Genomic DNA, 280628 nt, shown 5'->3' on the forward strand with positions numbered 1-280628 from the left:
TTTTTTCGCTCTGTTTGTAATGAACCCTGTATGTTCAGCTGTCGCTTTTTAGTTTTCTTCAAAACACTCTAAAGTATTAGTACAGGAATCACGATTTTGTATCATAGGATATAAGGTTCTAATCCTTTTTTTTTTTTAAAGTTAGATAAAAATCATTCTTAGATCCAGAATAATTAGGTTTGAACGTATTTGGACATATGTCATTATTGGATACACTGTCCAAAACCATCACAGAACAGAAAAACAATATATCTAAGGTGCTGGGGAGGAAAGACAGAATATCCAGTCAGAAAGTCACCCTAATCATGCCTCTAAATATACCCCCCAAACAAAAGCGTCCCTCTGTGGCCATCATAAATGGTGTAATGTATGTGCCCGGTCTCCCTGGATATAATGTAAATAGCAGCATATCCCACAGCACTTTATGTGCCAAAGCAGGAGGAGGTTACAGGCAAGGCTGAGACATTCCCGGAGGCAAGTTTCACAGGGATATGATGTCATATACCCGGGAACCCTATGAGTTTGACCCCGAGCCTCAGGTTTTGTGCCCCAATCTCAGGGTGAAGATGCAGATTATCAGGGCTACACAGTACCGAACTGGCATCTTCTTATTCTACATTGCTGTAACTATATAGAAGATTGTCAATTGGTTCTTTTGCTACTTGAATTTGGTTGATAATCCCTGCTTGAATGCAGGTGACTCAAGTCAAGGTTTCAGGGAGGACTAGTGTTAGAGCCATTTGGTGAGTCATTACATTTAATCTTCATAAGGTCTCAGGGTCAGCTCGTTTAGAAAGTTCCCAGGTATGCTGACACCCTGCTTTCTTTAGTTTGTTATAGAGGTGTGTTCTTTTTGAATCGATGAGCTTAGTGGGTCAGTCTGGTAAAGTCCTCTGATCTCTGCAACCAACCCATAATCACAACCACCTGCAAAAGCAGAACAATAAGAAAGTGGTGGAAATGAAGAACAGGACTATTGTAAAGTATGATGTGACTCTGAGTTCATTTAAATGTTGCAAGGTAAGCATGTGGTCTCCCTTCTCCAAATATTAAGTGACTATTACAGATGTCAAACCTTGTAGTTTTGATCACAAACAAAAAAAACCCCTGCCAATTACTAGATTAACCTCCACATTCTTCCAGCTGTTTTTATTTTCTAATAAAGTAAGTCAAAGTGGCATTTTTTGGTAGCTTTCAGTCATGTTTTTGATCGTCTTGCACGCTCTTGTATTCTATATGGGGAAATATAGACTAAAATAAAACGAGAAATTCCGCTTGCTATGGTTGTACAATAAAGAAATAAGTAGACCACAGTTCAAAAAAAAAGAGGTTAACCACATAGACTGTGTGCTGTGTCTCCATCAATGGCGATGGTGCAACCATCATCCCAACCCCACACGCTTACTGTTTCTGTTTTGACATTTGTTCTATTTCTGCCACCTACATTGTATGCTTCTCTTCCCAACATCCGTTGCAACTAAAGTTCTTGTTAATCTTCTTATCCCTCTTCTTGACTGCCACTGATTCTTAGCTGGTCCATCTCATCCCTATCTTGCCCCTTTACAATCAATCATGAACGCTGCTGCTATCGACACACATCCCTCTATAAACACCAATCTCTTCCCAGGCTGCCTGTGTGCCTCAGGATTTAATTTATCCCCTTAAGGACAATGCACGGTCCCTAGACCCATTGAAAACAATGCATTAAGGGGTTAAGTTCCTGATTCTCACTTAGAAAGCTTTTCACAGTGGTTTCCCTAAGCAAGCCTTCACTTGAAGTGTTCCCAGGTATGGTCACCTGTGACCTGGGCACCAGCTTGTCCGCAGTAACACCCTGATTAGTACATTGCATGTTCTTATACACCTTGGAGGCATCACCAGCCACATCCTGACAAGTCAAAACTGTTTTTATCTCGTGTCTTTTGTTGTTTTTTTTCCTCTTTGGTTAGTGTGATTATTTTGGATAAGTTACATTTAAACACAAGGACTATTTTACTTAAATGACGTCCAATAAAGAGAATGATGACAATTTATCCCCGTTTGCCTTACCCTCCCATACAAAGGAGACAACCAACAACAACCAGCAATTAGCAACAGGGCAGATATTAACTTAATGGGGAGGACCTCAATGGATTTCACAGTTTAGAAGGCCGATAAAGGGAGAAGAGCGTATCTTCCCCACCAGCCCATGATCCCCATGCCTGCAAAAGTGAGACAGTGCTGAAAATGATTCTACCTGTTGGAGCTGGACACCTGGGTAGTATCTTTTTTTATACTGCGGATGAAACCTGTATTATAAATTACAGTGAAATAAAGAATACACTTATATGCATATTGTAAGCTCATTTGAGCAGGGCCCCCCTTACCTGTTTCTGTAAGTCAAATTAATATGTTATATATGATTGCACTATATAAAACAATATAATAAAAAATGTATATTTTTCCACTGCAACATTTTTTTCCCCAATATCTCCATAATACAACCCCATCCAATAAACACACTCACACGCTTTGATGAACACAAAGAATTTATACAAAGATAAAAGACGAAAACATAAATATGCATATATTTTTTTTTTATTAAAAAATATAGAATATTTGTAATAACATTTGTGCCCTGGATTGCTGGTCTTTTTTTTAGCAGTCACTGGGTTGCAACAGTGGTTTTGGTTGGTTGTGTCCGGGTAAATTGATGTCATGTATAATCAAAAGCACTTAATACAAAAGGTTGGGACAAATCATCTATTTTACTGCATCAAACTGCGCTGAATACAGAGCTGTCGCAATGGGGTGACAATGGAGACTGAAGACCTGAATCTGTTGTAGATCACTATGTATGTATAGCGTGGATCATGTGCATAATTGGGAACTTTCCAGGGCTGGTACTCCAGACTTCTTCCCTCCTCCACCTTATGGGAAGTAGGAAGGGGTGAGAAGGGGATGCAGGTAAAACAAACCATAGACTAGAAAGGTGGAGAGTGGGCAGAGTTGTGACCTGACAGATCCACACCCCCCACAAACCTGCTGCCCCAGAATCTTGATGATCATCTTTGATTCCCAGAGCCTCAAGGAATTCCCACGCAGGATAAAGTGTATCCATACCGTATATTGGATGTGGGGGATCTAGATGATGTAGATGAAGAAACAAATAACAGTCTGTCCAGCAAGCTAGTGCACCAATGGGACAAATGGGTTGAACCCATCCACTAATGTGACTTCAAATGGTATCAAGAATAAATTCAAAGTTTAGATACTTTCTTCAGTACTTCAGTGTCTACTGCTCTCAAAATAGTGATTTTTTTAATTAATAGCACCTAGGTGTGGGATACAGCAACCCCACAGAGGATTTAAGAGGTGTTTGCATGCAACAGCATTTATTCATCCAAGATCTCCATTGACTCTGCAATGGCATTTATATACCATTTTATGGTAAATATACATGCCATGGCAGTAGTGTTGAATTCATGTATGTGAGTTTAATTGCTACTCACTGCTAGCCTTTAAACTTTTTTACTCCATAAAACCTTATTTCATTTTTTGCCATTGCTATAAACCTGGCATATAATCTCATTGTATAGCTCCACACAACATATATTTAGAACTCCTCCAATCTCAAAATGTATTTCTCTCCGTCTTGATGCGAACGTTTAACTGCATCTACCACTGGTAGATTACTCATATTATCTTGGCTGCTTCAGATCACATATTCTGTTCTGTGAATACCCAGAATTCTAAGGAAAGCCGGGGAAGAGATTATTCAAGGACACAGAGGAGTTCGGAATTGAATCAAAGGGCATGTTTCGTTTAAGGGGTTGGGATGTGCCACAAGCACAGTGATTACGCTCCAATAAAACCTTGGTAGAGCCAAGGTTTCCCACGCATTAATGTGTCAGCTCTGCTCTTAAGTATTATGACATGACAAGGCTGTAAACATTAACTATAACATCCCAAAAACTCCATGTTTCATCTTTTCTGAAGCCACCACATCAGCGTTATGCGTATTTTCTCCAGTTGCACAGTACATCAACTGGTGTACATTCAGAGATGCAGATTCAACTTGACTGTAACAAAAGCAGCCTGATAAATGATACTTTGTACGTTGATGATAGACGTACCAATCTGTTTACATTCAAGGCAAAATAAAGACTTTTCTTTTAAAATTGTAATTAGTGGTAAATTTATAAGAGTAGTTGTATAAATTCTGCAGATTATGAGAGTAATCATGTCTTTCCTAGCAAAACTGGCCAGTCAGGCCCAGCTGCCAGATTTTGGGCAACAAGACCTCCATTCAGTCTCTCTGGTTTTATCGCTTGACTTTCCAAGTTCATCAACCTCTTCAAAAGGGAGGACAGACAGGATTTTGTGGTTTCCACTTTTATATTAAGTTTGTTGCTTATGGGAAGTGTCCCATATGGATTCAGAGTCTTCATGTCTACTAGAGTAAAACCCTGGATCTAGATTGTGGAGTCCTGAACCATGTGTCCATTGTCCGCCAATATTCTCCTTTCTGTGTTGGTTGATTTAACCGAGGGCGAGTACTTGGACCCCCTGTTACAGCAGAAGCATAGAATGCGCTTAAAGGTTAACCTCATCTCGTTATCCCGATAGGAATACACTATGGGATTAATCACAGAATTGATCTCAGCCAGCAGGAGGAAGTACTTCTCAACAGACAGAACATCACAGGATTCGCACCCAAGGCCATCCAAGAGGAGGACAACTTGTCCAGGTGTCCAACAGATCACAAAGGCACCTGTGGAAGCAGAAGGAGATGTAAGAAAGGAAAAAATACAAATCCATTGAAGGGTTACCAAAAATCTAAAAGGAACACATGAACATCTGAAGTGGATCTTAAGTATCCCAGAAAAAAAAAAAAATCAAGCAATTTATGTTCTTAAGAACTTTAGCAACTCTCATAACTGGCTTCGCTACTAGATACCACAGTTTCCCATAACCCAGATACAAAAAAAATTGAGGACCACTAAGCTTCAGTTGACCATTCGCCTCTCTGCACCTCTCTTTCTCTGCAAATCTGTTTGCCTTATTCTGGCTTCTTAGAATACTTCCGCAAAAGGGCAGAGCCACGGTGGCACCACATGTGTCTCCCCTGTTCCTCCAGGTGGGGGAAAGGCTGTGCACAGAGGCCTCACCCTTTTGAACACGCACTCCAGAAGGCCTGGTCAACAGAGCTGTTACCAGACAGAGAAACAGACAGAGGACCGAGAAAGAAGACACAAGAAGAGGAGGCAAGAGAAGAAGCAAATCTGCGGAAAAGGAGACATGGACACGGAAGCGGTTGGTTGAGAAGGTAAGGAGACATTGAGAGAGAGCTTGAGTAAGAGTGTGAGGGAGCGTGCGTTAGAGGAGTGAGAGTGTGACATAAGTAAGTATAAGTAAGATTGGGAGACTGTGAAAGAGTGAAAGTGTGTGAGTGTAAGAGAGCGCATTAGTAAGAGTGACAATATGAGAGCATAAAAGTCAGAGAGAAAAAATGAAATAAAAAAAGTGAAAAAGCAACAAAAGGCAAATGAAAATTCTCTGCTTCATTTCCAATGGTTTCATTGGGGTTCCTCCTCATTTTCAGATGCCCATACAAATTTCCAACAATTGAAAACTACATATTAATAATTACATAGATTTATTTGTTTATAGTTGTATATAATTTTTGTAACAAAATGCGCATGTCTTGCGATTCTCAAACATCCAAAATCGTATTTGGCTCTTACATTAACCTCTTCACGAAAAAAAAGGTATGAGCTCACAATGCCCATAAAGGGTTAAGCAAGTTCTGCACCTCTGTAGTAGGATTTGGTTAGTGTACTAATTTATATTGCTTAAAGAGTTTAAAACAGGTTTTTCACCATTGACTTGAAAAAAGAAGCACCGCCTTAGTCTGGCAGGGATACAAGGATCTGACTGACCTTGGAAATGTGATGAGTCCTTAGAATGTATTATGTCAGTCTGTGGGGACTTCATAATTTCTATGCGTGGGAGTCAGTGGATGTAATAATCTTTGCACTGCATGGAACATTTTCTGTGTTTTTGTGCGTTTTTGTACATTAACAATATATGTCTATCCGTACGAGTCCATACCGAAACATAATCTGTGCTGCTTTAAATACCTCCCGAGTATTCCTTTTTAGGACCCATTGTGGTGAACTAGTATTTGGATAATGCGTTAAAAGGAGGGATGATGGGAGTCAACCTGCCATCCATGCAGTGCGAGATAAGACCTGTATGATCCAGTGTCTGGGGGATTGAATGTTGGATTATGACCCATTTGTGCTATCACATGGCCTTGTGTCCCAAGAAAGGCACAGCAAAATATTGGTAAATATGAATTTACTAAATGCCAGAAGGCTGCAGTAATCGGTAGGTATTGTAATCAATGTTTCTATATAATAATAATATATTGAAGAATCAAGCTTGTATATGTAGTCTAGAACCCTATCATTTTTGGACATACTGACTTGTGTGATGTTTACTGCCCCTAACCGCACCAAGGTTGCCCCTGACGCATGCCAGCTGGTGTTATATGATAAAGCAGTCTCTAGGGTAGACAGGAGAGTTGCCAGGATCAATAAAACTAAAATAATTGGCCCCCACGGACTTGTTAGGTCTTAATTAAGCAATAGCTGCTTCTTAGTTCTGCGTTTTCTCAAAACAACTATTTAGACAGTCATCCCATTAAAAAGTTAAGCTGCATTTCCAACTTTCCATGGAGCAAAACCTGGTTTACAGCTAAGACGTCGACACGCAATCCAGACCCAGGACAGGATGTGCACTGCTTTTCGTACTATTTGTGCCAGCACTCCTAATTTCACTGGGACGTTCCCAAAAACGTCCTGATCGGGCTCCTAATTCTTGATATTGAAGGCAACTCAAAGCCATATCATCAAAATGTGTATTGCACCCCTCCCATGATTTCGGATAACCAAAGAGAGACATTGGTATCGCAAGCGCGTGGTTATAGACATGGCTTGGGAGCTTTACTATTTAAAGCTGTTTGATGAAACCTACTTAATATACAAAATGAAAAAAAATAAACACTTTTGGAGAAGCTGCATCTCCAGAGCTGCAGATTACTTCTTCTTCTGGGGTCTGGTGATTTGTGGCAATTTTGTCTGCTTTAAGCACCTAATGAGCGGCAGAAAAGCGTTCCCATTTCAGTCAATAGTAGCTCTTGATGGAGGAGGGGAAACCTTGCCCAGAGCAGGAGCTTACGGTCGGTGGGAATGGCACACATGCGCACTGGGCTAGCGGGAGATATTGCAGACCACGTAGCAGGGGGACGCAAATGCATAGAGGGATTCGGCTGGGGAAAAAAAGTGTTAATTCAGAGGGGACACTTATCTACCATAATCTTTACAGTAGGGCTGCAACAACGAATCGATAAAATCGATAATAATCGATTATAAAAATCGTTGCCAACGAATTTCATTATCGATTAGTTGAATCGATTTTTATCAAATTATAAAATGAGGGTTTTTTCAGAGCAGACGCTCTGAAAAATACCCCTCATTATATAATCCATTTCAGTGACTCACAGCAGCAGCTCCTACTTACCAGTCCCTCCCTGTAATCACTGTGACAACTGGCCCCGCCCCTTTTTCTCCAGAACCACATGGCTGTGACACTCATCTAACTGTAAGTATAAAATTAACATTTGGGCTGCTGAAAGTTAGGGGAGGTGGGGGTTAATTTAGGGGCAGTTATGGTTAATGGGGTGTTTAGGGGCAGCTATGGTTAATGGGGTATTTAGGGTTAATTTAGGAGCAGCTGTGGTTAATGGGGTGTTTGGGGTTTATTTGAGGCAGTTGTGGTTGATGGGGTCTTTAGGGTTAATTTAGGGTAGTTGTGTTTGATGGGGTATTTAGAGTTAATTTAGGGGTACTTATGGTTAATGCGGTACTTAGGGTTAATTTAATGATGAGGGCTGAGGGTTAAGTTAATTAATTTAATAAAGTTAACTTAAGGTGCAGTTAGAGATAAAGGGGGGCAAACTAAGGGGAATCTAAATCCTGGGGGCAGTGAAGATTAACCCAGTACTTATTTATAAAAGTATGGTGTCAGTGTGCTGTGAACGGGTCTGTGACCAGGGGCGGGCTGGGCCGGGGGGCAATTGCCCCCCAGGCCGCCCTGAATCCGGGCTGGCCGGGTGGCCGGCAGACGAACATTCATGGCAGCCGCAAAGTTAAAAACTAAGCGGCTGCCACCGGGACTGGCCGCCGTGACGGTAGCGTACCTGGTGGGGGGCGGTCCGCCTGAAGTGCCGCTCACTGAAGGGTGCCGGCACGCCTCCAAAAACGATGCGCGCGGCGACTGTGGCTGTGCGTCGGGACTTGATGTCAAATCCCGGCGCACAACACTGAAGCCACGCCCACCGTCTTCCGCACACCGGAAGGACACGGAAGAGGAAGAAGAAGAGGAAGAATGAAGAGGAGGAGGAGGAAAAGTGACAGTGCCAGAGGAAAGGTAGGAAAATATTAGTAAGTGTGTGAGAGTGATGGGTGTTATGCTGTAGGTTATGATGAATGTTTGTGAATGAGGGTTTCAGATTGCATGGAAGTGTGGGGGGATAGCATGGCATAGGGAGGCTGTCTAGGCATGATAGGAGTGTGATTGCTGTTATCAATTTTTTTCCCCCCGTCCAATAATTCAATAACAGTATTAATAGATATATATGGTTGCAAACAGCAATCACACGCCTATCATGCTAAGTCAGCCAGTACATGCTAGAACCTGGGCATGATAGGATTGTGATTGCTGTTAATTATATATATATATATATATATATATATATATATATATATATAATATTGTTATTGATTATTTTTTTTGTCTAATTTTGGTGTGTTACTTTTAATAAAGTATTTTAAACGTTTTTTTTTCGGTTTTGGCCAAATTTATGCTGAATTTTCAGTTTAGGTCCAGAATTTTCATTTCGGTGCACTGAAGTGTTAGGCCTAGACCACATCAATGTTTGGCTTAGTATATAGTGATAGGGGTTGTACTGCAGTATTGTCAGTGTCTGGCTCAATGTATAGGCACACATTGACGGTGGTACAGCCTAATCACTAAGTATATAATGATAACAGTTATGCTGTACCACCGTCAATGTGTGCCTCACTATATAATGATAACAAATATGCTGTACCCCGTCAATGTTTGCCTAACCATAGAAACTATGCAGTTTTAAAGTGTGTGTGTGTGTGTGTGTGTGTGTGTGTGTGTGGGGTGCCACATACAGGATCTGCCACAGGTGCCAAATACTCTCGGTACGCCCCTGCATCATGCAGCAGTCAGACCCAATGGCCATTCCTCAGCTCTTCGTTCCCACGTCTTAAAAGGGGTGGGATAAAGAGCTGAGGCACGGCTATTGGGCGGCGCGGTGCGTGCACACCGGCTGCTTTAACTTCATTAGGCACTGGTGGAGTGACTGCTATGAATGTCGCTCGCAGCCGCTTTGGTGGCGCAATGGGCCACTTGACTAGACTTGCCCCCCAGGCCTTAGGCTGCCAGCCCTCCCCTGTCTGTGACTTTATGAGGGCACTATGAGATATCTAGGGGGGTATAAGGCATATACAGTATAAGGCATATGTGGGGAGGGCAGTATGGCATGTCTGGGAGGCAGTATGGCATGTCTGGGAGGCAGTGTGGCATGTCTGGGGAGGATGGAGTGGTGTATTAGGGGGTATAAGGCGTATCAGGCACAGTGGCATATGTGGGAGGCAGCGTGGAGTGGTATATGTGGGAGGCAGCGTGGAGAGGTATATGTGGGAGGCAGCGTGGAGTGGTGCATGTCTGGGAGGCAGCGTGGAGTGGCATGTCTGGGAGGCAGCGTGGAGTGGCATGTCTGGGAGGCAGCGTGGAGTGGCATGTCTGGGAGGCAGCGTGGAGTGGCATGTCTGGGAGGCAGCGTGGAGTGGCATGTCTGGGAGGCAGCGTGGAGTGGCGCATGTCTGGGAGGCAGCGTGGAGTGGCATGTCTGGGAGGCAGCGTGGAGTGACATGTCTGGGAGGCAGCGTGGAGTGGCATGTCTGGGAGGCAGCGTGGAGTGGCGCATGTCTGGGAGGCAGCGTGGAGTGGCATGTCTGGGAGGCAGCGTGGAGTGGCATGTCTGGGAGGCAGCGTGGAGTGGCGCATGTCTGGGAGGCAGCGTGGAGTGGCATGTCTGGGAGGCAGCGTGGAGTGGCGCATGTCTGGGAGGCAGTGTGGAGTGGCATGTCTGGGAGGCAGGGTGGAGTGGTATATGTGGGAGGCAGCGTGGAGTGGTATATGTGGGAGGCAGCGTGGCATGTCTGGGAGGCAGCGTGGCAAGCCTGGGCTCAAATGTGCATAAATTGGGGGGGCTGGTTGGGAAATAAAGACAAGAAATGCATTTTATCAGTTATAAGTTTTTTTTTATTCTGCTGTTTGTATTTAACATCATTTGTTTATTAAATTATTTTAAATAAATGAAAAATGTACATTTATTTTTTTTATCCGATTAATCCAAAAAATAATCGCCCAACTAATCGATTCTGAAAATAATTGTTAGTTGCAGCCCTACTTTACAGCATCCAATTAATTCATAAAGAGAGAGAGAGAGCAGATTGAGGGAGAGAGAGAGAGAATTAATTTGGTACTCAAATCCATGTGATCGTTTTTCCTTCCCAGATTCCCATTTTTTCTAAGAGCTTAGAATGTGTGGTGGGATGTATGGAAATGATATAATATATATTGCAACTTACGTTCATACTCAACCAGAACTTTTTGAAAAACGCATTATCGCTGTTTTGCATAACACATTTTCTGCATGAGTATGTGAACTCCTGATGCCAGTAACCACCTCTCCCAATACTGGTTGTATACAGAGTGACAGTGAGTCACTCTATTTAAAAAAACAACAAAAAACTGTCAAATATACGTTGTGTCTCCGCCTGTGCAAATATTTCATGTTTTTCTCTCACACTAGAGAACAGCCCTCAAATCCAGACATCTTTCACTACTACACCCACTGCCCACCAGTGCCATGTTGGTTGTCTCCTCCATGGAGCCACCTGGTGAATTAAGGCAGTGATCAGATTTTTTTTTTTTTTAACGTTGATTATAGAAGCTGCCAATCGGTCACAGACCGATCCGTAGGCTTGTCTTATCCCTAGACGGAGCACAAGAAGTTTCTTTTTAGCTGAAGCTTTGCATGTAAACTTTAACACACTCAGACTCATACATACCAACATTTCCTTGCTGGATCCGGGGACAGAGGAGGCGGGTCCTAAAAGGGGTGGGGCCCACACAGCATTGAGCTCTAGGCTACCCAGTACGCATACTGGCTAGTTTGAAGCTCATTTGCAAGCGTTTAGGCTGTGTGTGTCGCAGGCATACACAGTTAAAACACAATGCACCCGAATTTGACGGGAGAGGAGCCCAAAAAAAATGGCACTGTCCCGGGAAATTCAGGGCTGTTGGCAGGTATGAAGACTTCTGCCAGGGAGGTAAGAGAAAAGTGACCACTACCTTGGCAGCCGAAAGGCAGTCCCGCTACACTGCAGAAAAGTGATCTGAGAGCTTAAAAGCTACAGGGCTTCCAGTGATGCTATCCATGTAGTAAATGATTGGTTTTTTTTTTGTAGTTTCACCTTAATTACAGTCCTTTTTTAAGCATCGACCCCTTTTAATGGATGCAGTAACATTATAATTATTTTCTTTTATTAACGACAGCATCCTAGCTAGCATGAAAGAAAATAAATGAGCATTCCTTGCAATGTTTTAAATGGTCGAAGTAGGGTGATTTTAGAGAGCGAGGTTAGAGGTCTGACTATGGAGCAGGGTCTTACAGAGTAATGTGACTGTTTTATTGGCAGCTATTTATGTAATTAATTAATTAAGGCAGTTATTGATTCAGATAACACCAACATATCCCACAGTGCTGTACAATAGGCATGGAGGACGTAACAAGTAGTAACATTTCCTGCTGTTTCTTTGCACAAAATAGTTACTTCTTAGGGTAAAATATTGTAGAACACCGACACACTTGATTCCCAGCAAACCCTCCTAAAAAATGGACATCAGGGGAGGAAAGAGAGACTGATTGATGGATGAGAGTCTCAAAGATTGACTGCCCCTACTAAATATACTGCCGTAGCCCTAGGTCACCATGTCGCTTTGTAGATTTATTAACTAAATCTGTTATACTGTCTGGAGGATGGGGAGTAAAAGGACTTGTATGTGTTTGTGGAAGACTAACTTTACATTCCAAGGTGAAGGAGGAAAACAATCTATTTTGAAGGCCATTTTCCCACTGGCTCTTATCAAGAGAGACTGCGGTGAAATCCTCCTTTCTGTGGTCCAGGGAACGGTTCACGAGGACAAGGCTTCACAATAGGTTGAGACACAGCAGCTGTTACGGTGTGAATTATTTATTTACACAGATGTCTTTCCTCGGCCTGTCTTCATGTGCTAACATTGTTCCAGTTGTACCCTCAGCTGCCAGCTTTGAACAATGACCCTTATTTCTACACCCTCGTAACCGCTGCCTAATCCATAGCGCACACAGGAAAGCTCTCCAGGACATAATAATACTAAGGCCCGGAAATGCTCTTTTTTATAAATTAAGCTTGGCTATTGGCTATTGTGAAGCCTTGTCCAATACTGCACTAACCACACTGCGAAACTCTATGCGTTTGTCCCTGAGGTTCTCGGTATGGTAGGCGATTGACAATCATCGACATCCTTTGATCTCTGGGGAAGGGAACAGGGCCGGCCCAAGGCAAAATGCCGCCTGGGGCGAATTTTAAAATGCCGCCCCCCCCCCCTTATCTACCCTTCCTCTCCCTCAGTCCCTGCCGCCCCCCCCATTATCTACCCTTCCTCGCCCCCCCCCCCTTGTACTTACCTTTCAGCAGTCCTGCGGCGAGTCTCCCTGTTCGGTCTCGGTGCCTGCTTGTAATGCTGAGCGCCGGCACTCAGCATTACAAGCCGGCACCGAGACCGAACAGGAAGACTCGCCGCAGAGGAGAGAGAGAGGGGCGCCGAGCGGGTACTGACAGCTTGGTAAGCGAAAACCACTCGGCGCCCCTTTCTCTCTCTTTCGCTTTAAAAAAAAAAAAAAGGGGGCAAAGTGCCGCCCATTCAAAAGTGCCGCTTGGAGCGGTTGCCCCACTCGGCTCCATTGTCAGGCCGGCCCTGGAAGGGAAGTAGCGTTTCTCACCTAACACCGACATCCTGGCTAGTTAAAAAGTTATATAGCACCCCAAGTGTCAGCCCTATTACTACAAAGAGGATTTTTTTTCAAATATTTGACATTTGACAAAAAAAAAAAATCTTCATTGGATCCATACAATCCCACTGCAGATATGCCACATACACCAGCCTCTATACCTTCCAATAGTACTAAACAATGCTATTGTGGCTACTAGATTATAAGCTTGTTGGAGCTGGGCACTCCATATCTTCTGTCTCTGTATGTTTACATTGTTAAGCCCTGTATAACGATAGTACAGCTCTGCGCTATATAAATCAATTCATAGTAGTAATTCAATTAATTTGCCTATATATTGGACATTTTTGTTCTGTCAATCCGTATATTTGTTTTGATAATATTTCATAGTCGGTTTAAAAGTTAGGGTCTAGCTTGCAGGACAAGCAGATCAGTCAATTTGTTTTTTGCCCTTATGTCACCTTCTTTTCTCCTACTTGGACCCTTACACAGGGGGTTCAATAACTAAACAGAACAGAAGAACAGCAAATTATGACTGCATAAGATGGATTCGTAAAACGTACATAAATATATTCATCAAGCTATAGCCCGAGTTTCATTCCTTTTTTAGTTAGAGACTTTTATCTCAGGGAAGCTGAACTTTGTGGCAGAAGGTGGCACCAATCAGTTTTCACTACTTTGCACATTTGGACCTCTCACCTATCGTACTCATCAAAGTGCATATGATGGCTGTAATGCCCCTTTAATTAAGTGCTACAGAAGTAAAAAAAATATGTCATTTTATTATTATTTCTATTATTTACCAGTGTAACCATTATAAGATACCTATAAGATAAGGTCGCCATGCTCTGCTTTTACATGGATCTTGCTCTTGGGAAACTAATTCATCTAATATTAACATATAATCTAAGCAGGTCCATGCTTCCAAAGCCATAACATCTCATGGGACAAATGCTGTTTGAATTTAGTCACCTCCATTCAAGCAGGGTTTTGGTCTGTCCTATACCAGTGAAAAATGCACCAAGTTATCCTAAGATCACTAATGAAGATGAGTTCATTGATACCTCTGTACCCGATGTACAGGATTTTTTCTTACAAAAACCAGAAGAGCTTGTTTTCTACGAATTTGTTCCACACACTCATGTTCACAGTTTCCTATTTTGACCAAAAGACACGACCATTATCTGTTGACATACAGAGAAGCCAAACTGCTTGTCTGGATAGAATTAGAAGTAAGACCTTATTTTTTTTATTTTCAAGACCCCAAAGATCAAGTTGTTAGGTTGTTAATGGAGTAACAGAGAAAATACCTTAAGGTGACCTGATGCTAAGATGAGCTTCCACTTAAAGTCCCTTATAAATATTCATTAAATAGGTTGGACTTGAGCTTTTAGCAACAGTACTCAAACACTAGCCACCCCAAACAGGGCAGGTTCTGAGGATGTTATTTCTTAATCATGGGTTGATACATAATTATAAGGTGGATCTGCGTGAATGGCTTACTCACTAATTGGACAGTCTATTTAAACTCTCACTTTTTGGGGCTGTTTCATTTCGAGCTGTGATCTTCTGGTCTTTTGGTCCTATGAACAGCCAGAGATGCCCACTGTCTCATCTCCAGGTTCTGGAGCTTGGTCAACATAAAAATCCTTAAACTATTGATGGAACTCAATGCCCAGATTCTTTAGACTTGAAGATTATATTATAGTTTCAAAGATAATACATACAGCAAATATGCATTTCTAATATTTGCGTAAATTGAGTAAAAACTGTTTTGTTTAGTAAATATCAGCAAAAATGTAGAAAAACTACAAAGGGGTACTTACTCAAAATGATGAACACGGTTTTCATCAGGTTGATCATAGTCTCCCGATACTTGGGATGAAACGAGGTGTGTTGGGACATCCTAGCCATCTTCCCCTTGACATAGATGAAGATATGCATGTATACCGCCATCATGATGATAAAGGCCACCAAGTTGGACACTGCCCAAAAGATCAGGTAACTCCGACTATACAAAGGTGCCATATGTGAGCAACTCTCGATATTACACATGCAATGCCAGCCAAATGATGGTATGAGACCCAACAACAAAGCTGCGATCCAAATACACGCAATAAGGATGCATACACGTTGATTGGACATCTTGCTGTGGAGTTGCATGGTGAAGACAGTCTGGTGCCTTTCCACTGCTATGGCCAAAAGGTTGGCCACTGAAGCTGTGAGGCTGGTGTCCAAGAGACTCTGTCGGAGCAGCCAGGTTTTGACTGTGAGGCTGGCTGTTCTTGGACCCGTATGGAACATAAGATATGTGTAGGCTACTCCAGCAAATAGATCAGCTGCTGCCAGGTTCCCTAAGAGGTAGTATATTGGATAGTGGAAACGTCGATTGATTATAATGGCTGTGATAACCAGTAGGTTCGTCAAAAGCACAAAAACACAAACTGTAAGTCCAAGTCCGACCACAAGACTGTCTTTGGTCCTCCATTCTTTGGTTAGTTCTTTCCCACTATTGTTGTAAAAGAAAACAATGCTTTCATTATAAAAACAATGCTTCATCTTGATGGGTTCCATAAATCCTGTAAAGAGGGATAATTTAGTATATTTCATAGTAAATGTGCAATTAATAACTAGATTAACAGAATGACATTGAATGAAAAAAATAAAAAACAAATAACTTAAATTGTGCAATATTACAATCAGATTAGGACAGATTTACCGCTTATTATAGATTACATTTTTCAGGAAAGCCTTAAATTGTAAAATTTGAGATTAGGGTTTATATCACATATTCACACAAAACTTGAAAATCTTCACAGTCAACCATGCAATAACTATATTATCCTTGACAATCAATGGACTTTTGATCAACTACCCATAAATTGTAAACCTTAATCAGTCCTTGGTCTTGTCTTAGATTTGGGACAGACATTTGCCTATCCCATGCATGTTTAATTTTCCTCGCTGGATTAACCTCTACCACTTATGCTGGGAAGCTGTTCCATGTATCCGCCACCCTCTCAGTAAAGTAAATGTGTCTATTAACTCTAGCCTCTGACCCTCTTGCTTCAGATCGTGATATTCTGTCTTAATATTTCCCCTCATTTGAAAAAAAACTTCCCTTCTGTATTTTAATGTATTTCGTATTTAAATGCTTCTAAATAGTCATTGACAAGGAAATGCGAGTGTTAAAACGAGAATGTGGGGGGAAATGTAAGCCTGTGATGAAATCCACCCAGTGGTTTTTGTAGATTTGTTTGCCTAGTCCCTGGCTAATGATTTTGGATTTGTTCCAAAGTCATAGCTCTGGGTGTGTATTATGTGTAAATACTGGCTCAAGGAGTCAATAAGAATATGGACGATGTATATGTCGAAAATTCACCGTAAACAGCTCTATAACTAGAGCGACAAACCACATGAAAGAACTACTTCCAAGAGAGTGGAGGTCTGTGCTCTCCTAGTAGAGATACGTAGAGACTTGAACATTTGTGTGACCAGTCTCTGGGCCAAGAGCCACCTAAAATCACCACCAGATTTAACATCCCCCTGGTTTATTTTAAAGTTGGCATCATAATTCTTTCAACCTCCGCTGCCTGTGCCAGCTGTATCCAATGATGAGCCTGAAGTCAGGGTCTGTCCATTAAAGTCAGGAGAGGATCCTGGTGGTGAATCTTTGAAAACTGGCCTGATCTAGAAGAAGACACGCGCCGCTTGCTAATATGACATGCATTCCTCAAGGTATTCACCAACTAGACTATAGTCTGAGAAAAAACTTCCTTGATCTAAACCAGATTTACTGTAGCCTCCCTATTAACGCACTATGGTCCCCTTCTTACCATAGTTACTGTGTAACAAAACTAGTTTAACCCTTTGTGTACTTCCCTTGTTGTAATAAATCTGCCGGTCCTTTCTAAATAAAATATAAATGAGTGCCAGAGGGGAGCGGCGCCGGACACAGGGCTTTTTAGTGCTTTTTTTTTCATATCGTTTTCCTAGGTCCCTGGCTGGGGATTAGCCTCTATTGTTATGGGCCACCGGCGCTGATTAAATTTACGCCATACTGCACAAATGTGCTCAAAACACCCAATAATGCGTCGGCAGGGGGCAGACCTGATTCCGCCACCTCATTTACATTTACAATTCTGCTTTCCAAATCCATCACTAATCATGTAAACATACCTACCAAAACCCTGCCTTACAAAATAAGATTATATCATCCACTCCTTCGATCTACTTCTAAATTTAACCCTTTGTAATTAAATGTAGCATTTAAACACAGTCCCTGGAACTGCCGATCATGTAAAATGTTCCCTCATGTGACACCAAAGCAGACTTCGAGTGGTTGTTGCCATTAGGAACTAAAAGGTTCTTCGTTGTCTTTATGTGATTAAACCTTAGGGGAGAGAATAAAACAACAGATCACAAACTAGAGAGAGCAAGTAAAGTCTTCTTTGAAACCTTTTCAAAATATAGTGTTAATTGGCTTTTTTGTGTGTTTTTGGTCTTGATTTAATCTACTAGATACCGTCCCTGACCTATTCGTGAAAGTTCTTACTATACTTGTGATATACAATAGAAGTCTTAATCACCTAAAAGGAATCTCTAACTAATTAAAGTAGGGCGGTAAAGCGACTTCATTAGTAGGACATTGTCCTCCTTGCCGTAAAGTGGTGTCTCAGTGTGGTGATTGAGTTTGGAATGTCTGCCTACAATGGCGACTTCCAGATTCTGTCGATGAATACAACGTTTATTGGAACATTACTATTAGGTTGTGGCTTAGGGTGGCAGGTCCAAGGGGGGCCACATAACAGAGAGTCAATCAATGGACCAGTTAAAAGGGAGATTACTGATGAGCCTCCAGAGCGTTGTTTCACCCTGCGGCGTGAAATATGATATGATGTCATGTCAGATATGATGTCAATAGCCCAGGACAGTTGGTGCCAATGACCTGTGTTAGACACAGTGCAGCACCAAAGTTAAATACAGCACTGATTCCTAATTTAAAGCTAAATTAACAATAATACAACGTATATTTTCCGATTCCTTCATGAGTTACGCAACATGTGAAACTAATACAAAAGCCCAACAGATTGCTCTCAACTGCTGATGAGTATCTTACTAACAAGTAGCGAGCGTGTTATTTAAATATCTGACACAGCCATCATGCAAACAACCTCTGTATATATTAAGTGGCTCCCGCGGCCAACAAACAATGTCACAGAGACAAGAACCTATGCAAATTCCCCGTCCCCATTCAGCTGCTAATATTTGCCAATAGTTACCTAGACGCATTTAACAATGTTTGTCCTTCTCTACGCCACCCGTGAAAATAAAAGTTGCGTACCGGAATATACCTCCGTCTGTACAGACAGAGATCAGTATAAATGCTTTGAATAGATTGTAAGCTTCTTTGAGCAGGGCCCTCCTCAAATTGTTATTATACTACAATTATTATTATATTATTATTATTATTATTATTATATACTACTTATTATGTCCTGTCTACCCATTGTACAGCGCTACGGAATATGATGGCGCTATAAAAAACAATAAGAAGTAATATAACAAAATAACATGCCTATTGTTACTATTATTTTACGCTAATCTGGTGTCTTTTACAAAAAAAATAGAAAATAGCATGCCAACATTATATACAATCGCTTCTGCATATTTCAATTCAGGAAGTATCTATAATCTAAAGTCTATACATGCGGCTTCCCCGTCTGTATACTTTCCATGTAGACATTAACTGCAAGTCATTTTCGTGTTTGTCGTGTTATAAATGAGGAAATTCATCCTTGTCATATCAGCTAGTGTGAATTTTAAATCCCATCACATCCAGGCAGCCAGTGAGTTCATGGCTAATGTCTATGTGGTTGGAATTATTCATTAAAGATGGATGTATTGGATGTTATTGTAGCCAACAGGGAACTATCCAACTCAAGGAAGCCTCAACCAGCCGGACGCTGCCTGTTGGTCATGGGAGTTAGTATAACAGGCGTTGCTATAGAGCGGCTCTAGCAGTGATTAACCGCTCTGCATATGAGGAATAATTAGGTCACAGTTTCACTGAGCTTGTTCCAACCCCAAACATTCTGAAACTCCCCTAACACCCTTTCCTTTGTAATTCTGTAACCCCCCCCCATCACAGACATTGTTATGCAGAATCCAAAGATCTCCAAATTGGGGTGAAATAGCTGTAAGGTTAAATAATGGTTGGTTGGTTTTTACTCGTACCCCCTCTCCACTCCTTATACCCCTTGCCTTACCCACCTTACTGCCCCTTACCCTCTTGCAATCTACGCCACCCCAGCCTCCTTTTAGTGTAATGTCTGCTCAACCTTTGTTTTCTACCCCAACCCCCCTTTTTTGCCTTACGTTTCTGTACTTACCCTCCTGACCCTGATTTCGTAAACTCTACCCTCCTTTCCACAGCCGTCCTTGCCTCCCCTCCAGGCACTCATCTACCGAGTCTTCTCCGCTCTTGGCTTTACCCTCCAGCTTTCCTTTTGTCGCCCCTTTTATCTCTATCAATATGACCCACATCTCAATGAGTAGTCCTTACCTGAGCCCGCACCTAGTAGCGTCACCCTCCTGCCTCAGTCCGTCCCTCCATCAGCATCTCCTGGGAGTCTCTCCTCCACCCCACTGATCACACACAAGCCACTGCGTGCCGGTACAGCCCTGATTCTGGAACCACATACCAGCCACAACTAACTAAGGTGTGACAGCCCAGGGGAGGAAGCCACCTCAAGCAACAGCGCACCTCTCAGGTTACTGTTAACCCATTCTGGGGCCATGAGTACACTAGTGTCACGTGTCGCCACGATAAAAGTACAAATGGCATTTTCATTGAAAACTGAAGGATCCGTGCTATTGTATTTTATTAAATCTTCCTTGATACAGAAACAAATCCAACATGTTTCTATCTGGTTAATGTACTTAGAGGGGCAGTTTAATGTATGAGATGACCTTGTGGGTACATTAATAGGCATTCTTTAAAAAGTGAAACAAAATACCTTATGTAGAAGCTGCAGCTCCAGGGCTGCAACAGGACACATGCTCTGTAGTCAATCAATCGGAGTGCTTGGACCCCCGTAACGCTGGTTGAGCCAGCTGTGGACCTGACTGGTCAGGTGTCAGGAGATGTATTTGGCAAACACCCCTTCTGCATGGCAGATAGCTGGGGGTGGGCAAAGGGGCAAATTCATATGGAGGGGGGTATTTGCAGAATCCTTCAATGCATTTTCAAAGGGGACGTTGCGTAAGTTTAAAGGCACAGGACAGCTATCGTATGCATTAACCTACCCATTAGATAATCCACAGAGGATCTTTCTCAGTAATACATTGCAGTTTTGTTCTTATATCTTTGCCGTCACTATAAATATCCGTGTTTAGCTGTCTGCTTGCACAATTTATTCATCTTAAAAAGGACTATTGCGTTAAATAGTCCACTCTGCCTCTCCCTATAAATCCTGCCATTACTCCAAGCAACCCCTCCCTGTAACACCGACTATTACCCCATAAGCTCCAGCGAGCCGGCCCCTCCACGTCTTCTATGACTCAATATGCTGTATGTTGTATAACTTTATTGTACAGCATTACAGCGCCAGTTGGTGCTACATAAAAATATAATAACCAGAATATAATATACAATAAGAATATTCCACTCCTTCTAACCCCACCTATTACTCCATATAACGCCTCTCTATAATTCCACCGTATAGCCCATCCCTATAACTTCTCCTATTACTCCGCATAACCCCTCCTCATCATGTGCGTTATTACTCATATTACCTCTCCTTATAATTAACTACTTATATTGCTCATATAGCTTCCCTTTACAATGCCTCCTATTGCCCTTTCTATAAGTCCTCCCCACACAGTGAGGAAAATATGCACTACACAGATACATTTGCACATTATATCACCAGTATCATTTAGTGGGAGGCGTATTATGGTCATATTATGAATGTGAAGAATTTACCTTTGCTACGCGCTTTCTGTGCTCACTCCGTTTAGTCAAAACGAAATTGTAAAACCACCTAAACCACACAACAGCTGCAGCAGTCTCTATGCGCTTCCGTTCATGCAAACGAGCCCGTCTCAAAACTTTGTCAAACCTATAGATAAGCGTCTCTTTGTCGGCCTAAGGTAATTGTACCCCATGGGGCGATTCTGATGATAGAAGCTCTTTGTTTCCTACTGGGTGTCGAAAGAAAATCGAGATACTTTTTAGTGGACCAAGTACTTTAATCTTCCCGATGTAGACTAGAAAATGGAAACAGCCGGGGCAGCCAGCAGTAGAGATTTCCTAAATTCTTTACAGGGATTCAGGACCGGATTGGCAATTATAAGGCAATCCTGGCACTTTAAGGCCAGTGGCCACCTGATGACATGAGTGCCACCACAGGCTGGATATGTTACGCTCATGTGGTGTGCAGCTGGGCATATCCTGCAGGTGGCAGCCCTCGTAGCACCCGATCTGCCACCGGAGGGGTTGAGGAAGACAGAAGGTTGTAGTGAATGGTGTCTCTTCAGAGAAAGCTATTGTTACTGGTGTGTTATGTCAGGGGTCAGTACTGGGACCCATACTTTATAATATCTTTAATATATTACCTATATTACAGAAGTATCTTATGGTAAGGTATTCCTTTTTGCAGATGATACAAAGGTCTGCAGCTGGAAAGGTATTCCTGGTGGAACATACTAAATAGCAAATTATTTAAGTAAATTATGGCAATATGGCAGCTGCAGTTTAATGTTGATAAACATAAAATGATGCACTTGGGATATAAAATCCCAATACAGCATTGGGGGCACTGTTCTGTCAGTAATAACAGAAGAGAGGGACTTAGGAGTAATTATTTCTGAGGATTTAAAGCTAAACAGGTAATGCAATAAAGCCTTCTAAAGAACAAGCAGGGTGTCAGGTTGTATAGCTAGAGGCATTAATAGCAGAAAGAGAGATGTGGTTCTGCCACTTTACAGATCTTTGATCAGAGCTCACCTAGCACACAGTTCTCAAGACTCCATCTCCAGAAGGTTATTGACATTCTGGAGAGAGTTCGGGGAAGAGCTACTAAAATGGTTGAATGGTTCCCAGAATAAAAAAAGACTGGTCAACAAATTACACAACAATATATTACACAAATAATATTGTTAGGCTCTAAGACAATATGGACATCAAGGGATGAAAGGTGGACAGAGGGGTGTATTTACTAAAGAGATTTATCAGGAGAATTAAACATTTCAACTCTCTATCACTTTATATTAACAAGGACAAGCCCTAGTGAGCTTCTCCTGCAAGAAGGTCCACATTGGACGTTTGGACCTATATACTATCGTTTGAGAGGTATCTTACTCATTACTTATTGAGCTACATATGATATAGGACCAGCTCAACCTCTTTAGTTGATACACACATCTGGTCCTCTTTTCTCCTCTAATGTCTCTTTTTTAGGAGCTCAGGGTGTTTCCCTAGGACAAATTCTCATATCCAAACATTAAGAGCAATCTATGTCTTTGGTGAACAGACTTTAAAGAGAGGTGCTCAAAGATGAAGGCCAACTGATTTTATTACGAGCTTCTGTGTCTATAAAATTACAAAGGTAGGGGGAGGGTTGTGTAGTCTTGAGAAATCTGAACATGAATAATCAAATTAACACTTGACACACTGCTAAGAATGGTAAATTGACAACAATGGTGAATGATAACATATGAGACTTAGGGAGCTTTCAAGGCACAGACAATGGAATTTAAAAAGCGCTAAATAGGATTTGGCCTATTCACTGTTCCTCGGCAACTCTCAGGATCTGCAAGTTGTCCCGAGCTCCATCCCCACTAATTTCGCTGTGGATTTCGGTGCTCATGTTGTTGTACGTTGGACGGTTCTCATCAACTGTACTGGTTGTTATGGAAATACCATAGCAACCTGATATAGTGCAACATCACTCACTATGGTGGCCTGAGGTGCTACCATGACATGAGCAGATCTGGTCGTAAGCGAACACATGATCTCAATCCAGTTTATCGTCAGCTAGGCCGATTCCGCTATCGTAAGCAGTGATATGATGTCTTTGCCTGTTCACAAATCCACCGTCAGTCAGAAATCCCAATATTGTAATTCCCTCCCTCATTTTACCCGTCAATACACTAAATACACCTATGTAGAGTTTACATGAAGTTCATTAGATAACGCTGGCTCTGCCACCGGCTGCCGGGGATCTTGGTTTCCATTGGAAAGTTTAGGCTAAATATTTCAACACAATTACACGCATTATAAAGTAATTTATATAATAATAAATAAAAAAACATCTGGCAGGAGTTGTACTTTAACCCATTTAACACATAAAACATAATGTTTTGGGGGCTTTGTCCGTTTTTGGCGATAAATACCAAGTAAATCAGTGACACTACCGCTAAAACTTATCTACGGTAATCTGTAACTGTTTATACTACTTGAGTAACTCAGTCCAACTAAACAAAAGGGCCTAATAAAGATAACATATCTATAGAACTTCACAATATCAAGTAATCGTATCGCAAAAGTGGTTTCATTAACCTAGGGAAGACATTTGAAAGCTATTGTTCAGAAAGACAGTTTTCCCATTGAGGAAAAAAGTTGCTAGCTTAGTCATGTGACAAGGAGATGGCACTGATGGGATAAATCCATTGTTGCTGTAGCAGCAACTAAATCTTCTTAAAACTTTAAGTGGTTTTTCATGATTTTTTAAACCTTTTAAGTAATGACAGCTTAACCAAACAATGCTGTTTATATGATAGAACATGGAAAATGGCTATAGCCGTATTAGCCCAAAAGAAGATGAAGTTAGTATCTTCTGTTGGGCTGAGACCTCTAAGGCCTGTTGGGGCCTTAGAGGTCTCTTCTTCAGATGAGGTCCTAAAATCATATGTGGATTTATCATCCTTTCTATGTTTGCCAATAGACTAAAGACTCCAGCTTTTACTTATCCAAGGATAATAGTGTTCTGCGCGACACTTTAAGATTCAGAGGTCCTTTCTTTATATGAGACCATTAACACAGGGGCTTGTTATGGGCATTAATCACTAAACAGTGAGCTTGGCAATGTTAGCATGTGTTACAGAGTGCCTCAATAATATTTAACTCAATGCAAGACTACATTGATGGCAGCTGCATGGGTCCACACAACACACTTGATGCATAAAGATCCTAGGCATGAAACATGCTGTATGGCGCAATGCGTCCTCTATTGTTCTGCGCATGTTCTGAATGGCGCCATGGCCTTCCACACATTGCATTTTTGAGAATAAAGCGATCCGATGCACATTTTTGAATTGTGCCACATCATTCGACTCGTTACATTCCACAAATTATTAAAATATCTATTTCTTTTTAACCCTTCGTACTACACTGGTAAGATAACCCCCCCCCCCATACCTCCTACAGCTCAAAACTTTAGAAATGTGTGGTTCTGATAAAAGGAAGATATCTCAGTGCCAAAAATCACATACAAACTATCCAAGAATTCTAAGGACACAAAAATTTGCAGGGCAGCAAAATCAGATCACACAAATATTCCTAGATCATAGCCAAACAATACGCATGCACCACAGAGGAAAAACACTCCAAGTTGTCTTTGGAAGTTGATTTGCAAGGGTAAACAGATAAGACCTTAATATGGTGTTTCGCATTGTTTGCCCCAAACCCTTGTGTTTTTGGCAGTATCGCTTATCATCCCGATTTCAAAATGCTACATTGCAACACATACACAATCACAATGATATTTCGGCAAAAAAAAAAGGGGGCTTAAAAAAAATTGTTATAGACCTTGAGTTACCCCAAAGATAAAAGTGGTGGGATAAGGGGGGTAAGTTATACAGCAATTGTGTTTGTGAATCTGATTGTATGCACCTATGCTAACATGCATACGTTGATAAAAAGTTAATTTGTATCAAAGTTTATTGTTACTACATAACCTAACAAAGCAAGATTTATATGTATCTAACAAATATACACAATACAGTAAACATAGGCCAGACCATGTACCAATAGATATAAAGACTGACAAGTAGACTCATAGATTTATATATATATATATATATCTATATATATATTGCTAGGATAAGTTGGAGTACATAAGACCCTTTTGACCCATCTGGTCTGCCTATTTTTTTTTTTTTACTTCTCCTAGATCCAGGAGCCATACGCCTATCCCATGCATGTTTAAATTCCCTCTCTGCATTAGCCTCTACCACTTCTGCAGAGCGGCTGGTCCACTCATCCACCACCCTCTTAGTAAAGTAAGACTTTCTTACAAAACATCTAAACCCCTAGTTTCAGATTATGACCTCTTGTTTCTCCTTCTTTGAAATACATTTGCCCTATGCATCGTTACAGAATACGGGTGGAAAGAAAGAAGGGTGATCATGAGAGGGTAAAAGAGAGATGAAGGGTATGAAAGAGACAAATGCTTTATAACAATACCAGCTGTCCTATTCCCAGTAAATATCACTTACCAAACATTGTGAGCGTCCTCTGCTTCTTGGAGGTAACGCCTTACATCCAGAATGAGTAGGGTCAGTGCAAGCTCTAAAATCCTGTATATAGGGCTGAGTGTTAGTATACAGCACAAGTTGCGTGTCACCTCTGTGTTAGGATGTGATGAGTTGTAGTGTATGAGTGCATCCAATGTAGTGTGTGTGATGCTATATAATATGAATGTCACTATATGTGTGCAGCGTATCTAATGGATATGTGCGGTATAATGTGTACAGTGTAAATCTCATATGCGCAGTATATTCCAGTGTCTCTGCTCAGTGTAGAGCTGATTCAGTCTGCATCTCCCACACTCAATGTGAATGTTGCCTCTGATGGACTGAGGGGGCAGTGAAGGAGGTGGAGGGGGGGTGACAAACACAGGAGGGGGGTAAATGAAGTGTTATATCCCAGACTCGAGTTACAATGAAGGGGAGGACACAGTAAATATTATTATGCCTCCCTCAACTCCCCCTCCTATGTGACAGTCCAGAGGGTTTATTGGGGGAGAGAGGGGGCTGGGAGAGACTGGACTCACATTCCTTCTTATATCACATCTACACTAAATATTTTTTTATTTATATATTCTATTTATTTGATTATTTAGGTTTTAGAACTATGCATGTATAATTATACAGCACTATTCATAAGCACACACATTATTATTATTTATTGTTTTATATAGCACCATCAAATTCCGTAGCGCTGTACAATGGGTGGACGGGACATAACAAGTAGTATGTAACATAACAAATTGACTAACAGAGACATATATTAAAATATGTAATATAAATCTATACGTATCTGTCTATGATGCTTTATCATTTCAGATTTGTGTCTATAATCATGTAATAATTTTCTCCAATTAGATTGCAAGCTCACAAGAGCAGGGACCCTTTTCTCCTTTTGTACCAGTTTGTTATTGTTTGTGATTTTAAATGTATCCTACCGACTCGGATTGTAAATGGCTACGTAATCAGCTGGCGCCATATAAATAAACGTAATGTAATAATTATTGAGCTCCCTACAAATCAACAAGTGCCACAGCAAAGACTGGAATAGCGGCAGTAGTAATTTTGGTCTGGGGCTGTCACAGTTTGAGTCTCTATTATGCAGCAAGCTGTGTGTGACTCATTTTTGTCCCATGGATTTTTGTCCCATGGATTTTTGTCCCAGGCTTGGCTTGGTGCTCAGGGAAAGACAATGATATGCTTCAGCTGTTCTTTCTGCAAAAAAGAACTTGGCAACAGAGTGCCGTGGAGAGCTGGCACCATTCAACCCATGGAGCCCAGACTAGAAGCCCCATAATAGTGTCCAAATGATTTGGCAATTAGGAGAATGGGAACAATAGCCAATGCACGCAATCCATACCTGGCCGATGCAGGACTGCATAGAACGTTAGGATGCAGGAAGAATGCAGTTACGGTGTAAAAATTATTCTTACATCCTAGTGGCTGGTTGTGGAACTGCAAGTAAAACACAGAATGTTTCAGGCAGTAGCCCCGACTGTTAAAATCAGTGCAGACAAGGTGCCAATTGTCCGATTGTCCTTTTTAGTCCTCCCCTCACCCTATTGTAGGTCATCAGTTAAAGTTAATAAATTCAGCTGTGATTTGTGGCAGGTCATGCCTGTATGACAAACTGGCTGCCTTTATGGAGACACTGACAAGTTGTACTGCCAAAGGACATCTTTTTCTATTCTTGTGAGCCATGCAGAAGCTGAGCCAGGTTCGTCCGCAGCAGAAAGAAAATACTTACAGAGAGATGCGTTTGAACAACTTGTACGCCTACTCCTCAGCATGCATCAGACCTTAGGATATCAGTGAAGATGCGCAACCTCAAATAAATTGTGCCAATGACCTGGGCAGAGTCGTTTTTGCATGTATATTGTTAGTTAACAGATCTAGCATTTTACAGTTTTTTTTAGTGTTATAGCTCTGGTTTGTTGGTTGTAAAAAAAAAAAACTAGGCGATGCCAGCTAAATGAAAAATGAGCAATTATGTTGAATTTTCCAATGAACCCTCCAGCTATCTTTAAATGTAATCCTTAATCAGGCTGAGTAGGCTACAGCGACAGGAAATAAAAGGCCAGTTAATGGCTCGTAAATTTATATGTGATACCTATAAATCCGTAACACTGTATAAATATGCGGATGTCTCATTTCTGGACATTCCAGCGACATCCAGATGCGTGGAATAAGTTAAATCAGCTTGAAATTCCAAGGAAATTCTCTTCTATGTAAACAGATTTTAATCTTCACTCTGACAGGCTCCTTGGTATATAACATGTATGTACACAGGCCTGAGTAGATTTATGGCAGTCGCGCTTACCGTACTGTAAACAATTAATCTATGCCTAGATAAAACTGCTTACAGCTGCAGTTCTTCTCTGATATACAATAGAAATATATGGTATATATTTTGTTCATGTCCAGAAACAATATTTCTAGTACGGAAATGTATGGAACAGTGTGAAGCCTTGCACCCATCAGCAGGGTGCTGCTTTAGGCCATTGCACAACAAAAATCCTCAACTTATCATGCCATCAATATTAAAAAACCAAACAGAAATGCAAGAGCCTACATACATATACATATACATTACTTATTTAGCAGATACTGTGCGTATATATATATATAATCAATATAGGTATGTGGACATCCCACATAATTATTTAGGCAGCCAGTTCCATAGGCAAACATTGAGGGTAGAATGGGTCATAGATACAACAGACATAGGGGCGCATGTACATGTGGGGAAAAAATTATAATAGTGTAATCACGTAAAAAAAGGGATAATAAATGTGTGATATGGATACACTCACAAACATAGATGGTATCAGAGGCTCTTCAGAATAAAAATATATTCTTTATTTCTTCCATAATTTTAAAATAAATAAAATAGGAAAAACCATAGAATGGGTCATACTCAGAGAAATATTCTGGCCAGCAGGTCCGGGGGCTGGCAGTCCCCTTGCTCCCAAACCAGGGGGCAGCTCCCCAGTATCCCTCTCCTCAATGGGCTAGTTACAGGGGAGATCTTCTATCTCCTCAACTGGCCCATTTACGCTATATAGGCTGTTTTGTGTTAGTACAGCCTCCATAGGCTGCATTAGGAGGCACTGCATGCCTTTAAGACACAGAGCACCTGGATATGAGGTCACCAATGAGCGGAGGGCGGTTGGGGGGTGGTAGAAGGTAAATGCATTGCTGGTCATACTAAAGAACTATAGATGGGACTTTGATGTCTTCTTTTACATTTAGTAAAATGTGGAAGGGTGGGTAAGTGAAGGGTGGATTTTTTGGAGGGTAAAAACTGCATTTTAGGGACGACCTGGTCAGGGTTGCAGTCGAGGAGCAACGCTCACGTATGCTCATCAGCATTCATCATACATTAGAATTCATGGAACATCAGTGAACAAGCAGGAAAACAAAGTCAACACAACTGTTGTGGCCAAAAAAAACCACACATCTTGGCACCTTTTTCTATTACAGCCTGGATTGAAAGAAATGGCGCTTACAGTTAGATATTCAAGTAAAGCCACAAAACAAATGATAATGACGAGGGTCCACAGGTTTTCTTTAGAAAGCTTTGAGTGTAAACATGCATTCCTCTAAATCGTGGCCACTTGACATTGTTCATGATGTATCTCCTTTGTATTGACCTTGCTCTATGGTGTCTGATTAATGTATTTACCATATTAAAGGGATTTGTTTGTCTTTGCATCAATAAGCAGGAAGTGCACATTTACATAAGAATGGAACACAATGACACCTCTACTTCATTAGCTATGAGCAAGTGAGTGATGAGCAGTTTGGGGTTAATTCCATCACATGGGATTTCTAAATGGAATTTGGGTTTTGCTTTGCAAATTTTATATACAGGTCACATAACGTAGTAAAATTTTTATTCTGTTGAAATTTTACACGCTAAGACCTACTAATATTTTTCAGCCCAGGATTTTGAATGTACTCCTTTGGAAGACTGTATAAGACAGAGGAACATCTTGTGATAGTAATGTAGCTCTGTGGAGATGTTTCCCTTACAGCTGTGGTGGAACAGAGTTCATATTTCATGGTGCTGCCCTGCAGGATGGGCGATGTATAGACCTATGAAAGGGAACCAATTAGTCAGTTATACATCCTCCATACTGCAGGACAGCATTTTATCTGGGCTGGTCAGCAATATGGAAAACGTATATGTGTCCTGGAAAACATAGCTGATGTGGTCACCCTACAGGGAACAAAGATCTCTTAGAAGTGTTGGTATAAGTATGCGACCCTGATGGCCACTGGCCCACCTGGTATGACTGATGTTGCACCTGCACTAATTCATCTGTAATGGGTTGATTCTGTAGTTAAGTTCTGTAGTTAAGTGCTTTTCTTATCTGTCTTTCAAGCTTTTCAGACTTAATTAGCAACTCACATAGTTATATTTAGCTGCTACTTACAGCCCAAGCATTTACAGTAGGTGACCTAGACAGCTATCTCAACCGCTAAGCCAATGAGGGACACCACTACTGGACTCTCTCCTGTCCTCTGGGACAACCCCGCATATGCATATAAAGCCCAAACTTTGATCTTCCTCCTCGTTAATAAATCTGCACTAGACTACTCTGGAATAATTTTATAACATTCAATGACTGAGCAAGACATATGGAGTTAAGCATTTCCGACAAAACTATTTTGATGAAAATAATACAGGAACTATTAACAGGGCATTGTTGTTTTCATAGTATAGCCACATACAGTAAGCCTGATAAGCTCCATATCTGATTAGGTGGGAGATCAACCATAGGGGGCATGTGGATTTGTAACTAACTAGCCAAAACCCCATTTGTTTGAAACACAACTTTTTTGGTGGAAACTTTCCCAGTGTAATTATATCCATTCTTGGATCCTCCCAGGAATCTGAAAGCATGTCACTGCACGTGTATGAGTTATACACATGATGTTCTGTAACAGATATATGTAAGGTGGCAATATTGTACACGAGTTAAAAAGGAAGCCAGTGGAATGCTAACGAGAGCGTTCTTTTGTCAGAGAATAAATACGGTAGGTATGTAGCATTTAAGAAGTCAAGCCAGCTTCTAAGGGACCCCTATGTTCCAGGATGCATCCCCCCATTCACTGCAGTGGCTTAGGTTCAGCACCTGGTTGTTAAAAACCCTCCATATAGTCTTTCAGTTTTTCAATCCTACTGCATTAATAAGATTTCCCACTATTGTTGGCCACAAGTCCCGTAGATGGAATGGGAAGTCGTCATGCAGATGTGGTGACTAGGAGAACAGCTCAGGAGCTAAAATGTACTTTATTTAAAAAAATATTATTTAAAAAAAACAGAAGGCGGCTTATTTTAAGTTAAACACGTGGCCAATAGCTGGTGTATAAATAAAAGGAAGGAGGCAAATAGGATCCTTCTGAGTACACAGATTATATTGAGCACTGATTTGCTTCACTATGGCAGTGGGGGAAGTGAATCATCCCTACCAAGCAGCTCCCCAAACCGCACAGAACTTCTCCCTGTACGTGGCCTGAATAAGACGTTAGCTATAGCTTTTATCTGCTGCCAGCTTGGTGACCACATTTCCTCTTTACCATTCAACGACCCATCTAATTCACTGGAGGCTTGGAGCAAAATCCAGCATCTGCATGATGATACCTTGGACTGCCACAAAATACTCAACTGTGCATCAGATCTTACGCTTTAACCCTGAGTTGAAGCTGAATTGAGGTTGTTGGCTCCTCATCAGTCTGGTTGCAGCTTGCTGTCCAGGGGTTAAATGGGAGGAGGTTTAATTGCACCTCCCCCAACACATTAATAAGGTTTTGGTAGCAGTATAAACTGCTTTGTGTGCCCACTATGTAGGAGGTGAGAGTAGGATCTCACCCTATTGATAGTGTGCCTTGACGTGGCGGGTGAGCTTAATTATGCTTTGGCCAATTCATATAACCAAAACCTCTCATTTATATTATGTTTATATATTTGTTGCCAACTTTATTAGGGTGAGAAGCGCAGACGGTATTTTGTTTTTTGTATACATTGTACAGCCAACACACTGTATTTGCAGCATGCTCACACTGTTTGGTAGGCCTTATATTATACATTTGTATTATTTGAGCCTGAGACTAGCTTAGTGCACCGACATTTTTTCTTTTCCCTGTTTGCTTTAACCCTGAGTGCCAGGGCACAATTTGTACCGTCAAAGGTCAGCCCAGTTTTCAGAGTTTTTCTATCGTAACATTTAAGTGACAATCAAATACACAGCATACTAGGGGAACCTATTTATTGTATGTTTTAGGACAAGTTAAGCTATTCATAGATACCTAGTTTAGGTTAAAATTAGCTTATAATATATAATCATATAATATGACCTTCCCCCACAAAAAGCCCAATCTTATTTTTATTTTATTAAATTCTTACCTAAATATATAACCAATAAATGTGGTTGTACATACATGTATATTTTGCACATACACGTGTGTGGAGGCCAATGAAGGTCATGGCGTGCAATATAGGCCAGGGTTATTTAACCCCTTCGAGACAAAGGCTGATTTTACTTTTTGTACCCTTTGTGACAATGGCCTTTTTAACATTTCTGCGCTGCTTGTGTTTAGCTGTAATTTTCTTCTTTCCCGTTTACTGAACCCACACACATTAGATATTGTTTTTTTCAGGACAAGAAGGGCTTTCTTTAGATGACATTGTTTTGATTGTATCATATTATTTACTATTAAAAAAATTATAAAATATGGTGAAAAATTTAGAAAAAAATGACTGTTTCTAACTTTTAGTTGAAAAATCTTTTACTCATCTATAAAAGGTAATGAAAAAACCTGCTAAATAGTTTCTACTATTTGTCCTGAGTTTAGAAATACCCAATGTTTTTATGTTTTTTTGCTTTTTTCTACCCATTATGGGGCAATAAGTACAGGTAGCGTTTTGCTATTTCAAAGCCATTTTTTCCAAATCTGGTAATTCTTCCCCCCATGTGCCATTTCGGGTATCTTTGAACCCGGCCAATGCAATTTACCCCATCAAGTCATATATTTTTGAAAACTAGACAGCCCAGGGTATTCCAAATGCTAGTATTTTAACTCTTTCCATGCACCATATCTACCACCAGTCTTTGTCAAACTTTATGGTAGTCATTTTTTTGCATTTGTTTTGTCATACACATTTTACTTCAGGTATGAATTAAAATGTTCTAGTTTATGTCACTATCACAAAACACCCCAATATGTGTTCAGCAACATCTCCTGAGCGCAGCGATACCCCACATGAATGATTTTGCCTGGCTGTTTGGGGGCAAAAGGGCCACATTTGGGGCATGCGCATTTTTCAATGTTGAACTTTGGCATTTGGGGATCCACTGCCCATGCCCTATTTGTTACATCTTTGAGTCGAGCCATTTCAGTGTGCCCAATAAACCCATATATTTTTGAAAACTAGACACCCCAGGGTATTTCAAATGCTAGTATTTTAACTCTTTCCATGCACCATATCTACCACCAGTCTTTGTCAAACTTTGTGGTAGTCATTTTTTTGCATTTGGTTTTCCACACACATTTTAATTCAGGTATGAATTAAAATGTTCTCGTATATGTCACTATCACAAAACACCCCAATATGTGTTCAGCAACATCTCCTGAGTACAGCGATACCTCACATGAATGATTTTGCCTGGCTGTTTTGGGGCAAAAGGGCCACATTTGGGGCATGCGCTTTTTTCAATGTTGAACTTTGGCATTTGGGATCCACTGCCCATGCCCTATTTGGTACATCTTTGAGCCAGGCCATTTCAGTGTGCCCAACAAAACCATATATTTTTCAAAACTAGACACCACAGGGTATTTTAAATGCTGGTATTTTAACTCTTTGCATGCACATATTTTACCACCAGCATTTTTTCAAAGTTTGCAGTAATATTTTTGTGTGTGTATTTTTCCCACACACACCTACTTTATGTATGAATTTACAGCTCCTGGTATATGCCGCTGTCACACGACACCCCATAATGTGTTCAGCAACATCTCCTGAGTGCAGTGATACCCCACATGCATGGGTGTGTCATTTTTTGGGGGAACTAAAAGGCCACATTTGGTACGTGTGCATTTTTCTAATTGGAAATTAGATGTGTGGCCATCCTTCCCCCCGTGTTAATTGGGACGTTGTTGAACCTGGCCCATTCAATTTACCCCATCAAATCATACATTTTTTAAAAGTAGACACCCCACGGACATTTAATATGCCAGTATTTTAACTCTTTCCATGCGAGAATTGTTTTAAGCTAATATGCTAATTTTAGGACTTGCTCACAAAAATATATTTTTTATATATATATATATTTTTTTTTTATTTTTTTTTAAAAAAAATTTAACATTTTTTTTCAACTTGGAGGTTCCCCTGATAGTGACATCAGTGGGAAATGATTTTTACATTTTACTGTTTTTTACTATTTTTTTCTAATTATTATTAATTTTATTTTATTTTTTAATTTATTTTTACTAATCACACTGTGATTAGAAAGCTGGGCTCCATTGACTTGCATGGTGAATGCAGTACCTGTATTCAACCTGCAAGTGGAGCCAAAGTTCTCTAGATGGTCTGGACCATCTAGCGAACTTTTAAAATTTGTGGTTCCTGTTACAGGACGGCGGCCATCTTCCTTGATGGCGAAGATTGCCGGCAGCTGCGGCTGTGACCGCTCTCCGGAGCGGTCACAGCCCATCAAAAGGTTAGTGTTTGGTGTCGCTGGATGCCTCCTGATCGAGGCATTCCAGCGACACCATTTAAGTTTAGGAGGCGATCGTCGATCGCCTCCTAAACGCTTTTAAAACGGGCGTCCGCCGCCATACAAAGTATGGCGGATGTTGACGCCCCGTGGAGGGGCCAGAGATGGCCCCTTCGTGCCGATCGCGGCGTTGCTGAATGCCTCGAGGTCGAGGCATTCAGCAACGCTTTTTGGGTGCAGAAAGCGATAGTAGATCGCTTTCTGCACCCGTTTAAAGACGTGCCGGTCCTGGCACGTCAATTGTCGTAAAGCACATGCTTTTCCGTGCCGTGCCAGGACCGGCAATTGTCATTAAGGGGTTAAAGGGGTTACATTTTTTTATGTTGGAAAATACACCTACCCTCAAGTATGCCGACCTTTTCGCACCTCTGACCCACCCACTTTTGAGGACTACAACTCTCATCAGCATTGTGGCTAAACTCGTGAGACTTCCGCCAGGTAAGATGAACCCATAAACTGACTGGCAGCCTCAAGTAGGATTACACAAGAGAAAAACACTCCACACTGTATATACAGTATTGCTTGTCAGTAACTACTATATATAATTCATTGGACAATGCTCAATTTTAAATGACGAGCCATTCAGCAACAATGATCGCCTCCTAAACTTCAATGGTGTCGATAGTGAGGCATTCAGCGACACCGAACACCCACCCCAGGATGCGCTGTGAAAAAAATAAGTTGAAAATGTTTACAAGAGGGTCTCTCCAGACCCTCCTGAGAATTCTGGCTCCACTTGCAGGTTGAATAGAGGTACTGCATTGAACTATGCAAGTCAATGGAGCCCAGCTTTCTAATAACAATGTGATTAGTAAAATAAATTAAAACAAAAAATAAAAAAAATGGTAACGTAAAAATAATTTCCCACTGACATCACCATCAGGGGAACCTTCCAAAAAAATAAAATAAATATATTTTTATGAAGTCCTAAAATTAGCACTTTATCTTCAAACAATTCTTGCATGGAAAGAGTTAAAAAATACTGGCGTGTTAAATGCCCATGGGGTGTCTACTGTTAAAAAAGTTAGGATTTGATGGGGTAAATTGAATTGGCTGGGTTTAACAATGTAGATCCCTGTGAGACCCTGAGATTGGTGTAAAAACTAGACTTGTGCATTCAAAGCTGTGTGAATTGAAAATTTACCGAATTTAGGTAAATTCGGAGATTCGTACCAAGTCCGAAAAGGAGGCCAGACCCCCACTAATCGTATAAAAAACTAAGCAAAAAGCTCATACTTTTTGTCTGAAAGTCATGGCTCTACATTCACTCACACTCGATCACACTCTAATTCTCGTTCACTCTCTCTCACGAACTATAAATGTTTCTCTACCTTCTCTGCCAACCACATCTTCTTCCGCATCTTCAATCTTCTCCATTCTATCTTCAATCTACGTGAACTTTCGCCCAAATGGTGGTGCTTGAGGTGACGTCCTACCCGATCCTCCAATCGTGTTAAAGGACTTCACCAAAAGAGCCAACTGAGGCAAAATGGCTGTGCTTCACCGCAAGCACTCCATATTGGCCTCAGTTCATGTGAGGTCAAAAGGGCGACATTTGCAGTGACATCCCCTCACCTGACTGGAGGATCAGGGCGCACACATCACCACAAGCTTCGCCATATTGTGCCATATTCACACACTAACATTCTCAGACACACACCAACATATTACCATACAAGAGGGACATCAGGGGAGGAAAGAGGGGCAGAGGGATTTGGGGCAGAAGAGGGACACTTATGGTATGTCTTTTGAATGCTCTGTTGACCAGAAGGTATATGTCCATCCTTTTCACGCTGCCAATTGGATTAACAGTTTAATGCTAATAAGTCTGAAACATGCGAGACACAGCCAAATGTGTTTTATTAAATCTACCTATGTACATGTTTCCAATATCCCCTGGTGCAAGCTGTGAACAAAAGACACACAACCTCTGGTAAGTAGAGAAAATTGCTAATAGATTTTGCTTAAAAATTGTGGTCATATTAGCAGAAGATAGACCTCACTCCTTTACATAACACATCCACATTCGGAACCAACAGAACAAGGAGAAATATTCATATAGGTTAGCATTAACAAAATCTGGTTTTAATCTCCAGTCTGGTTTAATCTTATTGCATTATCCAATAAATGCAAAATATCCAGACCTGGAGGCTGCTATTTGTGTCAGTCATGTGATATCTTGGGTGACTTTCCCTGCTCAACCACCACACCGAGCTGATTCTTTATGGCAGGGGCGTCCAACATGCGGCCCGCGGACTTCGAGGTGCGGCCCGCGTGAGATCGGCAGCCAGGATCACAAGAGTCCTGCTGCTTACTTGTGGGAGGGGCTATTCTCTGCTTCAGTCCTGCCTCCTCTGTGGGGAGAACGAGGGAGGCCGCGCCCCCTGCTGAAGTCTGTGAGCGGCATTGAGAGAGCTGTAGTGCAGGTAAGCGGGTGGGGGAGTGTGTTTGAATGAGTATGCCTGATGGAGGGAATGAATCTGTGAATGAATGAATTTATGCGTGTGTGATAGCATGGATGTGTAAGTGCTGGAACCTAGGCATGATGGGACTGTGATTGCTGTTAACAATCCCACTCCTATCATGCCAAGTCAGCCAGTACATGCTGAAACCTGGCTAGCTGCCCCCTTGTGTATTGATGCTGCCAGCAGTATGGGGTCTGCACTTACAGCCACCCTGTACCAGCATGTACTGGCTGACTTGGGATGATAGGAGTGTGATTGCTAACAGCAATCTGCTAACAGCAAATGCCTAGGTTCCAGCATTTACTGGTTGGCTGGGTATACAAAGAGTGTGTTTGCTGTTAGCAATCACACTCCTATCATGCCAAGTCAGCCAGTACATGCTGAAACCTGGCTAGCTGCCCCCTTGTGTATTGATGCTGCCAGCAGTATGGGGTCCAAACTTACAGCCACCCTGTTCCAGCATGTACTGGCTGACTTGGGATGATAGGAGTGTGATTGCTAACAGCAATCACAGTCCCATCATGCCTAGGTTCCAGCATTTACTGGTTGCCTGGGTATAAAAAGAGTGTGTTTGCTGTTAGCAATCAGACTCCTATCATGCCAAGTCATATTGTTGATTTTTTTTGTCCAATTGTGGTGTGTTACTTTTAATAAAAGCATGGTTACACACTAAAATTGGACAAAAAATACAATGCCCAGCCAACCAGTACATGCTGGAATCTGGGTATGCCTGAGATTGCTGTTAACAATCATAATATATAATTTTTTGTACAATTTTGGTGTGTGACTTACTTTTATTAAAAGTGTGTGTGGGGGGGGTCATTTTCAGTTTCGGCTAAGTGAACCCTGAATTTTTGGTTTTGGTCCAGAATTTTCATTTTAGTGCATCGCTAAAATAAATAGAACTATTTCATTTTTACTTATACAGAATCCTGCATTTGTAGTCACAAAACTTTCTAGGCCCAGAAATCAGTGAGAGGAAAAGTAAAGGTTTTGTGTCATTTAATTTATTTTAATCTTCATATCTTATTAAAGGCCATATTTTCTCACAGTGAAAAATGAGTGCGGCCCGCGCACGTATACAATTCTGATGAAGTGGCCCACTGCAGAAAAAACTTGGACGCCCCTGCTTTATGGCAATGTAATTAAGTCCCTTCCTCCATAGGGTTTTATTAGTCATAGAAACAGAGAATTTGACAGCAGAAAAGAACCATTCGACCTTAATCAGTCCATGGCCTCATTTTAGATACAGGAAAGCTTTTGGCCTACACCGTGCGTGTTTAAATTACCTCACAGCGTTAGCCTAGCAGCTTCTGACGGGAGGCTGTTCCATTTATCTACCACCTTCCGGTAAAATCAGCATGTCTGTCTTGGTGATTAAGACTGAGCCAGTATTATCAGGAGTCAGGTTTTTCTCTAGTAGATTGGGTTAAGATAACAATATGTAGCTACCTGAAAACATATAATGTAAGAACTAGAACTGTATTAAAAAAAAAAGTCATATTATTGAAAAAATTTATTGTTTTTTATATCATAGTGATCTGTTCCATATATGTATTTATCTCTGGTCAGCTTCAAACGATGGAATATTTCCTGCTACACATTCTCTCTCCCTGTCCTTAAGAAACTCCTCCATCTCTATAATCTGCTCTGGTCCCCAAACCTAACATGTCGACACAGCCTGTTCTCCAATCCTCTAAATATTTGCCTTCCGAGCGGCCCCATTGTTATGAGTCAGACCCTGCATTCTGCACGCGGTGTGTCCATGTCACGCAGTGTGAGTGTCTATGTGCTGCGTAATCCCACTGTGCTGGCTCAGGCCATACCACCCAAGTGACATAGCAGAGTTGATGAATTAACACTTTGCTTGCCAAAGTCAATACATAATTCATCCTTCTGGTACTCAAATGATTAACAGCCACTTCCAAGTAGGAACATTCTAGTTACTATGCAATCTCTTAAAAAAATGTAAAACCTTTATTAATGCGGAGAATGACATGTGGTTGCGTTGTTATCAATAGTTGTGACTTAGTAATGTAGTGGTGAATAAAAATGAAAATTGCCTAGGAGTGAGCATTAACAAGACATATGATGTGACTTTGTGACCTGTTGATACCGGTTTTCATTAATGAGTAAAGGTTTGGGAAGAACTACTTTATTTTATTTACATGATTGAATTTCCAAACACATTTTCTGCATATATTTACACTACCCATGACTTCCAAAGCAGTAGAACGCTGTGATACCCACCACACATCCTGAATACCTAGAAAAGAGGGTCATCAGGAGAGGAAAAGGGTGCAGAAGAATCTGGTTCCCAAAGAGGTAACGGTCCTCCTAATTATTTGAGGTATTAGAGGAAGTATTCAAGAACAGAGAGGATTTAGCAGAAGAGTAAGAAAGAGGTCATTACTATATTGTTTTAACTTCAACAAAATTTCCTCCTATCCCTATATCTGAAAGAACATACCGTATTTTTCGCTCTATAAGACGCACCTGCTGATAAGACGCACCTAGATTTTAGAGGAGAAAAAAAAGGAAAAAATATTTTGAGCTAAAAAATGGGCTATAAAAAAAGGACATCATCCTCCCGTCATGCCTGCACAGAAAAAAGCTGGTCAGACATGATGGGAAGTGTAGTTGGACTACAAGCGCCGTACTGCGCATGCGCCGGCGCCATACGTGACACGGCGCTTGCGTCAAATCCCCCCGTCCTCTCCATCCAGTCCGCCCTTAGCCGTCGCAACGGACCAGAGAAGAGGAGAGGCGGCGGTCTCCAGATGAAGACCTCCCCTGGACGGCGAAGCGAGACAGAGACTGTCCGGGACACTTTTGGTGAGTACCGTATTGGCTCGGATATAGGCCGCCCCCGTATATAGGCCGCACCCTAAAAGTTTGGTGCTTTTTTAAAGAAAATTTTTTCTTTAAAAAAGCACCAAAAAACATACTGCCACTCTGCCCCCCCCGCCCCCCGAGATATGCTACCACTGTCCTCCCTCCCCGAGATACGCTGCCACTGTCCTCCCTCCCCGAGATATGCTGCCACTGTCCTCCCTCCCCGAGATACGCTGCCACTGTCCTTCCTCCCCGAGATATGCTACCACTGTCCTCCCTCCCCGAGATACGCTGCCACTGTCCTCCCTCCCCGAGATATGCTACCACTGTCCTCCCTCCCCGAGATACGCTGCCACTGTCCCCCTCTGCCCCCCCCTCCCCAACTTACCGGAGCAGACTCCCGGGTGTCTTGCGGGGCCGGCGGGGGACATCTACGCAATACAACTTCCGGTGCGGCACATCCGGCACCGGAAGTTGTATTGCGTAGACGTCCCCCGCCGACCCCGCAAGACACCCGGGAGTCTGCTCCGGTAAGTCCGCGGGGGGTGCAGAGGTAAAACGCATCCGCACGATGCGCTTAGACAACCTCCCGTGCCGGCACCCCCCCCCCGTGGGAAGTGCTGGCAGGGGAGGCTGTCTGAGCGTATCGGGGAGTAGGATGCAGGTCCCCTGCACCGCTGCGGGGGATCTGTATCCTAACCCCGCTGCCTGCCCGGCGCCCGGGACTGCATGTCCCGGGCGTCGGGCGCTAGACCCCGAATATAGGCCGCACCCCCACTTTAAAGTCTTAAAGTGGGGGAAAAAAGTGCGGCCTATATTCGAGCCAATACGGTATATCGTTGCCCCCCCCCCCTCCCTGCCTGCATCTTCGCTCCATAAGACGCGGCTGATTTTTCATCCTACTTTGGGAGGAAAAAAACTGGAGCGAAAAATACGGTAATTTACTTTAAGTCTAAGTGGTAATAGGAGCAGGGTATGAACAAACAGCAGAACATGTGGTAATACTTAAAGGGGTCATTACATGATGTAGCTGTTCGGTATCCTGTCGTGAAAGTTAACAATCTGCTGTGAATTACCACCTCTTTTTACAGATGCAGCCCGGCATGGAACACATTGACTTCAAACACAAAGCAAGACCCGTTTACCATCCCAATGTCCTATCTTGCTGATCAAGTTTAGTTGTTTAAGTCAAAATATGCAATTCTATTGTTTTTAGTAATTTATTACTAGATATTGAGCACATGCCATAATGGAAAACTGTTCACCTGCAGTCCTCTGGCCCTAAATAAATCCAGCACGGCCCCTGTATTGCCTTATATGGCATTTTGTCCCCAATCTGGCAGATAGCTTTATATACTTGTTGTCTAAATTTAAAGAGTCGGTTTAAGATTTTTTATTTTTTTTTACATGCATAAGCATACAGTACCTGGGAACTCTCTACGTTCCACCCCGGGCCTCAGTTTCCTCCCACTAAATGCTATCTGGTAGTTGCTGCTAACCTTGATGCAGCTAACCCTGGCCTAACATGAAGCCTATTCCCTGAAGAGGGTAGTATGGGCATCAGTGAAGCAACCAATGTTAACATCACAGGTACCCTTCATTTAGTGAATCAAGTGGTGTTTTACTCAGAAACTCTGTTCATTATACCAGCCTGTTGGCGTCGCTGTCAAACCCCAACGAAACGGCTGAAAACGAAGCAAAAAGGCTACGAATTTTCATCCAAATCGTCTCTTTCGTTCCCACTCTCTCATACTGTCTCCCTACCTCAGTGTCTCGCAGCTCCGCTTCCGTATCTCACACTTTCTTGATCTTCATCTTCTTGTTCTCTCTTCTTTCTTTGTACGCATCCCTCTGGGCATAACCTCCCAGAAAGGCTGGATAAGATAGAACCTAGTAGGAAGGAGTACAAGAAGATGAGGGACCCGGAAGCGGAAATGGCCGGCAGAGTGTGATAGAGTGAGTGAGAGTCTGGGAGAGTGTTAGAGAGAGTGAGTGAGTGAGTGTGGGCATCGGACAACGAATTTCGTTCCTGAATTTATAATGACTCCCAATTTTCGTCTGAAACAAATGGGCAGGAAAAGGAATTTGTTGTCTGAAAACGAATAGGCCAAAAAGTGTGTCCGAACCATTTACATTTTCACATGTCTACTATTTATACTTTACTTGCATGTAAAATTCAGTTTATGTAGTGCCCTCACAAGCTGAGGGAATAAAGGTTTTTTAATAAGGGACAAACAACTGCTGCTGCTTTGCCACGTAAATATAGGCCATATAATATCTCTTTAATAAGTGAATTGCATAAAATGCCGAAACCTTTTAAACACAATCGACATTAATAACTTAGCATCCACCATTTTGTGGGATCACCTTACATCCACCATTTTGTAGAACAAAACCATACAATCTTATATTAATACTATAACATTTCAGTAACGTTTCCCCTTTTCCATTGGGGTGTTTTACGCACCTGATAAGGGAATAAAGTTTTCTTTTAATAAGAGACAAACAAGCGCTGCTGCTTTGCCACTGAAATATAGGCTATATCTGAGCAGTTTGGCCCCACCCTAACTGACAAACACTCCCCAGGGAAAAGTAATGGAATACTTCCAGAAACAATTTCAACAGACAGTAACAATTAACTGACAATCCCATTAAAATTACTGTATTCCCATTTTTATTTCTTTTAAACCACCACATTTACACAGTAGATTTGCTACCTTAGTCATTAAAATCTGACAACTATGAATTACACACATATTGTCAAGCAGTTTGTAAAGCTCAGGCCCTAGACTCATATTGAGTGTATGACTAGTCAGCCTTACCTACAGCATGTAGACTTAATAGGTGCAGTGTTTAAAATGGCAGCTCTAGTGCATAGTCTCAATACTTCCTCCGCTAGCCACGCTGAAATATATTTTAGTGCTTAGTGGAACACCTACATGACAGAAAGCATTTTTTTCCCCACACTTTATTCTCTTAACGTAACGTTAACGTAATCTGTACTGCTCCAGAACAGGCTACAGTCCCTCAGTGAAGATGGAATACTACAAATGGCTAAAACAAGGTGCGATGTACATTAAATCTGCCACTACAATTTCTCTTGTTAATAAGCAATTTAGTTACCAGCATTGAGTACAGGAACAAATACCGTATTGGCCCGATTATAGGAGGCACCCCTGCGCAGGGATGTGCAATTTGTATCTCACGACGCGCGGGACATAAAGTTCCTGGTGCCGGGCAGGTGTTTTTATCTTTTCTTTTTCATTTAGCCCTGCTGCGGGGGACTTGGGTCCTCCTCTCTGGCAACTGGCGGACGTCTGTGCGATGCAGACAGCCCCCGCTGCAGCCGTTACATGACCTTCTGGTTACATGATCTGGCGGCCCAAGGGAGCACAGGAACACTGCGGGAGGTAACACAAAGCATATCAGTGGGGCAGAGTGGGATATTAGGGGGGCAGAGTGGCATATCTATAAGTAAGTGTCAGGACCTGGGCAAGCAGGTCTGGTAGGAGACCAGTTGCAGGGGATACCAGGGGCTCTGTGTGTACCCCTTGATGCATCATGACTGGTAGGTAGGTACAGACAGGTACACAACAGACAGAAAAGCAGGATTGGAATCAAAGGATAAAGGGGAACTGTAGCAAGGACAGGGGAACTCAGAAAGGCAGGGCACACGGCTTGTCAATGGCTGGACTGGTAGGTAAGTCTGGGACACGCTGGGGTCTGGTACACAATCCTCGATCATGAACGTAGCCAAGGTCATACGCAGGAGATCAGAATGAAGTACACAGCACTTTAGCTGCAAGCAGACTAACAGGAACCCAAGCCAAACAATGCAAAGGCCCAGACTGAACGACAGAGCAGGTATATAAGGACAGGGCTAAACTCAGGTAACGTGGCTGAGCTGTCCCAAGTAATTAGAAAGGGGTGCTGCTAAAAGGGAAGGGTGACCTACCATCAGGTAGACATGATAATGTTATGATTATCACATAGGCCAGGCTGGTAGGGTGGAACCCTGACAGTAAGGTGCATTATGAATTAAGGAGGGACTTAAAAGTTTCTGTTTGTATATAACCAGCGGTGGGATTCAAATTTTTTAGTAACCACTAACCTACTAAAAGTCAGGGGGAGGGGAGGGGAGGGTGAAAACATTTTATTTCTGCCATTCAGGGACACACTATGAAGCGCTTGAAATCACACACACAGGTATATTATATATGTGACGGGACCGACCTCTACCCCGACTGGGTACTCCCGCCAAACGTTGCTTCCTCCTGACGGGACACCAACAAGTAACCCCTTCAGCGCCAGGCAGAACAAGCGTTGTAGATAGAAGGGGGGACATCGCTGCACCGTAGCTGCATTGGCACTGTGGCTATTCGAAGCTTAGCTACACAGCGAGGCTACAGCCCACCCCAAACATCAGGCAACACTCATGTTGAGGTGAAAACAGGACTAATTTATTAAAGCCAAATACAGAGCTATATATATACACAAGTAGAAAAGGGGCAAGACAAATATCACATGATCTAATTATCATGTCAGGAAGGAAGTAATTAGATCAAATCCTGCAACACAATATCCGGGGGAAGGACAGGATGACACGAGACATAAATAATTACATTAACTGGGGACGTAGACGTGGAATGACGATAGACATATAATTGGCTTGAGACAGACAATGGCCAGGACACAGGGATAACAGGAGCTCACAAGATTAACAGCTACCTGTTATGTAATTGATAATTAGGTATGCAGCAGTGACACCTAGTCATACCTACAGGGGGTCTTAAGACAACGGCTAACACACAATAAAAGGGGAAACACTTCACACCTATACAATTAACAATGCTAAGACAATCAGCCTTCTTCCTACCACAGGATGTCCAGCTGACGTTACAGTTTTGAGACACTGAGTGCTAAAACATGGGGAACATCAGCAGAAACTGAACTCATGTATTCACACACAGAAGTCTCTACAAGGCCTGGGCCCATAGTTGATAGGGAGGAGGCTGGCTCTCAGGCCTCTCCAGGGGCCCCAGTGATGGAGGGTTCTGTCACACTTCTCCCCCTTCCAAAAAGGACTGACACAGGAGGAAACCCCAAACGTGTTGACTCCGTAGTCAGTTAGTTCACTTAGCCCATCAATCCCCTCCCGAAACTGGTGCCCCAAATAATCTGCCCCTCCAAGAGCAGTACTTCCCCACCCCACCTCTGACTCTCCAGAAAAATACAACTGCCGCTGTAGAGAAGTGCCTACAGCACCTTCTCTCTGGAATCTTCCCAGTCGCTGGGGAGTGATGATGCCTGCATCTTCTCCCTGGTGCTCCTGTTGCCGCTGTGGTGATGGGTTGGCAGCGCCATCTCCCAGGTCATCTGTTTGCCGCTGGGGAGGAGAGACAGCACCCTCGGCTCTTTGAACTGGGATCTGCGGCTGGGAAGGGAGGACAGGTCCCTCCGCTTCCGAATCTGTGAGCTGCTGCTGGGAAGACTGGCCAGCTGCGCCATCTCCTGTGCACTCACTTGGCCGCTGGGGAGGGATGCCGCCTCCACCCCTTCCTCGATGCTCCTTCTGCCGCTGGAAACATGAGCCGTCTGCGCCGTCTCCCAGGTCATCCGTCAGCCACTGGGGAGGAGGGACGACACCCTTCGGCTACTTCAATTGGGATCTGCCGCTGGGGAGATGAGCCGGCTGCGCCGTCTTCCAGGTCATCTGTCAGCCGCTGGGGAGGAGGGACGACACTCCCAGCTCTCTCAACTGGGATCTGCCGCTGGGGAGGGAGAACAGGTTCCTCCCCTCCCAGAGTTGTGAGCTGCCGCTGGGGAGACTGGCCGGCTCCGCCATTTCCTGGACACTCACCCACCCACTGGGGAGTGATGCCGCCTGCATCCCCTCCCTGCTTCTCCATCTGCCGCTGGGGAGATGAGCCGACTGCGCTGTCTCCCGGGTCATCCAACATCCGCTGGGGAGGAGGGACGGTACCCTCCACTCCCACGTGGTCCTGCTGTCGCTGGGGAGATGGGCTGGCTACCGCATCCCCCTGGATTCCTGTTGTTGCAGATATGGGGCAGAGGCCAGGGGCTCTCCACCCTGTTGTCAGCGCTTCAGCTGGGGGTTGTGGATCTGAGCGAACTACCCAGCATTCGGAGGACCCTGGTGGGAAGACCTCAGCCTCATCCACCCATCCTGGGTTAACATCCTCGGATGAACAATCAACAAAATCCATGGACACTGGGGCATACTGCTGAACATGGTCAAACAGTTTTTTATATGCTTTCTGCAGTTCCTACTCCTGTGTAATTAAAAAGTAAAAATCACCTCTCAGTGCACCTGGGAGGTCCAATTCCCTGAAATCTCGGATGTCCATAATCCGCCACTCCGCTGGACTGCCGAAGTCTAGGTCCTCCTGAAGACTATCCCATAACAATCCCAGGCTGCCAAAGTCATAGCCCTCCGTGGGCTCTGTACCTTCCAGGCACCAACCCGCCTCGGCTGCATACCATCGTAACGCCCTGTATCCGTCATCCCACATCATCTCGGTTTGGACCAGCCCGTCTAACTCGGACACCCATTCCTCCCTGGGCTGCTTTCCCAGCAACGGCATTCGTGCCTCCAGCTGGAACCAGTAAATGTCCTCGCTGGTTGGGAGGCACTTACCCAAGTATTCCTGTTCCCATCGCAGAGTCTCCCACCAGAGTTGCCGACGGATATGATCCCTCTACCGCAGCTCGTCCTCAGCCGATACAGGTCCATCGGGTTGGGCCCATGCCTCCTGCATACGCCGTCTGAACTCCACTTCCATAGCTGAGGATCCTGGCGTTGCTCCTTCTCTGCCCGAAGGGTGACCAATCCTGGTGGTGGTTTGGATGTCCCGTTTGGAAGGAAACATCCCGCCGCTTGCCACCAATGTGACGGGACCGACCTCTACCCCGACTGGGTACTCCCACCAAACGTTGCTTCCTCCTGACGGGACACCAACAAGTAACCCCTTCAGCGCCGGGCAGAACCAGCGTTGTAGAAACATCAGGCAACACTCATGTTGAGGTGAAAACAGGACTCATTTATTAAAGCCAAATACAGAGCTATATATATACACAAATAGAAAAGGGGCAAGACAAATATCACATGATCTAATTACCATGTCAGGAAGGAAGTAATTAGATCAAATCCTGCAACACAATATCCGGGAGAAGGACAGGATGACACGAGACATAAATAATTACATTAACTGGGGACGTAGACGTGGAATGACGATAGACATATAATTGGCTTGAGACAGACAATGGCCAGGACACAGGGATAACAGGAGCTCACAGGATTAACAGCTACCTGTTATGTAATTGATAATTAGGTATGCAGCAGTGACACCTAGTCATACCTACAGGGGGTCTTAAAACAACGGCTAACACACAATAAAAGGGGAAACACTTCACACCTATACAATTAACAATGCTAAGACAATCAGCCTTCTTCCTACCACAGGATGTCCAGCTGACGTTACAGTTTTGAGACACTGAGTGCTAAAACATGGGGAACATCAGCAGAAACTGAACTCCTGTATTCACACACAGAAGTCTCTACAAGGCCTGGGCCCATAGTTGATAGGGAGGAGGCTGGCTCTCAGGCCTCTCCAGGGGCCCCAGTGATGGAGGGTTCTGTCACACTTCTCCCCCTTCCAAAAAGGACTGACACAGGAGGAAACCCCAAACGTGTTGACTCCGTAGTCAGTTAGTTCACTTAGCCCATCAATCCCCTCCCGAAACCGGTGCCCCAAATAATCTGCCCCTCCAAGAGCAGTACTTCCCCACCCCACCTCTGACTCTCCAGAAAAATACAACTGCCGCTGTAGAGAAGTGCCTACAGCACCTTCTCTCTGGAATCTTCCCAGTCGCTGGGGAGTGATGATGCCTGCATCTTCTCCCTGGTGCTCCTGTTGCCGCTGTGGTGATGGGTTGGCAGCGCCATCTCCCAGGTCATCTGTTTGCCGCTGGGGAGGAGAGACAGCACCCTCGGCTCTTTGAACTGGGATCTGCGGCTGGGAAGGGAGGACAGGTCCCTCCGCTTCCGAATCTGTGAGCTGCTGCTGGGAAGACTGGCCAGCTGCGCCATCTCCTGTGCACTCACTTGGCCGCTGGGGAGGGATGCCGCCTCCACCCCTTCCTCGATGCTCCTTCTGCCGCTGGAAACATGGGCCGTCTGCGCCGTCTCCCAGGTCATCCGTCAGCCACTGGGGAGGAGGGACGACACCCTTCGGCTACTTCAATTGGGATCTGCCGCTGGGGAGATGAGCCGGCTGCGCCGTCTTCCAGGTCATCTGTCAGCCGCTGGGGAGGAGGGACGACACTCCCAGCTCCCTCAACTGGGATCTGCCGCTGGGGAGGGAGAACAGGTTCCTCCCCTCCCAGAGTTGTGAGCTGCCGCTGGGGAGACTGGCCGGCTCCGCCATTTCCTGGACACTCACCCACCCACTGGGGAGTGATGCCGCCTGCATCCCCTCCCTGCTTCTCCATCTGCCGCTGGGGAGATGAGCCGACTGCGCTGTCTCCCGGGTCATCCAACATCCGCTGGGGAGGAGGGACGGTACCCTCCACTCCCACGTGGTCCTGCTGTCGCTGGGGAGATGGGCTGGCTACCGCATCCCCCTGGATTCCTGTTGTTGCAGATATGGGGCAGAGGCCAGGGGCTCTCCACCCTGTTGTCAGCGCTTCAGCTGGGGGTTGTGGATCTGAGCGAACTACCCAGCATTCGGAGGACCCTGGTGGGAAGACCTCAGCCTCATCCACCCATCCTGGGTTAACATCCTCGGATGAACAATCAACAAAATCCATGGACACTGGGGCATACTGCTGAACATGGTCAAACAGTTTTTTATATGCTTTCTGCAGTTCCTACTCCTGTGTAATTAAAAAGTAAAAATCACCTCTCAGTGCACCTGGGAGGTCCAATTCCCTGAAATCTCGGATGTCCATAATCCGCCACTCCGCTGTACTGCCGAAGTCTAGGTCCTCCTGAAGACTATCCCATAACAATCCCAGGCTGCCAAAGTCATAGCCCTCCGTGGGCTCTGTACCTTCCAGGCACCAACCCGCCTCGGCTGCATACCATCGTAACGCCCTGTATCCGTCATCCCACATCATCTCGGTTTGGACCAGCCCGTCTAACTCGGACACCCATTCCTCCCTGGGCTGCTTTCCCAGCAACGGCATTCGTGCCTCCAGCTGGAACCAGTAAATGTCCTCGCTGGTTGGGAGGCACTTACCCAAGTATTCCTGTTCCCATCGCAGAGTCTCCCACCAGAGTTGCCGACGGATATGATCCCTCTACCGCAGCTCGTCCTCAGCCGATACAGGTCCATCGGGTTGGGCCCATGCCTCCTGCATACGCCGTCTGAACTCCACTTCCATAGCTGAGGATCCTGGCGTTGCTCCTTCTCTGCCCGAAGGGTGACCAATCCTGGTGGTGGTTTGGATGTCCCGTTTGGAAGGAAACATCCCGCCGCTTGCCACCAATGTGACGGGACCGACCTCTACCCCGACTGGGTACTCCCACCAAACGTTGCTTCCTCCTGACGGGACACCAACAAGTAACCCCTTCAGCGCCGGGCAGAACCAGCGTTGTAGAAACATCAGGCAACACTCATGTTGAGGTGAAAACAGGACTCATTTATTAAAGCCAAATACAGAGCTATATATATACACAAATAGAAAAGGGGCAAGACAAATATCACATGATCTAATTACCATGTCAGGAAGGAAGTAATTAGATCAAATCCTGCAACACAATATCCGGGAGAAGGACAGGATGACACGAGACATAAATAATTACATTAACTGGGGACGTAGACGTGGAATGACGATAGACATATAATTGGCTTGAGACAGACAATGGCCAGGACACAGGGATAACAGGAGCTCACAGGATTAACAGCTACCTGTTATGTAATTGATAATTAGGTATGCAGCAGTGACACCTAGTCATACCTACAGGGGGTCTTAAAACAACGGCTAACACATAATAAAAGGGGAAACACTTCACACCTATACAATTAACAATGCTAAGACAATCAGCCTTCTTCCTACCACAGGATGTCCAGCTGACGTTACAGTTTTGAGACACTGAGTGCTAAAACATGGGGAACATCAGCAGAAACTGAACTCCTGTATTCACACACAGAAATCTCTACAAGGCCTGGGCCCATAGTCGATAGGGAGGAGGCTGGCTCTCAGGCCTCTCCAGGGGCCCCAGTGATGGAGGGTTCTGTCACAATATATATATATTTTTTTTCTTTAATATAAGACCGTGCTGTCAATAGATGTATATAAATATTAGACCCAGCTGCCGATATATATAGCTATAGATTTATATATAAAAATATAGACAATGAAACAATGTAATGATGTTTACAGATTAAAATAAGCAATTGTATGTCTGCTACAGGGAGAAGCTATCTAAAACGTTCTGTTCTTGTGATCTGCATTGCCTTACACAGTGTCAGTCAAGACAACTCAGGATACCAATGTAATAATATCAGGGATAGAACACTTAAAATGGGCCCTGGCCCTTTAAGAGTTGCAGCCCATAGATCACTATTTGGGTGCCTGCTGGATGCTTGGGTCTGAACCTTACATTTCTTAATCTAGGCTGATGTATAGGTATAGCATTAGGCCCGGTTACTGATAGCCATAGCTGCCTGTTGCAAAACAATTATATCTTGTTTTCTCTGATTTAAATCTTATGCCAATTTCATTTTTATTTATTAGATTGAATCTGCCATTTTTACACAAATCCTACATTTCACAATCCAATGATTAAAAATACCTAATGGAATTTGTAGATTAAAAAAGGAAATGTATGATCCATATTGTTAAAAAGGAACCTGCACCATTTTTATTAGTAGTATCAGATTAAGAAATACATTTTCCAAAGTAACATTTTCTTTTTCTCTGAAACTAATTTCTGTGACCTGTGGTTGCTATGGGCCCAATGCAGAACACTAAATAAACTACAGAAGGGGGGCATGTCCAGCCGCCGAGAAAGAAGGCCGCTTAACCTTCCCGCTCCACCGCCGCTCACCTCTAATAATAGCAAAATACGACAACCCCCGGAATAGGACGCAGCAAGAAATTGTCAGCGGAGCGGATACATACATAGAAAAAAAAACAATGACAAACAATCTGATAATAATGAAGAACTCAGGCATGAGTAAAAACGAGAGCAAAAGACAAAGCATATGTCAGTCCGCAAGTGAGCAGGGAGCTCTAACAACCCAGGGAAACATCCACAAAAAGCAAGTGTCCATCCTATCCAGAGAGTGTCCCGCATATAGCGCTCTCTGAAAACATAGGACACAGAAAAAAAAGAAAAAAACAAAAAGCCCCCAAAGCATACATCCGTCCTCAGGTGACCAGGAAGCGATAACAATCCGGAGACATGTCCACAAAAAGCAAGTGTCCATCCAATTCAGGGACTGTCACGCGTGTAGCGCTCTCTGAGAACAGAGGGCACAGCACACACACACAAAAAAAAAATATATATATAAAACAATTAACACAGCACAGGCTAGGCAGGTGCGATCAAGCCCGGAGGGGACCCCCAAGTACTCACTGCACCCCACCAGGACCACTACTCTTTAATATCCCCGGTACGTGCAAATAGAGGGGGGTCATGGTCAACGTCAGGCAGATTGGAAATACGGCCAGGTCAGGAGATTCGTGAAGGACGCCATGTTAGAGGAGGCCGGGAGGGCAGATCAACAGGTTCCAGGCCCAACAGGGCCAAATCGGGTATGCGAAGATCCTGTAGCCCCAGCACTCCTGGTGGTAGCGCAGGGTAATAGATGAATTATTATGCTGGATCGTCAAGGCGAATGGTTGTGACCCAACGATATGGGATCCGGAGCCTCTGCAACTAAGATGTTAGCGGTCGCAGGGCTCGTCTCGCTTGTAGAGTGAGATACGCTAAATAGTGGTAAAAGGCGATGGATAGTAGACTTGCGCATTCGTCTTCGGGCGAACATGAAAACGAGCACGAAGAGGCCGTTTTTTTGTTCGTTCCGAAGACACGCCGAAGAGAATACAGTGCCGGCAAAACGTAGGAGAAGACGAAGACTCACAACCATGAAGAATCGAAGATTCTTCGTGATCGTCTTCGTTTTTGCCGCGCAGCCGCCAAAATTTCAAACAGGAGTGAGCTGATCTCGTCTGTCCAATCAGCTCACTCTTGTGACGTCACGCTAAGGGTCTCGTCCAATGCCTGTGCTGCTGTTTTTTGAATTCTGAAGGCGCCTTTATAAGACCAGAGCTTGCCTGAGAGATCCATTCATTTTTCGCTGTGACTGCTTTGGCAACACTGCTGTGCTGCATCCGAGCGTTACAGAGAGATTGTTCTGTTCTGTGTGAGACTGGTAAGCCTTAGCCTGCCATTTCTCACAGTGTACTTCATCCTCACTTCAGTGCTACTTAATATAATTAATAATAATAATTTGATTAATTTTTTTTTTTTATTTAATTTGTCATCAACTGTAGTGTAAGTGCTGTTGAGTTGACAGTGCACCCAGTGTCTCAGTGGCACTGGGGTGCCCTTGCCCTGGGCTGGCACTAGTGCCTACTGCCTGTCCTGCTTAAATAAATTAAATAGAATTTATAAATAATAATTTAATAGAGTCTATAATTTAATAGTTCATTATAATATTATATATATATATATTTGTCAGTCATATATATATATACTATAGTATACTAGTGTAGAGTGTACTGTAGACATTCATCTACTAGTGTCTAATTTAAAATCAGTAATATTAATTAATATAATTAATAATTGAATTCATTATAAAATTATATATATATTTGTCAGTTATGGTTAGTAATAGTATACTAGTGTAGAGTGTACTGTAGACATTCAAGACATCTACTAGTGTCTAATCTAAAATCAGTAATATCAATAATTCTATAATTCTTTCTTATCTTAATAGTTAATTAAATTAGCTATAAATAAAAGTAATAATATTAATTAATTACTACTAGCGTATAGTTCAGCTAATCTTATTAGTACTGGTGCTGCAGCTCTATAGTTTGTGCTTTGTTTTAGCAACAGCAAGAGACCAAGTCAATTTTTCTTAATTAATAATCTTTCATTTTATTTCATTTGTTTTGCTCACCTCAGTCCATCAGTGAAGTGAACTTGTTGGGCTAGTTAGTGCAGCCGCATAAGTGCTGTGTTTTTTTTTTGATCAGCAAGCAGTGACGTTAACTGTTTTGCAAAGATTTTCTCATTTATTTTACATTTTATTTCAATTTTATTAAAATTACCCTTAGTGTTTTGCTCACCTCAGTCCATCAGTGAAGTGAACTTGTTGGGCTAGTGAGTGCAGCCGCATAAGTGCTGTGTGTTTTTGTTCAGCAAGCAGTGAAGCTAACTGTTTTGCTGTGACATTTTATTTTATTTCTAATTCTTTTCAAGAAAAATTGACTGTGACGAGCTGTACTAAGCAAAGCTTCAAGCTACTAGCTGTAGTACTAAAATAATTCTAATCTTCTTTAATCTTAATCTATAATATATTATAAATAATATATAACAATATAAATTCTAATTCATAATCTATAATATAAGTAATTCTAATTCTAAATTCTAATTCATAATCTATATTCTTCTATCTATAATACATAATATATAAGTAAATTATTTCTAATCTATTAATATTATATAACTTAATATTAATTAATAAATCATACTGAATCTGATTTAACCTCACTTTAGCTTAGTGGGTTTGAGAGCGTCTGCCTAGAGGTAGACTTATAGTACGGAAATATAGCTTTAGGCTAGCATAGTAGGCCCGTGTAAATTCAAATTAAAAATAAAATACTGCTAGTTATTAAATAGTTAATCTTGAATTAATAATTTAAATAACTTTAGCACTTTGCCAGATTGCACACAACAGCACAGTGCAGTAGTGCATAGTTTTACTTTTTAAGCAGTAGCACTGAAGAGAACTTCCTCTAATTTTTTTGTCTTTAATTCATTTTTCCTTTTTTTAATTTTTATTTTATTTTTTATATTTTTATAGTTTTTTAAACACTACACTACACTACACACACAACACAAAATTTGAAATGGATCCTCCTTTTGGGACTAAGGAGGGACAAGCTCCATCTACCACCACCACCACCACCAGCACCACCACCAGTTCTAAGATGCAGCCTTTGCGTCAGTCTAGTCGGCCAAGTAGGCCAAGCTCTCACTTATCATTTGGGGAAGCATTGCTTGAAGGATCATCAAGTAAAGGAAAGGCACCAAAAGCAGGCAGTAGTAGTGCGGCTAGGCCCACAAGCTCTATGGTTTTTTACGGAAAGCCTAAAGCACCAGAAGCACGTTCAAAGTTAAAGGGTAGCACAAGTAGTACCAGCCTAGTGACTAAAAAGAAGTGCCTTTTGCCCCAAGCAGCATCTTCCCCATCCACAAGCAGCATGCAAGGTACCAAGCAGAGCCAAATTAGCAGCAAGACTCAGAGGGGTCCCAAACAAAAGCGATCTCATTCCTTTGTAGGGAAAACCACCACCACCACCCCCACAGCCTCTACCACCACTAGTGCTGCGCCTACTGTTCCCACTGGTACCGCCACGCCATGTCCTCCTAGTACCTCTAGCAAGCCACCAAGTCCTTACAAAATTTTTGTAAAGACAGTTAGAGAGAGGGCTACACATAGTGGGACTCCACCTAGCGAGGTAGCAGAGGAGCCTGAGACTGAGAGGCCAAGTGCAGAGTCTATTCTTCCTGCTCGCACTACTACTAGTCACGAGTCTCACGACGATATCAGTCTTAGCTCCAGCCTAGCAGGAATTCCATTCGATCTGGCTAATGAAGAGCTAGACTATGAGCCAGAGGAAGTAGAGGAGATGAGTGGTCAGGAATCAGATTCCTCAGGGAGCAGTGTCCAAATGACTAGTGCACAATTTTCCCCTGAGCCTCCACCTTCTCCGCTACGATCATCACCATCACCACCACCACCAGCAGCAGCAGCAGCAAAACCTAGCAAATCTAAAGCATTTAGCAGTCCCACTATGGCCAGTACTGTTACCACCAGTCCCACCACCACTAGTTCTGCCTCTGTTCATCCACCCCGAGCAGTAGGAGCAGCACCCAAGGCACACTCCAAGGCTATGCGCGCCCCAATTTGGGAGCACTTTGAAAATGTTGAAGAAGGGCGCTATGGAAAGTGCAAACATTGTGGGAAGCTAATAAGCAGAGGGAAAGTGTCTGGCCATTTTACCAGTGCTAGCATGAAGCATCACCTCAGCACTCAACACAACGCTGTGCTATTGGGGAAAGATGCAGAAGTAAAACTTAGTGCAGGCAGCATAGCTGGTGGCCGTGGAAAAACCCCAACAGCTTCTTCTTCTGGGCCAATAGCAGCAACAGCAGCAGCAGCAGCAGCTAGTGCTGGCAGCCAGAGACCAAGGCAGGTTGGAGCACTGCATGTCCAGCCCACCCTGGAACAATTTTTGGCATTCCAATCCAAAAGGTCAATGCCCAAACAGCAGGCCAATAAAGTAACGCGACTGATTGGTCAGTTCATTGCTGTTGGAGGGGCATCCTTCTCTATGATCGAAGGGGAGCCTTTCAAACAATTGATGGCGGCTGTGGCTCCACAATATACAGTTCCGTCACGTTCCACTTTCAGCAGGAACATTGTCCCCTCATTGTATCGGTCCTGTGTTGCAGCAGTGAAAGAGGAGCTTTCCAAGGCTGCTGGTCAGTGTGTTCATTTCACTACAGATATGTGGAGTGCACCTAGCGGCCAGCATGCCTTTCTTTCTTTGACAGCACACTGGTGGCAGCCCGGTGTGTCTAAGGAAGCTGCTGCAGCAGGCTACCGATCTTTCCTTCTCCATGCAGAAGTGATGGATGAAAAGCACACTTCCCAAAATATTCTGCATGCAATGAGGAAAATGTTTAGCCTTTGGGTGGGAGCAGAGACGGGCACCAATGTTGAAGTTGGTTTTGTGGTAACTGACGGAGGTGCCAATATGGTGAAAGCGCTGCGAGATGGTCATATTGTTGGTGTGCGCTGTGCAGCCCACATCATCCATCTTGTAGTGAAGGCAGCAATGTCAGAAGGAACTAATGTGGCAGCAGTAGTTCTGTCCCGCTGCAGAAAGATCACTGGGCACTTTCACCATAGTGTTAAGGCTAGCCAATTTTTGAGGGAAGAGCAAGAGAGGTCAGGTCTTCCCGTACACTGCCTACGCCAGGATGTCAGTACACGGTGGAACTCCACGTTAGACATGCTGGAGAGGATTTTGGAGCAGCAGAGGGCAATCCATAATCTTGCCTCAGAGCACAATATTGGGATTACCTCTCCATTGAATAGGGAGGATTGGACAGTGATCGCCCAGCTAGTGGCAGTCCTTAAACCATTCAGGGATGCCACAGAAAATTTAAGATCAAACACTGCCAGTCTGGCCCAGGTAATCCCAGTGTTCTCCCATCTAGGCAGCAAGATGGATGTGTTCCTTGGAAACCGTGAGGCTGTTCAAGGTGGCACTCTACATCCTGACGTAGCAGCCATAGCCAGGAAGCTGAAGGATCTGCTAAAAGTACACCTTCGCAAACGAATGGAAGAGAGTCCCAAAATGATGCTAGCGTGCCTTTGCGATCCAAGAATTAAGGGAAAGCTAGCTTTGAAATTTAATGTTCTCAGTAGCTACCGGGAGCAATTGGTCAACAAGGTGCGTGACTGGCAGCGTAAAATGGGAATGCTGTCCGAGGAGGGAGAGGTGCAGGAGGAGGAAGAGATGATGTGGTCTGCTACTCCTAGCAGCAGCATCAGCAGCAGTGCCACAAGCAGCACAACACAGCTGAGTGGAGCAGCTGCGTTTTGGGAAGAGGCACTTGGGAGTATAGTTGGACCATCTGACAGAGCTAGCAGCAGAAAGGAGAGTAGTGCTGCTGAAATGGTCAAACTTTACCTCTGTGAAGTTCCTTCTGCGCCTAATGTTGATCCTCTTAGCTACTGGGATGAAAAGAAGAGTGTGTGGCCTGCACTCTCATGGGTTGCGCAGCAGCTACTATCATGTCCGCCAACCACTGTTCAAAGTGAGCGCGTGTTTTCTATGACTGGAAACATACTGAGTCCACAGCGCTCACGCATGGCACCTCATCTGATGGAGCAGATTGCCTTTCTTAAATTCAATCTGCCCAAGTTGGGTTACCCAGCTCTTAGCTTGGAAAGTTAATTTTTTTTCTCTGTAATGTTTAAGGTAGTTTCTCCCCCTGGTTGCACTTGCTGCGGTGTGGCAATGCCTGCTACCTCCGCCGGTGTAGCCAATTTACGCTAGGGCCTAGTGTCTGAGTTCTGGAAGTCCGCTCCCAAACGCCAAGGACTGACAGTCTTCGGATGCTTTGCCCTGGGGTGAAACAGGTGAGCGGGTCGTCAATTGCCCACTCATTCACCTTTTTCCGTTTCCAACGCTGCTGCTGGTGGTGGTGCCAGTATCTTTTGCCAGTTCGCTTCCTGGCTGAAATCATGCCTCAAATGTCCCTAATGGAGAGGGTAGTTTCTCCCCCTGGTTGCACTTGCTGTGGTGTGGCAACGCCTGCTACCTCCGCCAGTGTAGCCAGCTTACGCTAGGGCCTAGTGTCTGAGCTCTGGAAGTCTGCTGCCAAACATCTAAGACTGACAGTGTTTGGGTGCTTTGCCCTGGGGTGAAACAGGTGAGTGGGTCGCCAATTGCCCACTCATTCGCCTTTCCCATTTTTCAATGCTGCTGCTGGTGGTGGTTGTGGTGGTGGTTGTGGTGGTGCCAGCATCTCTTCTGTGTCAGTTCGCTTCCTGGCTAGAGTCATGCCCAAAATGTCCCTAATGGTAAGGGCAGTTTCTCCCCCCTGGCTGCCTCTGTTTGCGGTGTGGCAACGCCTGCTACCTCCGCCGGAGTGGCCAGCTTACGCTAGGGCCTAGTGTCTGAGCTCTGGAAGTCTGCTGCCAAACGTCTAAGACTGACAGTGTTTGGATGCTTTGCCCTGGGGTGAAACAGGTGAGTGGGTCGCCAATTGCCCACTCATTCGCCTTTCACATTTTTCACTGCTGCTGCTGGTGGTGGTGGTGCCAGCATCTATTCCGTGCCAGTTTGCTTCCTGGCTAGAGTCATGCCCAAAATGTCCCTAACGGTAAGGGCAGTTTCTCCCCCCTGGCTGCCTCTGTCTGCGGTGTGGCAACGCCTGCTACCTCCGCCGGAGTGGCCAGCTTACGCTAGGGCCTAGTGTCTGAGCTCTGGAAGTCTGCTGCCAAACGTCTAAGACTGACAGTGTTTGGGTGCTTTGCCCTGGGGTGAAACAGGTGAGTGGGTCGCCAATTGCCCACTCATTCGCCTTTCCCATTTTTCACTGCTGCTGCTGGTGGTGGTTGTGGTGGTGGTGCCAGCATCTCTTCCGTGCCAGTTTGCTTCCTGGCTAGAGTCATGCCCAAAATGTCCCTAACGGTAAGGGCAGTTTCTCCCCCCTGGCTGCCTCTGTCTGCGGTGTGGCAACGCCTGCTACCTCCGCCGGAGTGGCCAGCTTACGCTAGGGCCTAGTGTCTGAGCTCTGGAAGTCTGCTGCCAAATGTCTAAGACTGACAGTGTTTGGGTGCTTTGCCCTGGGGTGAAACAGGTGAGTGGGTCGCCAATTGCCCACTCATTCGCCTTTCCCATTTTTCAATGCTGCTGCTGGTGGTGGTGGTGGTGGTTGTGGTGGTGCCAGCATCTCTTCTGTGCCAGTTCGCTTCCTGGCTAGAGTCATGCCCAAAATGTCCCTAATGGTAAGGGCAGTTTCTCCCCCCTGGCTGCGTCTGTTTGCGGTGTGGCAACGCCTGCTACCTCCGCCAGAGTGGCCAGCTTACGCTAGGGCCTTGTGTCTGAGCTCTGGAAGTCCGCTGCCAAACGTCTAGGACTGACAGTGTTTGGATGCTTTGCTCTGGGGTGAAACAGGTGAGTGGGTCGCCAATTGCCCACTCATTCGCCTTTTCCATTTCCATTTCATTATTTTCCTTCTGATACACAACCAACCAACCAAACATAACACACACAATAACACAAATAACACAGTGACATAAAACATAACACATATAACACACAGTGACAACACACATAACACACATAACACATACACGTACAATGCACAAATCACAAGGACCTTTCCTCTTGTTATTTGTCCTGGCCTTCACTTCTACACTCACTAGCATTAACGCTATAACTCACACTTCATACTATAACATTTTTCCATCCACATACCTGCCAACAGACCCAACTTTTTCAGGGACAGTCCTGCTTTTTTCCAGTCCTGTCCCATCTAATTTAGCTATCTAGGTATGCAAATACACGTTGGTAGTTATAGCTCGGTAGGTAGCACTAGTGTAAACATTAAATAAATATAATAAAGTACTAAATAATAAATCTAACTTTAAAATACATTTAAATAAACCCCTTAATTTTTTAAAACCCATTAAAATTAAATTATTATTTAGACATAATACATCTTTAACCAAACCAGTGCACTGCTACTAATCTTAAACATAACCGTACATTAACCCTAAGCTATTTTTTAGTTCTTGTCCAACATTTTTCCATCCGCATACCTGCCAACACACCTAAGATTTTGGTGGACAGTCCTGCTTTTTTCCAGTCCTGTCCAGTAAAAGTTGGGTTGTTGCAAAGTATGCCATTGTGAATAGGTAGCAAATGTTAGGCATGTATTACAAGTGGTCCAAAATCAATTTAAAAATGTAAAATAATCCCTATTCTTTTATTAAACATCTATGGATGTGTGACTGTGTATGATAAACGGAGGCCAAGTTCCTTGGAGCATTTGTCTCTAGGTCATTTTGTGTACAGTACACCTCAGTACGTGTGTGCAACTCTATTGGTCGTTTCGGCAGGGGGCTGGCCTGCCATCAACGAATGAAGTGCGTTCTGCAATTCACTTGTTGATGCCAGACCAGCCCCCTGCCGAAACGACCAATAGAGTTGCACACACGTTCCTTCACGGCAGCTGCTGCTGCTCTGATGTGTTGTTAACCCCGTATTAACCCCTGCTAGGCAACCGGGAAGGAAACGAAGATTAAACGAGCACGAAGAATGTCCGCGAATATTCGCCCGAAGAGAAGACAGGAACGGGCGAATATTCACGGAATACGAAGGTTTTTTTCCCCCCGAAGACGAGCACGAAGACGAACACGAAGAGCCCCCTGGTGCCCAAGTCTAATTGATAGTACCCCGTAGAGGCCACGTGCCAACTTCACGCGCACGGGCCATGATGGCTTCCTTCAGCTTAAAGTCAACAAAGTGACAAACAATGTCCCTCGGGGGGCTCGAGGTGGTACATTTGGGCCGTAGAGCCCGGTGCACTCTGTCCACGGTGACTCTGGCATCGATCGGCCTGCCCATTAGGTCAGAGAGTAGCGAGGTGAGGAGAATTGGGAGATCCTCAGAGGTCTCAGCCTCGGAGACCCCTTGGATCCGGATGTTCTTCCTGTGGCCCCGGTTGTCCAGGTCCTCAATCCTGCGCCTAACGTGCCCCAGGCAGTGGAGATGGTGGCCAGCTGAATTCTGGGCATCCCGGGCAGGCTGTTGCTGTGCAGCCGAGGCGTGGTCCAGGGCAACAACCCTGCGCTCCAACGGCGTCAGGTCGGTGCGCAGCGCTGACACCTCATCCCTAACCACCTGCTTAAGCTCCAGGATCAGAGTGGAGAAATCATTTCTCCATGGAGCTGATGAGAACAAATGCAACACCTTTGGGGCAAGGGGCTGTTGTGGGGGGAAAGGCTCTGGTGTGTTATTTCCAAGGAGGACAAGCTGGCGGGGGATCCTGCCGCGCGGTCATCCGAGGCCTGGGAGGCAAGGTCGAAAAATACTCCCAGAATACTACTGGAAGCAGTGCAGGAGCGACTGCTCATTGTTTTTTTTCTATGTATGTATATATAGTTATGTAGTTTTTTTTTTTTTCTGGTTGGGCGAGTGGCCCCCGGCCTCCGAACACCTCTTGAGGCTTCCCCCCTTGCTGGCCCGTCACTGCTCACGTGACATACATGTCCTAAGACTCACATTCCCCACTCCATTCTTTACTACCACCTTTTATTTTTTATGCAGACCTGAGTACCTTACTACTGCTGGGGGGCGTGTGTCCATCCTGCTCAGACTCCGATCAGGCCTGTCCTACTCAGACTCTGATTGGGCCTGTGCTACTGACAGGTTATTAGACAAACTTCTTTCAAATTGCAGTGATGTATTGTATGATGTGCACCATCTCTTGCTCTCAGCCTTGGGGATGATATATTTTGATCTCTGCTTTACTTGCCTTGTGTATGGGTTTTTTTTTCTACTGGCTTGAGTGCCTTACTTCTGCAGGGGGTCACCAGAATGAGGAAACTGCACACACACCAAAGGAACTCAGGTGCTTAACTGTGCCAGAAAGGGCCAGCTCCCCAGTAGTTGATAAATACCTCATTGTGAGGTTGAAACGTTGTTGCTGCCTTCCTTTAATACATCTGCCTGAGCTGGAACCCTTGAGTGCCTGGAGCCTTTATTTATTTACTTCTGCAGGGGGACATGTGTCCAATTTGCCTGTGGGGTGCTTTGGGGTTTATGGACCGCCTTGGGGGTGAAATGTTTTTTGTTTCTATACATTTCCTGTCAAATATACTACTTATGGTATATTGCAGTTGTGGTGATCCGTCTTCCTTGTTGGGTTGATACATTTCTCCACGTAGACGCCTATGTTTTGACGAGTCAGCCCCCTCCCCTGGTAGGAGGGGAATGAAGTGTCCCCGTACCACACTCTTACATGCTTCCCATACTGTCATGCCTAGGGTATCAGCCGTCAGGTTCTCCTGAAAATAATGTGTCATGACTTGGGCCATTTCAACTTTGGCCGCAGTATCTGCTAGTATGTACTCGCTAGTATGTATTCAGTCGTAAGGAGAGCTCCGAAGGATGATCAAGGGGCGAGTCCAGGGACACACTTACTGGGGTATGGTCAGACCACGTGGTAATACCAATAAAAGCCCAGCGAAGGAGGCAAGTGTGATGGTAGGAGAGGAAAAAATAATCTATACAGGAATAGGGACTTGGTGAGAGGGCTTCGCCAGTCTCGGAACACTTACGGTCTCTTGGCTGGGCAGAGTTAATACCGTTATGCCTTTTCCCCCGAATTTATATGGGGGCTTCGTGCTCCTTGCATAAAGTTTAGTACCTTGGTCCTTCCCAAGTTGAGAGGGGGGCCTTGCGTTGCCCTGCCCCCGCACATACTACAGGGCTTGTCATCTGTTACGTGTTCTGGAATGGGTACATGGCTCATGACAGAAGCAATGGATAGAGGTGGAGAGTGGCCTGCTTGGCATTTCTGCTGGGTCGATGCCCTGGCTCGCTATGGGCAGGACCAGGAATCGGGCCTCGGCTATGTGTCTGGCACTCCGGGTACAACTCTATCTACTATACCAGGGGCGTCCAACATGCGGCCCGCGGGCCAAATCCGGCCCGCAGGACCTCGAAATGCGGCCCGCGTGAGATCGGCAGCCAGGATCACAAGAGCCCTACTGCTTACTTGTGGCATGGTCTATTCTCTGCTCCAGTCCTGCCTCCTCTGTGGGGAGAACGAGGGAGGCCGCGCCCCCTGCTGAAGTCTGTGATCGGCATTGAGAGAGCTGTAGAGCAGGTAAGGGGGTGGGGGAGGTTGTGTGAATGAGTATGCCTGATTGAGGGAATTAATTTGTGAATGAATGAATTTGTGTGTGTGTGATAGCATGGATGTGTAAGTGCTGGAACCTAGGCATGATGGGACTGTGATTGCTGTTAACAATCCCACTCCTATCATGCCAAGTCAGCCAGTACATGCTGAAACCTGGCTAGCTGCCCCCTTGTGTATTGATGCTGCCAGCAGTATGGGGTCTGCACTTGCAGCCACCCTGTACCAGCATGTACTGGCTGACTTGGGATGATAGGAGTGTGATTGCTAACAGATAACAGCAATCTGCTAACAGCAATCACAGTCCCATCATGCCTAGGTTCCAGCATTTACTGGTTTCCTGGGTATAAAAAGAGTGTGTTTGCCGTTAGCAATCACACTCCTATCATGCCAAGTCAAATTGTTGATTTTTTTTGGCCAATTGTGGTGTGTTACTTTTAATAAAAGTGTGGTTACAAAAAATACCGGTACAATGCCCATGTACATGCTGGAATCTGGGTATGCCTGAGATTGCTGTTAACAATCATAATATATAATTCTTTGTACAATTTTGGTGTGTAACTTACTTTTATTAAAAGTGTGTGGGGGGGTCATTTTCAGTTTCGGCTAAGTGAACCCTGAATTTTTGGTTTTGGTCCAGATTTTCATTTTAGTGCATCGCTAAAATAAATAGAACTATTTTATTTTTACTTATCCAGAATCCTGAATTTGTAGTCACAAAACTTTCTAGGCCCAGAAATCAGTGAGAGGAAAAGTAAAGGTTTTGTGTCATTTACTTTATTTTAATCTGCATATTTTATTAAAGGCCATATTTTCTCACAGTGAAAAATGAGTGCGGCCCTTGCACGGATACAATTCTAATGAAGTGGCCCACTGCAGAAAAAACTTGGACGCCCCTGTACTATACCATCTCCGCTCGCCCCAGTGAGAGATGATCCTGATTTCCCTCCAGGTTTTGGTGCTAATCTTTTCCCTGTTGTTTCTGCAGGGCCTTCTTGACTGCTGACAGCCTTAAGCCTCTGGTAGCTGAGGGCCCTCCCATGCAGCTTAATAGATTTCGATATGCTCAGTTGGGCAACTTCTTTTGATCATCGGTGCAACAGCATCATGTCCAGAGAGACCTCACCTCATTCGAGATGCTATGCTCTTCCGCCTCGCCCCTGGCCCATGGTATTTCCGGGCTTTATAACCTGCTGTTGTCCATCTTGAACCCAGTCTCTCCAGCTTTTATGAGTCAATATAAGGACTTACCAGGAGTTGGAGCCCTGTTGCAAGAGATGGTACACACCCTTGCAAAATAACACTGCTCAGAGCGACAGGATGTAAGAATCACTTGAGCAGTCAGAGTGTGCACGGGGTCAAAACAGGTACGCGGTACAGACAGGTAATATCCAGTAGCAGAATAAAATGAAATGGGCTGGCAGGGTTCAAAACATGTATCAATGCAGAGGTCAAACACCAAGAAATCAGGCATATAATTCTAGCACCTCCAGCAGCAAAAACACACAACCACATACTGGGCTGGAGATGAGACTGATCTTTTAAAGCCTGTTGACGATGCCAGGTGAGAGAGGTGGAGTTCAGTCCATAACAGAACTAGGTGGTAACACATCAGTGAGGGATCAGGAAATGTTGGTTAAGTTGCTGGCTCTTTGGTATAGGCCCCCGGCAGTGGCGACGCATTATAACCCTGCTTTAGCAGACGCATGTTGGAGATGTGGAGTCTCTCCTGGCTCCCTGCTACACCTGTGGTGGCATTACCCACGAATTGTCCCATATTGGAAGGCCATCCAAACGCAGGTTGAGGCCCTCACGGACAAGCCAATCCCCTCTACACCGGAATTTTTTCTCCTCCAGCATATGCCTTTTCCGATCTCATGGTAAAAGTCTTCGGTTGTGTGTCACTTGGTGAATGCAGCAAAGGCATTGATTCCTTTGCAGTGGGGTGACCCGGCCCCTCCTTCATTGGGGGAGTGGGTCGGCGGGTGGAATAGAAGCGTATTCTGAAGGAATTAATACACTCGGCGATCGGCACCACAGAACCTGGTTCCACTGGCTGGAGTCTCTCTCCAGCTCTCCATCTGGACCCATGTCAAAGTAGGGTGGGTGGCGACTCCCCCTGCTTACCCTGCATTTCCCATTTCTCTGTCTCTTTTCTGTCACCCCCCTTCCTGTGAGCCATCACCGGGAGTTCCTTGACCAAGACAAAAGGGAGCCAAATAGTTAGCCTTTTACCAAAAGCAAACAAAATGGTATCGACTCAGTGATTCCCAATCCTTAATGAACAAGTGTAGAGAATACATATTCGTAACAAAGTATTCCGGATAGGGTTTGTTGGAAACTACAGAAGAAGTAGAGTGAGAATCTAGACAAGACAGACAAGATATTTGGTAGGAAATGACTAAACAATGAAGAGATAGGGTGCTAAAATACGCCAACAATGAAGAAAAAAAGGAGTTTCATGATCATGAAAAAAGGTGGCCAAGTAGTTGGCTTGTTCCCACAAGCAAAAGTAGAAATCCTTGCTTGAAAGCACAGTGGAGATATTTCAGCTAGTTACCTCTTATACTGAAAGTTTAGCTAAGATTCTATAACCAATCTGAGGAGGCAAAATTTATTCAACAACACCTATGTCTGAAATGGTGTCTCACAGCGAGTGTTTCCTTTATAGTCCCTAATGAGAGTTAGCCAACACCGCCTACAAAAAGATGATTTTAACACGAGGGAAACCATGCACACCTACCAATTTCTTCCATTTGTGTCAGACTCTTTCTTCCAAAGCGAATGAAAGATGGACTTGAACACTCGCAGCCTCTAATGAATGAACAGGTGTAGGGAGAACATATCCGTAACAAGGAATTTTGGACAGGAGTTTGAAAAGACTCTAGCAATTCAGGAAAAGTAGACTGCTGTGACCTGGATTCGAACTGGGGTTGCTGCAGCCACAACGCAGAGTACTAATCACTATACAACAACGGCAAGCAACTTGAGCCAGGTAGGACTCGAACCTAAAATCTTCTGATCCATAGTCAGATGTGTTATCCATTGCGCCACTGGCACACACGTGCACGTTGCTGGATATCTTTGCTTTAGTGAGAAGACTGAGTTAGCTTATTGAAGGCATAAAAGAGGGAGACTTCATCTTTTCTAGAAAGTGGGCTGTGACAGGCAAGATATTTGGTAGGAAATGACTAAACAATCTAGAGATAGGGTGCTAAAATACGCCAACAATGAAGAAAAAAAGGAGTTTCATGATCATGAAAAAAGGTGGCCAAGTAGTTGGCTTGTTCCCACAAGCAAAAGTAGAAATGCTTGCTTGAAAGCACAGTGGAGATATTTCAGCTAGTTACCTCTCATACTGAAAGTTTAGCTAAGATTTCTATGACCAATCTGAGGAGGCAAAATGTATTCAACAACACCTATGTCTGAAATGGTGTCTCACAGCGAGTGTTTCCTTTACAGTCCCTAATGAGAGTTAGCAAACACCGCCTACAAAAAGATGATTTTAACACGAGGGAAACCATGCATACCTACCAATTTCTTCCATTTGTGTCAGACTTTCTTCCAAAGCGAATGAAAGATGGTCTTGAACACTCGCAGCCTCTAATGAACAGGTGTTGGGAGAACATATCTGTAACAAAGAATTTTGGACAGTAGTTTGAAAAGACTCTAGCAATTCAGGAAAAGAAGAATGCCGTGACCCAGATTCGAACCAGGGTTGCTGTGGCCACAATGCAGAGTACTAACCACTATACGATCACAGCAAGCAACTCGAGCCAGGTAGGAGTCGAACCTACTGTCTTCTGATCCGTAGTCAGAAGCATTATCCATAGCACCACTGGCCCACACATACATGTTGTTGGATATCCTTTGATTTAGTGAGAAGACTGAGTTAGCTTATTGAAGGCATAAAAGAGGGAGACTTCATCTTTTCTAGAAAGTGGGCTGTGACAGGCAAGATATTTGGTAGGAAATGACTAAACAATCTAGAGATAGGGTGCTAAAATACGCCAACAATGAAGAAAAAAAGGAGTTTCATGATCATGAAAAAAGGTGGCCAAGTAGTTGGCTTGATCCCACAAGCAAAAGGAAAGGTAGAAATGCTTGCTTAAAAGCACAGTGGAGATATTTCAGCTAGTTACCTCTCATACTGAAAGTTTAGCTAAGATTTCTATGACCAATCTGAGGAGGCAAAATGTATTCAACAACACCTATGTCTGAAATGGTGTCTCACAGCGAGTGTTTCCTTTACAGTACCTAATGAGAGTTAGCAAACACCGCCTACAAAAATATGATTTTAACACGAGGGAAACCATGCACACCTACCAATTTCTTCCATTTGTGGATTTCTTCCATTTGGAGACTTCATCTTTTCTAGAAAGTGGGCTGTGACAGGCAAGATATTTGATAGGAAATGACTAAACAATCTAGAGATAGGGTGCTAAAATACGCCAACAATGAAGAAAAAAAGGAGTTTCATGATCACGGAAAAAGGTGGCCAAGTAGTTGGCTTGTTCCCACAAGCAAAAGGAAAGGTAGAAATGCTTGCTTGAAAGCACAGTGGAGATATTTCAGCTAGTTACCTCTCATACTGAAAGTTTAGCTAAGATTTTTATGACCAATCTGAGGAGGCAAAATGTATTCAACAACACCTATGTCTGAAATGGTGTCTCACAGCGAGTGTTTCCTTTACAGTCCCTAATGAGAGTTAGCAAACACCTACTACAAAAAGGTGTTTTAACACGAGGGAAACAAAGCACACCTACCAATATCTTCCATTTGTGTCAGACTTTCTTCCAAAGCGAATGAAAGATGGACTTGAACACTCGCAGCCTCTAATGAATGAACAGGTGTAGGGAGAACATATCCGTAACAAGGAATTTTGGACAGTAGTTTGAAAAGACTCTAGCAATTCAGGAAAAGTAGAATGCCGTGACCGGATTCGAAACTGGGTTGCTGCGGCCACAATGCAGAGTACTAACCACTATATGATCACAGCAAGCAACTCAAGCCACGTAGGAGTCGAACCTACAATCTCCTGATCCGCAGTCAGAAGCGTTATCCGTTGCGCCACTGGCCCACACATGCATGCTGCCGGATATCCTTTGCTTTAGTGAGAAGACTGAGTTAGCTTATTGAAGGCATAAAAGAGGGAGACTTCATCTTTTCTAGAAAGTGGGCTGTGACAGGCAAGATATTTGGTAGGAAATGACTAAACAATCTAGAGATAGGGTGCTAAAATACACCAACAATGAAGAAAAAAAGGAGTTTCATGATCATGAAAAAAGGTGGCCTAGTAGTTGGCTTGTTCCCACAAGCAAAAGGAAAGGTAGAAATGCTTGCTTGAAAGCACAGTGGAGATATTTCAGCTAGTTACCTCTCATACTGAAAGTTTAGCTAAGATTTCTATGACCAATCTGAGAAGTCAAAATGTATTCAACAACACCTATGTCTGAAATGGTGTCTCACAGCGAGTGTTTCCTTTACAGTCCCTAATGAGAGTTAGCAAACACCGCCTACAAAAAGATGATTTTAACACGAGGGAAACCATGCACACCTACCAATTTCTTCCATTTGTGTCAGACTTTCTTCCAAAGCGAATGAAAGATGGTCTTGAACACTCGCAGCCTCTAATGAACAGGTGTTGGGAGAACATATCTGTAACAAGGAATTTTGGACAGGAGTTTGAAAAGACACACAGAAATTAAAAAGATTGCAGCAATTCAGTAAAAGTAGGATGCCATGACCCGGATTCAAACCGGGGTTGATGCAGCCACAACGCAGAGTACTAACAACTATACAATCACGGCAAGCAACTTGAGGTAGGAGTTGAACCTACAATCTTCTGACCCGTAGTCAGACGCGTTACCCATTGCGCCACTGGCCCACACGTGCACCTTGCTGGATATCCTTTGCTTTAGTGAGGAGACTGAGCTTCTTGAAGGCATAAAAGAGGGAGACTTCATCTTTTCTAGAAAGTGAGCTGTGACAGGCAAGATATTTGGTAGGAAATAAGTAAACAATCTAGAGATAGGGTGCTAAAATACGCCAACAATGAAGAAAAAAAGGAGTTTCATGATCATGAAAAAAGGTGGACAAGTAGTTGGCTTGTTCCCACAAGCAAAAGGAAAGGTAGAAATGCTTGCTTGAAAGCACAATGGAGATATTTCAGCTAGTTACCTCTCATACTGAAAGTTTAGCTAAGATTTCTATGACCAATCTGAGAAGTCAAAATGTATTCAACAACACCTATGTCTGAAATGGTGTCTCACAGCGAGTGTTTCCTTTACAGTCCCTAATGAGAGTTAGCAAACACCGCCTACAAAAAGATGATTTTAACACGAGGGAAACCATGCACACCTACCAATTTCTTCCATTTGTGTCAGACTTTCTTCCAAAGCGAATGAAAGATGGTCTTGAACACTCGCAGCCTCTAATGAACAGGTGTTGGGAGAACATATCTGTAAGAAGGAATTTTGGACAGGAGTTTGAAAAGACCGTAACAATTCAGTAAGAGTAGGATGCTGTGACCCAGATTCGAACCGGGGTTGCTGCGGCCACAACGCAGAGTACTAACCACTACACGATCACAGCAAGTGACTCGAGCCAGGTAGGAGTCGAACCTACAATCTCCTGATCCGTAGTCAGACGCGTTATCCATTGCGCCACTGGCCCACACATGCACGTTGCTGGATATCCTTTGCTTTAGTGAGAAGACTGAGTCAGCTTATTGAAGGCATAAAAGAGGGAGACTTCATCTTTTCTAGAAAGTGGGCTGTGACAGGCAAGATATTTGGTAGGAAATGACTAAACAATCTAGAGATAGGGTGCTAAAATACGCCAACAATGAAGAAAAAAGGAGTTTCATGATCATGAAAAAAGGTGGCAAAGTAGTTGGCTTGTTCCCACAAGCAAAAGTAGAAATGCTTGCTTGAAAGCACAGTGGAGATATTTCAGCTAGTTACCTCTCATACTGAAAGTTTAGCTAAGATTTCTATGACCAATCTGAGGAGGCAAAATGTATTCAACAACACCTATGTCTGAAATGGTGTCTCACAGCGAGTGTTTCCTTTACAGTCCCTAATGAGAGTTAGCAAACACGCCTACAAAAAGATGATTTTAACACGAGGGAAACCATGCACACCTACCAATGTCTTCCATTTGTGTCAGACTTTCTTCCAAAGCGAATGAAAGATGGTCTTGAACACTCGCAGCCTCTAATGAACAGGTGTTGGGAGAACATATCTGTAACAAGGAATTTCGGACAGGAGTTTGAAAAGACTCTAGCAATTCAGTAAAAGTAGGATGCCGTGACCCGGATTCGAACCGGGGTTGCTGCGGCGACAACGCAGAGTACTAACCACTACACGATCACGGCAAGTGACTCGAGCCAGGTAGGAGTCGAACCTACAATTTTCTGATCCGTAGTCAGACGTGTTATCCATTGCGCCACTGGCCCACACATGAATGTTGCTGGATATCCTTTGCTTTAGTGAGAAGACTGAGTTAGCTTATTGAAGGCATAAAAGAGGGAGACTTCATCTTTTCTAGAAAGTGGGCTGTGACAGGCAAGATATTTGGTAGGAAATGACTAAACAATCTAGAGATAGGGTGCTAAAATACGCCAACAATGAAGAAAAAAAGGAGTTTCATGATCATGAAAAAAGGTGGCCAATTAGTTGGCTTGTTCCCACAAGCAAAAGTAGAAATGCTTGCTTGAAAGCACAGTGGAGATATTTCAGCTAGTTACCTCTCATACTGAAAGTTTAGCTAAGATTTCTATGACCAATCTGAGGAGGCAAAATGTATTCAACAACACCTATGTCTGAAATGGTGTCTCACAGCGAGTGTTTCCTTTACAGTCCCTAATGAGAGTTAGCAAACACCGCCTACAAAAAGATGATTTTAACACGAGGGAAACCATGCACACCTACCAATTTCTTCCATTTGTGTCAGACTTTCTTCCAAAGTGAATGAAAGATGGTCTTGAACACTCGCAGCCTCTAATGAACAGGTGTTGGGAGAACATATCTGTAACAAGGAATTTCGGACAGGAGTTTGAAAAGACTCTAGCAATTCAGTAAAAGTAGGATGCCGTGACCCGGATTCGAACCGGGGTTGCTGCGGCCACAACACAGAGTACTAACCACTATACGATCACGGCAAGTGACTTGAGCCAGGTAGGAGTCGAACCTACAATCTTCTGATCCATAGTCAGACGCGTTATCCATTGCGCCACTGGCCCACACATAAACGTTGCTGGATATCCTTTGCTTTAGTGAGAAGACTGAGTTAGCTTATTGAAGGCATAAAAGAGGGAGACTTCATCTTTTCTAGAAAGTGGGCTGTGACAGGCAAGATATTTGGTAGGAAATGACTAAACAATCTAGAGATAGGGTGCTAAAATACGCCAACAATGAAGAAAAAAAGGAGTTTCATGATCATGAAAAAAGGTGGCCAAGTAGTTGGCTTGTTCCCACAAGCAAAAGTAGAAATGCTTGCTTGAAAGCACAGTGGAGATATTTCAGCTAGTTACCTCTCATACTGAAAGTTTAGCTAAGATTTCTATGACCAATCTGAGGAGGCAAAATGTATTCAACAACACCTATGTCTGAAATGGTGTCTCACAGCGAGTGTTTCCTTACAGTCCCTAATGAGAGTTAGCAAACACCGCCTACAAAAAGATGATTTTAACACGAGGGAAACCATGCACACCTACCAATTTCTTCCATTTGTGTCAGACTTTCTTCCAAAGCGAATGAAAGATGGTCTTGAACACTCGCAGCCTCTAATGAACAGGTGTTGGGAGAACATATCTGTAACAAGGAATTTTGGACAAGAGTTTGAAAAGACTCTAGCAATTCAGTAAAAGTTGGATGCCGTGACCCGGATTCAAACCAGGGTTGCTGCGGCCACAACGCAGAGTACTAACCACTATACGATCACGGAAAGCGACTCGAACCTACAATCTTCTGATCCGTAGTCAGACGCGTTATCCATTGCGCCACTGGCCCACACATGCACGATGCTAGATATCCTTTACTTTAGTGAGAAGACTGAGTCAGCTTATTGAAGGCATAAAAGAGGGAGACTTCATCTTTTCTAGAAAGGGGGCTGTGACAGGCAAGATATTTGGTAGGAAATGACTAAACAATCTAGAGATAGGGTGCTAAAATACGCCAACAATGAAGAAAAAACGGAGTTTCATGATCATGAAAAAAGGTGGCCTAGTAGTTGGCTTGTTCCCACAAGCAAAAGTAGAAATGCTTGCTTGAAAGCACAGTGGAGATATTTCAGCTAGTTACCTCTCATACTGAAAGTTTAGCTAAGATTTCTATGACCAATCTGAGAAGTCAAAATGTATTCAACAACACCTATGTCTGAAATGGTGTCTCACAGCGAGTGTTTCCTTTACAGTCCCTAATGAGAGTTAGCAAACACCGCCTACAAAAAGATGATTTTAACACGAGGGAAACCATGCACACCTACCAATTTCTTCCATTTGTGTCAGACTTTCTTCCAAAGCGAATGAAAGATGGTCTTGAACACTCGCAGCCTCTAATGAACAGGTGTTGGGAGAACATATCTGTAACAAGGAATTTTGGACAGGAGTTTGAAAAGACTCTAGCAATTCAGTAAAAGTAGGATGCCGTGACTCGGATTAGAACCGGGGTTGCTGCAGCCACAACGCAGAGTACTAACCACTATACGATCACGGAAAGCGACTCGAGTCAGGTAGGAGTTGAACCTGCAACCTCCTGATCTGTAGTCAGACGCGTTATACATTGCGCCACTGGCCCACACATGCATGTTGCTGGATATCCTTTGCTTTAGTGAGAAGACTGAGTTAGCTTATTGAAGGCATAAAAGAGGGAGACTTCATCTTTTCTAGAAAGTGGGCTGTGACAGGCAAGATATTTGGTAGGAAATGACTAAACAATCTAGAGATAGGGTGCTAAAATACGCCAACAATGAAGAAAAAAGGAGTTTCATGATCATGAAAAAAGGTGGCCAAGTAGTTGGCTTGTTCCCACAAGCAAAAGTAGAAATGCTTGCTTGAAAGCACGGTGGAGATATTTCAGCTAGTTACCTCTCATACTGAAAGTTTAGCTAAGATTTCTATGACCAATCTGAGGAGGCAAAATGTATTCAACAACACCTATGTCTGAAATGGTGTCTCACAGCGAGTGTTTCCTTTACAGTCCCTAATGAGAGTTAGCAAACACCGCCTACAAAAAGATGATTTTAACACGAGGGAAACCATGCACACCTACCAATTTCTTCCATTTGTGTCAGACTTTCTTCCAAAGCGAATGAAAGATGGTCTTGAACACTCGCAGCCTCTAATGAACAGGTGTTGGGAGAACATATCTGTAACTAGGAATTTTGGACAGGAGTTTGAAAAGACTCTAGCAATTCAGTAAAAGTAGGATGCCGTGACCGGATTCGAACCGGGGTTGCTGTGGCCACAACGCAGAGTACTAACCACTATACGATAACGGCAAGTGAGTCGAGCCAGGTAGGAGTCGAACCTACAATCTTGTGATCCGTAGTCAGATGTGTTATCCATTGCGCCACTGGCACACACGTGCACGTTGCTGGATATCTTTGCTTTAGTGAGAAGACTGAGTTAGCTTATTGAAGGCATAAAAGAGGGAGACTTCATCTTTTCTAGAAAGTGGGCTGTGACAGGCAAGATATTTGGTAGGAAATGACTAAACAATCTAGAGATAGGGTGCTAAAATACGCCAACAATGAAGAAAAAAAGGAGTTTCATGATCATGAAAAAAGGTGGCCAAGTAGTTGGCTTGTTCCCACAAGCAAAAGTAGAAATGCTTGCTTGAAAGCACAGTGGAGATATTTCAGCTAGTTACCTCTCATACTGAAAGTTTAGCTAAGATTTCTATGACCAATCTGAGGAGGCAAAATGTATTCAACAACACCTATGTCTGAAATGGTGTCTCACAGCGAGTGTTTCCTTTACAGTCCCTAATGAGAGTTAGCAAACACCGCCTACAAAAAGATGATTTTAACACGAGGGAAACCATGCATACCTACCAATTTCTTCCATTTGTGTCAGACTTTCTTCCAAAGCGAATGAAAGATGGTCTTGAACACTCGCAGCCTCTAATGAACAGGTGTTGGGAGAACATATCTGTAACAAAGAATTTTGGACAGTAGTTTGAAAAGACTCTAGCAATTCAGGAAAAGAAGAATGCCGTGACCCAGATTCGAACCAGGGTTGCTGTGGCCACAATGCAGAGTACTAACCACTATACGATCACAGCAAGCAACTCGAGCCAGGTAGGAGTCGAACCTACTGTCTTCTGATCCGTAGTCAGAAGCATTATCCATAGCACCACTGGCCCACACATACATGTTGTTGGATATCCTTTGATTTAGTGAGAAGACTGAGTTAGCTTATTGAAGGCATAAAAGAGGGAGACTTCATCTTTTCTAGAAAGTGGGCTGTGACAGGCAAGATATTTGGTAGGAAATGACTAAACAATCTAGAGATAGGGTGCTAAAATACGCCAACAATGAAGAAAAAAAGGAGTTTCATGATCATGAAAAAAGGTGGCCAAGTAGTTGGCTTGATCCCACAAGCAAAAGGAAAGGTAGAAATGCTTGCTTAAAAGCACAGTGGAGATATTTCAGCTAGTTACCTCTCATACTGAAAGTTTAGCTAAGATTTCTATGACCAATCTGAGGAGGCAAAATGTATTCAACAACACCTATGTCTGAAATGGTGTCTCACAGCGAGTGTTTCCTTTACAGTCCCTAATGAGAGTTAGCAAACACCTACTACAAAAAGGTGTTTTAACACGAGGGAAACCAAGCACACCTACCAATATCTTCCATTTGTGTCAGACTTTCTTCCAAAGCGAATGAAAGATGGACTTGAACACTCGCAGCCTCTAATGAATGAACAGGTGTAGGGAGAACATATCCGTAACAAGGAATTTTGGACAGTAGTTTGAAAAGACTCTAGCAATTCAGGAAAAGTAGAATGCCGTGACCGGATTCGAAACGGGGTTGCTGCGGCCACAATGCAGAGTACTAACCACTATATGATCACAGCAAGCAACTCAAGCCAGGTAGGAGTCGAACCTACAATCTCCTGATCCGCAGTCAGAAGCGTTATCCGTTGCGCCACTGGCCCACACATTCATGCCGCCGGATATCCTTTGCTTTAGTGAGAAGACTGAGTTAGCTTATTGAAGGCATAAAAGAGGGAGACTTCATCTTTTCTAGAAAGTGGGCTGTGACAGGCAAGATATTTGGTAGGAAATGACTAAACAATCTAGAGATAGGGTGCTAAAATACACCAACAATGAAGAAAAAAAGGAGTTTCATGATCATGAAAAAAGGTGGCCTAGTAGTTGGCTTGTTCCCACAAGCAAAAGGAAAGGTAGAAATGCTTGCTTGAAAGCACAGTGGAGATATTTCAGCTAGTTACCTCTCATACTGAAAGTTTAGCTAAGATTTCTATGACCAATCTGAGAAGTCAAAATGTATTCAACAACACCTATGTCTGAAATGGTGTCTCACAGCGAGTGTTTCCTTTACAGTCCCTAATGAGAGTTAGCAAACACCGCCTACAAAAAGATGATTTTAACACGAGGGAAACCATGCACACCTACCAATTTCTTCCATTTGTGTCAGACTTTCTTCCAAAGCGAATGAAAGATGGTCTTGAACACTCGCAGCCTCTAATGAACAGGTGTTGGGAGAACATATCTGTAACAAGGAATTTTGGACAGGAGTTTGAAAAGACACACAGAAATTAAAAAGATTGCAGCAATTCAGTAGAAGTAGGATGCCATGACCCGGATTCAAACCGGGGTTGATGCAGCCACAACGCAGAGTACTAACAACTATACAATCACGGCAAGCGACTTGAGGTAGGAGTTCAACCTACAATCTTCTGACCCGTAGTCAGACGTGTTACCCATTGCGCCACTGGCCCACACGTGCACCTTGCTGGATATCCTTTGCTTTAGTGAGGAGACTGAGTCAGCTTATTGAAGGCATAAAAGAGGGAGACTTCATCTTTTCTAGAAAGTGGGCTGTGACAGGCAAGATATTTGGTAGGAAATGACTAAACAATCTAGAGATAGGGTGCTAAAATACGCCAACAATGAAGAAAAAAGGAGTTTCATGATCATGAAAAAAGGTGGCCAAGTAGTTGGCTTGTTCCCACAAGCAAAAGTAGAAATGCTTGCTTGAAACACAGTGGAGATATTTCAGCTAGTTACCTCTCATACTGAAAGTTTAGCTAAGATTTCTATGACCAATCTGAGGAGGCAAAATGTATTCAACAACACCTATGTCTGAAATGGTTTCTCACAGCGAGTGTTTCCTTTACAGTCCCTAATGAGAGTTAGCAAACACCGCCTACAAAAAGATGATTTTAACACGAGGGAAACCATGCACACCTACCAATGTCTTCCATTTGTGTCAGACTTTCTTCCAAAGCGAATGAAAGATGGTCTTGAACACTCGCAGCCTCTAATGAACAGGTGTTGGGAGAACATATCTGTAACAAGGAATTTTGGACAGGAGTTTGAAAAGACTCTAGCAATTCAGTGAAAGTAAAATGCCGTGACCTGGATTCGAACCGGGGTTGCTGCAGCCACAACGCAGAGTACTAACCACTATACGATCACGGCAAGTGACTTGAGCCAGGTAGGAGTCGAACCTACAATCTTCTGATCCGTAGTCAGACGCGTTATCTATTGCGCCACTGGCCCACACATGAATGTTGCTGGATATCCTTTGCTTTAGTGAGAAGACTGAGTTAGCTTATTGAAGGCATAAAAGAGGGAGACTTCATCTTTTCTAGAAAGTGGGCTGTGACAGGCAAGATATTTGGTAGGAAATGCACCACTGGCCCACACATGCACGTTGCTGGATATCCTTTGCATTGCACGTTATCCATTGCGCCACTGGCCCACACATGCACATTACTGGATATCCTTTGCTTTAGTGAGAAGACTGAGTTAGCTTATTGAAGGCATAAAAGAGGGAGACTTCATCTTTTCTAGAAAGTGGGCTGTGACAGGCAAGATATTTGGTAGGAAATGCACCACTGGCCCACACATGCACGTTGCTGGATATCCTTTGCTTTAGTGAGAAGACTGAGTTAGCTTATTGAAGGCATAAAAGAGGGAGACTTCATCTTTTCTAGAAAGTGGGCTGTGACAGGCAAGATATTTGGTAGGAAATGCACCACTGGCCCACACATGCACGTTGCTGGATATCCTTTGCTTTAGTGAGAAGACTGAGTTAGCTTATTGAAGGCATAAAAGAGGGAGACTTCATCTTTTCTAGAAAGTGGGCTGTGACAGGCAAGATATTTGGTAGGAAATGACTAAACAATCTAGAGATAGGGTGCTAAAATACGCCAACAATGAAGAAAAAAGGAGTTTCATGATCATGAAAAAAGGTGGCCAAGTAGTTGGCTTATTCCCACAAGCAAAAGTAGAAATGCTTGCTTGAAACACAGTGGAGATATTTCAGCTAGTTACCTCTCATACTGAAAGTTTAGCTAAGATTTCTATGACCAATCTGAGGAGGCAAAATGTATTCAACAACACCTATGTCTGAAATGGTGTCTCACAGCGAGTGTTTCCTTTACAGTCCCTAATGAGAGTTAGCAAACACCGCCTACAAAAAGATGATTTTAACACGAGGGAAACAATGCACACCTACCAATTTCTTCCATTTGTGTCAGACTTTCTTCCAAAGCGAATGAAAGATGGTCTTGAACACTCGCAGCCTCTAATGAACAGGTGTTGGGAGAACATATCTGTAACTAGGAATTTTGGACAGGAATTTGAAAAGACTCTAGCAATTCAGTAAAAGTAGGATGCCGTGACCGGATTCGAACCAGGGTTGCTGCGGCCACAACGCAGGGTACTAACCACTATACGACCACAGCAAGTGACTCGAGCCAGGTAGGAGTCGAACCTACAATCTTGTGATCCGTAGTCAGACGCGTTAGCCATTGCGCCACTGGCCCACACATGCATGCTGCTGGATATCCTTTGCTTTAGTGAGAAGACTGAGTCAGCTTATTGAAGGCATAAAAGAGGGAGACTTCATCTTTTCTAGAAAGTGGGCTGTGACAGGCAAGATATTTGGTAGGAAATGACTAAACAATCTAGAGATAGGGTGCTAAAATACGCCAACAATGAAGAAAAAAGGAGTTTCATGATCATGAAAAAAGGTGGCCAAGTAGTTGGCTTGTTCCCACAAGCAAAAGTAGAAATGCTTGTTTGAAACACAGTGGACATATTTCAGCTAGTTACCTCTCATACTGAAAGTTTAGCTAAGATTTCTATGACCAATCTGAGGAGGCAAAATGTATTCAACAACACCTATGTCTGAAATGGTGTCTCACAGCGAGTGTATCCTTTACAGTCCCTAATGAGAGTTAGCAAACACCGCCTACAAAAAGATGATTTTAACACGAGGGAAACCATGCACACCTACCAATGTCTTCCATTTGTGTCAGACTTTCTTCCAAAGCGAATGAAAGATGGTCTTGAACACTCGCAGCCTCTAATGAACAGGTGTTGGGAGAACATATCTGTAACAAGGAATTTTGGACAGGAGTTTGAAAAGACTCTAGCAATTCAGTAAAAGTCGGATGCCGTGACCCGGATTCGAACCGGGGTTGCTGCGGCCACAACGCAGAGTACTAACCACTATACGATCACGGCAAGTGCCTTGAGCCAGGTAGGAATCGAACCTACAATCTTCTGATCCGTAGTCAGACGCGTTATCCATTGCGCCACTGGCCCACACATGAATGTTGTTGGATATCCTTTGCTTAAGTGAGAAGACTGAGTTAGCTTATTGAAGGCATAAAAGAGGGAGACTTCATCTTTTCTAGAAAGTGGGCTGTGACAGGCAAGATATTTGGTAGGAAATGCACCACTGGCCCACACATGCACGTTGCTGGATATCCTTTGCTTTGCACGTTATCCATTGCGCCACTGGCCCACACATGCACATTGCTGGATATCCTTTGCTTTAGTGAGAAGACTGAGTTAGCTTATTGAAGGCATAAAAGAGGGAGACTTCATCTTTTCTAGAAAGTGGGCTGTGACAGGCAAGATATTTGGTAGGAAATGCACCACTGGCCCACACATGCACGTTGCTGGATATCCTTTGCTTTAGTGAGAAGACTGAGTTAGCTTATTGAAGGCATAAAAGAGGGAGACTTCATCTTTTCTAGAAAGTGGGCTGTGACAGGCAAGATATTTGGTAGGAAATGCACCACTGGCCCACACATGCACGTTGCTGGATATCCTTTGCTTTAGTGAGAAGACTGAGTTAGCTTATTGAAGGCATAAAAGAGGGAGACTTCATCTTTTCTAGAAAGTGGGCTGTGACAGGCAAGATATTTGGTAGGAAATGACTAAACAATCTAGAGATAGGGTGCTAAAATACGCCAACAATGAAGAAAAAAGGAGTTTCATGATCATGAAAAAAGGTGGCCAAGTAGTTGGCTTGTTCCCACAAGCAAAAGTAGAAATGCTTGTTTGAAACACAGTGGAGATATTTCAGCTAGTTACCTCTCATACTGAAAGTTTAGCTAAGATTTCTATGACCAATCTGAGGAGGCAAAATGTATTCAACAACACCTACGTCTGAAATGGTTTCTCACAGCGAGTGTTTCCTTTACAGTCCCTAATGAGAGTTAGCAAACACCGCCTACAAAAAGATGATTTTAACACGAGGGAAACCATGCACACCTACCAATGTCTTCCATTTGTGTCAGACTTTCTTCCAAAGCGAATGAAAGATGGTCTTGAACACTCGCAGCCTCTAATGAACAGGTGTTGGGAGAACATATCTGTAACAAGGAATTTTGGACAGGAGTTTGAAAAGACTCTAGCAATTCAGTAAAAGTCGGATGCCGTGACCCGGATTCGAACCGGGGTTGCTGCGGCCACAACGCAGAGTACTAACCACTATACGATCACGACAAGTGACTCGAGCCAGGTAGGAGTCGAACCTACAATCTTCTGATCCGTAGTCAGACGCGTTATCCATTGCGCCACTGGCCCACACATGAATGTTGCTGGATATCCTTTGCTTTAGTGAGAAGACTGAGTTAGCTTATTGAAGGCATAAAAGAGGGAGACTTCATCTTTTCTAGAAAGTGGGCTGTGACAGGCAAGATATTTGGTAGGAAATGCACCACTGGCCCACACATGCACGTTGCTGGATATCCTTTGCATTGCACGTTATCCATTGCGCCACTGGCCCACACATGCACATTGCTGGATATCCTTTGCTTTAGTGAGAAGACTGAGTTAGCTTATTGAAGGCATAAAAGAGGGAGACTTCATCTTTTCTAGAAAGTGGGCTGTGACAGGCAAGATATTTGGTAGGAAATGCACCACTGGCCCACACATGCACGTTGCTGGATATCCTTTGCTTTAGTGAGAAGACTGAGTTAGCTTATTGAAGGCATAAAAGAGGGAGACTTCATCTTTTCTAGAAAGTGGGCTGTGACAGGCAAGATATTTGGTAGGAAATGCACCACTGGCCCACACATGCACGTTGCTGGATATCCTTTGCTTTAGTGAGAAGACTGAGTTAGCTTATTGAAGGCATAAAAGAGGGAGACTTCATCTTTTCTAGAAAGTGGGCTGTGACAGGCAAGATATTTGGTAGGAAATGACTAAACAATCTAGAGATAGGGTGCTAAAATACGCCAACAATGAAGAAAAAAGGAGTTTCATGATCATGAAAAAAGGTGGCCAAGTAGTTGGCTTGTTCCCACAAGCAAAAGTAGAAATGCTTGCTTGAAACACAGTGGAGATATTTCAGCTAGTTACCTCTCATACTGAAAGTTTAGCTAAGATTTCTATGACCAATCTGAGGAGGCAAAATGTATTCAACAACACCTATGTCTGAAATGGTGTCTCACAGCGAGTGTTTCCTTTACAGTCCCTAATGAGAGTTAGCAAACACCGCCTACAAAAAGATGATTTTAACACGAGGGAAACAATGCACACCTACCAATTTCTTCCATTTGTGTCAGACTTTCTTCCAAAGCGAATGAAAGATGGTCTTGAACACTCGCAGCCTCTAATGAACAGGTGTTGGGAGAACATATCTGTAACTAGGAATTTTGGACAGGAATTTGAAAAGACTCTAGCAATTCAGTAAAAGTAGGATGCCGTGACCGGATTCGAACCAGGGTTGCTGCGGCCACAACGCAGGGTACTAACCACTATACGACCACAGCAAGTGACTCGAGCCAGGTAGGAGTCGAACCTACAATCTTGTGATCCGTAGTCAGACGCGTTATCCATTGCGCCACTGGCCCACACATGCATGCTGCTGGATATCCTTTGCTTTAGTGAGAAGACTGAGTCAGCTTATTGAAGGCATAAAAGAGGGAGACTTCATCTTTTCTAGAAAGTGGGCTGTGACAGGCAAGATATTTGGTAGGAAATGACTAAACAATCTAGAGATAGGGTGCTAAAATACGCCAACAATGAAGAAAAAAGGAGTTTCATGATCATGAAAAAAGGTGGCCAAGTAGTTGGCTTGTTCCCACAAGCAAAAGTAGAAATGCTTGCTTGAAAGTACAGTGGACATATTTCAGCTAGTTACCTCTCATACTGAAAGTTTAGCTAAGATTTCTATGACCAATCTGAGGAGGCAAAATGTATTCAACAACACCTATGTCTGAAATGGTGTCTCACAGCGAGTGTATCCTTTACAGTCCCTAATGAGAGTTAGCAAACACCGCCTACAAAAAGATGATTTTAACACGAGGGAAACCATGCACACCTACCAATGTCTTCCATTTGTGTCAGACTTTCTTCCAAAGCGAATGAAAGATGGTCTTGAACACTCGCAGCCTCTAATGAACAGGTGTTGGGAGAACATATCTGTAACAAGGAATTTTGGACAGGAGTTTGAAAAGACTCTAGCAATTCAGTAAAAGTCGGATGCCGTGACCCGGATTCGAACCGGGGTTGCTGCGGCCACAACGCAGAGTACTAACCACTATACGATCACGGCAAGGGCCTTGAGCCAGGTAGAAGTCGAACCTACAATCTTCTGATCCGTAGTCAGACGCGTTATCCATTGCGCCACTGGCCCACACATGAATGTTTTTGGATATCCTTTGCTTAAGTGAGAAGACTGAGTTAGCTTATTGAAGGCATAAAAGAGGGAGACTTCATCTTTTCTAGAAAGTGGGCTGTGACAGGCAAGATATTTGGTAGGAAATGACTAAACAATCTAGAGATAGGGTGCTAAAATACGCCAACAATGAAGAAAAAAGGAGTTTCATGATCATGAAAAAAGGTGGCCAAGTAGTTGGCTTGTTCCCACAAGCAAAAGTAGAAATGCTTGCTTGAAAGTACAGTGGACATATTTCAGCTAGTTACCTCTCATACTGAAAGTTTAGCTAAGATTTCTATGACCAATCTGAGGAGGCAAAATGTATTCAACAACACCTATGTCTGAAATGGTGTCTCACAGCGAGTGTATCCTTTACAGTCCCTAATGAGAGTTAGCAAACACCGCCTACAAAAAGATGATTTTAACACGAGGGAAACCATGCACACCTACCAATGTCTTCCATTTGTGTCAGACTTTCTTCCAAAGCGAATGAAAGATGGTCTTGAACACTCGCAGCCTCTAATGAACAGGTGTTGGGAGAACATATCTGTAACAAGGAATTTTGGACAGGAGTTTGAAAAGACTCTAGCAATTCAGTAAAAGTCGGATGCCGTGACCCGGATTCGAACCGGGGTTGCTGCGGCCACAACGCAGAGTACTAACCACTATACGATCACGGCAAGGGACTTGAGCCAGGTAGGAGTCGAACCTACAACCTTCTGATCCGTAGTCAGACGCGTTATCCATTGCACCACTGGCCCACACATGAATGTTGTTGGATATCCTTTGCTTAAGTGAGAAGACTGAGTTAGCTTATTGAAGGCATAAAAGAGGGAGACTTCATCTTTTCTAGAAAGTGGGCTGTGACAGGCAAGATATTTGGTAGGAAATGCACCACTGGCCCACACATGCACGTTGCTGGATATCCTTTGCTTTGCACGTTATCCATTGCGCCACTGGCCCACACATGCACATTGCCGGATATCCTTTGCTTTAGTGAGAAGACTGAGTTAGCTTATTGAAGGCATAAAAGAGGGAGACTTCATCTTTTCTAGAAAGTGGGCTGTGACAGGCAAGATATTTGGTAGGAAATGCACCACTGGCCCACACATGCACGTTGCTGGATATCCTTTGCTTTAGTGAGAAGACTGAGTTAGCTTATTGAAGGCATAAAAGAGGGAGACTTCATCTTTTCTAGAAAGTGGGCTGTGACAGGCAAGATATTTGGTAGGAAATGCACCACTGGCCCACACATGCACGTTGCTGGATATCCTTTGCTTTAGTGAGAAGACTGAGTTAGCTTATTGAAGGCATAAAAGAGGGAGACTTCATCTTTTCTAGAAAGTGGGCTGTGACAGGCAAGATATTTGGTAGGAAATGACTAAACAATCTAGAGATAGGGTGCTAAAATACGCCAACAATGAAGAAAAAAGGAGTTTCATGATCATGAAAAAAGGTGGCCAAGTAGTTGGCTTGTTCCCACAAGCAAAAGTAGAAATGCTTGTTTGAAACACAGTGGAGATATTTCAGCTAGTTACCTCTCATACTGAAAGTTTAGCTAAGATTTCTATGACCAATCTGAGAAGTCAAAATGTATTCAACAACACCTATGTCTGAAATGGTGTCTTACAGCGAGTGTTTCCTTTACAGTCCCTAATGAGAGTTAGCAAACACCGCCTACAAAAAGATGATTTTAACACGAGGGAAACCATGCACACCTACCAATTTCTTCCATTTGTGTCAGACTTTCTTCCAAAGCGAATAAAAGATGGTCTTGAACACTCGCAGCCTCTAATGAACAGGTGTTGGGAGAACATATCTGTAACAAGGAATTTTGGACAGGAGTTTGAAAAGACTCTAGCAATTCAGTAAAAGTAGGATGCTGTGACCCGGATTCGAACCGGGGTTGCTGCAGCCACAACGCAGAGTACTAACTACTATACGATCACGGCAAGTCACTCGAGCCAGGTAGGAGTCGAACCTACAATCTTCTGATCCGTAGTCAGACGCGTTATCCATTGCGCCACTGGCCCACACATGAACATTGCTGGATATCCTTTGCTTTAGTGAGAAGACTGAGTTAGCTTATTGAAGGCATAAAAGAGGGAGACTTCATCTTTTCTAGAAAGTGGGCTGTGACAGGCAAGATATTTGGTAGGAAATGCATCACTGGCCCACACATGCACGTTGCTGGATATCCTTTGCTTTGCACGTTATCCATTGCGCCACTGGCCCACACATGCACATTGCTGGATATCCTTTGCTTTAGTGAGAAGACTGAGTTAGCTTATTGAAGGCATAAAAGAGGGAGACTTCATCTTTTCTAGAAAGTGGGCTGTGACAGGCAAGATATTTGGTAGGAAATTACTAAACAATCTAGAGATAGGGTGCTAAAATACGCCAACAATGAAGAAAAAAAGGAGTTTCATGGTCATGAAAAAAGGTGGCCAAGTAGTTGGCTTGTTCCCACAAGCAAAAGTAGAAATGCTTGCTTGAAAGCACAGTTGAGATATTTCAGCTAGTTACCTCTCATACTGAAAGTTTAGCTAAGATTTCTATGACCAATCTGAGGAGGCAAAATGTATTTAACAACACCTATGTCTGAAATGGTTTCTCACAGCGAGTGTTTCCTTTACAGTCCCTAATGAGAGTTAGCAAACACCGCCTACAAAAAGATGATTTTAACATGAGGGAAACCATGCACACCTACCAATGTCTTCCATTTGTGTCAGACTTTCTTCCAAAGCGAATGAAAGATGGTCTTGAACACTCGCAGCCTCTAATGAACAGGTGTTGGGAGAACATATCTGTAACAAGGAATTTTGGACAGGAGTTTGAAAAGACTCTAGCAATTCAGTGAAAAAAGGGTGCCGTGACCTGGATTTGAACTGGGGTTGCTGCGGCCACAACGCAGAGTACTAACCACTATACGATCACAGCAAGTGACTCGAGCCAGGTAGGAGTTGAACCTACAATGTTCCGATCCATAGTCAGACGCGTTATCCATTGCGCCACTGGCCCACAAATGCGCGTTGTTAGATATCCTTTGCTTTAGTGAGAAGACTGAGTTAGCTTATTGAAGGCATAAAAGAGGGAGACTTCATCTTTTCTAGAAAGTGGGCTGTGACAGGCAAGATATTTGGTAGGAAACGCACCACTGGCCCACACATGCACGTTGCTGGATATCCTTTGCTTTGCACGTTATCCATTGCGCCACTGGCCCACACATGCACATTGCTGGATATCCTTTGCTTTAGTGAGAAGACTGAGTTAGCTTATTGAAGGCATAAAAGAGGGAGACTTCATCTTTTCTAGAAAGTGGGCTGTGACAGGAGATATTTGGTAGGAAATGCACCACTGGCCCACACATGCATGCTGCTGGATATCCTTTGCTTTAGTGAGAAGACTGAGTCAGCTTATTGAAGGCATAAAAGAGGGAGACTTCATCTTTTCTAGAAAGTGGGCTGTGACAGGCAAGATATTTGGTAGGAAATGACTAAACAATCTAGAGATAGGGTGCTAAAATACGCCAACAATGAAGAAAAAAGGAGTTTCATGATCATGAAAAAAGGTGGCCAAGTAGTTGGCTTGTTCCCACAAGCAAAAGTAGAAATGCTTGCTTGAAAGTACAGTGGACATATTTCAGCTAGTTACCTCTCATACTGAAAGTTTAGCTAAGATTTCTATGACCAATCTGAGGAGGCAAAATGTATTCAACAACACCTATGTCTGAAATGGTGTCTCACAGCGAGTGTATCCTTTACAGTCCCTAATGAGAGTTAGCAAACACCGCCTACAAAAAGATGATTTTAACACGAGGGAAACCATGCACACCTACCAATGTCTTCCATTTGTGTCAGACTTTCTTCCAAAGCGAATGAAAGATGGTCTTGAACACTCGCAGCCTCTAATGAACAGGTGTTGGGAGAACATATCTGTAACAAGGAATTTTGGACAGGAGTAAAATTCAGTAAAAGTCGGATGCCGTGACCCGGATTCGAACCGGGGTTGCTGCGGCCACAACGCAGAGTACTAACCACTATACGATCACAGCAAGGGACTTGAGCCAGGTAGGAGTCGAACCTACAATCTTCTGATCCGTAGTCAGACGCGTTATCCATTGCGCCACTGGCCCACACATGAATGTTGTTGGATATCCTTTGCTTAAGTGAGAAGACTGAGTTAGCTTATTGAAGGCATAAAAGAGGGAGACTTCATCTTTTCTAGAAAGTGGGCTGTGACAGGCAAGATATTTGGTAGGAAATGCACCACTGGCCCACACATGCACGTTGCTGGATATCCTTTGCTTTGCACGTTATCCATTGCGCCACTGGCCCACACATGCACATTGCTGGATATCCTTTGCTTTAGTGAGAAGACTGAGTTAGCTTATTGAAGGCATAAAAGAGGGAGACTTCATCTTTTCTAGAAAGTGGGCTGTGACAGGCAAGATATTTGGTAGGAAATGCACCACTGGCCCACACATGCACGTTGCTGGATATCCTTTGCTTTAGTGAGAAGACTGAGTTAGCTTATTGAAGGCATAAAAGAGGGAGACTTCATCTTTTCTAGAAAGTGGGCTGTGACAGGCAAGATATTTGGTAGGAAATGCACCACTGGCCCACACATGCACGTTGCTGGATATCCTTTGCTTTAGTGAGAAGACTGAGTTAGCTTATTGAAGGCATAAAAGAGGGAGACTTCATCTTTTCTAGAAAGTGGGCTGTGACAGGCAAGATATTTGGTAGGAAATGACTAAACAATCTAGAGATAGGGTGCTAAAATACGCCAACAATGAAGAAAAAAGGAGTTTCATGATCATGAAAAAAGGTGGCCAAGTAGTTGGCTTGTTCCCACAAGCAAAAGTAGAAATGCTTGTTTGAAACACAGTGGAGATATTTCAGCTAGTTACCTCTCATACTGAAAGTTTAGCTAAGATTTCTATGACCAATCTGAGGAGGCAAAATGTATTCAACAACACCTATGTCTGAAATGGTTTCTCACAGCGAGTGTTTCCTTTACAGTCCCTAATGAGAGTTAGCAAACACCGCCTACAAAAAGATGATTTTAACACGAGGGAAACCATGCACACCTACCAATGTCTTCCATTTGTGTCAGACTTTCTTCCAAAGCGAATGAAAGATGGTCTTGAACACTCGCAGCCTCTAATGAACAGGTGTTGGGAGAACATATCTGTAACAAGGAATTTTGGACAGGAGTTTGAAAAGACTCTAGCAATTCAGTAAAAGTCGGATGCCGTGACCCGGATTCGAACCGGGGTTGCTGCGGCCACAACGCAGAGTACTAACCACTATACGATCACGACAAGTGACTCGAGCCAGGTAGGAGTCGAACCTACAATCTTCTGATCCGTAGTCAGACGCGTTATCCATTGCGCCACTGGCCCACACATGAATGTTGCTGGATATCCTTTGCTTTAGTGAGAAGACTGAGTTAGCTTATTGAAGGCATAAAAGAGGGAGACTTCATCTTTTCTAGAAAGTGGGCTGTGACAGGCAAGATATTTGGTAGGAAATGCACCACTGGCCCACACATGCACGTTGCTGGATATCCTTTGCATTGCACGTTATCCATTGCGCCACTGGCCCACACATGCACATTGCTGGATATCCTTTGCTTTAGTGAGAAGACTGAGTTAGCTTATTGAAGGCATAAAAGAGGGAGACTTCATCTTTTCTAGAAAGTGGGCTGTGACAGGCAAGATATTTGGTAGGAAATGCACCACTGGCCCACACATGCACGTTGCTGGATATCCTTTGCTTTAGTGAGAAGACTGAGTTAGCTTATTGAAGGCATAAAAGAGGGAGACTTCATCTTTTCTAGAAAGTGGGCTGTGACAGGCAAGATATTTGGTAGGAAATGCACCACTGGCCCACACATGCACGTTGCTGGATATCCTTTGCTTTAGTGAGAAGACTGAGTTAGCTTATTGAAGGCATAAAAGAGGGAGACTTCATCTTTTCTAGAAAGTGGGCTGTGACAGGCAAGATATTTGGTAGGAAATGACTAAACAATCTAGAGATAGGGTGCTAAAATACGCCAACAATGAAGAAAAAAGGAGTTTCATGATCATGAAAAAAGGTGGCCAAGTAGTTGGCTTGTTCCCACAAGCAAAAGTAGAAATGCTTGCTTGAAACACAGTGGAGATATTTCAGCTAGTTACCTCTCATACTGAAAGTTTAGCTAAGATTTCTATGACCAATCTGAGGAGGCAAAATGTATTCAACAACACCTATGTCTGAAATGGTGTCTCACAGCGAGTGTTTCCTTTACAGTCCCTAATGAGAGTTAGCAAACACCGCCTACAAAAAGATGATTTTAACACGAGGGAAACAATGCACACCTACCAATTTCTTCCATTTGTGTCAGACTTTCTTCCAAAGCGAATGAAAGATGGTCTTGAACACTCGCAGCCTCTAATGAACAGGTGTTGGGAGAACATATCTGTAACTAGGAATTTTGGACAGGAATTTGAAAAGACTCTAGCAATTCAGTAAAAGTAGGATGCCGTGACCGGATTCGAACCAGGGTTGCTGCGGCCACAACGCAGGGTACTAACCACTATACGACCACAGCAAGTGACTCGAGCCAGGTAGGAGTCGAACCTACAATCTTGTGATCCGTAGTCAGACGCGTTATCCATTGCGCCACTGGCCCACACATGCATGCTGCTGGATATCCTTTGCTTTAGTGAGAAGACTGAGTCAGCTTATTGAAGGCATAAAAGAGGGAGACTTCATCTTTTCTAGAAAGTGGGCTGTGACAGGCAAGATATTTGGTAGGAAATGACTAAACAATCTAGAGATAGGGTGCTAAAATACGCCAACAATGAAGAAAAAAGGAGTTTCATGATCATGAAAAAAGGTGGCCAAGTAGTTGGCTTGTTCCCACAAGCAAAAGTAGAAATGCTTGCTTGAAAGTACAGTGGACATATTTCAGCTAGTTACCTCTCATACTGAAAGTTTAGCTAAGATTTCTATGACCAATCTGAGGAGGCAAAATGTATTCAACAACACCTATGTCTGAAATGGTGTCTCACAGCGAGTGTATCCTTTACAGTCCCTAATGAGAGTTAGCAAACACCGCCTACAAAAAGATGATTTTAACACGAGGGAAACCATGCACACCTACCAATGTCTTCCATTTGTGTCAGACTTTCTTCCAAAGCGAATGAAAGATGGTCTTGAACACTCGCAGCCTCTAATGAACAGGTGTTGGGAGAACATATCTGTAACAAGGAATTTTGGACAGGAGTTTGAAAAGACTCTAGCAATTCAGTAAAAGTCGGATGCCGTGACCCGGATTCGAACCGGGGTTGCTGCGGCCACAACGCAGAGTACTAACCACTATACGATCACGGCAAGGGCCTTGAGCCAGGTAGAAGTCGAACCTACAATCTTCTGATCCGTAGTCAGACGCGTTATCCATTGCGCCACTGGCCCACACATGAATGTTTTTGGATATCCTTTGCTTAAGTGAGAAGACTGAGTTAGCTTATTGAAGGCATAAAAGAGGGAGACTTCATCTTTTCTAGAAAGTGGGCTGTGACAGGCAAGATATTTGGTAGGAAATGACTAAACAATCTAGAGATAGGGTGCTAAAATACGCCAACAATGAAGAAAAAAGGAGTTTCATGATCATGAAAAAAGGTGGCCAAGTAGTTGGCTTGTTCCCACAAGCAAAAGTAGAAATGCTTGCTTGAAAGTACAGTGGACATATTTCAGCTAGTTACCTCTCATACTGAAAGTTTAGCTAAGATTTCTATGACCAATCTGAGGAGGCAAAATGTATTCAACAACACCTATGTCTGAAATGGTGTCTCACAGCGAGTGTATCCTTTACAGTCCCTAATGAGAGTTAGCAAACACCGCCTACAAAAAGATGATTTTAACACGAGGGAAACCATGCACACCTACCAATGTCTTCCATTTGTGTCAGACTTTCTTCCAAAGCGAATGAAAGATGGTCTTGAACACTCGCAGCCTCTAATGAACAGGTGTTGGGAGAACATATCTGTAACAAGGAATTTTGGACAGGAGTTTGAAAAGACTCTAGCAATTCAGTAAAAGTCGGATGCCGTGACCCGGATTCGAACCGGGGTTGCTGCGGCCACAACGCAGAGTACTAACCACTATACGATCACGGCAAGGGACTTGAGCCAGGTAGGAGTCGAACCTACAACCTTCTGATCCGTAGTCAGACGCGTTATCCATTGCACCACTGGCCCACACATGAATGTTGTTGGATATCCTTTGCTTAAGTGAGAAGACTGAGTTAGCTTATTGAAGGCATAAAAGAGGGAGACTTCATCTTTTCTAGAAAGTGGGCTGTGACAGGCAAGATATTTGGTAGGAAATGCACCACTGGCCCACACATGCACGTTGCTGGATATCCTTTGCTTTGCACGTTATCCATTGCGCCACTGGCCCACACATGCACATTGCCGGATATCCTTTGCTTTAGTGAGAAGACTGAGTTAGCTTATTGAAGGCATAAAAGAGGGAGACTTCATCTTTTCTAGAAAGTGGGCTGTGACAGGCAAGATATTTGGTAGGAAATGCACCACTGGCCCACACATGCACGTTGCTGGATATCCTTTGCTTTAGTGAGAAGACTGAGTTAGCTTATTGAAGGCATAAAAGAGGGAGACTTCATCTTTTCTAGAAAGTGGGCTGTGACAGGCAAGATATTTGGTAGGAAATGCACCACTGGCCCACACATGCACGTTGCTGGATATCCTTTGCTTTAGTGAGAAGACTGAGTTAGCTTATTGAAGGCATAAAAGAGGGAGACTTCATCTTTTCTAGAAAGTGGGCTGTGACAGGCAAGATATTTGGTAGGAAATGACTAAACAATCTAGAGATAGGGTGCTAAAATACGCCAACAATGAAGAAAAAAGGAGTTTCATGATCATGAAAAAAGGTGGCCAAGTAGTTGGCTTGTTCCCACAAGCAAAAGTAGAAATGCTTGTTTGAAACACAGTGGAGATATTTCAGCTAGTTACCTCTCATACTGAAAGTTTAGCTAAGATTTCTATGACCAATCTGAGAAGTCAAAATGTATTCAACAACACCTATGTCTGAAATGGTGTCTTACAGCGAGTGTTTCCTTTACAGTCCCTAATGAGAGTTAGCAAACACCGCCTACAAAAAGATGATTTTAACACGAGGGAAACCATGCACACCTACCAATTTCTTCCATTTGTGTCAGACTTTCTTCCAAAGCGAATAAAAGATGGTCTTGAACACTCGCAGCCTCTAATGAACAGGTGTTGGGAGAACATATCTGTAACAAGGAATTTTGGACAGGAGTTTGAAAAGACTCTAGCAATTCAGTAAAAGTAGGATGCTGTGACCCGGATTCGAACCGGGGTTGCTGCAGCCACAACGCAGAGTACTAACTACTATACGATCACGGCAAGTCACTCGAGCCAGGTAGGAGTCGAACCTACAATCTTCTGATCCGTAGTCAGACGCGTTATCCATTGCGCCACTGGCCCACACATGAACATTGCTGGATATCCTTTGCTTTAGTGAGAAGACTGAGTTAGCTTATTGAAGGCATAAAAGAGGGAGACTTCATCTTTTCTAGAAAGTGGGCTGTGACAGGCAAGATATTTGGTAGGAAATGCATCACTGGCCCACACATGCACGTTGCTGGATATCCTTTGCTTTGCACGTTATCCATTGCGCCACTGGCCCACACATGCACATTGCTGGATATCCTTTGCTTTAGTGAGAAGACTGAGTTAGCTTATTGAAGGCATAAAAGAGGGAGACTTCATCTTTTCTAGAAAGTGGGCTGTGACAGGCAAGATATTTGGTAGGAAATTACTAAACAATCTAGAGATAGGGTGCTAAAATACGCCAACAATGAAGAAAAAAAGGAGTTTCATGGTCATGAAAAAAGGTGGCCAAGTAGTTGGCTTGTTCCCACAAGCAAAAGTAGAAATGCTTGCTTGAAAGCACAGTTGAGATATTTCAGCTAGTTACCTCTCATACTGAAAGTTTAGCTAAGATTTCTATGACCAATCTGAGGAGGCAAAATGTATTTAACAACACCTATGTCTGAAATGGTTTCTCACAGCGAGTGTTTCCTTTACAGTCCCTAATGAGAGTTAGCAAACACCGCCTACAAAAAGATGATTTTAACATGAGGGAAACCATGCACACCTACCAATGTCTTCCATTTGTGTCAGACTTTCTTCCAAAGCGAATGAAAGATGGTCTTGAACACTCGCAGCCTCTAATGAACAGGTGTTGGGAGAACATATCTGTAACAAGGAATTTTGGACAGGAGTTTGAAAAGACTCTAGCAATTCAGTGAAAAAAGGGTGCCGTGACCTGGATTTGAACTGGGGTTGCTGCGGCCACAACGCAGAGTACTAACCACTATACGATCACAGCAAGTGACTCGAGCCAGGTAGGAGTTGAACCTACAATGTTCCGATCCATAGTCAGACGCGTTATCCATTGCGCCACTGGCCCACAAATGCGCGTTGTTAGATATCCTTTGCTTTAGTGAGAAGACTGAGTTAGCTTATTGAAGGCATAAAAGAGGGAGACTTCATCTTTTCTAGAAAGTGGGCTGTGACAGGCAAGATATTTGGTAGGAAACGCACCACTGGCCCACACATGCACGTTGCTGGATATCCTTTGCTTTGCACGTTATCCATTGCGCCACTGGCCCACACATGCACATTGCTGGATATCCTTTGCTTTAGTGAGAAGACTGAGTTAGCTTATTGAAGGCATAAAAGAGGGAGACTTCATCTTTTCTAGAAAGTGGGCTGTGACAGGAGATATTTGGTAGGAAATGCACCACTGGCCCACACATGCATGCTGCTGGATATCCTTTGCTTTAGTGAGAAGACTGAGTCAGCTTATTGAAGGCATAAAAGAGGGAGACTTCATCTTTTCTAGAAAGTGGGCTGTGACAGGCAAGATATTTGGTAGGAAATGACTAAACAATCTAGAGATAGGGTGCTAAAATACGCCAACAATGAAGAAAAAAGGAGTTTCATGATCATGAAAAAAGGTGGCCAAGTAGTTGGCTTGTTCCCACAAGCAAAAGTAGAAATGCTTGCTTGAAAGTACAGTGGACATATTTCAGCTAGTTACCTCTCATACTGAAAGTTTAGCTAAGATTTCTATGACCAATCTGAGGAGGCAAAATGTATTCAACAACACCTATGTCTGAAATGGTGTCTCACAGCGAGTGTATCCTTTACAGTCCCTAATGAGAGTTAGCAAACACCGCCTACAAAAAGATGATTTTAACACGAGGGAAACCATGCACACCTACCAATGTCTTCCATTTGTGTCAGACTTTCTTCCAAAGCGAATGAAAGATGGTCTTGAACACTCGCAGCCTCTAATGAACAGGTGTTGGGAGAACATATCTGTAACAAGGAATTTTGGACAGGAGTAAAATTCAGTAAAAGTCGGATGCCGTGACCCGGATTCGAACCGGGGTTGCTGCGGCCACAACGCAGAGTACTAACCACTATACGATCACAGCAAGGGACTTGAGCCAGGTAGGAGTCGAACCTACAATCTTCTGATCCGTAGTCAGACGCGTTATCCATTGCGCCACTGGCCCACACATGAATGTTGTTGGATATCCTTTGCTTAAGTGAGAAGACTGAGTTAGCTTATTGAAGGCATAAAAGAGGGAGACTTCATCTTTTCTAGAAAGTGGGCTGTGACAGGCAAGATATTTGGTAGGAAATGCACCACTGGCCCACACATGCACGTTGCTGGATATCCTTTGCTTTGCACGTTATCCATTGCGCCACTGGCCCACACATGCACATTGCTGGATATCCTTTGCTTTAGTGAGAAGACTGAGTTAGCTTATTGAAGGCATAAAAGAGGGAGACTTCATCTTTTCTAGAAAGTGGGCTGTGACAGGCAAGATATTTGGTAGGAAATGCACCACTGGCCCACACATGCACGTTGCTGGATATCCTTTGCTTTAGTGAGAAGACTGAGTTAGCTTATTGAAGGCATAAAAGAGGGAGACTTCATCTTTTCTAGAAAGTGGGCTGTGACAGGCAAGATATTTGGTAGGAAATGACTAAACAATCTAGAGATAGGGTGCTAAAATACGCCAACAATGAAGAAAAAAGGAGTTTCATGATCATGAAAAAAGGTGGCCAAGTAGTTGGCTTGTTCCCACAAGCAAAAGTAGAAATGCTTGCTTGAAACACAGTGGAGATATTTCAGCTAGTTACCTCTCATACTGAAAGTTTAGCTAAGATTTCTATGACCAATCTGAGGAGGCAAAATGTATTCAACAACACCTATGTCTGAAATGGTGTCTCACAGCGAGTGTATCCTTTACAGTCCCTAATGAGAGTTAGCAAACACCGCCTACAAAAAGATGATTTTAACACGAGGGAAACCATGCACACCTACCAATGTCTTCCATTTGTGTCAGACTTTCTTCCAAAGCGAATGAAAGATGGTCTTGAACACTCGCAGCCTCTAATGAACAGGTGTTGGGAGAACATATCTGTAACAAGTAATTTTGGACAGGAGTTTGAAAAGACTCTAGCAATTCAGTAAAAGTAGGATGCCGTGACCCGGATTCGAACGGGGGTTGCTACGGCCACAACGCAGAGTACTAACCACTATACGATCACGGCAAGTGACTTGAGCCAGGTAGGAGTCGAACCTACAATCTTCTGATCCGTAGTCAGACGCGTTATCCATTGCGCCACTGGCCCACACATGAATGTTGTTGGATATCCTTTGCTTAAGTGAGAAGACTGAGTCAGCTTATTGAAGGCATAAAAGAGGGAGACTTCATCTTTTCTAGAAAGTGGGCTGTGACAGGCAAGATATTTGGTAGGAAATGCACCACTGGCCCACACATGCACGTTGCTGGATATCCTTTGCTTTGCACGTTATCCATTGCGCCACTGGCCCACACATGCACATTGCTGGATATCCTTTGCTTTAGTGAGAAGACTGAGTTAGCTTATTGAAGGCATAAAAGAGGGAGACTTCATCTTTTCTAGAAAGTGGGCTGTGACAGGCAAGATATTTGGTAGGAAATGCACCACTGGCCCACACATGCACGTTGCTGGATATCCTTTGCTTTAGTGAGAAGACTGAGTTAGCTTATTGAAGGCATAAAAGAGGGAGACTTCATCTTTTCTAGAAAGTGAGCTGTGACAGGCAAGATATTTGGTAGGAAATGCACCACTGGCCCACACATGCACGTTGCTGGATATCCTTTGCTTTAGTGAGAAGACTGAGTTAGCTTATTGAAGGCATAAAAGAGGGAGACTTCATCTTTTCTAGAAAGTGGGCTGTGACAGGCAAGATATTTGGTAGGAAATGCACCACTGGCCCACACATGCACGTTGCTGGATATCCTTTGCTTTGCACGTTATCCATTGCGCCACTGGCCCACACATGCACATTGCTGGATATCCTTTGCTTTAGTGAGAAGACTGAGTTAGCTTATTGAAGGCATAAAAGAGGGAGACTTCATCTTTTCTAGAAAGTGGGCTGTGACAGGCAAGATATTTGGTAGGAAATGCACCACTGGCCCACACATGCACGTTGCTGGATATCCTTTGCTTTAGTGAGAAGACTGAGTTAGCTTATTGAAGGCATAAAAGAGGGAGACTTCATCTTTTCTAGAAAGTGGGCTGTGACAGGCAAGATATTTGGTAGGAAATGCACCACTGGCCCACACATGCACGTTGCTGGATATCCTTTGCTTTGCACGTTATCCATTGCGCCACTGGCCCACACATGCACATTGCTGGATATCCTTTGCTTTAGTGAGAAGACTGAGTTAGCTTATTGAAGGCATAAAAGAGGGAGACTTCATCTTTTCTAGAAAGTGGGCTGTGACAGGCAAGATATTTGGTAGGAAATGCACCACTGGCCCACACATGCACGTTGCTGGATATCCTTTGCTTTAGTGAGAAGACTGAGTTAGCTTATTGAAGGCATAAAAGAGGGAGACTTCATCTTTTCTAGAAAGTGGGCTGTGACAGGCAAGATATTTGGTAGGAAATGACTAAACAATCTAGAGATAGGGTGCTAAAATACGCCAACAATGAAGAAAAAAGGAGTTTCATGATCATGAAAAAAGGTGGCCAAGTAGTTGGCTTGTTCCCACAAGCAAAAGTAGAAATGCTTGCTTGAAACACAGTGGAGATATTTCAGCTAGTTACCTCTCATACTGAAAGTTTAGCTAAGATTTCTATGACCAATCTGAGGAGGCAAAATGTATTCAACAACACCTATGTCTGAAATGGTTTCTCACAGCGAGTGTTTCCTTTACAGTCCCTAATGAGAGTTAGCAAACACCGCCTACAAAAAGATGATTTTAACACGAGGGAAACCATGCACACCTACCAATGTCTTCCATTTGTGTCAGACTTTCTTCCAAAGCGAATGAAAGATGGTCTTGAACACTCGCAGCCTCTAATGAACAGGTGTTGGGAGAACATATCTGTAACAAGAAATTTTGGACAGGAGTTTGAAAAGACTCTAGCAATTCAGTGAAAGTAGGATGCCGTGACCCGGATTCGAACCGGGGTTGCTGCGGCCACAACGCAGAGTACTAACCACTATACGATCACGGCAAGTGACTTGAGCCAGGTAGGAGTCGAACCTACAATCTTCTGATCCGTAGTCAGACACGTTATCCATTGCGCCACTGGCCCACACATGTACGTTGCTGGATATCCTTTGCTTTAGTGAGAAGACTGAGTTAGCTTATTGAAGGCATAAAAGAGGGAGACTTCATCTTTTCTAGAAAGTGGGCTGTGACAGGCAAGATATTTGGTAGGAAATGACTAAACAATCTAGAGATAGGGTGCTAAAATACTCCAACAATGAAGAAAAAAAGGAGTTTCATGATCATGAAAAAAGGTGGCCAAGTAGTTGGCTTGTTCCCACAAGCAAAAGTAGAAATGCTTGCTTGAAAGCACAGTGGAGATATTTCAGCTAGTTACCTCTCATACTGAAAGTTTAGCTAAGATTTCTATGACCAATCTGAGAAGTCAAAATGTATTCAACAACACCTATGTCTGAAATGGTGTCTCACAGCGAGTGTTTCCTTTACAGTCCCTAATGAGAGTTAGCAAACACCGCCTACAAAAAGATAATTTTAACACGAGGGAAACCATGCACACCTACCAATTTTTTCCATTTGTGTCAGACTTTCTTCCAAAGCGAATGAAAGATGGTCTTGAACACTCGCAGCCTCTAATGAACAGGTGTTGGGAGAACATATCAGTAACAAGGAATTTTGGACAGGAGTTTGAAAAGACTCTAGCAATTCAGTGAAAATAGGATGCCGTGACCTGGATTTGAACCGGGGTTGCTGCAGCCACAACGCAGAGTACTAACCACTATACGATCACAGCAAGTGACTCGAGCCAGGTAGGAGTTGAACCTACAATCTTCTGATCTGTAGTCAGATGCGGTATACATTGCGCCACTGGCCCACACTTGCATGTGGCTAGATATCCTTTGCTTTAGTGAGAAGACTGAGTTAGCTTATTGAAGGCATAAAAGAGGGAGACTTCATCTTTTCTAGAAAGTGGGCTGTGACAGGCAAGATATTTGGTAGGAAATGCACCACTGGCCCACACATGCACGTTGCTGGATATCCTTTGCTTTGCACGTTATCCATTGCGCCACTGGCCCACACATGCACATTGCTGGATATCCTTTGCTTTAGTGAGAAGACTGAGTTAGCTTATTGAAGGCATAAAAGAGGGAGACTTCATCTTTTCTAGAAAGTGGGCTGTGACAGGCAAGATATTTGGTAGGAAATGCACCACTGGCCCACACATGCACGTTGCTGGATATCCTTTGCTTTAGTGAGAAGACTGAGTTAGCTTATTGAAGGCATAAAAGAGGGAGACTTCATCTTTTCTAGAAAGTGGGCTGTGACAGGCAAGATATTTGGTAGGGAATGCACCACTGGCCCACACATGCACGTTGCTGGATATCCTTTGCTTTGCACGTTATCCATTGCGCCACTGGCCCACACATGCACATTGCTGGATATCCTTTGCTTTAGTGAGAAGACTGAGTTAGCTTATTGAAGGCATAAAAGAGGGAGACTTCATCTTTTCTAGAAAGTAGGCTGTGACAGGCAAGATATTTGGTAGGAAATGACTAAACAATCTAGAGATAGGGTGCTAAAATACGCCAACAATGAAGAAAAAAGGAGTTTCATGATCATGAAAAAAGGTGGCCAAGTAGTTGGCTTGTTCCCACAAGCAAAAGTAGAAATGCTTGCTTGAAAGCACAGTGGAGATATTTCAGCTAGTTACCTCTCATACTGAAAGTTTAGCTAAGATTTCTATGACCAATCTGAGGAGGCAAAATGTATTCAACAACACCTATGTCTGAAATGGTGTCTCACAGCGAGTGTTTCCTTTACAGTCCCTAATCAGAGTTAGCAAACACCGCCTACAAAAAGATGATTTTAACACGAGGGAAACCATGCACACCTACCAATTTCTTCCATTTGTGTCAGACTTTCTTCCAAAGCGAATGAAAGATGGTCTTGAACACTCGCAGCCTCTAATGAACAGGTGTTGGGAGAACATATCTGTAACAAGGAATTTTGGACAGGAGTTTGAAAAGACTCTAGCAATTCAGTAAAAGTAGGATGCCGTGACCCGGATTCGAACCGGGTTTGCTGCGGCCACAACGCAGAGTACTAACCACTATACGATCACGGTAAGTGACTCGAGCCAGGTAGGAGTCGAACCTACAATCTTCTGATCCGTAGTCAGACGCGTTATCCGTTGCGCCACTGGCCCACACATGCACGCTGTTGGATATCCTTTGCTTTAGTGAGAAGACTGAGTTAGCTTATTGAAGGCATAAAAGAGGGAGACTTCATCTTTTCTAGAAAGTGGGCTGTGACAGGCAAGATATTTGGTAGGAAATGACTAAACAATCTAGAGATAGGGTGCTAAAATACGCCAACAATGAAGAAAAAAAGGAGTTTCATGATCATGAAAAAAGGTGGCCTAGTAGTTGGGTTGTTCCCACAAGCAAAAGTAGAAATGCTTGCTTGAAAGCACAGTGGAGATATTTCAGCTAGTTACCTCTCATACTGAAAGTTTAGCTAAGATTTCTATGACCAATCTGAGAAGTCAAAATGTATTCAACAACACCTATGTCTGAAATGGTGTCTCACAGCGAGTGTTTCCTTTACAGTCCCTAATGAGAGTTAGCAAACACCGCCTACAAAAAGATGATTTTAACACGAGGGAAACCATGCACACCTACCAATTTCTTCCATTTGTGTCAGACTTTTTTCCAAAGCGAATGAAAGATGTTCTTGAACACTCGCAGCCTCTAATGAACAGGTGTTGGGAGAACATATCTGTAACAAGGAATTTTGGACAGGAGTTTGAAAAGACTCTAGCAATTCAGTAAAAGTAGGATGCCGTGACCCGGATTCGAACCGGGTTTGCTGCGGCCACAACGCAGAGTACTAACCACTATACGATCACGGTAAGTGACTCGAGCCAGGTAGGAGTCGAACCTACAATCTTCTGATCCGTAGTCAGACGCGTTATCCATTGCGCCACTGGCCCACACATGCATGTTGTTGGATATCCTTTGCTTTAGTGAGAAGACTGAGTTAGCTTATTGAATGCATAAAAGAGGGAGACTTCATCTTTTCTAGAAAGTGGGCTGTGACAGGCAAGATATTTGGTAGGAAATGCACCACTGGCCCACACATGCACGTTGCTGGATATCCTTTGCTTTGCACGTTATCCATTGCGCCACTGGCCCACACATGCACATTGCTGGATATCCTTTGCTTTAGTGAGAAGACTGAGTTAGCTTATTGAAGGCATAAAAGAGGGAGACTTCATCTTTTCTAGAAAGTGGGCTGGACAGGCAAGATATTTGGTAGGAAATGACTAAACAATCTAGAGATAGGGTGCTAAAATACGCCAACAATGAAGAAAAAAGGAGTTTCATGATCATGAAAAAAGGTGGCCAAGTAGTTGGCTTGTTCCCACAAGCAAAAGTAGAAATGCTTGCTTGAAAGCACAGTGGAGATATTTCAGCTAGTTACCTCTCATACTGAAAGTTTAGCTAAGATTTCTATGACCAATCTGAGGAGGCAAAATGTATTCAACAACACCTATGTCTGAAATGGTGTCTCACAGCGAGTGTTTCCTTTACAGTCCCTAATGAGAGTTAGCAAACACCGCCTACAAAAAGATGATTTTAACATGAGGGAAACCATGCACACCTACCAATGTCTTCCATTTGTGTCAGACTTTCTTCCAAAGCGAATGAAAAATGGTCTTGAACACTCGCAGCCTCTAATGAACAGGTGTTGGGAGAACATATCTGTAACAAGGAATTTTGGACAGGAGTTTGAAAAGACTCTAGCAATTCAGTAAAAGTAGGATGCCGTGACCCGGATTCAAACCGGGGTTGCTGCGGCCACAACGCAGAGTACTAACCACTATACGATCACAGCAAGTGACTCGAGCCAGGTAGGAGTCGAACCTACAATCTTCTGATCCGTAGTCAGACGCGTTATCCATTGCGCCACTGGCCCACACATGAATGTTGCTGGATATCCTTTGCTTTAGTGAGAAGACTGAGTTAGCTTATTGAAGGCATAAAAGTGGGAGACTTCATCTTTTCTAGAAAGTGGGCTGTGACAGGCAAGATATTTGGTAGGAAATGACTAAACAATCTAGAGATAGGGTGCTAAAATACGCCAACAATGAAGAAAAAAGGAGTTTCATGATCATGAAAAAAGGTGGCCAAGTAGTTGGCTTGATCCCACAAGCAAAAGGAAAGGTAGAAATGCTTGCTTAAAAGCACAGTGGAGATATTTCAGCTAGTTACCTCTCATACTGAAAGTTTAGCTAAGATTTCTATGACCAATCTGAGGAGGCAAAATGTATTCAACAACACCTATGTCTGAAATGGTGTCTCACAGCAAGTGTTTCCTTTACAGTACCTAATGAGAGTTAGCAAACACCGCCTACAAAAATATGATTTTAACACGAGGGAAACCATGCACACCTACCAATTTCTTCCATTTGTGGATTTCTTCCATTTGGAGACTTCATCTTTTCTAGAAAGTGGGCTGTGACAGGCAAGATATTTGGTAGGAAATGACTAAACAATCTAGAGATAGGGTGCTAAAATACGCCAACAATGAAGAAAAAAAGGAGTTTCATGATCACGGAAAAAGGTGGCCAAGTAGTTGGCTTGTTCCCACAAGCAAAAGGAAAGGTAGAAATGCTTGCTTGAAAGCACAGTGGAGATATTTCAGCTAGTTACCTCTCATACTGAAAGTTTAGCTAAGATTTTTATGACCAATCTGAGGAGGCAAAATGTATTCAACAACACCTATGTCTGAAATGGTGTCTCACAGCGAGTGTTTCCTTTACAGTCCCTAATGAGAGTTAGGAAACACCTACTACAAAAAGGTGTTTTAACACGAGGGAAACCAAGCACACCTACCAATATCTTCCATTTGTGTCAGACTTTCTTCCAAAGCGAATGAAAGATGGACTTGAACACTCGCAGCCTCTAATGAATGAACAGGTGTAGGGAGAACATATCCGTAACAAGGAATTTTGGACAGTAGTTTGAAAAGACTCTAGCAATTCAGGAAAAGTAGAATGCCGTGACCGGATTCGAAATGGGGTTGCTGCGGCCACAATGCAGAGTACTAACCACTATATGATCACAGCAAGCAACTCAAGCCAGGTAGGAGTCGAACCTACAATCTCCTGATCCGCAGTCAGAAGCGTTACCCGTTGCGCCACTGGCCCACACATGCATGCTGCTGGATATCCTTTGCTTTAGTGAGAAGACTGAGTTAGCTTATTGAAGGCATAAAAGAAAGGTAGAAATGCTTGCTTGAAAACACAGTGGAGATATTTCAGCTAGTTACCTCTCATACTGAAAGTTTAGCTAAGATTTCTATGACCAATCTGAGAAGTCAAAATGTATTCAACAACACCTATGTCTGAAATGGTGTCTCACAGCGAGTGTTTCCCACACATGAATGTTGCTGGATATCCTTTGCTTTAGTGAGAAGACTGAGTTAGCTTATTGAAGGCATAAAAGTGGGAGACTTCATCTTTTCTAGAAAGTGGGCTGTGACAGGCAAGATATTTGGTAGGAAATGACTAAACAATCTAGAGATAGGGTGCTAAAATACGCCAACAATGAAGAAAAAAGGAGTTTCATGATCATGAAAAAAGGTGGCCAAGTAGTTGGCTTGATCCCACAAGCAAAAGGAAAGGTAGAAATGCTTGCTTAAAAGCACAGTGGAGATATTTCAGCTAGTTACCTCTCATACTGAAAGTTTAGCTAAGATTTCTATGACCAATCTGAGGAGGCAAAATGTATTCAACAACACCTATGTCTGAAATGGTGTCTCACAGCAAGTGTTTCCTTTACAGTACCTAATGAGAGTTAGCAAACACCGCCTACAAAAATATGATTTTAACACGAGGGAAACCATGCACACCTACCAATTTCTTCCATTTGTGGATTTCTTCCATTTGGAGACTTCATCTTTTCTAGAAAGTGGGCTGTGACAGGCAAGATATTTGGTAGGAAATGACTAAACAATCTAGAGATAGGGTGCTAAAATACGCCAACAATGAAGAAAAAAAGGAGTTTCATGATCACGGAAAAAGGTGGCCAAGTAGTTGGCTTGTTCCCACAAGCAAAAGGAAAGGTAGAAATGCTTGCTTGAAAGCACAGTGGAGATATTTCAGCTAGTTACCTCTCATACTGAAAGTTTAGCTAAGATTTTTATGACCAATCTGAGGAGGCAAAATGTATTCAACAACACCTATGTCTGAAATGGTGTCTCACAGCGAGTGTTTCCTTTACAGTCCCTAATGAGAGTTAGGAAACACCTACTACAAAAAGGTGTTTTAACACGAGGGAAACCAAGCACACCTACCAATATCTTCCATTTGTGTCAGACTTTCTTCCAAAGCGAATGAAAGATGGACTTGAACACTCGCAGCCTCTAATGAATGAACAGGTGTAGGGAGAACATATCCGTAACAAGGAATTTTGGACAGTAGTTTGAAAAGACTCTAGCAATTCAGGAAAAGTAGAATGCCGTGACCGGATTCGAAATGGGGTTGCTGCGGCCACAATGCAGAGTACTAACCACTATATGATCACAGCAAGCAACTCAAGCCAGGTAGGAGTCGAACCTACAATCTCCTGATCCGCAGTCAGAAGCGTTACCCGTTGCGCCACTGGCCCACACATGCATGCTGCTGGATATCCTTTGCTTTAGTGAGAAGACTGAGTTAGCTTATTGAAGGCATAAAAGAAAGGTAGAAATGCTTGCTTGAAAACACAGTGGAGATATTTCAGCTAGTTACCTCTCATACTGAAAGTTTAGCTAAGATTTCTATGACCAATCTGAGAAGTCAAAATGTATTCAACAACACCTATGTCTGAAATGGTGTCTCACAGCGAGTGTTTCCCACACATGAATGTTGCTGGATATCCTTTGCTTTAGTGAGAAGACTGAGTTAGCTTATTGAAGGCATAAAAGTGGGAGACTTCATCTTTTCTAGAAAGTGGGCTGTGACAGGCAAGATATTTGGTAGGAAATGACTAAACAATCTAGAGATAGGGTGCTAAAATACGCCAACAATGAAGAAAAAAGGAGTTTCATGATCATGAAAAAAGGTGGCCAAGTAGTTGGCTTGATCCCACAAGCAAAAGGAAAGGTAGAAATGCTTGCTTAAAAGCACAGTGGAGATATTTCAGCTAGTTACCTCTCATACTGAAAGTTTAGCTAAGATTTCTATGACCAATCTGAGGAGGCAAAATGTATTCAACAACACCTATGTCTGAAATGGTGTCTCACAGCGAGTGTTTCCTTTACAGTACCTAATGAGAGTTAGCAAACACCGCCTACAAAAATATGATTTTAACACGAGGGAAACCATGCACACCTACCAATTTCTTCTTCTTCCATTTGTGTCAGACTTTCTTCCAAAGCGAATGAAAGATGGTCTTGAACACTCGCAGCCTCTAATGAACAGGTGTTGGGAGAACATATCTGTAACAAGGAATTTTGGACAGGAGTTTGAAAAGACTGTAACAATTCAGTAAGAGTAGGATGCCGTGACCCAGATTCGAACCTGGGTTGCTGCGGCCACAACGCAGAGTACTAACCACTACACGATCACAGCAAGTGACTCGAGCCAGGTAGGAGTCGAACCTACACTCTCCTGATCCGTAGTCAGACGCGTGATCCATTGCGCCACTGGCCCACACATGCACGTTGCTGGATATCCTTTGCTTTAGTGAGAAGACTGAGTCAGCTTATTGAAGGCATAAAAGAGGGAGACTTCATCTTTTCTAGAAAGTGGGCTGTGACAGGCAAGATATTTGGTAGGAAATGACTAAACAATCTAGAGATAGGGTGCTAAAATACGCCAACAATGAAGAAAAAAGGAGTTTCATGATCATGAAAAAAGGTGGCAAAGTAGTTGGCTTGTTCCCACAAGCAAAAGTAGAAATGCTTGCTTGAAAGCACAGTGGAGATATTTCAGCTAGTTACCTCTCATACTGAAAGTTTAGCTAAGATTTCTATGACCAATCTGAGGAGGCAAAATGTATTCAACAACACCTATGTCTGAAATGGTGTCTCACAGCGAGTGTTTCCTTTACAGTCCCTAATGAGAGTTAGCAAACACGCCTACAAAAAGATGATTTTAACACGAGGGAAACCATGCACACCTACCAATGTCTTCCATTTGTGTCAGACTTTCTTCCAAAGCGAATGAAAGATGGTCTTGAACACTCGCAGCCTCTAATGAACAGGTGTTGGGAGAACATATCTGTAACAAGGAATTTCGGACAGGAGTTTGAAAAGACTCTAGCAATTCAGTAAAAGTAGGATGCTGTGAGCCGGATTCGAACCGGGGTTGCTGCGGCGACAACGCAGAGTACTAACCACTATACGATCACGGCAAGTGACTCGAGCCAGGTAGGAGTCGAACCTACAATTTTCTGATCCGTAGTCAGACGCGTTATCCATTGCGCCACTGGTCCACACATGAATGTTGCTGGATATCCTTTGCTTTAGTGAGAAGACTGAGTTAGCTTATTGAAGGCATAAAAGAGGGAGACTTCATCTTTTCTAGAAAGTGGGCTGTGACAGGCAAGATATTTGGTAGGAAATGACTAAACAATCTAGAGATAGGGTGCTAAAATACGCCAACAATGAAGAAAAAAAGGAGTTTCATGATCATGAAAAAAGGGGGCCAATTAGTTGGCTTGTTCCCACAAGCAAAAGTAGAAATGCTTGCTTGAAAGCACAGTGGAGATATTTCAGCTAGTTACCTCTCATACTGAAAGTTTAGCTAAGATTTCTATGACCAATCTGAGGAGGCAAAATGTATTCAACAACACCTATGTCTGAAATGGTGTCTCACAGCGAGTGTTTCCTTTACAATCCCTAATGAGAGTTAGCAAACACCGCCTACAAAAAGATGATTTTAACACGAGGGAAACCATGCACACCTACCAATTTCTTCCATTTGTGTCAGACTTTCCTCCAAAGTGAATGAAAGATGGTCTTGAACACTCGCAGCCTCTAATGAACAGGTGTTGGGAGAACATATCTGTAACAAGGAATTTCGGACAGGAGTTTGAAAAGACTCTAGCAATTCAGTAAAAGTAGGATGCCGTGACCCGGATTCGAACTGGGGTTGCTGCGGCCACAACGCAGAGTACCAACCACTATACGATCACAGCAAGTGACTTGAGCCAGGTAGGAGTCGAACCTACAATCTTCTGATCCATAGTCAGATGCGTTATCCATTGCGCCACTGGCCCACACATAAACGTTGCTGGATATCCTTTGCTTTAGTGAGAAGACTGAGTTAGCTTATTGAAGGCATAAAAGAGGGAGACTTCATCTTTTCTAGAAAGTGGGCTGTGACAGGCAAGATATTTGGTAGGAAATGACTAAACAATCTAGAGATAGGGTGCTAAAATACGCCAACAATGAAGAAAAAAAGGAGTTTCATGATCATGAAAAAAGGTGGCCAAGTAGTTGGCTTGTTCCCACAAGCAAAAGTAGAAATGCTTGCTTGAAAGCACAGTGGAGATATTTCAGCTAGTTACCTCTCATACTGAAAGTTTAACTAAGATTTCTATGACCAATCTGAGGAGGCAAAATGTATTCAACAACACCTATGTCTGAAATGGTGTCTCACAGCGAGTGTTTCCTTACAGTCCCTAATGAGAGTTAGCAAACACCGCCTACAAAAAGATGATTTTAACACGAGGGAAACCATGCACACCTACCAATTTCTTCCATTTGTGTCAGACTTTCTTCCAAAGCGAATGAAAGATGGTCTTGAACACTCGCAGCCTCTAATGAACAGGTGTTGGGAGAACATATCTGTAACAAGGAATTTTGGACAAGAGTTTGAAAAGACTCTAGCAATTCAGTAAAAGTTGGATGCCGTGACCCGGATTCAAACCAGGGTTGCTGCGGCCACAACGCAGAGTACTAACCACTATACGATCACGGAAAGCGACTCGAACCTACAATCTTCTGATCCGTAGTCAGACGCGTTATCCATTGCGCCACTGGCCCACACATGCACGATGCTAGATATCCTTTACTTTAGTGAGAAGACTGAGTCAGCTTATTGAAGGCATAAAAGAGGGAGACTTCATCTTTTCTAGAAAGTGGGCTGTGACAGGCAAGATATTTGGTAGGAAATGACTAAACAATCTAGAGATAGGGTGCTAAAATACGCCAACAATGAAGAAAAAAAGGAGTTTCATGATCATGAAAAAAGGTGGCCTAGTAGTTGGCTTGTTCCCACAAGCAAAAGTAGAAATGCTTGCTTGAAAGCACAGTGGAGATATTTCAGCTAGTTACCTCTCATACTGAAAGTTTAGCTAAGATTTCTATGACCAATCTGAGAAGTCAAAATGTATTCAACAACACCTATGTCTGAAATGGTGTCTCACAGCGAGTGTTTCCTTTACAGTCCCTAATGAGAGTTAGCAAACACCGCCTACAAAAAGATGATTTTAACACGAGGGAAACCATGCACACCTACCAATTTCTTCCATTTGTGTCAGACTTTCTTCCAAAGCGAATGAAAGATGGTCTTGAACACTCGCAGCCTCTAATGAACAGGTGTTGGGAGAACATATCTGTAACAAGGAATTTTGGACAGGAGTTTGAAAAGACTCTAGCAATTCAGTAAAAGTAGGATGCCGTGACTCGGATTAGAACCGGGGTTGCTGCGGCCACAACGCAGAGTACTAACCACTATACGATCATGGAAAGCGACTCGAGTCAGGTAGGAGTTGATCCTGCAACCTCCTGATCTATAGTCAGACGCGTTATACATTGCGCCACTGGCCCACACATGCATTTTGCTGGATATCTTTTGCTTTAGTGAGAAGACTGAGTCAGCTTATTGACATAAAAGAGGGAGACTTCATCTTTTCTAGAAAGTGGGCTGTGACAGGCAAGATATTTGGTAGGAAATGACTAAACAATCTAGAGATAGGGTGCTAAAATACGCCAACAATGAAGAAAAAAGGAGTTTCATGATCATGAAAAAAGGTTGCCAAGTAGTTGGCTTGTTCCCACAAGCAAAAGTAGAAATGCTTGCTTGAAAGTACAGTGGAGATATTTTAGCTAGTTACCTCTCATACTGAAAGTTTAGCTAAGATTTCTATGACCAATCTGAGGAGGCAAAATGTATTCAACAACACCTATGTCTGAAATGGTGTCTCACAGCGAGTGTTTCCTTTACAGTCCCTAATGAGAGTTAGCAAACACCGCCTACAAAAAGATGATTTTAACACGAGGGAAACCATGCACACCTACCAATGTCTTCCATTTGTGTCAGACTTTCTTCCAAAGCGAATGAAAGATGGTCTTGAACACTCGCAGCCTCTAATGAACAGGTGTTGGGAGAACATATCTGTAACAAGGAATTTTGGACAGGAGTTTGAAAAGACTCTAGCAATTCAGTAAAAGTAGGATGCCGTGACCCGGATTCGAACCGGGGTTGCTGCGGCCACAACGCAGAGTACTAACCACTATACGATCACGGCAAGTGACTCGAGCCAGGTAGGAGTCGAACCTACAATCTTCTGATCCGTAGTCAGACGCGTTATCCATTGCGCCACTGGCCCACACAAGAATGTTGTTGAATGTTTAGTGAGAAGACTGTGTTAGCTTATTGAAGGCATAAAAGAGGGAGACCATCTTTTCTAGAAAGTGGGCTGTGACAGGCAAGATATTTGGTAGGAAATGCACCACTGGCCCACACATGAACGTTGCTGGATATCCTTTGCTTTGCACGTTATCCATTGCGCCACTGGCCCACACATGCACATTGCTGGATATCCTTTGCTTTAGTGAGAAGACTGAGTTAGCTTATTGAAGGCATAAAAGAGGGAGACTTCATCTTTTCTAGAAAGTGGGCTGTGACAGGCAAGATATTTGGTAGGAAATGACTAAACAATCTAGAGATAGGGTGCTAAAATACGCCAACAATGAAGAAGAAAAAAGGAGTTTCATGATCATGAAAAAAGGTGGCCAAGTAGTTGGCTTGTTCCCACAAGCAAAAGTAGAAATGCTTGCTTGAAACACAGTGGAGATATTTCAGCTAGTTACCTCTCATACTGAAAGTTTAGCTAAGATTTCTATGACCAATCTGAGGAGGCAAAATGTATTCAACAACACCTATGTCTGAAATGGTTTCTCACAGCGAGTGTTTCCTTTACAGTCCCTAATGAGAGTTAGCAAACACCGCCTACAAAAAGATGATTTTAACACGAGGGAAACCATGCACACCTACCAATGTCTTCCATTTGTGTCAGACTTTCTTCCAAAGCGAATGAAAGATGGTCTTGAACACTCGCAGCCTCTAATGAACAGGTGTTGGGAGAACATATCTGTAACAAGGAATTTTGGACAGGAGTTTGAAAAGACTCTAGCAATTCAGTGAAAGTAAGATGCCGTGACCCGGATTCGAACCGGGGTTGCTGCGGCCACAACGCAGAGTAATAACCACTATACGACCACGGCAAGTGACTTGAGCCAGGTAGGAGTCGAACCTACAATCTTCTGATCCGTAGTCAGACGCGTTATCCATTGCGCCACTGGCCCACACATGAATGTTGCTGGATATCCTTTGCTTTAGTGAGAAGACTGAGTCAGCTTATTGAAGGCATAAAAGAGGGAGACTTCATCTTTTCTAGAAAGTGGGCTGTGACAGGCAAGATATTTGGTAGGAAATGACTAAACAATCTAGAGATAGGGTGCTAAAATACGCCAACAATGAAGAAAAAAGGAGTTTCATGATCATGAAAAAAGGTGGCCAAGTAGTTGGCTTGTTCCCACAAGCAAAAGTAGAAATGCTTGCTTGAAAGTACAGTGGAGATATTTTAGCTAGTTACCTCTCATACTGAAAGTTTAGCTAAGATTTCTATGACCAATCTGAGGAGGCAAAATTTATTCAACAACACCTATGTCTGAAATGGTGTCTCACAGCGAGTGTTTCCTTTACAGTCCCTAATGAGAGTTAGCAAACACCGCCTACAAAAAGATGATTTTAACATGAGGGAAACCATGCACACCTACCAATGTCTTCCATTTGTGTCAGACTTTCTTCCAAAGCGAATGAAAGATGGTCTTGAACACTCGCAGCCTCTAATGAACAGGTGTTGGGAGAACATATCTGTAACAAGGAATTTTGGACAGGAGTTTGAAAAGACTCTAGCAATTCAGTGAAAGTAAGATGCCGTGACCCGGATTCGAACCGGGGTTGCTGCGGCCACAACGCAGAGTACTAACCACTATACGATCACGGCAAGTGACTTGAGCCAGGTAGGAGTCAAACCTACAATCTTCTGATCTGTAGTCAGATGCGTTATCCATTGCGCCACTGGCCCACAAATGAATGTTGCTGGATATCCTTTGCTTTAGTGAGAAGACTGAGTTAGCTTATTGAAGGCATAAAAGAGGGAGACTTCATCTTTTCTAGAAAGTGGGCTGTGACAGGCAAGATATTTGGTAGGAAATGACTAAAGAATCTAGAGATAGGGTGCTAAAATACGCCAACAATGAAGAAAAAAGGAGTTTCATGATCATGAAAAAAGGTGGCCAAGTAGTTGGCTTGTTCCCACAAGCAAAAGTAGAAATGCTTGCTTGAAAGTACAGTGGAGATATTTTAGCTAGTTACCTCTCATACTGAAAGTTTAGCTAAGATTTCTATGACCAATCTGAGGAGGCAAAATGTATTCAACAACACCTATGTCTGAAATGGTGTCTCACAGCGAGTGTTTCCTTTACAGTCCCTAATGAGAGTTAGCAAACACCGCCTACAAAAAGATGATTTTAACACGAGGGAAACCATGCACACCTACCAATGTCTTCCATTTGTGTCAGACTTTCTTCCAAAGCGAATGAAAGATGGTCTTGAACACTCGCAGCCTCTAATGAACAGGTGTTGGGAGAACATATCTGTAACAAGGAATTTTGGACAGGAGTAAAATTCAGTAAAATTCGGATGCCGTGACCCGGATTCGAACCGGGGTTGCTGCGGCCACAACGCAGAGTACTAACCACTATACGATCACGGCAAGGGACTTGAGCCAGGTAGGAGTCGAACCTACAATCTTCTGATCCGTAGTCAGACGCGTTATCCATTGCGCCACTGGCCCACACATGAGTGTTGTTGGATATCCTTTGCTTAAGTGAGAAGACTGAGTTAGCTTATTGAAGGCATAAAAGAGGGAGACTTCATCTTTTCTAGAAAGTGGGCTGTGACAGGCAAGATATTTGGTAGGAAATGCACCACTGGCCCACACATGCACGTTGCTGGATATCCTTTGCTTTAGTGAGAAGACTGAGTTAGCTTATTGAAGGCATAAAAGAGGGAGACTTCATCTTTTCTAGAAAGTGGGCTGTGACAGGCAAGATATTTGGTAGGAAATGACTAAACAATCTAGAGATAGGGTGCTAAAATACGCCAACAATGAAGAAAAAAGGAGTTTCATGATCATGAAAAAAGGTGGCCAAGTAGTTGGCTTGTTCCCACAAGCAAAAGTAGAAATGCTTGCTTGAAACACAGTGGAGATATTTCAGCTAGTTACCTCTCATACTGAAAGTTTAGCTAAGATTTCTATGACCAATCTGAGGAGGCAAAATGTATTCAACAACACCTATGTCTGAAATGGTGTCTCACAGCGAGTGTATCCTTTACAGTCCCTAATGAGAGTTAGCAAACACCGCCTACAAAAAGATGATTTTAACACGAGGGAAACCATGCACACCTACCAATGTCTTCCATTTGTGTCAGACTTTCTTCCAAAGCGAATGAAAGATGGTCTTGAACACTCGCAGCCTCTAATGAACAGGTGTTGGGAGAACATATCTGTAACAAGGAATTTTGGACAGGAGTTTGAAAAGACTCTAGCAATTCAGTAAAAGTAGGATGCCGTGACCCGGATTCGAACGGGGGTTGCTACGGCCACAACGCAGAGTACTAACCACTATACGATCACGGCAAGTGACTTGAGCCAGGTAGGAGTCGAACCTACAATCTTCTGATCCGTAGTCAGACGCGTTATCCATTGCGCCACTGGCCCACACATGAATGTTGTTGGATATCCTTTGCTTAAGTGAGAAGACTGAGTCAGCTTATTGAAGGCATAAAAGAGGGAGACTTCATCTTTTCTAGAAAGTGGGCTGTGACAGGCAAGATATTTGGTAGGAAATGCACCACTGGCCCACACATGCACGTTGCTGGATATCCTTTGCTTTAGTGAGAAGACTGAGTTAGCTTATTGAAGGCATAAAAGAGGGAGACTTCATCTTTTCTAGAAAGTGGGCTGTGACAGGCAAGATATTTGGTAGGGAATGCACCACTGGCCCACACATGCACGTTGCTGGATATCCTTTGCTTTGCACGTTATCCATTGCGCCACTGGCCCACACATGCACATTGCTGGATATCCTTTGCTTTAGTGAGAAGACTGAGTTAGCTTATTGAAGGCATAAAAGAGGGAGACTTCATCTTTTCTAGAAAGTGGGCTGTGACAGGCAAGATATTTGGTAGGAAATGCACCACTGGCCCACACATGCACGTTGCTGGATATCCTTTGCTTTAGTGAGAAGACTGAGTTAGCTTATTGAAGGCATAAAAGAGGGAGACTTCATCTTTTCTAGAAAGTGGGCTGTGACAGGCAAGATATTTGGTAGGAAATGCACCACTGGCCCACACATGCACGTTGCTGGATATCCTTTGCTTTAGTGAGAAGACTGAGTTAGCTTATTGAAGGCATAAAAGAGGGAGACTTCATCTTTTCTAGAAAGTGGGCTGTGACAGGCAAGATATTTGGTAGGAAATGCACCACTGGCCCACACATGCACGTTGCTGGATATCCTTTGCTTTGCACGTTATCCATTGCGCCACTGGCCCACACATGCACATTGCTGGATATCCTTTGCTTTAGTGAGAAGACTGAGTTAGCTTATTGAAGGCATAAAAGAGGGAGACTTCATCTTTTCTAGAAAGTGGGCTGTGACAGGCAAGATATTTGGTAGGAAATGCACCACTGGCCCACACATGCACGTTGCTGGATATCCTTTGCTTTAGTGAGAAGACTGAGTTAGCTTATTGAAGGCATAAAAGAGGGAGACTTCATCTTTTCTAGAAAGTGGGCTGTGACAGGCAAGATATTTGGTAGGAAATGCACCACTGGCCCACACATGCACGTTGCTGGATATCCTTTGCTTTGCACGTTATCCATTGCGCCACTGGCCCACACATGCACATTGCTGGATATCCTTTGCTTTAGTGAGAAGACTGAGTTAGCTTATTGAAGGCATAAAAGAGGGAGACTTCATCTTTTCTAGAAAGTGGGCTGTGACAGGCAAGATATTTGGTAGGAAATGCACCACTGGCCCACACATGCACGTTGCTGGATATCCTTTGCTTTAGTGAGAAGACTGAGTTAGCTTATTGAAGGCATAAAAGAGGGAGACTTCATCTTTTCTAGAAAGTGGGCTGTGACAGGCAAGATATTTGGTAGGAAATGACTAAACAATCTAGAGATAGGGTGCTAAAATACGCCAACAATGAAGAAAAAAGGAGTTTCATGATCATGAAAAAAGGTGGCCAAGTAGTTGGCTTGTTCCCACAAGCAAAAGTAGAAATGCTTGCTTGAAACACAGTGGAGATATTTCAGCTAGTTACCTCTCATACTGAAAGTTTAGCTAAGATTTCTATGACCAATCTGAGGAGGCAAAATGTATTCAACAACACCTATGTCTGAAATGGTTTCTCACAGCGAGTGTTTCCTTTACAGTCCCTAATGAGAGTTAGCAAACACCGCCTACAAAAAGATGATTTTAACACGAGGGAAACCATGCACACCTACCAATGTCTTCCATTTGTGTCAGACTTTCTTCCAAAGCGAATGAAAGATGGTCTTGAACACTCGCAGCCTCTAATGAACAGGTGTTGGGAGAACATATCTGTAACAAGAAATTTTGGACAGGAGTTTGAAAAGACTCTAGCAATTCAGTAAAAGTAGGATGCCGTGACCCGGATTCGAACCGGGGTTGCTGCGGCCACAACGGAGAGTACTAACCACTATACGATCACGGCAAGTGACTTGAGCCAGGTAGGAGTCGAACCTACAATCTTCTGATCCGTAGTCAGACGCGTTATCCATTGCGCCACTGGCCCACACATGTACGTTGCTGGATATCCTTTGCTTTAGTGAGAAGACTGAGTTAGCTTATTGAAGGCATAAAAGAGGGAGACTTCATCTTTTCTAGAAAGTGGGCTGTGACAGGCAAGATATTTGGTAGGAAATGACTAAACAATCTAGAGATAGGGTGCTAAAATACTCCAACAATGAAGAAAAAAAGGAGTTTCATGATCATGAAAAAAGGTGGCCAAGTAGTTGGCTTGTTCCCACAAGCAAAAGTAGAAATGCTTGCTTGAAAGCACAGTGGAGATATTTCAGCTAGTTACCTCTCATACTGAAAGTTTAGCTAAGATTTCTATGACCAATCTGAGAAGTCAAAATGTATTCAACAACACCTATGTCTGAAATGGTGTCTCACAGCGAGTGTTTCCTTTACAGTCCCTAATGAGAGTTAGCAAACACCGCCTACAAAAAGATAATTTTAACACGAGGGAAACCATGCACACCTACCAATTTTTTCCATTTGTGTCAGACTTTCTTCCAAAGCGAATGAAAGATGGTCTTGAACACTCGCAGCCTCTAATGAACAGGTGTTGGGAGAACATATCAGTAACAAGGAATTTCGGACAGGAGTTTGAAAAGACTCTAGCAATTCAGTGAAAATAGGATGCCGTGACCTGGATTTGAACCGGGGTTGCTGCAGCCACAACGCAGAGTACTAACCACTATACGATCACAGCAAGTGACTCGAGCCAGGTAGGAGTTGAACCTACAATCTTCTGATCTGTAGTCAGATGCGGTATACATTGCGCCACTGGCCCACACTTGCATGTGGCTAGATATCCTTTGCTTTAGTGAGAAGACTGAGTTAGCTTATTGAAGGCATAAAAGAGGGAGACTTCATCTTTTCTAGAAAGTGGGCTGTGACAGGCAAGATATTTGGTAGGAAATGCACCACTGGCCCACACATGCACGTTGCTGGATATCCTTTGCTTTAGTGAGAAGACTGAGTTAGCTTATTGAAGGCATAAAAGAGGGAGACTTCATCTTTTCTAGAAAGTGGGCTGTGACAGGCAAGATATTTGGTAGGGAATGCACCACTGGCCCACACATGCACGTTGCTGGATATCCTTTGCTTTGCACGTTATCCATTGCGCCACTGGCCCACACATGCACATTGCTGGATATCCTTTGCTTTAGTGAGAAGACTGAGTTAGCTTATTGAAGGCATAAAAGAGGGAGACTTCATCTTTTCTAGAAAGTAGGCTGTGACAGGCAAGATATTTGGTAGGAAATGACTAAACAATCTAGAGATAGGGTGCTAAAATACGCCAACAATGAAGAAAAAAGGAGTTTCATGATCATGAAAAAAGGTGGCCAAGTAGTTGGCTTGTTCCCACAAGCAAAAGTAGAAATGCTTGCTTGAAAGCACAGTGGAGATATTTCAGCTAGTTACCTCTCATACTGAAAGTTTAGCTAAGATTTCTATGACCAATCTGAGGAGGCAAAATGTATTCAACAACACCTATGTCTGAAATGGTGTCTCACAGCGAGTGTTTCCTTTACAGTCCCTAATCAGAGTTAGCAAACACCGCCTACAAAAAGATGATTTTAACACGAGGGAAACCATGCACACCTACCAATTTCTTCCATTTGTGTCAGACTTTCTTCCAAAGCGAATGAAAGATGGTCTTGAACACTCGCAGCCTCTAATGAACAGGTGTTGGGAGAACATATCTGTAACAAGGAATTTTGGACAGGAGTTTGAAAAGACTCTAGCAATTCAGTAAAAGTAGGATGCCGTGACCCGGATTCGAACCGGGTTTGCTGCGGCCACAACGCAGAGTACTAACCACTATACGATCACGGTAAGTGACTCGAGCCAGGTAGGAGTCGAACCTACAATCTTCTGATCCGTAGTCAGACGCGTTATCCATTGCGCCACTGGCCCACACATGCACGTTGTTGGATATCCTTTGCTTTAGTGAGAAGACTGAGTTAGCTTATTGAAGGCATAAAAGAGGGAGACTTCATCTTTTCTAGAAAGTGGGCTGTGACAGGCAAGATATTTGGTAGGAAATGACTAAACAATCTAGAGATAGGGTGCTAAAATACGCCAACAATGAAGAAAAAAAGGAGTTTCATGATCATGAAAAAAGGTGGCCTAGTAGTTGGGTTGTTCCCACAAGCAAAAGTAGAAATGCTTGCTTGAAAGCACAGTGGAGATATTTCAGCTAGTTACCTCTCATACTGAAAGTTTAGCTAAGATTTCTATGACCAATCTGAGAAGTCAAAATGTATTCAACAACACCTATGTCTGAAATGGTGTCTCACAGCGAGTGTTTCCTTTACAGTCCCTAATGAGAGTTAGCAAACACCGCCTACAAAAAGATGATTTTAACACGAGGGAAACCATGCACACCTACCAATTTCTTCCATTTGTGTCAGACTTTCTTCCAAAGCGAATGAAAGATGTTCTTGAACACTCGCAGCCTCTAATGAACAGGTGTTGGGAGAACATATCTGTAACAAGGAATTTTGGACAGGAGTTTGAAAAGACTCTAGCAATTCAGTAAAAGTTGGATGCCGTGACCCGGATTCGAACCGGGTTTGCTGCGGCCCAAACGCAGAGTACTAACCACTATACGATCACGGTAAGTGACTCGAGCCAGGTAGGAGTCGAACCTACAATCTTCTGATCCGTAGTCAGACGCGTTATCCATTGCGCCACTGGCCCACACATGCATGTTGCTGGATATCCTTTGCTTTAGTGAGAAGACTGAGTTAGCTTATTGAATGCATAAAAGAGGGAGACTTCATCTTTTCTAGAAAGTTGGCTGTGACAGGCAAGATATTTGGTAGGAAATGCACCACTGGCCCACACATGCACGTTGCTGGATATCCTTTGCTTTGCACGTTATCCATTGCGCCACTGGCCCACACATGCACATTGCTGGATATCTTTTGCTTTAGTGAGAAGACTGAGTTAGCTTATTGAAGGCATAAAAGAGGGAGACTTCATCTTTTCTAGAAAGTGGGCTGGACAGGCAAGATATTTGGTAGGAAATGACTAAACAATCTAGAGATAGGGTGCTAAAATACGCCAACAATGAAGAAAAAAGGAGTTTCATGATCATGAAAAAAGGTGGCCAAGTAGTTGGCTTGATCCCACAAGCAAAAGGAAAGGTAGAAATGCTTGCTTAAAAGCACAGTGGAGATATTTCAGCTAGTTACCTCTCATACTGAAAGTTTAGCTAAGATTTCTATGACCAATCTGAGGAGGCAAAATGTATTCAACAACACCTATGTCTGAAATGGTGTCTCACAGCGAGTGTATCCTTTACAGTCCCTAATGAGAGTTAGCAAACACCGCCTACAAAAAGATGATTTTAACACGAGGGAAACCATGCACACCTACCAATGTCTTCCATTTGTGTCAGACTTTCTTCCAAAGCGAATGAAAGATGGTCTTGAACACTCGCAGCCTCTAATGAACAGGTGTTGGGAGAACATATCTGTAACAAGGAATTTTGGACAGGAGTTTGAAAAGACTCTAGCAATTCAGTAAAAGTAGGATGCCGTGACCCGGATTCGAACGGGGGTTGCTACGGCCACAACGCAGAGTACTAACCACTATACGATCACAGCAAGTGACTCGAGCCAGGTAGGAGTCGAACCTACAATCTTCTGATCCGTAGTCAGACGCGTTATCCATTGCGCCACTGGCCCACACATGAATGTTGCTGGATATCCTTTGCTTTAGTGAGAAGACTGAGTTAGCTTATTGAAGGCATAAAAGTGGGAGACTTCATCTTTTCTAGAAAGTGGGCTGTGACAGGCAAGATATTTGGTAGGAAATGACTAAACAATCTAGAGATAGGGTGCTAAAATACGCCAACAATGAAGAAAAAAGGAGTTTCATGATCATGAAAAAAGGTGGCCAAGTAGTTGGCTTGATCCCACAAGCAAAAGGAAAGGTAGAAATGCTTGCTTAAAAGCACAGTGGAGATATTTCAGCTAGTTACCTCTCATACTGAAAGTTTAGCTAAGATTTCTATGACCAATCTGAGGAGGCAAAATGTATTCAACAACACCTATGTCTGAAATGGTGTCTCACAGCAAGTGTTTCCTTTACAGTACCTAATGAGAGTTAGCAAACACCGCCTACAAAAATATGATTTTAACACGAGGGAAACCATGCACACCTACCAATTTCTTCCATTTGTGGATTTCTTCCATTTGGAGACTTCATCTTTTCTAGAAAGTGGGCTGTGACAGGCAAGATATTTGGTAGGAAATGACTAAACAATCTAGAGATAGGGTGCTAAAATACGCCAACAATGAAGAAAAAAAGGAGTTTCATGATCACGGAAAAAGGTGGCCAAGTAGTTGGCTTGTTCCCACAAGCAAAAGGAAAGGTAGAAATGCTTGCTTGAAAGCACAGTGGAGATATTTCAGCTAGTTACCTCTCATACTGAAAGTTTAGCTAAGATTTTTATGACCAATCTGAGGAGGCAAAATGTATTCAACAACACCTATGTCTGAAATGGTGTCTCACAGCGAGTGTTTCCTTTACAGTCCCTAATGAGAGTTAGGAAACACCTACTACAAAAAGGTGTTTTAACACGAGGGAAACCAAGCACACCTACCAATATCTTCCATTTGTGTCAGACTTTCTTCCAAAGCGAATGAAAGATGGACTTGAACACTCGCAGCCTCTAATGAATGAACAGGTGTAGGGAGAACATATCCGTAACAAGGAATTTTGGACAGTAGTTTGAAAAGACTCTAGCAATTCAGGAATAGTAGAATGCCGTGACCGGATTCGAAATGGGGTTGCTGCGGCCACAATGCAGAGTACTAACCACTATATGATCACAGCAAGCAACTCAAGCCAGGTAGGAGTCGAACCTACAATCTCCTGATCCGCAGTCAGAAGCGTTACCCGTTGCGCCACTGGCCCACACATGCATGCTGCTGGATATCCTTTGCTTTAGTGAGAAGACTGAGTTAGCTTATTGAAGGCATAAAAGAAAGGTAGAAATGCTTGCTTGAAAACACAGTGGAGATATTTCAGCTAGTTACCTCTCATACTGAAAGTTTAGCTAAGATTTCTATGACCAATCTGAGAAGTCAAAATGTATTCAACAACACCTATGTCTGAAATGGTGTCTCACAGCGAGTGTTTCCCACACATGAATGTTGCTGGATATCCTTTGCTTTAGTGAGAAGACTGAGTTAGCTTATTGAAGGCATAAAAGTGGGAGACTTCATCTTTTCTAGAAAGTGGGCTGTGACAGGCAAGATATTTGGTAGGAAATGACTAAACAATCTAGAGATAGGGTGCTAAAATACGCCAACAATGAAGAAAAAAGGAGTTTCATGATCATGAAAAAAGGTGGCCAAGTAGTTGGCTTGATCCCACAAGCAAAAGGAAAGGTAGAAATGCTTGCTTAAAAGCACAGTGGAGATATTTCAGCTAGTTACCTCTCATACTGAAAGTTTAGCTAAGATTTCTATGACCAATCTGAGGAGGCAAAATGTATTCAACAACACCTATGTCTGAAATGGTGTCTCACAGCGAGTGTTTCCTTTACAGTACCTAATGAGAGTTAGCAAACACCGCCTACAAAAATATGATTTTAACACGAGGGAAACCATGCACACCTACCAATTTCTTCTTCTTCCATTTGTGTCAGACTTTCTTCCAAAGCGAATGAAAGATGGTCTTGAACACTCGCAGCCTCTAATGAACAGGTGTTGGGAGAACATATCTGTAACAAGGAATTTTGGACAGGAGTTTGAAAAGACTCTAGCAATTCAGTGAAAGTAAGATGCCGTGACCCGGATTCGAACCGGGGTTGCTGCGGCCACAACGCAGAGTACTAACCACTATACGATCACGGCAAGTGACTTGAGCCAGGTAGGAGTCAAACCTACAATCTTCTGATCTGTAGTCAGATGCGTTATCCATTGCGCCACTGGCCCACAAATGAATGTTGCTGGATATCCTTTGCTTTAGTGAGAAGACTGAGTTAGCTTATTGAAGGCATAAAAGAGGGAGACTTCATCTTTTCTAGAAAGTGGGCTGTGACAGGCAAGATATTTGGTAGGAAATGACTAAAGAATCTAGAGATAGGGTGCTAAAATACGCCAACAATGAAGAAAAAAGGAGTTTCATGATCATGAAAAAAGGTGGCCAAGTAGTTGGCTTGTTCCCACAAGCAAAAGTAGAAATGCTTGCTTGAAAGTACAGTGGAGATATTTTAGCTAGTTACCTCTCATACTGAAAGTTTAGCTAAGATTTCTATGACCAATCTGAGGAGGCAAAATGTATTCAACAACACCTATGTCTGAAATGGTGTCTCACAGCGAGTGTTTCCCACACATGAATGTTGCTGGATATCCTTTGCTTTAGTGAGAAGACTGAGTTAGCTTATTGAAGGCATAAAAGTGGGAGACTTCATCTTTTCTAGAAAGTGGGCTGTGACAGGCAAGATATTTGGTAGGAAATGACTAAACAATCTAGAGATAGGGTGCTAAAATACGCCAACAATGAAGAAAAAAGGAGTTTCATGATCATGAAAAAAGGTGGCCAAGTAGTTGGCTTGTTCCCACAAGCAAAAGTAGAAATGCTTGCTTGAAAGCACAGTGGAGATATTTCAGCTAGTTACCTCTCATACTGAAAGTTTAGCTAAGATTTCTATGACCAATCTGAGGAGGCAAAATGTATTCAACAACACCTATGTCTGAAATGGTGTCTCACAGCGAGTGTTTCCTTTACAGTCCCAAATGAGAGTTAGCAAACACCGCCTACAAAAAGATGATTTTAACACGAGGGAAACAATGCACACCTACCAATTTCTTCCATTTGTGTCAGACTTTCTTCCAAAGCGAATGAAAGATGGTCTTGAACACTCGCAGCCTCTAATGAACAGGTGTTGGGAGAACATATCTGTAACAAGGAATTTTGGACAGGAGTTTGAAAAGACTCTAGCAATTCAGTAAAAGTTGGATGCTGTGACCCGGATTTGAACTGGGGTTGCTGCTGCCACAACGCAGAGTACTAATCACTATATGATCACGGCAAGTGACTCGAGCCAGGTAGGAGTCGAACCTACAATCTTCTGATCCGTAGTCAGACGCGTTATCCATTGCGCCACTGGCCCACACATGCACGTTGGTGGATATCCTTTGCTTTAGTGAGAAGACTGAGTCAGCTTATTGAAGGCATAAAAGAGGGAGACTTCATCTTTTCTAGAAAGTGGGCTGTGACAGGCAAGATATTTGGTAGGAAATGACTAAACAATCTAGAGATAGGGTGCTAAAATACGCCAACAATGAAGAAAAAAGGAGTTTCATGACCATGAAAAAAGGTGGCCAAGTAGTTGGCTTGTTCCCACAAGCAAAAGTAGAAATGCTTGCTTGAAAGCACAGTGGAGATATTTCAGCTAGTTACCTCTCATACTGAAAGTTTAGCTAAGATTTCTATGATCAATCTGAGGAGGCAAAATGTATTCAACAACACCTATGTCTGAAATGGTGTCTCACAGCGAGTGTTTCCTTTACAGTCCCTAATGAGAGTTAGCAAACACCGCCTACAAAAAGATGATTTTAACACGAGGGAAACCATGCACACCTACCAATGTCTTCCATTTGTGTCAGACTTTCTTCCAAAGCGAATGAAAGATGGTCTTGAACACTCGCAGCCTCTAATGAACAGGTGTTGGGAGAACATATCTGTAACAAGGAATTTTGGACAGGAGTTTGAAAAGACTCTAGCAATTCAGCAAAAGTAGGATGCTGTGACCCGGATTCAAACCAGGGTTGCTGCGGCCACAACGGAGAGTACTAACCACTATACGATCACGGCAAGTGACTCGAGCCAGGTAGGAATCAAACCTACAATTTTCTGACCTGTAGTCAGACGCGTTATCCATTGCGCCACTGGCCCACACATGCACGTTACTGGATATCCTTTGCTTTAGTGAGAAGACTGAGTTAGCTTATTGAAGGCATAAAAGAGGGAGACTTCATCTTTTCTAGAAAGTGGGCTGTGACAGGCAAGATATTTGGTAGGAAATGACTAAACAATCTAGAGATAGGGTGCTAAAATACGCCAACAATGAAGAAAAAAAGGAGTTTCATGATCATGAAAAAAGGTGGCCAAGTAGTTGGCTTGTTCCCACAAGCAAAAGTAGAAATGCTTGCTTGAAAGCACAGTGGAGATATTTCAGCTAGTTACCTCTCATACTGAAAGTTTAGCTAAGATTTCTATGACCAATCTGAGGAGGCAAAATTTATTCAACAACACCTATGTCTGAAATGGTGTCTCACAGCGAGTGTTTCCTTTACAGTCCCTAATGAGAGTTAGCAAACACCGCCTACAAAAAGATGATTTTAACACGAGGGAAACCATGCACACCTAACAATTTCTTCCATTTGTGTCAGATTTTCTTCCAAAGCGAATGAAAGATGGTCTTGAACACTCGCAGTCTCTAATGAACAGGTGTTGGGAGAACATATCTGTAACAAGGAATTTTGGACAGGAGTTTGAAAAGACTCTAGCAATTCAGTAAAAGTAGGATGCTGTGACCTGGATTCGAACTGGGGTTGCTGAGGCCACAACATAGAGTACTAACCACTATACGATCACAGCAAGTGACTCGAGGCAGGTAGGAGTCGAACCTACAAACTTCTGATCCGTAGTCAGACGTGTTATCCTTTGCGCCACTGGCCCACACATGAATGTTGCTGGATATCCTTTGCTTTAGTGAGAAGACTGAGTTAGCTTATTGAAGGCATAAAAGAGGGAGACTTCATCTTTTCTAGAAAGTGGGCTGTGACAGGCAAGATATTTGGTAGGAAATCTGTATAATAAACCTATGGGTAAAGTGGTAGGTCCGGGCATTAAATCGTCATGGTTTCCTTTTACTAATGGCACACGCCAGGGTTGCCCTCTTTCTCCACTCCTTTATGTTTTATCCTTGGAGCCACTCGCAAGGGATATTAGAGCAGATCAAAGCATTAAGGGATGTGGAAAAGAGGGTACACAAAAAAAATAAAATTATATGCAGACGACATATTACTGACGGTTAAAGATCCAATAACATCACTTAATCATATTATGAATTGGATAGACCAGTACAGCTACGTATCTAATTACAAGCTAAACATCGATAAATCGATTGCCCTTGCTTACAACCTTGATAGTACTCAAAAGCAACAAATTGAATCATTCGGTTTTAAATGGGCCGATGACTCCCTAACCTATTTAGGAATAAAAATTAATAAAACGCCAAAACTTTGGATGGAGATTAATCTCCTCCCTTTAATTAAGGACATGAACGTTTCCTTTAAAAATTGGCGAGGACTTTTTATTTCTTGGTGGGGTAGACTAAATGTAACTAACTCATATATTCTGCCTAAATTCTTATATATATTCAGGATGATCCCGCATATGGTTCCTGCAAGCTGGTTAGACTTAATTCAGCAACAGATTAACAAGTTTATATGGGGATCAAAAAAACCTATTTTAAAACTGCAAATAATGGCTAAAAAGAAGAATAAAGGTGGCTTAGGACTCCCCCTTGTGAGTGAATATGCTCTAGCGGCCTTGTTTACACATGCGATGCAGACACAAAATAATAAAGCGCAACAGGAATTATGGTATAGAGAAGAATTTCCAAAGAAATACCCCCATAAAGAATTACAGTCCTTATTCTGGATCTCCTCTATGAAAGCTATTAAATATACCGAATCAGGAACTAGCCTAGCTCTTCAACATCTTGTAAGAAATTGGCATTGGGTTAAAGCCAAACTTGGACTTGCAAACCTGATAATAACTAGTCTCCCACTATCTATAATAGAACACACGAATGAAAATTTAAAGCTATCCAGTTGGAAACAAAAGGGCATAATATTAATAAGAGATCTTATGCAGGGAGATACACTTAAGACCTTTAATCAACTTCAACAAGAATTTAATCTCCCAATAGAGGACTGTTTCAGATATTTAAGGGTTAAGAGCTATCTTTTAGACTCCTTACCTCAAAATATTAATTTAACAGTGTATAACTTGTTTAAACAAGTAGTAGAAGGAGACGATAGCAGGAAACAACTGACAAAAGCCCTAAACTTGATTAGGTTATGTAAAAAAGAATGTATTCCTTCAGCATTAGCAAAATGGGAGAGAGATTTAGATATCAAAATTAAAATTGAAGATTGGAACAAAGCGCTAAATACCACTTATAAAAATATACATTGTTTAAATTTAAACGAGTTACAATTTAAAATTATGAACAGGTGGTATCTGGTCCCTTTTGCCTTGGCAAAAATGTTCCCTACCAATCTCCCAAATTGTTGGCGTTGTGGCGCAGATAGGGGAGATATGGTTCATATTTGGTGGAATTGTAACCCAATTCGAAAACTTTGGCAACAGATTTCATATAAACTAGCCCATGTTTTTGGGAAACACTGGAAACTAACGCCCGAAAGAGCGTTACTCCATTTAAATCTGCCAAATAATGAGAAAAAAAATATAACATTCCTTCTCCATTTATTAACGGCAATTAAAATAGAGATCGCCAGAAATTGGAGATCTTCGGCCCCAATTTTGTGGATCAAAATAAAATCCCAGTTATTATATCAATGCCGTATGGAAAAAGGTATATTAGCTCAATCTCTCTGGAATCCTGAAAGGTATAAATCATGGGAGAAATGGATAGACCTAGTGATTGATGGCAAACTAGATCCATAAAATGAAAATTACCTACTTAGATAACTCCGTAAAAATCACACTTTTGAGTTTATCTATTAATTTAGTAAAGACAGATAGAATCAACTGTAAGTTTTGTATGTCTATGTGATGTAATATTTTTGTTGTTCACTATATGCAGAAGAGATAAATGTCTATTTTTCATATGTATAATATTTTTGATATTCAGCTACTAAGATGATTAGATTTTAAATTGTTATGCATCATTCTGCATTTTATGTTTATAAAATAATAAAAAAAAAAAAAAAAAAAGATATTTGGTAGGAAATGACTAAACAATCTAGAGATAGGGTGCTAAAATACGCCAACAATGAAGAAAAAAAGGAGTTTCATGATCATGAAAAAAGGTGGCCAAGTAGTTGGCTTGTTCCCACAAGCAAAAGTAGAAATGCTTGCTTGAAAGCACAGTGGAGATATTTCAGCTAGTTACCTCTCATACTGAAAGTTTAGCTAAGATTTCTATGACCAATCTGAGGAGGCAAAATGTATTCAACAACACCTATGTCTGAAATGGTGTCTCACAGCGAGTGTTTCCTTTACAGTCCCTAATGAGAGTTAGCAAACACCGCCTACAAAAAGATGATTTTAACACGAGGGAAACCATGCACACCTACCAATTTCTTCCATTTGTGTCAGACTTTCTTCCAAAGCGAATGAAAGATGGTCTTGAACACTCGCAGCCTCTAATGAACAGGTGTTGGGAGAACATATCTGTAACAAGGAATTTCGGACAGGAGTTTGAAAAGACTCTAGCAATTCAGTAAAAGAAGGATGCCGTGAACCGGATTCGAACCGGGGTTGCTGCGGCCACAACGCAGAGTACTAACCACTATACGATCAAGGCAAGTGACTCGAGCCAGGTAGGAGTCGAACCTACAATCTTCTGATCCGCAGTCAGACTCGTTATCCATTGCGCCACTGGCCCACACATGCACGTTGGTGGATATCCTTTGCTTTAGTGAGAAGACTGAGTCAGCTTATTGAAGGCATAAAAGAGGGAGACTTCATCTTTTCTAGAAAGTGGGCTGTGACAGGCAAGATATTTGGTAGGAAATGACTAAACAATCTAGAGATAGGGTGCTAAAATACGCCAACAATGAAGAAAAAAGGAGTTTCATGATCATGAAAAAAGGTGGCCAAGTAGTTGGCTTGTTCCCACAAGCAAAAGTAGAAATGCTTGCTTGAAAGCACAGTGGAGATATTTCAGCTAGTTACCTCTCATACTGAAAGTTTAGCTAAGATTTCTATGACCAATCTGAGGAGGCAAAATGTATTCAACAACACCTATGTCTGAAATGGTGTCTCACAGCGAGTGTTTCCTTTACAGTCCCACATGAGAGTTAGCAAACACCGCCTACAAAAAGATGATTTTAACACGAGGGAAACCATGCACACCTACCAATTTCTTCCATTTGTGTCAGACTTTCTTCCAAAGCGAATGAAAGATGGTCTTGAACACTCACAGCCTCTAATGAACAGGTGTTGGGAGAACATATCTGTAACAAGGAATTTCGGACAGGAGTTTGAAAAGACTCTAGCAATTCAGTAAAAGTAAGATGCTGTGACCCGGATTCGAACCGGGGTTGCTGCGGCCACAACGCAGAGTACTAACCACTATACGATCACGGCAAGCGACTCGAGCCATGTAGGATTCGAACCTACAATCTTCTGATCTGTAGTGAGACGCGTTATCCATCGCGCCACTGGCCCACACATGCATGTTGGTGGATATCCTTTGCTTTAGTGAGAAGACTGAGTCAGCTTATTGAAGGCATAAAAGAGGGAGACGTCATCTTTTCTAGAAAGTGGGCTGTGACAGGCAAGATATTTGGTAGGAAATGACTAAACAATCTAGAGATAGGGTGCTGAAATACGCCAACAATGAAGAAAAAAGGAGTTTCATGATCATGAAAAAAGGTGGCCAAGTAGTTGGCTTGTTCCCACAAGCAAAAGTAGAAATGCTTGCTTGAAAGCACAGTGGAGATATTTCAGCTAGTTACCTCTCATACTGAAAGTTTAGCTAAGATTTCTATGACCAATCTGAGGAGGCAAAATGTATTCAACAACACCTATGTCTGAAATGGTGTCTCACAGCGAGTGTTTCCTTTACAGTCCCTAATGAGAGTTAGCAAACACCGCCTACAAAAAGATGATTTTAACACGAGGGAAACCATGCACACCTAACAATTTCTTCCATTTGTGTCAGACTTTCTTCCAAAGCGAATGAAAGATGGTCTTGAACACTCGCAGCCTCTAATGAACAGGTGTTGGGAGAACATATCTGTAACAAGGAATTTTGGACAGGAGTTTGAAAAGACTCTAGCAATTCAGTAAAAGTTGGATGCCGTGACCTGGATTCGAACCAGGGTTGCTGCGGCCACAACGCAGAGTACTAACCACTATACGATCACAGCAAGTGACTCGAGCCAGGTAGGAGTCGAACCTACAATCTTCTGATCCGTAGACAGACGCGTTATCCATTGCGCCACTGGCCCACACATGCACGTTGGTGGATATCCTTTGCTTTAGTGAGAAGACTGAGTCAGCTTATTGAAGGCATAAAAGAGGGAGACGTCATCTTTTCTAGAAAGTGGGCTGTGACAGGCAAGATATTTGGTAGGAAATGACTAAACAATCTAGAGATAGGGTGCTAAAATACGCCAACAATGAAGAAAAAAAGGAGTTTCATGATCATGAAAAAAGGTGGCCAAGTAGTTGGCTTGTTCCCACAAGCAAAAGTAGAAATGCTTGCTTGAAAGCACAGTGGAGATATTTCAGCTAGTTACCTCTCATACTGAAAGTTTAGCTAAGATTTCTATGACCAATCTGAGGAGGCAAAATGTATTCAACAACACCTATGTCTGAAATGGTGTCTCACAGCGAGTGTTTCCTTTACAGTCCCTAATGAGAGTTAGCAAACACCGCCTACAAAAAGATGATTTTAACACGAGGGAAACCATGCACACCTACCAATTTCTTCCATTTGTGTCAGACTTTCTTCCAAAGCGAATGAAAGATGGTCTTGAACACTCGCAGCCTCTAATGAACAGGTGTTGGGAGAACATATCTGTAACAAGGAATTTCGGACAGGAGTTTGAAAAGACTCTAGCAATTCAGTAAAAGTAGGATGCCGTGAACCGGATTCGAACCGGGGTTGCTGCGGCCACAATGCAGAGTACTAACCACTATACGATCACGGCAAGTGACTCGAGCCAAGTAGGAGTCGAACCTACAATCTTCTGATCCGTAGTCAGACGCGTTATCCATTGCGCCACTGGCCCACACATGCACGTTGGTGGATATCCTTTGCTTTAGTGAGAAGACTGAGTCAGCTTATTGAAGGCATAAAAGAGGGAGACTTCATCTTTTCTAGAAAGTGGGCTGTGACAGGCAAGATATTTGGTAGGAAATGACTAAACAATCTAGAAATAGGGTGCTGAAATTCGCCAACAATGAAGAAAAAAGGAGTTTCATGATCATGAAAAAAGGTGGCCAAGTAGTTGGCTTGTTCCCACAAGCAAAAGTAGAAATGCTTGCTTGAAAGCACAGTGGAGATATTTCAGCTAGTTACCTCTCATTCTGAAAGTTTAGCTAAGATTTCTATGATCAATCTGAGGAGGCAAAATGTATTCAACAACACCTATGTCTGAAATGGTGTCTCACAGCGAGTGTTTCCTTTACAGTCCCTAATGAGAGTTAGCAAACACCGCCTACAAAAAGATGATTTTAACACGAGGGAAACCATGCACACCTACCAATTTCTTCCATTTGTGTCAGACTTTCTTCCAAAGCGAATGAAAGATGGTCTTGAACACTCGCAGCCTCTAATGAACAGGTGTTGGGAGAACATATCTGTAACAAGGAATTTTGGACAGGAGTTTGAAAAGACTCTAGCAATTCAGTAAAAGTAGGATGCCGTGACCCGGATTCGAACCGGGGTTGCTGCGGCCACAACGCAGAGTACTAACCACTATACGATCACGGCAAGTGACTCGAGCCAGGTAGGAGTCGAACCTACAATCTTCTGATCCGTAGTCAGACGCGTTATCCATTGCGCCACTGGCCCACACATGCACGTTGGTGGATATCCTTTGCTTTAGTGAGAAGACTGAGTCAGCTTATTGAAGGCATAAAAGAGGGAGACTTCATCTTTTCTAGAAAGTGGGCTGTGACAGGCAAGATATTTGGTAGGAAATGACTAAACAATCTAGAGATAGGGTGCTGAAATACGCCAACAATGAAGAAAAAAGGAGTTTCATGATCATGAAAAAAGGTGGCCAAGTAGTTGGCTTGTTCCCACAAGCAAAAGTAGAAATGCTTGCTTGAAAGCACAGTGGAGATATTTCAGCTAGTTACCTCTCATACTGAAAGTTTAGCTAAGATTTCTATGATCAATCTGAGGAGGCAAAATGTATTCAACAACACCTATGTCTGAAATGGTGTCTCACAGCGAGTGTTTCCTTTACAGTCCCTAATGAGAGTTAGCAAACACCGCCTACAAAAAGATGATTTTAACACAAGGGAAACCATGCACACCTACCAATGTCTTCCATTTGTGTCAGACTTTCTTCCAAAGCGAATGAAAGATGGTCTTGAACACTCGCAGCCTCTAATGAACAGGTGTTGGGAGAACATATCTGTAACAAGGAATTTTGGACAGGAGTTTGAAAAGACTCTAGCAATTCAGCAAAAGTAGGATGCCGTGACATGGATTCGAACCGGGGTTGCTGCGGCCACAACGCAGAGTACTAACCACTATACGATCACGGCAAGTGACTCAAGCCAGGTAGGAGTCGAACCTACAATCTTCTGATATGTAGTCACATGCGTTATCCATTGTGCCACTGGCCCACACATGAATGTTGCTGGATATCCTTTGCTTTAGTGAGAAGACTGAGTTAGCTTATTGAAGGCATAAAAGAGGGAGACTTCATCTTTTCTAGAAAGTGGGCTGTGACAGGCAAGATATTTGGTAGGAAATGACTAAACAATCTAGAGATAGGGTGCTAAAATACGCCAACAATGAAGAAAAAAGGAGTTTCATGATCATGAAAAAAGGTGGCCAAGTAGTTGGCTTGTTCCCACAAGCAAAAGTAGAAATGCTTGCTTGAAAGCACAGTGGAGATATTTCAGCTAGTTACCTCTCATACTGAAAGTTTAGCTAAGATTTCTATGACCAATCTGAGGGGGCAAAATGTATTCAACAACACCTATGTCTGAAATGGTGTCTCACAGCGAGTGTTTCCTTTACAGTCCCTAATGAGAGTTAGCAAACACCGCCTACAAAAAGATGATTTTAACACGAGGGAAACCATGCACACCTACCAATTTCTTCCATTTGTGTCAGACTTTCTTCCAAAGCGAATGAAAGATGGTCTTGAACACTCGCAGCCTCTAATGAACAGGTGTTGGGAGAACATATCTCTAACAAGGAATTTTGGACAGGAGTTTGAAAAGACTCTAGCAATTCAGTAAAAGTAGGATGCCGTGACCCGGATTCGAACCTGGGTTGCTGCGGCCACAACGCAGAGTACTAACCACTATACGGTCACGGCAAGTGACTCAAACCAGGTAGGAGTCGAACCTACAATCTTCTGATCCGTAGTCAGACGCGTTATCCATTGCGCTACTGGCCCACACATGCACGTTGGTGGATATCCTTTGCTTTAGTGAGAAGACTGAGTCAGCTTATTGAAGGCATAAAAGAGGGAGACTTCATCTTTTCTAGAAAGTGGGCTGTGACAGGCAAGATATTTGGTAGGAAATGACTAAACAATCTAGAGATAGGGTGCTAAAATACGCCAACAATGAAGAAAAAAGGAGTTTCATGATCATGAAAAAAGGTGGCCAAGTAATTGGCTTGTTCCCACAAGCAAAAGTAGAAATGCTTGCTTGAAAGCACAGTGGAGATATTTCAGCTAGTTACCTCTCATACTGAAAGTTTAGCTAAGATTTCTATGATCAATCTGAGGAGGCAAAATGTATTCAACAACACCTATGTCTGAAATGGTGTCTCACAGCGAGTGTTTCCTTTACAGTCCCTAATGAGAGTTAGCAAACACCGCCTACAAAAAGATGATTTTAACATGAGGGAAACCATGCACACCTACCAATTTCTTCCATTTGTGTCAGACTTTCTTCCAAAGCGAATGAAAGATGGTCTTGAACACTCGCAGCCTCTAATGAACAGGTGTTGGGAGAACATATCTGTAACAAGGAATTTTGGACAGGAGTTTGAAAAGACTCTAGCAATTCAGTAAAAGTAGGATGCCGTGACCCGGATTCGAACCGGGGTTGCTGCGGCCACAACGCAGAGTACTAACCACTATACGATCACGGCAAGTGACTCGAGCCAGGTAGGAGTTGAACCAACAATCTTCTGATCCGTAGTCAGACGCGTTATCCGTTGCGCCACTGGCCCACACATTTGCGTTGGTGGATATCCTTTGCTTTAGTGAGAAGACTGAGTCAGCTTATTGAAGGCATAAAAGAGGGAGACTTCATCTTTTCTAGAAAGTGGGCTGTGACAGGCAAGATATTTGGTAGGAAATGACTAAACAATCTAGAGATAGGGTGCTAAAATACGGCAACAATGAAGAAAAAAGGAGTTTCATGATCATGAAAAAAGGTGGCCAAGTAGTTGGCTTGTTCCCACAAGCAAAAGTAGAAATGCTTTGCTTGAAAGCACAGTGGAGATATTTCAGCTAGTTACCTCTCATACTGAAAGTTTAGCTAAGATTTCTATGACCAATCTGAGGAGGCAAAATGTATTCAACAACACCTATGTCTGAAATGGTGTCTCACAGCGAGTGTTTCCTTTACAGTCCCACATGAGAGTTAGCAAACACCGCCTACAAAAAGATGATTTTAACACGAGGGAAACCATGCACACCTACCAATGTCTTCCATTTGTGTCAGACTTTCTTCCAAAGCGAATGAAAGATGGTCTTGAACACTCGCAGCCTCTAATGAACAGGTGTTGGGAGAACATATCTGTAACAAGGAATTTTGGACAGGAGTTTGAAAAGACTCTAGCAATTCAGTAAAAGTAGGATGCCGTGACCCGGATTCGAACCAGGGTTGCTGTGGCCACAACGCAGAGTGCTAACCACTATAAGATGACAGCAAGTGACTTGAGCCAGGTAGGAATCAAACCTACAATTTTCTGATCCGTAGTCAGACGCGTTATCCATTGCGCCACTGGCCCACACATGAATGTTGGTGGATATCCTTTGCTTTAGTGAGAAGACTGAGTTAGCTTATTGAAGGCATAAAAGAGGGAGACTTCATCTTTTCTAGAAACTGGGCTGTGACAGGCAAGATATTTGGTAGGAAATGACTAAACAATCTAGAGATAGGGTGCTAAAATACGCCAACAATGAAGAAAAAAAGGAGTTTCATGATCATGAAAAAAGGTGGCCAAGTAGTTGGCTTGTTCCCACAAGCAAAAGTAGAAATGCTTGCTTGAAAGCACAGTGGAGATATTTCAGCTAGTTACCTCTCATACTGAAAGTTTAGCTAAGATTTCTATGACCAATCTGAGGAGGCAAAATGTATTCAACAACACCTATGTCTGAAATGGTGTCTCACAGCGAGTGTTTCCTTTACAGTCCCTAATGAGAGTTAGCAAACACCGCCTACAAAAAGATGATTTTAACACGAGGGAAACCATGCACACCTACCAATTTCTTCCATTTGTGTCAGACTTTCTTCCAAAGCGAATGAAAGATGGTCTTGAACACTCACAGCCTCTAATGAACAGGTGTTGGGAGAACATATCTGTAACAAGGAATTTCGGACAGGAGTTTGAAAAGACTCTAGCAATTCAGTAAAAGTAGGATGCTGTGACCCGGATTCGAACCGGGGTTGCTGCGGCCACAACGCAGAGTACTAACCACTATACGATCACGGCAAGTGACTTGAGCCAGGTAGGAGTCGAACCTACAATCTTCTGATCCGTAGTCAGACGCGTTATCCATTGCGCCACTGGCCCACACATGCATGTTGGTGGATATCCTTTGCTTTAGTGAGAAGACTGAGTCAGCTTATTGAAGGCATAAAAGAGGGAGACTTCATCTTTTCTAGAAAGTGGGCTGTGACAGGCAAGATATTTGGTAGGAAATGACTAAACAATCTAGAGATAGGGTGCTAAAATACGCCAACAATGAAGAAAAAAGGAGTTTCATGATCATGAAAAAAGGTGGCCAAGTAGTTGGCTTGTTCCCACAAGCAAAAGTAGAAATGCTTGCTTGAAAGCACAGTGGAGATATTTCAGCTAGTTACCTCTCATACTGAAAGTTTAGCTAAGATTTCTATGACCAATCTGAGGAGGCAAAATGTATTCAACAACACCTATGTCTGAAATGGTGTCTCACAGCGAGTGTTTCCTTTACAGTCCCACATGAGAGTTAGCAAACACTGCCTACAAAAAGATGATTTTAACACGAGGGAAACCATGCACACCTACCAATTTCTTCCATTTGTGTCAGACTTTCTTCCAAAGCGAATGAAAGTTGGTCTTGAACACTCACAGCCTCTAATGAACAGGTGTTGGGAGAACATATCTGTAACAAGGAATTTCGGACAGGAGTTTGAAAAGACTCTAGCAATTCAGTAAAAGTAAGATGCCGTGACCCGGATTCGAACCGGGGTTGCTGCGGCCCAACGCAGAGTACTAACCACTATACGATCACGGCAAGCGACTCGAGCCATGTAGGATTCGAACCTACAATCTTCTGATCTGTAGTGAGACGCGTTATCCATTGCGCCACTGGCCCACACATGCACGTTGGTGGATATCCTTTGCTTTAGTGAGAAGACTGAGTCATCTTATTGAAGGCATAAAAGAGGGAGACTTCATCTTTTCTAGAAAGTGGGCTGTGACAGGCAAGATATTTGGTAGGAAATGACTAAACAATCTAGAGATAGGGTGCTGAAATACGCCAACAATGAAGAAAAAAGGAGTTTCATGATCATGAAAAAAGGTGGCCAAGTAGTTGGCTTGTTCCCACAAGCAAAAGTAGAAATGCTTGCTTGAAAGCACAGTGGAGATATTTCAGCTAGTTACCTCTCATACTGAAAGTTTAGCTAAGATTTCTATGACCAATCTGAGGAGGCAAAATGTATTCAACAACACCTATGTCTGAAATGGTGTCTCACAGCGAGTGTTTCCTTTACAGTCCCTAATGAGAGTTAGCAAACACCGCCTACAAAAAGATGATTTTAACACGAGGGAAACCATGCACACCTAACAATTTCTTCCATTTGTGTCAGACTTTCTTCCAAAGCGAATGAAAGATGGTCTTGAACACTCGCAGCCTCTAATGAACAGGTGTTGGGAGAACATATCTGTAACAAGGAATTTTGGACAGGAGTTTGAAAAGACTCTAGCAATTCAGTAAAAGTAGGATGCCGTGACCTGGATTCGAACCAGGGTTGCTGCGGCCACAACGCAGAGTACTAACCACTATACGATCACAGCAAGTGACTCTAGCCAGGCAGGAGTCGAACCTACAATCTTCTGATCCGTAGTCAGACGCGTTATCCATTGCGCCACTGGCCCACACATGCACGTTACTGGATATCCTTTGCTTTAGTGAGAAGACTGAGTTAGCTTATTGAAGGCATAAAAGAGGGAGACTTCATCTTTTCTAGAAAGTGGGCTGTGACAGGCAAGATATTTGGTAGGAAATGACTAAACAATCTAGAGATAGGGTGCTAAAATACGCCAACAATGAAGAAAAAAAGGAGTTTCATGATCATGAAAAAAGGTGGCCAAGTAGTTGGCTTGTTCCCACAAGCAAAAGTAGAAATGCTTGCTTGAAAGCACAGTGGAGATATTTCAGCTAGTTACCTCTCATACTGAAAGTTTAGCTAAGATTTCTATGACCAATCTGAGGAGGCAAAATGTATTCAACAACACCTATGTCTGAAATGGTGTCTCACAGCGAGTGTTTCCCTTACAGTCCCTAATGAGAGTTAGCAAACACCGCCTACAAAAAGATGATTTTAACACGAGGGAAACCATGCACACCTACCAATTTCTTCCATTTGTGTCAGACTTTCTTCCAAAGCGAATGAAAGATGGTCTTGAACACTCGCAGCCTCTAATGAACAGGTGTTGGGAGAACATATCTGTAACAAGGAATTTCGGACAGGAGTTTGAAAAGACTCTAGCAATTCAGTAAAAGTAGGATGCCGTGACCCGGATTCGAACCGGGGTTGCTGCGGCCACAACGCAGAGTACTAACCACTATACGATCACGGCAAGTGACTCGAGCCAGGTAGGAGTTGAACCTACAATCTTCTGATCCGTAGTCAGACGCGTTATCCATTGCGCCACTGGCCCACACATGCATGTTGGTGGATATCCTTTGCTTTAGTGAGAAGACTGAGTCAGCTTATTGAAGGCATAAAAGAGGGAGACTTCATCTTTTCTAGAAAGTGGGCTGTGACAGGCAAGATATTTGGTAGGAAATGACTAAACAATCTAGAAATAGGGTGCTGAAATTCGCCAACAATGAAGAAAAAAGGAGTTTCATGATCATGAAAAAAGGTGGCCAAGTAGTTGGCTTGTTCCCACAAGCAAAAGTAGAAATGCTTGCTTGAAAGCACAGTGGAGATATTTCAGCTAGTTACCTCTCATACTGAAAGTTTAGCTAAGATTTCTATGATCAATCTGAGGAGGCAAAATGTATTCAACAACACCTATGTCTGAAATGGTGTCTCACAGCGAGTGTTTCCTTTACAGTCCCTAATGAGAGTTAGCAAACACCGCCTACAAAAAGATGATTTTAACACGAGGGAAACCATGCACACCTACCAATTTCTTCCATTTGTGTCAGACTTTCTTCCAAAGCGAATGAAAGATGGTCTTGAACACTCGCAGCCTCTAATGAACAGGTGTTGGGAGAACATATCTGTAACAAGGAATTTTGGACAGGAGTTTGAAAAGACTCTAGCAATTCAGTAAAAGTAGGATGCCGTGACCCGGATTCGAACCAGGGTTGCTGTGGCCACAACGCAGAGTGCTAACCACTATATGATGACAGCAAGTGACTTGAGCCAGGTAGGAATCAAACCTACAATTTTCTGATCCGTAGTCAGACGCGTTATCCATTGCGCCACTGGCCCACACATGCACGTTACTGGATATCCTTTGCTTTAGTGAGAAGACTGAGTTAGCTTATTGAAGGCATAAAAGAGGGAGACTTCATCTTTTCTAGAAAGTGGGCTGTGACAGGCAAGATATTTGGTAGGAAATGACTAAACAATCTAGAGATAGGGTGCTAAAATACGCCAACAATGAAGAAAAAAAGGAGTTTCATGATCATGAAAAAAGGTGGCCAAGTAGTTGGCTTGTTCCCACAAGCAAAAGTAGAAATGCTTGCTTGAAAGCACAGTGGAGATATTTCAGCTAGTTACCTCTCATACTGAAAGTTTAGCTAAGATTTCTATGACCAATCTGAGGAGGCAAAATGTATTCAACAACACCTATGTCTGAAATGGTGTCTCACAGCGAGTGTTTCCCTTACAGTCCCTAATGAGAGTTAGCAAACACCGCCTACAAAAAGATGATTTTAACACGAGGGAAACCATGCACACCTACCAATTTCTTCCATTTGTGTCAGACTTTCTTCCAAAGCGAATGAAAGATGGTCTTGAACACTCGCAGCCTCTAATGAACAGGTGTTGGGAGAACATATCTGTAACAAGGAATTTCGGACAGGAGTTTGAAAAGACTCTAGCAATTCAGTAAAAGTAGGATGCCGTGAACCGGATTCGAACCGGGGTTGCTGCAGCCACAACGCAGAGTACTAACCACTATACGATCACGGCAAGTGACTCGAGCCAGGTAGGAGTTGAACCTACAATCTTCTGATCCGTAGTCAGACGCGTTATCCATTGCGCCACTGGCCCACACATGCACGTTGGTGGATATCCTTTGCTTTAGTGAGAAGACTGAGTCAGCTTATTGAAGGCATAAAAGAGGGAGACTTCATCTTTTCTAGAAAGTGGGCTGTGACAGGCAAGATATTTGGTAGGAAATGACTAAACAATCTAGAAATAGGGTGCTGAAATTCGCCAACAATGAAGAAAAAAGGAGTTTCATGATCATGAAAAAAGGTGGCCAAGTAGTTGGCTTGTTCCCACAAGCAAAAGTAGAAATGCTTGCTTGAAAGCACAGTGGAGATATTTCAGCTAGTTACCTCTCATACTGAAAGTTTAGCTAAGATTTCTATGATCAATCTGAGGAGGCAAAATGTATTCAACAACACCTATGTCTGAAATGGTGTCTCACAGCGAGTGTTTCCCTTACAGTCCCACATGAGAGTTAGCAAACACCGCCTACAAAAAGATGATTTTAACACGAGGGAAACCATGCACACCTACCAATTTCTTCCATTTGTGTCAGACTTTCTTCCAAAGCGAATGAAAGATGGTCTTCAACACTCGCAGCCTCTAATGAACAGGTGTTGGGAGAACATATCTGTAACAAGGAATTTTGGACAGGAGTTTGAAAAGACTCTAGCAATTCAGCAAAAGTAGGATGCCGTGACTCGCATTCAAAGCAGGGTTGCTGCGGCCACAACGCAGAGTACTAACCACTATACGATCACGGAAAGTGACTAGAGCCAAGTAGGAGTCGAACCTACAATCTTCTGATATGTAGTCACAAGTGTTATCCATTGTGCCACTGGCCAAGACGTGAATGTTGCTGGATATCCTTTGCTTTAGTGAGAAGACTGAGTTAGCTTATTGAAGGCATAAAAGAGGGAGACTTCATCTTTTCTAGAAAGTGGGCTGTGACAGGCAAGATATTTGGTAGGAAATGACTAAACAATCTAGAGATAGGGTGCTAAAATACGCCAACAATGAAGAAAAAAGGAGTTTCATGATCATGAAAAAAGGTGGCCAAGTAGTTGGCTTGTTCCCACAAGCAAAAGTAGAAATGCTTGCTTGAAAGCACAGTGGAGATATTTCAGCTAGTTACCTCTCATACTGAAAGTTTAGCTAAGATTTCTATGACCAATCTGAGGAGGCAAAATGTATTCAACAACACCTATGTCTGAAATGGTGTCTCACAGCGAGTGTTTCCTTTACAGTCCCAAATGAGAGTTAGCAAACACCGCCTACAAAAAGATGATTTTAACACGAGGGAAACAATGCACACCTACCAATTTCTTCCATTTGTGTCAGACTTTCTTCCAAAGCGAATGAAAGATGGTCTTGAACACTCACAGCCTCTAATGAACAGGTGTTGGGAGAACATATCTGTAACAAGGAATTTTGGACAGGAGTTTGAAAAGACTCTAGCAATTCAGTAAAAGTTGGATGCTGTGACCCGGATTTGAACCGGGGTTGCTGCTGCCACAACGCAGAGTACTAACCACTATATGATCACGGCAAGTGACTCGAGCCAGGTAGGAGTCGAACCTACAATCTTCTGATCCGTAGACAGATGCGTTATCCATTGCGCCACTGGCCCACACATGCACGTTGGTGGATATCCTTTGCTTTAGTGAGAAGACTGAGTCAGCTTATTGAAGGCATAAAAGAGGGAGACTTCATCTTTTCTAGAAAGTGGGCTGTGACAGGCAAGATATTTGGTAGGAAATGACTAAACAATCTAGAGATAGGGTGCTAAAATACGCCAACAATGAAGAAAAAAGGAGTTTCATGACCATGAAAAAAGGTGGCCAAGTAGTTGGCTTGTTCCCACAAGCAAAAGTAGAAATGCTTGCTTGAAAGCACAGTGGAGATATTTCAGCTAGTTACCTCTCATACTGAAAGTTTAGCTAAGATTTCTATGATCAATCTGAGGAGGCAAAATGTATTCAACAACACCTATGTCTGAAATGGTGTCTCACAGCGAGTGTTTCCTTTACAGTCCCTAATGAGAGTTAGCAAACACCGCCTACAAAAAGATGATTTTAACACGAGGGAAACCATGCACACCTACCAATGTCTTCCATTTGTGTCAGACTTTCTTCCAAAGCGAATGAAAGATGGTCTTGAACACTCGCAGCCTCTAATGAACAGGTGTTGGGAGAACATATCTGTAACAAGGAATTTTGGACAGGAGTTTGAAAAGACTCTAGCAATTCAGCAAAAGTAGGATGCTGTGACCCGGATTCAAACCGGGGTTGCTGCGGCCACAACGGAGAGTACTAACCACTATACGATCACGGCAAGTGACTCGAGCCAGGTAGGAATCAAACCTACAATTTTCTGACCCGTAGTCAGACGCGTTATCCATTGCGCCACTGGCCCACACATGCACGTTACTGGATATCCTTTGCTTTAGTGAGAAGACTGAGTTAGCTTATTGAAGGCATAAAAGAGGGAGACTTCATCTTTTCTAGAAAGTGGGCTGTGACAGGCAAGATATTTGGTAGGAAATGACTAAACAATCTAGAGATAGGGTGCTAAAATACGCCAACAATGAAGAAAAAAGGAGTTTCATGACCATGAAAAAAGGTGGCCAAGTAGTTGGCTTGTTCCCACAAGCAAAAGTAGAAATGCTTGCTTGAAAGCACAGTGGAGATATTTCAGCTAGTTACCTCTCATACTGAAAGTTTAGCTAAGATTTCTATGATCAATCTGAGGAGGCAAAATGTATTCAACAACACCTATGTCTGAAATGGTGTCTCACAGCGAGTGTTTCCTTTACAGTCCCTAATGAGAGTTAGCAAACACCGCCTACAAAAAGATGATTTTAACACGAGGGAAACCATGCACACCTACCAATGTCTTCCATTTGTGTCAGACTTTCTTCCAAAGCGAATGAAAGATGGTCTTGAACACTCGCAGCCTCTAATGAACAGGTGTTGGGAGAACATATCTGTAACAAGGAATTTTGGACAGGAGTTTGAAAAGACTCTAGCAATTCAGCAAAAGTAAGATGCCGTGACTTGGATTCGAACCGGGGTTGCTGCGGCCACAACGCAGAGTACTAACCACTATACGATCACGGCAAGTGACTCGAGCCAGGTAGGAGTCGAACCTACAATCTTCTGATATGTAGTCACATGCGTTATCCATTGTGCCACTGGCCCACACATGAATGTTGCTGGATATCCTTTGCTTTAGTGAGAAGACTGAGTTAGCTTATTGAAGGCATGAAAGAGGGAGACTTCATCTTTTCTAGAAAGTGGGCTGTGACAGGCAAGATATTTGGTAGGAAATGACTAAACAATCTAGAGATAGGGTGCTAAAATACGCCAACAATGAAGAAAAAAGGAGTTTCATGATCATGAAAAAAGGTGGCCAAGTAGTTGGCTTGTTCCCACAAGCAAAAGTAGAAATGCTTGCTTGAAAGCACAGTGGAGATATTTCAGCTAGTTACCTCTCATACTGAAAGTTTAGCTAAGATTTCTATGACCAATCTGAGGAGGCAAAATGTATTCAACAACACCTATGTCTGAAATGGTGTCTCACAGCGAGTGTTTCCTTTACAGTCCCTAATGAGAGTTAGCAAACACCGCCTACAAAAAGATGATTTTAACACGAGGGAAACCATGCACACCTACCAATGTCTTCCATTTGTGTCAGACTTTCTTCCAAAGCGAATGAAAGATGGTCTTGAACACTCGCAGCCTCTAATGAACAGGTGTTGGGAGAACATATCTGTAACAAGGAATTTTGGACAGGAGTTTGAAAAGACTGTAACAATTCAGTAAGAGTAGGATGCCGTGACCCAGATTCGAACCTGGGTTGCTGCGGCCACAACGCAGAGTACTAACCACTACACGATCACAGCAAGTGACTCGAGCCAGGTAGGAGTCGAACCTACACTCTCCTGATCCGTAGTCAGACGCGTTATCCATTGCGCCACTGGCCCACACATGCACGTTGCTGGATATCCTTTGCTTTAGTGAGAAGACTGAGTCAGCTTATTGAAGGCATAAAAGAGGGAGACTTCATCTTTTCTAGAAAGTGGGCTGTGACAGGCAAGATATTTGGTAGGAAATGACTAAACAATCTAGAGATAGGGTGCTAAAATACGCCAACAATGAAGAAAAAAGGAGTTTCATGATCATGAAAAAAGGTGGCAAAGTAGTTGGCTTGTTCCCACAAGCAAAAGTAGAAATGCTTGCTTGAAAGCACAGTGGAGATATTTCAGCTAGTTACCTCTCATACTGAAAGTTTAGCTAAGATTTCTATGACCAATCTGAGGAGGCAAAATGTATTCAACAACACCTATGTCTGAAATGGTGTCTCACAGCGAGTGTTTCCTTTACAGTCCCTAATGAGAGTTAGCAAACACCGCCTACAAAAAGATGATTTTAACACGAGGGAAACCATGCACACCTACCAATGTCTTCCATTTGTGTCAGACTTTCTTCCAAAGCGAATGAAAGATGGTCTTGAACACTCGCAGCCTCTAATGAACAGGTGTTGGGAGAACATATCTGTAACAAGGAATTTTGGACAGGAGTTTGAAAAGACTCTAGCAATTCAGCAAAAGTAGGATGCTGTGACCCGGATTCAAACCGGGGTTGCTGCGGCCACAACGGAGAGTACTAACCACTATACGATCACGGCAAGTGACTCGAGCCAGGTAGGAATCAAACCTACAATTTTCTGACCCGTAGTCAGACGCGTTATCCATTGCGCCACTGGCCCACACATGCACGTTACTGGATATCCTTTGCTTTAGTGAGAAGACTGAGTTAGCTTATTGAAGGCATAAAAGAGGGAGACTTCATCTTTTCTAGAAAGTGGGCTGTGACAGGCAAGATATTTGGTAGGAAATGACTAAACAATCTAGAGATAGGGTGCTAAAATACGCCAACAATGAAGAAAAAAAGGAGTTTCATGATCATGAAAAAAGGTGGCCAAGTAGTTGGCTTGTTCCCACAAGCAAAAGTAGAAATGCTTGCTTGAAAGCACAGTGGAGATATTTCAGCTAGTTACCTCTCATACTGAAAGTTTAGCTAAGATTTCTATGACCAATCTGAGGAGGCAAAATTTATTCAACAACACCTATGTCTGAAATGGTGTCTCACAGCGAGTGTTTCCTTTACAGTCCCTAATGAGAGTTAGCAAACACCGCCTACAAAAAGATGATTTTAACACGAGGGAAACCATGCACACCTAACAATTTCTTCCATTTGTGTCAGATTTTCTTCCAAAGCGAATGAAAGATGGTCTTGAACACTCGCAGTCTCTAATGAACAGGTGTTGGGAGAACATATCTGTAACAAGGAATTTTGGACAGGAGTTTGAAAAGACTCTAGCAATTCAGTAAAAGTAGGATGCTGTGACCTGGATTCGAACAGGGGTTGCTGAGGCCACAACATAGAGTACTACCCACTATACGATCACAGCAAGTGACTCGAGGCAGGTAGGAGTCGAACCTACAAACTTCTGATCCGTAGTCAGACGTGTTATCCTTTGCGCCACTGGCCCACACATGAATGTTGCTGGATATCCTTTGCTTTAGTGAGAAGACTGAGTTAGCTTATTGAAGGCATAAAAGAGGGAGACTTCATCTTTTCTAGAAAGTGGGCTGTGACAGGCAAGATATTTGGTAGGAAATCTGTATAATAAACCTATGGGTAAAGTGGTAGGTCCGGGCATTAAATCGTCATGGTTTCCTTTTACTAATGGCACACGCCAGGGTTGCCCTCTTTCTCCACTCCTTTATGTTTTATCCTTGGAGCCACTCGCAAGGGATATTAGAGCAGATCAAAGCATTAAGGGATGTGGAAAAGAGGGTACACAAAAAAAATAAAATTATATGCAGACGACATATTACTGACGGTTAAAGATCCAATAACATCACTTAATCATATTATGAATTGGATAGACCAGTACAGCTACGTATCTAATTACAAGCTAAACATCGATAAATCGATTGCCCTTGCTTACAACCTTGATAGTACTCAAAAGCAACAAATTGAATCATTCGGTTTTAAATGGGCCGATGACTCCCTAACCTATTTAGGAATAAAAATTAATAAAACGCCAAAACTTTGGATGGAGATTAATCTCCTCCCTTTAATTAAGGACATGAACGTTTCCTTTAAAAATTGGCGAGGACTTTTTATTTCTTGGTGGGGTAGACTAAATGTAACTAACTCATATATTCTGCCTAAATTCTTATATATATTCAGGATGATCCCGCATATGGTTCCTGCAAGCTGGTTAGACTTAATTCAGCAACAGATTAACAAGTTTATATGGGGATCAAAAAAACCTATTTTAAAACTGCAAATAATGGCTAAAAAGAAGAATAAAGGTGGCTTAGGACTCCCCCTTGTGAGTGAATATGCTCTAGCGGCCTTGTTTACACATGCGATGCAGACACAAAATAATAAAGCGCAACAGGAATTATGGTATAGAGAAGAATTTCCAAAGAAATACCCCCATAAAGAATTACAGTCCTTATTCTGGATCTCCTCTATGAAAGCTATTAAATATACCGAATCAGGAACTAGCCTAGCTCTTCAACATCTTGTAAGAAATTGGCATTGGGTTAAAGCCAAACTTGGACTTGCAAACCTGATAATAACTAGTCTCCCACTATCTATAATAGAACACACGAATGAAAATTTAAAGCTATCCAGTTGGAAACAAAAGGGCATAATATTAATAAGAGATCTTATGCAGGGAGATACACTTAAGACCTTTAATCAACTTCAACAAGAATTTAATCTCCCAATAGAGGACTGTTTCAGATATTTAAGGGTTAAGAGCTATCTTTTAGACTCCTTACCTCAAAATATTAATTTAACAGTGTATAACTTGTTTAAACAAGTAGTAGAAGGAGACGATAGCAGGAAACAACTGACAAAAGCCCTAAACTTGATTAGGTTATGTAAAAAAGAATGTATTCCTTCAGCATTAGTAAAATGGGAGAGAGATTTAGATATCAAAATTAAAATTGAAGATTGGAACAAAGCGCTAAATACCACTTATAAAAATATACATTGTTTAAATTTAAACGAGTTACAATTTAAAATTATGAACAGGTGGTATCTGGTCCCTTTTGCCTTGGCAAAAATGTTCCCTACCAATCTCCCAAATTGTTGGCGTTGTGGCGCAGATAGGGGAGATATGGTTCATATTTGGTGGAATTGTAACCCAATTCGAAAACTTTGGCAACAGATTTCATATAAACTAGCCCATGTTTTTGGGAAACACTGGAAACTAACGCCCGAAAGAGCGTTACTCCATTTAAATCTGCCAAATAATGAGAAAAAAAATATAACATTCCTTCTCCATTTATTAACGGCAATTAAAATAGAGATCGCCAGAAATTGGAGATCTTCGGCCCCAATTTTGTGGATCAAAATAAAATCCCAGTTATTATATCAATGCCGTATGGAAAAAGGTATATTAGCTCAATCTCTCTGGAATCCTGAAAGGTATAAATCATGGGAGAAATGGATAGACCTAGTGATTGATGGCAAACTAGATCCATAAAATGAAAATTACCTACTTAGATAACTCCGTAAAAATCACACTTTTGAGTTTATCTATTAATTTAGTAAAGACAGATAGAATCAACTGTAAGTTTTGTATGTCTATGTGATGTAATATTTTTGTTGTTCACTATATGCAGAAGAGATAAATGTCTATTTTTCATATGTATAATATTTTTGATATTCAGCTACTAAGATGATTAGATTTTAAATTGTTATGCATCATTCTGCATTTTATGTTTATAAAATAATAAAAAAAAAAAAAAAAAAAGATATTTGGTAGGAAATGACTAAACAATCTAGAGATAGGGTGCTAAAATACGCCAACAATGAAGAAAAAAAGGAGTTTCATGATCATGAAAAAAGGTGGCCAAGTAGTTGGCTTGTTCCCACAAGCAAAAGTAGAAATGCTTGCTTGAAAGCACAGTGGAGATATTTCAGCTAGTTACCTCTCATACTGAAAGTTTAGCTAAGATTTCTATGACCAATCTGAGGAGGCAAAATGTATTCAACAACACCTATGTCTGAAATGGTGTCTAATGAGAGTTAGCAAACACCGCCTACAAAAAGATGATTTTAACACGAGGGAAACCATGCACACCTACCAATTTCTTCCATTTGTGTCAGACTTTCTTCCAAAGCGAATGAAAGATGGTCTTGAACACTCGCAGCCTCTAATGAACAGGTGTTGGGAGAACATATCTGTAACAAGGAATTTCGGACAGGAGTTTGAAAAGACTCTAGCAATTCAGTAAAAGTAGGATGCCGTGAACCGGATTCGAACCGGGGTTGCTGCGGCCACAACGCAGAGTACTAACCACTATACGATCAAGGCAAGTGACTCGAGCCAGGTAGGAGTCGAACCTACAATCTTCTGATCCGCAGTCAGACTCGTTATCCATTGCGCCACTGGCCCACACATGCACGTTGGTGGATATCCTTTGCTTTAGTGAGAAGACTGAGTCAGCTTATTGAAGGCATAAAAGAGGGAGACTTCATCTTTTCTAGAAAGTGGGCTGTGACAGGCAAGATATTTGGTAGGAAATGACTAAACAATCTAGAGATAGGGTGCTGAAATACGCCAACAATGAAGAAAAAAGGAGTTTCATGATCATGAAAAAAGGTGGCCAAGTAGTTGGCTTGTTCCCACAAGCAAAAGTAGAAATGCTTGCTTGAAAGCACAGTGGAGATATTTCAGCTAGTTACCTCTCATACTGAAAGTTTAGCTAAGATTTCTATGATCAATCTGAGGAGGCAAAATGTATTCAACAACACCTATGTCTGAAATGGTGTCTCACAGCGAGTGTTTCCTTTACAGTCCCTAATGAGAGTTAGCAAACACCGCCTACAAAAAGATGATTTTAACACGAGGGAAACCATGCACACCTACCAATGTCTTCCATTTGTGTCAGACTTTCTTCCAAAGCGAATGAAAGATGGTCTTGAACACTCGCAGCCTCTAATGAACAGGTGTTGGGAGAACATATCTGTAACAAGGAATTTTGGACAGGAGTTTGAAAAGACTCTAGCAATTCAGTAAAAGTAGGATGCCGTGACCCGGATTCGAACCAGGGTTGCTGCGGCCACAACGCAGAGTACTAACCACTATACGATCACGGAAAGTGACTCGAGCCAGGTAGGAGTCGAACCTACAATCTTCTGATGCGTAGTCAGAAGCGTTAGCCATTGCGCCACTTGCCCACACATGCACATTGGTGGATATCCTTTGCTTTAGTGAGAAGACTGAGTCAGCTTATTGAAGGCATAAAAGAGGGAGACTTCATCTTTTCTAGAAAGTGGGCTGTGACAGGCAAGATATTTGGTAGGAAATGACTAAACAATCTAGAGATAGGGTGCTAAAATACGCCAACAATGAAGAAAAAAGGAGTTTCATGATCATGAAAAAAGGTGGCCAAGTAGTTGGCTTGTTCCCACAAGGAAAAGTAGAAATGCTTGCTTGAAAGCACAGTGGAGATATTTCAGCTAGTTACCTCTCATACTGAAAGTTTAGCTAAGATTTCTATGACCAATCTGAGGAGGCAAAATGTATTCAACAACACCTATGTCTGAAATGGTGTCTCACAGCGAGTGTTTCCTTTACAGTCCCACATGAGAGTTAGCAAACACCGCCTACAAAAAGATGATTTTAACACGAGGGAAACCATGCACACCTACCAATTTCTTCCATTTGTGTCAGACTTTCTTCCAAAGCGAATGAAAGATGGTCTTGAACACTCACAGCCTCTAATGAACAGGTGTTGGGAGAACATATCTGTAACAAGGAATTTCGGACAGGAGTTTGAAAAGACTCTAGCAATTCAGTAAAAGTAAGATGCTGTGACCCGGATTCGAACCGGGGTTGCTGCGGCCACAACGCAGAGTACTAACCACTATACGATCACGGCAAGCGACTCGAGCCATGTAGGATTCGAACCTACAATCTTCTGATCTGTAGTGAGACGCGTTATCCATCGCGCCACTGGCCCACACATGCATGTTGGTGGATATCCTTTGCTTTAGTGAGAAGACTGAGTCAGCTTATTGAAGGCATAAAAGAGGGAGACTTCATCTTTTCTAGAAAGTGGGCTGTGACAGGCAAGATATTTGGTAGGAAATGACTAAACAATCTAGAGATAGGGTGCTGAAATACGCCAACAATGAAGAAAAAAGGAGTTTCATGATCATGAAAAAAGGTGGCCAAGTAGTTGGCTTGTTCCCACAAGCAAAAGTAGAAATGCTTGCTTGAAAGCACAGTGGAGATATTTCAGCTAGTTACCTCTCATACTGAAAGTTTAGCTAAGATTTCTATGACCAATCTGAGGAGGCAAAATGTATTCAACAACACCTATGTCTGAAATGGTGTCTCACAGCGAGTGTTTCCTTTACAGTCCCTAATGAGAGTTAGCAAACACCGCCTACAAAAAGATGATTTTAACACGAGGGAAACCATGCACACCTAACAATTTCTTCCATTTGTGTCAGACTTTCTTCCAAAGCGAATGAAAGATGGTCTTGAACACTCGCAGCCTCTAATGAACAGGTGTTGGGAGAACATATCTGTAACAAGGAATTTTGGACAGGAGTTTGAAAAGACTCTAGCAATTCAGTAAAAGTTGGATGCCGTGACCTGGATTCGAACCAGGGTTGCTGCGGCCACAACGCAGAGTACTAACCACTATACGATCACAGCAAGTGACACGAGCCAGGTAGGAGTCGAACCTACAATCTTCTGATCCGTAGACAGACGCGTTATCCATTGCGCCACTGGCCCACACATGCACGTTACTGGATATCCTTTGCTTTAGTGAGAAGACTGAGTCAGCTTATTGAAGGCATAAAAGAGGGAGACTTCATCTTTTCTAGAAAGTGGGCTGTGACAGGCAAGATATTTGGTAGGAAATGACTAAACAATCTAGAGATAGGGTGCTAAAATACGCCAACAATGAAGAAAAAAAGGAGTTTCATGATCATGAAAAAAGGTGGCCAAGTAGTTGGCTTGTTCCCACAAGCAAAAGTAGAAATGCTTGCTTGAAAGCACAGTGGAGATATTTCAGCTAGTTACCTCTCATACTGAAAGTTTAGCTAAGATTTCTATGACCAATCTGAGGAGGCAAAATGTATTCAACAACACCTATGTCTGAAATGGTGTCTCACAGCGAGTGTTTCCTTTACAGTCCCTAATGAGAGTTAGCAAACACCGCCTACAAAAAGATGATTTTAACACGAGGGAAACCATGCACACCTACCAATTTCTTCCATTTGTGTCAGACTTTCTTCCAAAGCGAATGAAAGATGGTCTTGAACACTCGCAGCCTCTAATGAACAGGTGTTGGGAGAACATATCTGTAACAAGGAATTTCGGACAGGAGTTTGAAAAGACTCTAGCAATTCAGTAAAAGTAGGATGCCGTGAACCGGATTCGAACCGGGGTTGCTGCGGCCACAATGCAGAGTACTAACCACTATACGATCACGGCAAGTGACTCGAGCCAAGTAGGAGTCGAACCTACAATCTTCTGATCCGTAGTCAGACGCGTTATCCATTGCGCCACTGGCCCACACATGCACGTTGGTGGATATCCTTTGCTTTAGTGAGAAGACTGAGTCAGCTTATTGAAGGCATAAAAGAGGGAGACTTCATCTTTTCTAGAAAGTGGGCTGTGACAGGCAAGATATTTGGTAGGAAATGACTAAACAATCTAGAAATAGGGTGCTGAAATTCGCCAACAATGAAGAAAAAAGGAGTTTCATGATCATGAAAAAAGGTGGCCAAGTAGTTGGCTTGTTCCCACAAGCAAAAGTAGAAATGCTTGCTTGAAAGCACAGTGGAGATATTTCAGCTAGTTACCTCTCATTCTGAAAGTTTAGCTAAGATTTCTATGATCAATCTGAGGAGGCAAAATGTATTCAACAACACCTATGTCTGAAATGGTGTCTCACAGCGAGTGTTTCCTTTACAGTCCCTAATGAGAGTTAGCAAACACCGCCTACAAAAAGATGATTTTAACACGAGGGAAACCATGCACACCTACCAATTTCTTCCATTTGTGTCAGACTTTCTTCCAAAGCGAATGAAAGATGGTCTTGAACACTCGCAGCCTCTAATGAACAGGTGTTGGGAGAACATATCTGTAACAAGGAATTTTGGACAGGAGTTTGAAAAGACTCTAGCAATTCAGTAAAAGTAGGATGCCGTGACCCGGATTCGAACCTGGGTTGCTGCGGCCACAACGCAGAGTACTAACCACTATACGATCACGGCAAGTGACTCGAGCCAGGTAGGAGTCGAACCTACAATCTTCTGATCCGTAGTCAGACGCGTTATCCATTGCGCCACTGGCCCACACATGCACGTTGGTGGATATCCTTTGCTTTAGTGAGAAGACTGAGTCAGCTTATTGAAGGCATAAAAGAGGGAGACTTCATCTTTTCTAGAAAGTGGGCTGTGACAGGCAAGATATTTGGTAGGAAATGACTAAACAATCTAGAGATAGGGTGCTGAAATACGCCAACAATGAAGAAAAAAGGAGTTTCATGATCATGAAAAAAGGTGGCCAAGTAGTTGGCTTGTTCCCACAAGCAAAAGTAGAAATGCTTGCTTGAAAGCACAGTGGAGATATTTCAGCTAGTTACCTCTCATACTGAAAGTTTAGCTAAGATTTCTATGATCAATCTGAGGAGGCAAAATGTATTCAACAACACCTATGTCTGAAATGGTGTCTCACAGCGAGTGTTTCCTTTACAGTCCCTAATGAGAGTTAGCAAACACCGCCTACAAAAAGATGATTTTAACACAAGGGAAACCATGCACACCTACCAATGTCTTCCATTTGTGTCAGACTTTCTTCCAAAGCGAATGAAAGATGGTCTTGAACACTCGCAGCCTCTAATGAACAGGTGTTGGGAGAACATATCTGTAACAAGGAATTTTGGACAGGAGTTTGAAAAGACTCTAGCAATTCAGCAAAAGTAGGATGCCGTGACATGGATTCGAACCGGGGTTGCTGCGGCCACAACGCAGAGTACTAACCACTATACGATCACGGTAAGTGACTCGAGCCTGGTAGGAGTCGAACCTACAATCTTCTGATATGTAGTCACATGCGTTATCCATTGTGCCACTGGCCCACACATGAATGTTGCTGGATATCCTTTGCTTTAGTGAGAAGACTGAGTTAGCTTATTGAAGGCATAAAAGAGGGAGACTTCATCTTTTCTAGAAAGTGGGCTGTGACAGGCAAGATATTTGGTAGGAAATGACTAAACAATCTAGAGATAGGGTGCTAAAATACGCCAACAATGAAGAAAAAAGGAGTTTCATGATCATGAAAAAAGGTGGCCAAGTAGTTGGCTTGTTCCCACAAGCAAAAGTAGAAATGCTTGCTTGAAAGCACAGTGGAGATATTTCAGCTAGTTACCTCTCATACTGAAAGTTTAGCTAAGATTTCTATGACCAATCTGAGGAGGCAAAATGTATTCAACAACACCTATGTCTGAAATGGTGTCTCACAGCGAGTGTTTCCTTTACAGTCCCTAATGAGAGTTAGCAAACACCGCCTACAAAAAGATGATTTTAACACGAGGGAAACCATGCACACCTACCAATTTCTTCCATTTGTGTCAGACTTTCTTCCAAAGCGAATGAAAGATGGTCTTGAACACTCGCAGCCTCTAATGAACAGGTGTTGGGAGAACATATCTGTAACAAGGAATTTTGGACAGGAGTTTGAAAAGACTCTAGCAATTCAGTAAAAGTAGGATGCCGTGACCCGGATTCGAACCTGGGTTGCTGCGGCCACAACGCAGAGTACTAACCACTATACGGTCACGGCAAGTGACTCAAACCAGGTAGGAGTCGAACCTACAATCTTCTGATCCGTAGTCAGACGCGTTATCCATTGCGCTACTGGCCCACACATGCACGTTGGTGGATATCCTTTGCTTTAGTGAGAAGACTGAGTCAGCTTATTGAAGGCATAAAAGAGGGAGACTTCATCTTTTCTAGAAAGTGGGCTGTGACAGGCAAGATATTTGGTAGGAAATGACTAAACAATCTAGAGATAGGGTGCTAAAATACGCCAACAATGAAGAAAAAAGGAGTTTCATGATCATGAAAAAAGGTGGCCAAGTAGTTGGCTTGTTCCCACAAGCAAAAGTAGAAATGCTTGCTTGAAAGCACAGTGGAGATATTTCAGCTAGTTACCTCTCATACTGAAAGTTTAGCTAAGATTTCTATGATCAATCTGAGGAGGCAAAATGTATTCAACAACACCTATGTCTGAAATGGTGTCTCACAGCGAGTGTTTCCTTTACAGTCCCTAATGAGAGTTAGCAAACACCGCCTACAAAAAGATGATTTTAACATGAGGGAAACCATGCACACCTACCAATTTCTTCCATTTGTGTCAGACTTTCTTCCAAAGCGAATGAAAGATGGTCTTGAACACTCGCAGCCTCTAATGAACAGGTGTTGGGAGAACATATCTGTAACAAGGAATTTTGGACAGGAGTTTGAAAAGACTCTAGCAATTCAGTAAAAGTAGGATGCCGTGACCCGGATTCGAACCGGGGTTGCTGCGGCCACAACGCAGAGTACTAACCACTATACGATCACGGCAAGTGACTCGAGCCAGGTAGGAGTTGAACCTACAATCTTCTGATCCGTAGTCAGACGCGTTATCCATTGCGCCACTGGCCCACACATTTGCGTTGGTGGATATCCTTTGCTTTAGTGAGAAGACTGAGTCAGCTTATTGAAGGCATAAAAGAGGGAGACTTCATCTTTTCTAGAAAGTGGGCTGTGACAGGCAAGATATTTGGTAGGAAATGACTAAACAATCTAGAGATAGGGTGCTAAAATACGGCAACAATGAAGAAAAAAGGAGTTTCATGATCATGAAAAAAGGTGGCCAAGTAGTTGGCTTGTTCCCACAAGCAAAAGTAGAAATGCTTTGCTTGAAAGCACAGTGGAGATATTTCAGCTAGTTACCTCTCATACTGAAAGTTTAGCTAAGATTTCTATGACCAATCTGAGGAGGCAAAATGTATTCAACAACACCTATGTCTGAAATGGTGTCTCACAGCGAGTGTTTCCTTTACAGTCCCACATGAGAGTTAGCAAACACCGCCTACAAAAAGATGATTTTAACACGAGGGAAACCATGCACACCTACCAATGTCTTCCATTTGTGTCAGACTTTCTTCCAAAGCGAATGAAAGATGGTCTTGAACACTCGCAGCCTCTAATGAACAGGTGTTGGGAGAACATATCTGTAACAAGGAATTTTGGACAGGAGTTTGAAAAGACTCTAGCAATTCAGTAAAAGTAGGATGCCGTGACCCGGATTCGAACCTGGGTTGCTGCGGCCACAACGCAGAGTACTAACCACTATACGATCACAGCAAGTGACTCGAGGCAGGTAGGAGTCGAACCTACAAACTTCTGATCCGTAGGCAGACGCGTTATCCTTTGTGCCACTGGCCCACACATGAATGTTGCTGGATATCCTTTGCTTTAGTGAGAAGACTGAGTTAGCTTATTGAAGGCATAAAAGAGGGAGACTTCATCTTTTCTAGAAACTGGGCTGTGACAGGCAAGATATTTGGTAGGAAATGACTAAACAATCTAGAGATAGGGTGCTAAAATACGCCAACAATGAAGAAAAAAAGGAGTTTCATGATCATGAAAAAAGGTGGCCAAGTAGTTGGCTTGTTCCCACAAGCAAAAGTAGAAATGCTTGCTTGAAAGCACAGTGGAGATATTTCAGCTAGTTACCTCTCATACTGAAAGTTTAGCTAAGATTTCTATGACCAATCTGAGGAGGCAAAATGTATTCAACAACACCTATGTCTGAAATGGTGTCTCACAGCGAGTGTTTCCTTTACAGTCCCTAATGAGAGTTAGCAAACACCGCCTACAAAAAGATGATTTTAACACGAGGGAAACCATGCACACCTACCAATTTCTTCCATTTGTGTCAGACTTTCTTCCAAAGCGAATGAAAGATGGTCTTGAACACTCACAGCCTCTAATGAACAGGTGTTGGGAGAACATATCTGTAACAAGGAATTTCGGACAGGAGTTTGAAAAGACTCTAGCAATTCAGTAAAAGTAGGATGCCGTGACCCGGATTCGAACCGGGGTTGCTGCGGCCACAACGCAGAGTACTAACCACTATACGATCACGGCAAGTGACTTGAGCCAGGTAGGAGTCGAACCTACAATCTTCTGACCCGTAGTCAGACGCGTTATCCATTGCGCCACTGGCCCACACATGCATGTTGGTGGATATCCTTTGCTTTAGTGAGAAGACTGAGTCAGCTTATTGAAGGCATAAAAGAGGGAGACTTCATCTTTTCTAGAAAGTGGGCTGTGACAGGCAAGATATTTGGTAGGAAATGACTAAACAATCTAGAGATAGGGTGCTAAAATACGCCAACAATGAAGAAAAAAGGAGTTTCATGATCATGAAAAAAGGTGGCCAAGTAGTTGGCTTGTTCCCACAAGCAAAAGTAGAAATGCTTGCTTGAAAGCACAGTGGAGATATTTCAGCTAGTTACCTCTCATACTGAAAGTTTAGCTAAGATTTCTATGACCAATCTGAGGAGGCAAAATGTATTCAACAACACCTATGTCTGAAATGGTGTCTCACAGCGAGTGTTTCCTTTACAGTCCCACATGAGAGTTAGCAAACACTGCCTACAAAAAGATGATTTTAACACGAGGGAAACCATGCACACCTACCAATTTCTTCCATTTGTGTCAGACTTTCTTCCAAAGCGAATGAAAGTTGGTCTTGAACACTCACAGCCTCTAATGAACAGGTGTTGGGAGAACATATCTGTAACAAGGAATTTCGGACAGGAGTTTGAAAAGACTCTAGCAATTCAGTAAAAGTAAGATGCCGTGACCCGGATTCGAACCGGGGTTGCTGCGGCCCAACGCAGAGTACTAACCACTATACGATCACGGCAAGCGACTCGAGCCATGTAGGATTCGAACCTACAATCTTCTGATCTGTAGTGAGACGCGTTATCCATTGCGCCACTGGCCCACACATGCACGTTGGTGGATATCCTTTGCTTTAGTGAGAAGACTGAGTCAGCTTATTGAAGGCATAAAAGAGGGAGACTTCATCTTTTCTAGAAAGTGGGCTGTGACAGGCAAGATATTTGGTAGGAAATGACTAAACAATCTAGAGATAGGGTGCTGAAATACGCCAACAATGAAGAAAAAAGGAGTTTCATGATCATGAAAAAAGGTGGCCAAGTAGTTGGCTTGTTCCCACAAGCAAAAGTAGAAATGCTTGCTTGAAAGCACAGTGGAGATATTTCAGCTAGTTACCTCTCATACTGAAAGTTTAGCTAAGATTTCTATGACCAATCTGAGGAGGCAAAATGTATTCAACAACACCTATGTCTGAAATGGTGTCTCACAGCGAGTGTTTCCCTTACAGTCCCTAATGAGAGTTAGCAAACACCGCCTACAAAAAGATGATTTTAACACGAGGGAAACCATGCACACCTACCAATTTCTTCCATTTGTGTCAGACTTTCTTCCAAAGCGAATGAAAGATGGTCTTGAACACTCGCAGCCTCTAATGAACAGGTGTTGGGAGAACATATCTGTAACAAGGAATTTCGGACAGGAGTTTGAAAAGACTCTAGCAATTCAGTAAAAGTAGGATGCCGTCACCCGGATTCGAACCGGGGTTGCTGCGGCCACAACGCAGAGTACTAACCACTATACGATCACGGCAAGTGACTCGAGCCAGGTAGGAGTCGAACCTACAATCTTCTGATCCGTAGTCAGATGCGGTATCCATTGCGCCACTGGCCCACACATGCATGTTGGTGGATATCCTTTGCTTTAGTGAGAAGACTGAGTCAGCTTATTGAAGGCATAAAAGAGGGAGACTTCATCTTTTCTAGAAAGTGGGCCGTGACAGGCAAGATATTTGGTAGGAAATGACTAAACAATCTAGAAATAGGTTGCTGAAATTCGCCAACAATGAAGAAAAAAGGAGTTTCATGATCATGAAAAAAGGTGGCCAAGTAGTTGGCTTGTTCCCACAAGCAAAAGTAGAAATGCTTGCTTGAAAGCACAGTGGAGATATTTCAGCTAGTTACCTCTCATACTGAAAGTTTAGCTAAGATTTCTATGATCAATCTGAGGAGGCAAAATGTATTCAACAACACCTATGTCTGAAATGGTGTCTCACAGCGAGTGTTTCCTTTACAGTCCCTAATGAGAGTTAGCAAACACCGCCTACAAAAAGATGATTTTAACACGAGGGAAACCATGCACACCTACCAATTTCTTCCATTTGTGTCAGACTTTCTTCCAAAGCGAATGAAAGATGGTCTTGAACACTCGCAGCCTCTAATGAACAGGTGTTGGGAGAACATATCTGTAACAAGGAATTTTGGACAGGAGTTTGAAAAGACTCTAGCAATTCAGTAAAAGTAGGATGCCGTGACCCGGATTCGAACCAGGGTTGCTGTGGCCACAACGCAGAGTGCTAACCACTATATGATGACAGCAAGTGACTTGAGCCAGGTAGGAATCAAACCTACAATTTTCTGATCCGTAGTCAGACGCGTTATCCATTGCGCCACTGGCCCACACATGCACGTTACTGGATATCCTTTGCTTTAGTGAGAAGACTGAGTTAGCTTATTGAAGGCATAAAAGAGGGAGACTTCATCTTTTCTAGAAAGTGGGCTGTGACAGGCAAGATATTTGGTAGGAAATGACTAAACAATCTAGAGATAGGGTGCTAAAATACGCCAACAATGAAGAAAAAAAGGAGTTTCATGATCATGAAAAAAGATGGCCAAGTAGTTGGCTTGTTCCCACAAGCAAAAGTAGAAATGCTTGCTTGAAAGCACAGTGGAGATATTTCAGCTAGTTACCTCTCATACTGAAAGTTTAGCTAAGATTTCTATGACCAATCTGAGGAGGCAAAATGTATTCAACAACACCTATGTCTGAAATGGTGTCTCACAGCGAGTGTTTCCCTTACAGTCCCTAATGAGAGTTAGCAAACACCGCCTACAAAAAGATGATTTTAACACGAGGGAAACCATGCACACCTACCAATTTCTTCCATTTGTGTCAGACTTTCTTCCAAAGCGAATGAAAGATGGTCTTGAACACTCGCAGCCTCTAATGAACAGGTGTTGGGAGAACATATCTGTAACAAGGAATTTCGGACAGGAGTTTGAAAAGACTCTAGCAATTCAGTAAAAGTGGGATGCCGTGAACCGGAGTTGCTGCAGCCACAACGCAGAGTACTAACCACTATACGATCACGGCAAGTGACTCGAGCCAGGTAGGAGTTGAACCTACAATCTTCTGATCCGTAGTCAGACGCGTTATCCATTGCGCCACTGGCCCACACATGCACGTTGGTGGATATCCTTTGCTTTAGTGAGAAGACTGAGTCAGCTTATTGAAGGCATAAAAGAGGGAGACTTCATCTTTTCTAGAAAGTGGGCTGTGACAGGCAAGATATTTGGTAGGAAATGACTAAACAATCTAGAAATAGGGTGCTGAAATTCGCCAACAATGAAGAAAAAAGGAGTTTCATGATCATGAAAAAAGGTGGCCAAGTAGTTGGCTTGTTCCCACAAGCAAAAGTAGAAATGCTTGCTTGAAAGCACAGTGGAGATATTTCAGCTAGTTACCTCTCATACTGAAAGTTTAGCTAAGATTTCTATGATCAATCTGAGGAGGCAAAATGTATTCAACAACACCTATGTCTGAAATGGTGTCTCACAGCGAGTGTTTCCTTTACAGTCCCTAATGAGAGTTAGCAAACACCGCCTACAAAAAGATGATTTTAACACGAGGGAAACCATGCACACCTACCAATGTCTTCCATTTGTGTCAGACTTTCTTCCAAAGCGAATGAAAGATGGTCTTGAACACTCGCAGCCTCTAATGAACAGGTGTTGGGAGAACATATCTGTAACAAGGAATTTTGGACAGGAGTTTGAAAAGACTCTAGCAATTCAGCAAAAGTAGGATGCCGTGACCCGGATTCAAACCAGGGTTGCTGCGGCCACAACGCAGAGTACTAACCACTATACGATCACGGCAAGTGACTTGAGCCAGGTAGGAGTCGAACCTACAATCTTCTGATATGTAGTCACACGCGTTATCCATTGTGCCACTGGCCCACACATGAATGTTGCTGGATATCCTTTGCTTTAGTGAGAAGACTGAGTTAGCTTATTGAAGGCATAAAAGAGGGAGACTTCATCTTTTCTAGAAAGTGGGCTGTGACAGGCAAGATATTTGGTAGGAAATGACTAAAGAATCTAGAGATAGGGTGCTAAAATACGCCAACAATGAAGAAAAAAGGAGTTTCATGATCATGAAAAAAGGTGGCCAAGTAGTTGGCTTGTTCCCACAAGCAAAAGTAGAAATGCTTGCTTGAAAGCACAGTGGAGATATTTCAGCTAGTTACCTCTCATACTGAAAGTTTAGCTAAGATTTCTATGACCAATCTGAGGAGGCAAAATGTATTCAACAACACCTATGTCTGAAATGGTGTCTCACAGCGAGTGTTTCCTTTACAGTCCCACATGAGAGTTAGCAAACACCGCCTACAAAAAGATGATTTTAACACGAGGGAAACCATGCACACCTACCAATTTCTTCCATTTGTGTCAGACTTTCTTCCAAAGCGAATGAAAGATGGTCTTCAACACTCGCAGCCTCTAATGAACAGGTGTTGGGAGAACATATCTGTAACAAGGAATTTTGGACAGGAGTTTGAAAAGACTCTAGCAATTCAGCAAAAGTAGGATGCCGTGACTCGCATTCAAACCAGGGTTGCTGCGGCCACAACGCAGAGTACTAACCACTATACGATCACGGAAAGTGACTAGAGCCAAGTAGGAGTCGAACCTACAATCTTCTGATATGTAGTCACAAGTGTTATCCATTGTGCCACTGGCCAAGACGTGAATGTTGCTGGATATCCTTTGCTTTAGTGAGAAGACTGAGTTAGCTTATTGAAGGCATAAAAGAGGGAGACTTCATCTTTTCTAGAAAGTGGGCTGTGACAGGCAAGATATTTGGTAGGAAATGACTAAACAATCTAGAGATAGGGTGCTAAAATACGCCAACAATGAAGAAAAAAGGAGTTTCATGATCATGAAAAAAGGTGGCCAAGTAGTTGGCTTGTTCCCACAAGCAAAAGTAGAAATGCTTGCTTGAAAGCACAGTGGAGATATTTCAGCTAGTTACCTCTCATACTGAAAGTTTAGCTAAGATTTCTATGACCAATCTGAGGAGGCAAAATGTATTCAACAACACCTATGTCTGAAATGGTGTCTCACAGCGAGTGTTTCCTTTACAGTCCCAAATGAGAGTTAGCAAACACCGCCTACAAAAAGATGATTTTAACACGAGGGAAACAATGCACACCTACCAATTTCTTCCATTTGTGTCAGACTTTCTTCCAAAGCGAATGAAAGATGGTCTTGAACACTCACAGCCTCTAATGAACAGGTGTTGGGAGAACATATCTGTAACAAGGAATTTTGGACAGGAGTTTGAAAAGACTCTAGCAATTCAGTAAAAGTTGGATGCTGTGACCCAGATTTGAACCGGGGTTGCTGCTGCCACAACGCAGAGTACTAACCACTATATGATCACGGCAAGTGACTCGAGCCAGGTAGGAGTCGAACCTACAATCTTCTGATCCGTAGACAGACGCGTTATCCATTGCGCCACTGGCCCACACCTTCATGTTGGTGGATATCCTTTGCTTTAGTGAGAAGACTGAGTCAGCTTATTGAAGGCATAAAAGAGGGAGACTTCATCTTTTCTAGAAAGTGGGCTGTGACAGGCAAGATATTTGGTAGGAAATGACTAAACAATCTAGAGATAGGGTGCTAAAATACGCCAACAATGAAGAAAAAAGGAGTTTCATGATCATGAAAAAAGGTGGCCAAGTAGTTGGCTTGTTCCCACAAGCAAAAGTAGAAATGCTTTGCTTGAAAGCACAGTGGAGATATTTCAGCTAGTTACCTCTCATACTGAAAGTTTAGCTAAGATTTCTATGACCAATCTGAGGAGGCAAAATGTATTCAACAACACCTATGTCTGAAATGGTGTCTCACAGCGAGTGTTTCCTTTACAGTCCCTAATGAGAGTTAGCAAACACCGCCTACAAAAAGATGATTTTAACACGAGGGAAACCATGCACACCTACCAATTTCTTCCATTTGTGTCAGACTTTCTTCCAAAGCGAATGAAAGATGGTCTTGAACACTCGCAGCCTCTAATGAACAGGTGTTGGGAGAACATATCTGTAACAAGGAATTTTGGACAGGAGTTTGAAAAGACTCTAGCAATTCAGTAAAAGTAGGATGCCGTGACCCGGATTCGAACCGGGGTTGCTGCAGCCACAACGCAGAGTACTAACCACTATACGATCACGGCAAGTGACTCGAGCCAGGTAGGAGTCGAACCTACAATCTTCTGATCCGTAGTCAGATGCGTTATACATTGCGCCACTGGCCCACACATTTGCATTGGTGGATATCCTTTGCTTTAGTGAGAAGACTGAGTCAGCTTATTGAAGGCATAAAAGAGGGAGACTTCATCTTTTCTAGAAAGTGGGCTGTGACAGGCAAGATATTTGGTAGGAAATGACTAAACAATCTAGAGATAGGGTGCTGAAATACGACAACAATGAAGAAAAAAGGAGTTTCATGATCATGAAAAAAGGTGGCCAAGTAGTTGGCTTGTTCCCACAAGCAAAAGTAGAAATGCTTGCTTGAAAGCACAGTGGAGATATTTCAGCTAGTTACCTCTCATACTGAAAGTTTAGCTAAGATTTCTATGATCAATCTGAGGAGGCAAAATGTATTCAACAACACCTATGTCTGAAATGGTGTCTCACAGCGAGTGTTTCCTTTACAGTCCCACATGAGAGTTAGCAAACACCGCCTACAAAAAGATGATTTTAACACGAGGGAAACCATGCACACCTACCAATGTCTTCCATTTGTGTCAGACTTTCTTCCAAAGCGAATGAAAGATGGTCTTGAACACTCGCAGCCTCTAATGAACAGGTGTTGGGAGAACATATCTGTAACAAGGAATTTTGGACAGGAGTTTGAAAAGACTCTAGCAATTCAGTAAAAGTAGGATGCCGTGACCCGGATTCGAACCAGGGTTGCTGCGGCCACAACGCAGAGTACTAACCACTATACGATCACGGAAAGTGACTCGAGCCAGGTAGGAGTCGAACCTACAATCTTCTGATGCGTAGTCAGAAGCGTTAGCCATTGCGCCACTTGCCCACACATGCACATTGGTGGATATCCTTTGCTTTAGTGAGAAGACTGAGTTAGCTTATTGAAGGCATAAAAGAGGGAGACTTCATCTTTTCTAGAAAGTGGGCTGTGACAGGCAAGATATTTGGTAGGAAATGACTAAACAATCTAGAGATAGGGTGCTAAAATACGCCAACAATGAAGAAAAAAAGGAGTTTCATGATCATGAAAAAAGGTGGCCAAGTAGTTGGCTTGTTCCCACAAGCAAAAGTAGAAATGCTTGCTTGAAAGCACAGTGGAGATATTTCAGCTAGTTACCTCTCATACTTAAAGTTTAGCTAAGATTTCTATGACCAATCTGAGGAGGCAAAATGTATTCAACAACACCTATGTCTGAAATGGTGTCTCACAGCGAGTGTTTCCTTTACAGTCCCTAATGAGAGTTAGCAAACACCGCCTACAAAAAGATGATTTTAACACGAGGGAAACCATGCACACCTACCAATTTCTTCCATTTGTGTCAGACTTTCTTCCAAAGCGAATGAAAGATGGTCTTGAACACTCGCAGCCTCTAATGAACAGGTGTTGGGAGAACATATCTGTAACAAGGAATTTTGGACAGGAGTTTGAAAAGACTCTAGCAATTCAGCAAAAGTAAGATGCCGTGACCCGGATTCGAACCGGGGTTGCTGCGGCCACAACGCAGAGTACTAACCACTATACAATCATGGCAAGTGACTTGAGCCAGGTAGGAGTCGAACCTACAATCTTCTGATATGTAGTCACATGCGTTATCCATTGTGCCACTGGCCCACACATGAATGTTGCTGGATATCCTTTGCTTTAGTGAGAAGACTGAGTTAGCTTATTGAAGGCATAAAAGAGGGAGACTTCATCTTTTCTAGAAAGTGGGCTGTGACAGGCAAGATATTTGGTAGGAAATGACTAAACAATCTAGAGATAGGGTGCTAAAATACGCCAACAATGAAGAAAAAAGGAGTTTCATGATCATGAAAAAAGGTGGCCAAGTAGTTGGCTTGTTCCCACAAGCAAAAGTAGAAATGCTTGCTTGAAAGCACAGTGGAGATATTTCAGCTAGTTACCTCTCATACTGAAAGTTTAGCTAAGATTTCTATGACCAATCTGAGGAGGCAAAATGTATTCAACAACACCTATGTCTGAAATGGTGTCTCACAGCGAGTGTTTCCTTTACAGTCCCACATGAGAGTTAGCAAACACCGCCTACAAAAAGATGATTTTAACACGAGGGAAACCATGCACACCTACCAATTTCTTCCATTTGTGTCAGACTTTCTTCCAAAGCGAATGAAAGATGGTCTTGAACACTCACAGCCTCTAATGAACAGGTGTTGGGAGAACATATCTGTAACAAGGAATTTCGGACAGGAGTTTGAAAAGACTCTAGCAATTCAGTAAAAGTAAGATGCCGTGACCCGGATTCGAACCGGGGTTGCTGCGGCCACAACGCAGAGTACTAACCACTATACGATCACGGCAAGCGACTCGAGCCATGTAGGATTCGAACCTACAATCTTCTGATCTGTAGTGAGACGCGTTATCCGTTGCGCCACTGGCCCACACATGCATGTGGGTGGATATCCTTTGCTTTAGTGAGAAGACTGAGTCAGCTTATTGAAGGCATAAAAGAGGGAGACTTCATCTTTTCTAGAAAGTGGGCTGTGACAGGCAAGATATTTGGTAGGAAATGACTAAACAATCTAGAGATAGGGTGCTGAAATACGCCAACAATGAAGAAAAAAGGAGTTTCATGATCATGAAAAAAGGTGGCCAAGTAGTTGGCTTGTTCCCACAAGCAAAAGTAGAAATGCTTGCTTGAAAGCACAGTGGAGATATTTCAGCTAGTTACCTCTCATACTGAAAGTTTAGCTAAGATTTCTATGATCAATCTGAGGAGGCAAAATGTATTCAACAACACCTATGTCTGAAATGGTGTCTCACAGCGAGTGTTTCCTTTACAGTCCCACATGAGAGTTAGCAAACACCGCCTACAAAAAGATGATTTTAACACGAGGGAAACCATGCACACCTACCAATTTCTTCCATTTGTGTCAGACTTTCTTCCAAAGCGAATGAAAGATGGTCTTGAACACTCACAGCCTCTAATGAACAGGTGTTGGGAGAACATATCTGTAACAAGGAATTTCGGACAGGAGTTTGAAAAGACTCTAGCAATTCAGTAAAAGTAAGATGCCGTGACCCGGATTCGAACCGGGGTTGCTGCGGCCACAACGCAGAGTACTAACCACTATACGATCACGGCAAGCGACTCGAGCCATGTAGGATTCGAACCTACAATCTTCTGATCTGTAGTGAGACGCGTTATCCGTTGCGCCACTGGCCCACACATGCATGTGGGTGGATATCCTTTGCTTTAGTGAGAAGACTGAGTCAGCTTATTGAAGGCATAAAAGAGGGAGACTTCATCTTTTCTAGAAAGTGGGCTGTGACAGGCAAGATATTTGGTAGGAAATGACTAAACAATCTAGAGATAGGGTGCTGAAATACGCCAACAATGAAGAAAAAAGGAGTTTCATGATCATGAAAAAAGGTGGCCAAGTAGTTGGCTTGTTCCCACAAGCAAAAGTAGAAATGCTTGCTTGAAAGCACAGTGGAGATATTTCAGCTAGTTACCTCTCATACTGAAAGTTTAGCTAAGATTTCTATGATCAATCTGAGGAGGCAAAATGTATTCAACAACACCTATGTCTGAAATGGTGTCTCACAGCGAGTGTTTCCTTTACAGTCCCTAATGAGAGTTAGCAAACACCGCCTACAAAAAGATGATTTTAACACGAGGGAAACCATGCACACCTACCAATTTCTTCCATTTGTGTCAGACTTTCTTCCAAAGCGAATGAAAGATGGTCTTGAACACTCGCAGCCTCTAATGAACAGGTGTTGGGAGAACATATCTGTAACAAGGAATTCTGGACAGGAGTTTGAAAAGACTCCAGCAATTCAGGAAAAGCAGAATGCCGTGACCTGGACTCGAACTGGGGTTTCTGCGGCCACAGCACAGAGTACTAACCACCATACAATCACGGCACGCGACACGAGCCAGGTTGGAGTCAAGTGTTTTAAAGGGAAAATGGGCAGGGAGTCGGTGCTTACCTGGCAATCTCCAGATCAAACCCGGAGAGTTCCCAGTTATGTATATTAATATTAGCCCCTGCTGCCTCTCTCTCTCTCTCTATATATATATATATCTTAATATTAGACCCTGCTGCCGATATATATTAATATTAGACTCTGCTGTCAATATATATTAATATTAGACCCTGCTGACAATATATATATATTAATATTAGCCCCTGCTGACAATATATATATATATATATATATATATTAATATTAGCCCCTGCTGCCGATATATATATAAATATTAGACCCTCCTTCCAATATATATACATATATATATATATATATATAAATATTAGACCCTGTTGCCAATATATATATTTTTTAAAACATAGGGCCCTGCTCCACGCTCCCTAGCATGCAATCACTCCCTTCGCTCCCGCAGAAAAAAAAATATTTGCCACACTGAATCAGAATCAGACATACAAATCCTGTATTTGCAGGTATAGAATAATAATGCATGGAAACATAGCATCGCAGCTATAGATTAACTAGAAATAACATGTAAACTCAGCACTGAGGGTATAGATCAAATAAACAAACAGCACTGCAGGCAGTGGCGGAACATTCAAGGCCGCAGGGGTCGTGACTGCGACTGGGCCCTAGAGTTCTGCCAGTCAGGGGGGCCCAAGGGGTCTGCAGTGGTGGCAGCGCGAGGCATATGTCATATGCCAGCGTTCAGCAGTGAAACCACACGCACCACAGAGCCCTCACGCTCCCACCACAGGTAGGGAGAGGGTAGATAGTGAGAAGTGAGATAGTGAGAAGGGAGGGGGGTAGGGAGAGGGTAGATAGTGAGAAGGAAGGGTAGGGAGAGGGTAGATAGTGAGAAGGGGAGAGGGTAGATAGTGAGAAGGGGGTAGGGAGAGGGTAGATAGTGAGAAGGGCAGGTAGGGAGAGGGTAGATAGCCTGAGAAGGGGGGAGAGGCAGTAAATAGTGTGAGAAAAAAAATCATGTTTTTGTGGGGGGCCCTGAGGCTTCCAGTTATGCGGGTATTGATCAACTGAATAACACACAAACCCAGCTTTGCAGGTATAGATCAATTGGAATTCACATAAAAACTCAGCATTAAAGGTATATAAAACCCCCTAAAGTACAGGCATAGATCACAGGTTGCACACCCCAAATGTCCACATTGTCCACATAGAACCACACCAGCATCCAAAGTACACACATAAGACTTGCAATCTTTGTCCCCAAACAGCCCGGCCTGTGCCATCTTTGTCCCCAAGGCTCAAACACCCTGCTTGTGCATTCTTTGCCTTTCCACAAATCAATTATACATCTATGATACACACACAAACACTTTTACAATCACTCACAAATTCACACTTGTATTCGCATAATTAATTCACACAATAATTTATTCTCTCACTCATTCAAGCAAATCATTTATACATATTCATTAATGCATTCTCACAAATTCATTAATTCATACTCTTAATCACTTCAGACAATTCATCCACACATTAATTCATTCATTCTCTCACTCATTCACACAATTCATCCACACATTAATTATTTCATTTTCTCACTCATTCTAACGCTTTATTTCAACCACCCCCTTTCTCACTATCTACCCCCTCCTCAGTATCTACCCCCTTTCCCCCTTCTCACAATCATGCGCAATGAGATGCTAGCATGGTTTCAGTAGGTGAAGATTCTGAAGGTTAGTGACATGACATGAAACCACACAGTAATACTTAGTGTGATTGCTGTCTGCTGAAAGGAATGCAGATGGCTCCCAGATGGGTTAAGACTGTTGTAAACCTGTAAGTCCTCATTTACGGAACATGTCCTAGAAAATATTTATTTTTAAAGGAACAATCACATTGAAAAAAGTGTCATGACTGCTTAATTTGGAGCAATCTAACAGCCCCATTCGTTTCTAAGTTTCATCCTCTGCAGGTTCCCCCCAACTGGCCAATGATCCCCATCGCCCACAAAGGCAGGACAGATGGGAAGCTACCTGGGACGGCTGGACAGTCTTGAAATCCTTCTACAATTTCTGTGACAGAATGACCTGTCATACAGGAGCCCAAGGTACTCAGAGATGGCTCCAGCCTGGCTGCCAAACAGGCAGGAACTCCATTGTTTAATTAATCCCATCAATAGGATTGCTGATTGGGGATTAAAGGTTAGGTTGAATTCATGTATCTGTTAGTTTATGTTAATGAAGTTCTGTGGCTATATGAGTCTATGTTTTACTACAATAAACCGTTCATTCCTGCTGTACTCAGTTCAAGGTAGTTGTGTCTACTTATTGGGTACACATAGCAGGGTTCCAAGGTGTGCATGCTGACTGGTGCTGGAAGTGATTCCGGGGACAACAGGAGGATACATGTGGGTGATCTCTGGGAGTTACTACAGTGTTGCAGTATCTGAGAAGACTTATTTATGACATGGAATTATACCTTTACTGTCCTTTTTAATGACACAATATATCATATAAATGCCATTTTGTGCTCATAAATAACAGTAACCCAGAAATAATAATTAAATGGATACACGCAAGAAGGACAGTAATATTCTAGGTACGTGGGGTACGTGAGGTCTAGGTGCGTGGGGACCTCTAGTGTCTACTGAGCATAATGTTCAAAGTCATAGTACGCATTGTGCTTCTGCGCCTGCAAGTCAAGGCTATGAGGTGTATTTACTAAACAGGACGTTTACAGGAAGGCATTTCTTCAGCTCGCCAACTTCACTATGCATTAGGAAGGGCCAACTCTGGTGAGCTTCTCCTGTGTGAAGGGCTGAGAGGGCCCTGAAAAATCTTTGTTAAGCAGGGCTGGACTGGGAATGAAAAGCAACCCTGGAATTATGTGGGCACGAGCCCCATATATTATTGCATGGTTGAGCTCATGTGCCCACATGCCACATGAGGGGTGTAACTCCAGGAGTATATCTCAGAGGACTTGCTCAGACTTGCTCCAGAGGCCAGTTCACCCATTTCTAGTACCCGGGAAATATAAGAAAAAAACTTGAGACACAAAATTACAGATGCACTCTGGAATAAGAAGACATTTCCAGAGTATAAACCAAGCTAAAGAGTTAGAAAATATTTACAAATCCCAGGTGCTTGGTTACTGTAAAATACACTTTGTGTGCACGACTCCTGAGTGCAACCCCGTCCGCAAAACCCCAAAAAGCAGAGTCCAGGTTAAATGTATTTTAATTGACAATAAGTGGCAAACATATTATCCACTGCTTTATAAAGAGGAAAATATATACAGAAAGTTACAATAAGTGCAGTAGGCATACAAACCTTAAGAGCTCCAGCCGAGGAGAGCATGCGCTATGAGTCTTTCAGTCCATTATTTCTTATATTAATTGGGTTTCATAAAAGGTCCCCATGTAGTCTTATTCATAGGCTTCATCTTTTTGTTGTAGATTCGCATCCTCCTCATAGCCCTTCCTGTATACTGGAGCCTATTCCTTGTAGTCTTCCTCTATCTCACCATGCCTCATAAGGCATTACTCATATATACAACTGTACTGAAAAACCTAAGCATCCATTTTACCGTTGCCCCTCTCCTAGACTCTTTTCTTCTATACCGTTTGATGTCTGTTGCCTGTACCCATCACAGTGATGGGTTTAGAGGAGATACCGCTCATCATCTTTCCTTATTGTCAATGGCTATTCATCAATGATCTCATCTGATCTTAGTTCTTGACTGTTGCGTTGTTCTGCTCGTCCACTTCTAACCGGTAAACGGCTAAAGTGATCTCTGGAATACATTTCATTTTTAAACCCTGGTTCCTCTTGCACCAACTGATTTAATCCATCATGATCCCCTTCATCAGTTTCTAGAATCAGAGTAAGAAATTTCCATTAAATCATGCTAGTAAAGTTGATTCTTAGGGATTATGTGTAAAAACTAAGTCAATTTCTAAAGTGTTTTTTAAGCCATCAATACATATTTAATATATGGGACAAGCATGTAAGGAAGAAAATGGTTAACTTTACCTGAACTCACAGCAGATGGGTGACCTTTATTCATACACAGCTATGAAACAGAACACATACATAATCGGATGTTAGAATGTTTGTATTTAGTAATGTTCTACATACTGTATTCTGACTCCAATATCAGCAGGTTAGGGTTTTTATTGTATATGCAAATTGGGGATCTTCTGGCACAAAATCTATGGTGGTACATTAGTAAAGAGCAGTAATTTATGTACTTCTGATGGTATAGAGGCATACAGTCTGGAGCTGACTCCTCCCTGGAATATTGATATCAGAGCATCCCAACTCTTGCTTTTTTACTAAAATAACACTTGAAATCATACTTGCATACTTGCTTCAACACAGTGACCTAATTCAGAATATCTTTGTCTCCTGACAAGTCATGGTTTTCATGAAGAGCTTTATCGGAACCATCGGATGTCACTATTAGCAACTCACTTCCAGAGAATCACTGTGACTACTAAAGGGTTAAGGTTTAAATAGTCTCAGTTCATTTAAAAAGTGCCCAAGTACAGTCATACCTCACTAACAAGCGATCCATGTGCTGCTTCTGATCCACTCATTTCTGCCTCGGGCTGCTCCTCCCCTGACTGTTGGTGCCTGCATGAAGGAAGGTCATCCATCCCAAAGATTTTCTCATAGTTATTTATGAGGAACTCCACCGCCTGAGCCTGGTAGCCAGAATCTATTAGACAGGTCATGGTCACATCTTGCCCAGGAGATGGACGAATCAGTGTTGGGCCAAATATAATCCCCAGATTATTAGGGTTCATCATGTTCTCGTCATATCTCTGGGAAACCCTGGAAGGTACAGTAAAGGCAGAATGTTGAGATGATGATGATTACAGCCAACTAATATAATGTAAACGGCATATGATACATTGTTCTACACTGCAAGTCATACAATGTACACTAGGTAAAGAGGTGCAGACCCTAGAACTCTTGTTTTCTAGTTTATATTATAAGTGAACAGCATGGAGACCCAATCAGTGCTACAGAAACATTGTTAAAATCATCATGCATCTCCTAGGAAAGGGGATCTTATTCTTATCTAGGATGTTAGAGGTGTGCCTTGTATCCAGATACTATAGGTTCAAATAGGGGAAGATCCCCTGTAATTCTTTAAAATACATACAAATAAAACAAAAAACATGTACTGACTATAACCCACCTGTACAGGTGAGCTGTAAGATGGCGAAGTGTGTTATAGTTAGTGGCTGGGAGGCGGCAGAGAATGTCCTTCATGCGCTGTATATGATCATGGCTTTCTTCAGTCCCTTTTTTGTCTTCTTGGAGCTCTCGTGAAAACTCTATAAACTCCTTGTAGAGTTGATAAGGGACCACTGAATCAGGGAGCTGAGTGAGAGAGTGAGTGATGTTCATTCCTCTTAAAGGCATAGCAACTCATTTCAGTGTGCCCTAATAATATTATGGTGCTTTGGGTAGATATACTCTGGAATGTAGGCTTGGACCTTAAAGGTGGATGAAACTAACCTTCTGTTGTAGATCCATGGCACTCATTTTAGAACTTTTAATACTGGAAGTATAATGCAGATGTAACTTGTATATAGGTATATACAGTATATACAAATTATATTCATTTATGAATCAAGTTATTGCTTCCCAGTAACACTCTTTAAGTTACAAAACTAAAATAAATACCCCGTGATTCTATAGCAATTAATTGACTTGAGAGAGTGTGTACACCCTGACTGCACTGTCTTTTTCTATTGTACCTGTTTAAGAAATTGTTTGAGGGAACTGGTGATATCATGTGGTGAATGTCCTGAAAGATCCACCAGGTCTCGACCATTCTCAAATGCCTGCAAAAGTTTCTCCACGCGGGCCTTGGCCCCGCTTACACGGTAAAGCCCCTGGAAAGAAATGACAGAGAGAGTGTTCTGAGAGAGACACTGGTAGGCCGTATAGATATCCATTAGAAAAACTGAAAGAGAGGAAAAATGTGACACAGGGAGAGAAAATAATTGTATAAGTGTTAAATTACTTTTGCCAAATTGTATAAATAGTAAAAGGAAAAAATAAATGTATGGAAAACATGGATGAAGCCATATAATTTGAATGAAATCAAAGAGAAGTGAAAGAGTTAGAAATTGAGTTTGAAAAGAAACTACAAGTAGAGGAAAAAAGAATACATAAGGTCATTACAAACAGTCATGGAATACTAGAGCCTGAACTCTGAGATTTTGGATGGTTCATCATGCTAAAGGATGTGGTACCTGCTTTCCCAAGGCACGTAGCTCAATCTCTGAAGTACACTTAACAATGATGAATGGGACCTCTTCAGGAAAATATCGTGGGAATTGAGAAAAGTCCATGCCAAATAGCGGTACTTTGGACGGAAGTTTCTTATGACCACACTTGATTATCAGGCTCTCAAGGCACTTCCTGTGACAGGTCAAGTAACACTGCAGAAAGGAAACAGCAAGCAAACACTGTAATAGGGTTCCAGCAAGTCGATCCATGCCCTCTCAACACGACTTATAGGTTATAGGCAGTGTCCTCTTGACTAATATTGAATATTGACAAAGGCTAATTGTAACGCTTAGAAGAATAATTTATTTCCCCCGATAAGGTGACAAAAACAATCTTTGTAAATTGTCTCTAACCTCTTCACACTCCACACCAGATACCATGAAGCCTTCACACTCCTTGCATTTAGAAGGAACCCTTGTACGCCGAAGACGATGACTTTGAGCAGCTTGAGTCAAATATGCTGCTTTGTCTGGGCTTTGAGGTGGCACGCCATTCTCAGATGTAGCATCTGTGGAGTCTGCAAACCCATAGGCATGTAAAAAGTATTAGACTATCTTTGCACACAAGTTCCATGTTAAGTAGTACTGGGGGGGGCTCATCACTCACCGACATCATCTGTCTGATTGGAATCTCTCTCGTCCAGATCATCAGAGGACACAGTACCTGTGGATGAAGCCTTAATTACTTTTCTGGCATCATGACCTAAAATACACAGCACGAAAGAAAAATTAGGATGCATTCTCTAGTAATGACCAATGCAAGATAACATTAACCATTGAAGGTGTCAGGGCACCGCTGAAAGACATTGTTGGTTTGTCATAACCTGATTAGTGCAAACCATTTACGTTCATCCTCAAGCCTACAACATCACTCAAAGATAGGCCTTTAAGAACAAAAGTTATTAAAGAAGCACAAACAGAGCTTTGGTGCCATGTGATTCATAGCTTTCTAAAGTGTAACATAGTCACCGGTCATCATTGAGTGAAAGAGTAACAGATCAATAAATTGCATGGTGTTATGAAACCGATGAAACCATCTACCCGGGCTGTCTGATGGAGATTCCTGAGTCCTGACCTCACTGCCACCACCCATAGTGTCAGAGTCGCTATTGAAGTACTTGCTTCCCCAAGATCCTCTTTCACCTAAAAAGGAGAATAGGAGAATAGTATGCTGATTTAAATGCTTTAATAGCTGAGAAATGTAATTCTCTAGTGGTTGTTGAGCTATGGCCCAGATGATCTTGCTTATCATATCACGTTGCCTTTAACTTTCATGGAGTAAATACTAAACACACTTGAATACTTTGCTTGTTAAACCCATTGCAATTAGGTTCCAATATTGTTTGTATTGTTATTTGTATTTCCAAAACACAATAGAACATGAAGACAATATCAGACCCACCCCCTCTCATCAGATCCAAACCCTTCTTTTCTCTCCCCAATAGACATGAAAAAAGTGGCACGTGGGTAGAGCTGAGGAGTGGGCAGAGCCAGAGCAGGTAGTGGGTGCAGTCAAAAACCACTTCAACCAGAGATCAAAGGTTGGTATTTCAGTGGTCCCAACTCTTGCGAGGAGGGACCAAGAAGATCCGGCCCTCCTGCATGCCTTACGGACGGGGAGGAAAGGAAGGGGCCGCATATCCTTCGAGCGTGCGACCTCTGAAGAAAATGAAGGGTACCTGGTGTCCACTGTGGCCTTATGGCACTTTTTCTTTTTTTCACAGTGAAGCACTGACCTTGGGGCTTCAATAAAAGTTCCTGGAGCCACTGGGGCAGATTCAAGGTATTTCTAAGTATGGTGGTAGAAAGGCAGCACTTCTGTAAAGGCCTAAACTCACTAGGGGCTGAGCTACTGATAGATAAAACATCTAATCTTGTTGTGTCATCAATAAAGTACACAGGAACTATACTGGAGGAGTTTCACACATGCCGAGTAACTTGAACAGTGAGTCTGAGGATAGAAAAGACTCTGGGTTGATGGCACCTTTTACTGCATAACTGAAGTGATTAGATTTGCAGAAACCTGGTTGCTGGTGAGTTCAGCCGATAGATTAAGATAGATTAAGACCATAAGGATAGACTGAATAAATAGGAGGCGTCCCCAAGTGGCCATTTAGGCTGCTGATATGGTGGTACCACAGTCAACTGTCACTAAACTGTCTTTGAAATACCTTTAAAAGCAGAGCCCTCTGGGGCATTTGAATGGTGAGGGAATAGTTAAAGGCAGTGGTAGGCATGTATTCAGGTGAACAACACCGATTTTGTTTTAGTGTAACTAAGAATGATTACGAGTGATTAATTTGCCTAGTGGGAAATCAACACTATCTGTACATGTGAAGTGATGGCAGGTGGAGATAAATGAGGAGCTTGTCCAAATTGGTACACCTGTCTATAAATTCCTTTATTATAATATTGGCTACTTTGTAGGGCTCCCATCTTTACATTCATTAGCCATTTTGGGGTAAATAATATCTCAATAACATGTGGTGAAGGGCTGTTAACATCTGACAACTAACATAACACTAGCAATACAGTTTTGTGTCCCTTAGGTGTGTTTATTTACTCAAGCGTGCGCTGAACCTTGGATACATCCACTCAACTCTTCTCTTATTTGATGTGTGGTTGCCCCACAATCATTACATGCAAAATTTTAGACCTTAAAATATCAAAAGGGTGAGCAATGATTTGTGATGTGGTACATATTCTACTGGCACCGACAGAATTTACATTTCTGCTGACTGTTTACTAGTCAAGGAAATATTCCCCATCCTTATCTGTAAACTCACCAGGAGACAGCTTTGCTGCTTGGTCTTCTGGCTTCAGATGCAGATCAGACCGTGAAGAAGAGACTCTGACAAGCTGAACTGCATTCTTTCGTCGACCACCAGGTGATGACCTAAGAGACAATTAGAAACTGTATGATAATCATGGATCAAAGAAAAAACAAGCATCTAATTGTGGACTTGACTATGTGTTAGAAAGGGTTGAGTGGGCCTGCATGTTACAAAGTAAAATCTGTAAGATAGAATTTATATACTTAATAATTCATTATGCAGGACCAATTTAGCCCCTTTTTAGGGTGAACCCTGCCAGGTTATATGAACTAAAATGATTTGGGAGGATTTACCTAGCTATAGATTTATCTACTCTCTAGATTTGTTACCTCTGTCCTGTGGGAACATACTCCTGGAAAATGTATTTTTCAGTCTCTGTGTGCTTCCTTGGCAAAGTTAAGATAAACTGCAAGTATCGGTCTCCAGCCTCGTAAGGGTCACACGTTTCCAGTAGGTTCTCGTATCCAGAGGGGAAAGACTCGCACTGAGTCCTTTTCATTCTCAGGAGGTTTAATGTTACCTGCAGTGGAGCAGAACTCAAGACATTACACACTTGGAGACAGTCACCGGTGACATTTCTCCATATTGATTGACTGGATCAGTTTTCCCAAGGCGAGCATTAGTAGGTTAATCATCTCACAACCATGACATCTGTCTTGAACCAGAGAATATTATACAAAATGGAATATTTAGTTCAGTTTGTCTTAATACATGCAATTGGTAAAAAGATGTTAGTCATGATGCACGGTCTGATTTATAACAGAATTCCACGCTAGGAATGCTGACGCTGGCTGAATCTTTTATAATTTAGTGAGAGCTTTCTAGGAACCCATGTAGATGTCTTAAAGGACTCCAACAGCAGCTTGATGTAAGATGCCCACTGGTATTCGTTTTCAGCGGGCCATAGTGTATTATACTAAATTGTTGCAAACGCTCTATTTTTCCTTTATTCCTCCTCTGCTTATCCCACTATTCTACTAAAGCAGATAGTATGCTTAGGTATACTGCCCGCACATGCATAATAGCAAAGCAGTTCTACTCCTGATGGTATAGAGCAGCACTGGCTCAGACATGCACGCCTTGGCTCGTCTTCAGTTTTGGTTTGCCCTTGATTTTAATGAAAAAATAGCCTTGCCCCAATTTAAGGTAAGACCAAAGGTTTTTTAGAATTCTAGAAAATCTATCGGGTCTGTTCACAAGGGGTCTGTGAGTGAAGATGAACAGGGCATCACCAAAAGCAACTCGACTCCTCAGGAAAAGCAGTGATAAATGTAAAGTGATTCCGACATCCTACAAATATTAACTTGGGAACTTCCCATGATAGTCCTATCTGAATCTTTCCCCAGCTCAGTTTTCTACTAACCTCCTTTAGCACCTGGTCTCCCTGGTGAATCAGTTTTCGGATATGTGATATGATTCTCATTCTGACCATCTCCTGCTGCTGACATCGCAAGTTAGCCTCTGATACGCAAGAACGGTATGTAGCCTCAGCTTCCAGAGCCTAAATAAACAAAGGGGTCAGTCAGTATACTTTGCTCTGTCCAAAAATGATTCCACCCCCTACCTTAACACGTGAACTGCTTTGATCTTTAGGATGACCAAATAGCAGCCGTGAAGCAGATCTGCCACTTTCCCAAATTTTACATTTTAAAAAGCCTCTGGCCCTCTGTGTTTAGATTGTGCTCTATTTAAAACAAAAAAAACAAGTGCCCTGTGTGAGGATCGAACTCACGACCTTCAGATTATGAGACTGACGCGCTACCTACTGCGCTAACAAGGCAGCTGCTAAGGTCAGTGAAGAGAGGGGAAGGGAAGTCTGCATCACACAAGACGTTAATACTTACCGTATTTGTATAAGCTTTTAACTCATATAACAAATCCCATACTTTTAAACCAAATACCTCGAAAATGCTGATTAACAAAGAAAAGGAACAACGCTATAGGTACTTAAGTTGCGTAATTATAAAAGGTTTGATGGTAAGCATTTTCTTTTATTTAGCTACATAAGATATGCATTATGCAGGGTGTCATATTTTTTTATTGTTGAAAATCAGTATGTAGTCACCCTACCATAACTCTATCATGACCAGAGCTTGCCGGCACAAATTATACATTATTATACAAGGACAGATAAGGATTTTTTGTGATAAAAATTTTTAATTCAGCAGAATTAAGGGAGAATTATTTTCATACATTTTCCATTTTTCTGTATATATTGTTTGAGGTTGAGTGGGGGCTTTTTTATAGACGTCACAGACCTTTCTCGTCATCAGATAGTACCCATTATGATGTCATGGTGATATCACTGCGCTCTATATAAATATTTGTTTAACATTTTATTGTAGTGTTTATTTTATTTTTAGTATTTGTTATGAGGACAAAACCCAATTATACAAGGAACCCATTATGTACAAGCTGAAAAACTGTTAAAGAAATGGGCAGCCAATCAAGAAGTCAAACAAATATAAGAAAATGCTATACTCTAATGCTAAGAGAGTCTAGAAAAAAAACACAACTTTTGGGAGGGCTCCCTTGGTATTACTTCTCTAAGCGCATTATTAGATTTAATATCATCATATCAAGGACTGCACATGAACCAAGACAAGGAGACTCTCTAGCCCTGGAGCCTCCAAGGATCACAGATGATGACTGAACTTCTGTGGAAATCTTTTGGCCAACTCAGCCATTCCTAAACAGGAAGCTTCTCGGCCTTTTGGCTAAGATCAAGTGTAGTTCCCCTTTGGGAAGGGGGGGACTATGCTGATCCTCTGGCCTTAGGGTTCGGGATAGCAAATGGAGCCTGAGGTGGAATTGCCCTGGCAGAAATGCTGGAGTCACCGTGTGTGGTATTGCACGCCACTGCACACGGTGAGCGCACGTTCTCACTGGCGGCCTACCAGCACTACCTTTTCCCCAGGTACCTTCTGGTCTTGGGGTTAAGATTTTATTTTTGAATCCGGCAGGCCAGCAATGGCCTGTCCCTAAATTATTTTTTTTAATTTATAAAATTCACTTCGTTTTACACGAGTGCCGATTAATTTGCCCCCCTTTTGAATTCACGGTTTGAAATTCACGGCTTGGCCCTCACTACTCTATGGCACACGTATTTGTAACCACGTTTTTGACACTGTTTTCTTTTTAAGAGGCAGTGAAGCCTGAACTTTGCTGGAGGAGGATTGGGAGCCTTCTGGCCCCTTCCTCTCTTCAAAAAAGCCAGCAAGGAGTCTCACTCTTCGGGGTGAGACTCAAGATCCGACCCTCCCATGGGGGGGGTTGGAATTTGTCCGAGTTCTCCGAGTGAGGGAACTCGGTATCGTAGTCTGGCTTCTGCTGCCTTGTGCACAGAATGCGGCACCAAAGGAGCACGCACCTCGGGCTTCCAAAAAAAAATAAATTCCTAAACAGGAAGCTCAGTGGGATCCTTCGTTAACTCAGACCCTAATGAGTACAACTGAAATGCATGGAAAGTTCCCAATGCACTTTGCTGGGAGATGCTTAGCAAACAACTCTTGAGAGACACTGCAATTCCAGCGTTACATTTTAGATTAGTGAATACTCTCCATCTCACCTTTGTTTGTGCCTCTTCTCTGAACCTCCTTCGCCTCTCGAGCTGTTTGTGGGCGTTTGTGGTCATGGTTTGCTCTTCCTCTACCTTGGCACTTAGCTGTTTTGCTTTCTCCAACTCCTCACAGCGCTGTATGTACAGCTGCCGAGACTTGCGTAGCGAGGACAGGGCATCTGTCTATGGAAACCAAACATAGAAATACTGAGTCTAATACCATCTGTGTTTTACTGATATCAGCAGAAGAAGAATATGACCTGACAAGATATGAGGTCAAATACATTAGTGTAGAATTTTTGTCCAATTTTCAGGATTTTGATTGTAAAATCATCCTATCATCTCAAGATATTAGAATACAAGAATTAGATGAATTAGTAAAATAGAACAAATCAGGTACTTAGGCCCTTTTATACACTTGTATGCATATGTTTTTATTTATTGAGCACTAATAGATTTACTTGTGAAATGCACTTGTCAAACATGTCAAATAATAAGAAGGACATTTCATATGTGTAGCTAGGGATATTGAGGGATCAGGATAACAAAATTTCTATGTCACAGGAATTTATTTGGTGAAAAAAGTATATTGTGAGGTATTGGCACACCTGGAAATTCTCTAGGTTTTCCATGGAATGCATCAGGTATCACATATGGTATCATTACTGGAGAGTGCATTATTTTCTGTGTGAGGGGGTGGTGTTTGACCACCTAACAGCACTGAAGCCCTGTCCCTTTACTAAATTTTACATTTTAAAAGCCTTCATGTTTGGATTATGCCCTTTTGCATAACATTTTAAAAGCCTTCATGTTTGGATTATGCCCTTTTGGGGGAAAAAAAGACAAGTGCCCCGTGTGAGGATCGAACTCACGACCTTCAGATTATGAGACTGACGCGCTACCTACTGCGCTAACGAGGCAGCTGTCAGGGACAATGGGGAGATGGGGAGATGGGGAGATGGGGAGATGGGGAGATGGGGAAATGGGGAGATGGGGAGATGGGGAAATGGGGAGATGGGGAGATGGGGAGAGGGGGAGAGAGGGGGAGAGGGGGAGAGAGGGAGAGAGGAAGGGAGGACTGCATCACAGGAAGTTAATGCAGCAGTTGTACAAGCTTTTAACAAATCTCTTCTTTCCTGCAAAGTAAGACAAATCCCATACTTTTACTCCAACTACTTTTCTCTCAGAACCTGTATGGGGCAGGAGAAGGCTCCAGGTGAGCCATCCTGGTAAGGGCCCAGATATGAATATTATCAGGTACTTATAGGTTATAGTTGTACCATTCTTTTCTGTTCTCGCTGCCACTGCTCCCGGAATTCTTTTCTCCACTTCTCAATCTCTGTCTTCTTTGCCGACAATGGCTGAAAAAACATCAGTGTACAGAGGCTTTAATTACATTGTATTTTAGATATTTTACCTATATGGCTTTCTCCTCACTTATCTCCAAGTGCACACCTACCTGGCCTTTCCAATATTATGATGTCCCTTGCCTGTCCTCTGATCTAATCTCTACCTCTTATGTTCACATACAAGACTTCTCAAGTGCTGTTAATATCCTACGGAATGCCCGACCCCAGTTTATCCTTTTGTCTCCAATTACTTAAAACCCACTTCTTTAGTTCCACTTGCTTGCCTTTCCTAACCTCCCACCGTCCTTACTCCACTCAATCTGTATGTATTTCTAGTAACATTATTCATTTCAACAATATTTACAATGGGATACAGTTGTAGGGCTGGTCTGCCTCAAATATTTGCACATTCACTTCTTTCGCAATATATCTCCAACTCCTTCCAGGGACGGACTGGGAATTTATATTGGCCCTGGCACTATAAGGTTGGTGACCAATAAATGATATACATGTCCATGCGTGCATTGAGCCTGCAGCCACACAGTTAAAGATGGCCTCTTTAACTTTTAGCTATTGTAAATCCAAATTGTTATATGGTTATTATGCTTTTGATATATATGCATTTTACCCATTCTATAGCTGTGTGGAATAAGATGGCACTATATAAATCAATAAATAATAATATTGTACAGAAATGCCATATGCATAAACTATATGGACAAACAAAATGTAACTATGAAAAATGTATGCTACAAGGCTGCACTGTTTTCTTGTTTCTTGTTTCCTTGCTAAAAAGAGGAAGTGTCATATTCGAGAAAAAACCATAATGGAATCTAGTGTTTTTCATGACTAGCAGTTTTAAAAGTTTCCTGGGAGTTCCAGATATCACAGCTTCCGACAGTATATACTAGACTTGTGCATTCATATTTGGACGAAAATGAAAACAAACACGAAGGGTGCATTTGCGTTGTTCAGCCCGAATACCGAACATATGAACATGGCGGCGCCAAAACATATATGAAGACGAAGACACACAACACGAAGAACCTTCGTGTTGGTCTTCGTTAGTTGATGGCAGGTGCATTTCATTGGTTGATGGCAGAGTAGGCCACTGCCGGCGACCAATAGAGTTGCTCGTACGGACGTTTAAAATCCTGGCGCCAAAGCTGCTGCGTAGTGCATACCGCGTTAACCTCGTATTAACCCCTTCTACAAAAAATGAAGAAAAAAACCAAACACGGAAATGTACATGAATATTCACCCGAATCGAACACAGGAACGGGCAAATTTTCCCACATGAAATCACACACGAACAGTTGGCTGGTGCCCAAGTCTAGTATACACCACAACCCTTACGAAAAAAGTACTGCAGTTTTACTTCAGAAAAACTGCAGTAATTTTTTTGTAAGGGAAGAGTTACACTTTAAGAGGACCAGTCCCTCTTAAGGACCCAAAATCCCTTTGTCCCCCCAGCCCCCTGTTATCCATTAACATACACACTAGCATACACACTAACACACACTCATTCTGACACATACACATTCTATCACATACTACTCTACCAATCACACCTTTCGCACATCACCACACCTCTCACACCCTTATCTTGCCTGAAATCTTTCTTCATCATGCCATTACTGCAGTGTAACATAACATTGCGTTACGTGACCCCCCACTGCGCTCCCACCTTTGTGAATGTGACTTGGACCGGCCCTTGTTGAAGAATTTCAAACTGACCCCATTACCAGCCCCTGGATACCTGTCTTCTCTAAGTGCTCTGGATTTTCTGGGTATGAGTGTATGTGAGACCTATGTGAGTTTGATGGCATAATGTAGACAATGTGCCGATTTTTGGGCCGATGTGTCGCGCCATGGCTGTGATACTGGGCACTGTTACTAATATGCTGTGTTAAGCCTGTGTTTTTTTTTTTTTATTTGGCAACCCTATGTACAAACCAGCAGAGAGCTTGGGAGCTACCTGGTGGAGCTGTCTGCTCTAAATTGCAGATGTGTCTAAAAAGCGTTAGTGCTACTGACATACACATCACCTGGTAATACTTCTTCATCTGCAGATGGGCCACTGTGTTGGTAGCTGAATTTGCCATGTGGGTCTCATGATCCATGAGTAATAAGTAGACATCTTGAAGAGGCATGCACGGCTGCAAGAGGCCATATAGGAGACAATGTAAAAAAGCAACACTACACACAATGCCCTTCCCTGGCACTCAGCCCCCATATTACCTGTTGACTGATGTTGCATCTTGCTGACTCAGACAATCTGATGGCGTTTTTTGCAAATTCACTTTCTGCAGAAAGAAGAAGTCTCTGAGAAGTCGAAATGTTCATGGCATACTTCCCATGTTAAAACCACAGTCAATAACATCCATTCATTCTGGACCAGTTAACATTCTCCACCCTCCTTGCGCTTACTGTTTGTCACTATCCGGAAGTGAGCTGGTAAGTGAAAGGTTCCTAATAGTAAAAAAAACTCCAATACACACAGGACACAAATCCAGGCGAGGTACAATAGGGCACGAGCGGAGGCAGAGTCAAAAAACAAGCAGGGGGTCAGAGGCAGGCAGCAAATAGATAATGGTCAGTAAGCGAGAATAGGGTCTGGTACACAAAGGGTCAAAACACAGAGAACGCTTCGGTATAGGAATCCAACTTCAACTGATACTTCAGCAAAGGATACTGGGACTGAAGCGTCTAAATACGTTCGAATTTGGCGCCAAAATGACGTCAGTATTTGAAACGTGTTGCTATGGCAACGGTGGAGCGTGTCCTGCGTCTCACTGGATTCTGCCGGCAGCTAGAGAGAGACGCGTCTCCCTGGCAACGGAGCGAGCGCCCCCTCCCTCCTGTTAACCTCCGGCTGCAGCTGCGTGGGAGTGTAGCTGGAGAGGCCCTGCTTGCTGCTGTGTCAGTAAGCCGGGAAGGAGCAGAGATGTCAGCGTGGGAACGATGGCTGGGGTAAGTACTTGCTTTATGACAGTACCCCCTCCCGAACGGTAACCTCCGGGAACCGATAGGACCAGGTTTAGAGGGGTAACTCCTGTGAAACCGACGAACCAAGACAGGTGAGTGAACTAAAGAGGCCGGTTCCCAGGAACGGTCAGCAGGTCCGTAACCCTCCCAATCCACTAAATAATACAAACGGCCTCCCCTAAGACGGGAATCCAAAATGTCTTGAACGATATATTCAGGATAACCTTCAACAATGACAGGAGGAGGAGGTAAGGAAGACCGTGTGGCCAGTCTATTGGCAATAACTGGTTTGAGCAGAGAGGTGTGGAAAACCGGATGGATTTTGACAGATGGCGGTAACGCAAGTCGATAAGTGACTGGGTTAATACGGTGAGTGATGGTATATGGACCAATAAATCGGGGTCCCAACTTTAAAGAGGGTATGGCTAGTTTCATATTTCGAGTAGATAACCATACTTTATCCCCGGGTTGATAGTCAGGGCCAGTACGTCTATGTTTATCCGCTTGACCCTTATATCGTTGTTGAGCAATCGTCAGATTTTGTTTTGCCATACGTAATGCTTTATGTATTATTCGCAGTCTTTTCGCCGCCTCTGGCACCATTACTGGGGTTATGGATATAGGTAGGTCAGGAGGATGATAACCGTATAGCAGAAAGAACGGGGTTTCTTGTGTTGATGAGTTCTTAATGTTATTGTGTGCAAATTCTGCCATAGGTAGCAAAGAGGACCAGTCCGATTGGAGGTAAGATGTGAAACAACGAATATATTGTTCTAGACTTTGATTTATTCGCTCCGTCTGACCATTAGTTTGAGGGTGATAACCAGAAGATAGGGCTGGTTCAATCTTCAACCCTTTACAAAATGACCTCCAGAATTTTGAAGTGAACTGAGAACCCCGGTCAGTCAGTATTTGAAGAGGAACTCCATGTAAGCGAACAATCTCTCTTATGAACATGTCAGCTGTCTCAGTTGCTGATGGGAGGTGTTTCAGTGGTATGAAATGCGCCATTTTGGTCAGTCTGTCTACAACAACCATGATGGTATTATATCCGTTAGATAAAGGTAATTCCACTATAAAGTCCATTGATACGGAGGACCATGGCGATTGGGGAGTGGGAATAATTTGTAACAATCCCGGAGGGCATTGGTGTGAGGTCTTGTTCCTTGCACAAACTTGGCATGAGTTCACATAGTCTTTTGCATTCATTGCCATGTTAGGCCACCAGAAGCGACGGCGAAGCAAACTGAGCGTTCCTGAGATCCCTGGATGCCCTGCCAACGGGGCGTCATGGCAGATGCGGAGAGCGTCGGTCACAAAAGGTGGAGGTATTATCAATTTATTTTGATGGTAAAAGAGTCCTCCTTTCCTCTGCAACGGTTGAACTGTAGGACGATGAACTCTGAATTTGAAGTAGTCCCTCAGGGAGCTAATAAAATCTTTCTTGGTGACCAAAAAATGTCTCGGGGGAATTATTGGTTGGGTGGTGTTGGGGTCATCCTGTTCATTGACGTATTGGCGAGATAAAGCGTCAGCCTTGCCATTTTTACTTCCTGGTCTGTAAGTTATGTGAAAATTGAATCTTGTAAAAAAAAGAGACCAGCGCGCCTGACGAGGTCGTAGTCTCTTGGCTCGTTGAAGATATTCCAGATTGCGGTGGTCGGTAAAGATAACAAACGGATGTCGAGACCCCTCGAGATGATGTCTCCATTCCTCTAGTGCACACTTTATTGATAGCAACTCACGATCGCCTATGTCGTAATTCTTCTCAGCCGGTGAGAGTTTGCGAGAGAAAAATGCTATAGGGTGAAGTAGATTTTTAGGTCCTTGTCTTTGAGAAAGGATAGCCCCCACCGCTACTGTAGAGGCGTCTACCTCCAAAATAAAAGGCAGATCAGAATTGGGATGTACCAGTATAGGAGCAGAGGTAAATCTTTGTTTAAGCGTGGCGAAAGCCTCCTCGGCCTTTGTGCTCCATAAAAACTTGGTATTTTTGGATGTTAGGGTTGTGAGAGGAAGGACGACTCTGGAAAAATTATGAATGAAACGCCTATAGAAATTAGCAAATCCAAGGAATCGTTGCACATCTTTACGTGATTGAGGCTGTGGCCACTGTTCAATGGCCTTCACTTTAGTTTTGTCCATTTCGATGCCTTTGGATGAAATGTGAAATCCCAAGAAGTCTATAGTATTAGTTTCAAACTTGCATTTTTCTATTTTGGCGAACAAACGGTGGGCACGAAGACGTGAAAGAACCTGGTGTACATGGCTGCGGTGCTCTTGGAGGGTAGCGGAAAAGATCAATATATCATCAAGATAGACAACCATGAAAGTATCTAATAAATCCCGGAAAATATCGTTGACAAAGTTTTGAAAGGTAGCTGGAGCATTACATAGTCCATAGGGCATCACTAAGTATTCGAAGTGTCCATAACGAGTACGAAATGCAGTCTTCCACTCATGACCGTCTTTAATACGCACAAGGTTATATGCTCCTCGTAGATCTAGTTTAGTGAAAATAGCGGCTTGCTTTAAACGTTCGAATAATTCCGGGATGAGAGGAAGAGGGTATCGATTTTTTATGGTTATAGCGTTTAGTTCTCTGTAGTCCACGCAGGGCCGTAAACCCCCATCCTTCTTTCCTACAAAGAATATTCCTGCCCCGGCCGGAGAGGTGGATGGACGAATAAAACCCTTGGCTAGGTGTTCGTCGAGGTAATCTCGTAGTACTTTCAGTTCTGATTCCGACAAGGGATATATACGGCCGTAAGGAATTTTAGATCCAGGTATGAGGTCTATAGGACAGTCGTATGAACGGTGTGGCGGAAGACATTCAACTCCCCTCTCATCAAACACGTCCTGGAATTCCATATAGCATGAAGGCAAACCCGGTATGGAGGTTCTGGATACAGTAGGGGACGTTTGAAGAGAAATATGTGCAGTACTGAGACAATGGCGGATGCAGAACGGAGAGGAAAATGTTACTTGTCCTGTAGTCCAATGAATGACGGGATCATGTTGCTTGAGCCAGGGCAGGCCCAAGATTAATGGAAATAAAGGGGAATTGATGACATCAAAGGTTATTCTCTCTGTATGCCTATTCCCTATAGAACAGGTGAGTGGGACAGTTTCTAAATGCACTGGTCCGGAAGACACGGGTGAGCCATCAATGGTCTGGATAAATACCTCATGTTTCTTAGAAGAGGTAGGGATCTTCTGTTTGGCGAGGTATTCTTTATCAATTATATTGCTGCTTGCCCCGGAATCGATGATGGCTTGGAGATGAAGTTGATGAGATCCCCACTGTAAACGCAGAGGAACAGATAGGTGAGTAGCGGTCTCCAGAAGTATGGACGAAATACAATAGGATCTGTTTCTGGACTCACCTCTAGGTGATTTAGGACAGATAGGGCAGGCCGACAGGAGATGGGAATCCGCTCCACAATATGAACATAAATTATTGTCCCTACGTCTGTTCTTTTCCTGAACGGACAGAGAAGATCTGGCTAGCCCGATCTGCATAGGTTCCACCTCCGATAGAGGTGAGGGTGTAGGAGTAGGATCCTGTGAACGAGGCATAGATGTTCTCCATGAGGGAGTCCAGGGACGTTGTTTCTCGGCCCTACGTTCTCGCAATCTCCGATCAATAGAAAGAGCCAAAGCCATCAGAGGTTCAAGTGAATCGGGAACTTGGCCATGAGCCAATTCGTCACGAACAGCATCCGAAAGACCCAGGCGAAATTGGTCAGCAAGGGCGTAATCGTTCCATTTAGTATCTGCAACGAGGCATCGGAACTCGGTAATGTACTCCTCCACTGGACGGCGGCCTTGCGATAAGGTACGGATAGCTGAACATGCCGAGGAGTGGAGGTGTGGGTCATCGTATAGTGAGGACAAAGTAGCAATAAAGGAGGTGTAATTATGAATAACAGGATCATTTGAAGATAATAAACGATGTGCCCAACTTGCAGGTTCACCCTCCATTAACAAAATCATTGAACGAATCTTCACGGAGTCAGAATTATAAGTACGTGGTTTAACAGAAAAAATGAGTTCGCAATTAGTAATAAATGCACGGAAAGTCTTTCGGTCTCCGGAGAATTTGGTTGGTAAAGGAACTTGGGGTTCAAACGACGGTCCTAACTCTGGAGCTGCAACGGAGGGAGCAGGTGGTGGAGAAGGGTTAATAGGAGCAGCAACTTGGTTTTTGAGGTCAGCTACTTCATTATGAAGATTTCCATATTGAGCTTGCATGTCCATCATCATTTGGGCCAGCTTCTCCATCTTGTCGTTCATATCTGAAAGTGTGGCTTGGAGTCCTGCAGGAACCATAGTAATGGCTGAAGTATACTGTCACTATCCGGAAGTGAGCTGGTAAGTGAAAGGTTCCTAATAGTAAAAAAAACTCCAATACACACAGGACACAAATCCAGGCGAGGTACAATAGGGCACGAGCGGAGGCAGAGTCAAAAAACAAGCAGGGGGTCAGAGGCAGGCAGCAAATAGATAATGGTCAGTAAGCGAGAATAGGGTCTGGTACACAAAGGGTCAAAACACAGAGAACGCTTCGGTATAGGAATCCAACTTCAACTGATACTTCAGCAAAGGATACTGGGACTGAAGCGTCTAAATACGTTCGAATTTGGCGCCAAAATGACGTCAGTATTTGAAACGTGTTGCTATGGCAACGGTGGAGCGTGTCCTGCGTCTCACTGGATTCTGCCGGCAGCTAGAGAGAGACGCGTCTCCCTGGCAACGGAGCGAGCGCCCCCCCCCTCCTGTTAACCTCCGGCTGCAGCTGCGTGGGAGTGTAGCTGGAGAGGCCCTGCTTGCTGCTGTGTCAGTAAGCCGGGAAGGAGCAGAGATGTCAGCGTGGGAACGATGGCTGGGGTAAGTACTTGCTTTATGACACTGTTTAACCACTGCTCATCTAAACCCCTTTGTGGCCATGAGATATTATAACGCTCAAAGGAGGATCTTGGGAAAGGATTTTGGGTTCCTCGCTCACTAATAGCCCCTGGCATGCAAATATACAAATTACATAATTTTAATATATTATTATTATTATTATTATTATCCTTTATTTATATAGCGCCAACAGTTTACGCAGCGCTTTATTAATTTTAATATATATATATACCATAGCCAAGTCTTTTCTCCATATACCCCAGCAATTCTCTCACATATTTGCACCAACGCTTTGCATAATTGAGAGCAGACTCCACTCCTCCCTCACTGTGGATCAGAACTTCATCAGCTTCTTCAGCTGTACCGAGAAAAACAATGATAGTTGTGAATATGATTTAATGAGGCTGGTCATTCACGACATCTTATTTTAGATTACGAGTCTCTTTGTTTTACATACACTTTCTTTATTGCTATGTTTGGCAGCTATGTTTGGTGTTGTCTTTTAGTGCATAAATTCCTTCCCAGCAGGGAGCAATATATATTGATCATAATTAGTAATATTTCCTTTTTTTACCACTTTTTATATGTATATTTACAGTGTGTGTATTTGAAAATGCCCAGAAGAAGAGTTTATTGTATACAATCCATATATATATAAAAGCATGCACAGTAATTCATCAAAAAAATAAAAAATTTACTTACCGGACACAACAGCCCCATCTTTTTCATAGGAAGCCCGGTTTAGCAACAAAGGGTTACTAATCTGTGGAAATAAAACATGAACAGCAATTATTATTATTTATTGATTTATATATCGCTATCGTATCCCGCAGAGCTGTAAAATGGGTATTCAGGACATAACATGTGGGGGTATATTACACAAGCGATAAAAGTGAAAATATTTGACAGCCACACAACTGTATCCCAGTGTAAACATTGATTAAATAAATAATATCACTAGACATCCGCAACGACTGTCTGATGATTAAGGAGGTACACTATATGGACAAAAGTATTGCGACACCTGGCCATTACGCCAACATGGTCATTTATGACATCGCATTCTAAATACATAGACATTAATATGTAGTTGTCAGTTTGAAGCATAGCCTGCTGAAGGGGACATCCCAAGATATTTTGGACAATGCTATGCTTCCTACTTCGTGGGAACAGTTTGGGGAAGGCTTTTTTCTGTTCCAGCATGACTGTGCCCCAGCACACAAAACAAGGTTGGATGAGTTTGGTGTGGAAGAACTTGACTGCCGCACAGAGCCCTGATCTCAACCCAATCGAACGCCTTTGGGATGAACTGGAACGGAGATTGTGAGTCAGGCCTCCTCGTCCAACATCAGTACCTGACCTTACAAATGCTTTAATGGAAGAATGGGCAAAAATTCCTATAGAGACATTTCAAAATCTTGTGGAAAGCCTTCAAAGAAGAGTGGAAGCCGTTATAGCTGCAAAAGAGGGACCATCTACATAATGTATTTAGCATTCAATGTCATAAATGCCTCTGTTTGTGTAATGGCCAGGTGTCCATATAGTTGCGTTTGGTCCAAATACTTTTGTCCATATAGTTGCGTTTGAAGGACTGCAGATAAAGTAATCTTATTGAAATAGCTAAATTAGTTTTCACTCTAATAAAATTAACCGGTTGTTCCCAATTTTTGTAACAATCTCACCAGAGGTTCTTCTTCATCATGCTGGGGATTGGAATCTGACAACGAAGTGTCACCCAGGAGCATTTCAACTGTCCTATAAATTATATAAATGTTTTTTCAATAAAACATAACATACATACATTTCATGCTTTATTATGTAACAGTCCCAATATTGTTCTCCTTGAGAATGAAATACGGTGCTGAATACAGTAATGCAGGTTAGCACTGAGGAAATGGAAATGGTTTTACCTAATTTTGTCCCAATATGGCCATGCTAATGAAGTCCGTTCCTCTATAGACCTTCATTGGTCGGAAGGTCATGCTGAGTGATTAAGACTGAGACAATCTGTTGTTTATCATAAGGCAGTATGATAAAGAACCAGGGTATTGCCTAGTAGATTGGGCTCATATAACAGAGCTAGACCAATACAAATAGCTAATATGCTGCTAAAAAATTAGTGGGAGATCCCTTTTGAAAATAATCTTTAGCAGATCTGTCAAAATGTACACAGCAACTAAGAAGCTATTTCGGTTTCTATGGCAGCAACCAATTAGTTCCCTCTTTTGTGTCACACGTCAATTATTGTTCCCAGCCAAAATTGAAACCCCCATATTTAGTAGACTTGGGCACCAGGGGGCTCTTCGTGTTCGTCTTCGTGCTCGTCTTCGGGGAAAAAAAAATCTTCGTATTCCGCGAATATTCGCCCGTTCCTGTCTTCTCTTCGGGCGAATATTCGCGGACATTCTTCGTGCTCGTTTAATCTTCGTTTTCCTCCTGGTTGCCTAGCAGGGGTTAATACGGGGTTAATAACACATCACAGCAGCAGCAGCTGCCGTGAAGGTACGTGTGTGCAGCTCTATTGGTCGTTTCGGCAGGGGGCTGGTCTGGCATCAACGAGTGAATTGCAGAACTGCAGAATGCACTTCATTCGTTGATGGCAGGCGAGCCCCCTGCCGAAACGACCAATAGAGTTGCACACACATACCGAGGTGTACTGTCCATAGATGTTTAATAAAAGAATAGGGAATATTTTACATTTTTAAATTGATTTTGGACCACTTTACATGCCTAACATTTGCTACCTATTTACAATGGCATACTTTGCAACAACCCAACTTACTTATTGGACAGGACTGGAAAATAGCAGGACTGTCCACCAAAATCTTGGGTGTGTTGGCAGGTATGCTGATGGAAAAATGTTGGACAAGAACTAAAAAATAGCTTAGGGTTAATGTACGGTTATGTTTAAGATTAGTAGCAGTGCACTGGTTTGGTTAAAGATGGATTATGTCTAAATAATAATAATTAAATTTTAATGTTTTTTTTTAAAAAAAAATAGGGGTTTATTTAAATGTATTTTAAAGTTAGATTTATTATTTAGTACTTGATTATATTTATTAAATGTTTATAGTAGCGTTACCTACCGAGCTATAACTACCTATGTGTATTTGCATTTTGCATACCTAGTTTAGCTAAATTAGATGGGACAGGACTGGAAAAAAGCAGGACTGTCCCTGAAAAAGTTGGGTCTGTTGGCAGGTATGTGGATGGAAAAATGTTATAGGGTGAAGTGTGAGTTATAGTGTTAATGTAATGCTATTAGTGAGTGAAGGCCAGGGCAAATAACAAGGAAAAGGTCCTTGTGTTTTGTGCATTGTAAGTGTGTGTGTATGTGTGTTATGTGTGATGTCACTGTGTGTTATATGTGTTATATGTGTTATTGTGTGTGTTATGTTTGGTTGGTTGTGTATCAGAAGGAAAATAATGAAATGGAAAAGGAAATGGGAAAGGCAAATGAGTGGGCAATTGGCGACCCGCTCACCTGTTTCACCCCAGGGCAAAGCACCCAAACACTGTCAGTCTTAGACGTTTGGCAGCAGACTTCCAGAGCTCAGACACAAGGCCCTAGCGTAAGCTGGCCACTCCGGCGGAGGTAGCAGGCGTTGCCACACCGCAAACAGAGGCAGCCAGGGGGGAGAAACTGCCCTTACCATTAGGGACATTTTGGGCATGACTCTAGCCAGGAAGCGAACTGGCAGAGAAGAGATGCTGGCACCACCACCAGCAGCAGCATTGAAAAGGCGAATGAGTGGGCAATTGGCGACCCACTCACCTGTTTCACCCCAGGGCAAAGCACCCAAACACTGTCAGTCTTAGACGTTTGGCAGCAGACTTCCAGAGCTCAGACACAAGGCCCTAGCGTAAGCTGGCCACTCCGGCGGAGGTAGCAGGCGTTGCCACACCGCAGACAGAGGCAGCCAGGGGGGAGAAACTGCCCTTACAATTAGGGACATTTTGGGCATGACTCTAGCCAGGAAGCGAACTGGCAGAGAAGAGATGCTGGCACCACCACCACCACCACCACCACCAGCAGCATTGAAAAATTGGAAAGGCGAATGAGAGGGCAATTGGCGACCCGCTCACCTGTTTCACCCCAGGGCAAAGCACCCAAACACTGTCAGTCTTAGACGTTTGGCAGCAGACTTCCAGAGCTCAGACACAAGGCCCTAGCGTAAGCTGGCCACTCCGGCGGAGGTAGCAGGCGTTGCCACACCGCAGACAGAGGCAGCCAGGGGGGAGAAACTGCCCTTACAATTAGGGACATTTGAGGCATGACACTAGCCAGGAAGCGAACTGGCAGAGAAGAGATGCTGGCACCACCACCAGCAGCAGCATTGAAAAGGCGAATGAGTGGGCAATTGGCGACCCACTCACCTGTTTCACCCCAGGGCAAAGCACCCAAACACTGTCAGTCTTAGACGTTTGGCAGCAGACTTCCAGAGCTCAGACACAAGGCCCTAGCGTAAGCTGGCCACTCCGGCGGAGGTAGCAGGCGTTGCCACACCGCAGACAGAGGCAGCCAGGGGGGAGAAACTGCCCTTACAATTAGGGACATTTTGGGCATGACTCTAGCCAGGAAGCGAACTGGCAGAGAAGAGATGCTGGCACCACCACCACCACCACCACCACCAGCAGCATTGAAAAATTGGAAAGGCGAATGAGAGGGCAATTGGCGACCCGCTCACCTGTTTCACCCCAGGGCAAAGCACCCAAACACTGTCAGTCTTAGACGTTTGGCAGCAGACTTCCAGAGCTCAGACACAAGGCCCTAGCGTAAGCTGGCCACTCCGGCGGAGGTAGCAGGCGTTGCCACACCGCAGACAGAGGCAGCCAGGGGGGAGAAACTGCCCTTACAATTAGGGACATTTGAGGCATGACACTAGCCAGGAAGCGAACTGGCAGAGAAGAGATGCTGGCACCACCACCAGCAGCAGCATTGAAAAGGCGAATGAGTGGGCAATTGGCGACCCACTCACCTGTTTCACCCCAGGGCAAAGCACCCAAACACTGTCAGTCTTAGACGTTTGGCAGCAGACTTCCAGAGCTCAGACACAAGGCCCTAGCGTAAGCTGGCCACTCCGGCGGAGGTAGCAGGCGTTGCCACACCGCAGACAGAGGCAGCCAGGGGGGAGAAACTGCCCTTACAATTAGGGACATTTTGGGCATGACTCTAGCCAGGAAGCGAACTGGCAGAGAAGAGATGCTGGCACCACCACCACCACCACCACCACCAGCAGCATTGAAAAATTGGAAAGGCGAATGAGAGGGCAATTGGCGACCCGCTCACCTGTTTCACCCCAGGGCAAAGCACCCAAACACTGTCAGTCTTAGACGTTTGGCAGCAGACTTCCAGAGCTCAGACACAAGGCCCTAGCGTAAGCTGGCCACTCCGGCGGAGGTAGCAGGCGTTGCCACACCGCAGACAGAGGCAGCCAGGGGGGAGAAACTGCCCTTACAATTAGGGACATTTGAGGCATGACACTAGCCAGGAAGCGAACTGGCAGAGAAGAGATGCTGGCACCACCACCAGCAGCAGCATTGAAAAGGCGAATGAGTGGGCAATTGGCGACCCACTCACCTGTTTCACCCCAGGGCAAAGCACCCAAACACTGTCAGTCTTAGACGTTTGGCAGCAGACTTCCAGAGCTCAGACACAAGGCCCTAGCGTAAGCTGGCCACTCCGGCGGAGGTAGCAGGCGTTGCCACACCGCAAACAGAGGCAGCCAGGGGGGAGAAACTGCCCTTACCATTAGGGACATTTTGGGCATGACTCTAGCCAGGAAGCGAACTGGCAGAGAAGAGATGCTGGCACCACCACCAGCAGCAGCATTGAAAAGGCGAATGAGTGGGCAATTGGCGACCCACTCACCTGTTTCACCCCAGGGCAAAGCACCCAAACACTGTCAGTCTTAGACGTTTGGCAGCAGACTTCCAGAGCTCAGACACAAGGCCCTAGCGTAAGCTGGCCACTCCGGCGGAGGTAGCAGGCGTTGCCACACCGCAGACAGAGGCAGCCAGGGGGGAGAAACTGCCCTTACAATTAGGGACATTTTGGGCATGACTCTAGCCAGGAAGCGAACTGGCAGAGAAGAGATGCTGGCACCACCACCACCACCACCACCACCACCAGCAGCATTGAAAAATTGGAAAGGCGAATGAGAGGGCAATTGGCGACCCGCTCACCTGTTTCACCCCAGGGCAAAGCACCCAAACACTGTCAGTCTTAGACGTTTGGCAGCAGACTTCCAGAGCTCAGACACAAGGCCCTAGCGTAAGCTGGCCACTCCGGCGGAGGTAGCAGGCGTTGCCACACCGCAGACAGAGGCAGCCAGGGAGGAGAAACTGCCCTTACAATTAGGGACATTTTGGGCATGACTCTAGCCAGGAAGCGAACTGGCAGAGAAGAGATGCTGGCACCACCACCACCACCACCACCACCACCACCAGCAGCATTGAAAAATTGGAAAGGCGAATGAGAGGGCAATTGGCGACCCGCTCACCTGTTTCACCCCAGGGCAAAGCACCCAAACACTGTCAGTCTTAGACGTTTGGCAGCAGACTTCCAGAGCTCAGACACAAGGCCCTAGCGTAAGCTGGCCACTCCGGCGGAGGTAGCAGGCGTTGCCACACCGCAAACAGACGCAGCCAGAGGGGAGAAACTGCCCTTACCACTAGGGACATTTTGGGCATGACTCTAGCCAGGAAGCGAACTGGCAGAGAAGAGATGCTGGCACCACCACCACCACCAGCAGCAGCATTGAAAAATGGGAAAGGCGAATGAGTGGGCAATTGGCGACCCACTCACCTGTTTCACCCCAGGGCAAAGCACCCAAACACTGTCAGTCTTAAACGTTTGGCAGCAGACTTCCAGAGCTCAGACACAAGGCCCTAGCGTAAGCTGGCCACTCCGGCGGAGGTAGCAGGCGTTGCCACACCGCAGACAGAGGCAGCCAGGGGGGAGAAACTGCCCTTACCATTAGGGACATTTGATTCATGACACTAGCCAGGAAGCGAACTGGCATCGAAGAGACACTGGCACCACCACCAGCAGCAGCAGCAGCAGAATTGGGAAAGGCGAATGAGTGGGCAATTGGCGACCCACTCACCTGTTTCACCCCAGGGCAAAGCATCCAAAAACTGTCAGTCCTTGGCGTTTGGGAGCGGACTTCCAGAACTCAGACACAAGGCCCTAGCGTAAGCTGGCTACACCGGCGGAGGTAGCAGGCGTTGCCACACCGCAACAAGTGCAACCAGGGGGGAGAAACTACCCTTACCATCAGGGACATTCGAGGCATGACACTAGCCAGGAAGCGAACTGGCATTGAAGAGAGACACTGGCACCACCACCAGCAGCAGCAGAATTGGGAAAGGCGAATGAGTGGGCAATTGACGACCCGCTCACCTGTTTCACCCCAGGGCAAAGCATCCAAGCACTGTCAGTCCTTGGCGTTTGGGAGCAGACCTACAGAACTCAGACACAAGGCCCTAGCATAAGCTAGCTACACCGGCGGAGGTAGCAGGCGTTGCCACACCGCAGCAAGTGCAACCAGGGGGGAGAAACTACCCTTTCCATTAGGGACATCTGAGGCATGATTTCAGCCAGGAAGCGAACTGGCAAAAGATACTGGCACCACCACCAGCAGCAGCGTTGGAAACGGAAAAAGGTGAATGAGTGGGCAATTGACGACCCACTCACCTGTTTCACCCCAGGGCAAAGCATCCAAAGACTGTCAGTCCTAGGCGTTTGGGAGCGGACTTACAGAGCTCAGACACTAGGCCCTAGCGTAAATTGGCTACACCAGCGGAGGTAGCAGGCATTGCCACACCGCAGCAAGTGCAACCAGGGGGAGAAACTACCTTAAACATTAGAGAGAAAAAATTTAACTTTCCAAGCTAAGAGCTGGGTAACCCAATTTGGGCAGATTGAATTTAAGAAAGGCAATCTGCTCCATCAGATGAGGTGCCATGCGTGAGCGCTGTGGACTCAGTATGTTTCCAGTCATAGAAAACACGCGCTCACTTTGAACAGTGGTTGGCGGACATGATAGAAGCTGCTGCGCAACCCATGAGAGTGCAGGCCACACACTCTTCTTTTCATCCCAGTAGCTAAGAGGATCAACATTAGGAGCAGAAGGAACTTCACAGAGGTAAAGTTTGACCATTTCAGCAGCACTACTCTCCTTTCTGCTGCTAGCTCTGTCAGATGGTCCAACTATACTGCCAAGTGCCTCTTCCCAAAACGCAGCTGCTCCACTCAGCTGTGTTGTGCTGCTTGTGGCACTGCTGCTGATGCTGCTGCTAGGGGTAGCAGACCACATCATCTCTTCCTCCTCCTGCACCTCACCCTCCTCGGACAGCATTCCCATTTTACGCTGCCAGTCACGCACCTTGTTGACCAATTGCTCCCGGTAGCTACTGAGAACATTGAATTTCAAAGCTAGCTTTCCCTTAATTCTTGGATCACAAAGGCACGCTAGCATCATTTCGGGACTCTCTTCCATTCGCTTGCGAAGGTGTACTTTTAGCAGATCCTTCAGCTTCCTGACTATGGCTGCTACGTCAGGATGTAGAGTGCCACCTTGAACAGCCTCACGGTTTCCAAGGAACACATCCATCTTGCTGCCTAGATGGGAGAACACTGGGATTACCTGGGCCAGACTGGCAGTGTTTGAGCTTAAATTTTCTGTGGCATCCCTGAATGGTTTAAGGACTGCCACTAGCTGGGCGATCACTGTCCAATCCTCCCTATTCAATGGAGAGGTAATCCCAATATTGTGCTCTGAGGCAAGATTATGGATTGCCCTCTGCTGCTCCAAAATCCTCTCTAGCATGTCTAACGTGGAGTTCCACCGTGTACTGACATCCTGACGTAGGCAGTGTACGGGAAGACCTGACCTCTCTTGCTCTTCCCTCAAAAGTTGGCTAGCCTTAACACTATGGTGAAAGTGCCCAGCGATCTTTCTGCAGCGGGACAGAACTACTGCTGCCACATTAGTTCCTTCTGACATTGCTGCCTTCACTACAAGATGGATGATGTGGGCTGCACAGCGCACACCAACAATATGACCATCTCGCAGCGCTTTCACCATATTGGCACCTCCGTCAGTTACCACAAAACCAACTTCAACATTGGTGCCCGCCTCTGCTCCCACCCAAAGGCTAAACATTTTCCTAATCGCATGCAGAATATTTTGGGAAGTGTGCTTTTCATCCATCACTTCTGCATGGAGAAGGAATGATCGGTAGCCTGCTGCAGCAACTTCCTTAGACACACCGGGCTGCCACCAGTGTGCTGTCAAAGAAAGAAAGGCATGCTGGGCGCTAGGTGCACTCCACAAATCTGTAGTGAAATGAACACACTGACCAGCAGCCTTGGAAAGCTCCTCTTTCACTGCTGCAACACAGGACCGATACAGCGAGGGGACAATGTTCCTGCTGAAAGTGGAACGTGACGGAACTGTGTATTGTGGAGCCACAGCCGCCATCAATTGTTTGAAAGGCTCCCCTTCAATCATGGAGAAGGATGCCCCTCCAACAGCAATGAACTGACCAATAAGTCGCGTTACTTTATTGGCCTGCTGTTTGGGCATCGTTCTCTTGGAGTGGAATGCCCCAAATTCTTCCAGGGTGGGCTGGGCATGCAGTGCTCCAACCTGCCTTGGTCTCTGGCTGCCAGCACTAGTTGCTGCTGCTGCTGCTGCTGCTATTGGCTCAGAAGAAGAAGCTGTTGGGGTTTTTCCACGGCCACCAGCTATGCTGCCTGCACTAAGTTTTACCTCTGCATCTTTCCCCAATAGCACAGCGTTGTGTTGAGTGCTGAGGTGATGCTTCATGCTAGCACTGGTAAAATGGCCAGACACTTTCCCTCTGCTTATTAGCTTCCCACAATGTTTGCACTTTCCATAACGCCCTTCTTCAACATTTTCAAAGTGCTCCCAAATTTGGGCGCGCATAGCCTTGGAGTGTGCCTTGGGTGCTGCTCTTACTGCTCGGGGTGGATGAACAGAGGCAGAACTAGTGGTGGTGGGACTGGTGGTAACAGTACTGGCCATAGTGGGACTGCTAATTGCTTTAGATTTGCTAGGTTTTGCTGCTGCTGCTGGTGGTGGTGATGGTGATGATCGTAGCGGAGAAGGTGGAGGCTCAGGGGAAAATTGTGCACTAGTCATTTGGACACTGCTCCCTGAGGAATCTGATTCCTGACCACTCATCTCCTCTACTTCCTCTGGCTCATAGTCTAGCTCTTCATTAGCCAGATCGAATGGAATTCCTGCTAGGCTGGAGCTAAGACTGATATCGTCGTGAGACTCGTGACTAGTAGTAGTGCGAGCAGGAAGAATAGACTCTGCACTTGGCCTCTCAGTCTCAGGCTCCTCTGCTACCTCGCTAGGTGGAGTTCCACTATGTGTAGCCCTCTCTCTAACTGTCTTTACAAAAATTTTGTAAGGACTTGGTGGCTTGCTAGAGGTACTAGGAGGACATGGCGTGGCGGTACCAGTGGGAACAGTAGGCGCAGCACTAGTGGTGGTAGAGGCGGGGGTGGTGGTGGTGGTGGTTTTCCCTACAAAGGAATGAGATCGCTTTGGTTTGGGACCCCTCTGAGTCTTGCTGCTAATTTGGCTCTGCTTGGTACCTTGCATGCTGCTGGTGGATGGGGAAGATGCTGCTTGGGGCAAAAGGCACTTCTTTTTAGTCACTGGGCTGGTACTACTTGTGCTACCCTTTAACTTTGAACGTGCTTCTGGTGCTTTAGGCTTTCCGTAAAAAACCATAGAGCTTGTGGGCCTAGCCGCACTACTACTGCCTGCTTTTGGTGCCTTTCCTTTACTTGATGATCCTTCAAGCAATGCTTCCCCAAATGATAAGCGAGAGCTTGGCCTACTTGGCCGACTAGACTGACGCAAAGGCTGCATCTTAGAGCTGGTGGTGGTGCTGGTGGTGGTGCTGGTGGTGGTGGTGGTGGTGGTAGATGGAGCTTGTCCCTCCTTAGTCCCAAAAGGAGGATCCATTTCAAATTTTGTGTTGTGTGTGTAGTGTAGTGTAGTGTAGTGTAGTGTAGTGTTTAAAAAACTATAAAAAAAAAAATAAAAAAAAAATAATAAAAAAAAGGAAAAACGAATTAAAGACAAAAAAATTAGAGGAAGTTCTCTTCAGTGCTACTGCTTAAAAAGTAAAACTATGCACTACTGCACTGTGCTGTGTGCAATCTGCCAAAATCCTAAAGTTATTGAAATTATTAACTCAAGATTAACTATTTAATAACTAGCAGTATTTTATTTTTAATTTGAATTTACACGGGCCTAAGAGCTTAGCCTACCACTATGCTAGCCTAAAGCTATATTTCCTTACTATAAGTCTACCTCTAGGCAGACGCTCTCAAACCCACTAAGCTAAAGTGAGGTTAAATCAGATTCAGTATATGATTTATTAATTAATATTAAGTTATATAATATTAATAGATTAGAACTAATTTACTTATATATTATGTATTATAGATAGAAGAATATAGATTATGAATTAGAATTTAGAATTAGAATTACTTATATTATAGATTATGAATTAGAATATTATTATTTATAATATATTATAGATTAAGATTAAAGAAGATTAGAATTATTTTAGTACTACAGCTAGTAGCTTGAAGCTTTGCTTAGTACAGCTCGTCACAGTCAATTTTTCTTGAAAAGAATTAGAAATAAAATAAAATGTCACAGCAAAACAGTTATCTTCACTGCTTGCTGCACTCACTAGCCCAACAAGTTCACTTCACTGATGGACTGAGGTGAGCAAAACACTAAGGGTACTTTTAATAAAATTGAAATAAAATGTAAAATAAATGAGAAAATCTTTGCAAAACAGTTAACGTCACTGCTTGCTGATCAAAAAAAAACACAGCACTTATGCGGCTGCACTCACTAGCCCAACAAGTTCACTTCACTGATGGACTGAGGTGAGCAAAACAAATGAAATAAAATGAAAGATTAATTAAGAAAAATTGACTTGGTCTCTTACTGTTGCTAAAACAAAGCACAAACTATAGAGCTGCAGCACCAGTACTAATAAGATTAGCTGAACTATACGCTAGTAGTAATTAATTAATATTATTACTTTTATTTATAGCTAATTTAATTAACTATTAAGATAAGAAAGAATTAGAGAATTATTGATATTACTGATTTTAGATTAGACACTAGTAGATGTTCTGAATGTCTACAGTACACTCTACACTAGTATACTATTACTAACTATAACTGACAAATATATATATAATTTTATAATGAATTCAATTATTAATTATATTAATTAATATTACTGATTTTAAATTAGACACTAGTAGATGAATGTCTACAGTACACTCTACACTAGTATACTATAGTATATATATATATGACTGACAAATATATATATATATATAATATTATAATGAACTATTAAATTATAGATTCTATTAAATTGTAATTTATAAATTCTATTTAATTTATTTAAGCAGGACAGGCAATAGGCACTAGTGCCAGCCCAGGGCAAGGGCACCCCAGTGCCACTGAGGCACTGGGTGCACTGTCAACTCAACAGCACTTACACTAAAGTTGATGACAAATTAATTTTAAAAAAATTAAATTAATCAAATTATTATTATTAAATATATTAATTAAGTAGCACTGAAGTGAGGATGAAGTACACAGTGAGAAATGGCAGGCTAAGGCTTACCAGTCTCACACAGAACAGAACAATCTCTCTCTGTAACGCTCGGATGCAGCACAGCAGTGTTGCCAAAGCAGTCACAGCGAAAAATGAATGGATCTCTCAGGCAAGCTCTGGTCTTATAAAGGCGCCTTCAGAATTCAAAAAACAGCAGCACAGGCATTGGACGAGACCCTTAGCGTTACGTCACAAGAGTGAGCTGATTGGACAGACGAGGATCAGCTCACTCCTGTTTGAAATTTTGGCGGTTGCGCGGCAAAAACGAAGACGATCACGAAGAATCTTCGAATCTTCGTGATTGTGAGTCTTCGTCTTCGCCTACGGTTTGCCGGCACTGTATTCTGTTCTACGTTCCTTCGGAACGAACAAAAAAACGGCCTCTTCGTGCTCGTTTTCATGTTCGCCCGAAGACGAATGCACAAGTCTAATATTTAGTGCTACCATCTAATTTTATGTCACACTTACTCATTCCCAATGTTTATCTCCAAGGCGTCCAAATCCCGAAATATTTCGCTGAATCTCTTCCGACCCTCTGAGGCGCCAACTGGTGTGGTGGAGTCTGAAAATTGAAAGCATTTTATAATACTGAAACCATGACAGGCTCAAAACTGCAATGTTTGAAGTTCCTTTTACTTTCCTTTTTAAAAGTTATAATGTAGACTATACAAATAAAAATTTGAGGATGTTGTCATGCTAAAAATAGGTAAAAAATGAGATGAAAAAAAAAACCTTAAAAGTAAAAATAAAAAATATACAATCTGCCTAAAATGTATGGGTCAATTTGGGAGGTCAAAGATGACCCATTTGCACTAAGGAGGTCTGTGCCTAGTAGGCAGAACATGCATCATTCAGACTCAGAACAGAGGACACATGGCTTAAGGAAGGATCTGAGGGCTACTAAGTAGTTGCCTTGGGCCAGCAACCACTGATCCAGAGTACCCACTTTCTTGGTGCATATCTGGGAACATCCAGCTACTTGGAGCCCTCCCTTTTTCAGGTTGTGGGTTGGTGGTCCCACTGATTTCAAGGGGTGGTCTCGCTGATTTCAGTGGGCGGTCCCACTTGGGTTGCATGCAGGGATATCCCCACAAGCGGGAAAACTGTGGTTGGAGGAGAGGTAGGCGGGATAGGGGCCTGCCTCAACGCCACTCCCGCAACCCAAAGTTTCTCCATGGTGATCCGAAGACACTGAGAAGCTGCGCTTCCCAGATATGGTGATCTTACAAAATAATGTAATGCCTGGCAAAAACCCAACTAATTACTGCTTCCAAACACACCCAGGCTATAGTACATGGTATTACAATGTCATTGTAAATAGTAGAGCAAACAGAGAAAGGCAAGCTTATATTAAGGTTTAGTCAGGAGATCCGATAATGGAAATGGACAATTAAGTTTCAATAAACATGTTGAACTTGCACAGGACTTTTCCCACTATTCTCTATAGGGGGACACTTAGAATGGGGCCCCTAGGCACTTCTTTAATTGTGCTATATGTTAACATAACCTCTAAGTACGTTCAAATAAAATTACTCAGTTTTCCAGTGGGACAGTAGATTCATAGATATATGAAAATAGAAACAAAGAATTTGATGGCCAATAAGAACAAGTGGCCCACCTAGTCTGCACATTATTTCTGCTAAAGAGCCAAACTGGTTCTTGGTCTTGTTAAAGTGACATACATACATACATAATGTTAGGGTTAGGGTCCACCATGCAGTCATAGTAACATAGTAACAGGGCCCCTTCTCATCTTTTGTTTCTGTCTGAATTGGTATTCATTACTTCTTAAGTCATATTTAGCCATTGTACAACACTGCTGAAAGTGTTGGTGCTATATCGATCAATAAGCAATAATAAATCTAATACAGAAAAACATGTTTCTATCTGCACTAAGCTGTTACCATGCTGCTCTCTGAAAAATGTGCATAAATCTAATGTGAAATATAGAGACGCTCTACAGTGGTGCCGCACATGCCATTATTTTTCATGATATTTTGGTATTAGTCCAAAGCTGTAGCTTTGTACATACTGCCCTTGAATCATAATTGAATCCAGCACTGAAAAGTATCCATGATTTATTGTAACTAGAACCAGAGCTCTTAGCAGAGATCCCTCATCATTGTCATTGTAGCCTTTCTCAGGTCCTCTAGAAACTCCCATTTGGAAGCCTCAATATAAGCATTAGCTGTCAGGGTGGCTGGCACTTCTTGTCCAGATTTCTTTCATAAAAGTGATATAGCTCTCTTCAAGGCAACCCTGTCCGCTGCTTTTCCCACTCTATAAAGAAGATAACTACTAGTACTCAGTGGTTAGAAAAACGCTGTGCAGATCGAAGGGGAGAACAGAACAAACATATAAGTCAAGTTTGGTATTGCAATAAAATAACCAATGGACACAAGCATTTAGACATAAACAACCAATAAATAGCCAGGATGAGTGCTGACAGTGATAATGCAGCCAATGGGGAAACATCTACTATCAATAGCAACCAGTAAGAATACAGGCCAATAGTCTACTCTCGCCCTGTTATTCTATGGGGATAAGCACTGGCAGCTCAGCTTATCCTTTATCGTACACATCCATCTCATAGTGATCATTGAAATAACCCTTTTTGCACAAAAGTACACACATTCATGCTTACATATACTCACTAACACACACTTACATCCTCGTGTTAACACATACTCCCTCTCAGACTTACGCATACACATCCATGCACGTTCATGTTCCCATACACTTACGCATTCATGCTCACACACACTTATACATACACATTCATGCTAATGTTTAGTCATACACTGTAAGCCTAACATACATACAGTCATACATACACTACCAAAGGTTTTGGGTCACTGTTCATGACAAGGAAATCTGTAGCTGTGCTAACATAATTGTAAAATGGTTTTCTAATGATCAATTAGCCTTTTAAACTTAAATGGACAAAATTAGCTTTTCTTTCAAAAACAAGGACCTTCATTTTGAACTGTAGTGTACATACATGCTAATGAACAACTTATGAAGCAGTCCAGATTGAATTGGGTGCAGGGATGGTGCTACCTATAGACAAGCTAGGCACCAGCCTAGAGCGGAGATCTATGTAGTCCGGTCCGCTGCAGAGGAGGTGCCCCCACGTAGATCCACTGGAGGAGCCCTCTAACCGTCCCTTAATAAAATCAGTGCTAGGTCTGTTCAGACCTCAGCCTCGCTACTCCCTTGCCATTCTGGTGGTGCCAACAAATTATATCAAGGGATGTTCCAAGAGCAGGGACAAAGAGGTAAGTCCCCACACCTGGACTTACCTCTTTATCTCCTTAACTACCAGGAGGATGAAGGGTCATATACACACTAAAAAGGAGATATCATAAGAAAATGGAGAGATAAATAGACAAATATAGGGGAGAGAGATAACGAAGAGAAAGAAAGAGGAGAGATTGAGAGAAGCTGGACATAAATGGGAAGGGATCATAAAATTTGAGACTAAGAAAAGTTGCAGAGATAACAACAAAGGGGAGAGATAATGAGATGAAGGAGAAATAGGGACAAAGAGAAGAGATAAGGAGAAAGAAGAGAGAAAGACATAGAGGGAAGGTAGAGAAAAGAGATAGATAAAGAGAAAAGGGAGAAATTAGATAATGAGAGAAGGGGGGGAGTTAATGAGAAAATGGAGATATAAACAGATATGGGAGGAGAGATAAGGGGAAATGATATAAAGAAAAAGGTAATGAGAAAGAAGGGGTTAAAGAAAAGGGGGAGATATCAAATGGAAAGGTAAAAGGTAGGGAAAAAAGAGAGAGGGAAAAGAAGGAGTGAGAAAGATAACGAGCAGGAGAGATAAAAGGAAGTAGAAGGAGAGATAAACCGAAAGGGGACAGATAGCAAAAAAGGGTAAAGTAAAGAGAAATAAGAGATACAGAGAGATAAATAGAAATATGAGGAGGGATAAAGAGAAAGGGGAGAGATGAGATAAAGAGAAATGGGAAAGCTAATGAGCAAAAGGAGGATCAAAGAGAATGGGAGAGATCAAAGGAAAGGGGAGAGATAAAAAGGTGTTGTGAGAAAAAGGAAAGGGAAAAGATAGGTAGAATTATAAGAAAAAGAGTGTGTGTATTGTGTATTTTTGGGCAAGTATGTCTAAGGGCAAGCAAGTGTGTGGATGCAAATGTAAGCTAGGATGTGATGTGTATGTTTGTGTGTATGGGTAGGTGTGTGTGTGTTTATGGGCAGGCATTTGTAACTTTACTGTTACTTTTTTGGGCCTAAAGGGTATAGAATGAATAAAGGGTGCTCGTGAGCCAGACAGAGAGGAGCCTTGACTGAGAGGATCCAGAGTCATTTTGGTGCAAGTCGCAGAAATAGAGCATTCCCTTGTTTGCCATAGTGACTGCTCCCAATGTCATTACTAATATATTATTACATGGTGATATTCAATGCAGTCTGGTGCTGGGTAAATCCTGTTGATGCAATCTGGGCTGTGTAAATCATTTGTCTGTGTGTAATCTAGGTGCCGCTGTGAATCCTGCTGATAAAATATGGGCAAGTCCTCTGTGTGCAATCTGGGTGCTTGGCAAGTCCTATGTGTGCAATATGGGTGCCAGGGCTGGCATTTGGGGTGTGTGACCTGTGATCTATGGCTACAATGTAGTTGCCATCAATGCTGGGGATGGGCGGGTCATATGTATGATGCGCGCACATGACTCTGCCTCAAGGATGTTATACAAGGAGTAGAGCCATGGGGGGGGGGGGCGACAAAATTAGGTTTTGTCTAAGGTGACAAAAATACTTGCATTAGCCCTGATTGGGTGACCCCCAAAAACACAATATTTGGGTAAAAGCCCTATAATTCAGGTTCAGACCCTGATATTTCCCACGTGTGCAGATACCATTCTTTGTATATAATACAGATCTACTCACTGTGCACAGATCCACCTGCTGCCCGGCATCTAGTACAAGCTGCTCTATAGTTAAGAAACACCGTGCTTGGTGTTTAATACAGATACACATGATGCTCCTACAGACATGTACGCCCCTCTATGCATTGAGTTACATTTACTGCATGATCGCACACGATGGTGTGAGATACTATCTCTGTCTAATGCAGATAAAGCAGATAACAGGAATGAGTGAAAATGAAGGCAAAAGTAGCGATGAAGTTTGAAGGATTGATTATTTAGCTTCTTACCCCCACCTCCACCCGACGCCATTTTCCCAGGCCGGCTGGAGTGGCCGCCCCTGCCAGTCGTGGAACCCTGGGTCTGAAGATGTAGTTACGAAGACCCACAACTTCCTGACAGCATCACATCAGGAAGTACAGCGTTAGTCGTGAGCGGTGTGATAACTCAAAGGCCCGGCGCGTAACCCAGAGCAGTGTGTGTTATACACAGAGTAGCAGGTGTCTGTATTACACATGGAACAGTGTATCTGTACAGTACACAGAGAGGTGTTTCTGTATCAAACATAAAGCAGGTGACATGCTTTTTTAACATTCACAGCAACTGGTTCAATATACAGAACAGGAAGCGCCGTAATATACACGGAACTTTGAGGTTTATGTGTAAAGAGTCATTTTGGTGCGAGTCGCAGAAATAGAACATTCCCTTGGTTGCCATAGTGACTGCTCACAATGTCAATACTAATATATTATTACATGGTGATATTCAATGAAATAAAGTGTTTTGTTGGATTTTATATGACACTCATTATGGCGGATCTGGTTTAAAGTATATGATAGCTGAAAGGTCTCTTTACATTTTCATGGTGTTCCCTTTGGGGTCGGGATTCTGTGGAATCCCCCAGCAGCGCTACGGAATTTGATGGCCCTATATAAAACAATAAATAATAATAATATGTATTTGCCCCTTTCACCACCCCCAGTTACTTGGCACACATTTGGCTGAACACATCTGCTGGTCTGTGATATCCCTATCACCAGGTGCAAAATATTAGACTGGAGCTGCAGCTTCTCCCTGAGATAGGTATTATTATTTTCGTAGTTGACAAAGTGCTTTCTCATGCATGGTTAACGGGGATATGTGAGACACTGGGGTGCCTCTTTAAAGCAAAATACTTGAGAGCAGGGGGGGTTGCTAATGCATAGAGGGAATTCTGGTGTACAGAGCCGGACTAAGGATGACTAAGTGGAGTTTAAGTAATTTTAAGGCTGACATTGAAGCGACAGTATTTGTAAGCATCAGCCCCCCGCCCCCCGGGTGTGCCTCAGTCCATGCCTGCTGATGAATAATGTTAAATAAGATTTGAATGGTCTTTTTAAGAAGATTCACTTAAAAACTAGATTCATTTAAAAAAAAAAAAATATCATTAATTAATAATTTCATAATTACGTTATGTTCATAAAATTATATTGCTGTACCTTTAAATATGTTTTTTGTTGTTTACCTCCACCTCTTGTCAGACCACAGCACCAGAGACACTGCAAGATCTATCCTCTAACTCCTCCCCGACAGTCATATCACAAAGTCAGCCTTTTGTGCAACTTCAGTAAACTGTGGACGAGCTTATTGCGACACATGGCAGGAACTAAGTGTTTGCATATAAATTGCACCGAAGACTAGAGGCAATGCCACTACCCTCCACTGTGGAGAAGAATTACACGATATAACCTGGAATACCCAGCTTTATAACGTGGGGAGGAAAAATAACAACAATAATTCTAGAATGAAATTTTCTGACCACACTCCAGTCCCTTTGTTTACTATCCTCAGCTAGTCCTGGCAATACACCCTGGCTACTGACTACAGCTGCTCATCAAGCTGCTGACCTTGACTTGGCAGTAGACCGGCTCTTGTTTCTCCATTGTCTGTTTAGCCCGTTGTGAGTGGTTGCATCACCAGTTACACACACATAGAATATATTTTACTTAATCACAAGCATTTGCATCTATACACAGGGATAGTTCTATAGGACATATCACTTGGATGGACCATGCCCTGGTTGATCTAGTCATTCAGTTGCCAGAGCATTTGTTGCTGGAGACTGCAAGAGTCCCTACCTGAAGATCCAACGATCCTTGCAGAGGCCCTAAATACATTTCAATATTATTTCAGGGAAAACAATATCCTAGAGGTAACACTAGAGGTAGTCCGTATAGGATATTTTATAAAAGTTTGGGCATATGTAAAAGAACTGTCACAAAATGAATATCGACAACTTGCTCACTGACCCTAAACCGAGGGGCCACATAACAGCAATAAGTGGAACCTAGCTCAGTTTTTTTCAACTAATTCTTAATTTAAAACCCAGTACAGTAAACGGTAAAGCAAGCTATGCTAATGTCACTACCCCTGTTTCAGTAGTATCTGATCAGTGTTTTGATGTAAACTGCTGTTCAGTTACATACACCATATGGACTAAAGTATTGGAAACCTAAAGAAAGTATTGGGACACCTGAGCATTACACCAATAAGGACTTTTATGACATTGCATTCTAAGTACATAGACATTTTAATGAACCCACAATCCCCAATCTGTTGTGAAGAATAGCCAAAACAAAAATCTGCAATGTATCTGAAGTTCCAACCAAAAACCGTGAAATGTGCTAAGATACAAGATCGAAATCCAACAACCAATAGGTGGTGCCATAGTACCACAACAGTATTTGTGACCATGAAACTCAGTGTTATTTGCTGTTTAAATATGTAAACGTCTCTAAATTGCCCATTCAACCTAATAGAGTGTTAACTCTCAAGAGCAAGTTCCTCTTCTTCTTCTTTGCCAGTATGTCTTAATTGACCTTATATCAAATATAAGTATGTCAAATTGTATATTCTTCTTGTATACTACAAAGCTAACGACTTTTCATTAGTATAGTTACAAATAGGTAGGACAGGATGTGAGATCTGAGATGGTACAGAGATGGGTCCTCGACCTTACATTTGATGAGAGCTTGTGATTAATAAACACGTTTGAGAGCTACAATGAAAATGTATTTGAACACATTGCACCTAAATGATTAAACACTCTTAATAGATATATATATATATGATATCCCTCTCCTCTAGAGAGGTGTATCCAGGTGTGTATTAAGGTGATGCCTGTGAGAAGACAATTTAGAGGTAGATTAAATGTTCTATTAGATAAGCACCAGTCACATGGGGAACTCTACAAAATCATGGGTGATTCTGTGCTGAGATACAGGAAACAAAATATTATTCTTGTTCTGCCACCTTTTCACACAGATCCTAATTCTATCGGATAAAACTGTACCTTGTTTTTAAACCAAACACCTCCATTCCCTACTTCAGTGGCATGATACAAAATGTCGAGGGGCCCATGCACCCTTTGTAGAGGAGACCCTTTCCATTTTGGATCTAAATGACTATGTCTTCAAACATGTTGATAAACATGTGAAATTCGTTTTTGCTGATGTGCGCTTACATTATCGAGCAAAAAACCCCACAAGATTAGAGGTAGTTTTAAAAGGCCCACTTTTGCACCAAGAAGCCTGGTTGGCCAAGACTAAAATTCATGCCCTCGAATTACACGGAATGACAAACAAGAGTTACAGGGTACAGGTAGTTTCAATGAACGAATTTAAAGTGATGATCTTCAGAGTTCCACTTGAAGAAAACAAATAACCTTTGTCTCCTTCTTCTATAATAAAACATGAAACTTAAGCATCTAATTATGGCTTTGCGTATGGAGAGAATTTAACCAAAGGTTAGTGATTCAGATAGCGTTTCATTCATAATTTATCAAATTTATCAAATAGAAGTTACAGGTGAGTCCTAGTACCAGGCAGTGTTATGTAATGTTTGTATAGATTTTCTAACTAGATACTGAGCAAATTTATTGGCTGACGTGTAAGCTTTTAGGACTTCCTGGTTGTCTTCTTCAGGAAAAGACCTAGGTAGTCTTGAAAGTTTGCAATCTAATATACTTCATTGAGCCAAAAAGGTATCATCTGCCATTTTTCTTTCAACAGCTGGCACGGTACAGTTCTATACCTTTTAAACAGATTATTCCACTTCTGGAAACAATTTTATGATCATCTGGACTGTGATTAAAATTAAACTGGGTTATAAAAGCTCCCATTTTGTGTCCCATTAATGCATGCAGAACAGGGTGTCACCCAGCATTATGCAATGTGAAGGGTTTCTTTTACTGTTATTATGCACAGAACAGTGTGTAGATTTGTGTTATACGCAGAAAAACACAGAGCAGTGTATTGCGTGCATACCTCGTACTCGACATGTAAGGGATTTCAGAGCCTCCTGTACACATTGAGAGTTGAGTGTAGGATATTTGAAAACCAAAAATACAACAGCTTCTAGTAATTCCGATAGCCTCTCCTCTGTCTGATCAGGGGTTGGAAGACCTAAGTAGGGTGGAATGTGTAGAAGGGAATAGGAAATCAATAGAATGAGATAGAAAGGTAAAGACAGGCAAAGATATTGAAATATGTTAAAAAAAAAAAAAAAAAGGGAAAAATCAGTAAACATAATGATTGGAGAGTCAATAGGCAATTGGAACAATCAATAATTCAGACTCTTCATAACCTACTGTCATGCTTTACAAATCTGTTTTTCCTAAAGTCTACTGTGGTATCCACTATCCACTGACTTCTGTCTGGATAAGTTACTAAAACTTGGCCTGGGCTGCAAAGTTAGGTTGTTGGCTCAAGTACAGACAATCCAGAACCAACAAGCTGTCCATCAACAGCTCAAAAATATACCAAGTTGAGATCCAAATTATTTCAAATGGACCTCATCTCAAGAGATAAACTCAGTGAATCTCAGTGCTACTGAGCTGCGGGTCAATTCTTCCACATTCAACACACACAGGGGCAACCAATCCATTTTTAATTCAAGTTGGTGGGATTTCAGATATAGAGTGACCCTGGTGAACTAAATACAGTAATTGTATATATATATATATATATATATATATATATATATATATATATATATATATATATATATATATATATATATATATATACAGTAATATATATATATATATATATATATACATATTATATGTTAGAAAACATTTCAATGGATTGTATATGCCATCAATGAATAATTACAATATCAATGAATCCAGTAAAACAGTTCTCTGGACAGTAGGTTGGGACTCAAGTACAAAAAGATCCAAGGTAGAGATGTAAGAGTGGTGGTCGCCATAGCAACCAATGTAATGTTCCTGTTGACTTATCCACTTTTACAAATTTTGTATCAGAATTGTTTTTTATACATTCTTTTGACACACAAAAGAAAGTTCCTAATTTCCCCCGATGTCCCCTAGTCTCTTAAAACAACCCATATATAATAACCGATAATGCGATGTATCATTTGGGTGCTCATTGACGTAGACTCAAAAAGAGTTATTGTCTGATTTCTAATTGGAGGCATTTGTGGTCTGTTATAGAATGAAGAGGTTAGGCGCACATTTGTCAATTGTCAGATAGATCCATCTAGACAAATGAATGAGAAGGATGATACGTCGATTTTCATCATCTTTAAAGACGTAGATTAAATTAGTTCATTACCCTTTACTTTAACCAAATAACCCCTTTCATATCTGATGGTTCAAAATACATCACATAGGACATTTTGACCCACATTCCAGCACCTCACCTGACCCATGGTAGATGTCTCTTATCTCCTGCAGCTTTAGGTCAACCCTCTTGATCCGAGAGCACAACTGGAACAGTTCGGAATCACTCGCTGGGGCTTGACCAACCAACCTGCTGGCCGAATGGCAGAGCGCTGAGAGAAAGCACTCACCTGCATAGCTCTGTAGAGCCCCAATCTCCCCATCAGAGCTCATCTCCTTGCGGCATTAGGAAGAGTCATTCACTGGCCAATTGTTTGGATCACTGTGCCAAGGCTTGCTGCAGACCTTAGTACTTTTTATCTCCAAAAGTACCCCAGAATGTTCTCTAGAGCGTTGCTCTCTTGTTATACAGCTTGAGCTGAAGAGCTGACATTCTGTCTTCCCTTTTCTCTATAATCCAGACAAAGTAGGCGTGAAAAACGTCGGCATTGTATCTTTTGCTGATAGAGCTTACTATATACTATATTACTGTATAATACTTTGAGATTGGGCTGTGAAGCTTACAACCTCTCAGTTTCTTTTTTTTGGCTACAGGGTTATCTTTCTACCCCTTGTTATAACCTTGAGAGCTAAAGAGCTGAGCCTCCGTCGTCTCTCTGTATAACCCTTGTTAGCCCTGTCTGTAGTAATGATGCTGTCACACTGTGGATTTGGGATGCTAAGGAAATCAAACCAACGTGGGTTAGAAGAGGATACACCCGAATAACCCTCTCGGTGCTGAGAAGGAAAACAGGGAGCCAGCAAGTCAGGCGGGAGAAAGAGAGGGAGGGAGAAAACATGAGGGAGGGAGAGATAGAGAGGAAAGCAACAAAGCCTCCCGTGAACAGGTGCAAGCTATAATGTCCATACATCCTTAAAAGTATAAACTATAAGGAGTTATCGTATAGGTAGATGCTAGAGAGATAGATGTTGTGTATGGTCTATCTATCTATCTATCTATCTATCTATCTATCTATCTATCTATCTATCATATGTAGTTGTTAGAATGGTCTGAATACAGAGAAACTTATCTTAATAATATATGTATCTTGGTTATCCTTATCTATATAAATAAGGAAATGTAATGTAAGTAAGGGGTTAAATTCCATGGACAGGTGTGTGTGCCAGGATTTTAATTAGTACACTAATTGCCAATAACCTGCTATTCAGGATATGGGAGGAAAACCCACAAAGCGTCTCTGAATCAGCCCGCCCCGTCAGAGACTTGAATTGTGTCACTGGTAACCTCACCTCTGCCTGAGACCAGCACAAAACCCTAAACCAGGGGTGTCCAACCTGCGGCCCTCCAGCTGCTGCAGGACTACATCTCCCATAATGCTCTTTCAGCTAAGAGGCTGGCTGAGAAGTATGGGAGATGTAGTCTTGCAGCAGCTGGAGGGCCGCAGGTTGGACAGTCCTGCCACAGACGAGGGCTAGCAAAAAAGACGGGAGAAAGTGTTTAGTTTTATTTGCAGTTCCGCATATAGCCACCAGGGTATAAGTAACCAAGGCGTTAAGTAACAACATCTTGACTAGATCATTTCTGTGTTCCTTTTTTTTAATAAGTGTTCTAAGTGGCTCCATTGGTGAATGTGAGTTGGACAAGACCAACAGAAATAAAGCTAAATTACTTTATTATTGGATAATTTAGACGGAAAATTACACAACTCTCCTCAACTCCATTAATCACTCTCCTGAGAGTCATGACTCTCCTGACCATTTAACGCTCTCCTACTAGTACATTATCGCCAAATTTCACTGAACATCCTCCTTACAATCAACTTTTAGCGATTAAATTAACTCCATATGTGTTATGGGCTTGCACAGTGAAATTATAATTTAGGCATTTTATGCAACAAAAAAAGTTACTGAAACAAAACATTTGAAATATGTGTTTTTGGCACATTCTGCAACAATGTTTTTATATTTTATTTCAGGGTGTTATCTAACCCATTAGGGACCGTGGCTTTTTACGCTATAGGACCAGAGCAATTTTTGTGTTTTTGCTATGTCTTTCCTTAACCATTATGTCCCTCATATTTTCTCATTTAGCACACCCACACAGATTATATTTTTTATGGCTTTTTTTTATAACACTTTATTCACAATTATATTATATATATATATATATATATATATATATATATATATATATATATATACTCACAGCTAGTATAAATGTGAAGAAAAACAATTTATATTTAATTCTGCGGTTGCTCGGCGCCCCTCGCTCTCCTCCGCATCAAAAAAAAAGACAGCGTTTAAAAGCCGCTCGCTGGTGCCGGCACCGGGACGGAGGCAGAGGCCTCGTGGAGGAGAATGAGGGGCGCCGAGCGGTTGCTAGGCGCCCCTCTCTCTCCTCCGCATCAAAAAAAAAAAGGCGGCGTTTGAAAGCCTCTCACTGGCGCCCCTTTCAAATGGCGCCTATGGCAGGAGCCATAGGTGCCATACCCTAGATACGCCTCTGTCCCCACCACACTAACTACCCAATAAGCATTAAAACTGCATATCAAAAATAAAGCCCAGGGAATCACTGTTTCTTAATGTGTTCTGACTCTCTCCAGCTCATGATCACAATGAGAAGGATAGAGAGAACAGAGAGAAAGGCCGTGGCTAATTGGCTATAGCCATGGAAGTGCTGGGGATCTGCTGTAGACTGAGCACTGTGGTCATGGAGTGGTCATGGAGTGGTCAGCTACAGCGATGACTCCACAATCATTGTGATAACAAGAACATATGACCATTTTTCTGTCTGAATGACGTACCAGGTACATCATTGGTCTTCTAGGAACATACATTCATATTGTGTCTGGTATGTCACTGGTCACGAAGGGGTTAAAGGAATTTGTCGTGTGTAGATTTTGACTATGGTAGAAACATTTTATAGCATTTTAAGCAAAAGACCAAGCTACTTTTAAAACATTCTTTACTGTAAAGGGGAAAGTCTTTTGGGGGGGGGGGGAAATCACTGAATACAATATAGTGCTATAAACAGCTGCCATTGTTGTCAGTCACCAAAATGAGCTGATTCTTTACGGCAATCATAAAGAGCTAAGCTGATTCTTTATGGCGATGCTAATGAAGTCTGTTCCTCCATTGACTTTGATTATTCAGTGTGTCCAAATCGGTGGTAAGGGCTGAGCCATTCGAATGTTTACTATCGGTAGTATGGTAAGGGGATTGCGCTAAGATAAATTAGCATAATATAATAAGCTAATATGCAGCTGCCTGAAAACATTATTTTATGCACAAAAAACCCCACATTTTTTTGAAAACATTTTCTACCTGATACTAGTAATAAAAACATTTGGTGGGAAATATTTGTCCCCAGAACATTTCCCCGTTCTGGAGACAAATAATAACTGGTAACAGAAGTCTCGATAAGGGTACTGTCCCCTGAACACGGGACCATCTGGGGAGACTACTGCACAATGTTTGTCAAGTAACCAATTTCCTGCCAAAAAAGGATGTAGTCTAAAGGGACCTTACTTTTTGATGCTACCGTTTTTTTTTTTAATGTTATTCTGTTTAAAATGATTCATGGCATCAGAGGATGTGTGACAACATAGTGACAAATGTCATAAGATTACTGAGTGTTATATCCCTTACAATTTGTTTTTTGGGGGTAGGTGCTCTTCAACATCACCTTGCTAAGAAACACATTAATATCTTTACTGCCTTCATTATTGCAAACAACAAAAATCTGAGATATACGGTAGTCAGCAGCATCTATTTTATGATAGATTGCATATAGGTTTGGGCCCCTATGTAAAACATATGTATAGCTACCGTCTTATGTCCCAGCCGTCAGCGTTCTCAGCAAATACCCTGTTTAGTGGGGCTGTCTGCAGGTTTTGCTTGCACGGCTTCCAAACGGGGCACGTTCACGGGGAAATGGGGTGGTTACAGGTAAAATGGTGCTTTACTAAAGCATTTTAAGGTAAATGCCTGGTGTGGGTATCTTCAAGGCAATGCACCTTCAAGACTATTTGAGCTAAGTTAGATGGTTAGGGCAGTTGCTATTTTTTTAGTAACTGTTCCCATAACCTCTATGGGAAAAGCTCTTCAAGACAAGTAAGGCCTTTCATTGTGATGATCATTAGCCTGGCATGCTGCCAGCGGCATGGACAGTTCCCAAAGGGCTCCAGTCCTAAATAATGTCCCTAGGGCAAAATGCATGATTTCCTATGGCGATTGTTCCTCATTAAAAACTTTGATCATTGTTGCTCATTGCATAAACCCCTAAAGTTTTCTGCTACACCTTGTGCCCTCTCATTATCATACTTACATCATTAGAACCACCTCAACTTGATAGACCCTAAAACCCACTCATAAAACAAAATGGTATTTGGCTAATCACCCAAGACATGGAGTCAAAACAAGGGACTTTTACTGGAAACAAGTAGCTTTTGTATACCTGTTTAAATGATTCAAGATATTTTTAATGACTGCAACTATAAAGACAGCCAACACAATAGCATCTGCTTCACCCTGCACGGGAAATGTTTCTTCACACACTATGACACAATCACCACACCGGAAGTTCTGCACCTTCCAGCCTGGCCCTGGTGAGAGAGGAAAAGCTTAATCCTCTGGTTTTACGGCCGGGCTTGCATTACAACAGTGCCAAGGGTGTTATAATGTCCCTAAGTTTGTTCTGGTATGCAGGTGCAGATTTTATTTCACTTCACTTGACTTTAAACTCTTTGTTTTATGCATTTTTCTGTTTCTTGTGGCCTCAGAACAAGAAGATTGAGGACCTGGTCTCCACTGTGGCTATATTGTTGTTCAAGATTGGGAAGCTTGACCTGTGGGCTTGACCTGCTCCCTATGCATATTTGGCCTAGGCCAGGATAGGCCAGATTACCTATATTAATTTACTCAGACCCAGTCCTTATGATTTTGCTTGTCGGTGTAAATAGTTTCCAAATAGTTTCTACTCAACGCTCTACCCTTACAGAAGCAAACATAGCTAAAGCCAATGATGAATAACTTAAAGGTTCCAATTAGACAAAATACTAATTGAGCAAATAAACCTTATATACAGTATAAGGTTGGTCTTTCATGTGTTATTTCATCTCAGTGGCTTGTAACAATATAAATAATTATTATCCATTATATATGTTATAATGATCTCACCCTGCCTTTAAATCAAAACAAACATATGAGGGAACAATTAGCAAGAAGCTGACAGGGATGATGATTTTGAGATGCTATGAAATTGTCATTTTAATACACCTGGCTTTATAGGAAAGTTATAATTTCTCATAAATGGTTAGAAGGAAATCAGCAAACCTCATGGTTTGGTTAATGACTCATACACAATACAGAAGCAGTCAGCGCCACTTGAGTCCAAGAAGACCTACGGTATGTAGGTGGCAGGCCTGTGAGCAAGGCTATGGAAGCTTTATTAAAGGGATCAATAAACATGAGAGTTTACTCAACAGCAAGTACAGAGATACAGAGATTGATGTATCAAATCTATAAACGAGCTGACCCTGAGACTCATATTAATTCTATAATAGTCCATCACAAAGATTGTGTTATAATGACTCACCAATAGCTCAAACCAAATGGTACTAATAATGGTCCTTATGAAAATACGTCTTGTTATATTCTGAATTAACTCCTTAAGGACAATGGGCGGTCCCTAAACCCATTGAAAACAATGCATTTTGAGCCCGTACATGTACAGGCTTTGTCATTAAGGGGTTAAACATAGAAACAATCACCCATGTTTAACGAGGGATTTCAGGTGTGATATACTACTGAGAAAAGCACTAACTGTGATCCTCAGATATTATGAAATCACAGTAAAAAAGGAAGACTGTCCGATCCTGACGATCTGCCCATTTATCGACATTCTGAGCTTGTTGTCAAAACCCCGAGATCTCATAGGTCATAGTTGAAGTAGTCCAGACCGCATAATATGTGACCCAATAGCCATGTATTAGACGTGCTAAAAATGCATAGGCCACCAGGTACAGCCAGGGCCGGCCCAAGGCAAAATGCCGCCTGGGGCGAATTTTAAAATGCCGCCCCCCCCCCTTTTTTACCCTTCCTCTCCCTCCGTCTCTTCCTCCCCCCCCCTTGTACTTACCTTTCAGCAGTCCTGCGGCGAATCTCCCTGTTAAGTCTCGGTGCCGGCTTGTAATGCTGAGACTGAACAGGAAGACTCGCCGCAGAGGAGAAAGAGAGGGGCGCCGAGCGGGTACTGACAGCTTGGTAAGCGAAAACCACTCGGCGCCCCTTTCTCTCTCTTTCGCTTTAGAAAGAAAGAAAGAAAAAAAAAAAGGGCTTGGGGCGGCAAAGGGCTTGGGGCGGCAAAGTGCCGCCCCTTCAAAAGTGCCGCCTGGAGCGGCTGCCCCACTCGGCTCCATTGTCGGGCCGGCCCTGGGTACAGCTGAGAGGGATCGGTTAGGAGAACTGTCCTAATTAATCCTGCTGGAATATTAGCTCATGAAGGCACACACGCTTTCATGGTGACACTAAGTCAGTTAAAATGAAAAGATAAGACAAGAAATAGAAACTCAGACTATCTTCATATGCAAAGTGAAGCAATAACAGCGCTCTCTGGTGGCAGTTTTGTGTAAACATAGAAACAGAATTTGATGGCAAATAAGAACAATTCAGCCAATCTAACGTGGTCTTTTTTTCTGATGTAAGAGTCAGGTCTTAATCAATCCTTGATTTTGCCTTAGATTCAGGAGAGCTTTACGCCTAAACCATGCATGTTTCAATTCCCTTACTGTATTAGCCTCTACCACGCTGTTTCACTTATCTATAACTCTCTCAGTAATATAAAACTTCTCTACATAACATCTATTTGTTATTCTGGAATACCGTCACATTTCAGGTGTTTTATAGATATAAAGAATATAATAATTTTATAACAATACTTATTCCTTTCCCCTAAAGATCATTAAAGCAGAGTTAGTCCATCATTGGGCCCAAAGTGCCCTCTTTCCTTCCCTGATGTCCCTTTCTTGTAGGAGCTAATGAATGACTATATAAGTTTTCTACAGCCATAAACAATCATCATAATATGTCAAGAAACAGTGCTTATAAATTAAATTATGTAAAAAAACAAACAAACCCAAATTCTTCTTTTGAATGCCTTATTTGGTTGATATCTGTTGGTCTTAAGGAAGAGAACTGATCTTGAGCTCTCCTTTCCTTCTGTCTCATCCCATTGTCTTTTGCCTTAACCCTTTCAACCATACCTCGCTTTTTACTCTGATGCCTTGTATAGGATCTGTATGTTTTGTTCTGAAATAAACTCAACATAAATTAAAATTTTATAAAAGGTCTTTGTAAAACTCTGTCCAGCAGCCGCACCTCTAAAACAAATTTTCCCTTGTGGTCTTTGAGATTAAATGTTGGCAGATCCAGCAGTGTATATTTACAAAGTATTTCCAATTTAAGGATTGTCTTTGTGACTTGGAGTTCAACTTGAAACAAGAATATTCAAGAAAACAATAAGTGAAGCGCAATATAACTAATATAAACCAACACCTTATAGTGAAATAGTGCTTCAAGAAACCACAACGGACAAAGTCCCAATTGTCCCAGAAGTAATAACAAAAAAATACCAAAACCAATAATGTATACAAGAGGTGTCCCACAGGCTCATAAAAGGGAAAAAAAAAGGACAATAAATAAATTCATTGCACTATAATCATCTTATCTGAAGTACAACAGTCTGTACTCCAAAATAAGAGCCGGGGGGGAGCAGCATCACTCGACTCCTTTCCACGTCCAAGGAAAATAAATTCCCATCCTTTCATATAATCTGTTATAATCTGTTTTTTTCTTGATGAAAACGCCAGGAAAAACGCCAAGAAAACTGCCACTGCATTTTCCTGTGTTTTGGCGTTTTTTCTGGAGTTTTTTCTGGCGTTTTAGCCTTTCTGTGGAAATTGCTTTTTTTGACCTTAGGCAGTTTTTGCAGCCTTTACAAGTTAGAATTGTCACCCAGCTAAAAGGGATTCGGATAAATGGCAAGTATCTGCCCCCTCCTGATGTCATTTCCTTGGTAGAGTTCTACGCCCCGGCGGACCCTTTTGTCTCTTTTCTGTGGTTTGTAAGGCTTGCTTTATTCCGAATGTCTGCTCCTCTAGGAAGATTGGCCCCAAATGATGGTGCAAATGGTTTGCTGTTGCTTTTGGCACGCAGGATCCAGTTGATGCGTCGCGTATGTTTGTTTGTAATGGCATGTTTGTTCCAAATGGTATAAAATTCAATATGAACTTTGTTTTGTGTGAAACTGTTTGTTTCCAGCCTATTTCTCGTAGGACACACAGATACTGGGTCCATCCTCTGCATTGTAACTGTGGAAAAAAACGCCATAAAAAACGCCAAGGCAATAAACCCACATGGCTTTTTCATGGCATTTTTCTCTCCCATTGACTTCTATTGGAGAAAAACGCCAAGATTTCCTTGCAAAAAACGCCAGAGTGTCAACATGCTGCGATTTTGAAAAACTGGCACAGAGCCCAAAAAAGCAGAAAAACGCCACAGAGGACTGAAAAAACGCCAAACAGAAAAACGCCAAGTGGATATGGCATTGTGCGATTTCCTATTGAAGAACAAGATCTGGCTGCAGCGTTTTTTTTGTGTGGCTGAATTGGCGTTTTTATGGGCGTTTTTAGCACAAAAAAAAAGAGTGGAAACCTAGCCTAAGGGAGGAAAAGGATATCCTCTAAGAAAAAAGATCAATTAAAATCTATATCAGCCCTCCCTTATTTTAAGGGGATATTTAACATCACTGGCACCTGCTGAGGAAAGATTATGATTTAAAAGATATATTGGGGGAATATCCCAATATAGTATTTAGAGGGGCACCGAAAATTAAGGATAAACTAGTAAGGAGTTATTTTAAAGAAAAAAATTAAATAATGAATTTTTTACCCAATACAAATTGATTTTTATAAGTGTGGGCGCTGTTTAGCCTGTAAAACAATTAAGAAGGGAAATAATAAGGTGATTGATTTTAGATTAAACAGAACAAATAAGAAATATATTATTAAAAAACAAATTACTTGCCATTCCAAAAATGTTATACCATATTTGCTCGATTATAAGATGAGGTTTTGTTCAGAGCAAATGCTATGAAAAATACCTCTCGTCTTCTATTCGAGGTCGTCTTCTAATCAGACCTCAAATAGAGGTCTGACTACAAGACTAAGATGCAGATCCCCCGCAGTGCTGCAGCGGACCCGGATCCTCCTCTCTGGCAGCCTCTGCTGCAAACACTTCCTCTGGGGTTCTATGACGTCCATCGGCTGCCCCCTAGACACCAGGGAGTCAGAAGTACGAGGGACAAGTCTGGGGAAGCATTGGTAAGTTGTGGGGGGGGTGCAGAATGCCATTTAGGGGGTTAAAAGGCATTTCTATAGGCAAAGTGGCATATAGGGGGTTAAAAGGCATTTCTGTAGGCAAAGTGGCATATAGGGGGTTAAAAGGCATTTTGTAGGCAAAATGGCATATTGGGGGTTTAAAGGCATATCTGGGGGACAGAGTGGCATATAGGGGGTTTAAGGCATTTCTGGGGGGCACGTGTGCATAACTGGGGGCAGGTTGGCAAATAAAAGGAAAAAAAACCAAAAAAATTATTTTTCTTAATCATAGCTGTTATTAAACATGAAAAATAGTTTACATGAATTAATATTTACTAGTAAAACTTTTTTCTTATAGGATAGTCTTACATTCAGGTTTTTTAATATTAAAAACTTTGGGGGTCGTCTTATAATCGAGCAAATACGCATAACTAGAGCTTTACGCATTAGAATAGAAGAGCATCTGAGAAATATCCGTAATGGATATGAAAAACATAGCGTATCCACCCACTTTTTATTACATCATAATCAAAAGTTTTAGAATCCATGGGATCATACAAGTAAAGAAAGTTTGGAGAGGAGAGGACTTTTTTAAGACATTGGGGCAACAAGAGATGGAATGGATTTTTAGATTAAATACACCTAACGGACTGAATAGTGACTTTGAACTATGTAATTTTTTGTGCACAGTGTATGATTAGACATATATTATGTTGTATTTTTTTATATTTTTATATTCTGCAGTATATTTATATATTTATGTATGAGATATATCTGTATTTATATTCTTACATTTCATGGAATAGGATTACCTTGGGTGGCAGATAACTATGAAATGCCCAACAGTCTTCCTTTTATTATTATTATTATTATTATTATTACTACAAATGCAAATTTGTATATCCTGATTATGCCGTTTTTATATGGATCAGATGAAAGACTTTTTAATAACGTGGACCATTGGGACTACCAGCTTGAAACCTATAACGAGTCTAACCAATAAGCTGAGACCAGCAGGTATATTAAAGAGAAGGCGGATCGAATCTTTGCACCAGACGAAGCGGAAGGCGAAACGCGTAGTGCGTGTTGACAACATTGGGGAGAAGGAGTATACAACTTTTTTTTTCATGGTAGCGCTGCTATGAATTATTAAAAATTCAAATAAATTATTATTAAAGTTGCTATTTTCATTTGACCCTCCTTCTCTGCCTACTTTTTCTATTATGGAAGACCCCTTTAATAGGAGAGACTTGCTTGTACATGGGCATATCGTTGCCCTGTTTACCGTCTTATATTGCTAGTAATCTATTACATTAAACGTCCGTACTGCACTATATGTTGTCCTTTTTTATGAGCATATCAGAAGCCTCTTGTATACATTATCAATGCCATTTTCCATTTGAGCTATTTGGTTCACATATATTTTATTTATTTTATTTGGGTGCGCAGACACAGATTTTGAAACAAGAATACCTTAGGCTGACATATTGTAGTTTCATGCAGGAAGTTCTCTATCAAAATAGATGGTGTTTTTTCTTCGTTACAAGAATAGACTAACTTTTCTTCGCACAGTAAGCATATCTGATCACGCTTTCTCTTCGTGATGGAGTAGGCTGGAGCTTTGCCAGTAAGACTCCCACATACCGAAGGCTTGCGATTTATATGTAAAGTCAGCGGAATATGGAAATTGATTTCAGGAAGAAGTGGCTGATGGGTTAACTAGCTAGCTAGCTCCTCCAGGGGTGTTTTCATTGAGAGATTTAAGCCTTGGTTAACTATGCATTGGACTTGAGCAGGACCATCATAAACGAGGCAGATTCATTTCTACTCTCCAGTACATAGAGTAAACAATTTTCATTGGAAACGCCTACAAATCTGTGGTCTTCTTTCTTCTTTGTGGTCTTCTTTCCTCTTTATTTGCCCTCACTGCATTACGGTCTACACAACTCAAACCAACACGCTGCCTGTTATCAACAAAAAGGAGAAAGGCTAAAATCATACTCGCTAAAGTGATTCCATTTCCAGGGAAGTCAAGTAACATGCATTCATTGCTCAAACTTGTGTATACATTTAGAGTATGTTACGCCACACAACGAATGCTATTATTAGTTCATTTTAGCTAAAATAGCTAATCCAGATCCCTTTAATACAAACTAAATCTGATACATGACAAACACAACCTTTACGTACACATTTAAAACTCTACACATTATCATCACATTTTTGATACAAGTGTTTTTAATATCTATATTTAAATAGATATTAAATATATATAATATTATACATATATATATACAATTTAATGCAGTAATAACAATAATAACTGAAAAAATTAACTCAATTAGCAAAAAAAGGAACAAAAACGCATTTAACACCTTAATTAAGTTTCATTATTCACAATGCAAGTAGTGGTCCATAGTGCAGATTAAAAGGCCAATATTCCCAAATTGTTTTATATCATAATGTGGTAATTTATGTATGGCTGGGCTAGCATTGGTTTCATTCATTGATAAAAAAAATAAACTAAAATAAATAAGTTCCACCCATGTTGGCCACATCTGCAATGTGTTTATTGTCCTCTAGAGGGAGATATTCACCATTGTTAGAAAAAGAATCATATCAACTTAAGTCATTATTTAAAGTTCTATAATTGTATCTACATTAAATAATCCAATGCACTAAATAAACCTATAAAATTGTGCATATATATTAAAATAAGCAATATATGTGTACTGGATACCTGTACCCTCCAGCATTTCAGGGTGACATCATATTTACCTATTTTCCATATTTATCACAGAACAAAAAAATAAACAAACATCCAGACTTTATTAAGTGTATGTGAAGATTAACAAAACGCCAAGACACAAATATCCTACTAACACGTTTCACACATCAATAGGCATAGACATTTGATGAATTTCAAAATTAATTCTGAACGTAATTGTTTATCTTTCATTCTTATTTATCCCATTTGTGATTCTTTGGAGAAAAGCATGGGACTATTTGTAGTAGCGACCTCTGAACTCCCAAAAGGGGTTATGTATAAAAGCTGAAACCCACTATTATTTTATTCTAGCTGCCAAATACTCAGTTTTAGACATGTTTTGTTATCTCAATGTATGATCAAGGTCTCTAGGACATCAGAAGTTGATGGTCAGAGATGAGACACCAAAAGGATGCCCTTAAATACCCTCTGTATCCAGTGAGTGAGTCCAGAAAAAGCTTGTGTGGAGCTCTTGAGTAAGACAGAGCCTTGTCTGCCTCTGACAGCGGGTTATCATGAATATGCAGGTTTAGACAGACATGTCACATTACAATTTTAACCCAAGATTTAGATTTGCAATAAATAGATTATTATTATGCGACACGAAGAGTGGAGTTGGGTATTGTTGAATGTACACTCACTAGCCACTTTATTAGGTACACCCGTTCAATTGCTTACTATTTTTATTATTCACAACCTGAGGATGAAAATTCTTACACACAAAACATCAAGGAGCCATCACGACGCTAGGAAAAAAATTCCATCTGTTCATAAATTGTGAAATAGCTGTCAGTGTAATAAATGCAAAACGTCTTTACATGTTCAAGCAAGATAAAACAGCAGATCATTAATTAGGGCTAAAGATTTCACAATTTGAATTTAGTTTCAAATTGCTTGCTGATTTTTAATGACATTCCTTCCCAAAACAGTTGAAATGTTTCAAAACATTATGTTTAAAGTGGATTTGCCACTTTCTAAAATCTACATTTCATAGCACATGATGGAAAAGTAGCCCTTTAGTTATCCATATCGGACTTTTCCAAATGAACCAAAAATGATTTTTCGGTTGGTTTGGGGTCCATTCGTTTTCAGACACCAAATATTGTTTCCTGCCCTTTTGGTTCGGATGAAATTGTGATGACTTTTTCTATTTAGAAACAAAATTTGTTGTCATTCAAAGTTATTCACTCTTATACTCTTCCAAGCTCTCTCAAACTCTTATTCACGTTCTCTCACAGTCTCATTTTCTCAGTGTCTCCTTACCTTCTCAACCGACCGCTTCCATGTCCATGTCTCCTTTCCCGCAACTCTGCTTCTTCTCTTGGCTATTCTTGTTCTTCTGTCTTCTTTCTTCGTCTGTTTCTCCCCGTGTCTACTTTGTTCGCTTCTCCGTGAACCAGGCCTCCTGGCACACTTCTGTAGAAGTGCAGAGCCCCTGGGACTGGAGGAATGGTGGAGAGGTTCTCCCCGTCACTCTGCTCTTTTGCAGAAGTACTAAGACAGGCCAAAATAATTAAAACGGATTTGCGGAGAAAGTGAAGAGTTTCCACACCTGTCTACATTATTCTATACTAGAGTACTAATTTAACGGAGATAATTTCTCCAAACAGGGAAAAGGTGTCCCTGGAGGCTCCACTCTTTTGTGGAAGTGTACTGGAAGATCTGGTTCACAAAGAAAGAAGACATGGAAGAAGCAGAAGAAGAAAGAAGACAGAAGAAAGAAAAACAAGAAGAGGCAAGAGAAGAAGCGGAGCTGCAGGAAAGAAGTCAGGGACACAGTAGAATTTGCCTGTGATGAGAATTGTTTTTCTATGGCTCCTTAGTGCTCATGCATCTATTCTTTCTCTGTGCTTTTTTTTTTTTTTTTGGCTGTTCTTTCTCTTCGCTCTTCTGGCCTCGTACCGAACAAAAGCAACACGTATGCTCACCTTGGGTTAAAGTTCATAGTTGCAAGCAGGCCACTTGTCCTCAGCACACTTTGATATAACATAATTGCATTACTTCTTGAAGAGCATGCTTTGGTGTTATGTTATTTCTGGATCTGAATTGGTTTGCTGATCCCACGTCCTACAACCTTATCTTGTTCCCTTTACAAATGTATAGCTACACACATTGGCTAGCTGATACACTATATATTTAATAAAATTAATTAGGCTGCACATATTTGGAATGCCATTTCCATACTGTCTCTTTCATTAAATTAATGGAAACATCTGAAATTTCATAATTCTTCCATCTGATGTTTTTTTTTTTAATTATCTGTATTTAGAAGAACCCTGCTCCACCTCCTCCTCCACCATCATCCTCATCACTCCGCTTTCTTTCTTTCTTCTTAGAATCACTTTCAACTTTGTATTTTATCCTGCGAATGGGATCACTGATGCTCCGGGAGGCATGATCATCGCAGAATTCCGGAAGCAGAAAACTTCTGTCAATAATCTCAGAGACCTCTTGCCAGTTCTTGAAGCAGGGGGGACCTAACCGCTCTACTTCATCCACTGCGTTCGGGGAGATCACCTGGCCTGAAGGTTTGAGGACAACCAGGACGGGGACTTCTGATACAGAGAACTGATTTTCAAGGTCCCTGAAAGTGGAGGAACATGGTAAGAATTCTGGAAAACAATTATGTAATTAAATAACAAAGATATGACACAATTCAAAAAAGTTGAACATACTCAATGAGATTTTTTTCTTTGCGACTAGGATTAAGTAATGAACCTAGTCATGTCCAATCTGTGAATCTGTATTAAGCCCCAAAGTGAAGGGGCTTAATACAGTCTAAATGAAATATATATAAATATAAGAAAGCAACCCAAATACCAACAGTATTACCAGTGATGCATTCATAAATATAGGAAGTAAGGGTTCTGCTAATAGAATCACTGATGAACCTTAAACAATTCCAGTATGAGAATCATGAGGACATTGTTTTATCTTCACTAGAGCTTCATATTCTAAAGAGCTATAAATATATATATATATGCTAAATTGATTATGGTCACCTCCTAAACTCTTTATCCTCAAAGCGGACCAGTAACCAACGTTTAGGCATGTCCTTCAGGAAGTCTTCATGTTCCTCCTCACTGCGGTCTCGAGACACATAGACCAGCGCTAACTGGGAGGCTCGATTTACATAGAACTCATCGGTAAGCTTGACAAAGAAATCCTTCAGGAGTGGGGAGAACTCGCGACATCGAGGGCTCCCCGAGTCTGCAAAGTATAACAAGACTACTCTGTTTTCCAAGCGCTCCCACACCTCCCGTTCAGTGTCCAGCTCATCCTGGTCCCGGTTATTTTTCACCAACACTTTGCCCAGAAATAGTTCAGCCATATTTATCCTGGTCAGGGATATATTCATAAAAAGTTGCACACGTTGTACCACACAATGACTTTCAAATGGATGGATGATGTCCTGTAACAAGAAAATTCCTTCCTGGTGAGATTTTACTACCAAAGCCTTTGACAACCAGCCAGTGATTGCAAGAGTACCTCTCAACCTTATACTATATTATTCTTTTAAGTTCAGTTTTCTAATACATTTCTTCCCACTTTGGAACTCTTCAAATTGAAGTCCCATCAAAAAACTTTTTTTTTCCCTTGGTCATTTAATCCAGTGCTGTATACAGCAAAAAGCTGGTTTTAGCCCATTGTGTTCTAATAAACTACAGACGTGGAAGCTGCCATAATTGTCAGCCATGTGATATTTTAGACAACTTTTCCTGTTCTACCATCACACTGAGCTGTTTATTTATGGTAATGCTAATGAAGTCTGTTGTTCATAGACTTTCATTGGTAAAAGTATATGGCTTGGCGATTAAGACTGAGACGTTTTATTGTTTACCATAGGCAGTATGATAAGGAGTCAGGGGGTTCGTCTAGTAGAGTGCTAGAACACATAGACATGGCTAATATATGCAGCTGCCGGAATATATACACATACCTTATATTTTACAAAAACTAGAACTGTTGTACAGAGTAAAAAAAAACAATACTTCTTCAAGTTTATTTTTAATCTGATTAGTAATAAAAAAAAAATGGTCCAGCTATATAAAAAAAAGTCATATGTACTGTTAGTCTTCTGTCTGTAAAGTAGTAGTTACTGCTGGGATACTCTGATTGGCGTAAGGTATTGCACAGCAACATGTTTCGAAATATATTTGGTCACCTTGAACATTACAGCAAGAATTCTTCTATAAAGGGCATATAGGAAGTTTCTGGAATCTCGAATGTCTATGATCAGGGTTCTACGTTCATCCAGGTGTTGGCCAAGCTACATACAACCAAGGTGAAGATTACTCTTTGAGGGGGTGAGTTTCATTGCTTATAGTATACATTATATTTGGCTTTAATATGTATGGGGAAAAGAAAATCAAGCTTTATTCTGTGTTTAAAACTGATGTCGTCGGAGCCGGCCCTTTCAGGGGCATTAAGCAAAAAGATTTGTGGGTGGGTGTCTAACGTACAAGGGATAAAAATAATAACTCATTAAAAATAATGTCAAAAACACAATAATTAGGAGCACGTTGCATTAAAAGAGTAATCGGTGTGACTCAAAACAGCTGCTTAATCTTCTTAAGGGGTAGTGCCACCTCTGTGTGTATAATCGCCTTTTACTAATAAATAATAATTATATAGAATTTTTTTTAAGTAAAAATCTTTTAGGGGCAGACAAAAATACTCACACAAAAATAAATAGAAAAAAACAGCGCCTTGATAAAATCAAAATTTGTAGAAAGGATCACCAGCTATGCTGAGTGGTTGTGCCATACATCAATCACTCCCTCTGCTCCATGCAGAAAATAAATAAATCCCTGTTTCCCTTGCTTCATATCGCCTCTTTTCTTTTCTTTCCTGGACACAAAAAAATGTTTTGTAAAATATTATTAAATTTAAATAAGCACATTGCCCGTCGCAATAAAATGTTAGATTATTTTAAAAAACACACATCGTTAGATTCTTGTGGATTTAAAAAAATAAAAAAAATAATATTTTATAGAGTATATAGAATTATCCTAACTAAAAAGAAATAATACAATTTTTTTCAATCAATACAGCACTATTGCTGACGTAATAGATTGTTTTTATAGGTAAAAGATACAAAAGTAAATACCTTGGAATATCTTTCTTAAGGGTTTTGATTATAAGGGTATTTTTTTCCTGGAGGCGTCAAAAAAAACCAATAAAGATGTTTGTTTTTCTTCATGTCTTAACCCTGCCATTAGATCCCCGGCAGTGACACCTCACTTGAGTGCATAGGATTTAGAGCAGAACACTAAAAATAGAGCGGCTCAGGGTGCAAAGGATTCTGGGGGAATAATCTTCTTATGTCACAGGTTGTGTCCATCATCATACATCAGTTTAGGTGAAGGCATCACAGTCATACCAAAAGACTGTTGAAGTCTTGAGTTTATGAGGTCACTGCTCTAGGCATGACCTAAGCATTGACAACTGCCCGTGTGGACCCTTCCCTTAGAAGGGTGTCATATTCCGGTGCTCTACCTTCAATGGTTTGAGCCCTCCACTTGACCATCTAAGGTTGAGCACCGTGGTATGAGAGATATTAAGGCTAAGGCACAGATATCCATAAGGGCTGCCTAACAAGTCCGTTGAGGAAAGACTATACCCGGGTTTTGCTCGGAGACTCTGCTCCTTTGCTAGTCTCCAGTTTACCATAGGTAAACTCCATGTCGCGGGAACAGTGTTGTGGCACATCCCACTCCCCTTCCTTGCATACGGGGCTAGCCCCTCACAAAACGTCGGCAGGACCAGCCACCGACATCCTCAGCACCGCATACCCCCATTACGCAAAGGTAGCTGGAGCCTGAAAGTTCCCAGGTATAGGAGTGACACACAAGGGAGCTTGATCGCCCTGCATCTGGTAATGTGGCACAGGGGCTACCACAACTCAGATCTGTCACCCTAAGCTAGACCACCTCCCTGGTTGGTTATACGCCTAAAATGTATATGGATTTATTCACTAAGGTTTGCAGAACAGCTGCAGTTCCAATTCTCCAACTTCTTACAAGTGTTTTTTCGGAGAGGGGTCATCTGGGTTCTGTATAGTGTCTAGTTCCACTTTCATGCAGTGAATGCATCCCATAGTGAACCAACCAACATCATACATGCTTGCTCGGTAAGGAAATCCCATAATTAAGGTGGAGTCCCTATAAGAACCAAAAAATACATGAATTTTTGTCATTCCATTTATACAGTCGGATAGAGCATTTAAAATAAGTGATGTGGCTGAATCAGCCATCGTATTCGCAGCTAAAATATCTATAAGTTATGAGCAGGAAACCACAGTTTCTCCAATACTTCGCTTCAACAGTGAACCACAAAACCATTTAAAGTACACTTCCCCTTCAATAAAATAATTGCGACATCCATGAAGCATACTGGAAGTTGGGCAAGGTTATAGCTGCAGAACTTCTACTTCCAGGACCACCACCATATGATCTGACCCTGCCCTCCTCAACCCATACTTCTCGAGTGTCCTTGGTTCAGGAGGGACAGTCCCAACCCCTCTGTCCCTCATCCCTGCTCTGATGTCACCTCTTTTCTAGTTACAATAATGTGTATTTAACTAACAGGAATTGTGTTTACTAATCAGTCTGTACATTAAGTGTTCATCTTCACTTACACAGTGACGCAAACAGCTGTCAAACAACCAAAAAGTCCCGTTAAGCCCTGTCTCTGGCCACATCTGCAACCATGCCCCTTAAACAGGACCGATCTTAGTGCCAGGTGAGTCAGGCTGGTGCCTGGACCTAGGGGTGCTAACAATCAACCCAGAAACTGCCCCTAATGTCAGCCTGGTACCCGGCAGGAGTGCAATAGAAGCCTCCACAGTGTTCGAGGGACATGCAAGTCAGATCAATGCCTATAGCACCAATCTAAAAGTATAAAAAGCATGGTGTGTATCGGTGTGGGGCTTCTTGCCTGGATCGCTATTAGGTTTATGACCAGACCATGTATGCAAACAGTTTTTTAGTTTTTTTTTATTATAGTGGTCCTTTTTCAGCAGCATTTTAAGAACACCAATGGCTTATTAGCTCCTGTCTGTGGTTGTAGAAGCAGGGTCTGTGCACCCATCGTGGTATTACAACCTTGTAATTTGAGAAAAAATACAATATGATAATCAGTCCTAAAAAAATCCATTGCTTTTACATTGACCATTTTTTTTTAATTAAGGGCTTTAAATAAGAACTGATTCCGTCTGATGCTTTACCCATTTCATGTCTTAAAACAGGGTTACTTCGTTGGGTTGAGCTGACTCTGAGACTCTTAAAATATAAACCCCTTTGTAGCTTATTGTAAAGAATTTATGTAGTGATTTGCCAAATGTGGTGACCGAATGGCTCTAATACCATTTCTCATGGAAATCTGGACTTGTAGGTAAACATAAACTTGATTAAATCACCTGAATTGAAGCAGGGTTTTCAATCATAACATAGTGGAAGCAAAAGCGCCAGCTGGGAGTATTAGATATGATCACACTTTGAGAATCTGTGCCTTCACCCTAAGATTGCAGCAATGACCCGGAGACAAACCCTGAGAGTTCCCAGGTATGTTTATGGTCAGCGTGAAATGTCATGGCAGAAGAAAATGTAAGTTTTTCCCCCCCAGAAGAGACAGCAGGACAGAGTTCCAATTCAAGAAATTAATTCCCCGTATATCCTTATTATATAGCCCAGCCAATATGGTAAAACAATACTTTTCCTTCATTGGCTTCAAAGTTTGTTGGCAGTTTCTGCCCCCGATAAGGCTTCCCAGAGACAGAGGAATCTGGTGGGGATAGGACATTTTCACTTTTTATATTACAGCATACTCCAAGATCATAAAAAAACAAGAAATACTTGATTTTTAAATGAAAACCAGACACACGTATCCTTTCACCGACCCCGGCCTGCCAGGCCCCTGAACAAGCAAATTAAATGTTTATTGCCCCATGAATGTGGATACTGTCTTCACATCTATTAGTTCCATATGTATAAACCAAGTGCCAGATTGTCTTTTGTATTATGCTTCATACATAGTTCAGGCATGCTACAGATCTGTGTAAACACATATACACTATAACCTACTGATTTATATATTTGTTTTAGAAGTTTAACAAAAATCAAAGATCAGCAATAAATCAGAAACCCAAACTAATGTCTGGGGATAATCATGCTGCACATTATAGGTCAGCAGATGATATCATGCTGGTCATTTGCCATCATTACAGTCTCTTAAATATTATATCACACAATTGGGAGTGACATACAGCCGTGCACTTCCGCCCTTTCACAATCACACTTCCGCCCTTACACAATCACACTTCCGCCCCTACACAGCCTCGCTTCTCGCATGCTCGGTTTAAGTAGCTCTCTCGTTTTACAGTTGCTTGAACTTTCACCAGCGTCTGCTCTCGCGAACTTCCGCCCACAGTGAGGCCGTACAGGTGTAGTCCCGTGATCTCACTTCCGCCCTCTCACCTGGCGGCTCCTTTCTCTCGTTTCTCGCATTCGCCTGGAGCTTGCAGCCTATTAGGTACGGTATGTATCAGCTCCAGAGCATTTAACATGGATATGGAGTGATGTTTACAGCTCAGAGCAGCCGCTGGCCTCCAATTCATGTCATCTGATTCATTCATTCTTTGTATTGATGGCTGTGACTTTATAATCAATTGTCTCCATGGTTTCCCATAGAAAGAATATCTATATATAATATATATATGAATATACTATATATATATATATATGAATATCTGTTAGCATGTACTTTGTTTCTATAATATCCAGGATTCAGATGGATCTGATATGTTACTTTCTATTGTTACATTTGCCTTTCTTCTTTTATTCTCGTATTCTGTTACATGCATAGACTTCTGGATTTAAGATTCAGGACCCGTTAGCCTATCCCATGCATGTTTAAATTCCCTGTTAACCTCTACCTCTCCTGCTGCGAGGCTGTTCCACTTGTCTGCCACCCTCTCAGTAAAGTATGGAAGTGCATATATTCTTTTCTATGTGATCATTTGTTATAGTTTATATATAGACTGTGTTTCGGTGGTGAGTAGCATGATGTTTATTGCCTGATGTCTAATACTATATTCTGCTATGGGGTATCTGTTTCCAGGGGGCAGTCTCTGTGTGCTTTACAATAGAGGGACTTGTTCACTAAACAGTTTTGTTGAGATACCTATGTATTTCCAAGGGCATAACTTTCCACACCGGCAATATCTAACAGGGCAGTGGCCGGATCTGCAGGTTTGGGGCTACTGTGTAAAGTTTTTTGTTTACTTGTAATTCCACATACAACCACCAGGGTATCTAACAAGGCCCATAGGTGGCAATCATATCACATCTGCATCCCTGTATGCGATCCTGTGACGGTTTGGTTTAGATGTAGCATTAGTTGGCATGGATACGCTTTGAACATAAGAATTACAGCGTTTTATATTACATATACAGATATAATATATTTATATGTATTAGCGCGTTGTAAAGGCGTTCTTCAACAGGTCCATTACCCTTGGAGTTATATGTAAAGATCTATTCTGGTGCAAAGTTTACAAGTCTTATGATTATTAATATAAATATATATATATATTTATATATATATAATGTTTGTTTTTTTTTGTTTATTTGTTTGTTTGTCTGCCTTGATGGAGTGGTATGTGTGCAGGGATTTCTTCCCCTACTTTCTACTAGGGGTTCAGGCTGTCTAGCAGATTTTACTTCTCCTGGTTTGCATATTATAAAAGTCTCAGGGAGGATAGGGTTAAAAGGACCACAAAAATATAAATCTGTTCCAGTTTCCCACTAAATCATAGAGCGCATACAACACACGTGGTTAGAGCGTCCGGGTCCTCCAGAGATGCAGAGCTCTGTTCGCCCCATTGTAGCTACACCGGTGATCAAGCTCTGGCTCAACCTGTTATGGCTGCACATGTTTTGAAACAAGTTCCAAGAGCTAAACTGCTTCCATTTACCCCTGGGATGGGTGGCAGACGGACAAATCCCGGTGGCAGAAAGGGTTTCCCAGGAAACAGACATCCTAGAGGAAGCCGTGCCGCAGAGCTGCAGCGTGTGCTTTTATACAGGTCCCTAAACACATGAGAGAGGTTGGCTGGGACACACGGGGCTTAGGAGGAGAAAAGAAAAAATAACCAATCCTTTGAGTGGCTGCTGATCACAACGATCAGTTTGTCCAAAAATTCAAAGATATCGGTCCTTGCTCCAATAATGAGTATTGGGGAGAAATCCAAATAATCGATGTATAGTTAAAGGACCCTCCTGACATCGTATGCACTTTCATGCATATGACACCTGAGAGATCCCTTTAAATTGACATGGTGTCCCCCTTGTTAATGTACGGTGGGGTTCTGCAAAATCCCCCTTGCGTTTTTTCCCCACCACCATCTGCTATTTTCCATGCAGGACATACATTTGGCCGCACACAGCTCCGTACACGTGATATACTTCGGCCAACGTCACAGGGGAGTCTAAAGACATTGATTGTAATCGGAGCGCTTTCCTGCCACAAACCCTTCCAGTTGGAGAAAATGGGAGCAGGATTTAGGGGAAACTCTTGATCCAGATGAGTGGACAGACATAATGACCAACATGTTTAAAGTTACAGCATGCTCACAACCTAAAGAAAATGGATTTAGAGTCCTAGATGGTACATGCACCCTCAGAGACAAGCTCGCCTACGCTCCCATGGAGTAAACCTATAGAGGATGTGGTCGGGTAGGATCCTATATTCCTATGTGGTGGGAATGTTGGACTTTTTCTTCATCCCAACTGAGTAGAGCCCTGGACCTCCCCATTAAACTGGATCCACGGATGGCCTTTCTGGGCAGAGAGTATCGCTTAACAAAACTCGATACCGAAGCTTATAAATTGCTAACCCGCATCTGCTAACCCGCATCTGTCAGAATGTTAATAGCCAAATTCTGGAAAACAGGTCTCCTCGAACTCTTACACAGACACTAATATTTGGCACATGTTGACTATGGAAAAACTCATAGCTTTCCTTCATGAAAACCTATTTAACAATCTGGCAACCATGGCTGGATTCACATGCTGCTACCACTCGGTTACCCCTTTTAACACTGTGAGAGACCCGACAATTAGTGGTCTATAAGGCATGGGGAGCAGGGACTTTCTGTTCTGCATATTACCATGATCTTGGTTCCATCTTCTTTCTACTTTCCTTCCGACTCTTCTTTCTTCTACTTTCTTCTGTCTTCCCATTCATTTTTATACGCATTTTGATTCTATGGATTAGCTCGCTGATAATATACAGGAGCAGAATACTACTCGCTGATAGCAGTGTTTATGCTGATTCGATTTAGAAGCACTTCATATTCTTTATAAAGATGGTACCTTTATTTGTCTGTCCCCCACACCTTTTTTGATTGCCCCTGTTTTTTATCTTTTGTGTCACTCAAAATAAAAAACATTTCTTTCTTTCAATAAACTTTGAATTTTTTATTTTTTTTTGTTAAAATGGTTAGTCAGCACCATAATTTAATATTTTTGTGCATCCTACAGAAGCGCACTATATATTTTTGGTATGCAGGTAGACTCGTATAAGCGACACCCAACTGCTGTCCATTTTCTTTCCAGGTCTGTGATGTCTGGCAACCGCCAGATCCGTGTGTTCCCTTCGCCTGCAGAGCTTGCACTCTCTCTGTCCCAGCTGCTTGTTAACGAGTCCCAGGGCTCAAATGGCTTCACGCTGGGTCTGTCGGGCGGCAGCCTGGTGCAGCTACTGAGCCGGGAACTGCCAAAGACCTCTGGGCTCCACACCGAGGGCTGGAAAGTGGCGTTGTGTGACGAGAGGCTTCTACCGTTTACAGATCCCGAGAGTACTTATGGCGAGTACCAGGTTAGCGCTGGATTCTCTTTTACTATCGGAGTTACTGCAAAAATCCTTAAAACTTGCGGTTTTAACCCTCCATAAAGGGACACCTTAATGCATACGATAACTAAGAGGCCCCTTTAACTATACGTGATGTCCCCCTTGCAAATATATGGGGGCTTTCTGCAAAAATCACCCAGTTGCCCATTTCCCGAACCCACCAGTTATCTTCCACGCAGCCAAACTCATCTCCTGACACGTTTACTTATGATGTCGTGGGGGCGGGTTAATGAGCCGCCCCCCCTGTGCAGCGGAAAGCGCACTCATTGATTTCAAGCAGCCAGTAAATGGAAAGATTTTTTGGGCAACAGCAGCTTATCCCTAATATTATTATTTATTTTTACCTTTTTTTATTTATTGGAATGCATATTAAAGTACCGTGATATGCATTCGTCTTTGGTGAGGTTGTCTGGGACATTAAGCTGTCCCTTTAAGACAAGCGCTAGACACGTGTGTTTGTGTAATCCTATGTATTTCAATGTTAACCCATTAATGACAATAAATTGTGAGCCCGTTACAGGCGTCCATCTGCACCTCCCTAGAGGATTCACTGCTGGTTACAGGTGTTGGCCAAAAACATGTCATCCAAAAGTATAGATCAAGAGTGAAGACAAAGAAACTACGTAACAAATGTGGGCAGTCTCATCAATATTGTTCTGGTCTACATTTTTGTGGTGTAATGCAATGAACATATGCACAGTACATAGAATTGGGTTTGACACCTCTTAGTGTAACACAAACCAGAAATCAAGGGTTCATCTGACAGTTTGAACCGGTGGTTGCTGTTTTTAATATTTTGTTAAAAGTCCGTCGTCTCATAAGAATACTGTGAAGAAAGTAAATGGGTATGGTTATGCAAGAAATCCCATACAAATCCAAAGAGAAGAAAAGTAGGAAAAAGTGGGGTGAAGCTGGGGACCTAGGAGGCCGTCATGGCTGCCTGGGCAGTGTTGAAGAGGAGGTTGATCCTCTTCTGTTGCCGGCTTAGTCCTGCTCCTGTAGCTCTCGTAGTGTCCTGATCGCTTGTATTTGCACACACATGAATTCCCTAGTTTTAAAACTTACATAACCTTTGGACTCAACTTCAGTGCTGAGCTTTTGTGGATTCCAGAGGTGATCTGACTCATCACAAACATTTTTCAGGGCTGTTTTTTTAGGAGTAATATGGATTGTAAGATACACTTCACGTCCTGATTTAATCTAGTGACATCATATTTAGTTTCCAAGGAAAATGTCTCTATTACCATGGGAGCATAGTTCTAAGGAGGCCACACAATGACTGCCAAATGTCTTCTCCAACCTCCGTAATTCTTCTCCAACCTCCGTAATTCTTTCTGCTTGGACACATTTGTTTGTTTTCAATTTAAAGTGTCCGTTTTCTGATAGTTTTTTGCTAGGCATTTTTGACTAGTGTGATTGATTGCCAAGCGTAAAAAATGATTTAAACTACCCTAATTTAAAAATGAATCCGTTTCGTTCTGTTACAGCGTCACCTCATCTCACTTGGCATCCTTTCAGAGTCCCAGTTTGTTACGATCGATCCCTCGCTGTCGGTGGAAGATGCTGCTGCCGACTATACTCGTAAATTACGGGAGGTGAGACTTACCTGCTGTGTGTCAAAAATGTGGTGGGGATTTACACTTTGATCAGATGCTTTCTGCGTTCCCTTTATGGACTGACTCTGTATTCCTATTTGGTGGTTGTGTGCTGGACAGGACTGGTCAGTGTACGTAGAGTGTGTTGTCGGCAAAATCTGATTTGGAATGCTCAATGCCCCTTGGTTAAAAATGCTAGTCCTCCATGTTGGAACCGCCCCTGCTTGTAACGGACATTGTTAGAAATGTATTTATCCGTCATTGAATGTGTGTTCATTGACCAAGCTGTGCCAGGTACCTGTGTGCTGTAGGTTTGATCCGAGTCTCCTCTTTCCGTAGCTCTTCCCTGGGAAAGACCTGCCTGCTTTTGACTTCCTGATTTTGGGAATTGGTCCAGATGGACACACTGCTTCCCTGTTTCCAGGTCATCCTCTGCTAGAGGTATGTGCTCCATACTGGCGTTCCGGGGAGTTGGCCAATCCTAGCATTTTAACTTCCCTTCTTTTGCACTTTTAAACCCACCCTCTCCGTATAATCTCTCCCCTCCACAGCCTTTATTCATCTTGTCCCATCTCCTACTTTCCGCCCCAGGTAAAGGATCAGATTGTGGCTCCAATCAGTGACTCCCCAAAGCCTCCACCTGAAAGGGTCACTCTTACTCTTCCAGCCATAAACGCAGCAAAAACAGTGGTATTTGTGGCTACTGGAGAGGGCAAAGCAGCTGTCTTGAAAGTAGGTATCATTGAATCCTTCTACGTTCTTGTGACACTTAACATGCTGCTAGAGTCAGTTACAAAGAATCTTCTTTCTTCTCCAGCAGTCTGCACTTTAGATAACTAGATGCCCTTAGAGGACTTACTTTAAAAGTTGAGAAAAACCTACAGTGTCCACTAGCTTCTTCAGCAAGCTGAAGTAGAGGGTTTAAGATGCTGTAGCATTTCTATCATTTTTTTTTTTACACAATAGAGCACCCTTTAGAAGTTCTAACAGTATTTTGGACCAAATAGTACAATTTAAAGTTGTTAAAGAATTAAATGGTTGTTCGCTTTGACAAAAACCTGGTTTTATTTAATTTTGTTCCAATAAACTCCCTTTATCTGCAGACACGGAGGCTACCATTGTTGACAGTCATGTAATTCCAATGTCCATTCTTCTGTAGACTTTCATTGGCCAGTGTCAAGTTGGTTAAGACTGAGCCATTCTATTGTTTACCACAGACCGTATGATGAGAGCCTGTTTGCTAAAAGTGTGGCTACAAAACATATACATGATTGATGGACAGCTCCCTCAAAACATTATAGTATTCATGAAACTACAACTGGTAATGCAATCCGGTAGTTGTCTAAAGGGATAACGCTCTACATTTAGAAATGTCTGAGGGTGCCCCTTTTTGCTGCTAGTATTTTTAGTTACTAAATCCAATTACAGGGGTATACTGCCTCAATAATGTATGTTACACCCCACCTGGAATTAGACTATTAAAATAATATCTGTCTCTTAGCGTATCCTGCAGGAAGAGGAGACCGACCCCCTGCCTGCTGCCCGTGTCTCCCCCGCGCATGGAAAAGTGCTCTGGTTCCTTGATGAACCTGCTGCTCGTGAATTGACGTGTCCTGTGGAGAAGCACTCTGTCCTGTAAAGCCTCACCAAAAATAATAGCACTTGGAGTGGGCTGAGAACCTGGAGGTTTTCTTCCCACCTCACTACTAGTGGTACCAGGGCCAAGGGCAGAACCATAGAGTTGGACAGAACAAGGGCCATGGGCAAGATTTGAGCCAAGGACAACCAGCCACGAGTAGAAACCAGAAAAATGCCAAAACGAAGTCATAAGCAGTAATTGTTACAGAGACATTGTGGAGAACGGATTGCCACCATTGGTCAGTTCCGGGTCAGGTGATTTTACTTAGCGGACTCTTAAAGTGTAAGTGATATGGGTGACATCTTGGGATGCAGAACTTTGGCATCAAAGCATTGGTTGGCACAAGACCAGAAGCAGAGAAAGCACCAAAGCATAGCGATTTCAAGACCCAGAGCAAAGGATGAACTGAGGCTGGAATACCAAAGTCAAGATAAGAACCCCAAACGTGTGCCACATGAACCGCCACCACACCTGTTCCAGAAATAAGACTGTACGTTGAGCGATTGAAGTCACAATGCCAAGCGTTGGCAGAACCTAAAACTTTCTGATATGCCCTGCTTCCACACCTTACCTAACCCTGTTCATGATTCTGCCAGCTGACCCTTGATAGATTTGCCCCTGCTCATATCTGCCTCCCCTCTAGGATCTGCCCCATGGTGTAAGTGGCACCACAGAGGTCATTTGCTTCCAAACAGTTTGCACTTTGAAACTGTATCACATGACTGCACAGACCGTAATAAATTAGTGATTCGTTTAAAGCCGGAGTGTTGTGTCTTTTTAGTCTGAAAGATTGTAATGTTAAGTAAGTGAACTTTTTTCGTGAAGAACCGTCAACCTCTTCTTGCTTACCTGCGCAGTCCTGTTTGCTATCTAGATATCATCCATCTCTAGCTCCTAAGGCAAAATAAAATGTCTTGATGAATATCAAATGTTTAACCCTTCCGGGGGCTGAGAGGATGATATGGTATATATTCTATATTACTATCCTATGTCCTATCACATAATTAAGACTGAAACACTAGCTAACTTGTATTATTACTTATTGATTTATTAAGCGTCATTATATTCTTCCATCTGCACCATTAAATGGCCGGCACGGTAACGTAGCAAGTGTTCTAGCTCTTGGTTTCTCTACATTCAGGTTGTCGGACTCCGTGCCTTATCAGCCATAGGCATGCCAGGTTAAGCCGCATGTGCCCAATATCCTGGAGTTTGTCACCCGTTCTTTAATTACTAAACCCATTCCTACTGTTTCTATACACGTTCTTGTGAGCTTTAGCGTTGTAGAACCCTGCGATACCCTCATAACCAGCAAACGCTCCTGAGCTCCTAGAAAAGGACATCAAAGAAGGAAAGAGTGACTGCTCATCATAAAGATGGACACATCGGAGCTATGCGGGTCGTCATGGTCAATGGACCAAAGTTCAGATAGCGTTCTTCATATAAGGTAGAAGCTTTTGGGCCAGATCCTGAATTTGATCACGTCTAAAAGTTGGGTTAGGGTCAGGCTGAGGGTATCCATGGAAACAACTTTTGACGTAAGCAGAGAAAATACACAATTTTATAGGGAACTGGATGTGATTGAATCTCATTTACCTTGATGCGTTCTTTGGTCATATTACCAAGATTCTTTTTTTTTTTCCCCTCCCATTTCTTGTGTCTCTTAGACTTGGTCCTTTTATATATAATATGTTTGTATCTATGTATATAGAGATTGATAGCTGTGTGGATCTATACCAGTTTATAGTATGAATTCCTAGGAGAATGTATTTCCACTATCAATCCTGCGCAAATATAGCCCCGTTCAAGCCTCCCAATGCGCTTCTTTTCCACAAACTACGACCCCTGAGTTGGCAGTGCGCCTATCCCTTTAAGAAGTCACAGCTGCTCAGGCCCCTCTCCTTTAACGCCGAATGTCGGCTGCCAAATATACACAGCCTTAAAGGGGAGGGTTTTACGAACGACCAATCCCCGTTCTCCTCGGGCTCTACTGTGTCTACTGCTTTAAACAGCCCGTCCGGTCTCGGATTTCTAGTCGGAGGGCACAAAGTGACCGGAGCCGCCGTTATGTACCGAGCCGGGCTTTTCCAGGGGCTGCTGCTATTCCTGCTCCCGGCATTGAGTAGGGGATACTTCCCGGAGGAACGCTGGAACCCCGAGTCTCCTATCCGGCCGCCCACCGTCCTGCTCTCCCTGCTGGCCAGGAACACCCAGGGGTCCCTGCCTGAGGTTTTGGGGGCTTTGGACCGGCTCAGATACCCCAAGGACCGGATCTCCCTGTGGTGAGCTTACCAGGTCTTGTACTGAGTGCATAGTAACCCTCTATGACTATACGTGTACATATATATATATATATATATATATATAATGTACAGTATATACAGTATATATAAATCACTGTTACCCACGTGGGAGTATTGCTGTAACTCATTAAAGTACATATTCTCAGAGGATGTAGATAAGTGGGTGTTTTATCCTCTATCCCCCTTCTGGATAGACACATTGATCTTGTTTTTGTGGGGTTTGTGAAACCAGTGACATGTTTCCCTGACTTCCTATCCCGTCATGACATAGACCTTAAAACGTGTATCATGTTACGTTTCCACATCATCATGAGAAATGGACAAAGCATCCACTGTTTCTCTCTTATATAAAGTCATGCCCGGTATTTAATGGGTTATACCCGTGTTGGTTCGCTATGCCCACCCTACTTCTTCTATTGGCGTCACCGTGGGCTTAAATCTGGTCGTACAACAGCGGCGGGAGTCGTAGATGTGTGTCCAACTTTTTAAATGGGTAGTCCCTTAATTGTGTGAATTTCCTGCTTTTAACGCAAGGTTTCCCTTAATTATCATTTATTATTATACATGGTAGATAGGGCTGTAAGTGGCATGTTAGCACTTGGTTGCAATTCTCCTTGATGTCCGGATCTAGAGCATTCACATTTGAAAGATAACATTCTGTTAGCATATTGTTTAGCAATACTTAGTTGTAACTTCTTGGTTCTGCGTCAACTGAAGACATTTTGAAGCTCTGATTGTATAGCTTGAATTTCCTCCCCATAAAGTGAGGAAGGACCTAATGAAGGACCTAATTCCCATCTAAGGTCCATCTCTGTTTGCAACAACCCAAGAAGAACCTAATTCTCATCTAAGGTCTATCTCTGTTGGTAAGAACCCAAGAAGAACCTAATTCCCATCTAAGAGCTATCTTCATTGGTAACAACCCAAGAAGAACCTAATTCCCATCTAAGAGCTATCTTTGTTGGTAACAACCCAAGAAGAACCTAATTCCCATCTAAGAGCTATCTTCATTGGTAACAACCCAAGAAGAACCTAATTCCCATCTAAGGGCTATCACTGTTGGTAACAACCCAAGAAGAACCTAATTCCCATCTAAGAGCTATCTTTGTTGGTAACAACCCAAGAAGAACCTAATTCCCATCTAAGAGCTATCTTTGTTGGTAACAACCCAAGAAGAACCTAATTCTCATCTAAGAGCTATCTTTGTTGGTAACAACCCAAGAAGAACCTAATTCCCATCTAAGAGCTATCTTTGTTGGTAACAACCCAAGAAGAACCTAATTCCCATCTAAGAGCTATCTTCATTGGTAACAACCCAAGAAGAACCTAATTCCCATCTAAGGGCTATCACTGTTGGTAACAACCCAAGCTGTGCCATCGGTTTCCGATTAAAAAGGATGTCCACACATGTACGGGTGAGCAATGCTATATCTAATAACTTAGCATTCAGTATAAATATAGTCCTGTAACAAAGGAGCAGCCAAGTGACAGCTCTCCAGATGTTGTGGGGGCCATGGGAGGTGTAGTCCAGTCCCAGCTGTTAAACTTTTGAATGCCTTTTTTAAAACTTAAGGTAGTTGGTGGGAATTGGCTACAAAGTAGCAGTCTAATACACATGACTTAGAGTCTAAAATCAGAGATGGGGTGTTTGCCTGGGGGTTGGGAGGCTTTAACCTTTTTTTTAGCCTCCCATCACCAATGGCAAACATATCTGTTTGGTGATCTTAAACAGGAGAAGCTGCTATTTACTACTGCCAGGGGTCTAAAAGAAATTCACTTGTATGGATTTTAAGGGTTTGACCTTCTAGCACAGACATGGAAAGCACCTGGAGAATTTGGGGGAAGTGCGGAGCAGGAACCTTCTCCTGAAATTCCATGGAATTTCTTTAATGAGCTAAAGAGTTGGTTTTGAGGTGGAAGCTCAGTAGCTTCTCCTAGAAGACATGTTGCACGGTTATAAAAAAAGAGCTCTCGTTGAACCTGGTCCAGTTTTGGGCACGTGAGGACTCGAGCTGAATTCAGTAGAAACGAATAATTAAAGTTTATAATACATTTGCTTTCCAAACTATTTCCTATGTAATGCACTGATTTTTAACTTGGCGATCGCAGAATTTGAGGTGGGGCTGCCTGGTCCCGCTGGAATATTGTGAAGTTTGGTTGCCTAGTACAGGAGCTCCACCAGTCGTTTTGAGCGGATACATCACTTTTCCTAAATTCCAAATTTTTCAGTTAGTTAACTAAATGAAGCTATGTAATACTGTTTATATACAATGTACATATATTACATATAAATTAAATTGTAAGCTTGTTTGAGCAGAGCCCTTCCTACCTTTTTGCTTCTGTAAATCTAGATGGTTGTACTTATTACGGCCTGTTTAGCTATTGTACAGCGCTGCAGAATATTATGGCACTATATAAATATAGAAATAACATTACTTTATGTATTTATCATGTTAGCAGCCCGTTCCCTGGATTTACATAATAATAGTTATTTTTAATATAGATATATTGCTTAAGATACCGTAGTTACATTTAGTGAGTAAATGTGATGATGACCAGAGTTGTGGTGGGCAATTCCTAGTGCCCCTTCCTGTTAACTAATGTACAGATGCCAGCTGATCCTATATATATATATATATATATATATATATATATATATATATATATATATACATATAACAAACAAAAAAAACAGTCGACTTGTATGACTTTCTTTTCCCGTTAGATATTTCAGTACTATGTAACAGAATATGCTTGAGACTTCCAGCCTGACGGTGACCGGTGATCCTTTGTTACGGCTCTTTCAGTTACCTGAGCGCATTGGCGCAGCTAATTCTCTGGGAAGAGAATAAATGTAGGGCAAACCACCAACATTACCATAGACAAGTAAGAAAATAAATGAACCTAGTACAGGTTAAATTAACAGCCGATCGATAGAAGCCAGGAGCAGGCACACTCATTTTGTAGTATATATATATATATATATATATATATATATATATATATATATATATATATATATATATATATATATATATATATATATATATATATATATAAATATTTGGGGAGTTTTAATATTTATCTTGGGTCATGACGTGGAAAACCTGTATGAACCTAATTCAGTGTATTGTCTCCCACAGGGTTGCCACCGATCATAATTTGGACAATACAAGCGGCATTCTGAGAGAATGGCTCATAAACGTGCAGAGCCAGTACCACCACGTGGAGTGGAGGCCACAGGAACATCCCAGGTACTAAAGTAGAGGAGGGTGACACACAATAAACATCAATCAAACAGCTTCTGAACTCGACCCAGAGGTACCCTGCTAAATCACGGGAGTTTGACAAAGCACGATAAACGCGTGGATGGGTGGATGACGGTTCTTCTCTTGGCAACGTTGTGCAGACCTTCCGTGATGTCCTCATCTCAACATGTTCCACAGTTAGCTGGAACGGCTCGCCTGAAAGAGTAGCTCTAAATCAATTAATTTAAATTATTTATTTACGATACCAAAACACATACTTTTTTTCTGTTATTAAAGAAGAGCTCCCACCATTTTTTATTCGAGTATCAGATTAAAAATAATGTTGCAAAATATGTTTTTTAAGTAGATCTACCTTATTCATAAAATAATGTTTTCAGGCAGCTGTGTATTAGCCATTTGTATGTGTTATCCTAACCTGATCTACTAGACAAACACCCTAACTCCATATCACACTGCCTTGTGGTAAAGAAAAGAATGGCTCGGTCTTAATCACCAACTTGGACTAATGAAAGTCTATGGAGGAATCGATTTCGTTTGGCATTGTGCGACATGATGTTTCTACTCTTTCTTCAGATGGTACCAGGACGAGGAGGGCCCCAAGCACTGGTCACGCAACCGCTACGAATACATCATGAAGCTCCGTCAGGCTGCGCTGACCTCTGCGCGGGAGATGTGGGCCGACTACATCATGGTATGTGAAGGATGGTCGAAAAACTTAAGCTGCTTAAAGGTCCCCGTTGGGAAACTGGTGGCTGAGTAGATCTGATTTGCACTAGATTACAAGGTTTTGAGACCTGAGTAGTCGTAAAAGCTTGCAATCTATTGCTGTTAGCCAATGAAGGTATCATCTTTACCAAGTTTCCTCCCCCCCCCCCCACGGCAAACTCGGTACAAATCTATACCCCGATGGCAAACTCATGTGCAGGGTCCTCAACTCCTGTTTGTATGTGTGTTTGTTATTGTACAGCGCTGCGTAATAAGTTGGTGCTTGACCCCTAAACAACCAGTAAAAGATTTTTTAAATAAAAGTGCGGAAAAAGTGCTTTTTTTCAACTTTTCATCATATTTTATTATTTTGTTTATAGGAAAAAAAAAACAGTATCTGAATGCCCTTGTCGTTGCCGTTTTAAGAAACAATATATAAGTTGTGTGAGTACACTAAATAAATAGGAGAGAGAGGAGAAAACGACGGCTAAACACGAGCCCTCCAAAAAGTGTTAAAACAGCCTCGGTCAAGAAAGGCACAAAAAGTAAAAAAAAAACAGCCTGGTCCATAATGGGTTAATAAATAAAGAATGATAATAATATACCTAATCCGCTTCAGGAAATCCTAACTAAACGGAGAGTAATGTTACTACCACAAGGTGAAGAAGCTACAAGGTGTAGAGACTTGGTTGAGGGAACCCCGAAATATTGGTCAGTGGACATCTTATTAAAGAAAAGGTGATCCTCTGTGGGTTACATTTTGTAGTTGTTTTGTTTTATCTTTTTCTCTATAGTTGCTGAAGAAATGTTCATTATGATTTCATTTTCACAGATCTGTGTTTGGGTTAATCTTGTGGGTTTTTGAGTGACAAAAAGGCTTGAAGGGCCCGACCACCGTTCAAGGACGGGAGAAACCTAGAATCTGAGGGCTGATTATAACCAAATAAATATATATATATACGGCATTACAAGTTCAAAAGTTTGAGGTCACTTAGAAATGTTCTTGTTTTTGAAACAAACGCAACTTTTGTCCATTAACGGAAACGGCTGATTTTTAATGGAATATCTTCATAGGCGTACAGAAGCAGTTTCTCACTCCCATCACTCCCATCACTCCTGTGTTTTAATGTGTTCGCTGGTCCAAGTTTAAGTTTCAAAGGCTTGTTGATCATTATTGTGCAATTATGTTACAGCTAGAAATGTCCGTGTTTTCCCCTAAACCTTTGAACGGTAATGTATGCATTCCCTGCAGTCACAGGGCAATAACAAAATAGTGTATGAGGGGAGTTCCCCTTTAAGTTATTGACCTATTTAATATGTTCCAATCACACAAAGGAGACCACCACTGTTAACTGCGTGTCTTCTGTATCTGTGTGTGGGTTATCTTGGCTGTAATTTGACATTATATCTGTCTGTGGATCCGGCTCGCACCTTTGTTTGTTTGCCGGGAACATGGGGGGTGGCAGTCCTCAAACATCAGGTGACTTCTTGGCCAGGTCAGTAGGACCTCGTCGGCTGATGGCAATAAGAATGAAAAGTGATTTCTTGTGATTCAGTTTTTACCGTATTTCATGTACTTTGTATTGTTTTTAAAATTCCTGCACAGTCCATAGCATAAGATACTAGGGGTCCTGGGCGCCCAAGAGGCCTATCTGCCCCCCCCAATTTGGCAGCAGGAAGACTTCCGCACCCATGGACCTGCTGCCCTAGCCCTAGTCTGCCTAGCCAGTCACTGCATGTGTGTGTGATACATGGAGTTTGTATATGTAAGTCTGTACATGTGTGAGTGAGTGTAAAATATGCACGGGTAACTCCAGCTTCATAGGTAGCTTGTATCTCCGAAGCTGGAGTTATGGTGCATATTTTACACAGGTGCGTATTTTACCCGGTATTTTACAGTAATTGTCCTATACGCACCAATAAATTCAGACATTTGGGCATGTTAGGGTTAATCAGAATATGTGGTCTTATCCCATGTAAGCTCTTTAGTGTGTGTGGTCACCACGTGTTTGTGATCTAAATGAAGTTTTCCTTTCTTGTTCCCCCTTTAGTTTGTGGACGCCGATAACTTATTGACCAACCCCGACACGCTAAATCTGCTGATCGCTGAAAACAAGACCATTGTGGCTCCTATGTTAGAGTCCAGGGCGGCATACTCTAACTTCTGGTGTGGGATGACAAGCCAGGTGAGGCAGATTGTCTCCTAAAATTAACTTTAAAATCCATGAGAACTTTGTCATTCTGACAACTGTTGTTATAATAGAAGACATATCTGCCAAGGCGCCTGTTGTTCTGTGCCCAAGGTTCAAAATATTGCTAATTCTTTAAGGCTTTTTTTCTTCCCCCGTGTAAACTGTCCCATGTTGGCCGCTTGCATTATCTCAATCTAACTCTTCTTCAGGGATATTACCGACGCACGCCGGCGTACATGCCAATCCGGCGCAGGGAACGCCGCGGCTGCTTTGCCGTCCCTATGGTTCACTCCACGTTTCTGATCGATCTACGCAAAGAAGCTTCTCGCCATCTGGACTTCTACCCTCCTCATCCTGACTACACTTGGGCCTTTGATGACATCATCGTCTTTGCCTTTTCATGCAGGCAGGCAGGTGAGATTTGGGGAAAATCCTGAGTTACTTTGGTTTGGCGAATGTTGATTGAAGGGAAAAAAGAGAGTAGAAGGATGGGGAGAGCCGTAAATGAAATTCGTTGGATACGATTCTAGTGTTAAAGCGGATCTGTCACTCTTCCCAAATACTTCATTTTACATCTTTATTTTAAAAGATGTAAAAAATACAAAAAATCTATTTTTAATAAAAATATATATTGTTTGCAGTATACAAACTGTTGGAGCAGTCATCTTAATGTGCCCGCTTCTCAGGATCTGCATAATTGTTTCTCCCCGTATGGTTAAATTGTTTTTGATTCATCTGAAGAAGGGACCTCTGGGGTCCCAAAAGCTCATGTGATGCTGCTTCTTTCCCCGCTGACATGCTATCCCAACGAAAGGGGCTAAAAACTGGGTTGGGTTTTAGGAGGGCTATTGAGGAGAATTCACATTGTGTGTAGACGTTACATACTTGGATTTGTCAATGTTTACCGCAGATGTTCAGATGTTCCTTTGTAACAAGGAGTCATATGGATACCTCCCGGTTCCTCTGCGATCTCACAGCTCCCTCGTAGATGAAACGGACAACTTCTTACATACGAAGATGGAAGTAATGGGTAGGTGGACAAGCTCTAGGTTGGTGATGTGTCTACATGTGGTACGTTACAGAATCTGCCCCCTACAGAGTTTAAAGGATGGAGGCATTGGTAGCAGAAGGAGGGAGGTAGTTCTGCTACGTTACAGACCTCTGGTTAGACCTCACCTAGTTGTTTACGATTCTGAAGACCCCATCTCCAGAAAGATATTTACATTTTAGGGATAGTTTAGAGAAGCGCTTACAAAAAGGGCGAATGGTTAGAACGATAACAATTACTAGGACAGACTAGGGGATCTTAATATGTATAGCTTGGGGGAAAGAAGTGAGAGATGTGATACAAATTAAACACCATAAAGAGATTTACCAAAGAGTGCAAAGTTAAAGCAGGATACATGTGAGAACAAGGGGTCATAATGGAACCCTAGAAGGTCAGAGGCTAGAGGCATGGATGTTATGCCTTACTATGAGGGTGATAGATAAGTGGAAGCACCTCCCAGCAGAAGTGATAGAGGTTAATACAGTAAGGGGATTTAAACATGCAAAGGATTGGCGTAGAGCTGGTGGAGGTCACGGATTGAAGCCTTACAGTTCCTCCAATTCTCGTTACAGTAAAGGGCCCTCCTGCTGAACCATCACAGTTTGTGTCCATTCCGACAAAAGTCCCAGACAAGATGTCCCTGGATGAGGTACGTGCCAAGTTTACTGGTATAACTCTGTACCTTGGATGAGCTACAGTGACAACTGGGATAAAGGCTTTCAGCTTTCAGAATCTTATTACTCGAGAAGGTGCTGCAGCTACGTCCCTCAAAAAGGGAATCTATAGTATTTGGTTGGGATTTCACATCAAGATATACAGAATATGTTTACAAAAGGGCGATGATATACTTTGCATGTACCGTATTGGCTCGAATATAGGCCGCACTTCCCCCCCCCACTTTAAGTCTTTAAAGTGGGGGTGCGGCCTATATTCGGGGTCTAGCGCCCCCGAATGCATGTCCCGGGCGCCGGGCAGGCGGCGGGGTTAGGATACAGATCCCCCGCAGCGGTGCAGGGGACCTGCATCCTACTCCCCGATACGCTGAGACAGCCTCCCCTGCCAGCACTTCCCACGGGGGGGTGCCGGCACGGGAGGTTGTCTAAGCGCATCATGCGGACGGTCACCGGCTGCAGAGGTTGTTTACCCGCATCGCCGCAGCCGGTGACCGTCCGCACGATGCGTTTTACCTCTGCCCCCAAGACTTACCAGAGCAGACTCCCGGGTGTCTTGCGGGGGACATCTACGCAATACGCGTATACAACTTCCGGTGCCGGTACTCAGAGGATGTGCCGGCACCGGAAGTTGTATACGCGTATTGCGTAGATGTCCCCTGCCGGCCCCGCAAGACACCCGGGAGTCTCCTCTGGTAAGTCGGGGGGGGGAAGGGGGAGGAGGACAGTGGCAGCATATCTCGGGGGGGAGGACAGTGGCAGCATATCTCGGGGGGGGAGACAGAGTGGCAGCATGTTTTTTTGGTGCTTTTTTAAAGAAAAAAACTTTTTCTTTAAAAAAGCACCAAACTTTTAGGGTGCGGCCTATATACGGGGGCGGCCTATATCCAAGCCAATACTGTGTGTGTGTGTGTGTGTATATATATATATATATATATATATATATATATATATTTGTTCAGGCATTACTAAATTTTATCGTGTGCACACCTTAAATGCGAGGATCTCCAAAGAAATATGTACTCCCCCCTCCGGAGAAGCTTGAAATCAATAATAGTACAAAAGCGTTTCTATTTCTGCAGGATTGTGTCAAATATTATAGTGATATTATTACAATGGATGTTAAAAAATATTAATAACAAATCTCGAATAAAAATGAACTCAAATACTTTGGTAATGGAGTTAAATTGGGTTAAAAAGGAGAAAGTAATCCCTTCTGTTTGGTGTTTATTAATTCGTCTACGTCATACCCCGTGGTTAAAGGGAACAATGACATTTATTTTAGAATGATGACTCTATCTTTTGTAGCAAAGTGAGTGTGAAGCCTCTCTCTTTCTCTTCTTCTTTCGGTAGAAGAATAAATGCATGAACACGTTCTCTTTCCTCTCCAGATCTTTCTCATTAATCTGAAGCGGAGGGCGGACAGAAGAGAGCGTATGAAGAGGACACTGTATGAGCTGCAGATAGACTACAAGCTGTCAGAGGCAACGGATGGAAAGTAGGTTAATGAGTGGTTGTACGATTGCTGTAAGGAACGAGGTCCTCTTTAAGAACCGTCAGCCCCCTCTCTTTGCTTGCATGGGAATAGTGAATTTAAAGCTCGCCACAGACTCGGGATTAAAATCGGACCTGGCCCTTTGACGTTTGTAGCTGCACACTGAAATAAATTAGTATTCGTGGATCTTCAGCAGATAACCATCTCTTAGATCTCTTTTCTCCGAGGCACGGACTCTTGTATAGCAGATAACAACGGACAAGCTGCTTAACATAGGTATAGGAACATGGGGCTGTTACTAACTTCCGTTCCCAGTTTACTTGGTAATTACCGGTCTATTCTGTTGAGCCTTTGTCTGTTGTTTCGTCATCATTTCGAAGACATTCTTTTACCTGTTGCCTCCAATCAATTCCTTTATCACCAGGAGTAGGTTCTCGCAATTCCTGCTATTCCTTTGAAGCTTTACCGACGTCTGTTACAATTACGTTATCTCAATCTATTGCCCCCAAAGCAGTTATCTGCGATTGTTTCAAATACACGCGTATATTCACACATTCATAAATGAATACACAGCAAGAAACACATAATCTTACTATTCTACACAATCTGCCGCACAAGCGGTGCCATTAGCCCCCCCCAGACATTTGTCCGGTTTGCCTAATCTGGGCCGGCAAACACTTAGAAACGCTACGACGGGGACGTAATTTTGTTCATAATTAAACTTCTGCTCATTGCCAGGACTTGTAACTTTTTTTTGTGGTTATTTCAAAGAAGGAGAAATATTAGAACAAGGGGTCATGACTTAAAACTAGAGGGTCAGAGGCTTCGATATAACGCAAGGACATTTTTTCTTCACGGAGAAGGTGGTAGATAAGTGAAACAGCTTGCCAGCAGATGTGGCAGGAGCCAATACAATGAAGGACTTTAACTATGCATGGGATCGGCATAAAGCTATCCTAAATATCGGTTTGTCTTAGTCGGTCAATTCTTGTCTTGTCAGACCCCTTGAATATATGTATTGTATTAAGCGCTGCATAAACTGTTGGCACTATATAAATAATAGATAATAATAATAATAATAATAAATGTAAGACAAGACCAAGGACTGATTAAGGGCATGAGAGTCTTTACAGCATGAAACATTTGCAGGCTAGATGGGCTGAATGATTCTTACCTGCTGTCAAATTTATATATTCTTAAATCAAATATAGCCCAAAATATTTATTTTTAAAAAAGAATCACAAACTGTAATGGTGACCGTTCCCCTAGCTATGTCTAGCTATGATTATCCCATCTGACTTGGAATTCTGCTAACAAAACTCAGAACTAAACCCCTACCCCATGTTTCATAGTTTGATTTTGGGTCCGTTCTGGGTTTGCTATTTTTGCTTCAATTCATTTTCTTTTGCCATCATCTTTTCCTTCTTAAAACTGGCTTAAAATGTATTTATTATAGTATTTATGTTCACAAGTAGGTTTCTTTATTTTTTGTATTTTAGTTTATGTTGAAATGTAGCTGTTCTTCGACATACAACCAAAATAGCTTAAATTTAGTAGATTTTGCGCAAAGCCATTTCCCTCTTTAGCCAAGTTGCTATAATTCTGGTCTAACATCCGCGTCCGTGTGCAACTGTACATAATAACAAAGCATATCGTACCATTCGTTATCCCCGCTCCTACATTCCAGAGATTTTTTTTCATGTGTAATGCACAATTTATGTAATTTATAGCTGAAAACTATTTTTTGCAATCAGAGTTGTAGGTTTGTTTTTTTTGTTTGTTTTGTGTCTGTGATGTTATGGACAATGGTTTGCCACCGAAAACAACAAGGTGTCCTATTGGAACCTCGGAGTGTATTAGCTGCCTGGCCTCCTAAATAGTTATCAGATTTGATGACATAGGTCAAAAAATAAAAATGTCTGGAATGTAAGAGTAGGAGTAGAAAAAAGATCGGTTTATGATGGCTTCGGACCATGTTAAAGTGGATGTAGGAGTCCACGTGTTTGAGGTTCCTTTTTTTCCAGGCAGACACAGTTAATCTCGATTAAGCTTCTTGCCTCTGGACCAGGTTCTCCTGCAGCTGTCTTTGGCAAGACTATAAAACCATCTTAAGCTGCGGATGCCAGATTTGTCCTGCTGGGGCTGTGTCACATCCCCCAGCCCTTCTCATAACACCCGGGGCTGTGGGCTATGACTATCCGGCATGGTTACAGCTGTCCCTGTCAACATGTACCTCAAGAGAAAGATAGCCTTACACAGTCCAATTTAAAAATACATTTTCCTGTTGATAAGTGGTTGCAAGTTGTAATGTAATGTTTTCTTCCTTTTTTTAATACAGATCTTGAAATGTAATATGTGTCGTTGCAAGGAGATGAGAGGGGTATCAGACTTTACAATAATTGTTGGTTCTCGTTCTGTGATGGAGACCAACAGACAAAAAGATGTAGAGATAAACAGTGCCGCATTTATGGGGGCTGCTGCCCTGGCCTAGGATGGTGCCCCTTACCCAGACCAGAAGCTGTGGAGGATCTTCTCTTATGCTGCGTCTTCTTCCTCTACTCCACAATTAGTTATATGACTTCTCCTGCCCAGACCTGCATAGTAGAATGGGGAGTTGGTTTCAGTGGACATCAAATGGCCCATTGAGAACCTGCAATTTCCCAGCCTAGGCCCTGAGAAGTCTCTTGTATTCTTAGACCAGTATGAGTATATCCATTCTCATCAATATTGGCACAGGTTTGGGTATTGGCCAGCGTTCCCTGTAAGACCTTGTTTCCTATGTTCATCTTCAACGATTCGGGTCTTTGGGGCCTGTATTCCTTAACCTGGAGAATAAAACTGTCCATGACTGTCTCATAAACTGTTTCACTCTTTCGCCCCTGCCCTCCCCAGTGTGTTAAGCATACCTTTAGGGTCCTGCACTTCTAGAGCTCTCATCACTTGAACTCCACTTGCGGGTTCTCACGCATTACTAGTGGCTTCTAAGTGTTGCATTAGCAGAACTTGTTTCTGAATTCCTTCCAGGAAACTCTTACCACCAAATTTGCTTTAGTCTGTGGCTTTAAATTCTTTCTGAATTCCTATAACTGCTTCTTGCTTTCGGAAATGTTTTGCCTTTTGGAGGCAATTGCGCCGGGTGTGCACTTTTACGTGACATTTTGGTATAGAAATGCTACGTATGCTGGGGCTGAAGCTATCTGGTCCCCTGTGGTTACTGCATTTCGTCTAGGTTTGGGAATACCAACAGCAGCCAGAAGAAAGTAAAACTTCATTACTCATTTGTGCAGGGCATTGATTTTCCATTGCAGCGCCTTGTTCGGGATATTAAATCTCTCCTACTGAATTTCTTTTTAGGGATGGGATTTTTTTCTTTTACTTAAATGAGCTACGTGTCACCATACAACCCCAAGAGTCACTGCTTCCTTCCTGAAGGAACATTCTTGTTCTAAACCCAATTATCTTGTAATTTTTTATACAGCCTGTGGGCAATGTCTGCTGGATAGCCATAGAGTTAATTTGTTTTTACCATTTTCCATGCTGTTTCGGTCTTAGCTGGTATAGAGTTGGCAATCCAGAGGCTCTGAGTCTTACTTTCCCGGACATAAGGCTTGCATGTTGAAGAACATGTCTAAGGCTTTTGTTAAAGACTGATGTTCTGTGATTAATTTGACGCGCAGATGCAGTGTCGGAATATTTGACTGCGTGTTGGCAGCAAAGCTAATGTCAAGTCCTCTCGCCAGCATGCAGCTGATCCCTGCTAACGATCCCTTTGTGGTCAACAACTTCTGTGAGTTGGATTCCACAAAAGAATTCTCCCTAGATTGTGTTTCTGTTAGCATCTTATGTGCGCTGCTCTTATTATTTATATTATTATTGTCTTTTATTTATATAGCGCTTCATACAATACATATGTTCAAGGGGTATGACAAGACAAGAATTGACAGACTAAGACAAACCGATACATTGGGTAGAGAGAGCCCGGCTCGCAAGCTTACAATCTAGAGGGAATGGGGTGACAAACATCAGGGTGAGAGGTAGTGTGGTGGTTGTATCAATGACAGGGAAGTTCTATCAGCTAAGATGGCGCGGCTTCTCTGAAGAAGTGAGTTTTGAGATGTTTCTTGAATGTCGGGAGGGAGGGTGAAAGCTGAAGGTTCCTTGGAAGTAGATTCCAGAGATATGGGGCAATATGTTGTGTACTGTTGCCCACATGGGCTTTGTGTGTAATCTACCTGTATGTACAACTTTTCTACATATGGCCTCAATTGGCTAAAGGGGTCTGGTCTTTTCAGAAAATGTAAGTTACTCCCGTTATTTAATTTAGCACATATGGGGAAAGTAATGTGGAAAGGTTTTGTTTGTGTGTGTGTGTATGTATGTGTGCGTGCACGTGTGTGTATACATTTGGTCATTATGATGCACAGTTTGCCTTAAAATAATCATATATGAACTGTTTACGTTTTTCTGGCACAAAAATGTATATTTTTCCTAAAATGAACTGTTTATCATTGGTTAAATATAACTAAAGGCAAACTATGGCAAAAACTGCCTTTCAGAGGAAAAATATACCTAAGCCGTAGTAATTCAAGCGTTGATTAGCATTATGAATATAAGCCTTCTTGGTCTTTGTGGTCTTGGCATAAACCCAAACTGACAGTTATGTGGTAGGATCTGGCTGTTGGTTTGCCACCAAACATATGCCTTTTATTTCTAACGTATATTTGTGCGTCCAAGGCACGGGTTTGCTTTTGAGTTGGCTAAGGCCATCTGTAGGCATCTGCTAAATATTTAGTAGTATTGGGCTCTATAGTTCTTTAATAATCTATAAGCAGGATCATTTACAAAAACATTGGGGAAGTTCCCCCAGAAGGATATTTTTGAGGAGTTCTTTGTGATAAGTTTCAGCTATTACCAACAATTTTGGTTTTCTTTTTTTTCCCCAGATTGTTAAATAAACTTAATATTATTATTCAAATATTCAAGTTTCATGATTCATTGATAATGGTACAAAATATAGTATTGAAAATTAGACCTCCCTATAATTCTGATCATTAATCCTATATTGTGAAGGACAATTGCGCTGAGCAGACTGTTTTAAGGTAAAATACTCCAAATGCTTTTATTGCCCAAAATCAGATTAAAACATATTTTCAAAAATATTGTGCTGTTTATATTGTGCTGTTATATTATACTAGAAACCATAGAATATCATAATCACACAGCCAGACACTAGAAAGAATTCAGCAGGACTTCATTAACATTACCATAAAGAGTTGTCTCAGTGTGGTGTTTGAGCAGGGAAAGTCACATAAAATATCACATGACCGACAACAATGGCTGCCTCCAGGTTTGCAAATAAATGAACCACGGTGGAACAAAATGAGATAAAACCCAAGTTTTTGTTAATGACCTATTACTTTGTACTGCCCTCTATGCTCAAGGGGAAAAAATAATTTCAACGGGCACGGTACCTGAAACAAACACACTTAGTAGTGGTTACAAATTAAATAAGCAGTATACAGAGGGAGCGCCCATTTTATCTTCCTGTCCTGATGATCCGCATTATTATCTCTCCCCATTTAAGTTATTCCTGTCTTTTGTTTACGGACTGTTCTCCTTTGGTAGCAGTTGCATTGATTATTTATATACCTTGGGTTGCTTTTTACTCCAAAGGGCCTTGAATGAGTCGGAAGTCCTAGCTATGGGTGTAAAGATGCTTCCTGGGTACAAGGATCCATATCATGGACGCCCTCTAACCCGTGGAGAAATGGGGTGTTTCCTTAGCCACTATAACATCTGGAAGGAGGTAAGATGAGTGCTACTTTTGTGAACTCTGTGTCGGGGTAGAGGGTATTTATTAGTTTTTTGAACTGTAGATTAGTTTGGATAGGATTATGCAAAGGGATCGCTTGATAATTCTATCCTTTGTGACCACTTTCTTCCTCTAGATTTCTGAACGCTCTCTTGAAGTCTCGGCTGTGTTTGAAGATGATCTACGATTTGAAATCTTCTTTAAAAGAAGGATGCAGGCGCTCTTGCAGGACATAAAGAAAGCTCGCTTAGACTGGGACCTCATGTAAGGGAACTCCTGCTTAGGTTCATGGATTTTCAGTTCAGAAGTGTGACAATCACTAGAATAGCGTTTCCACGTGTGCTCCACAGGAGTGTCTATTTGTTAGACAGCCTGGGGCGGTATGATGGGTAGTCGAGAAGCTCACAGCTGGGCAGCTTGGGGTTAAAAAAAAAAATGAAAGTGGATATTCCTGTAACAGTTATAAATTGTATCATTTTTTGTTTCTTTTTCAGTAGGTACACAATTAGGAAACAGACCAAAATGTTTCCTCTGCTTTCCCTTAGAATAAAAAATTATAAATGCCTATTTAGATGATTAGCAATTTTGTTGCCAATTAAAAGCATTTTTTTCTTCCTTCGCTAGCTATTTAGGCAGAAAACGGATGCAGGTGGATGAACCCGAAGAGCCTGTTCCCGGGGTCCGTAATTTAGTGGTGTCTGACTATTCATATTGGACACTGGCATATCTGATCTCCCTGCGTGGGGCGAGAAAACTGCTTAATGCTGAGCCCTTGTCTAAGATGTTGCCTGTGGATGAATTTCTACCGGTCATGTATGACAAACATCCTATGTGAGTGCCTACATTTTACATGTTACATTGCAGTCTAAACATACAATTCTTTTCTAGTTCAGCTTCCTATTATTACCAATATGATAAAACAATAGAAACATTCTTACCCTATGGTACGCCAGGTGCTTTACAGGGTCACTAGTTTTGGGGAAGAGAGAAGACATTTATGGCTTCGTGGTAATAGAATGAAAGAAGCCAGTCACTGTCGAAATAGCATTTGCATGAAAAGAAAAATCCAGCAGCCAACTCAACATCCTATTCTGATGTCAAATCTATATTAATTCTGTTTGCTCCATGCCATCCCATATTACCGTGAGTTACATTTATACAGGTTCTGGGCCAAACAGTTAAAATGAAAGGAATAGTCATGCAGATTGCCCTACACTTAGCACCATATTGGCATGATATGGTCCCTGATTTCTCACTCCTTTTTTCTGAAAACAGGCTCTGTTGGTAATAAATAACACTTTTTAGCATTGAATGAAGGCTTGGACATTGATGGGTCCACTCATACAATTATTGGTGTGGTTGTGGACCAATATTATTAAGTACTTAAGAGTGTGTTAGACACAGGAGAGTCGTCTTTACTGTATTATCAAACGAGGAAGGGAATTACAGAAGGGCAATTTTTGGGAAATATGCATAGAGAAAAATACATACATCCCATTGAACCTCTGCCTAGGATCTTCTTCATTATCTTTACAAACATTTCTTCCTTCTCCGCTCTTTGCAGCTCTGATTATTCCAAGCAATTCTCACCGCGGGACTTGCTCGCCTTCTCGGTGGAGCCCCTCCTGTTGTATCCTACACACTACACTGGGGATGAAGGCTACATTAGTGACACTGAAACCTCCGTGGTGTGGGACAATGTGACGGAGTCAACCGATTGGGACAGGGCCAAGTCACAGAAGACTCAACAACAAGAGAAGCTGCGGAGTGAAGCCATGAATACCCCATCCCTACGTTCCTCCTTCGACAATGCTGCCCGAGATGAGTTATGACACAGCAGTTGCCTGCTTCCCTCACCTTACAGCTTTAATACACCAGCATCAAAATTCTGAGCATAGAGTGCTGCTCGTCGCTGAAAAACGGGACGCCTGGGATTCACTAACTTATTGCCACAATAATGATCTCCTACCATGACCCATTTCTTCTTTAATCTATTCCCACGGAACATCAATGCTGGTTACTGGGCTGTATCTCTGCATGGGGCAAAGGGTGCTTTTATTTTTAGAATAACGTAAATGCCTTATTCCAGGATTATTCAATAAGTAAAATATTAAGCTGTACGAGTGGAAAAACCCTGTGCAGTTAGAATATGGTACATGCCAGCTGGCAGCTAACCTGTTAACAGGAGATCTAATGCTTTTTTAATGTAAAATGGGCGGGGGGCTCCCCGATTAGTCTATGAGCTGTCTCTGTGACGGATGCTTTTTCTATTTTAATAATAATATAAGGGTGGAATGTCTGGGTGCTAACTTAATTTATAGTTCAGAATTAGCCGTAGAGGCACATTTCCTTCTCCTTTTGAGGTCGAATGGTGAAAAGTTGGTGCCTGTTTAGTTTTGTATATAGATTAGGATTTCAGCTACTTTTGTATAAATGGCCTACTTTCAGGAAGCGATGGGATAGCTGCAAACAATGATGAGTTTCTTCGTTTGCGAGTCAACATTTCTGAGCCTTTTTCTTCAGTCATTCCATCGGTCCTATCCGTTCAAAGGCACTTCATGGTAGTTAACCGTACAGTGTCTATGGGAAACCAAGGCAATATCCTAACGCGGCAATTTAAAAATGTATAGTCCTGCTTTTAAAAAAAAAAAATGTATTACAGGATAAAAAAGTGAATTTTTTTGCCGGATAGTACTAATCTATGCAAAGTATCACTCAAACAACCCCATCTGTATACAAGTATAACATTCCGAACAAATAGACATGATCTGGTACCAAACTACGAAGCTCTGCAAAATCCCATCATTTTAGCCTTACCATTATTTACATTTTGCTTTCTCTAGGCAATTGTATTTTTGAACAAGTACAATGGGGGGGGGGGGTGCGGGTCTTGGCATGGTTGTCTTGATATGTTCATGTTTGGCGTAAACACACATGTCCAACAGAATTGCTTTATTCCCATGGAGGTCCATTTGACTAAAGATGGTCTATGTGGAAAGTCTTCGCACCCGAATATTAGAGGATCATCTAAAATGCTCACCTCCAGGTCTGCAGACAGGAATGGACTGGGAATAAAACTTGTCCCTGACACTTTATGGCCTGCTGGGTACACATGGTGACACACTATAAATTGTTATGTCTTTGTAGCATGCAGCTATGTATATCCATCAATGGGGGCCACAGAGGCAGCATTAAAGCCATTTGCCCATTGTGGTCTATGGCCAATACGATCTTGTCTACAAATACTGTGTCATGCAACATAGATATCGTTTCTGATGACAGTAACACCACCCTTGGCAAACCAACAGCATTTAATGTTAAAAAATAATGTATGTTTTTGCCAATAGAACTCCCCCTTTAAAGCAGAATTTGGCATCTTTTACATTGATTATTCTAAATGTATACACATGGCTGCAATAATGGAGGCCACAATCCGTACGTGTGGACCGACATTACGTTACATTTTATTTATAGAACATCAACAGATTCCGTAGCGGTATTACAATAGGGAGAGTGAAAAGTAACAATAACAAGAAAATCAATAAAATACAGAATTGGCAATAACATTAAGGAAGAGTGGATTTAATATATTAAATATATTACATATTACTTATTGCAGTCCCACAGATCCACTAGAGCTCTATTACTGTGTTTAGCCACACATTTTAGGGGGGGAAAGTGGAGCATTCAGCAGTATCATTCCATCGGTATCCATGGTGATTACACAGCTTTTGACATGTTTGTACCAGAATTGGCACATCTCAATCTGTTTGGTTTAATGCTTAACTGCATTGTGTGTGAAAAAGGGCACCATTGTTCATTAACCATGTTCTGGGAGTTGTAGACCCATCTTGAAGAACATCCCATTTGAAGTCAAAAGGAAGGATCTGTTTTATGCCCAAGCTGATGCAGGGTATCTAATGCTTACAAACCTAGTTCCCATTTCTAGAAGCCCAGGAGCTGTTTACAGAGTTCTATATATTTTTGTGCTTTTTTTTCAATAAATAATTTTGTACTATTCATGTTGTAAGTGAATTAATTGTCCAGAGTGGGCATTGTTGGGGCTGGGGGCTAACAGAATGCAGCCCAAGTCTGGGAGATAATTAGAAGGAAATACTCTGTGTAGCAAATTGGTCAGTTAAATATTAATTTTATCTCTGGATATTTATTAAGAGTTTTAAAGGACACGCTCGGCACCCCGATGATTGAAATGTACTGGGGTTGCCTGTAAACTCAGAACCTTGAAAGTTCCAACCCAAAATGTAACCATTTCTGACTTTTAGAATTCCGGCACTAGAAAATGCGGTTTTGGTTAACCTTTCCTTGAAGGGATTTAATTTGTAGAAAGATTCATAAAGAACTGGCACTGATGTTGGCCAGATGTCGTCATGGTTTATTCCTATAAAGTTCCATTTCACTAAAGTCGTGTCAAGTATTCTGAGGATGAAGACATCTTATGGCAAGCCAAGACCATCAGAAGTTAAGTGTATGATTCCAAAAGGGAGTTGCCACCATAACAGCTTTTAGCATAACTAAATTAATTTATTAAAACGACTTGTAGCCAAATGTGTATTTTTTGTGATTCCTGAGAACTGTTCAATAAGTAGCACACTGGGGAATACAGACAATATAGTTGCCCAAAGTACCTTTGGCAGCCAACACACAAATATTATACCATCATGCCAAATCCAACACCAATCCAGAACCACTTACCAAGAGCACTGAAAAGACATGGTATAAATTCTGTCTAAATCTACTCTAGGTCTCTAGTGGCTACACATGAAATTACAATGAAAGCCTATCTGGCCCTTTTGCTGCTTCACTTGAGACAGATGCCTATATTTGAGAAGTAACTGAGTATCTTGCTGGTTCCCTGTTGTTGGACAGCCTGCACTAACTTTGTTTAATTCAGGGGCATTGTCCTGGAACTATATGTGGGGTCACCACAGCTCACGGTGTTAGAGCCAGAGATTTCCATTAGTTGAGTGCTGCCCAGGCATGACCCCAGTGCAGTCATGTGCAGAAGTATAAAGACGGGGAACTAGATGCGTGTCTCAATGTAATCTGATTATCGAGTAAACACACACTTCCCCTTTATAATGTTTTGTAAGGCTGGATGTGGTTGTAGCGAAAGCAGTTATAATCAGATATGCCAAACACAAAGCAGGCCAATCATAGAATATGTGAATATAACTATATCTTTCAATGGTATGTTACCTATTACTGCTCTATTACAGGAGCCGTTCCCCCATCAGGGGCTGTAATATCGACTCACACCGTACACTTGCACATACATGCAGATACACATACACATTTTTTTTCCTGCTCCTCCTCACCTCTTCCCATGTGGAACTAACTCTAGGCTCACCACTGACACTCTAACACCATAAACTAACACACTTACCCATTCTAACACCATATGCTCACACTAACACCTCATAACAACACTCACACACTGGCTAACACTATACATAAACACACAAACACACTACTCCTCATCCTCTCTCCCATCGTCCGTGCAGCCCACACTGCCGTCCCTCTCTTTGGACTATCTCTTACCTGGCACAGACAGGTCTTCCCTGGAGTTTATACTTTCTGTGCAAGTTGCACCCCTTCTACAATGGCTGTGCGTCCCCAGCACCTGCATTACCACTCCCCTGACTGTATCTACACATGCCATATGACAGGGCCCCTTTCCATATAACCGCATGTACCTATTACTTAAATCAAAGTGGTCTGCAGTAAGAAACCAGGTGTTGCTCTCCCTCCTCTGTTATCATAAGCCAGTTATCTCTACTCGCCGAGGAGGAGATCTTAGCTATTCCCCTCATCTCAACAAGGCCCTCTCTTCCATTATCTAACAATTATCTTCAATTTTTCCCTCTCCACTGGATCATTCCCAATTCTTCCTCTTCCTGGTTTCCATTCTAAGTGGGGGCTTGAGAACTTTGGGGAAAGCCTTCTAAAAAGTTTTTAGTTATGCCTCTATATAAGGGGCAGTTCGTAGGTAGCTGTGGAACTATAGCCCCTACTTGATGAGCATAGCACAAGTAGAAGCATCTTAGAAACTAGGTCTGGGAAGCTACATGCTGGATAACCCTACCATGTATCTATTAAGGCGTCATCTAATACCAATTTAATATTTACTTGGCTTATGCACATGCTTTTCCTCTTACTCTTACCTCTTACTGTAACTCTGGTTTTTCTTAATTCTGCCCTGTTTAAGAGGAAATCCCATTATATTTCTTCATGGTTACTATCACGTTACTAGACAAGTTCTAATTCATACATGAGAACACAAAAAAACATTTTCATTACGTAGCAGGAACATTATATATTCTATATCTTTTGGGATAAACAATATTCCGTTTAAATACAATATAAAAATGGTAAAAACATATCCTAAAAATAAAAAACAAAAAGGTGCCATGTGTGTTCAAAATATTTGGGCAACTGGGCTAATCTACTAGGTGAAGTTGATAAGACCTTTTAATGTGCCATTGTGAGGTTCATGCCAAGAAGCAGGCCCCCTCCAGGAATACAAACAAAATGTGACAGAAGGGTGAATTTGAATTTATATATAATGAAACCACAAGACGGGAAAGAGAAATGAATAAACACATAATTATAATTATAGCAAATATGTTACATATACTGAACAATTAAATTGTGCTCAAAAGATTCCATACCCTGGCAGAAATTGTGAAATGTTGGCTTTGATTTTGAAAATATGACTAATTATGCAAAAAACAATATTTTATTTAAGGCTAGTGATCATATAATGTCATTTATTATCACATAGTTGTTTGGCTCTTTTTTAAATCATAATGATAATACCCAAATACCCAAATGACCCTGATCAAAATGTGTGGCATTGTTACAGACACACACAGGTTAAAATGGCAATTAAAGATTAATTTCCCACACTTGTGGCATTTTAAATTGCAATTAGTGTCTGTGAATAAATAGGCAATGCGTTTGTTAGCTCTCACGTGGATGCACTGAGCAGGCTAGATACTGAGCCATGGGGAGCAGGAAAGAACTGTCAAAAGACCTACGTAACAAGGTGATTGAAACTTTATAAAGATGGAAAAGGATATAAAAAATATAAAAAGATACCCTTCAATCACTTATTAAGAAGTAAAAAATGATAGGATCTTTTGATACCAAGACAGGGTCAGGTAGACCAAGAAAGATTTCAGCCACAACTGCCAGTAAAGCACAATATGACTATACTTGAACAAAAATTAGCCTTTTACTGCGCCACTGCCACAAAAAAGCCCGGTTACAATATGCCCGACAACACCTTGACAGCTCTCACAGACAATTCGCATTTTTCTGCACTAAAGCTGTGCATGGGACGCTCTTGGGCTTTCCAGCATGACAATGACCCTAAGCACAAGGCCAAGTTACCGCTCCAGTGGTTAAAGTAGAAAAGGTGAAGGTTCTGGAGTAGCCATCACCGTCTCCTGACCTTAATATCATCGAGCCACTCTGGGAGATCTCAAAGGTGCAGTTCATGCAAGACAACCAGAGACTCTGCATGAGCTGGAGGCATTTTGCCATCACGAATGGGCCTCATAGACATAGACTATTAAAAAAGACTTCACAGTACTAAGAACATACTGAGTATTAAGGGTATGAAACCAACTCTGCATTACAGACAATGGGGCTATCATTAACCACAAAATTGTAATTGTAGTCACCATCTGAGAAAGTTACTTCAAGTTATGTGTTTTCACATATGATTGCTATGATTCTATTATATACTCGTGCCTGGTTATCTGCTTCTCTGGACATGATAAAAATAAAGGGTTTGTTGAAATCCACCCTTGACGGCATGATTGGAATCATCAGGAGAACGTGGATATATGGCTCCGATAGCACCAGGTTCTGGAGAAAATGGCTCTGTGAATTGGGTGGCACTGGCAGCTCAGATAAAGAGGTAAGTTGAATCCAATGATGAGGTCATTGCTTACATGGACAAACTGTCCCTGTGACGGCAACATATTGTGAACCCCAACTCACATTATGTTATTAATTAAGCTTAACTGAAGGAGGAGGGCAATTGCTAAGCCTTGTTCTGTATTGTACAATACACAAACTACTTTATCTTAATTCATAATCTTTCTTCCACAAATAGACATTTGACACTATATATACTTGCAAGGTTAAAAATAAATCATGAAACCCCTCACTGACTTAATCTAATGTAACTTTCCTGTTTCTTACTTCCCTCTTTGATTTCTTGCACACTTCACTCTTTCCACCTAATTACTGACTTCCCTTTTTCTGATATTTCTGATTTTTCAAATTAAATGATGACAATCTGTCCTCACCCGGCCAGACAGGACGTGTTGTGTAGGCTGCAGACATCCAACTCGGCACAAGGTAACAAGCAGCTGATTTTCATTCTATCAAATGCTAATTTATCTAATAATGTTTTTGTCTTTCACCCCACTACTCATTCTATTTACTAAATTCTATGTTTGATGGAGTCAGTATGAAAACATGTTTAGTTCTAAAGAGTGTGTGTTGAGTGTGCTTTATCTAACAACAAACATTTATCTGTTAACGAATGTGTGGTCAGATGCCTACAAGACGTACATCTTTACGTCTCTTTAAATTCTCTCCTCTTTTTCTTTTTGGTCTTGAGGTCCACCTAAGGATGTCTCCCCTTGGAGGACTACTGCTTAGTGGTGAGTGTGTTCCTAATGCCAAATATGCCTAGAAGGGCCTAGGAAAACAGGATTTTAGTGTGCCTTGGGCAGGTTATGTTATCAAAAGTCTTTTTTTTTTTGTTCCTAAAAAGTTGCCACTTTTATCTGTGACTGTTGTGCAGTATCTTTTATAAACCAACCAAATTTTTTTAAGCAAACTCCTAGAATGTTTTTTTACATTTATTTAAATGTAATATAAATCTACATTAGACATACGGCAAAAAAATCCATATTAGAACGTTTTAGCCATAGATTAAGATGGAAAGAAAGTCAAAGAATTAGGAACAAACAGAAACAAAAAAACAAAAAAAGAGGAACAAAAAAAACAGTCAAATAGAAAACAAAACAAACTAATTGTGCAGAGAGGAGTTAAATCAATTAGTTTCGGTTTGCAATCTTTCTAGCCATTTTGTCCAGTGTTGAGTCATGGAGGAATTTTTATGTGATTAATGAACTTATGCATTTTTTTCAATACAATAATTTGTGGTGGTGGTAATATATAAAAATGTGTCAACTATGCTGTTTGACATTCAAACCAAAATACCAAGTTATTTTTTCAAAAATAATTTAGGCAATACTCGTGAGGACAAATAATGTCCCATTTAACTGGAGATATAATTCACCCTCAGCATTAAAGGGTGTCAAATTGTGTCCATTAGGCTGTGCGTCCACCCTACCTTAAAAAAAGTTCCTCCTAACCCTAAGTCTGAAATTCTTTCCTCAGGTTTGTGTCTGCTGTTCTGCGCTGAGTACATAAGAGGTAGGTTACTGAGGAGAGAACGCATTCAGCTATAGAGAGATAAGGGGAAGCACGTTCATTGCATTATGGCGGTTACAAATACAGAGTAGAGTTGGCCAACCATGCAAATGGGTATTCAAATAGTTTCCAATTTAGCTTTTAGTGGGGCATAAATCATTTTTCAATTTTATTATGCGTATAGCTATTTTTTCTAGTCCCAGCTCCTTCATAGTACAGTTCGGTACTAAATAAGACCATTTGATGGTGTTTATAGATTTTAATAAGGATACTGCTGATCTTTATGGAGTAATGTTGTATATTAAAGATGATAGTGTTGTGATATTGTATGCCTCTGGGAAAAGAGATGTTATTAAGGGATATTGTAAGTGTTCGGCAAAAATTGTGTGGTAGGAAAGAGGAGAGCTGAATGCAGTGAAATTAGATGGCTTTTGGGGTATTGGGGGTTAACAGAGTGCTACTACTAGTGTCTAGTACAGGTTAGGGATTGACAAAGTTATACTGAAACTCTAGCCGTCATCCGTACCTTGATGATAGCCACGTGCTCGATCCACCTATATCTATTGTCCCCTTTCCTCGACCCCAGCTCGGGGAGGGCTTTCCTATCCCTGATTGGCTGTTTTAAGCAGCCAATCAGTGGCACAAATTGTCCTAGCACTGAGTAGGAAGACAGCTGCAGCAACAGGGCTGCAACTTCTAGGTATCTTATTTTTTTAGTTTGAAAAGAATATATATTTAAGCACTCACAGAGGGTTAGGTGTACTCACAGAGTACTTTAAAAAGCATTTCTTTTGTCATGGGCCATGTCAGCCATATTAAGTTGTCCCTTTAATCACAGAGCATAAGAAAATGAAATACATAACAGGGTTTTGTGTTTTTTTTCCCCATTCAGGAGTGTATTTCATACAGAAACAGTATCGGGATTTTATACAATGTCCAGGCACCACTGCCTGCCCTGCAAACGCAATATGTGAAAAAAGCCAATGGGGCAAATTCTGTATCTGCAATGATGGATTCTGCAACAGGGATCATAATATCCAACTCACCTGCCCTTCAGGAACATGCCACGGTAATGGAAATGTTCTGTCGGTGTCGGTCCCTGTCCCAATGTCTATATTGTATAGAGAAGTCTATAGGCTAATTCCTTTTTTTATGTTCTGGCACATGTGAAAAAATGGAAAAGGAATATAAATACTACTCCCACTACTACGAATATTATAGTACGTTTTATCAATAATATAATTGTACACTTGTTATAATCTCAGGTCTGAAGGGCCACGTATGCCTAAGTATTTAAATTTTTTTTTATGTTTGCGCTAATTTGTATATTCCCCTCCAATAGCATTTGCTAGGGCTCTCCATATAACTAACAATAATGATTGACTCACGGAAGTGCCAGGGACTTAACACGGACAAGTGGCCAGAACATAACACAAGTAACTGATTTCACATTAGATTATAAGGTATATATTTTTTTTCTAGCGGGAAGCTGCTCAAAATCGGACAACCTTACCAATTCTGACATCAACTTGTCATGTCGATGTTGGCCTGGATACACCGGTGTGAGCGGAAAATGTGAAGGTATGGTTTATTTTCATGGTTTTACATATGGGCTACTGGGAGAAAAGAAAAACACTTGGCGTCTGTTTGCATGCGCTTCTAGTACCAGTAATCGTCCATTTACACATGCAGTCACACGCTGTTTCTGGGTTCATTGGCTAAAGAGCTGATGTCAGTAGGCAGCAACTTGGTGCATCTCTGAACAACGCTGTTTGATGGTTGTCTGATTTACCAACCCGGTGAAAAAACCCAAAGGTTTTAACCCAGGTTCCACCAATAGATCATCCGAATACTCCTTGAGCTGTCTGCAACTCAAGAATGTTCACATCCCCTCCCTAGGATCCGTCTTTTAAAAACAATATATCTCTTTTTATATATTGGAGGAAAATATTGAAAAACTCTTCCAACACAAGTAGATTGTGTTAGTAGAGGTTACCTTACCAGCTCATTTTACCCTTAGGAGTCAGTTCTGCCATTTTACCAATAATATGTAAGATGACAGAGCTGTGACTGTGGTATCTGGGGCAGGTTTGGAGGTCTCACCTTGCATCACATCCACTTTTGGAAGCAGGAGGAACCGGAACGGGTCACTGGGCAAGTGCTGCTCTTGCCCCATGGAATTTGTGCCCCTGTAAGAGGGGTTGACTGCACCCTATGAAAAAATTCTGCATGCCCATTTAAGTTTGTCCATATATCGAAATATTAGCAAAACATCCAATAAAACAACTATTATATAGAGTGGACGCTGTCTTCATATGCAATCTCTTTTAGTGGGACTGAATGTAGAATGTATTAAGAACATGTACTGTAATTCTCCCCTCCCCATGTTAGTCTGGTTCTTCTGCAATTTCCTCTTAGCTTGCAGCAAAAATTTGACTGGCCATATGCTATCTGATCATAGTAATGTAAAGTGTGGTTTCGCATTTCCAGTGGTCAGTTGCACTTATGTCATCAGGCGGCCCTTAAAGCGTTAACACGCGTTATCACCAGTCCAGTCCTGGACCAGGACAAAGATAGGAGATCCCTGCACAGCTTAACACATGTTACTTTTGGCAACTGGTAATTGATAGTGTTAATAGAAATGAAACAATTTGCTCATCCTGTATACTGTTTTTTGAATCACCTTTTTGTTTATTAATTTGTTAACAGCTTTAAGCACAGCACAAACTTTCTTAATTTCCTTTACTATTTCTGGTATTTACCACAAGAGTCCATAATTCATTTTACCTAAGGAAGCCTCTCTTATTTATTCTTGAAACTATTGGAATGCTATATAATGTCTATGACCCCCTATGAGCAGTGTATGGGTCCTTCTGAGATCATCGTTTGAATGGCATCTCATAATGGTCTATTAACCCCTTAATGACAAGACCGTGTCTTACTCATAGTACACTTTGGGACAATGGCTCTTTTAACATTTTGACAGTGTTGCTGTTTAGCTGTAATCTTCTTCTTTCTCATTTATGTGCAACCACACACATTATATATTAGTTTTTTTTTTCAGGACAAACAGGGCTTTCTTTAGATACCATTATTTTTATCATATCATCTAATTTACTATAAAAAAAAAAAAGATAAAATATGGTGATCATTTGTAAAAAAAATGACTTTTTCTCACTTTTTAAAAAAAAAATATTTTATCTGCAAAAACTAATGAAAAAAAACCTGCTACATAGATTCTAGTATTTGTCCTGAGTTTAGAAATACCCAGTGGTTTTATGTTTTTTTTTGCTATTTCCGCAAGTTATGGGGCAATAAGTACCAGTAGCGTTTTGCTATTTTAAAACCATTTCCCCCCCAAAGCTGGTCATTCTGCGCCATGTGCTATTTTGGGTATCTTTAAAGTCGGCCAATTAAATTTACCCCATCAAACCATATATTTTTGAAAACAAGACACCCCAAGGTATTTTAACCCTTTCCATGCACTAATTCTACCACCAGCCTTTGTCAAACTTTATGGTAGTAAAAAAAGTTTTAATTTCTTTCACACACGTTGTACTTCAGGTATAAATGTACCCCTCCTGGTATATGTCCGTGCCAAACAACACCCCAATATGTGTTCCGCAACATCTCCTGAGTACAGTGATACCCCCAATGCATGGGTTTGTTGGGTTATTTGGGAGGTGTGTATTTTTTTGCCATTTAGCCATCTGGTCACTCTGTGCCCACGTCCCACATCTGCAGCCCATTAAATCATACATTTTTTAAATGCATTAACTCTTTCCATGCAGGAATTTTTGTGAAGCGATAGAATTGTAGGACTTGGTCATAAAAAAACTATATATATATATATATATATAAGCTCTATGAGGCAGGAAAGTTGCACCCCAATTGAAGTGTCTGTAGACCACTGTAATTATTATATAACTGCATATTACATTCTGCACTTATTGCACATTTTATTAAATTGTAAGCTATGAAGTCTTAAGTAACCAGGGCCGGCCCAAGACAAAATGCCGCCTGGGGCGAATTTTAAACCCCCCCATTATCCTCTCTCTCTGTCCCGGCCACCCCCCATTATCTACCCTTCCTCTCCCTCCGTCCCTGCTGCCCCCCCATTATCTACCTTTCTTCTCTCTCCCTCCCTATAATCTACCCTTACCCTCCCCCCTTGTACTTACCTTTCAGCAGTCCTGCGGCGAGTCTCCCTGTTCGGTCTCGGTGCCGGCTGGTAATGCTGAGCGTCGGAAATGATGTCATCTTCTGGCACTCAGCATTACAAGCCAGCACCGAGACTGAACAGGGAGACTCGCCGCAGAGGAGAGGGGGGGCGCCGAGCGGGTACTGACAGCTTGGTAAGCGAAAACCACTTGGTGCCCCTTTCTCTCTCTTCCGCTTGGGATGGAAAAAAAGGGCTTGGGGCGGCAAAGTGCCGCCCCTTCAAAAGTGCCGCCTGGAGCAGTTGCCCCACTCTGCTCCATTGTCGGGCCGGCCCTGTAAGTAACACTGTTAGTGTTTAATAGAAATTTATAAACATACATATACAATGGCATCACTGTTTTCAATGAGTACTAATGTTGACCTTGGTTTTCTAGCAGTTGATTGTCAGGCCCTCAGACCTGTCATTGAGTTATTCCAACTCCTGGTATGGTTGTATCTGCTCCATGTCCAATTGCACTTTCCCTGACCACCAGAAACACTTTGTCTCATGGATGATGGCTCTCCTCTGCTTCCTGCCTCTTACCTTGCCTGGCAGTAGAAGACACCTACAGACCCAACTTGTCTCCAGATATAGGGAATAATAGTGGCACCTATGCTATTGGTTATTATTATTGTGTTTCTATTGGTTGTCTTCTCTGTCCTTCCCAGAAATTGCATGGAAACCCTTTACTCCCAATTGATTTATTGTTTTCAAGTTCTGAATGATATTTTCTGTGCATAGCTGTGCATTACCTTCTTGTTCATGAAGTGCCCCTATTGATCCCATGGTACTTGCCTATAGTATTTGTAATTAGAATAATGTATGACATGCCAGTCTTTTACTGTTTATTTTCACCACAGATATAGATGAATGTTCTCTCTCCAATTCTCCCTGCACTCCTCCTGCAATTTGCATAAATGTTCCCGGGAACTTTTCCTGTAGTTGCTCTCCAGGGTATGATATTTATAAAGAAAACAATAGGACTTTATGTAAAGGTAAGAGGTCTTTAGGCGTATCACATGAGTGGCAACAAGATGCATCTAGAAACAGATAATTTTATATATTTTACCTTCTGTGCAATTTTTATTGTTTCCATGAATTCTCTGTAATGCTGCTGTTAAAACTACTAGTTGCAAGCTAAAGACGGGAGAGCTAGCAAGAGGTAGTAAGACAACCTCAAAGGTACTCTTTCTTGCAGATTTTGGCCCACCACCAAAAGCTTTGTTTCTATCTTTAGTCATTGTAGTGACTAGCATACAAAATAATTTATAGCCACTTTTATCTTATGACTGGGTTCTTTGTGGGCTCCTTTGAGGGATTTGCTATGCAGCCACTTCAGGTTCATGAGTGTTAATAGGACAGGTGCTTCTTGTCAGGCAGATAGGCTTTGGGTACCTGTATTAATAAACTGTATGGCTTGGGCCCTCTAAAAAAACAGCTAAAGGATTAGAACCAAGGCAAAGCTCCTGAGTAATGTCCTTCTTGGAAAAAGATTCTGATGAGGTGGTTGGTAATACTACTGGTAAAGAAGCTGAAGCTAACCTTCTGCCGTACATCATATTAGGTCTCACTCGTGCCACCTACCAGCCCTTTGTTGTAACCACTCAATATACATACTTCACGTTTGCATCTACCTGAAGTGAAAACTTTCTTCTGTTGGCACGAGATGGACTGTATTGGAGATCAACTTTTGTATTCCAGTTGTGGAAGTTTAAAAAAAAAAAATATATATATATATATATGTTTAACCATGTCTTTACATGCTTATTTCTGATGTAGAAACACTTACTGTGTAATATGACAAAGTATGGTTGTTTGGGATAATAGGACTGAAGCAGTTAAACGCATCACAATGATCTTTATAACAAACTTATTAAGACTTTTATTCCAAAAAAACACACAACTACTGTCATTCTACTTCTCTCTTCGTCTCCCACAATGGACGACCTCCCCCACTCACCGTGACAGCCAATAAATTGCCACCCTTGTTATATATCCTCACATCTCCTAACATACATTTCTGGTATCCATACCCCAACCTTAACCACTAGAATTAATCTCTCTCTTTCCTTCGGTGTATTTTCATCCCCATTTAAGCATGTTATCATCTAGCCCATCCTAAAGAAACCTTCCGTTGACCCCACATGCCCATCAAACTACTGTCTATTTTCCCTTCTCCCCTCGGTATTCAAACTTCTGAAACGATTAACTTATGATCAACAAAACTAATTGTCTCTCCACAAACTCTCCGCTTGATCCTCTACAATCTGGTTTCCATCCACAGCATTCCACTAAAACTTCACTTTCATTTACTAATGATTTCCACGCCGCAAAACAAAAGCTCACTGCCGGACCTGTCCAGGTCAGAAGGTCTCTTTCGATACTATTTCTAGGCCCCTTTGGATCCCATTGTTCACTAATGAGTACTTGCCTACCTAATTTGTATATAATAATGTATGAGATGATAGTCTTTCTCCGCAAACAGTTACCAAATGTGTGACTGTTTCAATTTATTACAGATATAGATGAATGCTCTGTTTATAGTTCTCCCTGCACTTCTTCTGGAATTTGCATCAATACCCCAGGTGACTTTTCCTGTACGTGCCCTGAAGGGTATGACTTTAATCAAGAGAAAGATAAAAGTATGTCTTTATGTAAAGGTAAGAGATCTTTTGGTGTCTGACCTACATCTTCCAGCAAATACAGTTACAGTGGCAAGAAAAAGTTTGTGAATTCTTTGGAATTGCCTGTTTTTTTCACATTAATTGTAAATTAATTGTATTCAAATATGATCTGATCTACATTTATGTATAGACCAACACGATGTGCTTAAGCTAATAATACACAATTAAACAATTAAACCCATTAAACATTCACAGTGCTGGTGGGAAAAGTAAGTGAACCATTGGATATAATAAGTGGTGGAACCTTCTATGGCAGCAATAATCTCAAGCAAGAGGTTCCAGTAGCTGCAGGTCAAACCTGCACAACTTTCAGGAAGAATCTTAGACCATTCTTCCTTACAGAACTCCTTAAGCTTGGCCATATTCTTAGGATTTCTGATGTAAATTGCTCTCTTGAGGTAATTCCACAGCATCTCTAACGAGTTAGGGTCTGGGCTCTAACTGCTCCACTCCAAAATGCAAATTTCCTTTTTAAGCAATTCTGTAGTTAATTCATTTAGATTGTCTTGCTGCATTACCCAATTTCTACTAAGCTTCAGCTGGCGGACAGCCATCCTGACATTATCCTGTATGATAACTTGATAAACTTAAGAAGTCATTGTTCCCTTGATGATGGCATGTTGTCCAGACCCATGAGGCAGCAAAGCACCCCCAAATCATGTTGCTTCCTCCACTGTACTTCACAGTTGGACTGATGTTTTTATGTGGGTATGCGGTGCCCTTTTTACACTATACATAGTGCCCTCATAAGCAAATACTCTCCTACTTGATCCCTAAGTTCTTCCCATGGGCTAAGTCTCTCCTCCTCACCTCTTCCTTTTCCCATCTGCAAGATTTCACTCAAGCTGCCCCATATCTCTGGAATCTACTCCCAAGGAACCTTCAGCATTCACCCTCCCAACATTCAAGAAACATCTCAAAACCCACTTCTTCAGAGAAGTTCTTCTGCCCCTAAACAGCCTGTCTGTGCAAACTCTGCCCCTTTAACAGCCTGTCTGTGCCACCTCTGCCCCTGAAACAGTCTGTGTTTGCCACCTTAACAGCCTGCCCGTGTCACCTCTGCCCCTTAAGCATCCTGTCTGTGCCACTTCTGCCTTTTAAACAGCCTGCCTGTGCCACCTCTGTTGCTTAAGCAGTCTGTCTGTGCCACCTCTGCCCTTAACACAGCCTACCTGTGCCACCTCTGCCCCATAAACAACCAGGTGTACTTCATTGGTTGATGGCAGAGAAAAAAAAACGAGCACGAAGAATGTACACGAATATTCGCCCGAACCGAACACAGGAACGGGCAAATATTCTCGGAATACGAAGATTTTTTCCCATACGAAGAGTTAGCCGGCGCCCAAGTCTAGTAATTATTACCGTATTTGCTCGATTATAAGACGAGGTTTTTTTCAGAGCAAAGGCTCTGAAAAATACCCCTCGTCTTATAATAGGGGTCGTCTTATAATCAGACCTCAAATAGGTCTGACTATGAGACGACTAAGATCCAGATCGCCTGCAGCTGCAGGGGACCTGGATCCTCCTGTCTCCAGGGGCTTCTGAGGCCCCGGTGTGTAGCCGGGGCAGCGTGTAGATGTCTACGCGATTCGCGTAGACAACTTATGCTGCAACCGGAAGGAAGTGTGGCTAGTAGCGGGGGTTGTCTGTGTCCATCGCGCAAATACGGTATATATAATATATATTACATAACTGTACTTATTGCCCACTCCTGGTATTGTTCTACCTGCTCTATGTCCAGTTACACTTTCCCTGGCCACCAGAAACTGTCTCTTTGTCTCATGGATGGCTCTCCTCTCATTGGCTGGCCCCACCTCTGCTTCCTGGCTCTAACCTTTCCTGACAGTAGAAGACACCTACAGACCCAACTTGCTATTGGTTATTATTATTGTGTTTCTATTGGTTGGCTTCCCTGCCCTTCCCATTCATGTAATTGATTATTGCATAGAAACGCTCTACCCCCAATTGATCTATTGTTTTCAAGTTCTGATTTGCATTCTAATCCTATTTGTTTTACTGATAACGCTGCATTATATTTTCTGTGCATGAAGTGCCCCTATTGATCCCATGGTACTTGCCTACAGTATTTGTAATTAGAATAATGTATAACATGTCAGTCTTTCTCTGTAAAATGCAGGACTTTTACTGTTTCATTTTATCACAGATATAGATGAATGTTCTCTCTCCAATTTTCCCTGCGCTCCTCCTGCAATTTGCAAAAATGTTCCCGGCAACTTTTCCTGTAGTTGCCCTTCAGGGTATGAGATTCATAAAGAAAAAGACAACAATATGACTTTATGTAAAGGTAAGAGGTTTTTAGGTGCGTCACATGGTCAACAAGATGCGTTTGGACATTTTTATCATGTTTCTATGAATTGTTGGTAATGCTGCTGTTAAAACTACTAGTTGCAAGCTAAACACAGGAGAGCTAGCAAGGGGCAGCAAGAAAACCTCAAAGGTACTCTTTCTTGCAGATTTTGGGCCACCACCAAAAGCTTTCTTTACTTACAATTCCATCTTTAGTCAATGTGGTGACTACTGGCTAGCGTAAAAAATTATTTTAAGCCATTTTTATCTTATGACTGTTAATTGGACAGGTGCTTCTTGTCAGGCAAATAGGGTTTGGGACCCTGAAATGTTTGACTTGAACCCTCTTAGGCCTGAAAGCTTTAAAACATAGCTTCAAAGTGAAGCTTTAAAACATACATTCACCATTGTCTCAAATCCAGTCATTCTGAAAATCTTACACTCGGTGGCCTTTTTTTGCCCCTTTCAGAAAAAAAAAATATGATGTGGTTGATAGGAAGCTAATTGCTAAAACCTCTTTAGAGGAGTGGAGTCATTTACTTGAAAAAGCTATCTACGACATCAACATTTTTGTATATCAGTGGAATCTGGAATTAAAAAAAAAACAGCTAAAGAATTAGAACCAAGGCAAAGCTGTTGAGTAATGTCCTTCGCATTATGATGAGGTGGTAGGTAATACTTAGCTTAAGCTAACCTTCTGCCGTACATCATATTCGGTCTCACTCGTGCTACCTACAAGTCATTAGTTGTAACTACTCAATATACATACTTCATGTTTGCATCTACCTGAAAACTTTCTTCTGGTGGCACGGGATGAACTGTATTGGAGATCAACTTTTGTATTCCGAAGAAGAGTTGTAGAAGTTATGTGATTTTCTCACAATGTCCCCATGACCCATTAGCCAAGGATTTTTAAAACCATACATTTGCGCCACAATTTACCTTTGCATTTTTAGAGTCCCATCCGAGATGCCCAATACACTCGCACCTGAGCTCCGTCCACTTTAGCGATTTCCTTCCCACTTCTTGTCAATTTTCTCTCTATGTCCTACATATTGCATTTATTGTAGGATTTAGAAATTAGGAGTCCGCGCCATACAGTGTATGATGGGCATTGATGCAAGAAGGAGGGGCCACACGGGGCGCCTGATGGCGATCTTGGTTTTGCCGAATGCCCCGTCATTGAGGCATTACAGCAACACCGCTTAAGCGAAGAAAGCCGACTTAGATCACTTTCTAAGCTTGTTTATGACGTGACAGGTATGCCATTGTCATTAACTGACTGTTTTTGCGTGATGTGCCTGGCACGTCATTGGTCGTTAAGGGTTTACAAGCAAAATTAATAATATCAAGGATAGCATCCTCTCCCATGGTGTTAATCATGTGGTATCTCGACCTGCTTCCTCACCACCCTTAACTGCTTCAGTGCAGACGCCCCTACTGAAGTTTCTGAAGTCCTCTCGTCCTCCCACCTCTCCACCCACCACCTCGACCCTATATCCTCACATCTGCTACCATCTGTTTCTGGTGTCCATACAGCATCCCTAGATGAGAATAATCTCTCTCTTTCCTCAGGTGTATTTCCATCCTCAGTTAAACATGTCATGTTCTTGCCCATCCTAAAAAAAACCTTCTTCTTGACCCCACATTCCCATCAAACAACCACCCAGTTTCCCTTCTCTCGTTTAACTTATAATCAACTAATTTTCTCTCCACAAACTCTCACCTTGACCATCTACAATGCGGTTTTCGTCCACAGCATTCCACCAAGATTGCACTTTCATTTACTAATGATTTCCATGCTGCAAAACAAAAGCTCACTGCCGGACCTGTCTATTTTGAACTTGTATGAGGAGACAGGAAAAAGTGGTCACAAGGGTCTCCCAGGCCCCCTAGAGAGATGGGCACTGTACCAGTTGTGACCATTGCAACCCCTGTAGTTACACCACTGACCATACCCCTTCCTATTCATAAAGTGCCCCTTTTGATCCCATTGTTCACTAATGAATACTACCTAATTTGTACATAATAATGTATGAGATGATAGTCTTTCTCCGCAAACAGTTACCAAATGCGTGACTGTTTCAATTTATTACAGATATAGATAAATGCTCTGTTTATAGTTCTCCCTGCACTTCTTCTGGAATTTGCATCAATACCCCAGGTGACTTTTCCTGTACGTGCCCGGAAGGGTATGACTTTAATCGAGATAAAGATAAAAATATGTCTTTATGTAAAGGTAAGAGATCCTTTGGTGTCTGACCTACATCTTCCATCCTGATATCTGTGTGTAGGCCTTAAAAGGTTAATAGAAACCAGCCCTCAGGTTTATTGGTCACTCGGTCTGCAGGGCACAGAGTAACTACACATAGCACAGACCCGTTAATCCCCAAACCCCAAAAGTTATTTGCTGGCCTTACCTAATTTTGTTAAAGGTTTAAAAAATACCTAAGAGGGCTTCGGTAACCTGCTGGACTACTCAAATCATAAAATAACCCAGTTTAGCCAAAATTACAGAATTAGAAACATGGTACCATGATAAATCTGCTTTAACTGAAATCTAGGAATTCAAAAGTAGGGCACAAACTGATGAATGTAAATTTGGACTGAATAAAATGGTTACTTTATTACATAAAAAATACAGTATCTCACAAAAGTGAGTACACCACTCACATTTTTGTAAATATGTTATTATATCTTTTCATGTGACAACACTGAAGAAATGACACTCTGCTACAATGTAAAGTAGTGAGTGCACAGCCTGTATAACGTGTAAATGTGCTGTCCCCTCAAAATAACTCAACACACAGCCATTAATGTTTAAACCTTGGCAACAAAAGTGGGCCCAAAATGTCAATATTCTGTGTGGCCACCATTATTTTCCAGCACTGCCTTAACCCTCTTGGGCATAGAGTTCACCACAGCTTCACAGGTTGCCACTTGAGTCCTCTTCCATGACAACATCACGTAGCTGGTGGATGTTAGAGACATTGCGCTCCCCCACCTTCCGTTTGAGGATGCCCTACAGATGCTCAATAGGGTTTAGGTCTGGAGACATGCTTGGCCAGTCCATCACCTTTACCCTCAGCTTCTTTAGCAAGGCAGTGGTCGTCTTGAAGGTGTGTTTGGGGTCGTTATCATGTTTGAATAATGCCCTGCAGCCCAGCGTCCGAAGGGAGGGGATCATGCTCTGCTTCAGTATGTCACAGTACATGTTGGCATTCATGGTTCCCTCAATGAACTGTAGCTCCCCAGTGCTGGCAGCACTCATGCCTGCCCAGACCATGACACTCTCACCACCATGCTTGACTGTAGGCAAGACACACTTGTCTTTGTACTGCTCACCTGGTTGCCGCCACACACGCTTGACACTATATGAACCAAATACATTAATCTTGGTCTCATCGGCCCACAGGACATGGTTCTAGTAATCCATGTACTTAGTCTGCTTGTCTTCAGCAAACTGTTTGAGGGCTTTCTTGTGCATCATCTTTGGAAGAGGCTTCCTTCTGGGACGACGGCCATGCAGACCAATTTGATGCAGTGTGTGGCGTATGGTCTGAGCACTGACAGGCTGACCCCCACCCCTTCAACCTTTGCAGCAATGCTGGCAGCCCTCATACGTCTATTTCCCAAAGACAACCTCTGGATATGAGGATGAGCACATGTACTCAACTTCTTTGGTCGACCATGGCGAGGTCTGTTCTGAGTGGAACCTGTCCTGTATGGACCGCAGTATGGTCTAGCCCACCGTGCTGCAGCTCAGTTTCAGGCACTTGGCAATCTTCTTATAGCCTAGGCTATCTTTATGTAGAGCAACAATTCTTTTTTTCACATCCTCAGAGTTGTTCTTTGCCATGAGGTGCCATGTTGAACTTCCAGTGACCAGTATGAGAGAGTGTGAGAGCGATAACACCAACTTTAACACACCTGCTCCCCATTCACACCTGAGACCTTGTAACACTAACAAGTCACATGACACGGGGAGGGGAAATGGCTAATTGGGCCCAATTTGGTCATTTCCACTTAGGGGTGTACTCACTTATGTTGCCAAGGTTTAGACATTAATGGCTGTGTGTTGAGCTATTTTGAGGGGACAGCAAATTTACACTGTTATACAGGCTGTACACTCACTATTTTACATTGTAGCAGAGTGTCATTTCTTCAGTGTTGTCACATGAAAAGATATAATAAAATATTTACAAAAATGTGATGGGTGTACTCACTTTTGTGAGATACTGTACATGCTTTATTACAAAAATAGAAACAAGACATAAAAAGTAAATATAGAAAAGTATTAAAATAAACAAGGGGTAAACACATAAAATCTGTACTGTACCAAAATCAAATAATCAGTGGGAATTTGCAGATGTTAGTGCTTTGTCAAGAAAACTCAGTCAAGTAATATGATTTTCTGTGCAGGGCTGGACTGGGGATGGCAGGGCTGCCCTGGTACTATAATACCAGCGGCTGCTTGATGACATAAGAGTGGATATCTGCTAGCTATGCACAACCACCACCGCCGTAACAAGGGCATAACTAGAAACCACAGGGCCCGGGGAACCTCAACTTTACAAGCAACCTGTCCCACCCTGTCACCTTTGTCCTCAAACAGCTTGTTCGTGCCACCCTTGCACCCAAACAAGTATGCGCCATCTTTGCCCCAAAGCAGCTTGTTATTGTCCCCAACTTGTATTGCCTGTGCCATATCTTCCCCGACCAGCTCTGCCCCCTAACCAGCCTGCCCGTGCCATCTCTGCCCCTAAACAGACCGCCTGTGCCACCTCTGCTCTTGAAATAACCTGCTTTTGCCACCTCTGCCCCTGAAACAGCCTGCCTGTGTCACCCCTGCTCTTGAAACAACTTGCTTTTGCCACCTCTGGCTCTGAAGCAGCCTGTCTGTGCCATCTCTGCCCCACCATCTCGGCCCCCTAAACAGCCTGCATGTGCCACCTCTGCCCCTGAAACAGCCTGCCTGTGCCACCTCTGGCCCCTGAACCAGCCTGCCTTTGCCACATCTGCCCATGAAACAGCCAGTCTCTGCAACCTCTGCCCCTAAACAGCCTGCCTGTGCCAACTTTGCCTTTTAACAGCCTGCCTGTGTGACCCCTGCCCTTTAAGCAGCCTGTCAGTGCCACCTCTCCTATTAAACAGCCTGTCTGTGCCTTTTGCTTATGGAGCTTCTCTGTGCCACCTATGCCCACTGAATAGCATCCCTGTGCTATCTCTGCCCCCTAAGGAGCCTGTCTATGCCACCTCTGCCCCCTGAACAGCCAGTCTGTGCCACCTCTGCCTCTGAAACAGCCTGCCTTTGCCACCTTTGCCCCTGAGAAAGCCTGCCTGTGTTACATTGGCCCCTTAACAGCATGTCTGTGCGACATCTGCCACTTAAGCAGCCCACCTGTGCCACCTCTGCCTTTTAAACAGCCTGCCTGTGCCACCTCTGCCACTTAAGAATACTGAGTCAGATGCACAGGGCGCATACACCCATGTACCCATGTAATAAAGCACAAAGCATAAAGCTTTACGTTTGTAGACACAATATTGCCAGTATTAACAACTCTAGTCACACATGGAAAATATAGGTATGTGCCTTTCCTCTGTGTGATATGTCTCTCGCATCCAAAATCGCAGCGCTTCCACTGACATCCTTTCCCCTGATCCTTCAACTCTAATGATGTTAGGCTACATTCCTTGTATTTCTGTGGTACCATAAACAGATACCATACTTGGATGCTCTTGATGACACAACAATTTTATAATGGGGTCTGGCCACTTTACTAGATAAAATTTGGTGCTGGACCTAAATTAAGAAAGTTTGATTTTCTGTTATACATGAAATGCTATGTTTACCCTTTCTATACCGAATAACTACTTCCTACCTACCTTACTCTGTCTCTTTGTGTGTATTCCTTACCCCTTCCTGTTCCTGCGATGACTGCATCGATCCCATGGCCCACCAATGGGTACTTGTCTACAATATTTGTAATTAAAACAATGTATGACATGCCAGTCTTTCTCTGTAATGACGAGGGGCTTTTACTGTTTCGTTTTATCACAGATATAGATGAATGTTCTCTCTCCAATTCTTCTTGCACTCCTCCTGCCATTTGCAAAAATGTGCCAGGGAACTTTTCCTGTAGTTGCCCTTCAGGGTATGAGATTTATAAAGAAAAAGACAACAATATGACTTTATGTAAAGGTAAGAGGTATTTAGGTGTATCACATGAATGGCAACAAGATGCATCTGAACATAGATAATTTAATATATTTATACTTCTGTGCAATTGTTATTATGTTTCCATGAATTGTTTGTAATGCGGCTGCTAAAACTACTAGTTACAAACTAATCACGAGAGAGCTAGCAAGGGGTAATAAGACGACTGACCTCAAATCTACTCTTCCTGATCACCTAAGTACAAGGTAGAAGTGCCGCAGCTTTCAGAAGCTGCTCTGAAAATAAGAAAGATGTGTCAGGGTGTGAGCAAATGTGTGGTGTTACAGTAAGTCTATTAGTGTATGTGTCAGTGCAAGGTGTTAGTGTGTTTGTCAGTGTACAGTGTTAGAATATGTGTGTGTTGGCGATGGTACAAACTGAGTTTGTATTTGAGCATGGTGTTAGACTGAATGTGTGTTAGTGTACAGTATTAAGGTATAGTTAAATTGAGTGAGTGTGTGTTAGCGTATGGCGTTAACTTATGCGTCTGTGAGTGAAATCCAGGGAGCAGAGGATGGAGCAGTAATGACATTGCTCAGAGTGGAAAAGCAGAGCTATTAAAAGAACAGATCGGTTTCCTATGCAGGGGGATACTGAGTCAGGTGCACAGGGCGCATGCACCCATGTACCCGTGTTATAAAGCACAAAGCTTAAAACTTTAAGTTTGTAGACACAATATCGCCAGTATTAACAACTCTAGGCACGCATGGAAAATATAGGTATGCGCCTTTCCTCTGTGTGATAGGGCTCTCACTTCCAAAATCGCAGCGCTTCCACTGACATCCTCTCCCCTGATCATCCAACTCTAATGATGTTAGGCTACATTCCTTGTATTTCTGTGGTACCATAAACAGATACCGTACTTGGATGCTCTTAATGACACAACAATTTTATAATGGGGTCTGGCCACTTTACTAGATAAAATTTGGTGCTGGATCTAAATTAACCCCTTAATGACAAAGCCCATACATGTACGGGCTCAAAATGCATTGTTTTCAATGGGTTTAGGGACCGCCCATTGTCCTTAAGAGGTTAAAAAAGTTTGATTTTCTGGTATACATGAAATGCTGCGTTTACCCTTTCAATACCGAATAACTACTTCCTACCTACCTTATTCTGCCTCTTTGTGTGTATTTGTTACCCCTTCCTGTTCCTGCGATGACTGTATCGATCCCATGGCCCACCAATGGGTACTTGTCTACAATATTTGTAATTAAAACAATGTATGACGTGCCAGTCTTTCTCTGTAATGACGAGAGGCTTTTACTGTTTCATTTTATCACAGATATAGATGAATGTTCTCTCTCCAATTCTTTTTGCACTCCTCCTGCCATTTGCAAAAATGTGACAGGGAACTTTTCCTGTAGTTGCCCTTCAGGGTATGAGATTTATAAAGAAAAAGACAACAATATGACTTTATGTAAAGGTAAGAGGTGTATAACATGAATGGCATCTGAACATAGATAATTTGATATATTTATACTTCTGTGCAATTGTTATTATGTTTCCATGAATTGTTTGTAATGCGGCTGCTAAAACTACTAATCACGGGAGAGCTAGCAAGGGGTAATAAGATGACTGACCTCAAACCTACTCTTCCATGCAGATTTTGGGTTGATGCCAGAGGAGGCCCCTACCGGCGACCAGTAGAGTCGTTTGTACGGACTTTTAACTCCTGATGCCGAAACCCCCAGTTAAACTCATCAAAACAATCTTTATCACAAACTCTTATTCAAATGTAATGCCCAAAACACCAATAAACACACAAAAATAGATTATGAAAACCCCTAAGAAATAAAGGGGCACGCTCACCAAAAAAATGTATTACTGATATTGGATAAAATTTGTTTTTCTAAAGTATTGTACTTGTTTGTGTATAATACAAATTATGGTAGTATGCATTTGTATGTGTTCTAGCTATGTTAGTTTAGTCCGATCCACCAGACACCCTGACTCTTTATCATACTGCTTTCTGGTAAGCAATAGAATGACTCACTCTTAGTTACCTGCCTGACATGCTGAAAGTCTATCGAGAAAAGGATTTGATTGTATAAACAAGACTTTGTTACTATTGGCCATAAAGATTCATCTCAATAGTAACCAGGGGGCTGGGTCACAGGATGACCAATGGGAGAAGGCATCTAGGGATCGTTCAGGCAGAAGCTAGCTTGTCTGTCAAGGGAGGGAGCATTTTCCAAGATAGGCTCCAATGAACTTGGTCATGACAACCAATCAGAGGGAAGATCACAGAAAGAAATGACTACTGGGATCCATACTTTAATGTACTTTAAGCTACTTTTTCTATATAAAGGTGCTAAACTTACTCCTATCTGGTCACACCGCCTAATCTCTTTGCATGGCAAGCTTTGTTTCCTTAATGCCTCCTTCCCACCTCTTATAAGGTGCTGGAGGTGAAGAGTAAGGAAGGAGGGGGAGAGATCAGCCTTCTCAGGTATAAACAAGACAATGAAGCTGATTTTACAGGAGTTCTATGTTGGGTGAAAGTCACAATTGGTGTTACAGTCAAGATTTAATAGGGCGAATAACTAAACTCCAAATCTAACAAAGCTAGGTTCAGTTCTACTACTTTAATGGTGCTACCTTATCAGTGGGTAGCTGCACAGGGCCCCTTGGTTCTATAGGGGCCCATTAGAATATTGAGTTGTAACTGTGACACAGGTTGATCACAATGTTTCACCATCAATGTGTTCATTTCCTTCCTCTCTTTGTTCTCAGAGATTAAATCTATTAACCCGGAGTTTAACTGCGAGTCAGCTCTTTCACAGGAGATAAAAAGACTAGAGGAGTGTAGAAAAGACAGACAGGTATGTACCATGTTTGTATATTGTTCTTGTTCTTTGTTAGGTTGGTGGAGATATTTGTACCTCATCTGGGAGATATTCTTCCCGATGACCCAAATGCATAACCTCTCTCTTTTCTAGGAGCTCAGAATGTTTGCTGACTACAACTCTCATCAACATGTATAGAAACATCATATACGCTAATAAAATGTGTATATTGAATATACAGTATGCGCAAAAGCTCTTGTTATTTGAAAGTTCACCATGAATTTTGTTATTCATCCAATAACAAAGTTTTGAAACAGTAGGCAAGGGCAATAGAGATTTTATTACCTCCTGAAGAACCTGGGCAGCCCCCAGTGAAACAACTAAAGGGATTTCTGCTTCTATATTTTGGATGTTGGATTACCAGCTGCTGA

At 42.3% G+C, this 280628-nt stretch overlaps 5 protein-coding genes and 99 non-coding genes across 104 annotated transcripts; 2 read left to right on the forward strand and 102 right to left on the reverse strand.

The window, feature by feature from the left end:
- Window positions 1-4454: 4454 nt before the first annotated feature.
- LOC149279108 (lysophosphatidic acid receptor 2-like) lies at window positions 4455-15760 on the reverse strand. The gene is made up of 2 exons (XM_089501421.1): window positions 15028-15760; window positions 4455-4753 (listed from the first exon to the last, which is right to left on the reverse strand). Exons 1-2 carry the CDS (start codon window positions 15758-15760, stop codon window positions 4455-4457), a joined length of 1032 nt encoding a protein of 343 aa, XP_089357547.1.
- Window positions 15761-69128: 53368 nt separating this feature from the next.
- Window positions 69129-69201, reverse strand: TRNAR-ACG (transfer RNA arginine (anticodon ACG)). The gene has a single exon. It is a non-coding gene; the product is annotated as a tRNA-Arg (tRNA).
- Window positions 69202-69832: 631 nt separating this feature from the next.
- Window positions 69833-69904, reverse strand: TRNAD-GUC (transfer RNA aspartic acid (anticodon GUC)). The gene has a single exon. It is a non-coding gene; the product is annotated as a tRNA-Asp (tRNA).
- Window positions 69905-70618: 714 nt separating this feature from the next.
- TRNAH-GUG (transfer RNA histidin (anticodon GUG)) lies at window positions 70619-70690 on the reverse strand. The gene has a single exon. It is a non-coding gene; the product is annotated as a tRNA-His (tRNA).
- Window positions 70691-70698: 8 nt separating this feature from the next.
- TRNAH-AUG (transfer RNA histidin (anticodon AUG)) lies at window positions 70699-70771 on the reverse strand. The gene has a single exon. It is a non-coding gene; the product is annotated as a tRNA-His (tRNA).
- Window positions 70772-74616: 3845 nt separating this feature from the next.
- On the reverse strand, window positions 74617-74689 carry TRNAR-GCG (transfer RNA arginine (anticodon GCG)). The gene has a single exon. It is a non-coding gene; the product is annotated as a tRNA-Arg (tRNA).
- A 1518-nt stretch (window positions 74690-76207) lies between these two features.
- TRNAR-ACG (transfer RNA arginine (anticodon ACG)) lies at window positions 76208-76280 on the reverse strand. The gene has a single exon. It is a non-coding gene; the product is annotated as a tRNA-Arg (tRNA).
- A 1198-nt stretch (window positions 76281-77478) lies between these two features.
- Window positions 77479-77551, reverse strand: TRNAR-ACG (transfer RNA arginine (anticodon ACG)). Its single transcript has one exon. It is a non-coding gene; the product is annotated as a tRNA-Arg (tRNA).
- Window positions 77552-78182: 631 nt separating this feature from the next.
- TRNAH-GUG (transfer RNA histidin (anticodon GUG)) lies at window positions 78183-78254 on the reverse strand. The gene has a single exon. It is a non-coding gene; the product is annotated as a tRNA-His (tRNA).
- Window positions 78255-78262: 8 nt separating this feature from the next.
- On the reverse strand, window positions 78263-78335 carry TRNAR-ACG (transfer RNA arginine (anticodon ACG)). Its single transcript has one exon. It is a non-coding gene; the product is annotated as a tRNA-Arg (tRNA).
- Window positions 78336-79454: 1119 nt separating this feature from the next.
- TRNAH-GUG (transfer RNA histidin (anticodon GUG)) lies at window positions 79455-79526 on the reverse strand. The gene has a single exon. It is a non-coding gene; the product is annotated as a tRNA-His (tRNA).
- An 8-nt stretch (window positions 79527-79534) lies between these two features.
- Window positions 79535-79607, reverse strand: TRNAR-ACG (transfer RNA arginine (anticodon ACG)). Its single transcript has one exon. It is a non-coding gene; the product is annotated as a tRNA-Arg (tRNA).
- Window positions 79608-80805: 1198 nt separating this feature from the next.
- On the reverse strand, window positions 80806-80878 carry TRNAR-ACG (transfer RNA arginine (anticodon ACG)). The gene has a single exon. It is a non-coding gene; the product is annotated as a tRNA-Arg (tRNA).
- Window positions 80879-81510: 632 nt separating this feature from the next.
- TRNAH-GUG (transfer RNA histidin (anticodon GUG)) lies at window positions 81511-81582 on the reverse strand. The gene has a single exon. It is a non-coding gene; the product is annotated as a tRNA-His (tRNA).
- An 8-nt stretch (window positions 81583-81590) lies between these two features.
- On the reverse strand, window positions 81591-81663 carry TRNAR-ACG (transfer RNA arginine (anticodon ACG)). The gene has a single exon. It is a non-coding gene; the product is annotated as a tRNA-Arg (tRNA).
- A 632-nt stretch (window positions 81664-82295) lies between these two features.
- Window positions 82296-82367, reverse strand: TRNAH-GUG (transfer RNA histidin (anticodon GUG)). The gene has a single exon. It is a non-coding gene; the product is annotated as a tRNA-His (tRNA).
- An 8-nt stretch (window positions 82368-82375) lies between these two features.
- TRNAR-ACG (transfer RNA arginine (anticodon ACG)) lies at window positions 82376-82448 on the reverse strand. Its single transcript has one exon. It is a non-coding gene; the product is annotated as a tRNA-Arg (tRNA).
- Window positions 82449-83647: 1199 nt separating this feature from the next.
- On the reverse strand, window positions 83648-83720 carry TRNAR-ACG (transfer RNA arginine (anticodon ACG)). The gene has a single exon. It is a non-coding gene; the product is annotated as a tRNA-Arg (tRNA).
- Window positions 83721-84635: 915 nt separating this feature from the next.
- On the reverse strand, window positions 84636-84708 carry TRNAH-AUG (transfer RNA histidin (anticodon AUG)). The gene has a single exon. It is a non-coding gene; the product is annotated as a tRNA-His (tRNA).
- Window positions 84709-85669: 961 nt separating this feature from the next.
- Window positions 85670-85741, reverse strand: TRNAH-GUG (transfer RNA histidin (anticodon GUG)). Its single transcript has one exon. It is a non-coding gene; the product is annotated as a tRNA-His (tRNA).
- An 8-nt stretch (window positions 85742-85749) lies between these two features.
- On the reverse strand, window positions 85750-85822 carry TRNAR-ACG (transfer RNA arginine (anticodon ACG)). Its single transcript has one exon. It is a non-coding gene; the product is annotated as a tRNA-Arg (tRNA).
- Window positions 85823-86941: 1119 nt separating this feature from the next.
- TRNAH-GUG (transfer RNA histidin (anticodon GUG)) lies at window positions 86942-87013 on the reverse strand. The gene has a single exon. It is a non-coding gene; the product is annotated as a tRNA-His (tRNA).
- Window positions 87014-87021: 8 nt separating this feature from the next.
- On the reverse strand, window positions 87022-87094 carry TRNAR-ACG (transfer RNA arginine (anticodon ACG)). Its single transcript has one exon. It is a non-coding gene; the product is annotated as a tRNA-Arg (tRNA).
- A 1198-nt stretch (window positions 87095-88292) lies between these two features.
- On the reverse strand, window positions 88293-88365 carry TRNAR-ACG (transfer RNA arginine (anticodon ACG)). Its single transcript has one exon. It is a non-coding gene; the product is annotated as a tRNA-Arg (tRNA).
- A 632-nt stretch (window positions 88366-88997) lies between these two features.
- Window positions 88998-89069, reverse strand: TRNAH-GUG (transfer RNA histidin (anticodon GUG)). The gene has a single exon. It is a non-coding gene; the product is annotated as a tRNA-His (tRNA).
- Window positions 89070-89077: 8 nt separating this feature from the next.
- Window positions 89078-89150, reverse strand: TRNAR-ACG (transfer RNA arginine (anticodon ACG)). Its single transcript has one exon. It is a non-coding gene; the product is annotated as a tRNA-Arg (tRNA).
- A 632-nt stretch (window positions 89151-89782) lies between these two features.
- Window positions 89783-89854, reverse strand: TRNAH-GUG (transfer RNA histidin (anticodon GUG)). Its single transcript has one exon. It is a non-coding gene; the product is annotated as a tRNA-His (tRNA).
- Window positions 89855-89862: 8 nt separating this feature from the next.
- On the reverse strand, window positions 89863-89935 carry TRNAR-ACG (transfer RNA arginine (anticodon ACG)). Its single transcript has one exon. It is a non-coding gene; the product is annotated as a tRNA-Arg (tRNA).
- Window positions 89936-91134: 1199 nt separating this feature from the next.
- Window positions 91135-91207, reverse strand: TRNAR-ACG (transfer RNA arginine (anticodon ACG)). The gene has a single exon. It is a non-coding gene; the product is annotated as a tRNA-Arg (tRNA).
- A 915-nt stretch (window positions 91208-92122) lies between these two features.
- TRNAH-AUG (transfer RNA histidin (anticodon AUG)) lies at window positions 92123-92195 on the reverse strand. Its single transcript has one exon. It is a non-coding gene; the product is annotated as a tRNA-His (tRNA).
- Window positions 92196-93156: 961 nt separating this feature from the next.
- On the reverse strand, window positions 93157-93228 carry TRNAH-GUG (transfer RNA histidin (anticodon GUG)). Its single transcript has one exon. It is a non-coding gene; the product is annotated as a tRNA-His (tRNA).
- An 8-nt stretch (window positions 93229-93236) lies between these two features.
- On the reverse strand, window positions 93237-93309 carry TRNAR-ACG (transfer RNA arginine (anticodon ACG)). The gene has a single exon. It is a non-coding gene; the product is annotated as a tRNA-Arg (tRNA).
- Window positions 93310-94365: 1056 nt separating this feature from the next.
- TRNAR-ACG (transfer RNA arginine (anticodon ACG)) lies at window positions 94366-94438 on the reverse strand. The gene has a single exon. It is a non-coding gene; the product is annotated as a tRNA-Arg (tRNA).
- Window positions 94439-96247: 1809 nt separating this feature from the next.
- TRNAH-GUG (transfer RNA histidin (anticodon GUG)) lies at window positions 96248-96319 on the reverse strand. The gene has a single exon. It is a non-coding gene; the product is annotated as a tRNA-His (tRNA).
- An 8-nt stretch (window positions 96320-96327) lies between these two features.
- Window positions 96328-96400, reverse strand: TRNAR-ACG (transfer RNA arginine (anticodon ACG)). Its single transcript has one exon. It is a non-coding gene; the product is annotated as a tRNA-Arg (tRNA).
- Window positions 96401-98445: 2045 nt separating this feature from the next.
- TRNAR-ACG (transfer RNA arginine (anticodon ACG)) lies at window positions 98446-98518 on the reverse strand. Its single transcript has one exon. It is a non-coding gene; the product is annotated as a tRNA-Arg (tRNA).
- A 713-nt stretch (window positions 98519-99231) lies between these two features.
- Window positions 99232-99304, reverse strand: TRNAR-ACG (transfer RNA arginine (anticodon ACG)). Its single transcript has one exon. It is a non-coding gene; the product is annotated as a tRNA-Arg (tRNA).
- A 913-nt stretch (window positions 99305-100217) lies between these two features.
- Window positions 100218-100290, reverse strand: TRNAR-ACG (transfer RNA arginine (anticodon ACG)). The gene has a single exon. It is a non-coding gene; the product is annotated as a tRNA-Arg (tRNA).
- Window positions 100291-101451: 1161 nt separating this feature from the next.
- TRNAR-GCG (transfer RNA arginine (anticodon GCG)) lies at window positions 101452-101524 on the reverse strand. Its single transcript has one exon. It is a non-coding gene; the product is annotated as a tRNA-Arg (tRNA).
- A 1389-nt stretch (window positions 101525-102913) lies between these two features.
- TRNAR-GCG (transfer RNA arginine (anticodon GCG)) lies at window positions 102914-102986 on the reverse strand. Its single transcript has one exon. It is a non-coding gene; the product is annotated as a tRNA-Arg (tRNA).
- A 952-nt stretch (window positions 102987-103938) lies between these two features.
- TRNAR-ACG (transfer RNA arginine (anticodon ACG)) lies at window positions 103939-104011 on the reverse strand. The gene has a single exon. It is a non-coding gene; the product is annotated as a tRNA-Arg (tRNA).
- Window positions 104012-104722: 711 nt separating this feature from the next.
- TRNAR-ACG (transfer RNA arginine (anticodon ACG)) lies at window positions 104723-104795 on the reverse strand. The gene has a single exon. It is a non-coding gene; the product is annotated as a tRNA-Arg (tRNA).
- A 713-nt stretch (window positions 104796-105508) lies between these two features.
- TRNAH-AUG (transfer RNA histidin (anticodon AUG)) lies at window positions 105509-105581 on the reverse strand. Its single transcript has one exon. It is a non-coding gene; the product is annotated as a tRNA-His (tRNA).
- Window positions 105582-107765: 2184 nt separating this feature from the next.
- On the reverse strand, window positions 107766-107837 carry TRNAH-GUG (transfer RNA histidin (anticodon GUG)). The gene has a single exon. It is a non-coding gene; the product is annotated as a tRNA-His (tRNA).
- Window positions 107838-107845: 8 nt separating this feature from the next.
- On the reverse strand, window positions 107846-107918 carry TRNAR-ACG (transfer RNA arginine (anticodon ACG)). Its single transcript has one exon. It is a non-coding gene; the product is annotated as a tRNA-Arg (tRNA).
- An 826-nt stretch (window positions 107919-108744) lies between these two features.
- On the reverse strand, window positions 108745-108816 carry TRNAH-GUG (transfer RNA histidin (anticodon GUG)). The gene has a single exon. It is a non-coding gene; the product is annotated as a tRNA-His (tRNA).
- An 8-nt stretch (window positions 108817-108824) lies between these two features.
- TRNAR-ACG (transfer RNA arginine (anticodon ACG)) lies at window positions 108825-108897 on the reverse strand. The gene has a single exon. It is a non-coding gene; the product is annotated as a tRNA-Arg (tRNA).
- Window positions 108898-109529: 632 nt separating this feature from the next.
- Window positions 109530-109601, reverse strand: TRNAH-GUG (transfer RNA histidin (anticodon GUG)). The gene has a single exon. It is a non-coding gene; the product is annotated as a tRNA-His (tRNA).
- An 8-nt stretch (window positions 109602-109609) lies between these two features.
- TRNAC-ACA (transfer RNA cysteine (anticodon ACA)) lies at window positions 109610-109682 on the reverse strand. The gene has a single exon. It is a non-coding gene; the product is annotated as a tRNA-Cys (tRNA).
- A 618-nt stretch (window positions 109683-110300) lies between these two features.
- Window positions 110301-110372, reverse strand: TRNAH-GUG (transfer RNA histidin (anticodon GUG)). The gene has a single exon. It is a non-coding gene; the product is annotated as a tRNA-His (tRNA).
- An 8-nt stretch (window positions 110373-110380) lies between these two features.
- Window positions 110381-110453, reverse strand: TRNAR-ACG (transfer RNA arginine (anticodon ACG)). The gene has a single exon. It is a non-coding gene; the product is annotated as a tRNA-Arg (tRNA).
- An 854-nt stretch (window positions 110454-111307) lies between these two features.
- Window positions 111308-111380, reverse strand: TRNAR-ACG (transfer RNA arginine (anticodon ACG)). The gene has a single exon. It is a non-coding gene; the product is annotated as a tRNA-Arg (tRNA).
- Window positions 111381-113412: 2032 nt separating this feature from the next.
- Window positions 113413-113485, reverse strand: TRNAR-ACG (transfer RNA arginine (anticodon ACG)). The gene has a single exon. It is a non-coding gene; the product is annotated as a tRNA-Arg (tRNA).
- Window positions 113486-115328: 1843 nt separating this feature from the next.
- On the reverse strand, window positions 115329-115401 carry TRNAR-ACG (transfer RNA arginine (anticodon ACG)). Its single transcript has one exon. It is a non-coding gene; the product is annotated as a tRNA-Arg (tRNA).
- A 713-nt stretch (window positions 115402-116114) lies between these two features.
- On the reverse strand, window positions 116115-116187 carry TRNAR-ACG (transfer RNA arginine (anticodon ACG)). Its single transcript has one exon. It is a non-coding gene; the product is annotated as a tRNA-Arg (tRNA).
- A 919-nt stretch (window positions 116188-117106) lies between these two features.
- On the reverse strand, window positions 117107-117179 carry TRNAR-ACG (transfer RNA arginine (anticodon ACG)). The gene has a single exon. It is a non-coding gene; the product is annotated as a tRNA-Arg (tRNA).
- A 1161-nt stretch (window positions 117180-118340) lies between these two features.
- TRNAR-GCG (transfer RNA arginine (anticodon GCG)) lies at window positions 118341-118413 on the reverse strand. Its single transcript has one exon. It is a non-coding gene; the product is annotated as a tRNA-Arg (tRNA).
- Window positions 118414-119285: 872 nt separating this feature from the next.
- Window positions 119286-119357, reverse strand: TRNAH-GUG (transfer RNA histidin (anticodon GUG)). Its single transcript has one exon. It is a non-coding gene; the product is annotated as a tRNA-His (tRNA).
- An 8-nt stretch (window positions 119358-119365) lies between these two features.
- Window positions 119366-119438, reverse strand: TRNAC-ACA (transfer RNA cysteine (anticodon ACA)). Its single transcript has one exon. It is a non-coding gene; the product is annotated as a tRNA-Cys (tRNA).
- Window positions 119439-120546: 1108 nt separating this feature from the next.
- Window positions 120547-120619, reverse strand: TRNAR-ACG (transfer RNA arginine (anticodon ACG)). The gene has a single exon. It is a non-coding gene; the product is annotated as a tRNA-Arg (tRNA).
- A 4460-nt stretch (window positions 120620-125079) lies between these two features.
- TRNAR-GCG (transfer RNA arginine (anticodon GCG)) lies at window positions 125080-125152 on the reverse strand. Its single transcript has one exon. It is a non-coding gene; the product is annotated as a tRNA-Arg (tRNA).
- A 1417-nt stretch (window positions 125153-126569) lies between these two features.
- TRNAH-GUG (transfer RNA histidin (anticodon GUG)) lies at window positions 126570-126641 on the reverse strand. The gene has a single exon. It is a non-coding gene; the product is annotated as a tRNA-His (tRNA).
- Window positions 126642-126649: 8 nt separating this feature from the next.
- Window positions 126650-126722, reverse strand: TRNAR-ACG (transfer RNA arginine (anticodon ACG)). The gene has a single exon. It is a non-coding gene; the product is annotated as a tRNA-Arg (tRNA).
- A 713-nt stretch (window positions 126723-127435) lies between these two features.
- TRNAR-ACG (transfer RNA arginine (anticodon ACG)) lies at window positions 127436-127508 on the reverse strand. The gene has a single exon. It is a non-coding gene; the product is annotated as a tRNA-Arg (tRNA).
- A 632-nt stretch (window positions 127509-128140) lies between these two features.
- TRNAH-GUG (transfer RNA histidin (anticodon GUG)) lies at window positions 128141-128212 on the reverse strand. The gene has a single exon. It is a non-coding gene; the product is annotated as a tRNA-His (tRNA).
- Window positions 128213-128220: 8 nt separating this feature from the next.
- Window positions 128221-128293, reverse strand: TRNAR-ACG (transfer RNA arginine (anticodon ACG)). Its single transcript has one exon. It is a non-coding gene; the product is annotated as a tRNA-Arg (tRNA).
- Window positions 128294-129790: 1497 nt separating this feature from the next.
- Window positions 129791-129863, reverse strand: TRNAR-ACG (transfer RNA arginine (anticodon ACG)). Its single transcript has one exon. It is a non-coding gene; the product is annotated as a tRNA-Arg (tRNA).
- Window positions 129864-130495: 632 nt separating this feature from the next.
- Window positions 130496-130567, reverse strand: TRNAH-GUG (transfer RNA histidin (anticodon GUG)). Its single transcript has one exon. It is a non-coding gene; the product is annotated as a tRNA-His (tRNA).
- An 8-nt stretch (window positions 130568-130575) lies between these two features.
- TRNAR-ACG (transfer RNA arginine (anticodon ACG)) lies at window positions 130576-130648 on the reverse strand. The gene has a single exon. It is a non-coding gene; the product is annotated as a tRNA-Arg (tRNA).
- Window positions 130649-131361: 713 nt separating this feature from the next.
- On the reverse strand, window positions 131362-131434 carry TRNAR-ACG (transfer RNA arginine (anticodon ACG)). The gene has a single exon. It is a non-coding gene; the product is annotated as a tRNA-Arg (tRNA).
- A 713-nt stretch (window positions 131435-132147) lies between these two features.
- TRNAR-ACG (transfer RNA arginine (anticodon ACG)) lies at window positions 132148-132220 on the reverse strand. The gene has a single exon. It is a non-coding gene; the product is annotated as a tRNA-Arg (tRNA).
- A 1416-nt stretch (window positions 132221-133636) lies between these two features.
- TRNAH-GUG (transfer RNA histidin (anticodon GUG)) lies at window positions 133637-133708 on the reverse strand. The gene has a single exon. It is a non-coding gene; the product is annotated as a tRNA-His (tRNA).
- A 3-nt stretch (window positions 133709-133711) lies between these two features.
- On the reverse strand, window positions 133712-133789 carry TRNAR-ACG (transfer RNA arginine (anticodon ACG)). The gene has a single exon. It is a non-coding gene; the product is annotated as a tRNA-Arg (tRNA).
- A 633-nt stretch (window positions 133790-134422) lies between these two features.
- TRNAH-GUG (transfer RNA histidin (anticodon GUG)) lies at window positions 134423-134494 on the reverse strand. The gene has a single exon. It is a non-coding gene; the product is annotated as a tRNA-His (tRNA).
- Window positions 134495-134502: 8 nt separating this feature from the next.
- On the reverse strand, window positions 134503-134575 carry TRNAR-ACG (transfer RNA arginine (anticodon ACG)). The gene has a single exon. It is a non-coding gene; the product is annotated as a tRNA-Arg (tRNA).
- A 712-nt stretch (window positions 134576-135287) lies between these two features.
- TRNAR-ACG (transfer RNA arginine (anticodon ACG)) lies at window positions 135288-135360 on the reverse strand. Its single transcript has one exon. It is a non-coding gene; the product is annotated as a tRNA-Arg (tRNA).
- Window positions 135361-136073: 713 nt separating this feature from the next.
- TRNAR-ACG (transfer RNA arginine (anticodon ACG)) lies at window positions 136074-136146 on the reverse strand. The gene has a single exon. It is a non-coding gene; the product is annotated as a tRNA-Arg (tRNA).
- A 1497-nt stretch (window positions 136147-137643) lies between these two features.
- On the reverse strand, window positions 137644-137716 carry TRNAR-ACG (transfer RNA arginine (anticodon ACG)). Its single transcript has one exon. It is a non-coding gene; the product is annotated as a tRNA-Arg (tRNA).
- Window positions 137717-139998: 2282 nt separating this feature from the next.
- Window positions 139999-140071, reverse strand: TRNAR-ACG (transfer RNA arginine (anticodon ACG)). The gene has a single exon. It is a non-coding gene; the product is annotated as a tRNA-Arg (tRNA).
- A 4432-nt stretch (window positions 140072-144503) lies between these two features.
- On the reverse strand, window positions 144504-144576 carry TRNAR-GCG (transfer RNA arginine (anticodon GCG)). The gene has a single exon. It is a non-coding gene; the product is annotated as a tRNA-Arg (tRNA).
- A 2202-nt stretch (window positions 144577-146778) lies between these two features.
- TRNAH-GUG (transfer RNA histidin (anticodon GUG)) lies at window positions 146779-146850 on the reverse strand. Its single transcript has one exon. It is a non-coding gene; the product is annotated as a tRNA-His (tRNA).
- Window positions 146851-146858: 8 nt separating this feature from the next.
- TRNAR-ACG (transfer RNA arginine (anticodon ACG)) lies at window positions 146859-146931 on the reverse strand. Its single transcript has one exon. It is a non-coding gene; the product is annotated as a tRNA-Arg (tRNA).
- A 713-nt stretch (window positions 146932-147644) lies between these two features.
- Window positions 147645-147717, reverse strand: TRNAR-ACG (transfer RNA arginine (anticodon ACG)). Its single transcript has one exon. It is a non-coding gene; the product is annotated as a tRNA-Arg (tRNA).
- Window positions 147718-148429: 712 nt separating this feature from the next.
- Window positions 148430-148502, reverse strand: TRNAR-ACG (transfer RNA arginine (anticodon ACG)). The gene has a single exon. It is a non-coding gene; the product is annotated as a tRNA-Arg (tRNA).
- Window positions 148503-149999: 1497 nt separating this feature from the next.
- Window positions 150000-150072, reverse strand: TRNAR-ACG (transfer RNA arginine (anticodon ACG)). The gene has a single exon. It is a non-coding gene; the product is annotated as a tRNA-Arg (tRNA).
- Window positions 150073-150704: 632 nt separating this feature from the next.
- Window positions 150705-150776, reverse strand: TRNAH-GUG (transfer RNA histidin (anticodon GUG)). The gene has a single exon. It is a non-coding gene; the product is annotated as a tRNA-His (tRNA).
- An 8-nt stretch (window positions 150777-150784) lies between these two features.
- Window positions 150785-150857, reverse strand: TRNAR-ACG (transfer RNA arginine (anticodon ACG)). Its single transcript has one exon. It is a non-coding gene; the product is annotated as a tRNA-Arg (tRNA).
- A 1419-nt stretch (window positions 150858-152276) lies between these two features.
- Window positions 152277-152348, reverse strand: TRNAH-GUG (transfer RNA histidin (anticodon GUG)). The gene has a single exon. It is a non-coding gene; the product is annotated as a tRNA-His (tRNA).
- An 8-nt stretch (window positions 152349-152356) lies between these two features.
- TRNAR-ACG (transfer RNA arginine (anticodon ACG)) lies at window positions 152357-152429 on the reverse strand. The gene has a single exon. It is a non-coding gene; the product is annotated as a tRNA-Arg (tRNA).
- A 1496-nt stretch (window positions 152430-153925) lies between these two features.
- TRNAR-ACG (transfer RNA arginine (anticodon ACG)) lies at window positions 153926-153998 on the reverse strand. Its single transcript has one exon. It is a non-coding gene; the product is annotated as a tRNA-Arg (tRNA).
- Window positions 153999-154710: 712 nt separating this feature from the next.
- TRNAR-ACG (transfer RNA arginine (anticodon ACG)) lies at window positions 154711-154783 on the reverse strand. Its single transcript has one exon. It is a non-coding gene; the product is annotated as a tRNA-Arg (tRNA).
- A 702-nt stretch (window positions 154784-155485) lies between these two features.
- Window positions 155486-155558, reverse strand: TRNAR-ACG (transfer RNA arginine (anticodon ACG)). The gene has a single exon. It is a non-coding gene; the product is annotated as a tRNA-Arg (tRNA).
- A 2282-nt stretch (window positions 155559-157840) lies between these two features.
- Window positions 157841-157913, reverse strand: TRNAR-ACG (transfer RNA arginine (anticodon ACG)). The gene has a single exon. It is a non-coding gene; the product is annotated as a tRNA-Arg (tRNA).
- Window positions 157914-158546: 633 nt separating this feature from the next.
- TRNAH-GUG (transfer RNA histidin (anticodon GUG)) lies at window positions 158547-158618 on the reverse strand. Its single transcript has one exon. It is a non-coding gene; the product is annotated as a tRNA-His (tRNA).
- An 8-nt stretch (window positions 158619-158626) lies between these two features.
- Window positions 158627-158699, reverse strand: TRNAR-ACG (transfer RNA arginine (anticodon ACG)). The gene has a single exon. It is a non-coding gene; the product is annotated as a tRNA-Arg (tRNA).
- A 1418-nt stretch (window positions 158700-160117) lies between these two features.
- Window positions 160118-160189, reverse strand: TRNAH-GUG (transfer RNA histidin (anticodon GUG)). Its single transcript has one exon. It is a non-coding gene; the product is annotated as a tRNA-His (tRNA).
- A 713-nt stretch (window positions 160190-160902) lies between these two features.
- TRNAH-GUG (transfer RNA histidin (anticodon GUG)) lies at window positions 160903-160974 on the reverse strand. The gene has a single exon. It is a non-coding gene; the product is annotated as a tRNA-His (tRNA).
- Window positions 160975-161687: 713 nt separating this feature from the next.
- TRNAH-GUG (transfer RNA histidin (anticodon GUG)) lies at window positions 161688-161759 on the reverse strand. The gene has a single exon. It is a non-coding gene; the product is annotated as a tRNA-His (tRNA).
- Window positions 161760-166275: 4516 nt separating this feature from the next.
- LOC149279206 (GEM-interacting protein-like) lies at window positions 166276-202425 on the reverse strand. Its single transcript, XM_089501431.1, has 20 exons — window positions 202404-202425; window positions 197690-197789; window positions 186202-186274; window positions 185222-185282; window positions 184752-184877; window positions 178865-178929; window positions 178672-178782; window positions 176555-176635; window positions 175284-175457; window positions 173079-173216; window positions 172045-172235; window positions 171668-171777; window positions 169923-170024; window positions 169489-169584; window positions 169236-169399; window positions 168846-169034; window positions 168345-168482; window positions 167780-167964; window positions 167135-167409; window positions 166276-166445 (listed from the first exon to the last, which is right to left on the reverse strand). Exons 1-20 carry the CDS (start codon window positions 202423-202425, stop codon window positions 166276-166278), a joined length of 2571 nt encoding a protein of 856 aa, XP_089357557.1.
- TRNAM-CAU (transfer RNA methionine (anticodon CAU)) lies at window positions 173423-173495 on the reverse strand. The gene has a single exon. It is a non-coding gene; the product is annotated as a tRNA-Met (tRNA).
- On the reverse strand, window positions 176122-176194 carry TRNAM-CAU (transfer RNA methionine (anticodon CAU)). Its single transcript has one exon. It is a non-coding gene; the product is annotated as a tRNA-Met (tRNA).
- Window positions 202426-222145: 19720 nt separating the features above from the next.
- LOC149279209 (nucleoredoxin-like protein 1) lies at window positions 222146-223211 on the reverse strand. The gene is made up of 2 exons (XM_089501403.1): window positions 222883-223211; window positions 222146-222464 (listed from the first exon to the last, which is right to left on the reverse strand). Exons 1-2 carry the CDS (start codon window positions 223209-223211, stop codon window positions 222146-222148), a joined length of 648 nt encoding a protein of 215 aa, XP_089357529.1.
- Window positions 223212-231505: 8294 nt separating this feature from the next.
- LOC149279210 (6-phosphogluconolactonase-like) lies at window positions 231506-235027 on the forward strand. Its single transcript, XM_089501459.1, has 5 exons — window positions 231506-231760; window positions 233281-233388; window positions 233728-233829; window positions 233980-234120; window positions 234890-235027. Exons 1-5 carry the CDS (start codon window positions 231506-231508, stop codon window positions 235025-235027), a joined length of 744 nt encoding a protein of 247 aa, XP_089357585.1.
- Window positions 235028-237094: 2067 nt separating this feature from the next.
- LOC149279211 (procollagen galactosyltransferase 1-A) lies at window positions 237095-254354 on the forward strand. Its single transcript, XM_089501416.1, has 12 exons — window positions 237095-237309; window positions 240474-240584; window positions 241173-241290; window positions 243356-243490; window positions 243706-243910; window positions 244407-244526; window positions 245117-245193; window positions 246607-246713; window positions 252384-252516; window positions 252659-252786; window positions 253147-253353; window positions 254087-254354. The coding sequence occupies exons 1-12, from the start codon at window positions 237095-237097 to the stop codon at window positions 254352-254354; spliced, it is 1824 nt and encodes a 607-aa protein (XP_089357542.1).
- Window positions 254355-280628: the final 26274 nt, after the last annotated feature.

The sequence above is a fragment of the Sceloporus occidentalis genome, unplaced genomic scaffold (genome assembly GCF_023333645.1).
Source record: "Sceloporus occidentalis isolate IW3139 unplaced genomic scaffold, rSceOcc1.0.p SCAF_174, whole genome shotgun sequence".
NCBI lineage: Eukaryota > Metazoa > Chordata > Lepidosauria > Squamata > Phrynosomatidae > Sceloporus > Sceloporus occidentalis.

Bases quoted from the DNA above. Each gene is read 5' to 3' on its own strand.
- LOC149279108 (XM_089501421.1), bottom strand. From the start codon at position 15,760: ATGAAGCATTGTTTTTATAATGAAAGCATTGTTTTCTTTTACAACAAT. The intron at 4,754-15,027 runs GTAAGTACCCCT...CTGCTTCCACAG, and splicing joins AACCGTGTTCATCATTTTGA to GTGCCTTTGTGATCTGTTGG.
- LOC149279206 (XM_089501431.1), bottom strand. From the start codon at position 202,425: ATGGCGTCGGGTGGAGGTGGGG. The intron at 197,790-202,403 runs GTAAGAAGCTAA...AATGCTTTCAAT, and splicing joins GGCGTCGGGTGGAGGTGGGG to TTTCAGACTCCACCACACCA. The intron at 175,458-176,554 runs GTACAACTATAA...TGGTTTCCATAG, and splicing joins AGCGAGAACAGAAAAGAATG to ACAGATGCCCTGTCCTCGCT.
- LOC149279209 (XM_089501403.1), bottom strand. From the start codon at position 223,211: ATGGCTGAACTATTTCTGGGCAAAGTGTTGGTGAAAAATAACCGGGAC. The intron at 222,465-222,882 runs GTGACCATAATC...CTCCACTTTCAG, and splicing joins GAGGATAAAGAGTTTAGGAG to GGACCTTGAAAATCAGTTCT.
- LOC149279210 (XM_089501459.1), top strand. From the start codon at position 231,506: ATGTCTGGCAACCGCCAGATCCGTGTGTTCCCTTCGCCTGCAGAGCTT. The intron at 233,389-233,727 runs GTGAGACTTACC...CTCTTTCCGTAG, and splicing joins ATACTCGTAAATTACGGGAG to CTCTTCCCTGGGAAAGACCT. The intron at 233,830-233,979 runs GTATGTGCTCCA...TTTCCGCCCCAG, and splicing joins CAGGTCATCCTCTGCTAGAG to GTAAAGGATCAGATTGTGGC.
- LOC149279211 (XM_089501416.1), top strand. From the start codon at position 237,095: ATGTACCGAGCCGGGCTTTTCCAGGGGCTGCTGCTATTCCTGCTCCCG. The intron at 241,291-243,355 runs GTATGTGAAGGA...TTCCCCCTTTAG, and splicing joins TGTGGGCCGACTACATCATG to TTTGTGGACGCCGATAACTT. The intron at 246,714-252,383 runs GTAGGTTAATGA...TTTACTCCAAAG, and splicing joins TCAGAGGCAACGGATGGAAA to GGCCTTGAATGAGTCGGAAG.